We start from the raw sequence: 233,266 nt of genomic DNA, 5'->3' as shown, positions 1-233,266 counted from the left end.
GCCACAGCTCAGCTTCTGGCTTTTAGTGGTTCACTGGATATAAGATTCTCATGGGCTTTCCCGCCCAGGCTGGCTTTGAACTGCAGTTCTCAAATCTCAGCCTTTTGAGCAGCTAGGATTAGAGGTGTGAGCACTGGTGCTCACTGTTATATAGCCATCCAGATTTTAGTTTACAAGCAACAGACATAAGGGGAACCATTAAAACTAGGTCTGTAGTCATGGAGACTGGTATAAAAAGATTGATTTGGAACTTTTTTTTCCCATATGATGGGAGTATTATTTGTGACATTGGGAAATTGTATCTTAATTTTAGGTCCATGGACAAAATAATAAATTTTGAACTCAGATTGCAAAGTTACCTCAGTTTACTCAAGGTTATATGTAGAAATAAGCATCATTTTAGCAGTGACAAAGCTTCAAAAATATTTTGGAGTAACTTGAACCAACTGAATTCTGGGACAGGGTAGGGAACAGCTTTTATGAGTGTAAGAGAAAAATAGCAAATTTTAAAAACTTAGCAACACTGCCCTATTAGGATTAAATTGTGGAAAGTAAAAGGAAATTGAGGACAATGGCCTTGGTTGGTTGTGCCATTCCTTAATGTTCCAAATATTTTGTGCATGCTTTATTCGACTTATTGACTATATATTGACTTTTAATATAAAAGAAAACTTACAAGATATGGGTAATTAAAGAAAGCGGATTGGTAAGGTTTTATAGTAAGCAGAAATGAACTTCTTGTCTCATTTTTTGAGACAGGATCTTGCTTTGTAGCTTAGGCTGGCCTTGACCTCAAGATATTCTAAGTGCTAAGATTACAGGTGTGAGTTGCAATGGGCTCAGAGAACTTTTGACTATTTCTTACATTTAAATGGTACCATCACAAGGCTACTCTTCTGAATATTGGGTGATATCAAAGATATATCATTCTGTATTTAGATGAGAAAATCAAGAATGGGTGTGGACTTAATATTTTATTTAGTTGAAGTCATGCCAAACTTTCACAGGGTGACTAATTGTGCCCATGCTTTGTAGTATGGAACAGCAGTCTTTACATCCGAGGATGACAACTGATTTTCTTGAAGAAGCCACCAGTTCTGACTAGTCCTTTTCCTTCAGAGCTGTCCATCTTGCCTCTGTGGTTTATACTAGTTTCTGGTACAGTGTAGTTTTACTAGCTAAGAGTCCAGCTAATTTCTTCTTCAGATAAAGGAAGCAGAAAAGGAGATGTTGATGGAGCTCATGTTCCATGGTTGCTTTTTCACCTGAGCAGAAAAACATGGCAGATGTTGGCCCTTACAATTCCAGGAGGGTGGAGAAAGGTAAACCTATTCTGGGTATGATTTATAGAGTGTGTCAGTAAGGAGTGTTGGAGTTGAATAGTCATCCAATTCAAGGCCCCACTTGTCCTTTGTAACTTAAGCTTTGCCCTAGAAATTCTTGTTCTTCTCAGTGTAAGTGTTTGGGTCGGTCAACCATATACTGACTCATGAACAAAACCTTTGATTCAGGTTGATTTTGAATGTAAGTTTCCTATAATCAAACACAAATTTTGATTAGTTTTAATTGGATCCTAATTGTTTTGAATTTCTTGATTGATATAGTAGGATAGTAGAAAGATTCAAGTTTCATAGACTCATGAACATTAGAAGACAGTACAGGGTACATTTATTTAATGCTAAGATCTTTTGATATGTAACTTCTTAATCTACTTCAGGAGTGAACAGTCTTAAATTGTGCATTCCAATGATCTGTATTAAATACTGGAAAGTTTTAACATAAGCTTTCAATTAACACATTTTTAAGTATTTGTCTACAAATGAAAACTTTTTGCATTGCATATCAGTATGTCATCGTATTTTCCCTGAGCAATCCAGTAGTACATATTCTATATGAAACTACTAAGTGATACTAGGAAATGTTTAATAGAGTAAGAAGAAAAGTTTTTAAAGTTTTACTTAGTTATTTGCAGTTATACTTAGGACTGACATATTCTTTTGAAGAGAAGTGAAATTTTTTTTTCTAAGTGATGAAGAAAATTGTGATATTTGTAAAAAGCAGGTACTACTTAAAATGGTATTATGATAATTCTGTACATGAATTTGTCTGGAATATTTGAAAGAGTTATATTTTACTGTTCATCATTGTCATACCTTGTAACTAGCATTTAGATATTTAAAGGTTCTATTAAGTTAGCATTGTATTTGGACAAAACATAACCAAACTGCAATCCTATTTTCTTTCATACCTAATTAGAAATAAAAGCTAGAAGTTCTTTAAATTCAGTAGGCCAGTAATACTTATAATTCCCTTTCTTAAATTATGTGACTCTTCTGCTGTCAGCTTTCTAATGACTTTATTTTCAAAGTTTCTGCTCAGGAACTTGAGGAAAAAATGCGTGGAGTAGCTTTTCTCTATTTGAGTTCCTGAGATTTAATGTTTTTACTAGCTTATAGAGTTTGGAACAGTACGCATGGGCCACAAAGATTGCTTTGGAGAATTTTCAGTTTTATGTGTTACATTGCTAGAGAAGGCTTAGTGGTTTTTATAGTGTAAGAACTGATTTTTCCCATGCATATTCCTCTTGTTTTATGTCACTTATTGTTTGGGTTAAACTGGACACTTTTAAGCAGTTTGCCTGTGTGATGAGAAACATAATACTGTGATTTGATTTGAGCCATAACACACATCTTAATGTTAGCTCCTGTTTTGAGGAAAACATATGAAGTCTAGATATGTTTAGGTTAAGTCAAGGTGTATTAGGTATTTTAGCGAGGAAATAAACAAGTTGGGAAAATACATTGATTATGCTATTCCTTTAAGAGAAAGATCAGTGTATTTGAATTTTTAAACTTTAGCTGATATAGAGTTTAGTGGCCTAAAATGCCTGAGATCCTAGGTTTGATCCCTAGTACTGCAAAAAAGCAAAAACCTTAGAACTTTTGGTTACTGTGTTCACATTATTGTGTACAAGCCCCATATAGTTTGGCTTTGAGAACTTTTTTGGTATTGTTTATAGGAAATGTATAAAAGAAGTTGTTTGAAGTTTTGGTTATATTTTTATATTTGTAAAGCAAGGGTTTGATTAAGATGGTCATTGTTCTTTTTTATTTGTCATTTCAATAAAAATATTCAAAACAGAATGACTTTGTGATTATTTTTTGGATAGCCCTATGTGTGGGGATGTTGACCTTAGTGTGCCTGAAAGAATCTTGCATGGTTCTTTGTCCATGGCTGAGAGCCTGGACCATCAAATGCTGTCCTTGCTCCTCGTATTACATGTTCCTGCAGTTGGAAGAGGTCACTGAATTTGGAGCCTGAAAATTGGGAGTTGGAAGTTGCAACACAGAGATGTGATGATAACTTCATGTTCATATGATTAAGAAATCTTTCCTTAATGGAAAGGGGAGATGATTGACTTTTAAACTTCTGAGAAGTTCTGACATAGCATGTTTTTTGCTTATGTAGTTCTGTGTAACTAACTCAGCATCTTTAATAGGAATAGTTTCCCTATAGTACAGGATTTTAACTTGTGTTTGTGTGTGCGTGTGTGTATAACAAAACTATAGCCTTTTGGGCCTTTATAATAGATCAAAAGTTGAATGAGATCTGAAGCTGTTGGCAAGGTTGTTTTGAAAATTTTACTACTGTGTATCTATAACAGACACAAAAGAGTTGAGCAAAGTATGAAAGGCTAAAAGTAGAAATGTGTCCATTAATTTAGTTTTCCCTCCTGCTAGATTCAGCAGTAGAGCACACTGGTCCATCTTCTGAACACACCAGAAATCACTGAGTTACTGGATTCAAATCTTTTTTTTTTGTGTGGGTCGTGAGGCTTGAACTCTGGGCTTGGGCGCTATCCTTGCACTCTTCAGCTCAAGGCGAGCACTCTACCGCTTGAGCCACAGCGCCACTTCTGGTTTTCTAGCGGTTAATTGGAGATAAGAGTCTCACAGACTTTTCTGCCCGGGCTGGCTTTGAACCGTGATCCTCAGCTCTCAGCCTCCTCAGTAGCTAGGATTACAGGCCTGAGCCACCGATGCCTGGGTTTGGATTAGAAGCTTAAGTAACAACAAAATTATCCAGTCCAAAATTATTCCAGGATGGTGAAAATCAAATGAGCTCATGAATACATAAGGACAAAATGTTTTAAAAAATGAAATAATCTGTCTAGATGAGAGTCTTATTCTGTATAAACTGCTTTATCTGGAATGACAAATATTTCTAAACCAAACTGAATCAGAGTTACCATACCACAAAGATGGCAGGAAGTTCAGTCTACCAGTTACTAGGAATAAACGACCTACCTAAAAAAATAGTCTGTAATCTAGAGGGCCAAAATGGTTCTCACATGAGGGTAGGGTTGGAGGTCTCTAGTTTTAATCATGGACTCCACGGAGAGTGGGCCCAGCCTAGAAAATCTAGTGCTATTTCTGCCTCGCTACACTTGCGGCTTGGGACTCAACAGATAGTCCTCATGTCTGTGGCCCAGTCTTTATTGGTACACTAAACATTTATGTCTCCTGTGTCCAGTCTTTTCATCTGGAATGGAGTGTAATTGCCAAAAGTTAGAAGTATGGATTAAGACTGGAAAGTTTTGTTTGGCTCAACAAACAAATCCTTAAAGCAAGTCTTGAGGGTGGTGCTGGGACCTGTGGTTACATGCCTGTAGTCCTAGCTGAAGCAAGAATGTTTGAATCCAGGATTTAAGACCAGCCTGGACAACTTACTTAGACCTTGTTCCTTGAAAAAAAAATTTCAAGAAGTAGTTATGTTCTTAGTTGAAGGGAACAAAGGAGAACAATTACTGATTATTCTAGTGAAATATCCAGTCATAAGCCTTTAAATTCCTTTTAAATGCAAATGAGAATTGTCTTAACACGGGTGGGTTAATTTCATCAGTTTCACAAATTGGATTTTCAAAAAGCTTAAGCTTCTAAAACTTAAAGCAGATCTTAATGCCAGCTGCTCTTAGTGATAACACAAGGTTGATGTGTAACATAACTGGTGGCTTGGGTTCAATGTGAATGACACTGCAGCTTAATTATGGTGATTCAGATCTGATCTGTAAAGGACAATAATGCCCTGGAAAGCTACTATCCTCATAGTTTATAAACAAAGCTTTTTAGCAGTCAAGCTTAAAGGTCCATGTTTTAATCAGATGGCTTTTGTCAGAGAACTAAAAGGAGTTCCAATATTCATAAAAGACTTAAAGGCAGCCTCAACCCCAGGAAAGCCAAACTTGTTTCATAGAAGACCCTAACATGGTTGTTAATCTTGAGGGTTTGTTTTTTTTTTGTGGTGAGTAGACTTTTAGAATATTGAAATGAAAAATACTTTAGGTATAAATTAGTTCCTTTATATAAAAAGTGTAGAAGATGCAACAACTGTACCTACTCTGGGTTGGACACGATTATAGGCCTTGGGAATACAATAAAAAGCAAGACCCTTAAACTAGCACCTTTTGTAAAGATGGTTTTATTTGGTAACAGTTTTGAAATAGAATTCACTTGTTGAGGGTGTAACATTCTGCTTTAACTCATACAACAGTTACATTCATAGTTGTGTAGCTATAATTTTTTTAGATCATCTCAGAAGTACCATTTAGTCACCACTCAGTTCTCATCTCATCCTTAAGTAGCCATTAATATATTTTCTTTTGTGGGGGAGGGAGGGAAAGAACCGGGTGGGTATTGAACCCACTGGGCTGGCACTCCACCACCTGAGCCCACACCGCCAGCCTCTGGTGTCCTGTTTTTATTTGCCTGTGCGGAACATGTCATTATCATCAGGATCACACATTTGGACTTTTGTTTCTGGCTCTGACTTAGGCAAGTTTCCAAGGTTCGGCCATGTTGTGTCATGGATCAGCACTGAATTCTTATGGCCGAATATTCCACTGTATGGATTACCCCCCCTCGTTTCCACTCATCGCTTGGTGGATGTAAGGTTTCCATTTGGGTTACTTGTGTGTGCTTTTTTCGTGGATGTGCTTTCATTTCTCTAGGGTAAGCAAACAGGAGTGTAATTGCTAGGTCAAATGGTCACTCATGTTTACCTTTGAGGGACTGACAATTTCCGAGAGAAGCTGCACCATTTTACTCACCCACCCCCGAAAAATTAACTTCGTTTAGAGGTCATGCTCCAAGCTTTACACAGAAACTTAAAACTTGGTTAATATTTTTTCTTGATGGGACAGGCTCCTATGGCATTTACCTCGCCCCCCACGCCCCAGGACAGCAGAGTGGCCGCCGGGGTGCTCAGGGGCGACCTGTTGGAGGTGGGGGGCAGTGGGCCTCCCCGGCGCGGACCGGCCCGGCCGGCTCGGCCGACCTGGCGTCCGCACCCTACGGCCCGACCGGCCGGGGCCGGGCGGGGGCCGGAGCGGCCGGAGCGGGCGGACTGAGCGGAGGATGCTGCTGGGTGCCGGCCCCCGGGGCCTGAGAGCGGAACCTGCGTCGGCGGGGCGGAGGCGCGGCCGCAGGAGGCGGGGGACGAAGGCCGCGCCCCCGTGCCCGTCCCGCCCGCGTCCCGCGGGGGGCGGCGGCCCGCCCCGAGCCCGCCGAGGCTCTTCCGCACCGGCAGGGGCAGCAGCGGGAGCGGCGCGGGGCGGAGCGGCGCGAGCAGCCAGGAGCGGCCCGGCCCGGCCCGGCGCGGCGGCGGCGGCGGCGGCGACACCAGAGCCCGTGGGCGCCGTTCGCGAGGCCGCCGCAAGCGCCTGGCCGCAGCGCGGGGAGCCCGGGGGCCCGGAGGCCGCCGCCATGCCGCTGCTCTTCCTCGAGCGCTTCCCCTGGCCCAGCCTCCGCACCTACACGGGCCTCAGCGGCCTGGCCCTGCTCGGCACCATCGTCAGCGCCTACCGCGCCCTCAGCCGGCCCGACGCGGAGCCCGGCGAGCCCGAGCCGCCAACGGCCCAGCTCCAGCCCGGCGCGCCCGCCCCGCCGGCCGCCGGGGGCCCCGGGGCCCGCGACGTGGCCCAGTACCTGCTCTCCGACAGCCTCTTCGTGTGGGTGAGCGAGGCGGTGGCGCGGGCCGCCATGTCACCCATTATCCGCGGGGGGGCGTGGCCGGGTGGGGTCCCCCCCGCGTCCTCCCGGGGGTGAGGGGAGGCCTGGGGCCGGGCCCGGGTCAGGGAGCGGCGGGGCGCGGGGTGGGCCGGGCCCGCTCCCCGTAGGGAGGCCGAGGGGAGGCCGGCCTCCCGGGAGCGGGGCGTAGCGGAGCCCAGGCCGCCCCAGCGGGGGGATGTTGGGAGCCGGATTCCCAGGCCCGGGATAGAGAGGGGAAATCAGGGTGGAGTTTAGGGCCCCCCCACTGTTATTATTATTACCGCTGTTATTGTTTTGTTGTTTCATCCTCTCTGAGCGGTGCAAAGCTGCTCCCTGCTCCGCCGGTGTTTTTCCCTGGTGATTCGGGATTCTGAAGGCAGCAAAACCTTCAGAGTCCGAGAGGCAGCCTGAGTTATTTTACACTTATTCTTCGTTTGGTGATAGGTGGTTGTTTTGTTGTTAGTTTGGTTTTTTTTTTTTTAAACCAAGAACAAGGTTTTTCCGTTTGCCCGTGCATGGTCAGCCACCTGGACGTGGCTTACATACTGGTTTTGTGCTTATTGGATCATTTCAAAAGCTGGCCAGATCTACAGTAGTTTGGTTTGAAAGAATTTTACTTGCACCGTGCTCTGGGGATTCTTCTGTAAACCAAGTCATCAGAAAAGTTGTTGCAGGATTTAAAGTCTGTCACTTGGCATTACTGTTGCTTTTTGGATCTTTTCTCCTTTCTCTGCGATTTCCCCCTTGGTGTCGTGGAGAGTAGGCTGTAAATGACAGAGAGATTAATATTCCAAGTTTATAGGATGATATGCAACTCATTTGTTATAATTATTCCCACTGTGCTTCATCAGGAAGCAGTGGGATTTATGAACCCTGTGGGCTGTGGATTAAGTCTCCTGCTCTTCCTTTGCAGAATGGCATGTGTGTGTATGTGTGTGTGTGTGTATGTGTATGTGTTGGTGTCCTGGTTCTGGAGCTTGAACTGGGGGCCTGGGCCATCTTATCTTATTTTTGCACTTGGGCCCCAGATCCACTTCTGGTTTCTTAGTGGCTAATAGGAGATTAGAGTCTCACAGACTTTCCTTCCCAGGCTTGCTTGGAACTGGGATTCTCAGATCTCAGCCTCCTGAGTAGCTAAGGATTTATAGGCATGAGCTACCATCACCAGCCCATGAAAAGTTTAGGAAGGCAGTGAAGAGTGAAATGTCTGTTTCTCTATTTCTCTGTAAAGATAAACCACATTAGTACCAAAGAAGGGAGAAGAGAAAGTACTTACATCTCTTGTTAATTACAAGACTTTTTACATTTGAATTAGCAAGTAAACTAAAACCATGTGAAAGAGTGCTTTTGTCCAATGTAAAGTTTATGATGAAGTTTTCAATATTTTTTATCTAAGATATAAATAAGGCTTTGAAAAGGACCAATGTTACATTCATCTAATAACCACTAATATCGCTCAGTGATTTTTTTTTCGTAGAAGGTTCTTCATATAGAACTCATGTTCAAATTCCAAGGTTACTATCTCTTCATAAAACAGTTGATTTTCCTGTGAAAATACAATTTCTAAGAAACTTCTACTTTCTTCCCAGAAGTCTTGACCTCATGCAGGTTGATCATTTCTTCCTGACTCTAGCTGCTTATTTCTCAGTTGAGCTTCTTACTGGTTTTCTTCTTTCCTTTGGGGCTTTCATGTGCTCATTTCCCTCTTCTGCTTTCTCAGTTCTCAGATGTTCCATATGTGCTTTGCAAATTTTCTTTATCATCTAGTACATAGTTTTTACCTTAGCAGCTGAGTAAAAGTCATCTCAAAACCACTCCTCAGTGGCCTGACAACAATTACTGAGTCAACATGTACAGGGCCTTTGTCAAAATGAAGGGCCTTGATCCTCTCTCATAGGCCTGCAGATAATGTTTTCGAAAACATGTGCTAAGGCCAAGCAAGGCAGAGCAAAAACATACTTCCTGTCAGTTTGCAAATCCTGCTAGCTACTAATTTCGCATATTAAAGTCTCTAAAAACTTACCTTTGTAGAATACAGCTTGGAATAATACAGGTCTGATAGCATCTCAGGTGGTTTTATATTAGTAATACTCAATCCGAAACCTTCCAAAGGTGCTATTTTCAGCTCTCAGGAGCTATGAACAATACTTTCCCCTACCTTCAGAGTGACTCATATGTAAATAAGGCAAAATGAGTGATGATAGATGAACAAATGAAACTTGGTGGTATTTGGAGGAAGGAGAAAGGAATTCTGCCCAGGAAGGATTAGAAAATAAGGAGGAGCCCAAGCTGCCCCTCCTCCCCCCTGCCCACCACCACCCCATGCAATTTGGCATAGCAGGGTGGAGATCCCTACCCTGGGCTGCCCAATTAGAAATCCGTGCTGTCTTCATGTGAGAGGGAGTTTGAGGGGTGAAAAGGAGGCCTGGGGCCGCTGCAGGTGGGGGAGGGGGTGAAGGCTTCTATCTCCCAAGTATGGAGCTCAGTTACTATGGCCTAAGCTCCCCAGCCTTGGTTTGTCACTCATCTGTTTCATATGGTGAGAAAAATAGTGTAGAATTGCAGAACTGGTCAGAATAGTTTAATAGTTTCTTAGCATCAAAAACTTAATTTAAAAACAGGTGATCCAAACTCATAATTTGAAAGTCAAAGGAAACAAAAGTGATAGAAAATGAAAAGTAAATCTCCCTCTTCCTGCCACCTGCTTCCCTCCTACGTAAGTAAGTGACTTTCATCAGCCTCTTGTAATTAGTGCTAGTGTTTAGGAAGAGAAACATCAAGATTGTTCCTAGTCTTTGACATAGTTCACATCTGCAGATTGCACATACACATATTCTTTTTTTTTTTACCCAAAGTGTGGCATAATCATATTTCTGCATCTTACATTTTTTCTTGTTATTGTAAAGTGATGTACAGAAGGGTTACAGTTACATAACTTTTTGAATAGTGTCACCCCTTCCCTCCCCTTCTCCCAGTTTTTCCCTCCCAGAAAGGGTGGGCCAGAGGGTGAACAAATGTAGCAGTGATACTCACTAGACACTGTTTTGAAAATGAACTATGCATCTTACATTTTTTTGTCTTAAATTTTATCTTGATATCCCAGTTATCTTGAAAGTTCCATGCCATACTAGTAATATAGGTTTTACTGGCCTCATTTGTATCTACTAAATCCATTTGCCATTTATCCACATAAGTCTTCTGGGGTTGACAGTGGTTTTAATTTTTCTGCTATTATTAACAGTACTCAAGTGAACTTAAGATTTTAAAATTGAATTCTGCCCACAGCTATATAGAGCTGATAAAGTAAGTTCTCTTTACTCTCCTAAGTACATAGAGGTGGTTCAGGTATTGAGGCCACAAACCTCAGTATGATTATTATAAGCAAGATTTGTCCCACAGTATGTGGATTTATTAGTAATTTATTTTGCAGTGCAGGAGATCAAACTCGGGGAGTTCTGTGGATTTAAATCAGGGCTGAACTCTTGATTCTGCAAGAATATAAAGGATATAATTTGGGATTTGCTTTTAAATGAGATTTGCAACAATTAAATTTCCTGTAGTGTTTGCAGTGCCTCAAGTGTTTGCAAGCTGAAGTTGAGAAGTCATGAATACCTATTGGGATGACATAATATTTGTGAAATAAAGACATTTTTATAAATAGAGTAATTTAATAATTTTCTTAACATCTTCACATAAGAAGAAGTGTGCCTTCCATTTGCAGCATACATACACATCACTTATTATTTTTTTAATTAATTTACTTCATTGTTATCATAGAGGTGATGTACAGAGGGGTTACAATTACATGAATCAGGTAATGAGTACATTTCCTTTCATACAGTGTCTTCTGTTCACTCATTCTCAGTCTCTCCCTCCAATCTCTACCCACAAGTTATATAGTTCACTTTCATTAATGTCCAGTGAACTTTGCTGCTGCATTTTCACCCCTTTTCCCTTGAGTTCTGTGCTCCCCCCCACCTTCCGAAGATATACACGTGAATACACCATACATAAGGTAAATTAGACAGAATTCTAGAAAAGGTTTTTATTATTTATTAAGACAGGGTTTTGCTCCATAGTCCAGGCTGGCCGCCTCCAATTCATGATTCTTCTGCTTTAGCCTCTGATGTGTTGGAATTATGTGTACACCACCACACCTGCTCTATACAGACAGTGCAAAGTTTACATAGGGTTCAGCCAGGACTGAAAGGTCAGGTGGCCGACTGGAGGGTGCATACTGGGACAATGAACTGAATGAGCTGGTCAGCTGGTGACTTGGAATAGGCCTGAGCTTCCAGTGGAAACTGGGGAGGGAGGCTCAGTCATGGGAAATGATGGCTGGATTCCTCTTATGAAATCTGTAGAGCTGCTTTTGGTTTTTAGCAGGAGGAACTGAACTTCCTTTCTCTGTTTTATGTACAGGTTCTGGTAAATACTGCTTGCTGTGTTTTGATGTTGGTGGCTAAGCTCATCCAGTGTATTGTGTTTGGCCCTCTTCGAGTGAGTGAGAGACAGGTAAGCCTGTATAATAGACACTTGTGGCCAGATTTTAAAAGAAAAAAAAAAATCCCTCAAGAACTTTGTAGTTGGCATAATTTGAAGCATAGAGAAAATTCCATGAGTACTATATTGTGTCCTGTGCCTAGGTTCACCAATTACTAATGTTTTCTCCCATTTGCCTTTATATTCACTATTTACTTATGTAACACATATTTTTTTTCCTACCACATTTGAAAGTTAAATAGTGGATGTCCTTTTCTTTACCCCCAGAGACCTGAAGATACATTTCCTGGAATCAAAGACAAATTCAGTACGGCAGTATTTCACATTGATAAAACACTTTGATCTACAGCCCATGTTCAGTGTAGCCAATTGTCCCAATATGGTTTCTATAGTTATTTCCCCGATGACTTTTTTTTAAGTATATTTTTTATTTTCACTTTATTTGTTTTTTGTTCTGGGATTGAATTCAGGGCGGGGAGCATGCTAAGCACATACTCTGCCATTAAGCTGTATCTTCAGCCCCTTATATGTAATTGTGAAATCACTGATTTATTTTAGTTTGAATCATTGTAAATATGAGTAATTAGAATGTGGATTCTTTCCTAGAGAAAATTTCTGATTTTTCTTGTAGGAAAAGTAAATTAAGGTTCATTGTTCTACAGTGACTCGTTGAGATTGTTAAGTATTGAACCTGAACTACTCTTAAAATGTATTAATGGGGAAGAAGTGTTCTCTGTTATACCCCATGTTTACCAGATTGACAATTCTAGGATGTAAATGTAGATTATAGAATGGTATGTTTTAAAGAATTGAGAACTGGCCTTCATAATCACTTAAGAACAAAAATGTATTTACTTTTTCTCATGTCAGTGATAAGACAGAGACTACAAGTATGACAGCTTCCCTGCATTTTCAAAGTACTGTGTTCCCATCTGTCATCCCCCCCAGGTCTGCAGCTACCCACTGAGGTTTAGTTAGGAGCTGGAATGTGGTTACTCTGTGGCTAAGCCCTTGAATGCTGTTGCGAGCAGGATGACTTTGTTGTCCTGGATTCTTCAGTAGTGAATGTTCAGCACTTTGTGCAACCTGTGAATTCTGGAGGTCTCTTAGATGGGCTCAGTGAAACACAGAAGAGTTTTATAGGTGCAAAACTCCTTTTTGGATACTTGTTTGTTTTTCGTTTTTTTTTTTCTTAACATTTTGCCTCTTTTATCTTCTAATTTTCAATTTGTGTACCAGTAGGTCAAATACTTTGTTTTCATTAATATCTGTAGTGTCAGGTCCAAATTAGCAGAAAATATAACCTTAGAGTATTGCAGAGAATTTTGCTGTACATAGAGATAATCATGATGAGTGGGTTTGTTATCCAACTTTACTATTTCAGTTTTTTTTAGAATAGAACATCCTTTGTGTTGGTCTATGTTGGCTTCTTTTATGATTGATGACACTCAAGAACATTTGTTAAGAACTGTTTTGAGTTAGAACTCTAAAGAATTGGTATAGTGGGCTGGGAAGGTGGCTCAGTGGTAGAGCGCTTGCCTTGCATGCCAGAGGCCCTGGGTTCAATTCCTCAGCACCACATAAGCAAAAAGAAAAAAGCCGGAAGTGGCGCTGTGGCTCAAGTGGTAGAACGCTAGCCTTGAGCTGAAGAGCTGAGGGACAGCGCCCAGGCCCAGAGTTCAGGCCCCACAACCAGACCCCCCCCCCAAAAAAAAAAAAAAAAAAAGAATTGGTATAGGTTTTTTCTGTGAGTGCTTTCAAAATTCAAGATACAAGATAATGGTAGAGCAAAGGCATTTCATGCTTTGTTATATGAAAGTGTGAGGCTTAAATTTTTTTTTAAACATTTGACATCTGTTATGGCATTTTAAAAACTATTGTATTCTCAGGGGCTGGGAAGGTGGCTCAGTGGTAGAGCACTTGCTTTGCATGCATGAGGCCCTGGGTTCGATTCCTCAGCACCACATAAGCAGAAAATAAAAAGCCAGAAGTGGTGCTGTGGCTCAAGTGGTAGAGTGCTAGCCTTGAGCTGAAGAGCTGAGGGACAGCGTCCAGGCCCAGAGTTCAGGCCCCACGACTGGACCCAAAAAATAAAAATTAAAAAAATTTTAAAAAAACCTATTGTATTCTGAAGGGTAGATGGCTACCTAGCAAGCCCCAGGCCCTGAGTTCCAACCTCAGTACTATTAGGAAGCATTGTACACCCACTACTTTTTTAATACCCAGAATTCTATGAGTTTTATGCAGTTAATGTAAAACCCATTTTCTGGATGGGGAAGCCAAAGCTCAGGAATGTTGAGTGACTATCCCAAGATCACACATAGGCAGGTAGCAGAGCCAAGATCGAAAACCATGGCACAAAGGGTCCTTAAGTTCATTCCATTCTGTCCCTGTCCCAGATATGGAAACAGATATTCACCAAGCTTTTCTTGGCTGATGTTATTCAGAAGCCCAGATCCACACAGCAGTGTGTAGTGTGGAGGTCTGAGCTCGTTGCTGCTGGGTGTCTGCATTAGGGGATATGCTTTGGTCTCCCCCTGGTTTAGTTTCTGAACACAAGGTATGCAATGAAGCAGTAATTCTTGTTTGTTTTTTTTGTCAGTCATGGGGCTTGAACTCTGGGCCTGGGTGCTGTTAAGTAATCAAGCCAGTTTGTTGCACATTTAGGATCAATTTATTTTCACATTTTGCTTTTTTTTAAAGACATATGCTTTAAAACATGTATATGCTAAAACATTTTATACATTATCATGCATAAAAATATACTTAGACATTACACTTCCATTCTTAGCTAGTTTCTCCTCACCCCATAAATGAGTGGGTAATTGTGTATGTTAATATCTGGTAGAGCTTACCCACCTCTACTGCATACCTCAGTACTAGTTGCCCAGTACTAGTACTGTGTATATGTGTGCACACACACATGCATGTGCATGCATCAGTACTGAGTCTTGAATTCAGGGCTTCATGCTTTGGATCAGCTTTTTTTTTTTTTTTTGGTGGTTGTGGGGCTTGAATTCAGGGCCTGGGAACTGTCCCTGAGCTCCTTTTGTTCAAGACTAGCGCTCTACCACTTTGAACCACAGTTCTACTTATGGTTTTTGAGTGGTTAATTAGAGGTAAGAGTCTCATGGGGACTTTTCTGCCTGGGCTGGCTTTGAACAATGATTCTCAGATTTCTGCCTTCTGAGTGGTTAGGATTATAGGCATGAGCCACCAGTGCCCAGTGCTCAATTGACTTTTTTCCCCCCACCTGCCATTCTACCACTTAAGCATAGCTCTATTTCATAGTTCTACTTCAGGTGGCTAATTGGGATAAGAGAATGTGAATTTATCTACCCAGGCTGGCTTTAAGCTTCATTCCTTGAATCTCAACCTCTTGAGTAGCTAGGATTATAGAAGTGAGTTATTGGTGTCTGGAAAACACTATCTTTTTAAATCTCATAGTCTTTTTAAAAATCTCGCAGTTGATCCAGAGTTATAATCCAAAGTTTACGATTACTTCCTGGAAAACACTTTTTTATTCCTTTGCCTCCTTTTTTTTTTTGGTTGGTTGTGGAGCAACCTGGGCCTGGGCTATGTCCCTGAGCCTCTTTTGCTCAACACTAACATTCTACCACTTGAGTCACAGTGCCGCTTCTGGCTTTTTCTGAGTAGTTTGTTGGAGATAAGAGTCTCACAGACTTTCCTGCCCAGGCTGGCTTGGAACTGTGATCCTCAGATCTCAGCCTCCTGAGTAGCTATGACTACAGACATGAGTCAGTGCTACCCGGTGACTTTCTACTTTCTTTTGCACAAATGTTCAAAGTGAAATAGACTATTTCATATAAGCTTGCTTTTGCTAACTTTCTTAACTGTATTAGGTATGATGATACTTACTGTTGTAAATAATTTTTCCTTTTAGCACCTCAAAGACAAGTTTTGGAATTTTATTTTCTACAAGTTCATTTTCATTTTTGGTGTGCTGAATGTCCAGACTGTGGAAGAGGTAGTGATGTGGTGCCTCTGGTTTGCTGGTCTGGTTTTCCTTCATCTGATGGTTCAGCTCTGCAAGGACCGATTTGAATATGTGAGTCTCAGGCAAGCTCGGCGTGCTCGGCTACACATTTGCGAGGTTTGGGTTTGTGTAATGTGAAGAAGGTAGGCACTTTGTCTAGCTCTGAGGGGAAGTCTGGAGGTCTAGGAACATCTGGGCAGCCCCTAGTGAGTTACGTGCATCATAGCCCTGGCAAGGTCAGTTTACCTACACAAGGAAGCCTTGCTATATATAAGAAAATCTTGTCTCTTCTGTGTATTTTCTGTTCTAGTCTCTTCCCCTGTTGGAGCTTTTCTTTCTTACTATTTTATACAATTTTCCCTGTGAGTCAGGTGTAATTAGCTCTTTTACTTTCCCTGATCTGGATACAAGGTTTGCCTCTGCCTGTAGGCCAGAGCTGTGGAAATGAGCCCTCCCCTAATGAGTGTTCAGGTATATCTTGTGGGTCCCACCTACACATGCAACTGCTGTTCTACCTCAGTTTAACTAACTACAGGGACTTGAACACTGTCTTTGCCCCGTCTTCATGTACCAGATAGTTTTTGCACCCCTCTGTGAGTTAATCTCATCTGTAAAGACTTTTTTCCTTTCCCCATTCAGCTGCCATTCTCTGTCACAAATAGGAGTTTCTAACCTCCCTAACTGGTTTGTAATTTACCTCAGGAGTCACAGCTCCAGGTCTTCTTTTCATGCTGTTGCTGCTCCTTGCATAACACTGACATATTGTCAGTAGTAACTCTACACCTGCTTATATTTTACTTGTCCTAGTTCTGACAGACCAGGAGCAGCCTCCAAGTGAATTTTGGGGAAGATTAGAGTGAGATTAAGAAGGAAACATACAGTCCTGCTGAGTCCTCTTTAATGTTAGAAGAGAGAAATGTGGACCTTGAAAAATCGCTTGTAAGCCTAGTTGTAGGAGCACCCTTTGGGAAGATGAGATGAAAATAACACATTATTATATCTGGTCAATAAAATGATAAAGATTTGCCAATATTAGCTGCCTGTACTCACATTTAGTTATTGGAGAGTTTTGTCTATATGGGAACAGGCAGCTTCCTGTGTGCTAGCACAGGGCCCCAAGCAAAGATGCCTAGCTTGACCTGGCATTCTCCTTCCCTGCCACTGCCATGAAGAAGAAATGAACTTTCTGTCCATTTTCCCTTTCAGCTTTCCTTTTCTCCCACCACACCAATGAGCAGCCATGGGCGTGTCCTGTCTCTGTTGATTGCCATGCTGCTTTCCTGCTGTGGACTGGCGGTTGTCTGCTGTGTCACGGGCTACACCCATGGCATGCACACCCTGGCTTTCATGGCTGCAGAGGTGAGATGTCGGACGTAGGCTTGTTCAGATTACATTCCTGTGCCTCTTCATGTCAGCTAAAGGGTTACTGACAGATTATTTCACCATAAAGTGATGGATGGGTATTAGTGTTTTGTTTTAACAAGGATTTGAGTTTCTGTGTGTGTGTGTGTGTGTGTGTGTGTGTGTGTGTTGGAAACTGCTACTAATTCTTGTTATAGCATAATAAAAAGAATTTTCCTTCCAAATTATGTAGTAGTTATAGTTACTATTTGCCAGATTGTTCTAAATATTCCACACATATTGATAATTATATTATTTCTACTTATGGGGGTGGGAATGGCAGTATCTAAAGTGCATTGTGTGAGGTTCCAGAGTGTGGAATGTCACCAGCTGAGCCCTCTGTGTGCCTGCCTTCCTGCCTGCCAAGTAGGAAGAGTATAGAAGAAAAGTAGTATCTTGCTAGTGATTACCTGTAAAATAGCTAATTTGGTTTTTAAGCTAGAGTATAAAATAAAATGTTATTTAATAATTAATATGCCAGTTATATTATTTTGAAGGATTTTTTTAGAGCCAGGGATGAAATCCAGAGAGTAGCATGTGAGGCAAATACTTTGCCATGAGTTGCACCTCAACCCTCTCTGATTTATAACTTTTTTTTTTAAATGTACTTTTTCTCAGGAGGCTGCGATCTGAGTATCATGGTTTGAAGCCAGTTTGGGCAGAAAAGTCCATAAGACACTTCTCTCCACCAAAAAGCCAGAAGTGGAGGTGTGTCTCAAGTGATAAGAGTGCTAGCCTTGAACACTAGTTCAACGACAGTGCCTAGGCACTTAGTTCAAAGTCAGGATCAGTACAAAAATCTTTTAAATCTTCCAGAAAATGCTCATTTGAGAATGTCTTTATGTTCACTTTATATTTGCATTTTCCTCAGGTCAAAGATTACCTTACCCATAAATGTTATCATTTAAAAACGTGAGATGCAGTAGCTTCCCCTTTCTGCAGTCTTACTTATCTGCAGCCAGCTGATGGCTAAAAGTATTAAGTGAAAAAATTCTTGAAATGAACAGTTCTTAAAGTTTTTTTTTTTGTTTTTTTTTTTTGCTTTGGTCCTGGGATTGAACCCAGGCTGCAATATTCTGCCACTTAACTTGCACACTTAGCTCTGAACCATTCTGAGTAGAATGATGAAATCTTGTGCCTTGTCATTTGGACCTAGAATTATCTCTGCCCAGTGTCTCCATGTTTAAGGTGCTCCTCACCATTATCTGTCAGATGACATACTGTGGGATCCCAGTGCTTGTGTTCAAATAACCCTTCTTAAACTTGATAGTGACCCCACCATACAAGAATGGTGATAAAGGAGACACCAGGCATGGAACGTGGAAGGCAGGTTAACTGTGTTGGGCCAGGGTGTAGTAGTAGCTGTAATTTTATGTATCCATTGAGAGCCTTGGAGCATATCTCTGGTGCTTAAGAGGAACTACTATATCACATATACTGAAGCTAATTAGCTAGTATCAAAACAAGTTTAAATAACAAAAATGTAAACTGCTATTTGGGGTTGGTAGATCAGAGTTTAAATTTATTTTTGCTTAGTAGTGTTCATTTCATAGTACACTATAGTGTAAGTAGAATTTAAAAGGGAACATATAACTATTTAATAAAAACATATCCAATTCTAATTGACTATCTTCTGAATGTGAAAGGTATATATTGCTTATATTTAAGATTTACATTATTTAGTTTGCTTCACATATATTTTATTATGATACTTGCACTTTTTTAAAATCAAATTTTCAGTTAATATTAGGCTGAACTTTGAAAAAGATATACCTAAAAATCAAGCAGATTTAAATTAGGTCTATTTGTTCAGACTATAGTGTTACTTTTATTTCAGGTCATATTTGTTCATTTAGAATTATTTATCATGCATTGTATAGACTGTAGGCATTCACACACAGTGAGACTCTTAGGGGAGGAGCACAAAGGTACAAGGCCTATGTGCCTCTGGTCATATAAAATAATACATATTGAAATAAATTCCAGGGAATGGAAACAAAAGGTTTTTTCTTTGTTGTTATTTTTGTTTTCTTTTTGTCTTGTTTGTGTGTCTTTGGGAAGGTAAGGGGGAGGTACACAAATGGAGAGACAAAGGGTGAACAAACGCAGCAGACACTAGACACTGTGTTGAAAATAAACTACACAACGTGTGGGTAGGAAGGGGAGAGAAAAACAACTGGGAAAGAGTGAGAAAAGGATTGACATTGTCTAAAACAAAATGTACTTATTACCTGACTTTTATGTCACTGTAATCCCTTTTACATCACCTTCATAATAACAAAAAAATTATTATGCTGCATATATTCTGTATTTTGTATATGTATATTCTGTGTGTGTGTGTATATATATATATATATATATTCTGGTATTTTTCTCATGTAAAATATTCTCTATATAAATAATCGTTAAATCTCAAACATAAAATCAGTTCTATTTTTACAAATTAAGGGGAAATTTTTCTGTACATTAATTTTTTGGGGGGATCAGTTGTGGGGCCTGAACTCTGGGCATTGGGTGCTGTCCCTCAGCTCTTCAGCTCAAGGCTGACCCACTTGAGCCACAGCAGCACTTCGGGCTTTTTCTGCTTATGTGGTGCCGAGGAATCAAACCCAGGGCCTCATGCATGTGAGGCAAGCACTCTACCGCTGAGCCACCTTCCCAGCCCCCTGTACATTAACTTCTGTACTAAAGAGTACCATGAGAGCCATGTTTTGGTTTTTATTTCCTTCAATCTTTCTGTACAGAGTAGCCAGATCAGGGACTCTGGTTTAGGACAGTAATACCTAAAGTATACTTTGAGTTAAAGTGTCACTATGTAGTCAGACACCTTTTAAAAAGTTATGGTGATGTAGTGTTATGTCAGTAGAATTTATTGTTAAACTACTCAGGTGAACTGCAAGATTGTTGAAGCCCTCCCTAACAGTTGGACAGGTGGAATTGGTTGTCACCTTATTAACTATGAAAAGCTCAATAAAAGGTTCCTAAATTATGAACATATTCGATGAGAAATTCAAATAGAGAAAATAAGTGGTTGATATATTTGAACAGTTAGTTTTTTAATTGAACTGAGAAATGTTTGTGTTTTACAGTCTCTTCTCGTGACAGTCAGGACAGCTCACGTGATTTTAAGGTGAGTAGAAACTTTAGAAAGAGGTGATTGAGATTGGCTTTATTCAATTGATACTAAGATACAGCAGGTATAAAATATAAAATGATGACTAAACTATAGGAAGTTTAAATTCAATCATGAGGGATTAAGCTGCTTTTCTCTTTTTCTCCCTCTGTATTGCAGATATGTAATTCACCTCTGGGACCTCAACCATGAAGGGACCTGGGAAGGAAAGGGGACCTGTGTCTATTATACCGATTTTGTTATGGAGCTCACTCTCTTGTCCCTGGATCTCATGCACCACATTCACATGTTGGTAAGTGCTCTCAGAAAGAGCTCTGACAGAGGGCTAAGGTGTTTCATGTCAGAACAATTGAAAAATGAAATGATAGTGGAGTAGATGCAGATGAGCAACCTAAAATGTGATCAGGCCTCATTCCTCTTTTTCTCAGTGGGCATAGAGCAGTGTCTTGGGACCACTTGTGCTGGGTTCTAGCTCTGGAGGTAACTGCTGTCCTATGAGACTCAGTGAACTCTGCTGAGTCAGTAGTTCATTCTTTTAGCATGAAATTAAGGGGAGTACCTCTCCCTGTAGTTTCTGTGGCTTCTCATATTTAGCAATTACTTTGTAGGGTAAATGGAATTCCTGAAGTGTTTGCTGCTTCATAGATTCATAAATTTCCATCTTTGAAATTAGTCCTTATGCTTAATTCTTACTACTTTCCCTTAGTGTGTAAGAAATTTTAGTGTAAATATGCTTCATTGGTGAGGAGAATCAACATAGTGGATGAGCACTTTTTTTTTTTACACTATAAGGAAATTGAAGTAACATTTTTAAGTATTGTGTTACAAATAGCCAAGGCAATTCTGAGCAAAAAGAGCAGTACTGGAGATATCACGATAATTGATTTTAAATTACACTGCAGAGCCACAGGAACAAAAACCAACATGGTACTGGCACAAAAACAGACATGTAAGCCGGACGCTGGTGGCTCACACCGATAATCCTAGCTACTCAGGAGGCTGAGATCTAAGGATCACAGTTGAAAGCCATCCTGGGCAGGAAAGTTCGTGAGACTCTTATGTCCAATAAGCCACTAGAAAACTGGAAGTGGAGTGGTGGCTCAAGCGGTAGAGTGCTAGCCTTGAGCTGAAGAGCACAGGGACAGCACCCAGGCCTGGAATTCAAGCCCCACAACCAAAACAAAACAAAACAAAAACAAAAACACCCAGACATGTACCCTAGTAGAATAGAAGACCAAAGCATATCTTGGAGAAAAGACAGCCTCTTTGGGAAGCCTGGATATCCACATAGAGATGACTGCACGTAGACCCAGATCTCTTTGCCTGAACAAAAACCAGTTCAAAATGGATCAGAGACATTGATGTTTAAACATAGGGGAAGACATTTATAGATAGAGTCACATGGAGCCTAGTGCCAGTGGCTCATCACTGCAATCCTAGATGCTTGGGAGATTGAGTTTGAGAGGATTGAGGTTCAAGACCATCCTGGCAGAAAAAAACTCACGAGACCCCTTCTCAAATGAAGAGAGAGCTAGGCAAGATGTCATGTGCCTGTTATTCTATCTAGAAGAAGCCTAACAGGCAGATTGCACCCATGAGCACAGCCAGGCAGGAAGTGAGACCCTGTCTTTTTGTTGTTGTTGTTGGTCATGGGTCTTGAACTCTGGGCCTGGCGCTATTCTTCAGCTCTTCAGCGCAAGGCGAGCGCTCTACTGCTTGAGCCACAGTGCCACTTCCAGTTTTTTTAGTGGTTTATTGGAGATAAGAGTCTCACGGACTTTCCTGCCTGGACTGGCTTTGAACTGTGGTCCTCAGATCTCAGCCTCCTGAGTAGCTAGGATTACAGGCGTAAGCCACTGGCGGCTGGTGACCCTGTCTTTTTAAATGGTTCTGATACTGGACTTTCCTGCCCAGGCTGGCTTTGAACCGTGATCCTCTGATCTCAGTCTCCTGAGGCTGATATTACAGGTATGAGCCACTGGTGCTCAGCATAACTACATAATTTTTAAAAGTTGCATATTAGTTTCCTTAAGGTAGTTATACTTTTTTCACTCAATAAATATTATTTTCCTAGATAATTGACATTCAAAAGTCATATGTAGAAATATAACACAAATATTTATTTTGGTGTCAGTTCTGGAGCTTGAACTCATGGCCCCGGCGCTGTCCCAAGGCTATATTACTTTGAGTCATAGAACCATTTCTGCCTTTTTGGTAGTTAATCGGAGCTGAGAATCTCAGGATTTTCTTGCCAGGGCTGGCTTTGAACCATAATCCTCAAATCTTAGCCTTTTGAATAGCTAGGATTGCAGAAGTGAGCCACCAGTACCCAACAAAAACATTAATAAACATAGCTTGTGACTATAAATTACTTTATAGGAAATTGCAACTTAGTTCTTCTGATGGGCGTCTTGCTCACTTTCTTTCTTTCTTTTTTTTTTTTTTTGTCGGTCATGGGGCTTGAATTTTGGGCTTGGGTGCTGTCCCTCAGTTCTTCAGCTCAAGGCGAGCGTTCTACCGCTTGAGCCACAGCGCCACTTCCGGTTTTCAAATGGTTTATTGGAGATAAGAGTCGCATAGACTTTCCTGCTCGGGCTGGCTTTGAACTGTGATCCTCAGATCTCAGCCTCCTGAGTAGCTAGGATTACAGACATGAGCCACCAGTGCCCGGCTATCTTGCTCATTTTCATACTTGCTTTTTTTTGGCAGGGACGGGGGCGGGCGGGGGGTGGGGAGGAGGAGTCCAAGACTAGGATTTGAACTTTGTTCCTGACACTTTCACTCCCTGGCACTCTACTAGCTGAGCACCACCTCCAGCCCCAGGCTGGTCTTGAAATGGTGATCTTCTTGCCTCATCCTCTGTTAATCACTGGTGTGTGCCACCAGTAATTTTTTTAAAAATTAAAATATATATATATGTGTATATATATATATATATATATTTGTGTGTGTGTAATTGTTTGGCTTTACATTTCTGTTTGCTCAGGAAAATTAGTCTTTAATGGGCCATTTAGTTTGACGTATGCAAATGGTTTCTGAAAGGTCGTTCATTCCATTTCTACCAAACAAAGGCTTCTTTTGCTGAGAAGATGCCACTAGCAGGTTCACTTCATTTTTACTGTAGATGTTGTCTCTTTTCCTTTCCAAGTTATTTGGCAACATCTGGTTATCCATGGCCAGCCTGGTCATCTTCATGCAGCTGCGTTATCTGTTCCATGAAGTACAGCGTCGAATCCGTCGGCACAAGAACTATTTGCGTGTGGTGGGAAACATGGAAGCCAGGTAAGGGAGTACAAATAGAAGTTGCTCAAATGTACTCATTTAGTTCTTCAATAATGACAATCCCTAAACTGTGTAAGAATGTGACTTTGTAACCTGTTAACTGGGTGGTGATGTGAAGAGACTCCAGAGTCACACTGCCTTGGCGTGTTCCCATTCTGTTGCTGTGTGATGTGTAGCAGTTTATTAACACATTAACACCCTAGCTCCTTCTCTGAAATAACGAGAACCTTCTGGCACTGTGGGGAGGGATCCACAAGATATTAAGATCTTATTGTGTCATCCTATCATTATCAATATTAATGGAAGCTTCTCTGGGCTTCTGCCCTCAATTTCTTCAGACTTGTATGTTTCTGTATATGCTCACACTCACTGAAGATGCTTACTTGCCAACCTGAGTCTGACGGTGCAAGATTAATGGACATCTTTTGTATTTCTAGAGGGTAAAGTGAAGTGGATCACTGGGGTTTAGAGGAGAAATGTTCCTGGCAGTCATCTCTAACAGGAACCAATATTATGACAGATTTTGTGTATGAGTTTCTTACTTGCTCTTTAAGGGCTCTGAAGAAGAAACAAAAATTGTTTTTTCCTTACCAAGATTGCTTTGTAATTGGTCCATTGTAACGGCGATGAATATGAAGTAGTATATGTCCATGTGCATGAAACTGACAGGGATCGCTGCTGGGCCTGTTTTGTGTTTTACAGGTTTGCGGTTGCAACTCCAGAGGAGCTAGCGGTCAATAACGACGACTGTGCAATTTGCTGGGACTCCATGCAGGCTGCAAGGAAGCTGCCCTGTGGCCATCTTTTTCACAAGTAGGAGCTCCGAGAAGGGCCATGTGGGGCTAAGATTCAGCCTGGGTTGTGGAGGTCTTTTATTTCTAGGCTTGAGCCTGAGCCCAACAGAGGAGCAGAAATAATAGCTCAGTCTGCTTGTACTGGTTGGGCTGGCTTCTAGCCTTTGCATCTCTTTCTTTATCCATATCCTTGTCCCTAGTTCCACAGAATGGTGGGAACCCACATTTGCCATCTTAATTTCTGGGTTTGTTGTCTTCATAGTTTTTCCTCTTTTGAAGACCTGAAATGTAACAAATATGATGGAAATTTTAAGAAATAAAGGGTTCAGGGGGACATCTTGATTTCAAACAACCTGTTACCTAATTAAGGAGAGAATATATATTTTTGGATTTTTCACATGCCCCAATGCAGCATAAAACACACCACAGAGATGTGGGCTGAGATGGCATCAGACCAGGGTCATGAATGAGTTTAGAATAGTGCCTGTAGTAAGGATTGGAAACTTGGCTCTTTTCTGAACCTTTGGGTTTGAAGAGGTCCCGGAGAGCTTAGAGGGGCTCTGTTTAGACTAAATCATTCTGTGTTGGATGTTTTGCTATTGATGGGGCTAGAGATTATCTTTTAACCCTTTGAATCAGTTTTATGTATTGAGAGATCCTTTGATTTTTTACATCTTCAACCTTTGTTTTCCTATTAGATATCTAAGGTAGTTTTTGTTCTCTTTTATAATATTAGAAAGGTTTTGGAGCTGGAATAACCCACTTGACAAATGCCACAAACTTTCCCCCCATTTTTTCTTAGCATACATAAATTAGTTATACCCTGGGGCAGGGCGGTGTTCATTGTGTCTTTTTTTTTCTTTTCAAATTCTTTATTGTGATTAAGTGATTACATAATTTCCCAAATTTCATAGTATTGTGGGATAGTGATGCTTATTAGTTAAAGTCACAAACACATTCTAACTTTCATAGGGCAAATTGTCTCTCATGGTCTATAACATTTATGAGTTCTATGAGCTTTGCAATACAGTTATTTCTTCCACATTGGGTGATGTGTACATTTCTTTCGTTTTGCATAGCATCAGCTGTTCCCTCTTTCCCACTTGTTCCCTCCCTCCCATCGCTGCCATTGAGTTGCTTAGTTCATTTTGATCAATGTCCAGTGCAGCTGATGGGTCCCACTGTTGTATGTTTTTCCCTGATTCCCTCTAGTTCTGTGTCGTCTTCCTGGTTTCCCTCTGGTGTGCACACATATACCGTATATGTGATCAGCAGCATGGGATTATTTAGTAGTGATTTGACCAGATGAGTGGAAGTCCTTTGTTTTTTATTTATTTATTTTTTTGGGGTCCAGTCGTGGGGCCTGAACTCTGGGCCTGGGCACTGTCCCTCAGCTCTTCAGCTCAAGGCTAGCACTCTACCACTTGAGCCACAGTGCCACTTCCGGCTTTTTTATTTTTGCTTATGTGCTGCTGAGGAATCGAACCCAGGGCCTCATGCATGCAAGGCAAGTGCTCTACCACTGAGCCAACTTCCCAGCCCAGTCCTTTGTTTTTTAAATCTTGCTAATTTTGTCGTATCACCTAACATTTTGGATTTAACATCCACTTATCAGGAGACAATGTACTGTTTGTCTCTTTGCTCTTGGCTTACTTCACTCAACATGATTTCTTCTAGCTCCATCCATTTCCCTGCAAATGCCATTATTTTGTCCTTTCTAATGGCTGCATAATATTCCATTGTGTATAGATACTACAATTTTTGGATCCATTCATCTGTGGTGGGACATCTGGGTTGTTTCCATATCCTGGCTATTGTGAACAGTGCTGCAATAAACATGGTAGTGCATGTGTCCTTGTATACTGGTTCCTGTTGTTCAGGATAGATGCCTAGGAGTGGTATGACTGGGTCATAAGGGAGGTCAATAGTTAGCTTTCTGAGGGCCCTCCAGACTGCTTTCCAAAGTGGTTGTATAAGTGTACATTCCCACCAGCAGTGTAATTGGGTCCCATCAACCTCATTTCCTCCTTTACTTTCCCATTCAGCTCCCCCTTCTTAAAACAATTTCAACAGGATTCAATTTTCTTTTCTCCCCCACCCTCCCCCTTACTTTCTGTTTGTCTGTCTGTCATTAGGCTTAAACTCAGGGCCTATGTGCTATCTTGAACTTTTTGTTCAATACTAATGCTCTACCATTTCAATACTAATGCTCTATTTCTAGTTTAATTGGAGATAAGAGTTTCATTCACTCTTCTGCCTGGATTGGCTTTGAACCATGATTCTCAGATCTCAGCCTCCTGAGTAGCTAGGATTACAGGTATAAGCCACCAGTGCCTGGCTCCTTTTTTTTTTTTTATAGTACCAGAGTTTAAACTCAGGGCTCACATTCATTTGACTTCGTTGCTTGTCTGGCATTCTAATACTTGAGCCATACCTCTAGCCTAGCTTTTTGCTGGTTAATTAAACATGGAGTCTTGGAGACTTTCCTGACTGGGTTGGACTTTCCTGCCTGAGATCTAGATATCAACCTCCTGAGTAGCTAGGATTACAGTCATTGTTTTAGAATACATTCAGATCAACTACATTGACCATATTCATACTCATTCTCCCTCTTCCTTAGCCCTCCCTCCAGCTACTGCCTGCCCTTCATCAGAACCTGTTTTACGTTCTTGTTTACTTCTGTTCCTTTCCCCTTCCCTCCCTCCCTCCCTCCCTTTCTTCCTTCCTTCCTTCCATGTTTCAGATGTACATTTGATAGACATGTGTTGGGTACTAGGGATAAGATGGAAATGACAGGTATGATGGGGGTGTCATTGAAAGCTTTTAAGTAGTGGTTGGCAGAAAAGACTTGCAGCTTGCATGGGTCAGGGGCACATTGAGAGTAGCTGGATCTGCAGTGCAGGAAGTGCAGTGGAGAGAAATGGACAGAGCTGAGAGGACTAAAGGAGGTACCGTGCTCTCCCTTTGCTGTGTGTATACTTACCATCTAGTGATGCTTTTGTTGATACTGGGTTCAGTTAGTTCCAAAGGAGGTTGGAAGCTAGTTAGGAAGAATAAGAGTATGTTTTAGCCCAGGAAAAATATGATTAGCTTAGTTTTAGTTTAAAATTTTTTATTATTTTTTAAATTTTCTTATAAACCAGGTTTCACTGTTTTTCCCAGGCTGGTCTGAACTCAGGCCATCTCATGCCTCAGCCTCTCGGAATATCTGGACTAAGGTGCACACCACGCACCCAGCAAGGGTTTTATTTTTGACTGTGACAAAATTCAAATAATATATACCTAACCATCTTAAGGTGTATAATTCAGTGGAATTTGGTGTATAACAATATTGTGCAACTATACTTGTCTCTAGTTTCAAAACTTTTCATTACCTTAGAATAGTACCTCGCTCCCCGTTCCTTCCCTCCCCACCCCTGGCAACTACTTGTTTGCTTTCTGTCTATGGATTTGCCTATGGGTAATTCATATAAAAGGAGTCACACAATATATGTATGACCTTTTGTAACTTGACTTCTTTCACAATGAGGTTACCAAGTTGTAACAGATAGCTATACTTCATTCCTTCTTATGGCTAAATGTAGATAATTTTATAATAGCAATTGCTGTTGATGGACTTTTAGTATTTCTCCACCTTTTGGCCATTTGCTGCTATAAAATTTGGAAACAAGTGTCTGAGCACCTGCTTTTAATTGTTACTGTTTATGCCTGGAAGTAGAGTTCCTGGATCATACCTCCTCTCTGTGCTGAACTTCTTTATTTTCTTTCAGTGCTTGGCAGATGCTCTGCCACTGAACTACAACCTCAGCTCCAATTTTTTTTTTTTTGGAGGTTGGGGGGGGTCCGGTTGTGGGGCCTGAACTCTGGGCCTGGGCGCTGTCCCTCAGCTCTTCAGCTCAAGGCTAGCGCTCTACCACTTGAGCCACAGCGCCACTTCCGGCTTTTTTCTTTCTGCTTATGTGGTGCTGAGGAATCGAACCCAGGGCCTCATGCATGCAAGGCAAGCGCTCTACCACTGAGCCACCTTCCCAGCCTCGCTCAGCTCCAATGTTTACCTTCTTGAGGAGCTGCCACGCTGTTTACTACGGCAGTGATACCTGTCTTCATCTTCACATTCTCACTAATACTGCTTAAGTTTTCTTACTGTAGCAGTCCTAATGGTGTGAGTGGGATCTCATTGTGACCATTTTTATTATTGTGATGGTTTGTTTTTTCCAGTGGTCATTTTGAAATGTAATTTTTATAGTAAAATATGCATAATATAAGAGTTTCAGTCCAGTGCTATTTACATTGTTGATTAGAACCTCATCGCCACCTATCTCCAGAATTTCCTCATCTTTCCAAATCGAGTCACTGTACCCATTAGACAGCGAATCCCTATCCTCCTCTCCCCCTAGCCCTTACCAGTCCTTCTGGCTTCCTCTTATCAAGTTGATTTTACTCTGTAGCTATAAAGTTAGGTTGTTGATTTGAGACCTTTTAAAGCACTTTTTTTTTCAGAAATGAATTTGCCTCTGAGCTTTCTCTCTTGTGGGAAGTTTTAGAACTTTTGTTTTAATTTGTCTTAAGGAATTTTCTAATTTTCTGAACAATTTCTTTTAGCCAATGGTTGTACTAAAGTAAGCTTAATTTTAAACCATTTTTCTGCCTTTCATTGAGTGACAAGCTATTGTTAGGACATCCTAACAGTGCTTCACTTTACAGTTTTGATAATCCAGTGCGGAGAGGATAGTGTGATAATAATCTAGGGCAAACTTATTTTAATTTGTAATAAAGAGAAATGCCGAGGTTCTAATGGGCAATAGCTAATAACTACGTAATTTGTTGCTCTAGAAAGTATTTTTTATGAGATTTCTGAGTCCAGTGGCTATTTAATGCGTTGAACATCATGCATAGAAAGAGGAAAAACAGTTCTCATTAGAGCGTTGTTCCTGTTACGAGGGAGTTGTCTCTGCAGGCCATCATGTGGTTGAAGGTCTCCTTTGTCACTGTGTGGGCAAGCATAGTCTTGTTCGTTTCAGCAGCACTGGCCTTACACTCTACCACTTGAGCCACTCTGCCAAGCAGTCCCTTAGTTACTGATATTAAGAAAAAGACACACACATTTTTATTTAGTTCCTTCTGAGTTCTTAGGAGAAGACAACGCATTTTCATATGATTCTCTGAGGAGGGAACCTTAAACTTCATGCAACCTGCTTATCCTTGCTTTCCTTGCTGAAAGGACTGGTCCAGAGAGGTTGAAGGATTTGCCAGTTAGTTAGTGACTGATTTGGGGAGGTCAGATCTTTGTACTTTCTACTTCATGTTCTAGCACACTTCCCCTTAGTGGATACTGCAGGGGCTCTTGAGCATCTAGTCCAGCTAGGGCATTCTGTCCTCTTGAAAAAGGACATCAGGGAGCAGAGGGTAGAACAAGTAGAGTAGTGGATATATGGAAATGGTTCACCTCACTAGAGAGTGACCCATGAGGCTGTCATGCTTGATGAAAGGTAGGTGGGTGGTCTCATCTCAGAGAAGTTTCTGAAGTCATGATTTTGAAAACAAGGCCAAGGTTATGACCACATTGGTGAGTAGCTAAAGCAATGCAAGAGAAGATCATTGATAGAGAACTCCAGGGTCGAAGAGGCCAGCGATGTTGGATGATTCAGCCGTATGGATTTTGAAATAGCAAACCAGAGTTGGAAAGAATGGCAGTTAGCCATGTGGTAGCTTTTTAGATGGCTGTGTATGATAAACTGTTCACAGCAGGATGTGCTAAGTATGCTAGGGTGATATAGGGGAAAGAGTTCACATCCACAGTTTCTCAACGGTGAATCAAGTGAGAACACATTGGATATATTAGAATACTTTTGGTAAATTCCCCCACATTATGCTGAGGGTCAATAGAGGATGTTCACATTGTGTACTTTGGACTTTTTCTTGGTAGCTCCTGTCTTCGGTCTTGGCTAGAACAAGACACCTCCTGTCCAACATGCAGAATGTCTCTTAACATTGCGGACAACAACCGTGCCAGGGAAGACAACCAAGGAGAGAACCTGGATGAGAATTTGGTTCCTGTGGCAGCTGCGGAAGGCAGACCTCGCCTAAACCAGCACAATCACTTCTTCCACTTCGATGGTGAGCGATTTCAGCTTCCAGTGCCACGCCCACAGCCTTTCCTCACATGAGACATGGCTGTTTTTATTATAAATTGCCTGCATAGATAAACTTAATATTACATTTCAATTATTTATTTTTTTCTTTCTTGTGCTGGTTCTGAGGCTTGAACTCGGGGGATGGTCCCTGAGCTTTTTTGCTCAAGGTTAGTGCTCTACTGCTTGAGCCATACCTCTGCTTTTTGCAGGTATGAGCCACTGGCATCCAGCTATTTGTTATTTTTGAAACCAGGTCTCAACTGGGCAGCCAGGGCTAGCCTCTACCTCCTTGGGCTAGGTCTCAACTACGCAGCCAGGGCTAGCCTTGAACTCACAGTCCTCCTGCCTCTGCCTCCTTGGGCTGGGATTATATGTGTGTGCCATCCCTCTCAGTTTATATTTCAATTGAATTGAAGTTGTTGCATGTTGGATGGATAGGCGGAGCTGAAAGGTTGTTCCTTCCTAGGAGTTTTGTTAGATTCTGTGTCAGTTTGAATCAGTTTCATAGTAATCCTGAGCTGCAAACTGATTGTAGTAGTAATCATTTAAGCAATAGTGAAAGATCATTGAGTGGCTTTTCAGGAGCTCCAGAGGCAGAACCAGAGCTGGGGCAGTGCTGGTTGGTCCATAAGATGAGAATGTGCTTCCTCCTGGCAGTGCTGAAGAGTTGTGACCCAGTGTGCACTGCTGAGGCCATGGACACCTTCCTAGGGACCAGTCATCTTTCCTTGACTCACATATACTGAGCTGTTGTTGAGTTCCTTCAATTCCTGTACTATGACTTTCTGTGAATTCCTCTTCCTAGCTTACTGCAAAGTAGCCGCTTCTACATTTTGCTATAGCATTGCTGTTCAGATCTTGGATTTGAGTTTGCAAGGGTGCAGTGGTTGGAGTAGTGGTGTGTTGGTGGAGTACTGAAAGGGACAGGGAGCAGAGGCAAGCCTCTGAGAGGAGGGGCTTGGCTGTCTGGGCCTAGGTGCTGGACGGGCTTAAAGCCCTCGTGTGCTATTGTTAACAATTAAGCCTTCTGTGAAGTCCAACTTCTGAAATTGACTAACAGATTTTGGAGATGGATCCTGGCTGTGTAAGCCATTATTTATGAATTATCTCCAAGGAAAATGTAGGCAAATAGATCAAATCCCTAGTACATTACAGGAAATAAGCATATGTTTTTAAATACATACATTTTATTTGGTGATAATTCCTTTTGCCTCAGTGATTCTTTGTAAAGGAATAAAACAGCACCCCCTACGTGTGCAGCTTGATACTGAATTTTGCAGGCTGTACATGTGGCTTTATATCTTGGTCTGCCCTTTCCTTGGGGAGATAACAGAAGCAGCAGCCATTGTTGTTGTTCAACCCTGTGTTGAAAAGAATTTGGAATCCAAAAACCATGGTCAATCTTTTAGTCAGCCTATCAAGGAGGAAATACTTCATGAAAGCAGTTGTGCAAACCACCTCTCCCAGTGGGTAGAGATTTGCGTCCATGTCAAAGAGAAGGGCAGGGCTCATCTGCTGCAGCAGCCGTAGATTCTGGGCTCAGAATGGATTGGGGATTGAGTGGATCAAGGGCTACCAGGACGCAGGAGAGGCAGGTGGTAAGTATTCCAGAACCCAGTGTGGCTGGCTTCATATCCTGGCTGCCATCATTAAATATGATCTTGTCAGCATTACCTAACTTGTAACTTGTAAGCTGAGGACTAGCGTCATATCTCTGAAAAAGAATAAAACTAAAAGATGAGAACTAAATTAACTGTTCTGTGTGAAACATTTGACACAAAAAGCTGGACATGAAATAATCCCTGAGTGAATTTCAGGTGGTGTTCTAGAGAGTATAGAGAAACTGACTAGATAACATGGGGTGAGAGGCAGGGGCCCATACTCTAACACTTGTGCTTGCTGAACTGTCCTTTGTTTTAAGGGTCCCGGATTGCAAGCTGGCTGCCGAGCTTTTCAGTGGAAGTGATGCACACTACAAACATTCTTGGCATCACACAGGCAAGCAACTCCCAGCTTAATGCCATGGTAAGGACTGTCAACCACCTGAGCAAGAGAACTAGTTAGTAATTAGCAAGGAAGAAAACCTCTGAAACGTGTGCAGTTATATGACCTTGTTGGTCATATTTTCCGGGGACTTTTAAAAAAATTCCATAGTATTTCTTAAATTCATGTTTAATTAAATTATTTTGTGGTACAGGGGATTGAATCCAGGCCTTGTTCATGCATAGCACATTCTCTACCTCTGAACACACCTCCAAGTCCTTGTGTTTTTAAATTGGAAACTAGTTTGGAAGTTGCCTTTTTATTTCCGTAGTAGATAATCTAATCTTTAATGAACAGGATTGTGATCTCAGCCTACATTGAAACAACTTGATTTTGGCCAAGGTATCTCTGCAGAATAACTGACAAGAATGAATGATAGTCTTTTTTCTTTTTCTTTTTCTTTTTTTTTTTTGCCAGTCCTGGGGCTTGAACTCGGGGCCTGAGCACTGTCCCTGAGCTTTTTTTTGCTCAAGGATAGCATTCTACTATGTGAGCCACAGTGCCACTTCTGGCCTTTTCTGTTTATGTGGTACTGAGGAATCAAACTCAGGGCTTCGTGCATGCTAGGCAAACACTCTACCACTAAGCCACATTCTCAGCTTCCTCTCAATTTTTTAACTATTTTACTTGATTCTTTTTTTTTTTTTTTAACTAGAAGGTAGATGCAGTTACTATCTTTGCTTAGACTTTTTCCTCTGGCTTTTTTCCAAGACTTTCTTCTATTTTCTGTGGTTCAAAACCATTATGTGTAGTGTTGGATTTTGGCACTGTTTTCTTGGTGGACCTGAGCTTGGAAGAAAAAGAAAAAGAAAAAAAACCCAAATCAGAACAAATCCTTTCTTCCTCCCTCCAGATCTTGGACTAATGTCCTCACTGCACCCTCAGCCCCCGGTAACCACTGTTTTATTTGTTTGTTTGGAGCAGAGCTGAGGATGGAATACAGGCCTTCCACATGCTAGGCAGCATTCCTCCACTTCCCACCCATACAGCTTTCTTCCCTGTGGTCTCACCACTCCCAGCCGTCATTTATGTGAGCCTGTCAGGGCCCCTACGGCTCTTTGTTTGAGATGTATTGCTGTCCCCAGCTATCTATTTGGTACTCTGGAAAAGCAGTTGAAGAGACTGCAATGTGATCTGCAGAGCAGGAGAGGCCTGAGCTTTCAAAGCGTGGCCTCATGCTCAGTGCCCAGATCCTGCCCTGATGCTGAGCCGTGAGTATGTCAGGCATGGCCTTGGCTGAGGTTTGTGTGCCTCCCTCTAGGCTCATCAGATTCAGGAGATGTTCCCCCAGGTTCCGTACCACCTCGTGCTGCAGGACCTCCAGCTTACACGCTCTGTCGAAATAACAACAGACAACATCTTAGAAGGACGGATTCAAGTACCTTTTCCCACACAGGTAAAACCAGGGCTGGCATTGTGACAGACTCTGTTTTCACAAAGATCAAATCCTACAGATTCACTTTTTGGTTACTTTCATAACTGAATGTAATTTATGTATGATACAATGAAGAGGTTCTGTAAAGACCTTCACTTTGCCCCAATAATGAGAAGAGACCCACTGGTACAGACACAGATATGCACATCAAACCAGCCTGCCCTCGCCAGTCTAGTAGGTGATGTCTTGGCTCCTGCTAGGAAGGGATTGACAACTTTTCATGTACGGGGCAGATCATGATTATTTTAGGCCCTGGGACTATTTAACCCAGCTAAAGCAGCCATGGATAAAATGAGTACATGAATGACCAAGACTGTAGTGAAATGATTTCATCAAGCTAGGAGGAAAGGCGAGTATGGCTCAGGTCTGTGGTGGTGGAGCTCCAGGCCAGCAGGTATTGGCACCTGTCCCTCCCTAGGGGGTGTCGAGTCGGTTAGCTACAGTTCATATTTCTCTAGACTTTGCTTTTTTTAAAAAAGAAAACAGCCTAATCATCTGGCTATAAGAAATGTTAACTAGACAAGCTTTCTGACAAGCCTTTATATTTGACCAGGGAATAGTATGCCAAAAAATATTCATTTTCAGTATGCAAAAATATTCCGAAATCTACCAATAAACTTTCTAGGGTTGAGTCTGGAGAGGCTGAGATTGTAGCCTGTGATGTTGGATGGGCTCAGGTGTTAGCTCTGGGTCCCCAGTGTCACTGTTGGACCTGACTGCTGTCTGGCAAACTTACTTCATGTAGCCAGAGAGAGACCATGGGGAGTCCCATGGAAACTGGCCTGTAGGTCTTCACAGGCTAAAGTGAGAATACCACACTTTGCGTTGTAGGTGTTAGGAAAGCTAATGTGATGGTGTTGCCCAGGCTGTCAGCTTCACCCAGTGTTGGTTGCCTGTTGTCATTAGTTTTGTTATGCACTGCCTATTTTTTGTCAGTGGTGGTGGTCATGAGGCATGAACTCAGGGTCTGGGCTCTGTCCCTGAACTCTTGCTCAAGGCTAGTGCTCTACCACTTTGAGCCACTGTAACTCTTCTGGTTTTCTGATGGTTAATTGGAGATAAAAATCTCATGGCCTTTCCTGCCTGGGCTAGGTTCGAACAGTGATCCTCAGATCTCAGCCTCCTGAGTAGCTAGGATTACAGGCGTGAGCCACCAGCACCTGGTTAACTTCGTATTCTTGAAAGAAGAACTGAAGGTGGAGCCAGTTGCTGAGTCTCAAATCTGAAACTCTAATTTACGCCTCAGGCTTCTTTGTCTTGCCTTTAATTGTTCTTTGGTGCTGTGGTGCTGTGAGTTTCAGGCTATGTTGGGGCTATAGCTCCTTGTGTGCCTCAGGTTTTTCCCGTGTGTGTTACCTCATTTTGAGTGACCTTGCTGTCTCTCTTTCAGCGGTCAGATAGCATTAGACCTGCACTGAACAGCACAGTGGAAAGGCCCAGCACTGACCAGGAGGCGGGAGAAGCCTCTGCGCAGGTGAGAGCGGTGCAGTGAGGGGTGTGGCAGCTGGGGGGCGCCATGGCTCTGCTGGCGCTGACCTTTGTCAGGGGCAGACGTAGGAGAGAAGGCCCCATCTGCCCTGTCTGCCTCTCTGCCAAAGTTCCAAATTGAACTCAGCCAGTGGCGGGTCTATTTCCATCCTAGTCTTCAACCTGCTCTAGGCACTGCTGCTGGGCCAGTCCAGTTCCATGGAGCTTGAGGGAGAACACATGAAGGGCAGAAGGAAGCTGTCCTGGGCATCAAGGGGCTGGACCCAGCCAGACTGGGATGGGGTGGACTGGGTGCTCCCTAGGGGGCGGAGGCCCCCAAGTCACCATTGCTCATTCGTCTACTTCCTGTGTATTTTGCAAAAATCCAAACCTCCTGATCTGGGTGGGATGGGAAAGTAGATATCCCTTTTGGCCTTGTGGCCACGAAGTGGCTGCCTCCCTCCCTTGAGCCCCACAGCTGGGCTCCAGGCTCTTGGCCCTCAGCTGTAGTGCCGATGTGCTTCATACATGGCCACACTTCCCCCGTGCTTCCTTAGGACAGTAAGAACGTAAAAGTCAAACATCCCTACCCTTGCGCTTTTGTGGTTAGGGCTTCCTATGTGTGAGGCTCCAGTCAATGGCCACGCTGCCTTCTTCCTCTCAACGGGCTGTGCTCTTCTGGAAGCTGTGACTTCCACTGACAAGTGACGGCATGGCTGGCATCCCTGAAAACAGGAAACCATAAAGACCACTCAGACTTGGGCTGGCTCTTGATGAGCAGCCTTGCCTTTCTGGCGACATATTCGTCCTCCAAGCGGTCCTTTGGGGCTGTCAGTCTTCAGTGCCTCCAAGTTGTCCTTACAGGCGAGCCGCTCGCAAAGCCTCCGGACACACACATGGCTGCAGCCAGTGGGTGTGGCACTTGCTCCAGCACAGCCTCTCCCGGCACTGTTTCTTATCTTCTACGGAGTTTCTTCTAGATGTCTTAGCTATGTACTCATCAGTCTACGTGTTCCTAAGCTGTGGCTCCCCTCATGACTCTCATAGTCCTCTCTTGGGCTTGGCTGAAGGCAGGGAGAGCAGGAAGTGAGGGAGGTGACAGCACAGCATCCATCCCCAAGAACTCTTAAATGACACAGCCTCCCTGCTTCGTGGTGGGCTGGCGGTGAGCTGCCACTGCCTGCTGGGTCTGTGTCAGGGAGCACAAGTAGCACAGATGACTGGGTATCTTCTTAGGGATTTGGGGTACCTGGGCATCATCATGGCCTTTGGAGTTTCAGCCCAGATCAAGAATATATCTCATTTTAACACAGGAAACACAATTCATTATGTCTGCATTTTTTAAAAAAGATTTTTCTCATTTGCCCTTTCAGCCTGTGTGCCTCTGTTTTCAAAGTGAGGGTATAAAATTGGTGCAGTAGATGTGCTTAGACATGTTTAAAATCCTGAACAATTAGAATTGAACAGAAATCTCCCAGATGCAAATTGGCTGACTACTTTGTTGTGTATTACTAGATTATAGCTTGAAGTGCTTAGGGTTCTGTACTAGCAGTCATTTACTCACTGAGCATCATGATCTTAGGGACACATAAGCCATTCTCAGCAGGCCTGCCCCCCTGAGTCAGGTGTCCATGGTACAGATGTTTGAGGCACCTAGCTTTGGCTTTCTGGCCGGCAGCAGCCCTCATGTTCCGGAAGGAGCTTGCAGAGGGGATTCTGCTTAGATATGCGTCTGTACTCATAACTGCCACCCTCCCTCCAGACCGAACGTGTGCCACTGGACCTCAGCCCTCGTCTGGAGGAGACCTTGGACTTCAGCGAGGTGGAAGTGGAGCCCAATGAGGTGGAGGACTTTGAGGCTCGGGGCAGCCGTTTCTCCAAATCTGCCGATGAGAGACAGCGCATGTTAGTGCAGCGTAAGGACGACCTGCTGCAGCAGGCGCGGAAGTAAGTTGATTCTCCAGCCCCCGGGCTGGACTCCAGGTCAGAAGCAGTAGCCGCTGGATGCTTTCACAATGGGCCCACATCTTTTTAAACACAATGATTTCAAACCTGTCTTGAAATAACAGAATCTGGCTGTCAGTGCGGCTCGTACCTTCCAGTGGCTGCTAACCTCTGGTGGCTGGCGCTTCCAGTGGCTGCTAACCTCTGGTGGCTGGCGCTTCCAGTGGCTGCTAACCTCTGGTGGCTGGCGCTTCCAGTGGCTGCTAACCTCTGGTGGCTGGCGCTTCCAGTGGCTGCTGGTGGCTTGTCTCCTGAGCCCGCTGCAGCCACACTTGCACAGGTGGCACTTACGTGCCAGTGTGTGAATTCTTCATTCTCTTAACTCAGAGAAGGATCCCTGACATGCCCATGTGACAGTTGTTTCTCTTTAAGAATCTGGGGTTTAGGAGAGGCGACTACTAGCCTGGGTCTGGCTTTCAAGTCTTCCCCCTTTGACCACCTGCCCTTAAGGCCAACAGCATGAGCCCACACTGCCCACCTGAGTGCCACTGTCCATGCAGCCTGAGCCTGAAGCATTTCTCTGGTTGGACTGACACTTCTCATTTCAGTTCTAGAGGACAGGGCCAGTGACCTGCTCATCGGGAGGTTTGTGTTCTACACACACCTGCAGCTGAGGGGCTGGGCTGTGACTGTGGAGGGGATAGACACCGGAGAGGGGCCCGAATAGCCGGTGATGGGCCTCTCCGTGGCGCATGGGTGCATCTGCCCAGAGCAGTACCCTTTACTTCCATTTGTTTTCATTTTTGCAGTGCTAGGATGAACCTAGGCCTCTGGCTTGCTGGGTAAGCTCTCCACTGCCGAGGCCCACCCCAGCCCACATGGAGAGGCCACAGCCGTTTCCCACGGGCTGGTGCTGAGCCCAGCTTGTTGGAGGCGCCTGGAAAGGACACGTAGTTCCCTCCACCGGCCCACCTCTCCCATGGGGCTTTTTTTTTTTTTTGTAGGCGATTCTTGAACAAGACCTCTGAAGATGACTCAGCCTCTGAGAGCCTCCTTCCTTCAGAGGGCACGTCCTCCGACCCTGTGACCCTGCGCCGGAGGATGCTGGCTGCCGCTGCTGAACGGAGACTTCAGAAGCAGCAGACCTCCTAGCGTCCCTCCCTTCTCAGCTGCCTCCTCCCGAGCCCAGGGCCAGACCAGAAGAGGCTGGCCTGGGTTCCACCTGCCCTAGACTCGGGCTCGACTGCATTGCCGCTGTATAAAGCATGTGGTCTTAATAGTGTTTGGACAGCTGACAAGTAATCCTCCTTTGTAATACTTTCTATGTGACGTTTCTCTTCCCTTAGAAACACTGCACATTTTAACTCTAGGCATGACCTCTTCTGGCCTTGACTGGACTTCATGGGGGCGGGGCACAGGGGAGGGCAAGTGGTCGACCACCGCCCTCAGCAGCACCTTCCATTACTGCCTTGTCCTAACTCACGGCTGATGCTGGCACCTTGGCATCTCAGGAAGTGTGTGTGTGCCCGACAGCAGTGACGAGGGGCACGGGATCCCACCGCCTCCCCCCAGGACACCATCGGCAGCCAAATGCTCTCCTTTGTGAGCAAGCATCAGAATGTTCCAGAGGCCAGACCTGCAGGTTCCTGAACCTCAGAGTCAGCAGGGCATCTTCTATAAAGAATTTCTGGTTTGCTCCTGGAGCTGAAGGAGCGGGGACTTCAGAGTGAGAGATCGTTTTCCATCCTGACATTGGACTAACCGAGCCCCACCTGCAGCTGGGTTTGCTTCAGTTCACGCTGGTGCTCCAGCATTGCACATGCTCCCCCAGGGGTCTCCTCCTCTCCTCCCGGCTTTCTTCCCGCCCCCTGTGAATATGAGAAGAGGTTAAGCAGCAAACTTTGGTTGTGGTTTTAATTCATTGGTAAACTAAAAGAGGCAGCGCCAAAGCCTGTGGGTTTGGTCCTTGGAGAAGATGTGGGCCTTGTGAGAGGGCAGAGTACGTTTCGGAGGGCGCTGTTGGGGAAACAAGGTTCCTTGTTCTGCCCTGGAGCTTTTTCCTGCAGGTTCGATTAGACATAGAAAAACAAGGTGTGGAACCACATGCAGTGAGCAGACTAGATCCCATCTCTCCAGTTCTTCGCAGTTAACTTCAAGGGTTTGAGCCACAGTCCGAGGTCACACAGTCAGTTTTATGTCCCATTGGATTTTTTTTTTTTAATGTTTGAAAGCAAGTTTTATGGTAGTCTTTTTGGGAAGAATCCAGTATTACCTAAAATGATTGGCAAAGTAAAATGTATTTTAAATAACTGGAAGATTTTAGGATTTTGACAATTGAGAAAAAGGATGATAGGTAAATATGTAGGCAGAGATAATTTATTTCAATAAATCTTTCAAAAGCCTTACCTTGAAATGCCATTAGTAAGTTTCTGTGATTTTTTTGAAAGTTGGTTTTGTTTTGCTGAGAGCTTTTGTTTTTATTGTAAGACAACAATAATAAAAAGCAAACTCTTGTAGCGTGTTGTGTGCAGCTGGAGCAGAGGCAGCGTCTTGCAGAGATGCTGACATTGAAATTCAGCCTGTCTGCCATTTGGGTTTGATAGTTTTTTAACTTTCTGAGCTAGGGAGTCTTGTTTCTTGTTTCACACGAAGGCAGTGCCTTGTGTCTACCTGTATGCATCCAGGTAAGTAGGGAAGATGCTCATCTCACTTTCATGAGTTACATTGTACTTTGCATCTGCACACAATTACAAGGTTAACATTAATTGTACGTGTTCTTCCGTGTCAGATATGCCAAGAGAAACACTGATTGCAGTAATGATCAGGCACAGGTTTCTTAAATGGCTTAAAATGTCCCAGGAGTTTCCAGGTTTTATTCCACCTGTGCAGCTAAGGATTCTGAGTATTACGAAAACTATTCTCTATTCCCCCCCCCCCCCCACCCCAACTGCCAGTGCTGGGGACTTGAGCTCCAGGCCTTGCACTCTCAAATGGCTTTTTTCTTTTCCCACTGCTTCTTGGGGGAAGTGCTAAGGACAGGGCAGTGACATAGGGACCTTCTTCATACTTCCTTCACTGACCCAGCTGGCTGCAGGGTTACGCAGCCTTGCCTTGTGCCCAGCCCTACAACATTGGGCTTCTGGGAGCAGACAGAACCCAAGGCTGGGGTAGGATCTTTCATTGACCTTGTTCTTCACCTCCCCCTTCAAATCTTGAGGCTTTATGCACCAAAGAAATGATGCTTATGGGGGCTGGGAAGGTGGCTCAGTGGTAGAGTGCTTGCCTTGCATGCATGAGGCCCTGGGTTCGATTCCTCAGCACCACATAAGCAAAAAGAAAAAAGCCAGAAGTGGCGCTGTGGCTCAAGTGGTAGAGTGCTAGCCTTGAGCTGAAGAGCTGAGGGACAGCGCCCAGGCCCAGAGTTCAGGACCCACGACTGGACCCCCCCCAAAAAAAAATGATGCTTATGGGCTGGGAAGGTGGCTGAGTGGTAGAATGCTTGCCTTGCATACATGAGGCCCTGGGTTTGATTCCTCAGCACCACATAAGCAGAAAAAGCTAGAAGTGGCACTGTGGCTCAAGTGGTAGAGTGCTAGCCTTGAGCTAAAGAGTTCAGGGCCAGTGCCCAGGCCCAGAGTTCAAGCCCCATGACCGGCCAAAAAACAAAGGAGTGATGTTTATGTGGCAGCTTTCACTGGAGTTGTGAATCCTGGGTGCTCGGAGGGCCTCCTGGGCCTGCCTCCCCACGGGTGCTGGGACAGGAAGAGAAGGTGCAAACGAGGGAAGCAGCGCACGTGCTGCTGCGACCCGTGGCCTTGCAGCAGGGGCCGTGTCATGGAGTTGCTCCTGATCTGTCTGCCCTGGAACGCTCTTGGTACACCTGCTTGCTATTGGATTAAGCAATATTTCTGATCTGGCTGCATGTGAAGAGCCACTTGTATAGCATTAAAAAAGTAATAATAATGTAGGCTCTGCCCACACACTTCTTGTCCTACTTTATCTTTTCTTTGTATGCTTTCCAAAAGATGTTTCCTAACTTTCCTCCAAAAAGATAACGCAGTGCTGTGAAACTCAGTGGTAGAGAACTTGCCTAGCATGTATACTAAAATTGGAATGATACAGAGAAGATTAGCATGGCCCCTGCACGATGATGACACGCAAATTTGTGCAGCATTCCATATCTGCAGTGTTGCCTAGCATGTATGAAGTCCTGGATTCCATGCCCAACACGGGCAGGGAAGAAGAAAAATAAGGCCAAGACACTTGTGTTTATTTTACCTACAGAACTCATTTGGAAGTTGGGAAAGGAGCTGTGTGGGTGGCTCATGTCTGTAATCCTAGCTACTCAGGAGGCAAGCAATAGGATCACATATTACAAGACCAACTAGGGCCAAATGTTCACAAGACACCCCCCACAGCCCCCTCCCCCCATCTAACTAATAAAGTCAGTGCAGTTTTGCTTATAGCAAAACAAGGTACATTAGGGGAGCAGTGGTAGCCAACAGCCTGGAGAGAGCTCAGAGCCCATGCCCCAGTCTGGGCCACCTGGTTCCTTCTTTGCGTTTGGCCTGCAGGAAGGCAAAGCTGTGGGAAGTCTTCCTGGCTAATGTCCTAAGCTTGTCCTCAGCAAAGGAGTGGATGACTGACACCACCCCAACGCTGCACAGAGGTTTCAGGCCACGTGACCTTAGAAAGTGGGTAGAGAAAACAAGAAGGAATGGCTGACCCTCCCTCCACTTTTCCCTTCCTAGTTTTCAGTTCCACCAGGAGCTGACAAAAGCAGCAGAGTGTGAAGAGTGGGGAGCCAGAAGGAAGAGGCCATCTTGGGGATGGATGGTGCTCTTACAATCCCACCCACGGCTCCCCTGCTGGCAGGAATTCTAGTGGGAGGCCTTACCCATTAGCTTCCAAGTGTTTGTGGCCAAGTCAAGCCCCTCCTTCCCTTTGCTGCCCACCCCAAGTAACAAGTAATCGTCGCCTGCAAGGCAGAGGGTGAGAGACTCCAGTACAGACAAACATTCTCTTTATTGAGCTACACATGAATTTTTCAATTAGAGAAGTAGACTGGCAGTGTGTAAGATAATCACAGAAACCTCACCGATTGGGAATAGAAAGGCTTAGAAAGACCCGTGGGCTTTTTTTTTTTTCTTTTGTGTTTTCAAGTTTTTTTTTCTGTATTTTTAATTTTTTTTGTGTTTTATCTTCTTGCCTCCTCTTTATTGGGAATGGCTGTGACTGGTTTTCAGCAAATATTATTTTTAAAAGTGAAACTGTGAAGAGGTCTGGGATTGGATACTAGTCAAGTAGAAATGACATAGGACTGATCATGAAAATGGTGGCTTTAATGTAAACACTACATTCCATCATTTTAATTTTGTGTGTGTGTTTTTCCATCTCGTGGTATTTAAAAACTTTTTTTGTTCTTTTTTTTTTTTAAATCTGCAGCACAAACATCCCCACAGGAGAGAGAGAGATAGGAGAGAGAAAGCGGGGGGGGGGGGGGGGGGGAGGAGGACACAGATCACTGAAACAAAGGAAAATTGGGCACACACATGGGGGAAGGACTTCTGCCTGAAAGACTGAGATGCAAAGGAAAAAAACCACAACCCCATTTCCCAGAGCCCATGAGAGCTGATGTGTCTATGTGATACGCAGTACTCATCAGGACAAAACAACAACAACAAAAAGAAACACAAAAATGACCAGGGGCATTTAGGAGGTCAGCAGGGTTTTTACAGGGTTAAGGATCTGTAGATGACAAGGGTTCTTTTTGGCAGCTACTGGCCAGAGCTGTGCTTTTGCTATACAAACTTGGAGTGAGGGTGGGGCTGGGGTGGCGGGGGGCTGGGAGAGCAGGCCTGCCATTGCTTGGTGTATCTGTGGTATCTGAGTAGCTGACAGGCTCGGGTTTACAGTGGCCAGTGTGGCCTTCTGGAAAGCCCAGCCCCAGTGGGCTCCCACCAGCATCAATATGCCATCCAGGAGCTCCTGGCCACAGGTGCGCCCAGCACCTCTGGCATGAGCTGGGTTGGGGAGAGCATGAGTGCTAATGTGTAGGCTTATTTCAAAATCAAAAGAAAAATGCATGAAATGGTGAGTTTTCCTTTTTCCTTTTTCTTTAAGCTACAAAGCACATGAGAAATGTGTGTGTATGTGTTTAATCCTTTCAAATTCTAAATGTAAAGACTCAACTAAAACCAGATTCTACAGCATTCTACAGAAATACACAGCCGTCAGTCACTCTGGGGTCGTAGGTTAGACAGGGGCTTGATACAGAAAGGCTGTGTGTCTTACAAAGGTCATGCTACCAGGAGATCAACGTCAACAGCAAAGAGTCCATGAAGCAGTCTGTAGAGAGAGAGATAAGGGGTCCAGTCGGACCATTTTCCTTGATTTCAACAACCAACCAACCAACCAAAAACCCTAGGACGTTTTAACTAAAGCTGGGATAGGGCCTGACGAGAGATCAAGAACCCTGGTGAAGATGCCCCAGGCAACCTCATTTAGGGGATGGTGATTCTGGTCAGATCTGTGAGACTGGCCTCCTCTTGGCCAGTCCTGACCCATTCTCTTCCCTCTCCCCTGTGGCCTCTTGGAAGGGAGCTGGCTTCAACTTCGAAGGTGGGTTTAAGCCATGACTCACGGGTTCCCTCCCCTCAGCTGTTTGAGAAAGCAGACCAAAGCTCCTAGATCTCTTAATTTTTCCTTGTTCCCACAAATAACACTCAGGAGACAGTGGATTGATCGGAGCAAAGATTCTTCTAAATTCTTGAAATTAACAACCACCACCACCACCCAAAAGAGAAAGATCCTTTAAATTTTTTTTTTTTCTGTTGTAGGGATAGGGTAGGGAAATATTTAGGGCATTGGCCATTTCTTAAAGGGTTTGGGGACTGGAACGGGAGCAGAGCAGAACTGAGAACCTCAATAAGTAGAGTACAGAGAAGGAGCAGGCTGGACACAGCCAGGCCTCCCTCTGTCTGGCCCCTGTTCCCAGACTTATGGCAAGTCAGACCCTGGGGCTGTTCTTCAAAAGATGGACTCCTAAGCCACGCTCCACCTTAACAGTGGAAAGCAAGTGTGCAAGTGCATGTGTGGTCCCAGGAACGCCCCCGGATGAGCTGAGCTATGGAATGGTGGTCAGTTCTGTCTGCAGCTCTTGTGAGTATAAACTAAAAAGAATTTTCTAATATATATTTGTGTATATATAAGGTTTTGTTATGCCTCTTTAAAGTTTATGACCAACTTGCATTGGTTAGTGGTGTGGTGGTGGTGTGTATGTGTGTGTGTGTGTGTGTATGTGTGTGTGTGTGTATGTATGTGTGTGTGTATACACGCAAGCTGTTCTGTGAGTGCTGGAATCATTACCAAATAGGTTGCTATACAGGACAAGAGGTCAGTACAAGCCGCAGCCCCGGAGGTTGTTGGCAATGATGATGTCGGTGACAGCGTCGAATACCACCTGGATATTATTCGTGTCTGTGGCACAAGTCATGTGACAATAAATTTCTTTGTTGGGTGAGCGGTTTTTGTTTTCAAACTGTGTTTGGATGTAGGCAGCTGCATCTTCATAGGTATTGGAGCCTGTAAGAAGACACAGAAGAACAAGGGGCAAGGCCCTGGTGAGTGCTGGGGGTGTCAGCCATGAAGACAGGAAGAAGTTGCGAGAGACAGGAAGTGGAGAGAGACAGGAAGTACAGCACCTTCCTCCCCTCAGGGCAGGGCGAGGGGGGAAGGGGGAACCATTTTGAGGCCAGCACCTGGGTTCTGCCCTTCCCAGGTCTGCCTCACTCCTTCCAATCAGGTCTACAGGCTGACCCCCGAAGGATGATGATGGCCACCTACAATCCCTTTTGATTTCTCGGTTGGCAGAGCTAGGTGAAGCAAGCCCATGTTCTACAACCAAACCACTGCTTCTACTACCAAAAAGTGAAGTCAGAGGCAGGAGCTGCCCTGCAGTGTGGTGACAAGGACATGGGGGGCGGGTCTCAGCATGGTGGGCTCCACAGGGATTTGCTGTCCTTAGTGGTTTCCTCTGAGAGGTCACTTGGGACTGGGAATGTCTCTAAGCAGTTCCAGCTCTTGCCCGGGTCACCAGGATGTGAGAACATTGATTTCAAGGTGGGGTATACCGGCTGAGCCCCCACAGGCCCTAACAAGTGCTTAGCTTTTCCTTGATCCACATAGGTGGATGATGTTTCAACCAGCAACACCCCTACACCTGTGGCTCTGCCCCAGAGGCACCGTTCAGTTAACTTTCATGGAACACGGGCCACTACAAAAGCCTGGAGGAGCCCAGGATGCAGAAGATATCCTGTTTCCTTAGTGTTCCTAGGACCTGCCCTGGAGGGAAATAATACATTGTAGGGGCGAGGGATGAGGAAATCACCATCAGGGGAGATTCGCCCCTGCCTCTCTGCCCTGAAGGCGAGGATGGTGTGTGACAGGGATCACAGCTTGTCACCAGTGAGACTTCCTTTCCAGAAGGCATCTTGAGCCCTGGACTCCAGGTTGGTGATAAATCATACAGCATGTGGGGTAGGGATATCCTTGGGATGGGGTCACGCCATCTCCCTTCACCACCACAGAAGATGCTAAGAGCAGAAGCACACAGAGTACTGAGCTGCGGCAAAGCTGCCAAAGACAAGAGCAGTGGAAGGGGCCTCTGTCAAGGAGCTTCCAGGCCGCAGAGAGCCAGGCCAGAGGCCCCGGTGCAGTAGGAAGTTCATCCCATCCAGATGGAGGGGGTCACGTCTCTGTGTTCTCATCTGCTGAGTCTGGCGTCCCCACACAGACTCACTACACACTGGCCCACCCCATCACTGACAGCCACCTCCAGCTCCCACCCCCTCCAGCTTGGATCTTCAGGCTGCGCCACATGGGGTCACTCACAAGCATGGATGGCCATGTATCATTGTTGATCATGCCTGAACTCAACACTGGGTCTTTGGCAGAGCCTGGAGAACACGAGCGTTTCCCAAATTCAGACTCTTTGGCTGGGATGGTGGTACTGGGGGCATTCAGCACTCACTCCACAGCAGTGAGACCAACTACTCCTCAAGTCAGTTGGGACACGGGATGAGAGTCTTAAGGTGGCGCTGGCCTGACAGGGCTTGCTGGGGTGCCCAGCTGGGCCCTATCTTGTCCACAGTTTTCCCAAAGCCTGGGGAGAGGTGAGAAGCAGCTGCTGAGAGGGTGGGCTGTGGCCTGGCTCTGTCTTTCAAGGCCTGTCCTGGGTCTTCAGACTCTCCATCCTGTACAGTGCCCCTCTTTGGCCCATTCCTCCTCCCTTGGTTTCCATCCTCTGAATGCTCATGAGAGGGATAGTCACCCGCATCGTACAAGCACCAGTCTCTCCCATCCCCCTCTGGCCACCCTGCTCATAGTGTCATGATCTGCTATATCCACCCTCCCCCGGGAAAAACAAGGCCCAAGCAATCAAGTGACTTGCCGAGTTGCAGCTGGGCTGGCTCTAGAGGCTGCTTGGACAGCAGCCTGGAGACCAGCGAGGATGCAGGCTGAGCTCAGAATAAGCAGACTGGCTCTTCTTCACATCTCTGTGAAGAAAGGGAGAGCCTGGCATCCCTCCAGGATGGAGTTTGGGAGCCCTGGGACAGAGCTTGGGGACAGATGTGACCCTGAGTCCTGAGCCTTGTCCCACAGACTAACTCAAAGGCTGTGTGGATTTCAATCTGTGTCATCATGTGGCGGAGAGCAGAATACCAGCCCTGGCTGGCTTCTCAGATGACTGGGCCCCAGAGACTCCTTAGGAACTGCCCAGTCCCCAGAGGGACAGTCTGGGCTCCATACTGCCTCCGGCCTTCAGAGCAGCCCCGAGTCCATCTGTCAGCTACCTATATCCCTCCTGTTACCTCCCTCCCCCCCAGAACAATCTGGGGGGAAAAAGCCCGAGCCAAAGTAGAAGGGAGGAGGCAGGACAGAGCAAGCTGCAGTGGTTGGAATGCCTCAGGTAGGGCTAGCAGAGGAGGAAGGTGGGGGGAGCCGGCTCTGTGGACTGCTGTGGGAGGCGCAGCCGGGCTGGACTTCTACAAAAGGATGCAATGTGCTCAGAGTCAGCCTGCAGGAGCCCATTCACAGGCCGCAGGGCCAAAGGCTCCAGCTCATGAGACAGTGCAGTGTGGCCCCATAGCTGTCCAGGCCAAGTGTGAGCAGCGGCCACAGATGAGATTTTGGGAGGCCTTCTGCTAGATCCTGAGACCTCTTCTTGGGGGTAGCTAAGATGAAAGGGGGCTGGGACACCTCCGGTCCTGTCCTGATCCTGATCCCTGCCATGCCAGTCTGGGGCCACCAGTCACAATGCAAACAGCTCTGGAGGGGCCACTTCCCGCTAAAATTGGGGCCATGTCCTGGGAAGGGTTAAACCTGCCACCTCTCAGTGGTTTATCTGTGTCCTTGTCTAATACCTGTGTGGGCTCCTGCTCACCAGCAAGCCTGAGTGAGGCTGGCCCATCTCCAGCTCCTGCCTTTCAAAGAGCAGCCATGACACTCACCTGGGTATTCAGGAAAGCAGATGGTCAGAGGTGACTTCTTGATCTTCTCACCAAAGAGGTCTTTCTTGTTGAGGAAGAGAATGATGGAGGTATCGATGAAAAACTTGTTGTTACAGATGGAGTCGAAGAGCATGAGGGACTCGTGCATGCGGTTCTGCAGCCCCGGTGTAGTGGGAGAGCAAGGCAGACAGAGAGGGGGAGACACAGAGACAGGGAAAGAGAAGAGGAGAGTTAGGTGTGAAAGAAGAACTGAACTACTCAGGACCCAAGAGACCCAGACCCCAAGCTCCTCCAAGAGGCTGACAGACAGAATCTACAACCAGAATCATAGTAGGGTGATCACATTCCAACCGGCAGGGCATTTCAGCATCAGAGCAGTCACCATCTTGAGCCAATGGGACAACTGGCCAGAATTCACCCAAGAGAGGTGGCTGAGGACAGAGGAACCCAGGACTTTCCCATTGCTGAATCCCCAGTCATTAGAGGATCTTACACAGTGTGTGTGCATGTGTGTGTGTGTGTGTGTATGTGTGTGTGTGTGACTTTCCTATTGCGGAATCCCCAGTCATTAGAGGATCTTACACAGTGTGTGTGTGTGTGTGTGTATGTGACTTTCCCATTGCGGAATCCCCAGTCATTAGAGGATCTTACACAGTGTGTGTGTGTGTGTGTGTGTGTGTGTGTGTGTGTGTGTGTGTGTGTGTGTGAGAGAGAGAGAGAGAGAGAGAGAGAATGTATGCACACATGCACATGTGGTCTTGAACTAGGCCTTTGACTCTTCATGTCTGGGTTTTCTCCCCTGGGTCAGTATTAGAGAAAGGGGTTGTTCTCTGGGAGTAAGGGAGGATCTGGGGCTTCTCTTGGAATGAGGATAAGCTACCCCAGATCCTGCTGGCATCCTTGGGGGCTGCCATTTAGGAGAGAGACTCTCTCTAGAGCGGCCTATGGAAGTGCTGTTATGAGGGCTTCTCTCTCAGCCGAGTCCAACCCAGCCACGTCCAAACCTGTGAGGGATTTTAAACAAGAGGTTCACGCAGACGTCAAGAGCCACTATGGACACGTTTATTCAGATGAATGTGACAGGCATCTCAAATAAAGCTGAGGCCTGGGACAGCCTTTTGCCCTGAGCAAAAAGGACAGATTACTTAGGAAGCCAGGCACATTCACCTGGGTAATCTGATTCTTGCAGCACAGAAGAGCCTGCTTTTCTGCAGATGAACCATCATTGCACAGGGAAGTAGAGGATGGGACAGCCTCTTTTTTTCCTAGGACCCCTGACCTAGCCCTGGAGCCTCAAATGTGACTCCAGATGCTTAAAGCCCAAGCTCCCAGGTAAAAGACACTAGAGTGTACCTGTAATAAGACTAACATGAGTAACCCAAAGGGAAGAGGTGGGTGTGGGTGTCAGTGGACACAATCTACTGAGAGATGAGCTTTCTCGTGGGGGAGCAGCCGCCAGAGCTGGGGACAGGGCTGGCCCGGTGGTCATGGCAGGAGGGTGAGGAAGATGATCCAGTGAGCACTGCTGCTCACCAAGACCCACACTATGCCAGCAAACACTCCATAGGCCAGCCCCATCACCCCTTAAGGGGACAACAAAGCGACACAGGTAGGAGCCTAAAAGCAAACTCTAGGTCTAGGGATGTAGCTCAGAAGCATGTGTGGAGCTCTGAGTTTCATTCCCAGCAAATAAGTAAGAGGAGAAAGGAGAGGAGGAAGAGGTGGGAGAGGAAGAGGAAGAAGAGAAAGAAGAGGAGGAGAAAAAGAGGAGGAAAGTGAAGGAGAAGCACTAGCATCCCAAACCAAAATTAGGACCAGCAGAGGCTTGCGTGGCTCCAGACCAGATGCAGAATTCAGGCAACAAGTTTCCCAGCAACACAAGACGTCTTGTCTCTCAAGGGTACAGCACACCTTCTATGGTGAGCCCCCTTCTTCAGCGGTCCCTTCCACACCTGCCATTATTGCAGGCATCTGCCAGCCCCTCTTCCCAGGGTAGCCCAAGTTCTCAGTTCTCTCGGGATATCACCTTGGGAGCAAGCATACTTTCGTCCCTGACTACAGTAAAAGGTAACATCCTCTTCACTACTCTGCTAGCCTCGGTAAATGCCATTCTCATTTCCTCCCAGACGTGTCCCCGTCATTCCCATGATCCCTTCCAAGCGGGATCCACTCACCTGAGCCATCTCCATGGAACCTGCACAGGACAGGCAACTGCAGTGTCTCCAAGAGCTAACTGGACCTGCGTGCAAGGCCTGTGAGTGGTGAGGCTCTGAGCCTCCAAGAAGCCAAGGGGAAAGATCTGAAAGCCCTCAGCTAAGGCAGGTTACCCGAAGTGTGTTGATCTGCAAATGGGGGATACAATTGGGTGTTGAATACTCTTAGGACCAAAAGGGAATCACAGAGGGGAGATATTGGGAATCATCTGGCATGTAGGCTGGGCTGAAGGGCTCTTCCTCAAGATGCCCTTTGGAGGAGACCTTCAGGCCAGCTCACAGAGGCTCCTAGGACCTCAGCTGCTGAGGCTCAGCCCACCATAGCTTCCTGCCTACGAAGCAGAGTTGTAAGGCACAAGCAATAATCCACCCATACAGGGAAAAGCACTTGTATACAAGGCATCTGCTGGGCTGTAGTGACCAGGCCAGGCTCCTGCCCTCTGAGAGCTTACTTACAGTCAGCGACAACACACATACATGGTCCTGGGACAGGACGGGACAGGAATCTGGGAGGCAGAAGACATGTCTACTCACACTCAGCTTTGGGAGGACAGGGCGTGGGGTGAGGGAAGGACGGAACTTCTGGGATAGAATCGCCGGCGCCAAGACCCTTCCATGCCCCAGCCTGGGTGCCATCTTTCCAGAGCACATTACCAGGAAGCCAAGAGCACAGTGTGTCCTTACACACTTCACACCATATTACAGCCAAATCGGAGACGACACCATTTGAGTAGAGACAGATGGCCAGCAGATACCTGTCCCTGCCCACAGCTGCCTTCCTGTGGCGCCACCAGGAGCCTTTTCCAGGGCCATCTCTCCTGAGTCCTCTACCTGCCCAAGCTGTGGCGTGGCCCAGGAAAGCTGGGCCAGCACAGCCATGGTGCTTTGTGGCACCCTGTGCCATACTGGTGCACACATGCTAGAACTCGACGATGCCAGGACTGTGAAGCAGCCCAGCCAGGCCAGGGCCCCCTCAGCCTGAGGAGGGCTGGGAAGCCAGACAGTAGGAATCCTGACCCCTGCCCCTGTCCCTGCCAGGACCCATCCCACAGACTGGGACTGGGTAGGCCATGTGTTGTGTGGGTGCACTTGGCACTGACATAACACATCACACGCTAGAAAGAGCTGGCACTTTTTATTAAATGGTAGGTGACTAATAAATACATTACGGCAGCCAATAAATTATTACAATAACTAGCAATTTATTAAACCAACGAGTCACTCTTCTTACAAAATTAGTTAATAAGGGGTGGGGGCGGCGGGTCAGGAGGTGGGACCAGTGCCCCTAGAAAGACTCTGCTAAGGAGGGTGTGGGGAATCTGGTCTTCTGGGATAGGACAGAGCCGATGGGCTGCAGGGGACTGGGCCTGGGGGAAAGGAGGTGCAGACCGGATGGACAGGGCAGAGGCCAGGAGTGAGGGTCCATTGCGCGAGCTGCAGGGCAGATGGGCCAGTGAAGGAAGGCGGGGGCTGGTGGTGGTGGAGGCTGCGGGAGCAGCGCCGGGGAGATGCTGGGAAGGGCTCAGGTGTACACTGGTGGTCTTTGTGCACTGGGCCTGGGGAGCCTCTCTCTGATGGGAGCTTAGGACTTTGGACTGGAGGCCATGCTTCCTGCTTTTGGCCCAACCTGCCTCATTGTCTATTTGGTCAGGGAACATCATCTGTCTAGGGTGGACTGCTCTGGGCAAGGTGGGTTCAGTATTCTCCCCACTGAAGGATGTGGGCCTAGCAGCCCTACTAAGACCCCATTCCCTTGTCCCATTCCCAAGGCTGCTGGCTCCCTACTTTGAAGCCTGAGAACCTGTCATCTGGCACAAAGTAAGAAAATGATGGAGGTGAATAAGCAAGAAGTTTATTTAGCGGAGGGGGAGCTGTCTAGGGGGTGCTCGGCTTTGACACACAGACTGAATCGCTGGCGGCCATGGCATCTCAGGTCTTTAGATGCTTGGAGGCACAGGAGGCTCAGGACTCAGAAGACGCCCCCGGAAGAGGCTCAGTGCCCCTGGCTTTTCAGGGGGGTAGGATCTGGAAGGAAGGGTTTGAGCTCCTTCAGTCATTCTCTGGGTGTGATATGGAGTAGGAAGAGGGAGGCGTCAGGCAGGGTCAGGCAGGGGTGAGGGAGAATGTCTAGAGCCTGAGGTGGGTTGATGGCAGCAGCAGGTGGGTTCATTTCCTACTGCAAGACCTCTCTGCAGATGGGAAGGCTGGGGACACTCCATGATGCCCAGTGCAGTCCATGCAGGCCAGGGTGCCCCAGGTTCCCACCAGTGGGGGGGGGGGTGTAGCAGGGCTGGGGGCAGGGAACTGGCAGGCAGAGGTGATGGGGTGCAGGAGAAGGCCAGGCTGGGCAGACTGCACACAGAGTCCTTCCTCCGAACCCTTAGCTCACCAGTCAGGCCAGACAACCTCGGGGACCACTGTGAGGCCTCGGCAGGAAGGCACTGGGGACAGAAATGAAGCCACATGTCCTAGAAACCAGGTCTCCCTGGCCCACTAAATTAGCAACTATTCAGAGTGGATGGCATGGCCCCTTTGGGGACCCACCCTTGTCCGGCCACTCACCACACTTCCCCTCACCCATAGTCACGACGGAGCCAAAATTCAGATTTTCCCCTATTGTAGAGCTGCTGGTGACACCCAGAACCCCCTTTTCTCGAGGCTCACATCAGACAGCCTCGGCAGGCTGAGACCAGTGTACAATATCCAACAGGCCAGAGCACTGGAGGGGAGAGAGCATGGGGGAGATGGGAGGAGGGAAGGTGCAAAGCCCCTAGTCCCCACCCCAGCTGTACAGATGGGAAAGGCTGGGGCTCTGGCTGCTCTGCTGCCTGTGAGCATTGGAGGAATGGGGATGGGGCGCCCTGGGGTGACAGGGACAGTGATTTCTGCCCCTTGGGCGATGGCATTAGAGATAAGATGGCCAACACCCACCCCTTGCCAAGTGATTTAGAATCTGGCCATAGTCTGGGGCAGGGTTGGGGACACAAGTGGCCACACTGCAGAGTGGTAACTGTGGGAAATAAATGCCACGTCTTTGATGTTAACTGGCCTTAGCTGCCCACAGCAGGACATTCAGGCTGTTGGCTCCGAAGACCTGTCCTCTGCCACATCCCAGCACCTGGTACATGGTAAGAAAATGATGGAGGCGAATAAACCAGAAGTGGACTTGGGCTAACGGCAGTAGCCAAGGCAGCCAGAGCAGGGGCCAAGCCCACAGGCATCAGGGAAGGTTCCCCGTGGAAATTTGGCACTAGGGAGGATCCCTGGGTCTTCCAGCACCACCAGAGCTCTGCACCTATTAGAACCAAGGGAGAGCTGTTGGCATAGGAATCTTCCTGTGATTGCGCAGGCCAGGGGCTGCGCAGGGGAGCCCAGGGGCCTCGCTGGGACTGACCCAGGAGAACACAGGGCTTGAGGAGGCATCTCTCCCCTCCCGTAGCGCATCTGCATTCCTAGGCACAGCCTGCCACAGGATCTACAGGCCATCGCGGGCTGTTTGCTGTGGCACCAGCCAATCAGAGGCACCTGGGAGTGTGAGGGAGCCCAAGGCCAGCCAGGTCCAGGGGCACCAAATGCCAATCCACCCTTTTCTGCTTAGACCTCTTCAGTAAAGTCCCTACCAGGGCTGGCAGTGCCATCCCCCAGCAGGAACAGTGTAGCCAAGCCTCACAGCTCACACCCAGGGCACTGGCCCCTCTACTGGCCCTCCTCTGCCCTGGTGGCTGGGAGGACCCCAAGGACTGTTTGATTGAGACCAAAGAGAAATGGGCTACAGGTGGAGGGCCTGCTCCACACCTCCCCTGGGTCTCCACATACAAGCACCCCAGCCCCCAAACCTCTACCTCCCCCAGCTGGCTTGAGCTGGGCTTGCAGGATCTTGAAGAAAAGCACACCCACTATCCCCTCTTGCTGGGAGCAGCAGAGCTGGGATTAGTGTGGCACGTGGAATGGACCTGCAGGGATGGGGTGCAACGGGACAACTGCCACCCTTGGCTCCCTCCCACCCGAACTTCTGTGCGTGCGGCCTTGAGTCTCCCACCATCCGCTTCGATGTCAGCCAGTCGCAAGAGCATTTCTAGGCCTAGCGGGAGTCAAGGCTGGGATTTCTAAGGACACCAGTGGACTAAAAGCAATGACTAGAGAAAGGAGGCGCAGACCACGGTAAGGAGGGAAGTCCTTGCCAAGGCCTGAACCTTCTCACCCCACAAAGCTGGCCTGGTTTGGTCCTGGCTGATAGCGACGGAACTGCTCTTAGTTAGAGAAACCCCAGGCAAGGCTGAGGGATGGCTTCTACTGCTCCACCCTGCCAGCACCCCAAGTGACAGAAGGAGACCCCAGGACTTTGAGTACGAGTCAAGGAGAGCAGAACACATCCATTCTGTGCCAGACGGTGGCTGTGTCCACTCCCACCGCCCAGCACTCCCACCCCAAATACAGCACTTAGAGGCGTGACACTGGGTGGTGTGAGGTGGTCTCCTGCCTTGTGTGTGGTGTTCAGCACCCTGCCCGGCTTGTTACCACAGCCTGCTATTGGAGGCGGAGAGGTAGGGGTGCATGAAAGATGCTCCCCCCACCCCCAGGGCCAGCTCTAGGTTCTTCTTCCACAGTGCACAGAGTGGTTTGAGAGGTGGCAGAGCTCTGGTTCCAGGGCAGGAGTGGGTGGCGGGCTGGGCAGGGTATGGGCAACTGGGTCGGGGGCTGGAGCTCAGTAGAGTCCACAGCCCCGCAGGTTTTTGGCGATGATGACGTCCGTCACGGCGTCAAAGACAAACTCGATGTTGTTGGTGTCCGTGGCACAGGTGACATGAGTATAGATCTCCTTGTGGGCTGACTTGTTCTTGCTCTCATACTGTGCCTGGATGTAAGCCACAGCTTCTGTGAAGGCACTGGGGCCTGCAGGAGGAAATAGGAGAGGTGAGGTGAGGCAGCCACGGGGCCACTTGGCACAGACAGCTCTGGGCCTGGCTGGTGTGTCTATCGGGTCAGGCAGAGGCCTGCAGCAGATGCCAAGAGCCTCTCAGGACAACTATGAAGGAACAGGAGGATGTGGGGTGGGGAAGGGAGCCTGGTGGCTCAGCTCCATCAGCAACAGACGACAAATCCATTGCAGAGATCATGAAAGAACGATCAAGAAAGGGATGGTCTGTACTACAGGTAAGCACTTAGGTTTTCCTCCTACTGGGGTGCCTATCGAGTCCCGATAGGAACATTACAGCTTACCACGTGTCCCGTGCAGAGGCCCAGAGTGCCCCTCTCATGCATGCATGCCTTTCTCAGTGACCCTACAGAGTCGGCCAGGATGCCACTTTTCTGGCCATTGCTGGGCAAAGTGGACTGGTCTGTGGTCTGTTTGGTGTCTATGAGCTGCCCTGGCCTCCTTTCCCCTTCTTGAACCTCCTGCAGGTACTCGCTCTTAGGAGGATTAAGAACTCCTTGCTGTCTTCCTCAGCGGGTCCCACATCCATCTGAACCCTCAAGTGCGCTCAGGAAAGAGAAGTCTAGGCCAGACTGCAACCCTTCACTGGGGAGGCAAGCAGGATCTGAGCCACCCCACTCAACTGGGTGGTATAATCTGGGTGAGGGACCCCAGACAACACAGGCTCAGGCTTTCAGGCCACAGGCCCAGCTCCAGGGTCTCTTAGACCACAGCTCTGTGCTAAACCTGGACTGGATATCAGGTAACTCAGATTCCCTTAGTTAGGGGCCCCCTGCTTCCCTGCCCCAGCTCCAAACTGGCTTCTTCCTGCCCAGGATCAGCTAAGTCTCTTGCAGCACTCATAGCTGGCTTCTTGTCCTTGGTAACCCTCCATAGGGTGGGCAGGCCTCTGATGCTTGCAAAGCTCCAAGAGGCCATGTGAGTCTTTGTCACCATCAGGATGCCATCAGTAAAAGCAAACTGTTGGTGAGTGCCAAGCACTGCTGTGCTATGTGCTGTGTGTGCTCATTAGCTCCATTCATCCTCAGCACAGCTCTGGAAGGGAGGGAGGACACCACACATCCCCACACGGACAGGGAGGTCACATGACCAGGCTGCAACATGGTGTTTTGGCTGTCTGATTCCAAGCCAAGGAGTGATGAGGGGCTTGGATTCTCCAGATCCCACATACAAAGGGCAAGCCAGGATTTCAGCCTGAGTTTCCTGCAACACTTTACCACAGTGCACTCTAGAGCAGGTATGTGGGGCTGGGTCCTCTGTGGTAAGTACTGCTCTCCTGGCCATCGCTGTGGCTGGAAGGCGCTATCTCTGTGCAGGCCAGGGTGGGAAGGGGTAGCTTTACCTGTGTACTCAGGAAAGCAGATGGTTAGTGGGGACTTTTTGATCTTCTCTTCAAATATGTCCTTCTTGTTGAGGAACAGGATGATGGACGTGTCTGTGAACCACTTGTTGTTGCAGATGCTGTCGAAAAGCTTCAAGGATTCATGCATACGGTTCTGTAACAGAGCAGAGAGATGGGTGAGGGCTGGCAGTGCCAGGCCCTGACCCACCGCGGGCACCACATAGCAGGACAAGCAGAGGGAAGGTTCACCAACGTGCTGAATGCACCACCAGGAAGGAGACGGGAGGACAAACAGGGTGTGTCCCTGCTTCATTCGCACGCAGGCAGGGTGGGCAGAGCAGGGGTGGGTGGGGGTTGCTGCCCCCTTCCAGAGGGAGCTGGCCCAAGTGGGGCAGTGAGGTCACTGGACAGGCTCCAACTCCTGGAGAGGACATGCACCATGCATGTAAGGCAGGGCCGCAACCACCATTGAACAGGACTACACGGAACCGCAGGTCATGCAGACGTCTCTACCAGGGGCTCATTTGCTTTCGCCAGCGAGGTTGGAAGGGTGTGCACATTCAGTTGGGGAACATTAACCGAGGACTGAGAGATCCTCGAATTAATCCAGAGTTGGAAGCAGATACCAGGGGACAGCGCCTCGGGGGGTGATGTTGCTGTGGTCTTAGTTGGTTGGATGACTTGGTTGGCTGGCTAGGCCATGACTGTGCAGGAGAGGCTCTGGGAGAACTGGGGTGGGGCTGATTTCTCAGAAGAGGGAATAAAAAGACCCCAAGAAGAAACAGAAAAACAGATTTAAAGCGAGAGGAAGGTAAAAACCCAGCAGGGAACATGAGATAAAAAGTGGGAAAAAAAAAACCCCAAAACCCAACCTTGAAAAGTCAGTTCAACCAGTGTTGGAAGCCGGGCAGTCCAGGCCAGCCTTCTGCAGCCCCTAAGCAGACTCATGGAAGCCAAGGCTGTCCTGGGACTGTGTGGTTGGAGCAGAAGGCTGGGGAGGCTGGTGTGGGAAGTGGGGATATGAACCTCAGCCGAGTGGCACGGCTAGTGAGGAGTGCAGGCAACGGGGCTGGGGATGGGGTGTGGGGGGGCATTCACAGCAAAGTCACCCAGTGGAGCCCTGAGAACCTGCTGCTTTCAACTCTTAGTGATGGTTTTGATTGGAGGAAGGAGCTTCATACCTGCTGGGCTTGGAGGGTGTCTCAGAATCTGCTCATGGTTTTGGCCTTGGTTTGGCAAGATAAGGCCCTGCAGGCGGTGGTGGTAGTGGTGGTGAAGTTGTGGCAGCCTGTGGCCCGGCTGGGTGGTGCTGAGAGCAGGTACGAGGACAGGATGAGCCCTCAGGGTCCCTGGGAGCGGTGGGCAGGGTGGCCAGTCTGGTAGGAGGTAGCCACTAGCCCCAGGGGCCTAGCTCCAGGAATTGCCCCCAGACACCTTTGTCTCAGGCAGCCCCAACTCTCATCCTAGGCCAGAGAGGGAAGCACAGGGCTGACCAGAGAGAACGCTTAGGCCCAAGGACTTGGTGGACTGGTGCTTTACATCTTGCTTCTCAGGCAGAGCATCCACACGCTACAACCTCTAGCCAGAGTGGCTTCACCCAGTGGCGACTTCCACATCCTGCCACTCTATGCTCATAAGGCCGGTATCTACCATCATTACCATGCAAGCAGATGCCCAAGAAGTACAGGTGATTGCCCATGATCACATAGCTTGCAGGAGCGGCGCCAAACCTGGACGATATCCATCTGCTCCCGAACTGCCCAACTCTGCACACATGTGAGTCAAACACAGCGACGCACGCTTGGTTCTACAGCAATAGTGCTGATTTACTGTGCTGTCAGACTGCAAAGGCAATCCCTGTTCCCTGGAGGGCTGCTCCTCTGCCTTGGGTGGTAGAGATGGCCAGCCTTGGGGATGGAAGGACCTCAGGCAGAGCCTGTTAAACTGTTCCTGATCTTGGCTCACATGGTTTACCATACCCAAGGTCCTCTGCAATCATCTTTGTGGAGAAAGTAGAGAAAATGAGGAAGGAGCAGGAAGGGAAGGGACAGTATGAGAGGAGCAATAAGGGGAGGAGGAAGAGGACACTGGAGGGAAATGCTCCAGGAGCTGAGTCCTGCACTGCAGCTGGGCCCCTGAGGACCTCATGGGGAGGCTGGCCTAGTTCCATCCTCCAGTGCCTTCCCAGGAGACCTGATGCCATGGAACTCGTTGTGTCTGCCAGACCCATCTGATACCTCTCTGCATCGATGCAGTGCTCCAGAGGCTAGAGAAGGCACAGCCTATGGTAGATGGGCCGAGTCTTAGATCTGAACTAGCTGCAGGCTCAGCAAGGATGTGTCTAAGGGAGCGACCATACATTAATAGGAAAGGCCCTCCAGCCTCCAGCTCCTTTGAAACCCAGGATGGCCTGATATCGCATCCACACCCAGTGTGGCCAGGAGAAGGGATGAGTCAAGCCAAGCTAAGACCATGGAGGTGGCCAAGAAGACAGTGAACAATGGCTCTCCTCTCCAGTAGCACAGGGGCAGCTCATGTGCCCATGTGCCATGGGCAGTTGCTCTGAAGGTACACTGCCTGGAGGCTGTCCTAGGCTTTGGCTGGTCACAGAATCTAAGGCTGGCTCAGGCCTGGTCTGTCCCTGTCCTACATTCTAGGTCAGGACTAAGCTGTGTTGTTTTAATATTACCACCCCACAGAGGCCACTGTGAATGACAACAGCTGAAACCCAGCCCAGGGCAAGCAGAGTATGACACGGGTCCAGATCACTCACTCAGTCGCCAAAAGCCCCATCACTCTGCCTGGGCCCCTTGGGACAGCGGCTCCTCCCCACACAGCTCTGCTCATGGCAGCCAACTCCCAAACCTGATCCCATTTCCACAGCAACTCTGTAGGACTCTGGGGACAAGGGCTGATGAGGAAATGGGACCCAGAGGGAAGATCTGGCCTTGCTTGGGGCCTGCATGACCCCGACAGCAACCCCCTCCTAAGACCTTCAGTACCAACCCGAAAGGCTCAAGAGTACAAGGCCTGAATGTGATCTAGATAGGTGGGGTCAGGTGCCAGGGTGTGAGTTCGCAGCCAGAAGCCCACTCCAGTGGAAGCTCATCTCTGGCCTGTGGGCACAGTCTGATGGGAACAGCTCCAGGGATCACCTGGCTTGGAGTGATCACCAGTGACAACACAACCTCCAGGCGGGCACTGCTGGGCCAGAAACTGTTCCACGTACCACATGCAGATAGATTATCTCCTTCCATTGCCAGCGGTCCTAGATAAGGCAGGCACTATTATGTTCCCTGCTTTTACAGGTGACAGTAACTGAGGTGGAAAGAGTGTTGCCAGAATTCTTCAGCAAAACAACCAGCAGTGGGGCCAAGACCAGGCTCAGGAGAAGGTGGCACCCTCTGAAGGTAAACATCCCCCTCCCAAGGGCCAGCAGTTCTCAGAGGCCAACTAGAGATCCCAGGCTGAGTGCAACCCAAGGATGGAGGTAGGAGCCTGGCCCGGCATCCTGCAGAGATGGAGCCCAAAGCCACACCTGTCATTTACCAGCACCTCATCCCCGCTGTCCTTCCTGGCTTGCTGGACCCACAGGTCTCTTCACAGCACCCCCTGCAGGTGCCCTAGGCAGGTGAAGACGGATAAAATATACATACTCTTGCTTGATATTTTGAGGATTTGCTTGGGGCCTGACAACCCAGGCGATTCCACTGTCAAGAGGCACATACTAACCTGAGACCTCAGTTCTGCCAAGCTGTTTTGTTTGCAGTTTGCCTATGGGCTCTGTGCCAAGAGGCCTGCATTCCCTCTGCTGCACCGTCCTCACAGGGGCTTTGCCCTGGCAGCATGGATGACTGCCCTCCACACAAATCAGCTACTGTCGCCGGCTGGATCCCAGACCACTGGGAGCAACCAAGGCCCAAGCACTCCCAGGGCCAGCCTGTTCTGTGGCCAGCTTTCAGTGTCCCCTTAGGCTGGGTAGCCAGTCCGTTGTGTTGTCCCCTGGTCTGTGGGTCCAGTGCCACTTACCGTGGTTTCATCTTCATGGAGCACCTGGTCATAGCCGCTGAGCGCGACACAGAAGATGATGGCCGTGACGTCCTCAAAGCAGTGGATCCACTTCTTGCGTTCAGATCGCTGGCCCCCCACGTCGAACAGCCTGCAGGGGAGACAGAGAGGCTGATGGGGGTGAGGGTCCAGGCAGGCAGAAGTATGCTTTAGAGTCAAGGTGCAAGTGTGCTTTGAAGTAGGGCATACCAGGTGCGAGCCCACAGCCATGATCCTGTTCCCAGGGGTTCCCCGGCCCCAGGTGCTGATGGGCTGCCTGCTGGACCATTGCTGTCCCTGGAACTGAGGAGCCTGACTCAGCCACGTGGAGTGACTTGAAGACTCACCATTGCATCCCAGTCACCCCCCCACCCCCCGCAAGTAATGCCTCTGCAAGGTCCTCCTCTTGAAGTAATATTTATGTTCTTTCACCTATTTGAGCATGTATTGTGGGAAAACTCCAAACCAGACTGGAAGGGATACAGGCAGGAACTTGTTATGCGGATTGGAAATGTGAGGCACCAAGGTTGTGAAGATGTAGCCGGGCTTCTGGCACAAGTCCAGATATGGTAGAGTTGGGGGTCTGACCCAGGCCTGCCTTCAGACAGAGCTAGACTCCCTTCTCTGCTTCATACTAGCCTTGCCCAGTAGATCAGCGCTGGGTCTCTCCTCCAACTGCAGCCCCAGGGACTGGAGGACAGGGAGGAGATGATAAGCAGGCAGGACACAGGCCCGGGAGGAATGAGGTCAATCCTGCCCCTAATCCTGGGAGTGAATTGCTCTGCGGTCTCCTGGCCATGGGAGGCTTATTAGCACATAGTTGCAGAGTGGGCGGGGGCTCTGTGTGGACAGGACTCCTGACCCTCTACACAGAAGACAATGATCACAGGTAGAGAGCAGATTAGGCATGGCGAAAGGAAACAGGGCTGGGCCTCGTCCTACCACAGCCTCCTACAGATCCACCTGCCATCTGAAGTACAGGCGGTCTCTGTGCGTGTGGCTACGGTATGAGGTCCTCATCCTACACCCAGTGGGTGGGCAGGAGAGATGGAGGAAACCAGAGAGCCAAGGAGGCACCCGGAGACTCCTCGTTTCCTTTTGTACAGGCAGGCTGGGGAAGCCCAATATGGCTCCCACAATGTTGCATGGAGGTTGCCTGCTGGGCCCAAGAACCTAGATAGAGGGTCTCAGCCCCTTGGTCTGGACAGAGGAGCAGGTGGGGGGCAAGTCCTTAGTCTTGTCTACTGACCTGAGGTCCTTGCCTGCCCACACCCTCCTGGTGTTTTCCAGCTTTGTGAGCTGGAAGTCCAGGTATTGAGGGCTGCCAGGCCTCAGTGTATAGGGCTTACCCCAGGGGGAGGACACCATCCTCCAGAAGACCTGGCCTTATAGCTTAGGCCTCTGTCCAGGTCCCAGTGTTCCTGGATCCTGGCTATGTTCTATGCCTCAGGAAAATTCATTCCTCTAAGGTCTCAGTTTCCCTATGTGGGCACTGTGTGTGTGTGTGTGTGTGTGTGTGTGTGTGTGTGTGTGTGTGTGTGTGTGTGTGTGTGTGTGTGTGTGTGTGTGTGTGTGTTTACAGGTCTCACTTGCCTTACCTACCTTGCTCCTACCTGGTGTCCTTTGAGGGATCACTACCTCCAGGATACCTCATGCTTCCCCCCTTGAACTTGACAGAGAATAAGTGCAATTTACTGGTCTCCCTGGGCCTCACCTGAAGTGGAGATTCTTGAATGTGAAGTGCGTTTCTACGATGCCGGTGGTTTTGACCCTGGTTCGGAGGATGTCCTGCTCGGTGGGCTGGTAGTCGGCAGCCCCAATCCGATCCAGGCTGTCCAGGTAGCTGGGGACAGTAACATACAAGGCACATGGACCATGCACCCGGCACCGCTCCAGGCTCATCGTGCCCCTCACAGGTGATTGTGGGGCCAGTCATTAGGCGTGGGGGAAACTGAGGAAGAAGGACTCTATGATCCTGGTCTCAAAGTCTCCCAGAACCTTGAATTCAGATTCACAGGGGCTGTGCATGCAGCTGCAGGTATGCTCAGGCTTGTAAAGAATACCATATTCCCATTAAAAAATAATAGTCATTGGAGGCATAATTCAGCGATAGGGTGCCTTCCTAGCAAACACAAAGCCCTGAGTTCAAACCCCAGTGCTGCCATAAATAGACAGATAGGTAATTGTTGATAGGTAGATTCTATTCCATCCTTAATTTCCCTGTACCGAGTGTGTGGTTTTATAGCCCAGGTGGGAGCCAGGATAGCTGTGTGGCCAGCAGTGGCGAGGCCAGGAGCACTTGTGGTAGGAGCTGGTAGCTCGCGAGGCTAGGGCAAGACAGGTGGGTGGCAATCTCAGGCAGAACACAGGCCCTTAAGGCTGAGTCTTTGTAAGGACTGGGCTTTTGTTCAAGGTGAGTTGGGAATCTCAGAACGGTTATGGGGTGGTTTTAGGGTGATTGCTGTGCTGCTGTCAGGAGTGGGAGGCTGTCACCATCATGCAGGTGCAGCTGAGGAGGGTGCAGGATGTCTGGCAAGGAGCCACTTCTGCCGGAGGCTCCAGTGTGGGACGTGGACATGTGAGGAAGAGTCTGGTGCCTCAGAGAGGCCAGGGCACAGTGGGAGGAGGGGAGAGTGAGGTGGGGCCCTCTCACAGGAGGGGAGGAACCCGAGGTTTGACTTGCATGGCACTCACATTTTGATTGGAGGAGTGTTTAGATGCCCAGACACTGAGCAGGCAGAAGCTGGCAGGGAGGGTACCCTGGCCATATCCATTGGGGAGCAACTGGTGCGTAAGGAATCTAAAACCAGCAAGGAACTGAGAAGATGGTCCTGCACAGCATCAGGTTTGGGCAGGAAGAGGTTCCAGATCAGAGCCTGGGTCTCCAGGAGAGGTAGGCTGGAGTAAGGGGTCCCAGGGGTGGTCAGGAGAAAGCTGAGGGCAGAGTCCAGAGCAAAATGCTGTGAGAGGAGGCCTGGGGACAGTTTGGGATTTGGGGCAGCTGCAGTGGCTTGGCCATGGTGAGCAGCCTGGTGGGTAGAGTAGGAGCCCAGAGAGGTATAGTGAAGGTGAGGGAGGCATTTTGCACAGCAAGTGGCGAGCTGAATTTGGGACAATCAAAGCTCACCAAGCCATGTGGAACCATCTTTCCCTGGCTGGATCTGTGCAGGGTCTTCTTATTGCTGAGACCTGTCTCAGGAACACTTATCCAGAGCAAAGAGTCAGCCATGTTCACGGAGACCTAATGCCTACTGAGAGTGAGCTAGCTCAGGAGCCTCTTGGAGGCTCTTTCTTCTTGGAGCCCTGGATCTTCAAAGGCAGGGCTTGGAGAAAATGGTGACAGAGGCTTTGGGATGTTAATGATGTCCCCTGCAAGTAGCAATATGACAGTCCTACGAGGCAATTTAACTCCTAAAGCAGCCCAGCCCTGGATCATAAAGTGTTTCAGAGGGCTGGGTGTGGTGGTACATGCCTGCAATAGCAAGTACATGGGAGGCTGATACAGGAGGGTCCCAAGTTCAAGGTTAGCCTGAGCTTCATCAGAAGACCCTGTCTCAAAAAGTGTTTAAGGTGCTGGGTGCTGGTGGCTTATACCTGTAATCCTAGCTACTCAGGAGGCTGCGATCTGACGATCACGGTTCAAATCTAGCCTAGGAAGGAAAGTCTGTGAGACTCTCCAATTAAGCACAAAAAAGCTGGAAGTAGAGCTGTGGCTAAAGTGGAAGAGCACTAGCCTTGAGCACAAAAGCTCAGGGGTAACACCTAAGCCTGGAGTTTAAGCCCCAGGAGCACACAAACAAAAACAAAAGAAGTGTTTAAGGTCCTTCTGACACTGATGATCTCTCTGTGTCCTCTCCCAGAAAAGTGGCACAGGTTGGTGGGGAGTTGACAAATAGTGACTCAGTTTCTTATTTAAAGTTATAACAGTAACTACTGGAAGAACTAAAAATAATCCCGTAACTAGCAAAAAACTGGAGGTGGAGATAGAGAGGGGTAGAAGAAAAGAAGGAAGGTGAGCTGAACTCCCCAGATAGCATGGTGGGGGCAGTCAAGAAGCACCAGGTAGATTGGACAACTAAGTGGAAATAGCTAAGGGGAGGGTGACAGGTTGAGCGGAGATCACTATGCATGTTATACCACTGCCTATTGTTGAAAACGACTTTGTCTCCCAATGGGTTCATGTTATAATTAATGGACAGGGTAAAAAATTTAAATGGTGAAGAAAGCTCCAGAAGATGGTCCGGCAGTCTTAGCAGGGGAATGGGAGGTAGAGGAGGAAGGAGGCCACCAGATGGAGCCAGCTGAAAGGCACGCTCTCCTGGCCAGCCAGGAGCTCTGGGGAGTCCGGTTCTGGGCCTGTGATTTCAGTGTACCCAGGCGCTGGCATCCCTGCCTTCCATGGTGCCTTTGGGTCTCATCGGTGTCTGGGCTCCCCTACAAAGGATTTAGGCATCTGCTCTGTGGATAATTCAGGTGTGGGAAGCAGGAAGATGTTCTTGGCATTACTCAGGGTCATGGTTTCTTAGCTGCCAGCACCGCCAATGGAAATACTCACATGTCATTAGTGAAAGCCATTCCTGTGGGCCCAGCCTGCTTTTTCATCTAGGTACTACTGTGTTTTGGGGCCAGGTAACTGTTGTGGGGACTGTACAGTATTCATTGTGGGATATTTTTTTTAAAAAAACTGTTATTATTAAGGTGATGTACAGAGTGGTTATTATTTCTGTAGGACTTTGTGTGGTGTCTCTAGCACTACTCACTAGATGCCTGGAGCCACCCTAGTGTGACAATCAAAAACTCCATGGAGACACTGACAAAAAGTTCCCTAGGAGCTAACTGCCTCCAGCTGAGAAGCACTGGTGACTATGGTCAATCAGAGGTCAGAGTGTATCTATGTGTCTGTAGGCAATGGGTTAAAACCTGAAACTCCTGGCTGTAGGCTCCCACTGAATGCCCAGGCACCAGCTTGTAAAAGTAGGGTGCATTTCCTGAACCCCCAGCTACAATCCATGAATCTCCTTCCCAGGAGACACAACCACCCCAGGTTCTAGAGCCTCTGGATGGATCTAGAGGTGGAGGATCCAGTGAGGATGCCCTAAAAGTGACAAAGGTCAGCGGTCAGGCCTGTGGCCCTACTGTCCTATGAAAAGCTGGGGATTGTCTGTGATCCTATCTGCACTTCCACTCCTCCACTTCCCCTCCAAATCTTCTTCTCTCCTCTATCCTTCTTCCTGTCCTTCCCTTTTCCCTCCCTTCTTTATTTAATTATACCATAATACTAAAGGATATGTTCATCTGTTCAATTACTTAATTTATTGAATGGAGCTACTTATTATCTATTTTTAATTTTAAAGCGGATTATTTTTTGCTAGTTCTCCCAGTGCTAGAGATGAAAGCCAGGGCCTCGAACATGCTAGACAAGCACTTCACAGCTTAGCTACATCCCCAGCCCGGAGTATTATTTTCTCTACAGCAAAACAAAATGGCACCATTTGAGTTGTTTTCTGCCTGTTTGTCTCTGGATTGGTATTTCTGGTGCCAGGGCACCCTGGAAGAAAAAAAAAATCTCCTCTTCAGGCCTGAGACCAGGTCCTCATCCTTCTGGAATTTCCTGTTTGGTCACTTTTGTGCCCTCTCCCTTCCCTGGCTTCCTCCTCACCCTGGGGGCAGGAGGAGGTGGGCCCTTCCTGATGCTCACCACCAGTGGGTGACTGTCTCATGGCAAGTCTCACTGTGGCCCAGAGTCCTCTTGGCTCCACCATGTCTCACTCCAGTCTTCCCACAGGCCTAAGACACTCACTATTTGGCAGAATCGTTGAGCTGATACTCCCGAGACCGGTTGAAGCACTCCTGGATCCCTGAGTCACCCCAGAGTCTCATCATGGCAGAAAGCAGCTCTGTGGAGAAGGGCTCAGTGTCTTCCATGCGACTCACCACGTCACAAACCATCTTGGAGTCGGCCTATGAGAACAGAGGAACATGTCACTCTGAGGCCCCCATGGGACTTATGACATGAACCCCACCAGGGCAGTGGGCCAACACCAGGATAACACAGCTGCAGATTGCTCTGCAGACGGGCAGCTCTGAGCACTGGGGGCCCAGGGACACTTGGCACCTCTGGGGCTTTTCCATCCTGTGCCTGTTCTCAAGCAGCAAATCACATGTGTGCTGGAGAAGGGGAGTGGCCAGGGCTTTGCTCCTCCCTCAACCATAATAGTTCTGCTTCTACTGGGTTTAAAAAACAAATTTGCACAAAATTTGCTTAGGAAAACACTTAAAAATCAGCGTTCTTCCGGCATTTCTTCGTCAAGGTGGAGCATAGCTCCTGGAGATGGTCCACATCTAGGAGAGGGCACTCGGATGATTTGAGGGTTCTGGGGGACTGAGGACTGAGTCTCTGTGGAGTACCTTGGAGGAAGAGAGGGAGCTGGTGATAACGACATTGATGGTGAAAATTCCTCATGTCCACATTGGATCACAACAATTTTTTTTTCTTTTTTGGAGGCAAGGTCTTACTTTTGTGGCTCAGGCTGATCTCAAACACAAGATTTTCTCTAACCTCCTGGGCCCTGGGATTCTGATGCACCACTATCCCAGGTCTAAGTCTTAATTTTATGAATTTATATTTATATGTCTGTGATCTGTTGTTACCAGGAAAAGCCAAGGCCTGGTTAAACAGGAAAGGGCAAAGGGACACATCATGATACTGGTGTGTTCTTTCCTTTCTGCCTCTTCCCCTCCTTGTTCTGAGGGGGCGGAGTTGAATTTGCTTAAGGCACAAGTGTGTAGGATGAGACTTCATTGGAATCACATGAAAAGTGGTGTGTAACTCAGAGGTCTTTCTCTTGTCCCCCATCTAGGACACCAGACAGGGGTCACTGATTTTCTAGACTGGAATCCCACATGATGCAGAGCTGAGACCCCAGGATCCATAGCTGCACCAAGTGAGTTCAGGGGCTAGTCAGGCCGTAGTCACTGGTGTTCTGGTCTTTGTGTGTGCATTGTGCAGAAGCTGGGGACTTGAACACCTCATCAGTTTCCTGCTTCTTTTTGATAGCCGTGTTCTTAGAGGCTCTCCCAAGGGTTGGAGGACACAAGTCTCAGTGATTGGTATCAGTCACTCTGGGGACATAGTCTCTTAAGTTTGTGCCATCTGGAAAATCCCACACTAGGGAAGGCATTTGGCGCTAGGGAGTAGATGGAGTGGTCTATCTGAGCCGGGACCCTCCTCAGTTGCCTTTTCCCATTTTAGCCTGCACACTCTTGCTGGACTGCGAGTTGGGTGTAGCAGGGCCCATTCTCCCTCCCTTCCTGGGTCCTCCAGGGTCAGGGTATTTTGTTCATGTGTTATTATGAATACGACATGATGATTCTGCTGGAAGCTCTTTCAACCCCAATTCTCAGCCACCAGAGGACAGACAGTTGGCCAGCCTGAAGGGGCTCAGGAAATGCACGGGAGGGGCTGAGAGTCCGCAGGTGTCCTTCAGCGGGGAGAGACAAAAGATGCTACACAAAAGGTGTGTGGAGCTTAAGCTTTCTTGGGGACTTTTCCAGCATGGAGCTGTCTGCCTAAGTAGCTATTTACCTGCCAGAGCCTGTTTTCTACATAAAGTTGGTGGAAAAGCTGACAGCCCTGGCCTGCCCACTGCCTGCCTCAGGAAGGAAGTGACCACTAGCATGGAGGCTGGCAGGCCATGCCTGCTATGCTAATCCAGATCCAGCTTCATGGGGGCAAGGCCCCTGACATCTTGCTCTTGGTTCCTGATACACCCTCACCAGACAAGGGAGGATCACCCCTCTCCCCCACCCTTCCCGCCCCTTCCCCACCCCCACCCCACATGGAAGACCGGTCTCCAGGGTCTGGGTAATGTGGGCAGCTCCCCCTGGTGGCAGGGACATGGAAAGCTGGCACTGGGGCCTGGGCTTCCGATGCCCCAGGCTGAGAGTGATGACTCAGGGAGGAGGGGTGGGGGAGGAGGGTTGTACCTCTACTTGTGTCTAAAAAGGGTAAGGCTATGAGTCAAGGGTGTGTGTGCTCCCCAGGGCCTGGCTGCCCCCAAGAAGGGTTGGTGCCTTCCCAGCTGTGGAAGGGCCCTGACCAGAGTTCCTGAATTTCTTCTTTATGGTTTCTGCCAGTTTTGTGCACTGAACACTCAAAACCGTCAGAGCTGTGGTGAGTGGGGCAGACAAGGCAAGACTCGCCACAGGGAAGAGGAGCATGCTCCAATCTGATCGCCCACAGTCACGCCACACCTACATGGAGGACACGAGGGACCCTCCAGATGTGAGGTATGCATACCCTGTGGGCCTTCCCAAAGCCACTTTGTACATTAGTGTTGGTTCTTCCAATCTGAACAACAACAATCTGAACTAACTCCCTTCCTTCCTTCCTTCCTTCCTTCCTTCTTCTTTCTTTGTTTCTGTCATGTGGCTTGAACTCAGGGCGCTGTCCCTGAGCTCTTTTGCACAAGGCTAGCACTCTACCACTTTGAGCCATAGCTCCACTTCTGGTTTTCTGGTGGTTAACTGGAGATAGAAGATAAGCATTTCAGGGTTTTCCTGCCTGGGTGGCTTTTACCCAAACAAGCCGGTAAATAATGCTGCCATAAACATAGGTTTAGTATGATCTTGTTTGTGGTCATACTCCTATATCAAGACTGTGTCTGAATCCAACCAAGCCACAAGGAAAGCTGACCACTGCAAAGCAATGAAGGCTCCATCAAAAGACTGAATAGCAGACATTGCGGAGACACAAGGACTTTGCATCTTGACAAGGCCCAGTCATAGGCTCAGACCCTAGAGCTCAGGGAAGGAAAGCAAGTAAAGAGGCAGGGCCAGGCATGAAGGGGAGAAGGGGCTTTGCCAACATGTCTAGAGGCCCGTGGATAACAAAGTAACAAGCAATTAGTAGAGCCAGGGGAGGCCTCTGTCCCTTTGCCTTTCTGCCTGCCTTCAGGGGCCTGGGGGAATGGGGCTCCCATTGTGCCAGACATTCCCCAGGGCTCTGGGCTAGAGGCACTGGGCCTAAGGTAGTAGCCTTTTTGCTACAGCCCATGGTACTGTACTGCTTGCTAGTCAGAGGATGGCCTCAGGCATGCCCTCATACCTGCTGTCCAGGCAATATGCAGTACTTAATCTCCAGAACCTGAAGAATACATTTGTGTTCTGAAGCTGCCCAGGGTGTGGCCGCTTGTTACAGCAGCCCCAGCAGTAGACACCAAGCTGGACCTCTGTGTCAGGCTTACTCACGGAGACTGCTGGAGCTGCCATTTCTAGAAAGTCCACAGAGGGCTCACACCTCCGCAGGGTTTCAGGGGGTATCACAGAGGCCCTGGTGGTAGCAAGGCCCCCTCCCTTTCTGTGAGTTCTGCCTTCTTTGCCTCTTGAGGATTCTACCCTTCATGTGCAGCAGAACCCCAGCCTCCCTGAAAGAGGAAAATCCAAGCTCTTCTCCCTGAAACAGTTTGAGTGGCCTGGAAGGGGATGGCTCTGCCCCTTTCCTCTGGAGGACACAGGCTCTGGATCTGGCCAGTTGACCTACTTGGCCTATGAGCAGTTTGGGATAGACAAAGAATTCATGTTGGTTTAGTAACTAGACTAACATTTAATCCTACTACCCCAATCAATCCTAGAAGATTAGAAGAACTATTAGCAGGGAGAGAGAAGACCCACGGAGTGTGACAAGCCCTTCCTCCTCACTGCCTGGGCCTCTGGAGGGCCATGCCTATAGTATATACTCTTCCTGTGTGATGTCTTCTCTCCTGTAGGGCTGCCATGGTGCCAATGTTCTTAGCACACGGAGCAGAAAGGAGTTTGTGGGCATGTGTGCAGGGAGTGAGGGCATGCCTCTCTGCCCAATTCTGTCCCGATCTACAGGGCGAAGGGTTGCCAGAGAACAAGACCGTACTTCCTCCATGTACAGGCTGGGTGAGCTTCTCTGCAGCCTCCTGGGGCTATAGGACAGACCAGGGAGCCACCCAGACCTTGTCTCCAGTCTGGGCTCCTAGCATGAGCAGAAGCCTTAACTTTTCTGAGGTTCAGTGTCCTTGCTGTGAACGGAGGATGACAATGCTCTTATTTTCTCCACTGGGCTGTCATGTGAGCAAACAGAGCTCTGGGTGCAGGATGGCATCTGTGTGGATGCCCACTACGTGGACAAGCACGCCCTGCCTCACCTCTTAGGTGCACAGAGGTAATGGCCAACCTGCCACTCATGACAATGGGCCATGGGGAGAAGGGCTCGGCTGGGGCTGTGTACGTCTGGCTGAATGGCACATCTGTATACTTTTGCTGGCACAGGTAGTGCTGGCAGGGTCATCTGCAAATTCAGATCAATGACTGGAAGCAGCACTGACATTCTCATCACAACTAGCACACCTCTTCTTGCTCTTGTCAACCTACAAATGGCCTGACACTACTGAGGTACCCTGGTAGACCACGGTTCTCCAGGGCTCTCGAGAACCCCATATAGTCTAGTGCTCTGCATTATTCAGTGGCTGGGAAAATTGGTGGGTAGGGAGGGGAAGGGGCTTGTGGAGTCAGGGTCCAGGGGCTGCTCCACTATGCAGAAGGGTTGGGGTAGGGAACTCAGTACAGGACATTCCTTTAGTGTACCACGGTCCTTATTGTAGAGGAGAGTATGTGCAGGGCAGCGATGCCCATCACCTGTCAGTACACAGCAGATACCAGAGTGTAGTGCAAGGGCCAGGGGCTTCCTGCCACGAGATCACATGCTGATGGGGGCAGATCATGAGTGTGTGTGGGAAGCAGCACTGAGTTCCAGATGACAACTAGGGGCCAAATGGATCCAGCAGTGATGGTGTGTCTCCAGAGCTGATGCCAGACAGCTACCTGAGCATTGGAGCTAGAACTGGTTCTGGAAGAAGGGTCATCAGCTTCAGGGCCTGGAGAGTAAAGGCCTTGCTCACGGTGTGTCCCATCCCTCCCCAACCCAGGTAGTCTTCTACCCTTGGGTCTCAGGTGTAGGTGACACCTGTCTGTGTTTTGCCAGACCCCAGGGTGAGAGTAAGCAGTGGCGAAGAGAAGCGGGAATTAGCTATGTATCTTCCACTTCAATACCAGATACTGTAGGAGCTCAGAAGACGAATCTGCTGCATGCTGACAGGGGATGAGCATCACTGCCCTGGGCATACTCTCCTCCACAGCAAGGACCCATGACGCCCACTTCAGGGGTGCCCTGAACTGAGTTCACTACCCCTACCCTTCTGCATACTGGAGCAGCCCCTGGGCCCTGACTCCACAGAATGTGTTCATTGAAGACGGGAGGGTAAATAGCAATTCTAGACACCTGGGTCTTCAAAATCCTCTTCTCAGAGCAGCATGGACTTTTTCCAAAGAACTTGTGATCCTCAGGATCACAAAGCACCTTTGCCCTCTTAAGAGATGAGATGTAAATGGGTAAAGTGGGGGTGAGGTGGAAGGACAGAGCAGGGGTCTTCAGTCAGGTGCCTTGGGTTCGGGTCCTAGCTCTGCACCTGCCTGCTGGGGGCTTTGGACAGACCTCTCACGGACCGCTTGGAGCAGAGGCTCCATTAAGTCCCAGTGCAAAGGATTGCTTGTGCAGATGAGATGGGCTGAGGATGTGACAGCTCTGTAGCATGAAAGGGCTCTGCAAATGTTAGTTATTATGAGCAAAGATGAAACGCCTCAGACACAAACAACAAGCTGACATAAAATAAGCCTGCTTTGTACAAGACTTTCCAAGAAAGCATGATAATCTTGATAACAATAATCATAGTAATTATAATAATAACCCCTTCTATCTGATGAGCTGCTTTGGATTGCTGAGTTTTCCTCCATCGCCAATCTTTGAGGCCAAGTGAAGTGTGAGAGCTCCCCCCATTTCACAATTCTCCAGCTGCAGGCGGACTCCATCGGCCCCACCCTGCCCCATGGCTGCACTTCTTTAGGTTCCCACCAGAGGGCAGGAGAGCTCAGTCAAAGGGAGGGAAACTCACCCAGCCAGAGACCTGACCAAGGCCAAGGCCAAGGCCATGGGTTGCTGATTAGAAGAACTCAAGGAGAAGGGACAGAGACTCCAGTCATTAGAGGTCTTGCCTGGGCATTAGCAAGCAAAGGGTGGCAGGAGGGACAGTCTGGGCACCTAGAAACTGCCAGACTAGCAGGCCCAATGCGAGGAAGCAGTGGGGCTCACAACAGTGGGAGGGGCGGTCCTCAGGGCGCCGCCCTAACTGTGGCTCTGAGCTGATGAGGAAATGTTAGCATCACACCAGGGGCTCTTGAGGCATTCGTGAGGCTCGTTTTTGTTTTTGTTTTTTGTCAGAAACGGCTGTAACAGGTACTTAATGACTGAGGGTCCAGAGTGCTTGGGTCTCTCTGCAAATATTTGGGACTCTGAACAGGACCTGACCTTCAGCACACTGTCAGTTCACAAGGGGACAATGGGCCCATTAGCTCCACCATTTGCTATAGGAAAGGGAACATTCCTGCTTCTCCAGAAAGATCTACAGTAGAACTGAAGATGAGACACTGTTTCTAACTTTGCTTTTCCTTGCCATCCTTTCAAACTCATTGTCTCTCCAGCTCTGCATACCTGCCCTCTACATACCCCCATACCTCTAGGGCACCCCCCTATCAACTTTATACATTCACCCCTGCACCGTCCCCACCATGACATCATCTTCCATCAGCCACCTGGTTCATCCATCACTCATTTCCATGTCCACCCACCGCCTTTCTCGCCTTCCGGAGCATCTATCTATCTATCCCTTAAATTATTCATTCATTCCTCTTTGATCTCCTCTGGGTACTGCCCATTCATCTTCCTGTTTACCAGCTCATCTCTTCATCCACTCATCTGCTCATTTACTAGCTCATCCGTTCATCATCTATCCAGCCACTCTTAGCCTTATGAACTTCTTCATATGGCTGAAAGGAACAGTCTTTCTGAATCTCCCCACAGATATCAGTCAGTGCTCTGGACACAGGGGACAAGAATGGTGCCTCTCCCCTTCCCCTTCCTCTTCCTCTGCTCCATGGATCCAGCTTTGCTGGGGTCCTGTGGCTGTGTTATAGATGGGTTTCCTAAGGCCTCCATCCAGAAGGGGTTCCACTTCCTAGACTCATCCAGGTTTGTCTGAAGCCCTGTGGGAACCCCCCTTGCTTTGAGCCAGCTGCCTCCTGTGAAAGGAAGAAGGCCTGGTCTGGTGATGTCAACTTTCTTAAGCGGCACATCCTTCTTCAGAAGCCTGGGGCTCTTCCAGTGGCTGGGAAACGGCTTCTTCCTGGCTTACTGTGTGTTTTTTCGAAGGACTTAGAATGACAGTGGCTTGAGTGGTCTGAGGCCCTGTGCCATGTTTCCATACCTGACATCTAGAAGCTTTTGCTCAAAAGCACCTGGCTTGTATGGCTTCCCACCTTTAACCTGAATTGAGACGTATCCAGGTCCAAAGCTTCACCACAGGCCAGCTGAGCACCCCTTAGGGCTGGGTTCAGGGGACAAGGTAATCAGCAGAACCTGGACATGCTACCCCAGAGGTTGCTCAATGGAGGCCCAATGGAGGGACCAACCACCACAGCACAGACTGTGGACCAGGAAATGTTCCTCTTGGTTGGCTACTGAGTGAGATCTCTGTGCCTAGGGAGAGGGGGTATGTGGATGAGGAGGCAGGGCTATGTCTGAGTGAAGAGAAGTCACAAGAGTTGCTGTGCTCAGAGGTCAGAGAAGACACTAGGCGTCTCTGGGAACTCTTGAGGAGACAAGGATTAAAGGCAGATGGACTAACCTAAGGCACAGCTGAGGGCCTTAAAGGTCAATAGCGGACCTTGGAGGTGCCAGGTATACTTCCAGCCACCCGTGGGGCCTGAGGACAATGGGAAAGCTCAGGACAGTACACACTGCTTGTACACACCTGCATCGCTACCATGATGCTGGTCACACATGAGAACTTGAGCACTATGGGGTGTTCTGATGGTGTGCAAATTTTCCTCATGGGAGCCTCACAGAGCAAATGCTGAACCTCCTGAGTGTGAGGCCTGGGATACTTGCTCTCCCCCTGTGCTTCCTGGGCCTGATGCCTACTACATATGCATGTGGTAAGTGGGAGCAGTCAGTCCACAGCTCCTGAGCAACACTCATCAGTGCAGAATGGGCACCTGGACCTGAGGCGGGGTGAGAGGGTGAGCCAGCGAAGGGGTATCCACATGAAGGGTAGAGACATAAGCATCATTTCCATTAAAAACATTAAGACGGTCCTGGACCCTTATGGCAGCAAATGTCACTAAGGCTTTGGACTACCTCAGGTTCCTAAGTATGATGCGAGAATGTCATGTCAGCCTTGGGGCAACCTTGCATGGCACTGCCTGCTGCCCACATTCCCCTTAGTTGGTCCAGATATGCTAGTCATACTACCAAGCCTCTGTCCTAGAGAGAACACCTGAGCCACCAGGACTGAGCTAGACAGTCACAAATCAGCTTTAACATGACCGGGACAGAAGATTCCAAATTCAGGATGACCCCCTCACCCTCCACTCCCTTTCCCCTGGACTCAGTGTTCTAAGAAAGGAGAAAATGGCTAAAATTGGATAGACTGAATTTCTAAGAAATGAGCAAGGGCAGAATAAAATTACCCACAGAGAGCTTGGTCAAAGGGAAAGAAAAGTGGTAATGGCCAACTTCATCTCTTCAGAACACAGAGTGACAATGTGAATAGTTTAATTAGGGCTGCTTCAGCTGGCAGATATTAGCAACCCAATTACAGAAGAGAAAAGATGGATGTTGGAACTCCACACACATGCTGGTGGGGGCTTGGCTGATTGGTGCCTCTCTGGCCCTTTCACTGGGGGGCTCAGCTCCCAAAACATTTCTCAAAGTGGTGAGATCCTGTTTGTTCTTGAAAAGGAGCGTGTCATCTGCTTCCAGAATTGCAGAAGGCTTGTGCTCCTGGTCACACTCTGCCTCTAACTGGCTCTTGGGACCTTGCTTCTCAGTGTCCCAACTGCACAATAAAAGTGTTAGCTAGACTGGTGGTTCTCAAAGGAGAACCTGCAGGGCCTCAAGGTCTCTGTGGTTCTTTTGGGGAAGCCTATGAGATGAAAACTGTTAACAATATTAAGATCTTATTTGCCTTTCTGAATGGTGCAAAAGCGGAGATAAAGCTTGGGTCCCCTTTGCAGGATGCAAGGCGATGGGGAATGAGTTCAACAACTAGATGCTGTTGCATCCCAAGCACTCCTGGTAAAATGAATGCTGGTTTTATTGAGGAAGTAGCAGAACTGATGACCTTTTATGTACTGCAACCCTGGACATAGGTCTTCGTGTTCTGTAGGGTGCTGCAATGGAGGTGCTGGTTGCTGGGCCATAATGGGAGCTGCCCCACCCCTTTTCTCATGGGACACTGATTTAAACTATGGGCAGACAGATAATGGGAGTTCAGATCAGATCTGGATCTTTGGCAGACATTTTTTCAAGAAATGAGTGAAGGCAAACAACTGAGATATTTGTTACCAAAATGGTAAGATTCTTGCTTTCAAGTGGGAACCCAGCATTTTGGAAAACTTTACCAACCATTAGCCAATCAATCATGTACATGCCAATACAAGTTTTTCTGATAAGATCAGTGTTGACATTCATAAATGTGAGATTTTGACATTACTTGTAGAATCCTGGCAACATCTGGAAACTGGATAAATCAGATGAACCAGTATTTACAAATGACCAAAATGGTGCCACCAAGCCATGCATGGATGAGATCCATTCTAAGTATAAAAAAGACCAATGGACTTTGAGAGAAGAGGACGGGAACAGGAGTAGTATACTTTCAGAGTTCACAGTGCAATTGTCTTTCAAGAACCTACCACAAGCCAGGTGCTGGTGGCTCACGCCTGTAATCCTAGCTACTCAGGAGGCTGAGATCTGAGAATTGCAGCTCAAAGCCAGCCCAGGCAGAAAAGTCCATGAGACTCTTATCTACAGTTAACCACCAGAAGACCAGACGTGGTGCCATGGCTCAAAGTGGTAGAACACTAGCCTTGAGCACAAAAGCTCAGGCACTGTGCCAAGGCCAGAGTTCAAGCCCTATAACCAATCCTTCTTCCCCCCCAAAAAAAAAAGAACCTACCACAAAGCCAGACACAGTGATGTATACTGTAATCCCAGCTACTGAGGAGACTGAGGCAGGGGATCTCAAGTTCAAGGCCAGACCAGGCAACTTAATGAGATCCTATCTCAAAATAAAAAGGAGATGGGAATGTTGCTCAGTGGTAGAGTACTTGCTAGGCAATTCAAATTGCAAGTCCAATTCTCAGTACTGGGGATGGGGAGAGGAGAGGAAAACTACCATGTGTTTAGTTTTAAGGAATAACTATCTGAAAAAGTCTAGTAGAACATTCCTTCCTTCTTCAACAATATATTTATGTGGGAACAAATTTTTCCAGAGCCCAAACAACATATTATAACAAATTGAATGCAGGAACACATGAGAGCTGAGCTATATTCTATTAGGCAAGATTTTAAAGAGATTTGCAAACATATAAAACAATGATATTCTTTACACTAAAATATAGTAATTTTTCATAAGCATGTTATTTATACCAACATGCAGTATTATCTTTAAATAGTTGTATAAAGGCCCATTTTGTTTCTGAATTAGATTCTTTTTTTTTTTTTTTGGTCTGGTCGTGGGGCCTGAACTCTGAGCCTGGGCGCTGTCCCTCAGCTCTTCAGCTCAAGGCTAGCATTCTACCACTTGAGCCACAGCGCCACTTCCAGCTTTTTTTTTCTGCTTATATGGTGCTGAGGAATTGAACCCAGGGCCTCATGCATGCAAGGCAAGCGCTCTACCATTGAGCCACCTTCCCAGCCCTTGAATTAGATTCTTGCTAGGATACCTATTCTGGTCTGAACGCCTGTGCTCGAGTGATTCTCTCACATCAGTCTCTCAAGTAGCTGGGACTACAGACACATGCCATTGTGCCCATCAATTATTGCCATCATAGTTATTGTTGAATGGAGAAAGATTTAAAAAGTTTCTGGTTTTGTTAGGAAATGGAAAGACTCAGGAAAAAAATTATATTACATGAAGTAAGCCAGGCCCAAAGAAACATAGGTCCCATGGTTTTCCTTATTTGCAATAACTAGTATATGTCTAGGACAAGCAGAAAAGGTCAAAAGCTATGTACATATGACCACATAAGAGGATGTTAAGTGAAATGAACCTCAAGATAAGGACACAAGAGGTTTTATCTTTCTTGCTGTTCTTTTTAATGTACTTATAATGTACTATATGATTTTTTTGTTTCTTTTGTATGTTCTTTCCGAATAACCCCAGTTTTCACTGTATTTAATTCTGGTGCCCTGCATCTTGTATATACATTTTTCTAATTTGGGGAGGGGAAAGGAAATAACAAAATGCTGAAATAAGGATACGTGTTGACTCATGGTAGCAATGAGATGTACAAGACACTATGTTGAAAACAAACTTTACAACTTGGTGGGGAGGGAGGAGTTGGGGAGGTGGGGAGGGAAGGGATGGAGGAAAGACAAAGGAGGGGGTAACAATGCTCTATACGAAATGTACTTATTACCTTACTCATGTGACTGTAACCCCTCTGCACAGTAACTTTACAATAAAAATATATAGTTAATTAAAAAATACACACTAATTATAAAGAGAAAAAATAAAAGACTACTGTATGAACAAAAAAAATTTCTGGTTTTAAGCTGGGTGCTAGTGGCCCATACTTGTAATCCTAGCTACTTAGGAAAATGAGATCTGAGGATCAAGGTTCAAAGACAGCCTGGGCAGGAAAGTTTGTGAGACTCTTATCTCCACTAAACTAACAAAAAAATCTGGAAGTGGAGCTGTGGCTCAAATGGCACAGTATTAACCTTGAACTAAAAGAAGCTCAGGGACAGTGCTCAGGCCCTGAGTTCAAGCCCAAGACCGTTCTCCCCCCCTGGAAAAAAAGCTTAGGGACAGCACCCAGGTCCTAAGATCAAGCCGCAGGAGTGGCACATACTCACAAAAAATTCTGGATATCTGGTTTTGTTTTTTTTTTTTTTGGGTCCGGTCGTGGGGTCTGAACTCTGGGCCTGGGCGCTGTCCCTCAGCTCTTCAGCTCAAGGCTAGCGCTCTACCACTTGAACCACAACACCACTTCCGGCTTTTGTTTTTTCTGGCATATGTGGTACTGAGGAAGGGCCTCAAGCATGCAAGGCAAGTGCTCTACCACTGAGCCACCTTCCCAGCCCAAAATTCTGGATATTTATATCTAGATATAGATATGATGAACAACATGCCTACTGAGGTCTACAATAACTTTTAGGAGCACAAACCAAAAAGTTTGAGAGCTAGTAGATGACAGCATTCTTTCCTCAACCTCATTCCTGAGTATCTTCAAAACGTCTACTGAAGTCCTGTGTCAGCTGATGACTAATACTTGATAGGAAATGTACTCATTACCTTACTCATGTACTGTAACCCCTCGTATTTTTACAATAAAAACATAAAAAAAAGTCATATTCCTATGGTAAATGAAAATGCTGTATTCTAAACGGGGATTTATTTCCTAACTAGAAGAGAGCTGCAGTAACTACAGCGAGGGCAGAGCACTGGCCTGGTGCAGGCTCTCAGACTGTGAACCTCTATCAACAAAGGAGGTGAGTTCTCAGACCAGCCCTAGACTCTCTCCAGCAGGCTTTGGGCCAGGCTGAGGGCAAGGAAGAGTCATTCTGACTTGGGAGCCCTGCTGTTAAACACTGACCCTATTTCTTGGCCACCATCACATTTCACCCTGAGAGGAAGGAGCTCAAGGACTTACAGGGCCCCTTCAACTGGCCTTGGAGGTCAGCTAGTAATGTCTCCCTCTGCTGAGGCGTGGCTATTGGGTGGATCTTCTTAGAGGCTGAGAGGTAGGTTTTATTGCCTCTCACTTGGAAAACCAAGAATTAGGATTTTTTTCTTTTTCCTTTTTGCCAAAGGTTATAGGTAGAAAGGCTGTCAGGAGTGGGTTGAAGGGGCAGCGCTGGTCCAGGCAGAGCCTATGCTGTGGCCTCCTCAGTGTCTACTGTAATCCTGGGATCCAGAAGACAGGCAGACAGACAAACACACACATTCTACAGCTGGGTGGTCAAGCAGGAGCCCCAGGAAGGAACAGTGGCTGTGGGGATCAGGTGGGCTTGTTTCTTTCATGTTTGTGATAACATTACTATGTGATAATGGTATTATTTCCTACACTTTCTGTGTGTGTGTGTGGAGGGGGGGATGGAGAGGGGAGCGAGTGTGAGCACAATACGCAGGTGGGTTACAAGATTTGCCTAAGGTTACTCCGAAGGTAGTGATTGGACCTCTGGCCTCTGGCTTCAGAGTCTACAGTGGCTACATAGCAGGACATCCCTCTGTGCTCTGGTAACCTCACTTTCCCAGGCTGATGTGCAGCCTGTCAATTCCATTTCCCAGGGGGCAGATCCTTTGAAGGAAAGGCTGGCCCCTAGAGGCTCTCTTGCTGCTACCACCTGCTCTCTTCAGCTGCACCCCTAAAGGGATGGAGCTCCCAGGGGGCCTGGCTGGTGCCCCACCCTGGGGATCCAGCTTTAGCGTGTTTATGCCGGCAGTGTTTACATGAAGCAGGTGGGGTGGCGACAGGTGTAAAAAACAAGGTGACAAATACTCCCATCAACTAAAACACAGTCAAGGCAGAGTGGTGCCTGTGGCTGGGCACCATCTGGGCCAGATAAAGAGGTCCCAGAGGACTTCCCGGGGTGGGGTGGTGGAGGGGGCAGAAGGCACAGGGTCCGGGGCTGCATCCAGCTTCTAGGGTACCTATCTGCAGTGTTAGTGCAGTGTTAGTGTCATGTGGAGAAGGGAAGGCACAGGTTGCATGCTACAGAGCCTGAAGCCAGCGCAGGGGCAGGTGGATGGGATCTGATTCAGTTTGGGTGCTGATGGCTTTCTAGGGGGCCCAGCCTCCTTCTTCAGCTAGCTCCTGCTGTCATCCTCCACTGACAGTGAGTGAATGTCCCTGGGCTGATATGGCAGGTAAGAGTGGAGGCGGTGCCTGAGGTGTCACCACTGTCCTCTTCTCAGGTCCTGGAATGAAGGACAAGACAGCAATGGGTTCTCTTCCCAGTTTTTGGGGGTGTACCTTGGCTGGCACTTGCTCTGAAACTGGAGGGCCGCAGCGCTGCCTAGCTCAGGTTCCACTTCAAGATGTGTGGTGTATCGTCCCCTCTGTCCCTGCCACCCCTTTCCTAAGCAGCCATGGAGCACCTTTCCTGGGTTTCACCCCTTGCCTGGTCCCTAAGCTGGGAGGTCTTCCGCAAGCCAACCCCTGTCCTTTAACCAGGTTGATGTTCAGGAAATGTCAGTAAAAAGTGTGTGGCTTCTAGGCCAAGGCCCTGAAGACATAAGTTATTTTCATTCTTCACACTAACCTTTTTTATTTGATGATAAATCCCTAGGGAGTAGTGTCTACCAGAAGACAGTAGGAGTTAGCTGTCCATGAGTCACTGTGTAGAGGAGACCTATCTGTCCATCAAGAGCCCCTACACTAGACTATTAGATGAACAAGGAATATTTTTCTATTGCTTTTGAACTGTGAGACATTTTGGGAATATTTGTTATAGCAGCTAGTGATGTCTATACTAACATATCCTGCCAGTGGCCTATCTCTCCTGGCTTGTTTCCTATGTGATATCTAACCTCTGTGTAGCCCTCGATAAAGGCACTGTCCCTTTTCCACTTCCTCATCAAGTAATAGTGGGGCCTCTCAATATTCTGGTGAAGAATATATACAGGTAAGTGTCCTGGAGTCTTAAAGAATTTGTGCTATGCCATCTACCTTCTCCTCCAAAAGAAGAGCCATGACCAATGCAGTGTATCTATTCCTAGCTTCTGCTACTCACACACCTTCTACCACACCCACAGAAGACACTCAAACGATTGTCTAATTTCTGCTGTGTTGTATACCATAAATACAATTTACTCAGTATTTTTCATTTCCTTATTTTCCTTAAAATTATTTTCAAATGAATGGAAATTTATAGCACAACCACTAAGTTTATAAATGCGTATATTGATGTGGCTTGTCTCAGGGCCCTGTGCATGATGGAGATGGACTTACGCTGGGGTGGGGTAAGATGGTATGGTAAATGGAGAGGAGCTTGGCCAGATGCCTCAGTGGTTGATCAGGAGCCCCGTGGGTGGGGAAAAGTCATGTGGAAATGTGGCAAGTAGGGGGAAAGTGAGAACATGGGATTTGTGGAAAATGTCATAATCTGGCCTCATGAGATCTGGGTGAGTCACTGCCACTGTGAATGGCTTGGTTTCCTCCTCTGTTAACAACAGTGTTCTCCATTCCATGTATTCTTCCCAGGTAGTGGTGGGAACCCAGGGCTTGGACAGTGAGCTCTCTTGACTGACACGTCACAATATGTGTGTGCACATGCACATGTGCAGATCAGTGTCAGTAGTATGAGGAACAATTATGGTCATCTCCCTGGGTCAGCTGGCCTCCCTCTCTGCCTCTCTGCCAACTGGAAAAGGCACTAAGCAGTCCCTCTCAGAATTAAGGAAGGGAGCAGGTCTTCTTCACCTAGTGAGCTTTGGGGGCTGGCAGAAGGGAAGGTCTTTGGAGGGAGTGCCCACCCCCTAAGCAGGGGAGGCTAGGGCTGGGACACGCCCAGGACCAATCCAGGTAAGAGCTCTGTCTAGCTCTTGTGATCCCAAGGTGATCTTTGTGGGACTAAAGCTGGCTCTTAGCTTTCCAAGGACAAGGCTATGCCTCAACTGGTTCTCCTTCCCAAGAGCGGCTTCATTGATCCCGGTAAAGTCTCAGCAGGCTGGATGCCAGCCTTTGCCCAGTCCACAGTCCACACTGTGCCGGAGTGGGGGGAGAGGGGAGAGGGCATGCTGCTTTCTTCACACCCTTGCCTGGCCAGTGGTAGGCAGTGCCTTTGAAGTCCTGCTTTCTGTTCTGAAATTTTGCTCAGAGAACCCGTACAATCAGCTTGTAATTTAAAATGCTATCCCCGCCCCCCAGTCTCCCTTCTTTAAATGTCATTTTCATTAGGTGGATCCTGGCTTCATGTCTTCTGAATTTCCCTAGGACCTTTCCCTACATATATTTATTTTTATGATCTGCTTAAGGTAGAGAACTTGACTGTGGGTCAGCAGTTGGGGCTAGAGAGACAAGAAGAGGCCAAGAAGCCTGGTTGTGAAGGTCACTTCATTTCATTCATACATTTTCTGGATCTGCCTTCTGGTGAGAGGCTATGCTAGGGCTTGTAAGAAAAGCCTGATGAAGCTGGGCTAGGCTGGCCAGCTGTCCTGTCCCCTCCCCAGTCCATTCATTGTTCTCACTTGGCTGGCCACTTATTTCCTTTACTTACCCTTTTAACAACAAGGGAACAGGTAGCTTTAGGTTGGCTCTCTCTGGCCTGAGGCCTTTTGGAAATATTTATCCATAACCACCTGGCCCTTAAAAGAGTACGTCAGAGAAGGCCCCTGTTATGGATTAGTTTATGTTCCTCTGAGGTTCCTATGTTGTACTTAGCTAACCCCTAGTACCACAGAATGTGATGGTATTTAAAGAAGTGATTAAGGTGAAATGAGGTCATCCAATATGAGCTAGGAGTCTTTCACGATGAAACCAGGACAAAGATTCATAAAAAGGGAAGAACATATGAAAACACAGGGAGAAGACAGCTATCACAATTCTAGAAAGGAAGTCTCAGGAGACACCAGCACTGCTGCCATCTTGATATTAGACTTATGGTTTCCACAAGTACAAGAAAATACATTTCTGTTGTTTAAGTTACACACTTGGTGATACTTTGTTCAGGCAGCCCTAGGAGACTAAGCTAGGCCCCCTCTTCATCATCCTGAACTCTCCCTAAAGGCCATGTAGGCCTGGGTCCTGCCTCCACGGGGCTTAGGCAGAGCTACTCTTTTCTCTCACCACTCAGCCACGCTGCTCCTTTCTAGGCTTTGTACACACATGCCAACCTCAGTTCCCAACCTAGCCCCCAGATGAAGCTCAGAGCGTTTGCCCTAGCTCCTCCTAAACCTCCAGTCTACATGATTGGCTCCTTGTTTTTCCTGCCTCAAACTAAATTAAAAAAAAATCCCAAACCAGAAAAGGCTTTTCCACAACCCCATCCCTATAATCTAAAGTAGACATTTCTGTTATCCTTACCACAAAGTGTTTTTCTCTAATGTAGGTACCTATGACCATGTGTAATTAGACAGGCTTCTTTGTTTGTTGACTGTTTCTCCTCCCAGGGAAATGATGATCTCTGTGAAGGTAGAGTCCACATCTGTACTATTTTATGCAGTTACAAGGTGCTGCTTGTAGAATGAATGCATTCCAGGGCATAGGCCAAGATGAGTGCCAGATTCCATCTCCTTAGAAAGCCCGGCAGTGCCGGGTGAGCTGAAGGGAGGATTACCTAGAGCTCATTCTCAAGGTCTCTGCCCACTACAACAGGAAATCTAGGGGAGCTTGGTTATATGGCAGACTGTCCATAGACAGGACAATTAACCTATGCCTTCGGGGTTCCTAGAGAAAATTGTGCACTGTGGTCCGGCATAGGTGGTAGTGTCCTCCTCTGACAGGTGCCTATAAATGGCATAGTGGCACAACCACAAAGGTGCAGACTGAATGTTTGGTGCAGGCAAGGTTATCAGCTCAGTCAGTGACAGTGGTGGTCAGTGAAGTATGAGACCGAGTCCTGCGTGGTCCAGGGCTGTCTGCAAGTCTGGTGGCATTCATTTCTCTGTTTCAGCTTTAAACCCTTTAAGTATTTTTCCTACAAGTTGTCTGGTTTGGAATACTGCAGATGAAAAGAAGTGGAAACTAGAGACTATTTAGTTAGGAATGGTGATGCACCCATGTTAAATCAGCTGAGACTAGAGAGTAAAAATTTCCAGGACAGCCTGGGCTGTCCCTGTCTCAAATCACTCTGCCTAACTCATATATAAAATGGAACTTAGAAAATTACCTTCGAGCCCAATTGTATAATTATGTCCATATGAACCCCTTATCCTCAGGGACCATGAAAGCCGGCTCCCACCTCCCTCCAAATTAAAATGTGATGATAAAGTTCAGGACATTGAATTGTTTTGAACAAGGAAACAGTTTTCATTGGTAGACAGTGTCTTCTGGACCCACTGAGTGAATGGTAAACCACATTTTGTAAGTACTAGCTGGAAGAGGAAGCAGCAATCTGCCCACAAGGATGGCCCAGGTCTTGATCAGTACTGGAGATCAGATTAGGATTTGGGTCAGGGACTTCAGCAAGCAATGAGGGACTTGGACATCCAGGCTGAGACAAAACTGCTGAGAAACCAGGTAATCAGAGACAAGAGGATCACTACAGTGTGGGCTACAGGATCTCTGAGTGTGTTACCAAATGTTGCTCTTCACTCCTCTTTCAGTTTGTGTTTATAGGCCTCTCCCTCTAGGCTCCTATGCCAGGATCCCTCCTGTAGTCAGGATCTACCAACAAGCCATGTACATAAAAGATGCTCAGCAAACATTTTTTGAGTGAAATCTGGAGGGAAGATCCAAAAAAGTTGAAACCAGAGGTTAGAAAACTTGGGGTGCAATAGAGCAAACTTTCACAACTCTTTTTTTCAGCCAGGCTCTATGAAGTAAGGAGCTGCAATGGACAGATCAGAAATGGAAAATGGCCTGTTCTTGAAGACAGTTCCAGTCAAATGGCTAGGTAGTGGATGTCTAGGGCACTGGCCATGCCCGGAGGACTATGCAGCCAGGTTCAGTGATGTGGCTGACAAACAGTTGACAGCCAGGGATAAAGTCAGTGGGAGCCCAAGCTACTCTTTGAATGTGCTTATTATTCGTTGAGGTCATTGTCAGCCATTACTTTGTGCCCCAAGAAGCAAGGTACAAGTACTTCAAATATCCTATGCCCGGAGGACCCTTCTGCTCTGGAGCACAAAACCTGCACTCAAGGCTTCACCATCAAGGTGCCAGCTGAGGGTCAAGCTCTTCTAGAATGGCTTCTCAATCAGTCTTCTCCATGTCAAGTCTATTCCACACAAAATAATGGTACTTGTAGAGCCCCTTCCAGTCAATGGAGGATGTGATTCCTGAGCGCATCCGTGACTCAGTGTATGTGCCAGGATGTGTGATGGAGAGTCTCTGCTTTAGCAATACCTCCCTGCCCCTCCACACTTGGCTCTCCTCTGAATTCCACAGTGGGCTCTGAATCACACCAACTGGTTGTGGAATAGGTTTTGGTGTGTCAGTCTTGAAAAGAAGACTGAAGGATGAAGGTATATCTCCTCTGATGTACCCCACCCCAGTCCTGGGATGGGCACAGAGCTGGGCACACTTAAGATACAGTGCAATCAGTGGAATATGTCCCTGAATAAGCATGGATGGCTGCCATCCTTCTCCAATGGTGCTTCCTTGACTGGCCTCGAAGGTCCTGGTGTAATCCCAGAGGCAGCTTGTACACACCTGAGTTCAAGCTGGGAAGAGAGACGGCACATATGGGGTGTGTGCTGGCTGTGGCGTTCAGGTAGAATTATTTATAGACAGAAAAAATGTTTTTCCATGAATCATTCAATTAATTATAAAGCAGCTGTTTTTAATAATTTGGAACATGTAAGAAAAGGGAAATGTCAGGGCAAGCCATAAATATAAGGCTGAGGACACAGATGCGGTGAGGATATCAGGAACAGGTAATGGATCCTAACAGCTGGTAGGGAGCAGGCCATGTCTAAACATGTTCTGAGCTGCAGCTGAGCATGGCCCCTAAATGGGGCCACTATTGGCCATGGAAAGATGTTTGGCTTTTTATCCCCGAGTGTGGTGAGAAGACGTGGAAAGCTTTAAAGGAGGGATGTTTTAAAAGCACATGCTGACTGCTGTGTGCAGCCAGGTAGGGTTGAGGAGCAGACAACGCAGCCCAGAGAGGACAACAGGGAGGCGGCTGCTGTCCACAGAGAGAGCGAGAGGGAGAAGGAGGAGGGAGGATTAGAGAACACTTGGGTTGGAAGGCCTTGTAGAAACAATGTTGCCTGCTCTCCATCACACAAGTTGGATAGAGAAGAAGCCTAGCTTCAGGTTTCTGGGACACTCATGGTTTAGCCAGTGGTGCTTAGCAAGGGCATGGATGGGAGCAAACCTGGGCTGGCCGGACACTGGGGCTTGGTCACTGAGGCCAGACACTGAGGGAGAGGTCACAGTTTGAATTACCAAATGTCTTGGACTTGGGAGAATGGAATACTGACATAAGGGGAACAGATGGAAAGGATGTGAGCTATAGACTATAGGAGACTGTTCACATCCTGTGAGACCAGACACAGGTGCTGCTGCCTGATGTCTCCATGGAAGGACATAGGGTACGGCCCGAGGCTAGGGGCACTCAGGGCCCCAAAGCTCCCTGCCCACACCTGCACATCAATCAGTAGCACTGAGGGAAGTACCTGGGTTTGGGAACCAGACCTGTTAACCTCACAGTTCTCAGTATCTGTAAAGTGGGATGGGACTAACACATCTTTTGGCATGACTAGGAGTTTAAAATAAGTTTGTATAGTCAAGTGCTCAGAATGTAGGATGCCTCCTAAGTAAAAGTACACTATAACAGTTTACTAATCACCTAAATCTAGAACTCCAAAGCTGAACCTATCAACCAAGCCCTTGAAAGGAAAGTACAATAAAGCACAAGCCAGGGTCTGGTTAAAAACATTTCACCAAAACCAGAGAGCACAACCCCCAAATTAAAAATCTAATCTCCCTCCATATATATATTCTGTAATAATATAAAAAAAGCATCTGCTTCTGTGATTAAGTTTAGATTATCAACCAAGAAAGCACTACCTCCTACCTCTTTATCCCTGAGGCACTGACTTCTCAGCAAGGGAGAGGTCCAAGGGCACAGAGCAGGAAGCTGGAACTAGGGTTTGAGCCAAGACCTTTCCAATCCCTCATCCCATTCTCAAGAGTAAATATGAGCCACCATGGTGTATCTACTGATGTGCATCACATGGTTCATTAATATTTGTGGGTGTTGGTGGTTCAAATGACAGCGGCCCCAAAGGTTCCAGGAAAACCCAGGTACCCCAAGGCTCACAAAAACTCTGTCAAGCTCCAGCCACAGCAGAACAAGAGTCTGATTTTCAGATGTTTGTGTGTGTGTACATGTGCATACATGTGTGAGTACACATGTGCAGACACGTTGAGAATGCTTTCTTGATCTACTGTCCAGGCTGGCCTCGAACTCTTGGGTTCAAAATGATTCACCTGCCTCAGTCTCCTAAGTAGCAGGGGCTGTGGGAGCATACTGCCCTGCTCAGCTAAAAGTCTTCTTATTGTTTCCCTGGGATAAACTAAGCAAGAACCAACCAAGCAACACAAAGTCTTGAGAGGCAAGTACTTTTGCCCTGTGAGGTAGCTTGAGGTGAGTGACACTAGTTTTTAATTCTTACTGCTGCTGTGTGATTTACCTAAACGTCAAGACCCCAATTTTAAACAGCTCAACTTTGGAGAGTCTTAGGAGGGAAAGAAATGACAAGCCATCTAGGCCAGGACCTGAGGCCTGGTGAGTAGTCAGAGGGTGCTGGCTGTTGCCACCCTGTTAAAGGCCAAGGGTGAGCTGTGGCCAGGAGTCAGTTGGATACTCTCCAGACTTAAGAGCACATATTCTTTAATTAAAGCTCTGTACAGCATGACCACTATCTGGTACTTTGGGTTACGTGAGAAGTACTTTTCTTGGAGGCCTCAGCTGGCAGATTACGTGCCCAGACCCAGTGGGTCTTTAACCCTTTTGGGGTTACAGAGGCCCCTGTGGGATGTGAAGAAAGCACGAACTTCTCTCTAAGGAGAGAAGGCACAGTCACACACACACATACACAACCCTACACAGGAACTACACATGCAGCTATACTTGGGCACATGCCTGCGCACACCCACCCACCTTTCCCTTCTGGGCTTGCGTGGCTCCACAGTCTCAGGTTAGGACTGTTTCCCCTGACCATTTATAAAATGCAGGCATCTAAATGGATTCTACGCCACAAACTCAGTTCTGATCACTTGGGTCAATGTTGCCCTTCAGGTCCCCAGGTAAACTGTGCTGATTTTTCCCAGTAGGCTCATAAACTTGGCCAAGATGCTTGTATAATGATTTCCAACCTGCTGAAGATGCCGTTTCCCCATCCTCCACTCTGTGGAAGTGGCTCCTCTGTGAGCAACCCATGCAAATTTAATAATGTTCTGAAACCTTGGCCTGCACAGGATAAGTGTGCTTCCAGCTCTGAGGCTTGAGCTCTCAGAACCATTCAGTTATTTGATATATCAAGCCAACATCTTATTGGAGAAAGTGGTTTAGAGAGAAAGAAAGGAAAGAAAGAGCTGGGTGCTGGTGGCTCACGCCTGTAATCCTAGCTACTCAGGAGGCTGAGATTTGAGGATCGAGATTCAAAGCCAGCCTGGGCAGGAACATCCGTGAGACTCCTACCTCCAATAAACCACTAGAAAACCGGAAGTGGCCCTGTGGCTCAAGTGGTAGAGCACTTGCCTTGAGCTGAAGAGTGCAGGGACAGCACCCAGGCCCAGAGTTCAAGCCCCACGAGCGACCAAAAAAACAAAACAAAAAAAAAAAAAAAAAAGAAAGGAAAGAAGGAAGGGCTGGAGAGACACAGAGAAAGGACAGTGAAGCAGAGGCCCTTTGGGTGGAGTGGGGCGCAGGGGCAGACAGCCCAGTGTACCCTTGGCAGTCACAGCTCTGACGGTCACATGCAACATCACACCAGGCTCTTCTGAAAGGGCTTTTATTTGAGACAATTCTGCAAAGCAGATCAGTGGAAGCAGGCCCCTGGGCACTACTGCTCCAAATGGGTTTGCCTCCATGAGCACTTCAGTAAGGAGCAAGGTGAAGCTTTCCTTCTTCAGGATACAGGTGCAAAGAAGGACAGTTAACTTGGTGTCAGGCTTGGGGACTTCACCTGGAGAGTGAAGCTGAGAAGGTGTATCTGGGCTGCAGGCCCTGGGCGTTGCCTGTGGAGGTAGGCACTGGCTCTGGCTACAATCACCTGTGTGGCTGTGAGGAAGTCACTCAACCTTTATGAGCCTCAGTTCTTTATCACACTACCTATCTCATACAGGTTTCCCAAATCTTCTTTTTTCTTTTTGGTCGGTCGTGGGGCCTGAACTCTGGGCCTGGGCGCTGTCCCTCAGCTCCTCAGCTCAGGCTAGCCCTTTACCACTTGAGCCACAGCACCACTTCTGCCTTTTTCTGCTCATGTGGGTGGTGCTGAGGAATCAAACTCAGGGCCACATGCATGCAAGGCAAGCACTCTACCACTGAGCCACCTTCCCAGCCCTCTCTTGAACCTTCTGTCCTTTCTGTCTTGTCTTCATAACTTTTGCCTAATCTGAGTATACTCTTGCACTTATAATGTGTCCCACTCATTGAACTCACTTTTTTTTTTTTTTTGGGTCCAGTCGTGAGGCCTGAACTCTGGGCCTGGGTGCTGTCCCTCAGCTCTTCAGCTCAAGGCTAGCACTCTACCACTTGAGTCACAGCGCCACTTCCAGCTTTTTTCTTTTTGCTTATGTGGTGCTGAGGAATCGAACCCAGGGCCTCAGGCATGCAAGGCAAGCGCTCTACCACTGAGCCACCTTCCCAGCCCTCACTTTTTTTTAAAGCTAAAACCTAATCTAGGTGCTGGTGCCTTATACTTGTAATCCTAGCTACTTAGGAGATTGAGATCTGAGAACTGAGATTTGAAGCCAGTAAGAGCATAAAAAACTGGGAGATTCTATCTCCAATTAACCAGAAAAATGTTGAACTGAAGGCATGGCTCAAATGGTAGAGTGCTAGCCAAGAGCAAAAAGAAAACAAAAACAAAACAAAAATAAGCGAGAGTTCAAACCTCTGTACAGAAACAACAAAAAGCTAAAAGCTAAAACTTCAGTCGAATATCTGTCCAACTGTTAGGTAGACAAGATTTACTTTTATTTTTTGAATTGATATTAAAATAAAAATGTCACTATTAAAATAAAGCCTGCCAGTTGCGGTGCAGCAGAAATAGACTGCCTGGCACAGAGCATGGTATGTATGTGCCCAGCACACAGGATTTGCTACTGTCCTTGCTGTCATCATGGCCACTGATAAGAGTTTGCTGGAGGGGTGACTCTGGGGTCTCTGCAGGATGTCCCTCTAGTGTCTCCTTCTTGCCAACAGCCTGGCTTCACCTTGGTCCCTTTTTCTTCTGTTTTCTCCCCACCTCACGCCCACGGGTTCTGCATAGACTGAAAAGCTTCCTACAAAGTCAACTATTTTGTTGTTCGCTAATTCTAGATAAAGAAGGGAATATACCCAGGCCCAGCCTGGTCACACAGTTTCCCCCTCTTCCCAACCCTCTCTCTCCCAGGGTATCAAAAACTAGGATTACTAAGGAGGAGAAAAGCCCTCCAACTAGCACTGCCTGGTTATTTTTCAATTCTGGCCTGCTGACTAACACAGCATTTTCTAATTACAACTCCACCAGGAAGCTTTACAGTTTCAATAAAAAAGAAGGAAAAAAACCACCCAAATTCAAACCTTATAAAAATTCCTACCTTGTATAAACAAACAACATCCAAGCAAACAAGCCAATCAAATAAGCTGTGTCCAAAGCAGTGATACAGCTGGAGATTGTGGGGGTTTAGATTTAGAATCCCAGGTCCACATCCAGAATCTTCACTCACCAGGTGGGGAATGGATAACCTCTCTGACTCACAGCTTCTTTTCTGTACTGAAGGTCAAGGTGTTGCTGGTTTGTGAGGCTGTACAAATGAGGGGCAGAACAGAGGGCAAGTGCTTTGTGATGTGTGGGATACCACACAGATATTAGACTGAGACTGTTTTCTGGTATGAAAGGTCACATTTGGGCCTGGCTTTAAGCCTCCATCTTGGTACAGAGAACTCATGGGCTACTCCTGGAGGGCTGAGTCCTCAGAAGATACCTAAACTGCAGTGGGAGATGCTTCTTCCAGAGGAATCAGGCTTTAGCCAGTATCCTAGAGATCTTTAAAACACCAAGACTCTAACTGGGAGATACTTTTAAGTGTTTTAGATAATGTGCATCTCGGAGGATGCAGTCTAAGATGGCTACCACTTCTGGAGAACTGAGATCCTCTCATTTCATTCCTAGAAGCAATCCTCAGAACTAGCTCAGACTCTGACCTGTAGTTCTAGCTTACTCCAGTTGCAACAGGTATTTAAACCACTTGTGCTGAATAGGACTGACTCCTTACTTGGGCCCATGAATAGCTAAAAGCCAAAGAAAATCTTGCCATCTCATCCCTGTCTCCATTTTTATGTCTATCCTTGTTCTAAGCCATTCACTTTGAAGTCATCACAAAATGAAGGAAGGTCAGGGCTTACCAATAACAACTTTATGACAAAGGACTGAAAAATACCTGTAAGGAACAGCAGAGTCTTACAGGATAGACTCCTCCCTTCCAAATGAGGGCAATTACCTATAATGATAAGGCTGCACCCTAGAGCAGAAGTGATCATATCTCAGGGGAACCAGATTACTCCCCTCTAGTGATGACAAGTGATAACAACTCCTCTGGAACCCTCTGAGAACCAGAAATGAAGAAATGACTAACTAGGTCATACCTGTGACCAGAACTGTTAAAATATGTATAACTTTTGCTCAATGCCCTAATTCTTTGTCTACTTAGACCTAAAGCTCAGATCTGTCCACTGCAGACAGTTGAACATGTCAAGTGCTGTCTTTCTGTGATGATGGCCTATGTCATTTAATAAATCTCTGGTCTCTATCCTTCACCATTATCATCTCTTTATTTGTTGTAACAGGGGTAGATGGCCAGACCTGATGTGGAACCCCTGGAGTTTGGGTTTGGAGCCTAAAACTCTGCATTCACTATCACAGGTTTGTTCCATCTCCCAAAACACATCTGAGTAGCAAGCTGCTTTGGCTAGAGATAGTGGTTGGCCAGAGAACAGAGGCTGCCCTTGGCTTTGAGGCCCAGCAGGGTGTCAGTGGTTGAAGGCTAGCCGTTGCAAGGTCTGGGGAGAGGTGACAACCTGGACAGAGGTGCCCTTAGGAGCCAGGATCCATGGCTTTAGCATCTGTGTGCCCTGTGGGTAAGGCTTGAAGCAGTCTGAATTCGGCCATATCACTGCTGATATTCAGAGACCAGTGAACCACTCTGTACCCCTGTTCCCGCAGTCAGCCATGCAGACTGTGTATGGGAAACAAATGCTTTTTCCCTTCAAAGCTGAAGGACTTTGTTTAGCTGAGCTCAATTCCAGAGCCTGTCACTCTGGCAACCAGTCTTTGGGGGATTTACATCTCATGCATCACAACACGGGAAGAGCCATTCACCCAGTAAGGGAGGGTTACAAAAAAACCTCACAACACAAAACCAGTGTACCATCCCCCACATCCAAGGGGTTCTGCCATAGAACAACAACAAAAAAAAGAATCAATGAGAAAAATCTCCCACAAGCCCATTTGGCCTTGGCTGGCAATCAGCCAAAGAGGAATTCAAACTTAATCAAACTTTCATGTCTCCCTTGTAAAGCCCAGGAAATCAGTAATTGGTTTTATAATTGAATTTTCTGATCACGTATCAAAGGAATGGGTACTGCCAAAGGCCAAGGAATGGCCTGTCTCCAGTAAGGACGGCCAAAGTCCTGGTAGAAGCTCTGGGAGGTAGGGGAGGAGAAGGAACTGCTAGTTGGCTAAGAATAGAGCCTGTTATTTATAACCAGAGGCAAAGTCAGTGACAGCCCAGGCTTACCCTTACAAAGTGGTCTCCCCTAAACACCCACCGCAGAAACCCTGTGTTTCCTGGATTCAGGTTCAGAAAGGCAGCCATTAGCAATGGTAGCAGTGGCAAGCAGGGTGGAAGATGAGGGAAGCAGAGGGAGGGGCACTATGCTGGTGTAAGGAGCTATTTCAGAGCATTAGGGAGAGGCAAAGCTGCCTGACAGACAGTGGCCTGGGCAGGGGAGGAAGAGGCTGATTCGAGAGCATCTCTAGAACAGAAGTAGAATGGAGAAGGGGGAGGAGGAGTCCAAGGTTTCAGCTTGTTTAACTACTAGAAAGTTGATGTTTCCTATATAGAGAGGACAATAGACGAGCCTGCACCGTGCACCCCATATCCATTGGGTTTTGCATGGGCTGGGGCTGAGGAATGGATGGTCTAAATAATAGAGTGATAACAGGCACAACTCAGCTTTAGTGTGCTAGGTTAGATGGTAGACCCGAGGCAAGCTTCACAATCATCACACCAGTTCATTTTCCAACAGCCCAAGGAGTAGATGACTTATTATTCCCATTTCCTGGCCCAGACAAACAAGGCTCGGCCAGGTGCTGGTGGCTTACACCCGTAATCCTAGCTTCTAGAGGCTGAGATCTGAGGATCGTGGTTCAAAGCTGGCCCAGGCAGGAAAGTCCATGAGATACTTATATCTCCAATTAACCACCAAAAAGCCAGAAGTGGAGCTATGGTTCAAGTGGTAGAGTGCTAGCAGTGAGCAAAAAAAGTTCCAGGACACCACCCAGGCTCTGAGTTCAAGCCTCAGAATAGACAAGATCCCCTATCTACCCCCCAAAAACCTCACCAAAACCAAACCAAAACAACTCCCACAAACTGAGCAAGGCTCAGAGATTAGGGGTGAAGGATTGTCCACCTGTGAGCCATATAGCTGGGATTTAGATTCAGGATAGACCCTGGAATCCATAAGTTGTCCTCTAATGCCAGACCCTTCTTTATCTGCAGAGGAAGACATCTTACAGGCAAAGAGGGATAATTAGGACAGGGTTCTAGCACTTAAGAGGGAAGTGTGGTTGAGAAGGAGAAGCCTGAGGGTTCACCATCAACATTCATTAATTGATCTATTTTAAAGTTAACTCAAAAGACAAGCCACAGACTGAAAGAAAATATCCCTAGTACATATACCTGGTATGAACCTGTATATGGAAGTATAAAAAAATTCCTAAAATTCATTAATAAGACAAACAATCTAATAAAAAGTGAGAATAAAAGAATTCAACAGATACTTTACAAAGGAAGATACATGATGGCCAAAAGGCATATTAAAAGGTGCTAACTAACTAGCATAAGTCATCAGGGACGTGCAAATGAAAGCCACAGTGAAAAGCCACTGTACATACTAGAATAACTGAAATGAAATGGCAATCCAAATGCTGACCATAGTGTAAGGCAATGGCAACTTTACACATTGCTGTGGAGTTTTAAATAGGACAGCCACGTGGGAGGTGCTTGCAGGTTTCTTACACAGTTGACATACTATCCCATATGACCCAGCAACTCTATTCCTAGATAAGTACTAGGACATATGAAAACAGGTCCACACAAAAACTGTATGTGAATGTTCTAGCAGTGTTGCTCATAACAGTTCCAGAATGGAAACAACTTAAATGTCAACCACTGTATGTCCTGATAAAGAAATGATGGTCTAATGTTGGGCCATGTTTGCAGAAAGTAAACTTGGTGTTATAGTGAGAGAGTGGTAAGAATCCAGAGAATCTGGGAGAAATTTCAGAAGCATCTGAGAGCTTGGAGACACCTAGACTGCATCATCCAGCCCACTTCTGGCTAGGAAAAAAGCCAAGCGAAGGCTTTTTCCTGCCAGGGTTGAAGCAAAGAGAGTAGCCCTCAAATTCTGCAAGAATTGTCCCACAAAAAGCACTAAGCTGGTCCCCTACATCCCTGCCATGCATGGGAAGTATGAGGCTCAGAGAGGGATGGGGCCTGCTTAGAGTGGGCCTCCTAAATTAGTAGGAGTTGAACACTCCTACTATGCTACCAACTGGGCAACGGACTTTTATGTTTGTTGACAAGGTGCCATGGGACTTCCAACTTAGTTAAAAGATACAACAAAGTGTTTCCTACCAAAGTTAGTATATCACATGCACCAGGAAGGTAATCTGTGCCAGGTACTGTAGAGCACTTGATCTACCAACCATCCTATACTTTGTGTGCAGTATGGTGTTGTATACGCTCGAGAGAAGAAAATAGATACAGACATCTCACAGTTAGCAAACACGCAAGCACTGGGAGAGCCACAGTTCAGGCAAGGCAGTCTAGCACCAGAGTCTCTGCATTCCTTGCAATAGCCCCAAGCTTGTCATTCATACATCACTTTTATCTCCACATACCTGTAGAGTCCTGAGATCAGCCTCTTCCCTACCTTTTTTTTGCGGGGGGGGGGGGGAGGGCAGTACTGGAGTTTGAATGCAGGACCCTACACTTTGTTAGACTCTTTCACTTGAGCTATACCCCATCCCTTTTTGCTTTAGTTATTTTCAGAAAGGATCTTGTGATTTTGCCTGGGACTAACCTCAGTCCATGATCCTCTTACCACTGTCTCCTATGTAGCTGGGGCTATAGGGGTGCACACTGTGCCCAGTGAGCCTCATCTTAAGTCTATGTGAAATTATGGATTTAAGGCATTGATTTCTTTTCAAATATATATTACAACACATATACAACTACAGAAGTAGAAGAAAAAGGTTTATCTAGCTGACATTTAATCTTGTACCTCACCAAAGTATACCTGCTTTCCAGAGAAATACTGACACACAGGAGTTCCCGGAGCTGTCTGGCTCACTGCCTATGGGCAGAGCTCTACATGAAGTTTAGAAGAGTGGTCCTCTTTTTTTGTCAGATATAGGGCTTGAACTCTGAGCCTGAATGCTGTTCCTCAGCTCTTCAGCTCAAGGCTAGCACTCTACCACTTGAACCACAGCGCCACTTCCAGTTTTCTGAGTGCTTAATTGGAGATAAGAGTCTCATGGACTTTCCTGCCTGGGCTGGCTTTGAACCAAGATCCTCAGATCTCAGCCTCCTGAGTAGCTAGGATTACAGGTATCTGAACACTGAATCAGAGGTGGGCTGTCAACTGAAACATTTTGCCTTTTCTTCCTAAGGGCATAATCAGGCAGCTCCCAGACTCCTCTGCAGTTTAGGTATGACTTCAAGACTGAATGCAGGCCTGCCAAAACTCCCATCCGTTGCAGCCTTCCTTTCCCTGTTTGCTCATCTGGGTCAGGAGTGCAGCAGAAGACCCTGAACTGAGTGCTGGTGAAGCCACTGCCCACAGAGAGGAGCTGGCTTTGGCTGCATGAAACACTGTGCCCCCATCTCCTGCCCACATTTTTGTACTGGACTGTGATGATGAAAGCAAAAGGGATTTGTGCTTGTGCCAAGACCAGGACTTGTATGTAGGAAATGAAGAGTTTCTGCTCCTGGGGGCTACCCGTAGAGCTATGTGATGGGTGAGTGTCCACATATGGTAAAAGATCACACAGACAGAGTCCTCTGTTGTTTTGACTTTCCTCAGATCCAGATTGGGGAGGACTGGGCCTGTCTGGATTGCAGAGACACTGACTGCAATTAGAGAGGGATGCTCAGTTCTGGACTCAGAGTACCAAGAAGCAGCCAGACTTACAGGCAGGGAAGGACAGGGCAAGAAACACTGGTAGCTGCTTCCTGGACTGAACTGTCAGGGCAGGAGGGATTTCTCAGCTTTGGAAGGTGTAGTGTGCATTCTGGCCCAAGACAATGGAGCATACTGTGAGCAATGATTGTCCATGGACGACTTGCCCACCCTGAGCTATGTGCTGAGATTAATTCTAACTGGTACCATACAGGTCCTGAGAGGAAAAGAGCCAAGAAAGAATTGCAGAGGATGTGAGCGCAGAAGATCTGGGGTTAAGGGCAGGGATGGGTGGTGGAGAGATGATCAGATTAAAAACACAGAGACTCAAGCTGTGGCAGAGCCTGGGAAGAGCTGTAAGATGGGCAATGCTTTCTCCTGACAGGAGGGGATGCTGTGCTGAGGGCTGTTTTTCAGCAGGAGGCTGGGTACAAATTTAACCAACTCCTCTGGCTTCTGTGTGGAGCACAGATTGGGGAGGGCAGCCAAGGCAGTGGGGAGGTTAGAGACTAATGAAATGACTTGGGGCCTGACCAGGGCAGAGATATTTGGTAGCAGCATCTCCTCTGCTCTGAGCTCCACACATCCTGATGGTGCCATGGGACACTTGTCCATGAGCTTGAGGGTTTGGGGTGTGAGCCAATCAACAGAATGTGCAAACTGTTTGTGACAATGCCCTTACCCAGCTGCCCAAGGGCCTTCCTATCCCCACTCCAAGCCTGCACTGTACATTCTACCAGGTCACTCTTGCCAAGCAAAGAGCTCTTGAAATCCACCCTCTGCCCCCCACCACCCTGGTGCCCTTGGACCGATCAGACTGCAACTGACAGCTTTAATGGCCCTTCATTCTCTCCCACACCCCGTCCCCCCCTCCCCCCCGAAGACATGGTTACCCTCGACACAAAGGCACTGGTGGTTCCATCTGACAGGATTTTCCTCCTTGATTTAGGGTTCGGCTTGACAGCAAGGTGGCCTATGCATGTCAATAGAGGAAAATACAATGTCTTACCCCAATGTCTTACTTCTTTAGTGTACCTCAAACTGGTTATAGGGAGAACCTATAGACTCTGCGGTCACAAGAACGGCTTGAATATGCTGTTATTCTGTAAAAGAAATTTATATTCATCTACCTTAGTGTGCCAATAGTAGATACTGATATGACATTTCTATCTGGCATCCCTGTCCTACTGGGGAGGGATCTTCTGCAGAAAGAAGAGCCTGGGTGTGGGACACCTGGTCATAGGCATGTTGCCTGGGAAACTGTTGCCATCATAGGCAAACCTCTGCTTGCTGTGCATACAGCCTAAGCCACTCCCTCCTCCCCAGAAGCCCATATCCCTTCCTTAAAGCTTTCCGTAAGGACCCAGCCTTCCATTCATCTTCGAGTCTCATACTACTATGTTTCAAGCATGTAGTAAATCTACTATATTCTTTTCCTTTTTTGGGGGGGGTCAGTTTATTTTGAAGACAAATGTGATTGAGGAAAAGAGTAAATTTAAAACTGCCCTACACCTTAAAACTGCCCTACACTGTCCACACCAGCATTCCCATAGGCAGGAACCAGGCCTCTGTCAGGGGCTACAGTTCCTGGCCACACACTGGGGGCTCAAGAGGGGCTCCCTCTCCAGTTGAGTGCAGTCATCAGGGTATCTACTCCTTCCTTGGGGGAAAGTTAATCTTGAACTTAACACACACGTGTCCTGCCTTTGGAACTCTGGGTTTTCTTTCTCTTTTCCATACAAAGGAAGAGCTTTGTACTTGGCAATCACCTTAATTTAGCAATTAAGTTCTGCCAGGAGAATTTATAGAACTTTTTAGAATTTATAGAACTGAAATGGGGGTGGGTAGGGGGATGGGAGATCTTAGATCTGGTTCCTCAGATGTAATGGCTGAAAAAAAAAATGAGTGCCTGTAGGGTAAAGGACTTGTTCTTTCACAGACAGCTCAGGACAAAGCTGGGCCTGGCTTTTCTGTGAAGGGTCAGTGTTCTGCCATTGCGTTCTGGGCTCAGGGCTGGCGTGCTCTAGGTCAAGACAAACTGTCACAGGACAGAGACACCATGCTGAGACTCCATGCTGAGTTCGTTGGGTTCCTAGGTTGTCTACACTCCTGTCCTCTGAACACATGCTGGAAAACCACACTAAAGGAGCAGTGGTCCCTTACCATACTCTCACCATCAGGGCTGGGAGCCCAAGATAAGGTCTGTGTATGTTCCCATTCCTCCCACTCTTCCCCAGGAAAAAGCAGCCTTCCTGCAGAGGTGAGGCCTTTGTTCTTCTTTCCCCACACTGCTCAGAAGTTTCTAGACATGGGCCTAAGGGCTCATTTGCCCTGTGGCCAGCAAGGCCTTCATGGCTCTGTGGGCCAGAGCCATGGCCAGCTGGGACACAGCTGATGTCTGAGTCACTGTGACACTGGCTGAGGCTGGTCCTTTCCCTGTTTCTCAGTGAGTGCTGGTTATTGACCATGTACACACCTCATTGCTTGGTCTGAGACTGGCTTCTAATGATGGCCCTGGTGGGAAGGCTACAAAGGATGATGCTTGTCCTCATGGGTGAAAAGTACACTCTCTGCAACCCAGTTGCTGAGTTTGATGCTGTCTACCACTTAGTAGTGCTGTGTTCTTGAACTGTGAACTGAAGTCTTATCTGTAGGTTGAGAATAATAATAGAACCGACAGATCAATCGAAAAACGGTGCATTCCTAAGGGCAAAATAAGAATAGCAAAGGGCGGGGGGGTTGGGGGGGGACTGAACAGTGTGGGACACACAGCTGTCTGGGAAAATGAAGTCCAGAAAGGTGGCAGAAGATGACATCAGGAGAGATGCTTGGCCCAAACCATGGGCCCATACTTAGCTAAAGGCTGACTTGTCCCATCAGGGCCATGGAGTGAAAAGTGGCTGCGAGGGAAGCAGCTAGCAAAGGTTGGGTAATGATGCCTTTGGGTCTGGGGTTATGGCACAGGGAGGCAGGCTGACATGATTACTGGAAATCAGGAATATAGTTTTTATTCCCCACAAGGAATGTGTGCTGTGGTCCCCATGAGCAAATGCAGTCCTTGTTTCCATGCTGGCTTGATGAGAAAAAAAATTCCACTTCATCATGCCAGGGCACTTGAGTTGGAGGAATCCTGGCTTTAGGATTCTGGCAGAGTCACAGGTCCAGGGACCTGATGACTAGGAGGGAAGATGTGGGAGAGAAACCCTAGAAGAGACAAGGAGAGAAGGACATGGAAAAGAAGAGTGACAGACAAGACTACACAACAACTCCTGGGAAACACTGGAGGTAGTGCTGCCTCAGTGGAAAGGGTTCCCCACTGGAGGTCCCAGTGAGAGCAAGGGACTTAAGCCCAGTGCCTGCCACAGAGGGGAGGTTTCTAAAATGGCAGCTGCATTGTCATTTTTCAGAGAACCACCTATCACTCTGTGAATGCCACTCCCCATTTCCTCCAGCTGAAAGTGTCTTGTCTTCTGACAGGACTGGCTTTTTTTTTTTTTTTTGGGTCCGGTCGTGGGGCCTGAACTCTGGGCCTGCTGTCCCTCAGCTCTTCAGCTCAAGGCTGGCACTCTACCACTTGAGCCACAGCACTACTTCCGGCTTTTTTCTTATGTGGTGCTGAGGAATCGAACCCAGGGCCTCGAGCATGCAAGGCAAGTGCTCTACCACTGAGCCACCTTCCCAGCCTAGGACTGGCTTTTTTGCTCACTCATTTATTCATATTCACAGAAATATGGACTGTGCCCCCATGCTGTACACTGGCAGCATGGTGAAGAAGGAAGAGCAGGTATGTTGCTCATCTGGAGCTTAACTGGTCGGCAGGTACACAACCTTCAGTAGTCCATCTCTGAGTGTCCTGACAGTAGGCCTGGCCTGGTCTGAGCTAAGGACAGGTCTGACAAAAATCGGGGGAGGTTAGTATTAATGAATCAAATGAAAGGAAAGATAGGAAAGGAGAATGCTTCAGACAGGGAAGAGTGTGTGCAAATGCTCTGAGGTAAGGAATCCTAACTAGACTGAATGAAATCTAGTGTCACTAGAGCCTACTTGACTGAGGGTGACAGTGGCGAGAGATGAGGCAGAAGAAAGAGGCAGGGCCAGCCATGTGAGAAGAGCTGGGCATGGTAGGAATTTGGCTTTGTTCCTAGCTCGGCTGGAAGCCACTGCAGTTTTTAAGCCAAGTCATAGCTTGCTTCTAGAGAGGTTGCACTGTGAGAATAGATGAGGGACAGTCAGTGTGACAAGGGGGGGAGGCAGGGGCTACTGCAGGGATCCGGAAATCAAGACGGGGCTGATCAAGACAGAGCCAACTGGCCTCACTCTGGATCTACCCAGAGTCTGCCCAACATGGAATTCCTGTGCCATAGTGCCCTGCTGAATTGTGAACCCTTGGGGCACACTGCCTCTTACAAAGCTAAATTCTGCAGATATCTGTTGGGAACTTACCATAACCACAACTAATTCAGCTGAGCCCTAGTCTTTAGTTTCCCTGCACTGAGCAATCCTCAGGGGAATCCCCTCCAGATTGTACATCCAGAGATCTGTAATCTCATCTCCCTTATAAAGATATCATTATAATTTTATAATGATTAGATAACCGTGAATACCGCTCTTGAAATCCAACAAGCTCTTCTGTCCAGTTCTGGCCCAGATAGCCAGCTCATATCATCCAGCACAAGTGCTAGCAGGCCCAGCTTCCCTTCCCGCCTCCCAATTCAGCCTAAGCAGCCAATGGCTTCTCAAGGAGATGAGGATTAGGATCATTTGCACAGCCAAACTTGCCTCCCCCAATATCTCTGGCCTGAGATCCCCAGGGCACAGTCCTGAAATAGTTCACTGCTGAATTTAGTCCAGCTCTTCCATCTCTGTAGGGGCCTTGCCACTTCTTCCTTCCTTTCTCCTTCCCTCTGTACTTCCCGTAGCAGTGCTGCTCCCTGCCTGGTACTGAGACCAGCTGGCTCCCCTGGTGACTACTGGCCAAGGAAAGGAAGGGTAGCTCCCCAAGCTACCCAAGAGCCTGTGTTGGCTCTTTGGGTACAGTCCAGCAGGCCAGAGCACCTACCAGGAGCTCAGTCACTGTTTTTAGTCTACAAATCTGATGACGAGGTCCTTGACACCTCCCTCCTGGGACCCTATCCAAGCATTCCACTCTGCAGCAAGAAGCCTGGTGAGAAGGTCATGGATTATGCATCTGTTCATGTAGAAGCACAAAGTACATGCTTGACATGTGTAGTGGTACAAAGCATACAAGCTCTGGAGTCAGGCCTTAGAGTAAAAGCCAGTTCCCATAGTTTAGCTTTGTGACTTTAGCTAGGTCCCTTAACTACTCTGTACCTCAATTTCTTAATCTCTAAAATGGAAAAATACTGGTATATTTGTTATCATTTGTTATGGAAATCTATCAAAAGTCCCCCAAGTAGCAGCCATTTAACTAAGAACAGCCACTGTGCCAGGAAGGCAGGGGGAGGGGTGCTTTATTTTGTTCTGTTATATTCAAGGTCTATTTGCTCTCTCAGGCTGTTCTAGCTAACCCTTTTAGCTAGCAGGGAGGAAACGATATAGAAGGTTGTGGTTTACAGGAGGGGACTGGGTTGGACACCTTTTATGTCAGGCCAAGGAGTATAGATTCTACATGGTATGGGCCAAAAGTGGACCAAGAGCCAGGGGCAAGCAGCAGTTTATGGAGGCTGACCTGGTGGGCAGGGGACTTGGAAATCTCTCCAGTATACCTGGCTGCATCAGGTCATTTACTTCAGACTTACTGTCCAAGGCCCAGGATTTTCTGTCCCCTGACCCAGCATATCACACTTAGGCTCCATCTCCAAAGACTACTGAGAGCCAACCTCCCTTCACAGAACAAGGATTCTACCTTGGTGGCACCTGGTGGCCTTACATTCAGTCCTCAGGGTCTTTACTGGTCAGCCTGGGAGGCCTGGAACTCCTCTCACCTTGCTTGGGAACCGTCACCAGCTGCCCTGCTCTTCAATGTTGCCCGCAGTCCCTAAAGTCTAGGGCAGCCCTGCTGAATCTTGATGACTTAATCATTGGCTGGCCTTCCAATAATACCATGTGAACCCCTTCTGCCCCAGGGCAGTACATCTGGCAGGGCCAAAGTCCAGGAGAAGTTAGAGTATGTATTATGGTGGCCTGTTCAGCATCTATTTCTTCCAATTTGGTTTCCTTTTTCCTGGTTTTCCTATGAGATATTCACTCTTGTTTCAGAAACCCATCCATCAACCAATCAATGAAAGCACTGCATCTTCCTGGTCACAGTAATTAATTCTGGAGTTGTCCTATGGTCTTATTTGAACCAACAAGGAAAAAGGCTCCTAGGACTTGGGTGGTACCCAGGGAAGATGCCACACAGGTACACCTGGTGCTCTGAGATGTCCCAAGGTGTACATCAGGTTAAGAATGATGACTTAAGTTCTATCCAGTATCCTGCATGGGGTGGGGGGCAGATCCTATGGAGTTTGAGGTAAGGACTACACAGTAAGATAGTTTAGAGAGATGGTGCAAACTCAGAAACATTACCTGAACTGGTAGATCAAACCTCACCTACAACTGTACCTTTGGAGTTCTTACTCATTGAGCCAGTTGACTTTTATTTATTTTTTTTCAATACATTTTTATTGTAAAAATACTGTACAGAGGGGTTACAGTTACATGAGTAAGGTAATGAGTACATTTCCTATTGAGCATTGTTGCCTCCTCCCTTACCATCCCTTCCCTCCCACCTCCCCAACTACTCACCCTACCCCACTGAAGTTGTAAAGTTTGTTTTCCACATAATATCTTGTATATCTCATTGTTACAATGGGTCAGCCTGTATCCTTATTTAAGCTTTTTTTTTTTTTTTTTTTGGGTCCGGTCGTGGGGCCTGAACTCTGGGGCTGGGCGCTGTCCCTCAGCTCTTCAGCTCAAGGCTAGCGCTCTACCACTTGAGGCACAGCACCACTTCCGGCTTTTTTCTTTTTGCTTATATGGTGCTGAGGAATCGAACCCAGGGCCTCGAGCATGCAAGGCAAGCACTCTACCACTGAGCCACCTTCCCAGCCCCCTTATTTAAGCATTTTGTTTTTTCCCTTCCCTTCCCCAAATTAGAAAAGTGTATATACAAGATGCAGGGCACCAGACTTTTATTTATTTTTGTTATAATTCTTTTGTGTTTTCAGTGCTGCCGTTTAAACCCAAAGCCTTATACAAGTTAGACAAGTCCTAAGTTACATCTCCACCCCCAGTTGACTGCTTTTGACTTATTTTTTAAATTTAATTTCATTGTAAAGGTGACGTGCAGAGGGTTTCAGTTACATACGTAAGGTAATGAGTACATTCCTTGTTGAACATTGATTGTTACCCTCTCCTTTGTTTTTCTCCGACTTTTTCTATCCGCAACTCCCTCCCAAGTTGAAAAGTTAATTTCCAACATAGTGTCTTGTGAGTATCACTGTTGCATTGGTTCACCCTTTGCCCTTTGTCTCACCATTTTGTTGTTCCCCTTCCCTTTCCCAAGTCAGATAAATGTATGTACAACACACAGGGTACCAAAATCAAATGCAATGGCAACAGGGGATAAACCAAAGGGAAAAAATGGAAAAAAAAATAACTTCACATAGTACATTAAAGCCAAAACAAAACAAAGAAAAACCTCTTGTGCCAGTTTGGTTGTCTCTTCTATTGCTTGCAACCAAGAGTGTCAGAACCTACCCAGAGGAGTCTGGGAGTGTCAGATTGCTGCTGGCTTCCTGTCAGATAAAGGGGAAGGGGGAGCTGTGTAAAACAAGCACAGGTGAATGTGTGGACAGCTGTGTGTGATGGAGGTTGGCTGGACACTGTATCTGTCTTCCTACGGAAGTCACAGTGCCATGGACCTCAAGATCCATATGCTAAAGGCTCTATCCCCAAGGCAGCACTGTTAGGAGGTGGAGCCTTGTGGAAGTCCTTATCTCAAGGGTATACCCTTAAAGGGGACAGTGGGGCTCCAGTCTTTTCCTCTTCCTTTTTTGCTCCTTGGTTCCTGAGATAAATGGGTTTGCCCTTGTATTACCCCCAATTATTAACCTGACACATTCACCAGAAGCCCAGAGCTATGAGACTACCAAATAAACCTTAGATTAGAACCTCCAAACCTGTGAGTCAAAATTATCCTTTCTCTTAAAAGTAATTACCACAGGAATTTCATGATAGTACTAAAAAGATGATGAGCATACTCCCACTCTGCATGGGAGGTACTGTAATCCTCTTTCAGCACCAGGGGGCCTCTGCCTCTGAGCTGTGATCACTTTGGCCATTCCTACCAGCCTGTGACTCAGAGCCTCACCCTCATAGTGCTGCTGTCTCATCAAACCTCAAACTTCCTCAGTCCCTGGAACCCTGGGTAAGTTAAAATCTACTCTGCTGGTCCTCCAGGCTCCTCCCTAGAGGTCAGGAAGGGAGCTCTAGGTTCAATGTGGAGTCTAGACTAAATAATATCATCTAGGGTGAAAGGCAACCATGTCACCACAAGCTTTAATTTTTAACCAGTGTCCCTTTACAGGACCTCATGGCCAGCACCACATTGTGAAGTAATATTTTTGTAAATCCTAGAATTACTTTTTAGGGAACAATACTTACATACCATTCCATTTCAGTGGATTCAAAATGCTTTTTTTTTTTTTTTGCTAAGCATACATTTAAAATATGTCACAATTTTGTGATTTTGTTTTGGGGGATTTCATTTCCCTATCTTTCAGGGACTCCAAAACACGGCACTGGCCAGGCAGGCATTTCTCAGCTGTTCTCTATGTCTTCTGAGGCAGTGAGGTCTCTGTGGCAACTAATTTGACACCTTAAAACAAATGTGATCCCAAAGAATATGCCTACAATGTTCTGTGTCTCAAGACAAGGCCAGGTCTTTCTGTGGGACAGCCAGGTAGCCATGCGGGTGGGAAGGGATGCCAGACACTCAGGGAAGGGCTGGCAATGGGGCTCTCTCTGGTTTATCTGCATAGTTGTAAATATTTTTTTCTACAATCACTGTAGAGTAATTAGGGCTTTGGGAGAGGCAGGGGGAAGAGTAAAAGCTAGAAACAGAGAGAAATAGAGAAGAGAGAAAGAGAGAGAGAGGGAGGAGTAGAGAGAGAGGGGGAGGAATAGAGGGAGAGAAGGAGGAGACAAGAGAACAAGTACAAGGCATCACTGCCTGTGGTTTTCATTTATTGTTTGGGGAACTTTTCGTTAATGATTCCTTTTACTTTTCCTTCTTGTTACAATTCCATATCCCTTTCTGCTGGCAATGAACATGTAGAAATTGATGGTGGCCCAGCTGTGAACACCCCACTCTACTCTGTGGCTTGGCAGTGAAGGCAGGCAAGGCCAGGCAGAGGCCAGGGCTGGCTGGGGCCTCCACAGTGACAGAGGGGTGTGAGGAGAGGGTGTCAAATGGGCAGCATTTGACTTTTGCTTGCCTCAGCCTCATCTGGGGACACTCTTGCCCAGCCACTCTTGACATGAGCATTGTACTACCAGGATTCACCTGCTGCTAGGCTGTTTCCTTGTCTCTGATGCCTCTGAGACAATACTCTAGGTTTCAAGCCTATGTGGGGGAATGAAGATATGAATAGAGGAGAATGCAGAACCCACTTCTGCCATCCACTTAAGAATTTGTCCTCTTGTGTCCATATCTTGGGGTTCATTCTTCGTTGTGTTGTTTTTAATGTACTCTGTGTTTTTTTGTTTCCTTTGTATGTTCTTCCCGCTATGGTATATCCGTTGTTGTCACTGTACTTGATTTTGGTACCCTGCATTTTGTACATACATTTTCTAATTTGGGGAGGGGAAGGGAATAACAAAACGCTGAAACAAGGACACAGGATGACCCATTCAACAATGATACCCACATGACAGTATATTGGAAATGAACTTTACAACTTCAGGTGGGTTGGGGGAAGAGTGAGGGAAGTAGAGGAGGGAAGGGATAGTGGGAGAACAATAAGGGAAGGGGTAAAAATGCTCGACAAGAAATGTACTCATTGCCTTACTCATGTAACTATAACCAACCCTCTGTACAGCATCTTTTTTTTTTGGGTCCGGTCGTGGGCCTGAACTCTGGGCCTGGGCGCTGTTCCTCAGCTCTTCAGCTCAAGGCTAGCGCTCTACCTCTTGAGCCACAGTGCCACTTCTGGTTTTTTTTCTGCTTATGTGGTGCTGAGGAATTGAACTCAGGACCTCATGCATGCAAGGCAAGCATTCTACCATGGAGCCACCTTCCTAGCCCCTGTACAGCATCTTTACAATAGAATAAAATAAAAGAATTGGTCCTTTTGACAGGGCTCACTGGCTCCACATTCCTAAATTTCTGTCAGTCTACAGGGAATGAGGCAGGTGAAGACTAGAGTTACTCCCAAACCCCTCTCTCTTGTCTGTGTGTTCTCCTAGAGTGGCCAAAGAAGCCACATCTCCATGTGGAGTGAGAAGTTTAGGGTTACCCCACTTCCTTCTATCTGTGGATTCCTCTGTGAGGATGTGATGCTTGCTACCTTGGAACCACAAGGGTGCAGAATGCCAGCACGGCGTCCTTCCTGCAGGGGTCCTGTCTTACAGGCATGTTGCATGGCTTTGGAAGTAGTTCTACAAGTGCCAGACCCTACTGAGTAAACAATGGCCATCATCATAATTTAATCCATTACTGGCTGGGTGACTTTTTCACACGAAGATGGAATCACTTGTCTAGGATGTAATAGACAAAAGGCCTGAACCCAAGCAAAAACACCATTTCCCCACCATTTGCTCTCAATCTTCTGCACACTGCTTAGATCACACTGCTCTCTTCCACAATGTGCCTTAGCATTACATCCTAATTAACCTTTTAAAATCAGGATAGGTGTCCCTTTGCTTTGAGGGACATGAGGCTAATACTGATTTCTCTTAATATATATTATGTGCTTGAACCCTATTCTAACAGCTTACACCACTGAATCATTTTATCCACAGATACCTCCAAGAGGTAGGTCACTATTATTGCCATCATCATTATCGTTGCAGTCCACATCTTCATATCATCATCATCCAACTGCCTGAGGATGGCAAGGCATATAAACCTTGTCCTGTTGTTTCCCATCAGGAAGTAAAAGATTTGGACTTCACCGGGGCAGCCACGCCCCACAGTCTAAGCCCCACAGTGTCCCACTGTGCTGCATTTTCATGAACATACATGATCCTGTCTTCTGCCCTCTTTCCACTGCATAAATGCAGGGGTGGAAAAGTGGATCAATGGACATAGGAGGCCACCCTGATAGGTGAGAGGTTCAAGAAGGCATGAAGAGGAATATATTCTGTACCTCCTGTCATTCCTCTCTCCATGGATGTGTCTGTTTCAGGGTAAGGACCTTCTGTCCTGTTCTCAGGCATACTTCTGGTACGTGGCCCAGCACTTGAACTGGAAGGGGCACAAAGCTGCTGGATGAGTGGGATCACTCTTGGACTCACCAGTGGCCAGCATTATGATGACGACTCTGGCTAGGCATGAAGCAGAATGATGTAGGGACTCGAAGATGAACAGGACTGTCCTGCTCTCCCAGACTCACAGGATAGTACTGGGGGAAGCAGGTATGTAGCCTGAGTATGACACACGTTCAGAGGAGGGAGCAGGCAATTTCAGATGAAGAGACCCCAAATTCTTAAAACTCTAAGGAGAGATGCTGAGAGACATCTCCCAAATCTGAGACTTTGGTCTCCTCTTCCCATCTCAAAAACTTCTGTACCTTGGAATTGGTTCTTTCTTTTTGAGGAAGATCAGAACTATTGGTGCTATCACCTCAGGCAAGGGTACAACAGCCAGGTCGGCAGGACCTACACAACAGATGCTTCCCCTAAACCAGGAGCCTGGGCCTGACCTAGCCACAGAGCCCAGGTGTAGACAGACTTGGCTGCACCCAGTCCTGGAAGCTGGACTGTTGAGCTGTTGAGCAGAAGCCTCAGAAATCAGGTGCTCACCTTCTCATCTGAGGTGTATATCTGCCCACAATTGGGAGTCCCTTGAACCTTTGTATCCATTCCTTCCACCTATCCACTGGTCTCCAGGAAGGATGTGCTCAATAAGTTTTGTGGAAAAACTGATTGACAGACAGAATGAAACAAATAAACAACAAACAAAACAACAATCCTGAGGCTTTAAGTTGGCTGATTGTGTGAGTGGAAACAGCCTGCTGATGGAACAGAGTTAACAGTGACCAGGGAACCTCACATTCTGATCCTGGGTCTGCCCTTGTATAAGGCTCTTTTGTTTGGGCCAGATGAGCCATGTACAGAATGGAGCCCCACAATGAGATGGGTTTGAATCTGGGTAGGCAAAAAGGTTAAGGCAGAGTTAGGTCATGGACTTCCATGTGTGGAAAGCCTCAGTGCCCCGTCTGTTACAGGTTGTTTATGCCTCTTCTTGGTCTCAGGTTTGGGCTATGGGTGTAGAGGACTTCATTGGTCTCCTTCCCATCCCCATTTGGTCTGACAACCCTCCCTGAACTATCCCCAGGCTCCAGGGAACTCAGACAGAGCTGGGCCAAGATAGCATCCTTGTTCTTGTCCTCTTTAGAATTTATGCAAACTGTGAAGGGATCTGTACTGGGCTGTGGAGATAGTACCAAAAACATTACCATTAGGAAAAGACAGTGTTCAGAGTTTTTCTGTGCTACTTAAATGTCAAGATTTCTTTCACAGTTGTGCACTGGTGGCTCACGCTTGTAATCCTAGCTACTCAGGAGGCTGATATCTGAGGATCTCGGTTCAAAGCCAGCCCGGGCAGGAAAGTCCGTGAGACTCTTATCTCCAATAAACCACCAGAAAACCAGAAGTGATGCTGTGGCTCAAGCAGTAGAGTGCTTGCCTTGAGCTGAAGAGCTGAGGGACAGCGCCCAAGCCCAGAGATAAAGTCCCATGACCACCACCAACAACAAAAAAAAAAAAAAAAAAGAAAAAAAGAAAAGAAAAAGAAAAAGAAAAAAGATTTCTTTCACCAGAGGAGATCTAATGACATTCTGGAAACTAGTTGTGAAATTTAAATCTGCTCCCCAAACATCTGTACTTATCTCTGGGTAGAGGGGAGGACAATTTTAATAGAGCCCCTGGTGAGCAGAAGAGCACTAGGTAGTGATTCAAGCCAGCACTGATTCCTGGTTTTGCTTAGGCCAATGGTCTTGGGCAGCCAATTCAATGCCTGTATCTCTATCTCTAATTGGAAAAATGTAGATAATACTATGCCTATTCTTACTAGACTGCTGAATGGATAATAAATCAATAATAATAGTTAAATAATGAAAGGAACAACAGTAAGACTTAGAATTGTCCTATGCATGTCACATGGACTGTCTGATTTATTAATAGAAAGGTTGCATATGGATGGTATTAGTGTTACAATCATTTTATTTCAGGCAAAAATGTAAGGCTTGGAGTGGTCAAATAGTTTACTCAGGGCCACACAGCTGCTGGCAGCAGAGCTGGGATTTGAACCCATTTCCTAGTACTTTTGATGTCAGGCATTGTGTTAGATGTATAACCTATTTTCAAGGATTTTATAATTAAGTTTGAAGACTAGGCATGTAGATTTATTTATTTTTTTAGAAGGGATAAGAGAAAGAAAGCCATAGTTTTTTCATCTGAATAAAGCTGCATGTAAGTTGAAGTCATTACTTTGCTTCTTCTGGAGGGCAGAAAGTTCTGATATTTCTCCTTATCCATCTTTAAAGGTTGAAGCCAACACTCCCATAGGGGAAAAAAAGATTAACAGGAGAGAACACAGTAGATTTATTTATGAATTTATTTTTTTCTATTGGTCGGTCATGGGGCTTGAACTCTGGGCCTGGGCGCTGTCCCTGAGCTCTTCAGCTCAAGGCTAGTGCTCTATCACTTGAGCTACAACACCACTTCCAGTTTTCAGATGGTTTATTGGAGATAAGAGTTTCACAAAATTTTCTGGGCAGGCTGGCTTTGAACCGTAATCCTTTTACCTCAGCCTCCTGGGTAGACAGGATTACAGGCATGAGGTACCAGCACCCAGCTCACAGTAGGTTTATTTAATTAAAGTTTTGGATAATGAAGAAGCCTTCTGAAATGCAGAACCAGAGTTCTATAGAAAATGTCTATCTTTATGCCTAGATACAAAGAAGAATGAACAGCTATGCAGAAATGTGACTGGACAAAAATAAACTGAGGAGGAAAGCCAGTGGGGCCTATCTCTTTAGATATTTTTTTTTCCCCTTCTGAAATGGAAGTCTTGTTATCTACTCACTATTAGAAAAGATAGAATTTCTTTATGGCTAGCGATTACACTGAAATACAACTTAAGGGTTACATTTCTCTTCTATATAATCTGCTTTAGGGAAGTAGTATTCTGGTTTCTATGATCACCAGGGAATGAAGGATAGAAGACCAGGAGAGTAGAAGAAAATCAGGAGACTTTGTTTCTGAGGTTCTTCCAATGTCCTTCAATTCAATGTATTTAGCATGTGGAGATACCATAGTTATTTTTTTCTGAGCCCCAACACTAGTTAGTATTATTATTACTAACGTATGTGTTAGGTGATAAGGTATTTTAGATATGTAAAGATACACATGCTTTATATCTAATTGTATGTGTCTGTATGTGTCCTTGAATTTATTCACATGGTATCATTGGAAGAGTTTCCTTTCTCCTCTTCCCATTGACCACACTGAACCTTCTAACCCTGTAATTATTCAGTCACCTCTTTCTCAATGTCTGAGCTCAGGCCAGTCCCCAGAACAGTCCCTCTGCTCTCATGAAGCAGGAGCAGTCCCAGGCTAAGCTCAGCATGGAGGGAGTGGAAATCTGGGCTAGAAGGGTTAAGATAATTTTTGTAATGATGACCTGGGAGGGAGCCCCAAGGAGAGAAGGAGTGAGGGCAAAAGAGTGAGGCCCAAGGACAAAAATGGGAGCCAAGAGAACCAAGTGTAAGGAAGAAATAGAAGGAGAGGCAGAGAGGTGGTCCCTTTTAGTTAGAGAAGAAGAAGGAGGAAGCTGAAGGTAGGGGATGATGGGACAAGGAGGAGAGGAGGCAAGACAGGACAAGCCTTCAGCTGAGGTAGAGAAGGTCCAGAGTCCTACGTTTCACTGCCTGAGGCTTCTTCACTATGCATTCCTCCAGGCTGATAATGCTAGTGCCTTGGTTTCTTGGTCCTTATCCTTTTGCCTACTAGCCATGAATCACCAGCCTCATTAATTTACCAGCACACTTTCCTCTGTTGTCTTTCCTCGCTGACCTCCAGTCTAGGCCCATACTCCTCACACATTGTCTACTGTGCAGCTTTTGGACCTCCCTTCTCACCTTTGGCCTCACCCCAGATGGTATGTTCTGCCCATGCCACCCAAGAATGGAGTAAATTCTTACTTTCATCTCACTTCTTCAAGCTCAAAATCTATCAATGGCTCCTTACTGTGAGCAGGGTGAAACTCAAACTCTTGGACATACCATCTGGGGCCCATCAAATGTGGCCTTCCTCATTTCTTTTCCTCCTTCTTACCCACATCTTACACTCTGATCCCATCCGGCACCAAACTCCTCCCCCCGCATCTCCTCTGCCAATCATTACCGGCCCCTGTCTGTTTGGGGGGCTGGTTTGACCAAGCATGTTTCTTCATTAACACCTGCACCTGTCAAACTGCACTAAGATTTCAAAAGGATTGTTCCTGCCTCTCCCCCTCAGCTTTCCTTGACCACCCGTGGAAAGGCTTTGCCCATACAGTCTGTGAGCCCCACAGGCACATGATGACCAGCTTCTCAAAGGCCTCAATATACATGCTCTGTGTGTGCACAGGGCTTCAAACACACACACACACACACACACACACACACACACACAAATACAGTACTGCACAGTCGACATCCACTTGCTAAATTAGGGATGAAATTCCTGGGATTTTCCTTTTTCTCTAAGTACTGGGAGAGCACATTCTGGGCTTGGTGCTCAGTAAGTAAAGGGCTCAGCACAGCGGCTGGCAGCAAGCACAGTTGCTATCAGTGTGAGATGGGTAAGGCCCTGAGCTTGCCTGGGCTCATTCCCACCATTGGAGAGTCTGGTTTTCCCAGGCACCATTCCTGCTGTACCTACTCCTGTATCCCCACCCAAGTACTGGCACATGGAAGTTTACAGTGTGTGCTTAATGGAAACAACATGAAAGAACAATCATTGGTATCCCATCCCTCTCTCCCGTCACCCTTGTGTCCCTTTCCTCTTTTCACATGCTCTGGTTCTATGACCAAAACCAAAGCTGATCTGCTAGCGGAGAAGTTTTTCTACCATACCACCAGATTCCTGACCTGCTTCCAGGGAGTAGCACAACTCCCCCACACTAAGCTGTGTGTGGACACACTGTCAGCCACCCAATTTCCCAAGAACCAGAGGAGCCAATGCCTAAACTAGGATAACTCTGCCCCCCGGAATTAGGATTTTGCATATAAAATCTCAGATTTTACATCTAACGCTATTTGTTACAGATAATTGATTAAATCTAACAAGGCTAGGATGGCTTTCACCTGTGAGGGGGATACATTTTTAACACAATCAGGATCATACACATTCAAATCATTAAGGTTCCAAAGAAGGACCAGTACTCAGAGGCCTCCAGCTGCTCCCGTTCCCAGCCTCTAGGTCTGTGGAAAACTATTAGATTCTCTATTTCATGCAACAGGGGCCAAAGTGTTCCTCTGGATAGAACTCTCAGAGACTGTTTTCTTTTCTCCCTCTGGTCCCCACCCCTTCACTAGTCTTCAGCCCTACAGTGAATGTGAACGCTGAAAATAAGAGGCTTTTATACACTTGTTGTATTAACCAAATGTCTGGAAACCCAAATGAAAAGCTCCCTGGTTCTAGGACATTGACTTCCTGCTGGAAGGAGGCCCTCACACTTACCGGGGAGAAGGCAAAAAGCAAGTTCCTTGGTGTAAAGGACAAAGAGGGAGCCAATTCAAAAATGGTTGCCCTCACACATCAACAAGGCAAGCTATACGAAGGGAGATGGTGGCAGCAAGGTGGATTTTGTTTAATAAATATTTTTTCTTTCCAGGTTAATTGCCCAAGAGCAAGTACTTATATTATGTTGCCAAAGCCTCAATTTAGGACATCTCCAAACCTACCTTTCTCTCCTTGTCACCATATTCCACGCCCAAAGTGTCCATAGCCCGGACAATGGCTGCCAGAGACTGGATGGTGTTGCTGTAGACAACAGGCTTGTACTGCTTCACGTCTTCTCCAGAGAAGCCATCTTCATGGATGATCCTGGAGAAAAACCACACATACCACACATGATGAGTGACTTGTTTTCATTCTACACAAGAGTCCCAGGCATGGGAAGCCCGGGCCACCTCCTAGTTTAGCTAGGTTCTGTAGGACTGATGATTACTGGGGTGCTTCAGTATGCCGTAAAATCTAAAGGTAAAAAAGTACTCCAATTACTGGAAAAGTCATCTGAAAAGCAAAATATTGGAAGAAAATCAAGAGTACTCTTTTCAGATTCTCTATACAAAGTGAAAGAGATGAGGGTCTGGTTAACTTGAAAGCACTTAGGATAAGATGGGCAAAAATGAAAATGATCAGTACATTTTGGTCCTTGGTATTTTAAGCAATGCTCAGTATATAAACTGAGGCACATAACCTCAGTGGCATATTTATGAACATTCTGGTAAGAAATTTGCAAATGAGTAATATATTTCTCCCTCCCTCCCCACCCCTCATCCTAGGACTTGAACTCAGGGCCTGAGTGCTATCCTTGAGAGCCTCTTTGTGCTCAAGGCTAGCTCTACCACTTGAGCTGCAGTGCCATTTCTGATGTTTTCTGAATGGTATATTGGAGATAAGAGTCTCACAGACTTTTCTGCTGGCTGGCTTCTAACTGTGATCCTTAGATCTCAGCCTCCCGACTAGTTAGGATTACAGGTATAAGCCACTAATGCCCAGCTTACACTTCTTGTTGACCGACAACTTTTAGTGCCTTTTCTTTTTAGTACTGAGGATTGAACCCAGGTCCTTGTGCATGTGAGGCAAGAGCTTTATTATAAAGCCACATCTCCTGCCTGCTCACCGTGCTTTAATAAAGGTAGGACAACTCACTTTAAATGAGCAACCACAGTCATCAACAATTGAAAAATCAGCCATCAGCAGAAGGTCTTTCCCTACTTTTCTGTCCTCAGCTGAGATTCATCAACGAGCCCATTGTTCAGCTGGATCGCAAGAGTTACACAAAGCCCACAGAGGAGACATCGCATATCAGAGGCCATATCCGTGGTGGCCACTTAATGCTTACTGAAATTAGAAAGGGGAAATCATGTCCAAACATTGTAAGAATCCTGTTATAATTAAGTAAAGGAGAAAGATAAATGTTTTAAGAGTTTTAGGTGTATCCTATAACTAGTTTTTTAAAAGAGTTTTAATGAGTTTTAAGACACTATTTGTCCTTCAATAAACTGTGTGAACTGTTCTTTGGTCATACTATTCAAAACAAGTTTCAATGTCACACATAATGTGTACATATCAATGTACTGGCTGAGCCCCTGTGTGGCTCACCACAGTCTCATTCACTCCTTCATTATCCTTAGTGCAGGAGAACACCACCAGTAATCTTTTTAAAACACAGTTTCATCAATACAATTAATATACCATACAATCCACCCACTTAAACCATTCAACTGGCTGTTCTTAGTGCATTAAAAAGTCATTACAATCTTATTTTAGAACAGAGTTGTCCCTCTTCCCCCAAAATGGAATTCTGTACCTATGAGCAATCACCTAACCCTGCACTCTAGCCCTAAGGAACTACCAATCTACATTGTTCCTATTTATTTGTCCTATCATATATGTGTTTCTGACTGTTTCTTTAACTTAACATATTGTTTTCAAGATCTGTCCATGTTGTGGAATGTTTTAGTGGCTTGCTCCTTTTTATCACTGATAATATTTTTGTTCAAATATGTCACTTTTTATTTATCCAGTTATCAGTTGATGGGCATTAATAAATCAGTTGCAAAATTGGACTTGATGCTTGGCTCATGGGTCTTTACTTTGAGTTTCTCTAAGAATAGCTCCAAATGACCCTAAAGACTTTTTGTTGACATCTGATTAGCCCTAGGTCTCTTTTTACAGAAGTCTCTTGAAGGAGTCCATAGCCAGTCCAACTCACAGCACATTACACCAGAGAGGTCTCACAGGGAATTACTAGCTCCCATTACATAAGGCCAGAAATCTGGATAGAGTACAGGAAACGAACTTTTCCAGATGCTGGATAATAGTCAGTACAGAGCTATGGTCCTGGGAGGAGGTGACCATTTTGGTGCTGACTAGACCACAGTGCAGGCAGAGAGAAGCCCCAGCAAAGCAGCACTGTGCACTGAGCTGCAGAAACAGAGTTAAGTGCTCAGAGGGCTGAGGTTGCTGGAATAGAGAAAAAACTGGAGAGAAAGAGCTCTAAGCATCTTCATGGGACACCTATGGGGTTTTGACTGGACAGAGTAGACCCCACAAATTGGGTATACAACCTACCCATAAAGAAAGGAGCTCCAGTGGGTTTTCAGACTACTTCTTTCCAGGATTCCACCAAGGCTGGGAGATGTGCAAGTTCTCCTCAGCTAGAGTGCCCACAGGGGATTCTGAGGCCTCCAGCAGAGATTCAACAGGAGCAGTGCTGAACTGAAGTAGCCCAAAAAGCTTCCTGAAGCCAACTCTGACAATGCTAAAAAAGCAAGGCTGGTGGGGAACAGTCAAGTGGCTCACAAGCAATGTCCAGAGGAGAATGAAATCCAGCCAGTCAATGATATGATATTCATAATACCATCTTCCAATAAAAAGATCCCTGGATATGCATAGGAGCAGGAAAGTATATACAATAACTAGGAGAATAACTAATTAATAGAAGTGACAGAGATGACAGAATTAACAAAAAAGGATGTACAAATATTTTACACATTTTCTAAGAAATGAAAAGAAGCTATTAATGTAAATAAGAGAGAAATGGAAGATTTCAAAAGACAAGAATATAAGAATATAAGAGCTGAAGTAGAAAATTCATTGGCTGGGATTATCAGCCCATCACACATAAAATGGGTGAACCTGAAGGCATACCAGTAAAAAAACTGTCAAATGGAGATAAAGAAAGGAAAAAGCCAGGAGCCAGTGGCTCACATCTGTAATCTTAGCTACTTAAGAGGCTGAAATCTGATGATCACAGTTTGAAGCTAACCCAGGAATGTCCATGAGACTCTTATCTCTAATTAACCACCAGAAAACTAGAAGTTGTGCCATGGTTCAAAGTGGTAGAGCACTAGCCTTGAGTGAAAGAGTCATGGACAGTGCCCAAGCCCTGAGTTCAAGCCCCACAACTGAACAAAGAACAAAACAAAACAAAAACAAAAAGAAAGAAGAGAGGCTGATCGTGTATAATGTTCATGTCATTTTTAAGACTTAGAGAAGAACAGCACAAAGGATAGCAGGGAAGCATATAACAGAAAGACTCATATATGAAAAAGAATTAGTATGCGACTTAGAAGCAATGTGTGGTAAGCCAAGACACGTGATGTGAACTCCAAAGCAAAAACAATAGTAATGAAAGCAAAGCAACTGTCCTCAGGACGCCATACGCAGATTTTCCTCAGCGGTGAAGATAGTGTGATATGCTTCCTGAGAAGTCAGGGAAATTCCCAGGACTTTGTTTTGGACACTGGGGTCCTGCTACCCTTCTGAGAATGCTCTTTCAACTCTAGGTTGCTTGTGGGATTACCTTCTACTTGGGGTCAGGACTACCATTTTCTGTACCAATTAGTGGAGGTAGGAAGGGTGGGGGAATTTTTTTCCAATGCCTATTTGGCAGAAAAGTTAACAGGCTAAGGGATTCAGTAATTTTCTCAATGTCTTTCAGCAGAGAAGAAATCCCTGAGTCAGGATCAGAACCCAGGTATCCAAGTTCATGGTCCATTTCTATCATACTTCCATCTATGCTCTGGTCTAGGCAGAATATCCCCTGGTAGGTGTCAGCTGGTATATAGAGTGACCCAAAAGAAACAAGCTTTGACATTCTACACATTATTTAAGATTTGTAACAATGATGCATGGGAGTGTGAGGGGGGCTTCTCCAAATCATGATTATTAGTTCTATAACTTACTCAGACTGATTATATTAGCTTCAAATTCAGTCTTCTGTCTCAAGGTAGAATTTTATATCCTTGCATCACATTACAAAGTAAGAAATACTCAACACAAGGAAAAATACCATTGGTAATCCCACAAAGCAAAGACAATGTACTTTATAGTATAAGACATAAGACCTCCCATGGCATTTGTTTCATTTCTCTCTTCCTTTCCCCAGTCTCCCTCCGCAGATACGTTTTTTCCATCATGATTCTAGAGAGGCAAAAAGAGCAGTGGTTGAGGTTTAGGCAATGTCCAGGCCAGGGTCAATGGTGGATCTGTCACTTATGAGCTGTGTATGTGACTCAACCTCTCAGGTATTGGTTTCCTCATCTGCAGGTTGTAAGCTGTATATAGTGAGGGTATAACCAGAGGAAGCTATTAGGAATAACACTCGCGTTCTAAAGTCAAAGTCCTCCAAATAGAATTTCCTCCATTTCCGGTACAAAAGCAGACATTTGCTGAGGCGTTACTCTGTGCTAAATGTTTTACATGCTATACCTGTTACATGTCATCTAATTTCCAAAGCAATACTAGGGAATAAAAATGACAAAATGATCATATCTTCTTTACAGATGAGGAAGGTGAGGCTGAGAGGGGTCACACAGTTGATAACTGGTAGAGCAGCATGTGAGGCCTGCTTGTGACTTGTGGGCAAATGTTGAAAGGCAGGGCTGCTTCTCTCTACCTGGTCTTCTGCATTCAGGCCTCAGAGGTTCCTGAGACTGCACATACAGCTTGAGAAGATACTATATGCTATAGCATCTTTCTGAAGTCTAGAGGATTGGGCAAGGAAAGGAGGCTTCAGGGTTGGGGTTAGAGGTGAAACCCAGGGGAATTCAGTTGCATGGGTTGGCCCAGTTCTGACACCTGGAGGTGGCAAGGTCAAGAGTGGAGCTCAAAACAATGGCTTCTCACACTGTAGTAGCCCAGAGAGAACTGCTAAGTGACAGAACACAGAATCAAGGCCCAGAGACATGGGAGCTGGATATCACCCAGATACCACCATGCTTGAAGCTATAGCCATCACTACACTTTGAGTACTATAGGTTCCAGTATCTCCCTTTTATTTTTGCATAACCTAATATGATTTAGGTTTTTGTCACTCATGACAAATGGTCATGATTAAATGTTTTGTGTCTTGATAACAATAATCAGAGATCATTTCCTAGTAAATTTATTCTTTGTCTTTACTACCCATCTGTTAGCTCTTGGCATGACATCTCTTCAGTCTCGGCTTTCCCTCTTACAATCCCTGGCATAGTGGGTTCTGGACAATGCTTGGTGAAGTAGAACAATACTACCCTAGCCAGGAGTACAAAAATGTACAAGGCCTGCCCCTTCTCTAAGGAGCTTATTAATGGAATCAGAGGTGTGTGTGTGTGTGTGTGTGTGTGTGTCAGAGGTGTGTGTGTGTGTGTGTGTGTGTATGTGTGTGTGTGTGTGTGTGTGTGTACTGGGGTAGCAACCACTAGATTCCTAAACACCAAGAGAACCAGTTCTTATTGGTGTTTCCAGAACTCAGGACTCTGACAGGTATTTAAGGCCAGTAGGCTAGAGAAGCACAGGCAGATTAGAAAGAGCAGACTCTGCAGCCCTGAAATTTGACTTTGGACCCAAGTTGCCATCTAGACTCAGGAAACCTGGAAATGCTGCTGAGAAACAAGAGCTCAAGTGGAAATGGGGAGAGATGGATGGTGGCAGCTATGCCTGCTAGAATTGGGGCCAGCTTTCTGGCCCCAGTCTGGGAGGATCTCACCCTTCCCTCACTCCATTCCTCTCTTTGCTACTTGGGGACCCTAGGAAAGGCCTGGATTTGACCTTTCTCATAGCACAGGATTGCTCTCAGCTGCAGGAAGGCTCTCCATGTACATTGGCCTTATGTAGTCATAGAACCAGTCTTGGGAGTGGGAAGGGACCTTGGATTACCATCTGGCCTAACACCCATTCTCCTCTGAATCACAGGCCCCTCGGAAATTATGACAAATACACTAACACATTTGGTCTTCTTCCAACTCCTAGAGGTCCATGAACATGCAGACCCAAGCTGCAAGGACATGATTGTTCCCATTGCCAGGTTTGGTTAAGCGTCCTTTCCCCCACAATGGGATGGCCTCTGCCCTCCACCACAATCTTTTCATGGTCTAAATTTCAGGTGGGGCTGGAGTTAGGCACTAGCTGAGTGATGGGGCCATTTTCCTGACTGATCAATGCTTCTGTTTTCCCACTTGTCCCTTGAAGATGGGCGTGAAAATAGCAGCTATCCCCACTGGGTCCTGGTCAGAACCAGAACAATGAATGAATGTGCCCAACAGTGCCCAGGGCCAGCTATAATTATTACTGGTATATTTGATAAGTGGGTGAGAGAGAAAATGCAGCTGGACAGATGGGGTACCCTATGTCTGTCCTCTGTGGGAAGAGGACCCTAATTCTAGGGTGTGACAGCTGGAAGTGTTGGAGAACTTCCACCTCTCAGGAAGAGATGTCACCAAGCTTCATCAGAGACAGGGAGCTAGTTGTCAGAGGGGCATACTCTGGACTAGAGAAGGGTCTGCTCGCTTAGCAAGTAAACAGTGTTTGCTGGCTGAGGAGCTGGATTTCCTGACTCTGATGTTTTAAAGTAGTCTGAACATAGATGGAGAGTCTCATGATGACTACCTGGGTTAGGGCCAGGGATTTGAGCTGTGTTTTTGTGGCTACTGATGATAATGGCCAGTCAATAGAAAGATCCAATGAGCAGTGCAAAGCAGCCTTGGCACCATAGAGCACAGATCAACACTGACCAGTGAGATATCACATGTGAGCACAGATCCCACTGGGAAATGGGTCTGGACATGAAGGTAAATGAAAAAGCGAGGTGCAGTGTCATACATCCTGTGCAGCCATGTTCATAAAATTATGTGTATATCTGTAGGGCGGAGTGGGGATATAGGCTGATGGGAGGGAGAAGGAGGAAGAGACAACCCACAATAGAATATAATATCATGACTTTTGGGTAGTGGCATTCAGTTATTTGTTACTTTCTTCTTTACATTATCTTGTTTCCTTTTTTAAAAATTTTATTTTATTGTAAAGATGCTGTACAGAATGGTTACAGTTATATGAGTAAGGTAATGAGTACATTTCTTGTCAAGCATTGTTACCCCCTCTTTTGTTTTTCTCCTACTATCCCTCCCCACCAACCCCCCCACACCTGTGAAGTTGTAAAGTTTATTTTCAACATACGGTCTTGTGAGTATCATTGTTGCGATGGATCATCCTGTGTCCTTGTTTCAGCATTTTGTTATTCCCCTTCCCCTCCTCAAATGAGACAGATGTGTATACAAGTTGCAGGGTGCTAAGGTGCATTTGTTATTGGAGAGAATAACAAACCATTTTCAAGGGAAAATAGGCCATGAAGGTGTTAAACAGGGGACAATTCTGACCTGGAGAAAAGTTGGGAGTGAAAGAGTAACGCATTATTAGTTGAGAATCTCCTCACACCACATGTGAGCTCAGCCTGCTCCAAGGTGTCCCCCACTGCTGACTCATGAGTGGCTCCCTGTCTCCTGGAGACTCTTGGTTTATGGTGAGATAGGACCAGTGTTGAGAACATGAGAATCACAATGTAAAGTAGCATCTGCCAAGGCAACTGAAGGGCATATTAGCCATTGCCTGCTCCCACACAGAGCTCCTTCTCTGCCTGCCTTGAAGCTGAGAGTGGCCTTGTGATCTAGTTCAAGCCAGTAGTACTGAAGTGAACAAGTAGGCAGAGCTGCCTCTGGTGAAAAAAAATTCTTTCCTGGTCCTATAAAAAGGCCTTGGGGCTGGGGAGGAAGGGCGGAGGAAGTGGGAGAAAAAGGTGGGAGGGATAATAAGTTAGACAAGAAATGTACCCAAGTCAGGCACAGTGGCTCACGCCCGTAATCCTAGCTACTCAGGAGGCTGAGATCTGAGGATCACAGTTCAAAGCCAGCCCAGGCAGTAAAGTCCATGAGACTCTTATGTCCAATAAACCACCAGAAACCCGGAAGTGGCACTGTGGCTCAAGTGGTAGAGCACTCACCTTGAGCTGAAGAGCTCAGGGACAGCACCCAATCCCAGAGTTCAAGCCCCATGACCGACCAAAAAAAAAAGATATGTACCCACTACTTACTGTAACTTTAACTCTCTGTACATCACCTTGACAATAAAATTAAAAAAATAAAATAAAAGGTCTTTGGATAGTTTTTCTTTCCACATTCCCTCTCACCCCCAACCTTCACTATCATTCCCACTTGGCCATTCTCTGCCCCTTACCTAAGGAGCTAACTACTGGATCCTTGGCAGCCATCTTATAACCGTGCAATTTGATGTCACCATCCCAGGAGTGCCACATCAAGGGTACAGAGCCTCTCGTGACTTGCTGAACTAGCACACTGGCCCTAACTGACAAAAGAGTTCCTGCCATGATGTCCTCCACTGTGGCCAGAGCAATGGTGCTGTATGGAGCCTAAATAGAAATAGTTGTTTTCCACTAGGCAAACTGACTTAGAAGAGACTTGCCCATAGGAACATGGTTAACAGGAACAAAAAAAGAATCCATAGAAGTTTTTCCATTGTGCCACAGGCCTCTGATGTCCTTTGCTACTCTCCTGGCGCAGAGGAAGTGACAGGAAATCCCAGGTGAGAAACACATGGGCCAACTGCAAAACAGAAAGGTTCTCTCCCTTTGTCTTAAAATTTCCAGCTTCCTACAATCTGGTGACTTCTTGGGTGACATTCTGTAAGCAACTTCATTAATTCACTGCAAAGAATTTTTTCATCTATTATTGGAGTACCTACTTTGTGCCAGACACCCTGTCAGACACTGAGGATTCAGGAGTGAGCCAACAGAAACATCCCTGCCCCAGTGAAGCTGGCACTCTGGGTTAAGTGAATAGATACCAAATAAAGAACTCCCCTGGGGCACAGTGGAGGACCGGGGCGGGGGGGGGGGGAGGGGAGGGACCCCCTGGTTCTCAGGCTGAGCTGTGTGAAGCTTGTGAGTACAAATGGGACTCTCAGCAATCTGAGAAGACTGACCCGGTTTAAAATCCAGCTAATCCAAGAGTGGTGGTGCACACTTGTAATCCAAACACTCAGGAGGCTACAGTGGGATTATTGAGAGTTTGAGGCCAGCCTGTGCTATGTGGCAAGTTCCAAGCCATTGTGCTACATTAGTGAGACTGTCTTGGATGTGGGGAAGAAACCTAGCTGCTTAATTGTGGGTAAAGTTATATGACATGAGAAAAATTACTAAAAATTCAAAAAGATACCTTAGTAATCAGGCTGTATTGTAAGCCTGACATTCTAATATTAGAATAATACAGAAAAATATAGCCTAAGGGAGTCTAAAATAACAGCATCAAATCAATCTCCCAGAGGAATGACTGGCACAAAACAAGGGACATGTTCTGTTGACAGTGACTTGCAGAAATCTATAATAAAGATGCCATTTTTAATAAGGGCCAACTCTGGCCAGAAGCAAAGACGTCAGCTGCCAATTGTCACCAGAGAGTCAGGACGAGGCTGGGACTTGTGTGCTAGTGCAGACCTCTGCTGCTCTCATCCGGAAAACAACATAGACCCTGCCCTTTTATGTGGTACTGGGCAGGTGTGGGATGTGCCCATCCAGCTCTTCTAGGCTGGTGATGCTAGGCACTAACTTGCAGAGGTCTACTCCTTTTCCTCTGTTGGGTGGGGCCCTGCCTTGTATTACAGACATCCTGCTTGGGCTTAGTAGCAGATTGGCCATTGATTAAGAGTGCAACCCAGAGGAAGTAGGCAGAAGAGCCCTTTTTAGGTCCAGCATTACCAGTTGTGGCCTGAGGTTCTGCTTTGGTGGTGTATGAAATCCTTGATGGTAGCTCTGCTAGCCTCCTGTCAGGACACTGCTGGCCATTTCCCCGCCCCTTAGCCAGTTACAATTTCTTAGGAAACATTGTCATTTACCACGGAAACTCACAGCTCAATTTGGTCCTTTAGGAGACCACTGACCAGCTGATATAGGTTTGGACAAGTCACTGGGATGCTAGGTTCATTTCTTCTTTGCATTACTTAGCCTCTCAGACAGGTTAGATGTTGGCTTTAGGGCTGTGTTGCAACAGCTCTCCATAGTAGCCTTGCTTCTCAGATTGATAAGGTTCCATGTTTATGGAGATTGACAGGGATAGGTCACCAAGATGTCCTTGGAGGAGCCCCAACACTAAGATCTGTGAACCTTGTACATTCTGGGATCTGCCCAAAGGTTACCTCTTTAGGACCGCCATTATTTCATATCTATACTCTTTATTTTCCTTCACATTATATCTCCTCACCAGATACATATCTATTTGTTGTACATTATGTTTTTCCACCCATCACTATGAACCCCATGAGGACAGAGATCTCGTCTTGCTCACTGACCACCATTCCTGAGAGTGAATGATCAGTAAATGTTGGCTGAATGCTGAATGTGACAGGCCTAGGACATCTTCAGCTGTGAAGTGACAACTCTGCATATAACTAATTTCTGTGAAGGTAGTGAGTCAGAATGGACATGGCTCTTTCCCTGTTACCCTCCATTCATACACCTACACACCAGTGCTAAGGATCTGGGATCTGTGGCACTTATCCTGGTGATACTCACTAGTCTCACTCTCTCACTTCTCTGCCCTTAGCCCTGACATCGTGGTCATTGAAGGGGTTCTTGGGTTCAGAACATACAGCCAATTGACTATGTTCTTCTTAGAGATTCTGTCTCATCTTGGGACAGACCCATCTTTCCCTGCATTTTAAGGGATTTTTCCATTTTTCAAAATTTTATTTTCTTTTTTTTAATTTTATTTTATTTGTGAACATACTGTACAGAGGGGTTACAATTACATGGTCAGGATAATGCATACATTTCTTACCAAGCATTGCAGCCTCCTCCTTTGTTTACCCTTCACCTCCCTTCCCAGCCTCCCCCCCTCCCCCCCCACCCAATCCTTCCTCCCCCTCCCCCCCCCCCCCACATTGTAAAGCTCCTTTTTGACATGACATTTTGTACTTCTCATTGTTGCAACAGGTCCACCTGAATCCTTAAATGACTTGTTTTTCCCCATCTCCTCCATAAGTTATACTGACATCAAATATATTGAAAGCGGGGGTTATACTGTGGGGGAGGGACATACAAAGCAACAAAGAAATAAAGTTATAAATGCGTTAGAAACACATGCATGAAAGAAAAAAAATCATTAAAATACCTATCTAAGGATTCATTTTCCTAACATCACATTATCTGACAAAATTTTATTTTCTTGTAAACATGCTGCATAGCATGATTACAGTTACATCAGTAAGGTAATGAGTATATTTCTTCTAGGGTCAGTCCCTGACCCACACATGGTCATTCAGTGCAGCACATAGCTGTATCTAGCCATGTCTGAAGCTAGTATAGCCTTTGGCTATGTGGCTGCATGCCCAACCTAGTTTTAGTTATTTGGGATTGGTTTCTGGAGTCTTGGTTAGCAGGTGTGAAGGTGTGCTGCCCTGAAAGTTTCTTTGGAAACTGGACTAGCTAAATAGACTTGCTAATCTAAAAGCAGCATGGCTTCTGAGAGTTCTAACCTACCTGACACTGGAGGGCAGCACCTGCTCCATCCCTATCTTATAGCAGAAGGCAGAAGAAACTTCCTTTTGTAGTAGGCTGACTTTCAGTCATCAGCAACTCCCAAAGCACTTTCTGTTCCTCTTCATCCTACCCTTCCCCAAAGACCTCAGGGACTTCCCTCTCTTCCTTTCTTGATGACAGACCCACTTTCCTCTCTATATGCCTAGGCTCTTGGTATTTTTCCTCCTCTTCATTTTGAATGAGGACTTGTTTTTCTCCTTCTTACAATGTGATTGTAAGAGGAGGACACCAAAACAGCACTAGCAACCTGAGAGACACGGACATGAAAGAATCCCCTGTTCTCCCCCTGTTCTCCATTCCTGCTGCTCAGCAGACACAGGATAGCTTTGAGATTCACCACCAAACCTCTTAAGCACTGCCCCTAGGGTGGACCATTTTAGATGTGTTTGTTCTCAAAAGAGGCAAACAAAAAACACCCTTCACAGCTCTTTGCTAAGAGAGTTCAAGGTAAAAGGTACAGATTGCCTCAAACAGCCCCTTGGGGAAATCACGGTTCTCATGCCTTCTGAGGAAAATGCTTGTGGAGAAGCCTGCCAAAAGTAAGTTTGAATATGCATTCTTCTCCAGGGTAACTCGTGTCTTCCCAAACTCATGTCCAGCTACCATGCCAAATCTTGCTGGGCAAAGAGGGCCATGTCTGAATTCAGAAGGCCCCTGAAACCCTCTAATTGCACCAATGTGAGCAACATTCATCTGGCTCCTTCTGCATCGCCTGTTTGTTAGGCCTTTGAAAGGGAGTAAGGGTGATTTCCAGGTAAGGGCTTGTTTTGCTAAGCCAAGAAAAAACATAGTCACACACAGAAACAACAATCCAGTCCTATCAACCTTCCTTCCTAGGCAGGGAAAGGATGCAGCCCAGAAAGGATGCCATTTCGGTGTGGTAGACTTAAATAGCACCACCATGGTCTCCTGGGTTTTCCGTTCTAGCCTTTCTCAAGCAGATGGAAATGCCTCATAAATAACCACATGGTGTGGTCATGCCCCACACAGAAAGTCCACAGAAATCACTTAGTGGGATCCCACATCTATTCTCCTCCCTGGGAATGCTCAGGCAAAGAGTGTACCCTGGCTTTCAAGGAACACACCTGGGTGGGGCAGCTGACTCTGCAGAGTGCTGCTCAGCTTATTTTGGCCACAGAAATCAGGGCTCAGTTGATGGTTCTGCTGTCAGTCTCTTGTCCCAACAGGTACCAATGGTAGGAGAGCTGTCATGTGGCCCCTCCCTCAGCCTCCACTGAGGGGTAGCCTGCTTCTGGATCTGTGGCTTCAGCTGGTAGTAAGGGGCTGAGAATTGGAATGGAGCATGAAAGGGGATCACAGACAAGTAGTCCGAAGAGGGCAGGCCTCTTCAGTTATATCCTGACAGCCTGTCCACTCTGTCAGACTTTCCTCATGTGGGTTTTAAGTAGAGGCAGAAGAAAAATGTGCCCACTATCCATTGTTCAGGCCTACTTCTCCATGCTACTTAGCAGTGCTGGGCCAAGAGTTGAGTCATGAGAAGCACAGAAGTGGCCAGCACTTGTCCACCCCTTCCAGGGCTGGTGCTTGTCAAGGGTTTCACAGACTTTCGTGTTTATGATCCTCCATCAGAGTCCTGTGGGAGGTGTGTTTGGACCACACTTCCCAGCACTGGCCCTGGAAAAAGCTATACAAATACTCTTTCCAACATGAAGCAAAAGAAATAGGTTAGTAGAAGTCCATGAAGTTCCCCAGGGCCATATGGTTAGCAAGTTTGAATGTTCTCAAGGGCATATAATATAGTCCCTCCACTGATACCCTATGGACTCAAGCTTTCTGATCAACTGGAAAAGATGGGGAAAATTTCTGTTGCCACAGTGGCCTTAAAACTTTTCTCCCTCTTTAAACACCTTTCTAGTTTCATAGCTGGTTCCTCTATGGACACTCCCAGAGCTGTCTGCTCTGTTCAGGCACAGCACTAGACTCATGACTGCTGAAGGCACAAACAATGCATAGAAGAATGAAGCTGACTGATGCAACTCCTCAACTCCATCACACTCACATCTGCTCATTATTACCATAGCCAGCTCCGTCCAAAGGCTTTCTACCTTTGCTGAGCTTCAAGGTCCACTATCACATTCATCAGGTGTGGAGCTCCCAGGTCTAACTTCACCCTAGAGCTCCCTGCTCTACTCTGCCAAACAGCTACATTTGTCCCCAATTACCTGTCTCCCTCAAAGTAGATAAAGGAAATCTCCCTCTGCTTGCTGGATACCTTCAATCTTGGGGGAGCTAGTGATAGACACGGGATTGCCAGAGTCTGTCAGGATCTGTCAGGACCACTGTGTGAAAAGCAATTAGGCCTGCTTCTGACACTAGCCCACAAGGGCTCTGTAGAGTTCCTATATCAACTCTTCTTGAGTAGCAAGTCCTAGAACTTCAGGAATACTACCACTATCCTCATGTTCAGGAACAAAATAAACATGAGAAAGTGGAATGAAGTCATCTGTGGTCCAGGCCTGCCTCCTCTCACTAAAGTGGAAGGTGAAACATGGCTAAGGCACCATGACACATAGTAGGGGCAAATATTTCCTTTTTAGGCTTTCTAAGCATTTTCATGTATTACTGAATATTAACAGTTCCTAGTGATTAAATTCCAATCTTGTGCTAGGCACATATGTGTAGAGTTCCATTAGTCCTCACAACAAATCTCAGGGTAAGTAACAATTATCTCCACTTTACAGATAAAACTTAAGCTTAAGCTTAGAGACATTAAGTGACAGGCTAGATAGTATGTAGCAGAGCTGGCTACTGCGGCAGAGCTCTCTCACAGCCTCCACCCCAATGACCCTGGTAGTAGCTCCATTTTGCAAAACTGTGTATGGGTATAAATGAACCCACTGCCAAATCAGAGGATAGTGACCATTTATAGCCTGGATTTGGGCCAGGGGATATGTCCTATCCTACAGTAGGTTCAAATTTTCTTCCTTAAATCAGACATCTTTTCATAAAAGATACTGATTTCTATCTTCTCTGAAAGATTGGACACACTGACCTCCCTTCCTGACTCAGACTTGAGTTTGGTTGGCTATGGGCCAGGACAGGACACTCTCTCCTGTGATCCACAGGCCTCACTAGACCGACTTGCTTGTTGGCCATGGTGGCATAATGACTCCTTCATGGAGCCAATCAATGGCACTAACTACATGTCGCTGGTGGCTAAAGAAGGATAAGTGCTAAACGTTACTGCTAGGTTTCTTTTTGTCATCCATATATAAATAGGAATTTGGTGGATCCGACAAATTGGGAACATTTAGTGTGAACTACTATGGAAGCCTCTTCTATCTTCATAACCTTGCCGCAGGATATGCTATACTGTAAGGATCTGAGTAGATGCATGGCCAACTAGAAGACTCTACACAGCTGGAAGTCTGGCTGCTGGCCATGTGTGTACTTAAGTGCTGCTTGCTCAGACACATGGAATACTAATGACAATCGTGATGGGAAGTAAATCTCTTGAGTTAGCCAGTGTGGAGGAAAATGGTCCAATAAGCAGGACAGGTATCTTCAACACTGGTCAGCAATGAAGAAGGAGTCTAAACACTAGCATGCTGTAGGACTCATACTTAGGACTGTCAACTCAATACCTCTACTCAGATGTGTCTGAGGCAGTACAGAAAGAGTCCCTTGTTCAGACTACTGATTTTCCCTCTTCAACCCATCAGCCACATCACAGCAAATACTAAAGCCTACTAAAGACTCTGAGTAAGACTCTTCCTTGCTCTAGAGGAATTTAGGAGGTATCATAGATACTGATAGTAAGGCCAAAGTCAAGACTACCTGTCATAATCAGACTGAAAGAGAATTAAAAAAAACCTTGCATATTCTAGTATTCAATGTTTATCCTTGTACCAGCAGAAATCCTATTAGGGCACAGCAGTGCCCCGTCTGGAATTTGAAAAACGTGGGAAATATGATTCTAGAATCTAGTTCAGTGTCTAATCTGACTCAAGCAGACAAAGAGTGGTAAGGGCTTGGGGGAGATGTTAGTGGCCCTGTTCAGGCCAGACAGGATGGGATCAGGGAGAGGAGGGCCTTCTTAGTTTTAATGGAACCATTAGCAATTGTGAGCGATGATGGGGATTCTAAAAACATGGTAACTTGGAAGGCACTATCATCTCTACTCAACCTGTTTATCCTGAGTCTGGAATGGCAGAAGCCTTTGGGCAGATGGATATACAAATGGAAAATAAGGCTGAAAAACTGTTGAAAAATCTCACCCTATTACTTGGAGAACAGCTTTTGAGAAAGAATCAAAAGCCATAAATGGGGGCTTAGGTATAGCTCAGTGGTAAAGCAGTTGCCTAGTATACACAAAGCCTTAGGTTCAATTCTTAACATTACCACCCCCCCCCCCCCGACACATAAAGCCATGGATGCTGAGGTGAGATTAACCAAGAAACATGTGGACTCCCAGTATGTATGCAGTAGTGGGGGACATGTTGGGAAGAAAAGGGGAGAGGCAGAAATTGGCTTAACTATATTGACCCTTGTCTCTATGGAATCTAGAAAGCCAAGCAATCTGGGAACAAGGAGTTATAACTTCTTTCTCCTGGGGATGAAGGAGAATTTGGAGGCAAGGAACAGACTGGTGGCTCACCTACCTCAACACCATGTTAAATCATCAACCTAGAGAGAGAGGGAAGGAAGCCCTACCTTCCCCAATTGCACATGCTGCCACTCCATATGCCACAGCCAACTACAAGTTGCCATGAGGAAGATGGCAATTCCACAACATGCCAGTAGATTCATCGGAATAAATGGTGTATACGCCCAGTGACAGTGAGGGTGACAGTGTTGTGCAGCAGCTCCAGGAGACAAATGACAGAAAATCACAGAGCCAAAGAGCAATTCAGGGCACTCATGTAAGATTTCTACATACTAAAAAGGCGAGGGGAAGCTTTCTCTGCCAAAGGCCATTTGGATATTCATAATATCATTCGTAGACCACACACATTACAAATATAGGCAGATGGCTTGGGGAGTTGATGACATATAAGAAAAATATAGGTCTGTCCCATCTTGAACCAAATGATAGTAAGAACCCTCTATGGCTATCAGGAAGGATATTAACCACCCCTGAATGCTTTCCCAACTGCCCTGGATGCCTAGCTATTGAGATGTGAATTAGCTGCCTGACAAATCAAATGGACAAACTACCCCCAAGTCTTCAGCAAAATATAAAGTCAGAATGCAGAGGGAAAAAAAGATAAAAGACTGGAGGACAGATACAAGGAGATTCACAAGAAAAATGGATAGAGGAGAGTCAATAATTAAATAAAAAGAGGAGGACAGGGGCTGGGAATGTCACTTAGTGGTAGAGTGCTTGCCTAGCATGCATGAAGCCCTGGGTTCAATTCCTTAGTACCACATAAACAGAAAAAGCCAGAAGAAGCGCTATGGCTTAAGTGGTAGAGTGCTAGCCTTGAGCAAAAGAAGCTTAGACAGAGTGTTCAGGCCCTGACTTCAAGCCCCAGGACTGGCAAAAAAAAAAAAAAAGAAAAAAGAAAAAAAGAAAGAAAGAAAGAAAAAAAAGAGAAGGACAATTCTCCTGGGCTGAACAAAGTTGGAGTCTGCATATTAAAACAGTTCACAAGAGTTCCAGAGAGTAGAATAGGATATGTATAGTTATGCTGGTGCTGTTCCTCACTTTCAGGATGAACATAAAAGCTCCTAGACAGAGACAAAATATCACCTATAAGGAAACAAACAAATAACAACAACAAAATAGACTGGCATGGGTCTTCTTGTCTGAAAGGCTACAGGTTAACAGCATTGAATACCATCAATAGAATAATTGGAAAGGGAACTGAAGCTCCCCAGATAGTTTGCCCAGCATTTTTTCCAGGGCAAAAGATCTTTGCTGGCATGCAAGAATTCAGTTTATTACCCGTAGATACCATCTATATAAAAATACTTAAAGAGACAACAAATGAACCAGAATAGAAGCCATAACATGGGGGAGATGAACAGGTCAGGAAAAAGGATGAGTAAGGAGGTTCACACACCTGCTTTGCCCCTTCTATCTAAATGGGCATTGACAGAGGCTCTGGGATGGGCAAAGTAAAACGATGCTGGAAATAGGACACACTACAAGTAAATTTCAGCAACAGCCCAAAGCCAAAAATACTCCACCATCTTAACAAAACCAAAGAGCTGAAGACAAAAGAAGCAATACTCTCCCAAGGTGTCATGGTAGGTCAAGGATGAGGAAGTAATTCCAGAGAAGATATCTTGCTAAAGGACAGAAAAGCAGGGAGAAAATGCAGCATTTTAGAGAGGGAAATAATAATTTCATGTGGAACAAATGAATTTAATTATGAAAAAGCAAGAATATAACCTTTTATAAAATAGAAAAGCAGAAAAATTTCAAATTAACATAGGGTAGGGAATGAAATGAACCTAAGGCACCTACACTAAAACTTCAAACAGGGCAGAGGATAGTTACGGAATAACTATGGAATAACATACCATTACAATAGAAAAAACAGAACCAAGTACCTCAGTTAATGGGTTTAAATTACTCATTCAAAATAGGAGTCAAATGAGAAAAAATTAAAACCAAAACCAAGTCCCACGTACATTCTGTTCATAAGGAAAATAATTAAAATAAGCCGGGTGCTGGTGGCTCACACCTGTAATCCTAGCTATTTAGATGGCTGAGATCTGGGGATCATGGTTTGAAGCAAGCAAGCTAGTCTGTAAGACCCTTATCTCCAATAGTTAGCCTTGAGCATAAAGAGACTCAGGGATGATGCCCAGGCCCTGAGTTCAAGCCCCAGGACTGGGAAAAAAATTAAAATAAACATATAAAGAAATGCTGAAAATGAATGCATAGGCAGAAACCAGAAAAATTCAAACAGCAGAAGGGCAGAAGTGTAAAATTAATTCAATGAAAGAAACTAGCAGGGCTGGGAAGGTGGCTCAGTGGTAGAGCACTTACCTTGCATGCCTGAGGCCCTGAGTTCGACTCCTCAGCACCACACAAGCAAAAAGAAAAAAGCCGGAAGTGGCACTGTGGCTCAAGTGGTAGAGTGCTAGCCTTGAGCTGAAGAGCTGAGGGACAGCGCCCAGACCCAGAGTTCAGGCCCCACGACTGGACCAAAAAAAAAGAAAGAAACTAGCACAGCAGAGAGTAAACAAAATATTTATATTGATAAAAGAAAAAATTTTACAAATAGGCCACAATCATCAGAGTTCTGAAAGTTTTACATATAGAGGCTAACTAAAGTATATATTACTAGAAATGAATAACCTTCACTGTGAAATTTCAGTATCTATTCTATAAGTCAATAGACAAAAATCAGTAAGGAAAGAAAATAATGTAATAATTTGAATTGAGAACGTAGGTAGTCCTCATACTCCTTGAATAAAGAAGAGACTATTTCCAAGCAGCAGGATCATTTAGAAAGACCATAAACTCTGAGCACATAAAGTTAAGAAGTTTATTTCTTTATGAATGATACAATATCATTGTTTCTGATGGATGAGTAGAATTCCATTGTGTTTGTGTGTGTGTGTGTACGTATGTGTGTGTGTGTGTGTGTATATATATATATATATATATATATATATATATATATATCACATTTTCTTGATCTGTTTGTCCACTGAGGGGCATCTGGGTTGAGTCCATATCTTGGCTATGGTAAACAATGCTGCAATGAACATAGTTGTTTGTGGTTTATTGAATAAATACCTAAGAGTGGAATTATTGGGTCATAGGAAAGCTCTGTTTAGTCTTTTGAAGAACTTTCATACTGCTTTCCAGAGTGGTTGAACAAGTTTACATTCCTATCAACTATGTAGTAGAGTTCTTTTTTGGCCACATCCCTGCCAGCATTTGTTATTGTTAGTTTTCTTGATAATGGCCATTCCTAACTGGGGTGAGGAAGAATCCCAATGTTGTTTTGGTTTGCATTTCTTTTATGGACAGAGAGGCTGAACATTTCTTCATGTGTCTAAAAATTGTTAAGTGAAGTAAGCCAGACCCAAAGAAACAAAGGTTGCATTGTTTCCCCTTTTTGTGCTAACTAGAATGTGCCTATAAACCTACAGATACACACTGGATAGTAAAAGAAAAAAGACACTGGGATATGATAAATTATACAGGTCTCTAGCCATTCATACATTAAAGGAGGATATTTTAGGGGAATATAGGCTCAATAGCTATGTGTAATCATATAAAATAATACTTATCTAAATGAACTCCAAGAAATAGAAACAGATGTTTTTTTCTTGGCTGCTGTTTTATCTTTCTTTTTGTCTTGTTTGTTCATTTATCTGTCTTTGGGAGGGTAAGGGGAAAACAGAAAGGGTGGACAAAGGATAAACATATGCAGCAGTGATGTTCACTAGACATTATACTGAAAATGGACTATACAATTTGTGAGTGGGGATGGGAGGGAAAAACTGGGAGTGAGGAAAAGGTGATGTTCAAAAAGAAATGTACTCATTACCTGACTTGTGTAACTGTAATCACTCAGTACATCACCTTTACAGTAACAAAAAAAAAAAAAAGAAAGAAAGAAAAAGAAAAAAAATGAAGGAACAAAAAAGGTTAAAAAAAGTGAGAGGCCTGGAGGTGTAGCTTAGCAACCATAGGCCCTAAGTTCAATCACCACCACTGTGTATCTAAAAGGTTTTGAAAAATGATGAGAAGAAAAATATGTACTTAGAAATGAAGAAACCCACACCTGAATATAACTAGGATTAAAGAATAAATAAAAAAAGGAATTAAAAACTACATAGAAAGCAGTTGAAAAGAACATTATATACTAGTTCCTGTGAGATGGAGCAAAGTCAGAAGAAACCCAAAGCCTACATGATTAAACAAGAAACGTGAAAAATAATGCCCTTTGTCTTCTTAAGAGAAAAAGGATAAATCAAAAGAGCCTGCAGTCATGAGTTAAGTTAAAAGCTGAAATTAAGATTAAAAAATGTAGAACATAACTTTGACAAAGGCAAGAGTCATAGACTAGCAAAAACTCTTAATGAAGTTTATGAAAACAGAATAGAGACATAGAATAATTGCTATTTCTGTATAAAAGTGGTATCTACTAGTAGAAACTTGGGGAGGTAGAGATTTATCTAAAAAGTAGCTAAAGCAAAAAATGTCTAGAGCATGATTCAAGTTATAGAACTCCTTACTAAGAGTGTCAGGTCTTGAGTTCAATCCCTTGTACAACAACAACAATAAAAATCAATATTTCCCCCCCCCCTCCAAATGTAGAAAGTATAGATAAATGGAAAAACTAAAAGTAAACAAATTCCTATCAATATGTCTGGTTGAAAGAAAAAGAACAAATATAAAAAAGATTACAAGCAAGAAGAGAGACTTAATTACAGCTATAGATGGGATAAAATAGGAAAGATTATCATACCCAACCCCACTATGGCCACAAACCAGAAAATGATGATTCTACTGTCAAACATAAACCACCAAAATTGATTCAACAAGTGGAACATAAGAATAGAAAAATTGCCAAGAAATATCACAAAGATGATCAAAGATCTACCTCTGAAAATGGCATATCAGTTCTGGATGGATGGAGTGAATTCTACCTACCCTTTATTTTAATGATGCTACATCATAACTAAAAGATGAAGAGCTCAATAAATGCTATGAAGTTACTGTAACTTTAATTACGAAAGGTGAGGAAGACAGTATACAAAAGAAACTATGTTTGCCATTTATTAAAAATGTTCTAAAGTTATTTTTAGAAATTATCAAATTGAATCTAGTGAAGTATCAAAATTTAAAAAAAACACCAAAATTAAACCTGTTCATTTCAGGAACCAAAGGAATTCAACAGCATCCATGCCACTCACAAAGTATGAGCAGGAAGCCACAGCATGGTGTCCAGAGGTAAGATCTAGTAAGATTTAGGTCATTTCTAGGGGTGGGTTTGGGTAAGATAACAGGAGCTTGAGTTTGATCAGTGTATTCTCTGTACATGTATGTACACAAACATCACACTGGAACCAATTTGTACCTATAATTAATACAAGTTAAACAACAAAAATAAAAAATTCAATGATTTCTAATTAAAAACCAGGCATAGAAGAGAATTATTTATAAAAGCTATTTACCAAAACCCAACAGTATGTGTACTGCCAACAGTGACATTCTAATCCCATTTTACTGAAAATATAGGACAACAGGATGACAGACATTTAAACAACAAAACTAACATAGTGAAGTATGGAAATGGAAACAATTATGACAGAAACACTAAGAGGTAAAATAACCTTTTTAACATGCTGGTATCTATAATCTTAAGTGCAAATGTCAAAAAGTCTATTATAATTAAGAAGAGAATTGATAAAGAGGATTTATCTAATCTAGACAAAAGTGAATAGTTTTTCTCCCCAATCATAAGAATCTTAAAAAATGCTGTTAATTATTTAAGCTTGGCTACTACACAATTTACTTACATTTCATATCATGTTGCACATTATATGTAATATATAATTAAATTAATTAAATTTTGGTTATTAAAATAAAAATAAATCAATCTAAAATATAACTTGAAAATAAATCTAAAACTAAAATAAGGTGAGGAAAGTAACTCATCTACATTAGTAGCAAAATCATAAATACCTCAGGAAGAAATTATACAAAAAAAACTTTCAGAGCCTACTATGAAGGTACATGTCCAAGTGAAATGTGTATTTATGTTCACCAAAAGCCATGTATAACACTGTTCCTAGCAGCACTGTGGATAATAACTCAAAACCAGAGGTCACTTATCACACTCTATAAGGAACAACTACATTTACTTGCAGTGGTGTGTATAAGCTTGAACTTGGAGTGAGAGACAATCAAGTAGATAGGGCACAAATCCCTTAATGTAAAATACAAAACCAAGCCGCACTAGTCTGCATGGATGGAGGTCAGGCGCCCCCCCCCCCCCCCCCCCCCCCCGCACAGGGCAGTGCTGGTCCCGTTGTATCCTGATGGGGTGCTGAGAACCCTATCAAAGTGTGTTCACTTTGTGGAAAGTTATCAAGCTCTCCATTAGGATATGTATATATTCAATAGGTTATATTTGCTCTTCTTCAAAAAAATTACTGAAGGATATAAAACTAGGTTTGAAGAAAAGATGTGTTCTTGAATGGAAGCACTTATAATAAAAATACTCCACTTTGGTGTATATGGGAATTTAATAGGGACTTTCATTCCAGTGTCATCAAGTTATTTTTAGTCTGGTTTGGTTTTTAAATTGGAAAGTCAATCCCAGAAGAGTTGGCCTCTCCTTTCCATCTGCAGCCTGGGAAGGAGGTAGAGGCTAACGTCTGGCACCTCTGTTTTATACTTTCTCCCTCAACTGCTTCCATGAGAGGATAGAGGCTTGTAGTCTTTTAGGTCAGAGTCTGACCTGCTATGTCTGCCCATCTCCCAGTGGAGAATGAACATGAGAGGGTTCGTGCAGGGGAAAATACAGCTCAATATTGGCATGGGAGAGTGATACACTCTGTGGCACTGCCAGCTTTCACCCACCAACACCAAATGGATAAAAGTAATCATCATTACTGGTTACAGGAATACTTGACCTCACTGGGAATGGTGTCTTACAACTGTGATTCCAGCTGCTTGGAAGGTAGAGATTGAGGCCAGCATGGGAAAAAGTTAGTAAGACCCCATCTCAAAAAAAAGCTGGGCATGGTGGTATGTGTCTGTGATGCCAGATAACGTGGCACAGTAGGTAAAAAGATTGTGGTCTGAGGCTGGCATAGGAAAAAAAAGAGAGACCCTTTTGAAAAATAAAAGCAAAAAGAGCTGCAAGTGTGATATGTGGTAGGGTACCGGCCTGGAAGGCACAAAGTCCTGAGTTCAAGCCCCACTATTTAAAAAAAAAAAAGGAAAAGAAAACCAAATAGTTTCCCTTTAGCTTGTTTACAAAGCTTCTCAAGCAACAAAATCCTGTGTTATCTTGTTATAGTCTTGACACACACCCCAGGAGAAAGACAGCTATTCTTTCTTCTCCACCTTCCACGCAATAAAGCGTTTGCAAAGATGTTACTTGCTCAAGGTCACTAGCCAGTAAGCAGCAGTGCTTCATCCTTGATCTTCTGACATCACATCCCAGGCTTTCTCTCTGCTAATCTTTGTGATAAGACGAAGTAGCAGGATGAGTCATATGCTGTAGCCAGTGAGATGGGGAAACCAATAGATTGGTCCTGGTACCTGGTTTAGGGACCTCAAGAGTCCTTCTGGCAGAGCTGGCTAGAACTTGGGCCAGGCAAGAAAGGCTGAGGTGTTGTCATGAGACTGTCATGTGACAGAACAGCTGGGCTGGGGCCAAGAAGAAGAATATGCAGGGTATCGGAGAGTCCACCTGGGTCTTCTTAGTGAGGAGAGGTAAACTAATAGCTCTGTGTTTTGACAAGTTAGTGAGCCTGTGAATGCTGGGAGGGCTGGAAGCCAAAGCAACACTCTGAAGATTCTGTGGGAAGGAAGAGGTGTGCAGCTTCACTGTAGGAACACAGAGAGAAAGGACTGTGCCAGCAAGGGTGATGTGAGACACCCCTCCCCCACGCTCTTCACAATAGGAGGAAGTCAGCATCACAGGATGAAGTGAAGGCATAGAATGATCACTCACTTGCTCAAGGTGGAGTTAAGCAGTAGAGGAGCCCAGCTCATTTGGCTAGAAAGCTGTGGCCATCGAGGTGTTAAGAGTGCCTGCCTCTTTTGGACCCTGTGGGTTAGTTCTCCTCTTCTTACCCTGGGGAGGCTGGCAAGTGTGGAATGGACTCATACATTCCCTGGTCCTGTCTGAAAAGTATGGCCTGGGGACTTATTGTCACAGAGACTGTCCCAGGTTGTGCTACAATTTCTGTACATCCAAGAGTAATAACCCAGGGGGATACAGTACAGTATCTATAATGTCCCTGCAAATGTGTTCTCAGTGAATCATAAAGCACATATTTTGGTCTGAGAATCTCTTGATCACCTTCCTCTGGGTTTGAGCATGGGAAGGTAGTTTATTCTACTTCCTATCATTTCTATCCACTGCTCTTTTTTTTTGGTCAGTCATGGGGCTTGAACTCTGGGCTTGGGCACTATCCCTCAGCTCTTCAGCTCAAAGCGAGTACTCTACCGCTTGAGCCACAACGCCACTTCAAGTTTTCTGGTGGTTTATTGGAGATAAGAGTCTCATGGTACCATGTGATTTTTTTTGTTGCTTTGCATGTCCCTCCCCATGGTATAACCCCTGTTTTCACTGTATTTGATGTTGGTGTAATTTGGGGAGGGGAAGGGAAAAAACAAATTGTTTAAATAGGGATACAGGCTAATCCATTGCAACAATGAGATGTGCAAGACACTATGTTGAAAAACATACTTTGTCTTGTCCTAGAAAAGGTTCTTAAAAATACCCAGAACTCTAAGAATGGCACATCAGTGTCTACTCTGGAGTCACCTACTTGTCAAAGAAAACGGTGGTCTGGCTGCCAACTTGGATAAAAGGGAGATGAAGACAGGGGTAGATGGACTATCACTAGGCACTGAGTTAACTCTTACTGGGAAAAGCCACGAAGTTCAAACTTCAGTGCACAGTAAATTAGGAAATTCTAATACTCAATAGGCAAGCCCACTAGCTGATGGTGGTCTGGATAGCATCAAGATAAGGCTAAGGGGAGGTGGGTTTAAGCAGATTCTTCTGCATGTAAATTCATCTTCTAAGGAGGCTGTCAGAAAAAAATCCCACATACACTTGACCACCTGGGGCTCTGCATCACAAATCTTCCAAAGACCCATCTCAGCACACTAAAAAATTTGTTGATTATCTTATAAAAGTTAATTATTTCTAAAACATGTCCTTGAAAGCCAGGTGCTGGTGGCTCACACTTGAAATTTTAGCTACTTAGGAGCTTGAGATTGCTGTGATTTCGGCCAGCCTGGACAGAAAAAAGTTCCCAAGGCTCCTTTTCAGCAAAGAGATGTGATGGTGCCCACCGATTAGCTAGCTATTAAGAAGCCTACCCAGGGAAGTACCTGGGTTAGAAAGCAAGACTCCTAAAAAATTGAGCAAAAATTAGGGCAGGAGGAGTGGCTCAGCAATAAGAGTGCCTACTTAGCAAGCATGAGACTCTTAGTTCAAACTCAAAGACTGACAACAAAAATCACATGTCTTTGCATGTAATAATGGTCTTTATTTTACCATTTACATATTGCAAGCCTTCAAATAATGGCAGTTCCTTGAAGTGTATTAATTTCTCTAAATGTTGTTATGACAGCTAGTACAAAGAAAAGATGTAAATCTAATTTACTGTTAAAACTGTTTCAAAGAATTATACATGTTTTTCTTATGAGTTGTTTAAAGCAGCTAAGTATATTATATTAAACACACTGCTAATTAAGACTGGACAGATAAAAATCTCCCTCAGAACCCTTCCTTCTCAAAAAAACCCCACAGAAGTTCAAACCTTCATATATGACTTTCTGAGAACTCAGTCTGCATGTATGAAAATGTACATTCAGTATCATAATTGTTTTGCCTTTACATACTTAACATTGTACACAGGCTATTGTTTTTCAAGAAGTGATACAAGTTAACAACCTTCATCTCAAGAAAGCATTGGTCCATGGACTGGGAAGGTAGCTTAGAGGTAGAGTGCTTGCCTTGCATGCATGAGGCCCTGGGTTCGATTCCTCAGCACCACATAAGCAGAAAAAACTGGAAGTAGTACTGTGGCTCAAGTGGTAGAGCACTAGCCTTGAGCTGAAGAGGTGAGGGACAGCGCCTAGGCCCAGAGTTCAGGCCCCACGACCAACCAAAGAAAAGCACTGGTCCAACCTTCTATCTTAGGCAGATTGCTTGGAAATATTTATGCAACTGCCGGTACTTATCAAGTATTAACCACATTCTTGCTCAAGAAGTCCCTGTCCCCATAACAGGAACATAGATATATACAGATGGGTATCTATTTTTTAAAGAAGATTTCAGGAAAAAAAGATCATTCAGTGGGCTTTGGAGAGCTATTCAATTCATTCCAATTAAGTGTGTATTGACCATCTATTAAGTACACAGTTCTCAACTATGATCTACAAATTCAAAGACATGAAATTGTCCATAAGAACCTGGTTATTCTGTATGTGAGAATAGAGCTGGAAAAAACAAACCCTACAAAAGTTAGCAAAATGTCAGCAATGCCGGAAGAGAAAAGTAAAACCACCTATATTTTTAAAGGGGCTTAGAGGAGGAGGAAGCATAGCTGACTAGAGAAATCAGGTGTGGCTCCAGGAAAACCATGACACTTTTTGGCCTAGCAAGAAAGGTGGGTGTGATAGGCAGAGATGTGGGATATGTAGGTGGGGTTATTCCAGGTAAAGGAGGCCATGCTCCCCTAAGCATGAAGGCAGCAGGGTGCAGGGTATAGTCTGCCTACAATGGCCAGCCCCTGTCTGTGCTCTGCTGATGGGCCATGCTAAAGTGACACAGAGCAGTAATAGCAAACAAAAGGAGTTAATGTGGGCAAAGACTGCCCACACTAAAGCCATGTGGACATTGGATTAGACTGGTGATAGAAAAAAGAGACACACAAGAGATTCAGCTTGGCAAAATGGGTACTGATTCTTCATACTTTATGTTGATGTCATATTCTTTCTTTTGGGCAGGAGAGCATGCAGGGTGTGTAGGGATGATGGTACTAAGAACAAGGTCCTCAGCAAGCACTGGAGGGAGAGGTGCTGGGAGATTTTCCATAAAGGAAATCCTGGGCAGAGAAAAATCTTTGCGTTCTCGACATGCACACTGGCTGTCAGTCATTCTCACTCATCCAGCACCAAGCTGGGATGTTTGCATAAGCTGCATTTTAGCTGGAAGGCATTGAACTTGATCATCCAGCATCCAAAAGCAGCCTTGAGCAAAGGCAATGATAGGACCAGGGTTGGCACTGTTGGGCTCTTATGTGCCAGATTGGGACCTGGGCAACACCACAGAATTTGTCATTACAGCAGGCAGATAAGACATTAGTAGCATTCCTCCCTGCCGACATCGTATCACGGCTTTTGAAGGAGCCTGACTGCTTCAGAAACATCTGAGCTTTACAGGATTTGATCAGATGGGGCTGGGTATCAGAACAGTCTCAGGCATCACCTAAAGACTTCACTGGAATAGCAGTTATGCTCTTGCATCAGAGAAGCAGACAGGTGTGTGTCCTGAAGTAGTAACCCAAATGGCAGGTGAGAAAAGAAGACTGGCCCAGAAGCTTGGAAGAGCGAAGATCTCTTTTTGAGTACACACTCAGGCCCCCTGCATTAGAGATCTCAGCTGGGAAGCAGAGCTGTCATGGCAGGAATGGCCCTAGGCTTTGGACTTAGTCACTTTGGAGTTTGAATCCAGACACACCTTACATGCCATGCCCAATTAAGTTACAAACCTTCCAGTAGTCGATTTTAAAATGTCTTCATTTTCTTCTTTTAGCCCTTGTTATAATTTATAGTAAGATTATTACAAGCCTAGCCTTTAGACTTGGAACTCTTGACTGTGTTAACAGTGTTTTTTTCCCTTCCTTTCTTCCTTCCTTCCTTCCTCCCTCCCTCCCCCCTCTCGCTCCCTCCCCCTCTTGCTCCCTCCCTCTCTCCCTCCCCACCCCCCCTCTGTGTCTCTCTGGTTGTGACAAAGGACAAGGGGGGAATCAATGCAACAGCAATACTCACAAGACAATATGTTGAAAATGATCTGTAAAACTGGTTGGGGGGAAGGTTTGGGGAAGGGAAAGTGGGAGAAAAATGAGGGAGGGGGTAACTAGTTCAACAAGAAATGTGCTCACTACCTTACTTATGTAACTGTAACCCCTCTGTACATCACCTTGACAATAAAACTTAAAAAAAATTGCCCTCAGTGGGCCATGTTTTATCATAGACAAGACACAGTATTGGTTCTCAAATCTTTCTGATTCCTTAGAGGAATCCATTACCACCTCCTCCAGAAGACTTTGCTTGGACCTTAACAGCTCTTGTTATTCAAATGTCCCACGCTTCATCTGGCATACACATTTTCCATCTTTGCATGAAAGGGCTTTGGTGTTCCTGTGTACAAAGCATTCACCTTAGGTGTATGGATCAGCTTCTTCTTAGGTAGGACCACATCTACATCAAGTGCTTTCATACTCCCTAAATATCTAGGGCAATGCCTGCTGTGTTTGTGTTAGTAAGTGAGCTATGAACATGATCTTCTGACTGCTATAGGGCATGCCATCCTTTAACTGGATGGGTTGTGGATTTTTCTACAAAAGACCAGAATATCACCCAGACAGGCTGAGCCAAATGAGTATCAAGGGTTTGGTTCCATACAAACTGAATTAAGTAGGTGTACACAGTGGAAGCAGCACTCACCTGACAAGTACTAATGGAAGTGGCCCAGATAATTGGTTTGGCATTGACTGCCTACTTACTGGAGGGTACATGTCCTTGCACCCACAGCAACAGATGAGGATCTTTTAAACAAACTCATAGTTCCCTTGTCTATAAACAAATAAGCTAGGCTTTTTCCTGAGTTAGTTGTCCTAAGTGTAGAAGACAAAAACCTAAACACTACAATTTTTGAACATCAGTGCCAGAGGAAGTCAGCCATGGAACACAGCTGATGAACTATCAGTGCAGCTTTTGATTATTACTAAGCTGGCCTATTTCTGGGCTCTCTGGCTATGACTGGGCATGGGGCTAATGAGTGGGACCCAAGGCCTAGCCTTTTTCCTATAGTAAGAGAAGCAGTGGGCCCCGAGCATCTTCCTAAGACTATAGGTACTAAGACTGGTTATGATGGCCAGTCTATACTCCACTGCTCACTGTGGTGTGGACTTGCCAGAGAATTCTTGGGTGATGAGAAAAGGCCTTGTTAGGTGGGACCTGAGTGACCACAGAAAGCCAGGGTGTCCAACAGAAAGTGAATTCAACAAGGGGCAAATGACCTTGGAGAACCTCAGTCTGACTAAGTGGTGGAAGCTCCCATATTTGATGTTGGCCTTCCCGCCCAGTGGCCCTAGAGCATAGGCTGTACGGATTGTTCCACCACACAGCTCTGCTCAGACAATGAGGCATCCAATTTCTTATTCTTGTTAAGTAGAACCAGATACGTAACTGCTAATCAGAGCTTCTCATCAGTCTGAGGTAACCAAGGTTACAGTCCTGGTTGGATGTAATTCCAGACAACAGCAAAGATGCTTTTCAGTTTCTCATTAGCCTTGAGGCCTGATCATAGATAGGGACCCACATAATTTTTTTTTTAATGATAAAGGTTGTTCACAGACCAACATTACTGTTTTTGGCAAACCCAGGATGTGGTCTGAGCCACAGGTTAAAAGGCAAGGACATTGAGGTCCAGGAATATGAGCCTTAAACAGACTCTCAGAGTGAACTAGCGTAGATGTTCATCCAGACATTTCTTTTTCCAATACATGCATTTGAGTATATGATGGCTCCCCAAGATCAGGGGCCCTTTCTTTTGCCCATAGGACAGCACCATGGAGGACTAGCAGTGGCTTCTGAAATCAGACTCCAATTCTGCTCCAGTGATACCAGTCATGTCACTGCAGACAACAGTGAGGTTCTATGCCTCACTGCCCTTATGTGCCAAAAGGGGGACTGTGACGCCATCTAGGGCCACTTAGTCTGTGTCCTTAGATGTAAATGGCCTACCTCAATGGGTGACCTGTGAAATAAAAGAATTAATATAAATGACTTAGTACCCACTAAATTATTTTAGCTGTTTTATTGAGCTATAAGTTACAAATCATATACTCTAAGTATGTAAGTATATATAAATATAAGCATATCTACAGATGATAGAGATAGATATCTCTTTATATATAGCTATGTATGTATCTAAGTATATAGTTGTTTTGGTATATTCATAAATACATAGTAACATCGCCATAGTCAACTCTGGAACACACATCTCAAAAAGAAACCCTGTAGCCTGTAGTGATATCTGCCCCTTCCTGTTTTCCATTCTATCCCTGTTAACCAGGAATCTACTTTTTGTTTCTATTGATTTTTGATTTTTATATGAAAGAAATCATATTGTATGTGGCTTTTGTGATTGGATTATTTCATAATACATTTTTTGGGTAGTACTGGTGTTTGAATTTAGGGTCTCATACTTGCTAGGCAGGCACTCTACCACTTGAGCTATAGCCTAGCCCCTTTTTACTTTTTCAGGTAGGGTCCTGTACTTTTTCCTGGGGATAACTTCAGGCTACTATCCTTCTAGGGTCATATCTTGAGTATCTGAGATTATAGGTATGTGCTACCATGAACAGCTTGTTTTTCTGAGATGAGTTCTCTTCAATTATTCTACCAGGTTAGCCTCAATTCTTCTATAGCTGAGATTACAGGTATGTCTCATCACACCTTGGACCTACTAACGCATTTTTGGTTAATTTATGTTGTAGTATGTGTCAGCATTTTATTCCTTTTTTATTGTTGAATATTCTATTGTGTGGACATACTGCAGTTAGTTCATATTTTTGTCCATTTGGGTCATTTCTACTCTTTTGCTATTACAATATCTCTGTAAATATTTCTGTATGAAGCATCTTTTCATGTACTAATTAGCTTTGGAGAAATGCCTATTCAGATTCTTTGCTCATTTTTAAACTGACTTATTATTCACTAGTAGGAGTTATTTATATATTCTGTAAACAAAATCCATATCAAGCTAATAATTGCATTTTTTCATTCTGTGGGTTGTCATTGTACTTTATAATGTTCTTCGAGATAGAAAAATATTTAATTTTGACGAAGCCTGATTTACTTAATTTTTTGTTTCTTTCAGAATTTTTTTGGACAAATTTCATATATATTTATTCCTATTTTATAGGAATAACTGTAGATACTGGATCCATTTGAGTTAGTTTTTTGTTCATAGTATGAAGTAAAGATCAATTGCATTCACTTATGGTGACCATCCAGTTGTACCTGCACCATCTGTGAAAAGGTCTTGATTGCCATTGCTTTGTAATAAGCTTTGAAATCTAGATGCTGAGTTCTACTTTCTTCTTCTGTTTTTAGTATTATTCTGAGTCCCTGGAAATACTACATAAACTGTAGAATCAGCTTGTCAATTTCTATAGAGAAGGCATGTGGAATTCTGACACAGATCATGACAAATCATGATCTTCTGTTCTTATTACCACACTACTATGATTTGCCATTTTTAAGTTTGAAAAATTATTTCCAATTTTCAATATTTGAAATTATGTCTGTAGAAAAGACTTTTAAAAAAATTCTTTATTGTGATTAAGTGATTACATAATTTCCCAAATTTCACAGTATTGTGGGATAGTGATGCTTAGTTAAAGTCACAAATACATTCTAACTTTCATGGGGCAAATTGTCTATCACGGTCTATAACATTTATGAGTTCTATGAGCTTTGCAATACAGTTATTTCTTCCACATGGGTGATATGTACATTTCTTTCGTTTTGCATAGCATCAGCTGTTCCCTCTTTCCCACTTGTTCCCTCCCTCCCATCACTGCCATTGAATGGCTTAGTTCATTTTGATCAATGTTTAGTGCAGCTGATGGGTCCTACTGTTGTTATGTTTTTCCCTGATTCCCTCTAGTTTTGTGTCGTACTCCTGGTTTTCCTCCGGTGTGTACATATATACCATATATGTGATCAGCAGCATGGGGTTATTTAGTAGTGATTCGACCAAATGAGTGGAAGTCCTTTGTTTCTTAAGTCTTGCTAATTTTGTCGTATCACCATACAGTTTTGGATTTAACATCCACTTATCAGGGGGACCATGTGCCGTTTGGCTCTTTGCTCTTAGCTTACCTCACACAACATGATTTCTTCTAGCTCCATCCATTTCCCTGAAAATGCCATTATTTTGTCATTTCTAATGGCTGCATAATATTCCATTGTGTATAGATACCACAATTTTTGGATCCATTCATCTGTGGTGGGACATCTGGGTTATTTCCATATCCTGGCAACTGTGAACAGTGCTGCAATAAACATGGAGGTACATGTGTCCTTGTATATTGGTTCTCGTTGTTCAGGATAGATGCCTAGAAGTGGTATGACTGGGTCATAAGGGAGGTCAATAGTTAGCTTTCTGAGGACCCTCCAGACTGCTTTCCAAAGTGGTTGTATAAGTGTACATTCCCACCAGCAGTGTAATAGGGTTCCTCTTTCTCCACATCCCCTCCAGCATTTGTCGTTGGCTGACTTTAGGATGTGGGCCATTCTGACTGGGGTAAGGTGGTATCTCAGGGTTGTCTTTATTTGTATTACCTTTACAACCAGGGATGGTGAATATTTCTTCGTGTGTTTCTTTACCATTTTTATCTCTTCTTCTGAGAAGTCTCTCTTTAGTTCCCTTGCCCATTTAGTAATTGGTTTGTTAGGTTTGGGAGGATTTAGTTTCTTGAGTTCCCTGTATATACTAGATATTAACCCCTTTTCTGATATATTGCTGGTAAATATTTTTTCCCAGTTAGTTGGTTGTCTTTCTAGCTTGGTTGCTATATCTTTAGTTGTGCAGAAACTTTATTTTAAGGTAGTCCCATTTGTCGAGTCTCTCTCCAATTTGTTGTGACCCTGGGACTCTGTTCAGGAAGTTCCTACCTGTGCCTATAAGTTCAAGTGTCTCTCCTACTTTGTCCTGCAGTAGTTTCAGAGATTCAGGTTTGATGTTAAGGTCTTTAATCCATTTTGAGCTGATGTCGGTGCATGGTGATAGGCTGGGGTCCACTTTTAGTTTTCTGCATGTGGCCTCCCAGTTTTCCCAGCACCAGCGGTTGAAGAGGCTGTATTTCTTCCACTGTATGTCTTTGGCTCCTTTGTCAAAAATCAGCTGTCTGTAGGCACATGGTTTTATTACTGGATCTTCTATTCTATTCCATTGGTCTTTGGGTCTGTTTTTGTGCCAGTACCATGCTGTCTTTGTTATTATGGCTCTATAGTAGAGTATGAAGTCCAGCATTGAGATTCCCCCATGTTGTCTTTTTGCCTAGAATTGTTTTGGCTATTCTAGGTCTTTTGTTGTTCCATATGAAGTTTTTGGACCGTTTTCTATATTTCAGAAATGTACGTAATTGGGATTTTAATAGGAATTGCACTGAATTTGTATATTAATTTTGGCAGTATTGCCATTTTCACTATATTAAGTCTGCCTGTCCAAGAGCATAGAAGGTCTTTCCACTTTCTGGTGTCTTCTGTAATTTCTTTAAGTTTTTATAGTTTTCATTAAATAGTTATTTTTCACCTTTGGTTAGGTTAATTCCTAAATATTTTATTTTTGGGGGGGTTATTGTGAATGGGTTGCTTCCTTTATTTCCCTCTCTGCTTGTACATTGTCAGTATACAGGAAGGTAACTGATTTTTGTGGGTTGATTTTGTATCCTGCTACTTTGCCAAAGTGGTTTAAAATTTCTAAGAGTTTGGGGATGGAGTTTTTGGGATCATGAAGTTATAGTATCATGTCATTTGCAAAAAGAGATAGTTTAACTTCTTCCTTCCCTATGCGGATCCCTTTAATGTCTTTTTCTTCCCTTATTGCCCTGGCTAAGGGTTCCAGGACTATATTGAAGAGGAGTGGAGACAGTGGGCATCCTTGCCTTGTTCCTGATTTTAGGAGAATTGGTTGTAGTTTTTCCCCATTAAGTAAAATATTGGCTATTGGTCTGTCATATATGGCTTTTATTGTTTTAAGGAATGTTCCTGCCATTCCTATTTTCTCCAGAGCTTTTAACATGAATGAATGTTGTATTTATTTCTGCATCAGTAGAGATAATCATGTGGTTGTTAACCTTGGATCTGTTGATGTGTTGGATTATATTTATTGATTTATATATGTTAAACCATCTCTGCATCTCTGGGATGAAGCCTACCTGGTCGTAGTGTATGATTTTTTTTTAAATGTGTTTCTGGATTCTGTTAGCTAGAATTTTGTTAAGGATCTTTGCATCTGTGTTCATCAAGGAGATTGGTCTGTAGTTCTCATTTTTGGTTGGGTCTTTGCCTGGTTTGGGGATGAGTGTGATATTGTCATCGTAGAATGAGTTTGGGATAGCTCCCTCTTTTTCTACTTCCTTGAAGAGCTTCAGGAGTATGAGCATTAGTTCTTCTTTAAAGGTCTTATAGAATTCCGTTGTGAATCCATTTGGTCCTGGGCTTTTCCTTGTTGGAAGATTTCTGATTGCTTCCTGTATCTCATTGTAAATTATTGGCTTATTTAATTATTTCTTCTTTGCTCAGTTTGGGCAACTTGTATTTCTCTAAAAATGTATCAATTTCTGCTAGGTTTTCTGTCTTTAGGGAGTATAACTTTTGAAAATAGTTCTTTATAATTATTTGGATGTCTTGAGTATTTGTTGTGATTTTTCCCATGGCATCCCTGATCTTGTTAATTTGGGTTTCCTCACTTCTTTTCTTAATTAATCTTGCCAAAGGTCCATCAATTTTATTTATTTTTTCAAAGAACCAGCTGTTTGTTTTATTAATTTTATTTATAATTTTCCTATTCTCTATCTCATTAATTTCTGCTCTTAATGTGATTACCTGGTTCCGTCTAATAACTTTAGGTTCCATTTTTCATGTTTTTCTAGCTGTTTTAATTGCAACATGAGATTATTTACTTGGTCTGTCTCTATTTTCTTGATGTGGGCACTGAGAGCGATAAATTTGCCCCTCAGTCCTGCTTTTGCTGTGTCTCACAAGTTTCTTTGTGATGTGTATTCATTTTCATTGAATTGTAGGAACTTTTTAATTTCTTCTCTAATTTCTTTCTTTTTGGGGGGGGGGGGTTCGGTCATGAGGCCTGAACTCTGGGCCTGGGTGCTGTCCCTCAGCTCTTCAGCTCAAGGCTAGCTCTCTACCACTTGAGCCACAGCACCACTTCCGGCTTTTTTCTTTTTGCTTATGTGGTGCTGAGGAATCGAACCCAGGGCCTCAGGCATGCAAGGCAAGCGCTCTACCACTGAGCCACCTTCCCAGCCCCTCTTCTCTAATTTCTTCTGTTACCAAGGTGTTGCTTAGAAGTGTGCTGTTCAATTTCCATGTATTTGAGTAATTTCTGTGGTTTGTTTTGTTATTGAGAACTAGCTTGATTCCACTGTGGTCGGATAGGATACAGGGAATTATGTCAACCCCCTTGTATTTGCTTAAGTTCCTTGTATGAACTTGATATGGTCTATTTTGGAGAAAGTTCCATGAGCTGTTGAGAAGAACGTGTACTGTTGTTTTAGGGTGAAATACTCGGTAGATGTCAGTTAGTTCCGCTTGAAGTATGGCCTCACTTAATTTGGTAGCTTATTTGCCAGTCCTCTGGTTGGTAGACCTGTCCTTTGGTGAGAGTGGGGTATTAAAGTCTCCTAGTATTATCATATTTGGATCTATTTTATTCTTTAAGTTTGAGAATATTTGCTTAACATATTTGGGTGCTCCAATGTTTGGGGAATATAAGTTGATAATGGTAATATCTTCCTCTTGGATTGTTCCCTGTATTAATACGTAGTGTCCTTCCTTGTCTTTTTGTATTGATTTTAATGAAATTTAATGCATATCTTGTCAGGTTATCAGGATAGGTACTCCTGCTTTCTTACTGGGGGCAATAGTGCTCACATTACTTAAACCAGGATGGGGGCAATAGTGCTCACATTACTTAAACCAGGAGCTAGGGACATATCTCAGTGGTAAAGCATGTGCTTAGCATGGTGAGACAGAAATAAGATGACCCATATGAGGTGCCGCATGTAGTCTATGTTGCATTATCAGAGTTTTGGTTGCTGTCCCCCCGGGGTAGTCCTAGACTGGCAGAGGAGAGAGCTAGGGGGACTAGCATAGTGCTCTCTATCTCTGGTGGTAGCCAGCAAGGAATATAGCTTATGTTCAGGTAATGGTAAAGGTAATTCCAAGGTTCAGAACTTTCCTTTTCTTTGGACATGTGGTTCTAGTCAGTCTCTGCCAGAAGATGGCACCTTCTCTGTTCAGGCTTAGCTCCAACAAGTCTGTACGTGTAAATACCTCATAGGTGGTAGAAACACACACACATTTTCAACCCAAATTGCTTTTCAACTGCCTTGACAAGAAGGACACTGGACTGTAGGGAGAGTGTCTCAGCATTTCTCAAACTTGAGTCATTCAAAGACTACTCTCATTACTAGTGGCTATTTCCTACCATAATTAATTTGTTTGATAGTTTAGACTAATTCTATATACTGTAAACAAATATACATTATTATTTTAAAGTAAAATTTAAATTTATATCACTGTATTAAATGGAAATCATTATCATATGCTTTAAATAGGGAAACAAATGCATGAAATGCATGGAAACAAAGACAATAGAAAAGAAATATGATAAAAGAATTTGTTAGAAAAGACTAGAAAAATTCAAACATAATACAAAAAATACAATCTTTTTTACAAGTTTTAGAGGCAAGTCAAGACATTCTAGTATCTGCTAGTATTATAGAATCTGCTGCTCATTCAAACTAGACAGTGGTGGGAATTACAATACAAGCTCCCATACTCTTACCCACTCAAAGTGGCAACACATAGAAGTGACTGGTGTTAAAGCATCATGGGATCTACAGCAGCAGGACTGTTTCATTTTCAAGGTCTGGTCCCACTCCATGAAATAGTGAGCAGAACTTGGGCCATGAGGCTCAGTTCAGGAGTATGAATCCAATTACTACCCCCTGGATGGAGCCCCTTCTTCCTCTGGAGGAACCTTGCCCTGCTGTCACTTCTTTTCAGGGTTGGCCATCCTGATCTTTCATTAGTTTCTTGCCAGATCATATTGTAGCTCAGGAGACCTATCCTACTAAAGTCTGATTACCTTACACATTTGGTTTGGAGTAATGATCCTATAATAGGAGAACATCATCGTCTACTTCACAATTCACAACTTCATCACCCTCAATACCTAGTCTTGAATATCCCTGAACCTACAGAGGGAGAGAAATTATAACCACAGTCAACTAAACCACAGAGTCAACTAAATAGACCTCTTCTTCGGATTCTATTTAGGCATTCCATGGAGGAATTGGTGATCAACAGAAATGGAAACTATTTCAATTTTGCCACATTAGATCTAAGTTCAAGACAATAGAAATGATAATCCAACTGACATGCTCAAGTATACCTACATATGGAGCCTACCACCCAACAAATGTATCAAATAGGATCATGGAAAGTGTCTGAAAACAAACATCTCCCAGGTATGTAGTATCATCAGGAGTGCCTAATACCTGTGCCTGCCTGCCCTGGACAGAGCTGGAAGGTCACAGAATACCTTCTACAAATAGATGGTACGTATGGCCCAGGCAATTTCATACCAGCCTGATTTTTAATGCTCCATAGCTCTGCACCACTGATCTGACAGCAGTGAAAGGGCATGTTCCTGTTTACTGAGGTGGTTTTTGGAAGTATTCCCATATCTATAATAAAATTACATCTGGACTGGCTGGTTGATACCCCCAATCAGGGTAATTTAAGTGAAGCCTCTCGTTGCTTCTTCACTTTTCAGGTTACTCTCTCATTCATCTTTTGTGGCTCCAGGGGCAAGTGAAAATTGTTCTTCTGACTCAAAAGATGACCAATGAGTAGGTCTGTGGAGATGGGATTCCCTTTTGAATGGTTTAAAAACAGCTGTGGCTATCTATCTCTCAATCCATCCCAAGGAACTACCACAGATTGCCCAGTTCTCTAAGAGATTCTGTACACTATCTGGCTTCTTTTCTTTTTGAGACAGTCTCACTATATACCAGGCTTGCCTTAAACTCATGATTCTCCCATCTCAGCCTCCTAAATGCTGAGAATACAGATGTGAACCACCATGCTGGTCTGCAGCTATGTTTTTATTAAAGTACCTAATTATCAAAATTAAAATGTAGTTCCTGGGCTGGGAAGGTGGCTCAGTGGTAGAGCGCTTGCCTTGCATGCATGAGGCCCTGGGTTCGATTCCTCAGCACCACATAAGCAAAAAGAAAAAAGCCAGGAGTGGCGCTGTGGCTCAAGTGGTAGAGTGCTAGCCTTGAGCTGAAGAGCTGAGGGACAGCGTCCAGGCCCAGAGTTCAGGCCCCATGACCGGCCTAGCAAGAGGTTTTCTGGCCACTGGGGGGCATGTCCTTCAAAGGGATAGCAGTGTTCCTAACCCTTCCTTTACTTCCTTTTTGTTCCTATCCTAAAGATGAACAGGATTCCTCCACCATGTGCACCAGTCATGTGTATTCTCATCACAGGCTCAAAAGCCTTAGTGACAACCATGATCTGAAACCTACAAAACTGAGCCAAAATAAACCTTTTCTCTTTTAAGTTGACTATCTTAGGTATTTTGTTAAAATAACAGAAAGCTAGTACAGATAATGTGTTCATTTTATTTCATTTACAATGAAATTCCTATATATATATATATATATATATATGGATATAGATATCTATATTTAAGTTATCTATTACAAATAAGCACTAATTATGTAACAGGGAAATTGTGTGGAGGAAGGATGTCCTATTGTGCTATGCTGAGTCTGAGTCCACTGCTGTCTGCTTTATAACCTCCAGTGTGGAAGCAGTCCAGGACAGGAAGAAGACATCAAGGGAAACAATTGCTTCTTAAGCCTATTTCCAAAAGAAGAATCTTTTCAGTCAGTTAAGTTTTACAACTATGTTGGCATTACTAACATGAGAAAAGAATGGCCATGGAATGGGAGAGCAAGCCTCTGAGAATGGCAGAATGGCACTCGGTCATGTGTTTGCCCTCTATGCTCCAATCTGGTCTCAGCCCAAAGTACTAGCAGCTGGTTGTCCTTTGTGGGCTGGACATCTGTGTACCTTTGATCTTCAGAGAATGGTGCACCTATCTAGATTAAGAGGACAGCAAATGAACTTGTCTCAAATTCCAGGCTCTGCTGATGCCTCATAGACTCAGAAGGCCCGAGAAACCTGGTGCTTACTCTTGTCTTTTGTAAACCTTATCTTGTGTGCTGATCCAACTGGTCTGCTGGAAAAAGTGGTTCCACAGAAAGGTGTGAAGGTGTGAAGGGTATCTGTAATGGGGTCCATAATGTAGACCCTGCCTGTCACATGAGCCTAAGCCCATGTACCTCTTCTTCTCAATCCTCATGTCCTTAGAATGCTAGAAAACTTTTAAAGTAATGCTTTTGCCCCAAGGATATTAGGGAGACAGGATAAGAGATAATATTGTGGCTAGGTATGTATCCCACAGAGACTATATGAGTACAGTGCAGTACCCCAGGTACCTTTACCCTAATTTGGCTTTTTTTTCATTGCCAACTTGCAATGTGCAACTCCTAAATAAACAAAAAGTATTCATATTTTAATTTAGATGACTTTGTGCTTCATAATGTGTCTTTTTTTTCTGGAGTCAAAGTGTTTGTTATTTCTTTGCAATTTCAGAAGTTATGAAATGATTCATGGTTTTTGTTGGAGCTGAAGTCAACCAAAACCATTCAGAATTGTGAACAATCTCTGTTATTGTTAGAGGGAAAATGCCAAGGCATCTGTGCTTCCCAAAAACACATGGGGGGGGGGGAATTCAGTTTGGAAGTAGAACGGCTGTGTCTCTCTCCCTAGAGTTAAATTTAAACAGACTGATTTCCAGGGAGATTGCTGTGTTCTTCTGGCTGGAGCAATGGGGCAACCATCAGAATTGATGGTTCCTCCTCTCTTGGAAGCAGGTCATCCATGTATAACATGCTGTAAGAGGAGTTAGCTGATGAAAGTAGAACGCGTATGTGTCATTCACTGAACACAAATTCAGGTCTAGCATTTACTTGGTGTGTAATAAGTACCTGTTTGAATGGCTACTAGCTAATGCCATTATTCTTTAGTCCTTTAATTCTATTCTTTTTGACTATAATAATTTGCACTGGTTGATAATATCTACAAGTTCTTAAAAATAATGATAGCCAATCATTTTTTAAACTCTTCAACTGCTTGTATAAGGGGCTTACAATTTAACATATCCAATCATGTGTACAGGTGTACAGAGCACAGTGATCAGATCACCCCTTCTATCATTCTGCAAATAATTTCTTGAGTGATTATGTGCCAATCAACATGCTAAGGACTTTGTCAAGAATTTTTTGAACCAGCTCATACTGTTACTTTCATGTCATAGATGAGGAAACTTAGGTGCTGATAAATCTAGTAAGCATATTTAAGATCACCCAGAAATAAGTGGTAGAAGTGGATACAGATATCTGGACTTTTAACTCCAAATCCTCTAGCAACAATACCACTGGGTAAAGTACTTCTGATCACATTTTAAATAATGTATTCAGGTCTGAAAATATTTAATAGGAGTTATACTGCATTCTCTGTTGGTGTATCTGACTTCATGAAATAATCAAAAGTCATCCAAAGCTGGAAGGTATTGAGGATGACAGAGGATCTCTGAGTTTGGGAACAAGTTGCTGTCATCACTATATTGCCATCAGACCATTTTTCTTTGGTGAATCATGGACCAGCTTGGGAGGGCCACTCTAGCAGAGAGTGAAGCAGAGCACTGAACTGGGAGTAAGGAGGCCTTGTATATAGAGTGGCCAAAGACTTGTATTTCATCTCTCTGATTCTGGCTAATATAAGCTGGGCTGGACCATAACAGTGCAGTTCATATCTATTTGGAGTTCACACATGAAAAAATTTTTTCTTTTCTTTTATTTATTTATTTTTTTTGGGGTCTGGTCATGGTGCCTAAACTCTGGGCCTGGGCACTGTCCCTCAGCTCTTCAGCTCAAGGCTAGCACTCTACCACTTGAGCCACAGCGCCACTTCCGGCTTTTTTCTTTTTGCTTATGTGGTGCTGAGGGATTGAACTCAGGGCCTCAGGCATGCAAGGCAAGTGATCTACCACTGAGCCACCTTCCCAGCCCCCCACACATGAAAATTTCTAAGAACATAAAATGGAAATTTTCATATTCATTTTGTTTCTCTCATTATACCTCTGGTGGTTAATTCTATAAACTCAATCTGAGTTTCTGTCTCTGACCATATTTTATATAAGGGAATAAAGAAGATCAAGTTCTTTTTTCTTTTTCTTTGTCCGGTCGTGGGGCCTGAACTCTGGGCCTGGGCGCTGTCCCTCAGCTCTTCAGCTCAAGGCTAGCGCTCTACCACTTGAGCCACAGCGCCACTTCCGGCTTTTTTTTCCCTGCTTATGTGGTGCTGAGGAATCGAACCCAGGGCCTCAGGCATGCAAGGCAAGGCTCTACCACTGAGCCACCTTCTCAGCCCCCATAAAGCTCTTTTTTCTCCAATATATTCTTCTTTGAAAGTCATACCTAGGATCTGACCCTGCAACTTTAACCTATAGCCAGAGTTACCTATGTCACTCATTACTTCTCCCCAAAGTAGGTCAAGGTAGATTTACCTGTGATAATCAATCATTTCATCACCAGCTGTGGGAATGCTCTGGGAAGCACTAATGGGAAATATTGTTTCCTCTTTATATAAGAATTAAAGTCAAGAATGACTTCTTAAATCCAGGAGAGACTTTGGCCAATAAAACCTTACTTTGGAGATGGTGACTCTCTGAGTAAAAACCGAGGAGTCTCAATCTCTCTGTCACAATTTAAAGAATGAAGTCCCAAGTTATTTATGTTACTTAATTAACTTCTTCAGCTGTGTTTCTTTTCAATTTCACAAAACTAGGAGATCCATATAAATAAATAATTAATGTCTTCTGGGGGAGGGGAGGGAAAGTGGGAGAAAAAAGAGAGCAGGAAACATTGTTCAACAAGAAATATACTCATTACCTTACTTATGTAACTGTAACCGCTCTGTACATTACCTTTACAATAAAATTAAATGAAAAAGAAATGTCTTCTGCCAGAATTACTGCATAGTCATCTTAACCTATCAGAAACAGGGCTGGCTACTAAGCTGGATTACTCTCTTGGTCCCAGGATAGCACACAGTTATATGGGCACAGTAAGAAAAGGAGGTCGAAAAAAAAAAAAAAAAGAAAAGGAGGTCGAGATTAGTCTGCACATCAGGATTTTATGATCTTTCTAAGTTCCTATCTTCAATTAAGAGTCTAAATCTACATAATATTCAGATGATCTAAGTGGACCGAGTTACTTGCAACCACAGGGAAGTCCCAGAATTCACTGAAAGAACAAAACTGGAGGAGCCATAATGGCTGAGTTAGTGGCCACAAAGGTAGCATAAGCTTTACAACTCTTCTCCCTTCAACTGTACCCTGAGAGTTGTGATTTGTGCCAGGCATGGTCCCTGGTTAAGAATGGGTATTTTTGTGCAAGTCACATGCCAAGCATCATATTTAAACACCTAGAGTGCTGTGGGGCGAGAAAAAATGCAAACACTTTCTCAGGAAGCTGATGGCTGATCATTAACTGGCCTGAGGCAGTGCAGCTACAGAGGGCCTCACACTGTCCACTCCCAAGTAAAACAGGTTCTCTAGCTCAGAAAGATGATCTGTGTGAAAGATACACTGGCTTCTTCAATTGCTACAATAAAATTTACTCTCTTGGGGATCCTGCAGTTGGAATCAGCCCCTTGTATACTCAGTGTGGTCATTAGACCAGGAGTATATGCAGGTTGGAGGAATGGGTTTGCTTTTTTCTGAACCACATTCCCACAAGAACTCTAGTACATCACAGAGGACTACCTGAGTGTGAGAAGCAAAGCGTACAGGGATTGGAGAAAATGAAAGCTTTACAACTGAGAGGTTGAGCCAATTTCCAAATAGCTTTCAATGAAATTTTCTGCACTGTCTAGCAGGGTCTTACAGAGAAACTGAGGTGCCTGAACCACAACTAACCCTTTTCCAGTTGTACCTCCTAAAGCACAATTTTTACTTGTAGGCCTGGAGAATTTTTATCAGCCCCTTCTCTAGAGACTAGGCTGATATTCACAATCTCTACCATGATGGCCTCTGGTCTAAGGATATTCTGGGCTGGAGGGCTTCGGCCATGAGCCTGACCGGTTATATAAGTTTTTGTTCAGGCCTCTCCCACTGGACTGATTGTTACTGTGTTTTCCAGGTAGAGGCAGTGAGGGGCAGACTTTCCTTTGAGTATTACTTTCCACCTCCATCAAATCTAGGGCTGGGTACCCTTAAAATGACCTAAGTCTGGGTTAACTTTGTCTCCTTCAGGCATATAAACAAGGTGGTAGAAATGACTGGGTGAGCACACCATCAAGGAAAGGAGCAGAATCAGCTTCCCAGCTCAGCTACAGCAGGGACAGCTTAGATTTCTGAAGACAAAAAGAGGCAAATCAATACACCACCTCCCAGTAGAGCTGGTTAGCCCAGCATCAGGGATGCTCATGTTTGTCCAGTGCTTTGGTTATGTTTCTTCAAAGGAAGATAAAATCAACATCTCCATCAACAGGCCAAAGGCTCCTATGATATTCCATAGTGCCAACTAAAGAAGCAGAATGCAGAGTCTTTTGGGGCCAAGAAGTCATAGTGGAGAAGGGGCTCCCATCCCCCTTGGACAGCAAGAAGCACATCATCCTTTCCCTTCTATAGGCAGTTCTATAGGCAGAACATTCTCTATGAATCTCGCAGGGGCGGCCATCTTCCCACTGGCAGCTGCTGGGAAAGAGTGTAGAACCAGGAATAGAAATCCACACAGCTTGGAACTTCGAGGCCCAAAGCATTCAGACAATACTGTCACCTTCCAGGAAATCACCTCGTGCTCTGCTTCTGAATTCTACACTCTGATATGTGCCTGCTTCTCATTTACACATAGACAGGGTGGGGTGGAGAACCCATGGGGCTTGCTCTGAAGAGAGTAGTTCCCCTGTGCCTGTTATACTGGTGTTAGATAGAAAATCACTTTGCTCTCTAGATAGCAAAGACCCTCCACTTCCCTACCTATTCAGGTACCAGACTTTCTGAAGCATGCAGATCCTGCCCTTCACACATGGGGAAGGAGTGCACAGGAGCTATCAAAAATCATTACATGGCATCTTAACAGGTAAGTGCAAACACTTTTAAGTACTGGCTTGGCACAGGACATCCTTCTAAATACCACACATGGACCTCAGAATCCTCAAAAGCACTTCAGACTGGTACTACACATACTCTCTTATATAGGTGAGAAAATAGACATGAAGTCATATCCCTCGTGATGCTAAGATGCAAATCCATTAAGCAGCCCATCATTGATGATGGACATCACCAATGACATTTCCTAATGGTGAGTTCTGTCTGGCCCATTTAAAAGCCATTTGTATAGAGACCATGTTTTGCCGTACTTGTGAAATGGAAAGAGCCTGTAGGCTTTCGTGAGGACAAAAGAAGCAGAATTACAGGATGTAAAGAAGAGACATTGGCCCTCTCCTTATGTGAAGCAAAAAGCTAGATGGAGGGCATTTTACATCTACCTCTTTTGTGGAGGCCTAGATGTCATTTCTTCCCTTCTATACAATTTGCCATTGAAATAAGGACAGATTAAGATTGTATACAATAAAAAGTAAACACTGGGTCTTCTATAATGTGAGTGGTCTGGCTGGTTTGTGGTTAGAGAAAGACTAGCTCTACGAGAGGCCAATAGAGTTCATGAAAAAAAGTTCTGAGGTCAGATCAGTGGAGGAAAAAACTGAATTCTTTATACAAAAGTGCAGTGGTGATTTCTTTTAACTACAGAACTTCTCAGAGCCCTTACTATACTGAAGTTCATGGTATTTCTCCAAATTTATATGGTACTCAGCATTTTCTACACTCACTGGACAATAATACTTTTGGGGGAGGTGTTACAATACATGTGCAAAAGCTTAAAGAAGTAGAATTCCAAAGAATACAAACCTGGTAAATTAGGGCTGCTGTTCTAAATAATAAAATGGTGTTTCCAGTTAGAAACACTATTTTATCTCAGTGTTTACATTTCTGAAGATACATGAACCTCACCAGCTGTTACCTGGTCAGAAGGCTTAAAGTTACAAGGCTTTAAGTGTCCATAATGATAACATAAACATTAGAAAGCCCCTACTAAGTTCAGTATGTTTTTATGGGGGGGAGGCAGTAGAAGAGGCTCTATGAGGAAGAGAAATGCAAAAGATCAGCAATAATAAAGAACTCTTTTAAAAAGCAACTTTAGAAGGCACCTGCCAATGCCTTGCTATGTTCCTTGGGCAGTGGTTTTACTCTCTCTGAGTATCAGTCGTCATTCATCCATCTGTAATAAGACAGGAATGAACCAGATGGTCTGGGGGCCCCTTTGACTTCCACATTCTGGTCTTTGTGATCTGCCAACTAGCTGGAGGACGTGCTGGCGGGCAGCCATGAAGATGGCTGGCACTAGAACTGAGACATACCTCTCCCGAGACCTGGCTTCATTTGGGCAAGGGCTCTCTTCTACACAGTGAGGAGGACTGGGTTTCAGAGGGGCAGAGCCCCTTGAGAAATATAGGTTGTACCACTAAGGAGTCAGGAACCCTTGACTTAAGTTGCCTTGTTGCAAGCCTAGTGATTTTACAAGGAATCAAGAAATGCTCCCTAGGAACCGCTCCAAGGCAGTTGTCACTCACATTATTTAAATAGTTCAGAAAGTAATGCTTCCTTCCTTCCTTTGCCCAGTATCTCCTACTTGCCAAGGGCTCCTGGGTCTCTCCTACTTATTGCACTATCTCTCCAATCCCTGCTCACAGAGGACATGCCAGGTACTGGCATACGACATAGGTGTTAGAGATATAATGGGGAAGAACAGACTCTCAACCTGGGTCTCAGGGAGCACATATTGTAGAGAGAGAAAACAGAAAAGGAACAAATAAATGCATGCAAGGTGGTAATAAATAGGGAAGAAGTAAGCAGACTATATGGATAGAAAGTGATGAGGCAATCTATTTAGAAAGGGTGCCATGTGAGAAGACACTTGGACAGAGACCTGAACAACAGGAATCTTTTCCTTGGGCAAGAAAGTCTGGAGCCTACCTCGTACTCCAGGTTTCAGAAGATTCAAGGGTATATTGCTAGCCAAGGGCCTCACTTGGCCTCAGATAAGGCAAATGAGTCTGAATATGGACCATGCTTTTTCACAATGAGTTAAACCTAACTGCCTAGTAATCGTGATATCCTGTTTTTGAACTTGTACACCTTCATTCCATTTACTTCCTGTGCTCCTGAGTCTTGGTTTTATGACACATCCAGGGGCGAAATTAACTAGGTAAGAGAATCTGTGAAGGTCCCTGCTGCTTCCTAACAAATAGGCAGTCAGTCAATCAGACAGACACATTCAGGACACTAACCACACAGCCCCAGGCTGTAAGGTTGAAGACAGGTTACAATGGGGTGCAGTCTCCCTTTTGTTTCTGGGCCTCAGTTTCTTACCTAGGAAAAGCAAGGGCTTGATAGTTCATAAGAGTTCTTCCAGTTTTAAACTGCTGTATGACCTCAGATATGTACAGACTGGGTTTCTAGGGAAGATAAGCAAAGATATACCTTTGTATCTTTGTGGAGAAACCTTATCTAAGAGCCAGTGGAAGTCCTGGAGCCCTCTTCCAACATTAGAGAGGATGCTCAGAAACCTGGTCACTGAAGCATTAACCAAAGAGAGGCCCTCAGCTGTCTGACATCAAAGTTCTTGTGGGCTGAACCAAAGTGATCCTTTGTTTCATACCACATTGGACCTCTGGTTATATAAACCATAGGGTTATTCTAACAGTGTTAGGACATTTTATACTCCCTGGGCCTCTTCCCACCTACTCTGATTGAGGATGAAGGGCAGAGCAATAAAACCTGCTTGAGAAGTAACCTCTTATCAGGGGAACAGGCCAGGCCTTGTTTGCTAAAGACCTCATTTGTCCAGGTGCAACCATCATCCAGGTCTGAAACAACAGATGGTTTAGCTTGGAAGTAAATGTCCTGCTTCCTCTAGACAAGCCATATTTGCACAGGGGACAAATGGCATGAGGGTCTTCGGTGGAGCATGAAAGGAACAAGGCCAGATAACAGCCTGCTGTGGTCTTTGTGCACTGGGTAAGTCCTAGAAGCACAAGATTCATTTTAGGAATACGGCACCCAGGAGTGAATACAGGTCAGTGGCTTTAATTGAAGTTTTAAAAAAATATATACCCTATGTGGCTACAGAATAAAACCTATCATTTTAATGATAAATCAGGAGTAGTTTGTTTTACTATACACAAAGGAGAATGCTAAGACACATTAAGTTTTAAAACCAAAAGCCACATCATCAGGAAACTCTGGGTTTGATGTAGGACACTACAGGTGATGCCTTTCAGCCTTGCTGGAACTTTCCCTACCTATCTTTTCTACTGGGGCTCCAATAAGCATCTAGAAGAACCTGAAGAGACTGGACTTTTTCCACTCTGCATTCACTAGGCATCTACTGTTTACCAGCCATGAATTTAGGAACTTTGGAATTAGATAAGTTGAATTTTTGAACCATGAGTTTTACTTCTTTATTTTTTAATTGATAAAATAGATATTATGGAACTTACTTCATTCTGTTGGGGTTAACATTAAATTCCCTGCTCAAAAAGAAATGTACTCCTTATCTGACTTATGTAATTGCATCCTCTCTGTACATCACCTTTAAAATAAAAATTAAAAATAAGAAAAAAAGATTAAATTCCATCCATCCAGCCACCCATCCATGCATTCATTCATCCTTCCAAGCAGGGTAGTCAGCATAGATCCAATTTTGGTAGTTCCTGGCCTCTAACTGTGGGAAGAGACAATACATAAAGTCTTCCATCATGACAGACATTCCTCAAAAGGATTATATTTTCACCCTCTGAATTTTCTTTTAAAGAATTAAAATGACTTTTAACTTCCCCTCCATTTTAGATGTTTATTAAACAGTAAAATGGAAGTCAATATCAAGTACTATTGAATCCCTATTATATGCCATGGATACAGCAGAAAGCTATTGTTCATTGATAGTCCTGGTCTCAAGGAAAATGCATGGGGTAGGTAAGGCAGCTAACAAATAAAAACAAATATGTATATATAAACACATCAGATAATACTAAATACTTAAACAATATAAAAATATAAAGCACAGTAAGGGAAGAGGTGGTAAGAGTGGGGTACTAATTTACATAGAGTGGTCAGAAAAGAAAGTGATATTTACATAGCTCTGAAGGAAATGAGGCAATAAGGCAAGGATATGTCTCCCCAGCAAGCTTCAAATTAGTGGAGTTAGTTAGGGACTCTGAACTAATAAGTTTTCTGGTCACCTGTACTCTCTCCTCTGCCCTGGTGTTAAATTCCAGTAAGCTCAAATCAGGATGGAGCTGAAACAGAAGAGATGTACTTCTATGACCCACAGGGTCATGAAAAAAATTACATTTCTAGTTACAATATTTAATTTTCATACTTTTCTATTTTTCCTTATGCATTTTAACATAATCTAAATATACAGGCAGAACTCAACTATGTTTCACTAAAAGATTCTACAAATGGAAATAACTGGTAAGGCCTGTTGCTTTCTAGGTGTATGCCTACCTATATCTTAGTCCAGCCTGGTTGTGGCCTTCACTGAGCCTGGGGACACCTTGTTCTCTGACTGTACATGAATCCTATGAACTGTCCAGATGAGTCAGGCTGGCCTTTCTCCCTGGTCCTGGGAATGTGTCATCAGCTCTTGAGCTATGCACAGAACCCCGTGGTCTTCCCCTCCCCCAGTTCTGGGGGAGACCTTCTCAACCTTGCTATGTCTCTTCAAGTAACTGAGCCATGTACCACTCTGGCAAGGAATAGAGACTTCCTATTCCAAGGGCTAAGGAGATGCAGCCATGGCAGCAGGCTGTGTGCTCCTCTCGGACTATTTGACGGCAGCATTCACTCAGCTCTAGCCATGCCTGGTGATGCTGAAGTGCTCCATTAAATTGATTATGTCACCAGAAAGGCCAAATGGCCACAGAGAGAAAAACAATGCCTCCAAGTCTTCTTATGTTAGTGAAATAAAACGAACACATCTAGGGAAAGAGGTGGGATGTTTTCAGTATTTATTGAGTCAGAAGGACTGTAATTCTTACCACTAAAGTAATGGATACCTTTGGTAGCCAGGCTTGGTCAGGAAGGTTGCAGCTAAGAATGTTAGTCAAGCACCCATGAACTAGTGACAGGCTGAGGCCTGGGGACAGGGGTGGGGCCAGAGGTCTCAATCCCGAAGTGCTTACATCAAGGCAAGAAGCTGTCTGAAGAGGCTACTACTCTTTGGCTTTGCTAGAGCAAGAGATGGTGCAATGCCTCTTGGGCCAAGCAAGAAATACGTGTGTCAAATGGTCAGGTGGTACAATGGTAGGGAAAACAGGCACCTGCTTGAATAATTGCCTGAGGCAATTACATTTTCTTTTTCTGTAGGGTACAGGCCAATAAGACAAAATGAAACAAAAAAGAATATCTCCCATTTTCTTCTCCATCTTCCCTAAACAAAACCATACAACACATCTGCTGTTTTTCTGCTTTTTTTGAGGGTGGTTCCAAAACTTAAAAACACACTTTTCAGATCCCTAAAATGTAGCATACACAGGGAACAGGATTGTTTCCAGGGATCAAGATGGGGGAGGAGTGAAGACTAATCAAGCTCACACAGAGCTTTGCCATTTAGGGATGCACAACCTAGAAAGAGCTAAGTTTGTTAGTCCTTTTAACCCTTGTTTTATTATTCTATAAATGGAGAAGCCACCAGACTCACAGTTGTTGAAGGTATTAGCATTTAAATAAAGTAGGCATGTACCCAGGACTTATTAAGTAGATATTTACTAAATAGATATCTAGGCATCTAAAATCTAGTATATCAGGACAGAATCATTTTTCCCCTGTTCCAGTCCCATCATTCTTTCTCTTCCCATCTAGGAACTCAAGCCAAAGACCTAGTAACATTCTCCAGTTCTTGCTTCCTCGCACTCCACTGCCTTAAGTAGTGTGCTGGGCTAGCTCTGACCTGCTCTTGAATGTGAACTTGTTGATTTTTGAATAGATAGCTCGAAATGGGCTATGGTGGGAATACTGTACTGCAGAACCTGGCAAACACTACACATAATGCTTCCCTCCAGCCATGACTGATTTACCAGCACTTTACTATTCTAATCATATGTGGATACTAATAACTGCTGCCTGACTTCATAGCCCACTACCTTGTCTAATTCAAGTCACCCTCACTTGCACAGCTTGAAAGCCTCAATGGCTTCCTCTCTCATCTCCTGATGGTTCTCTTGCCTATCCACCACATAGTGACCACAGTGAACATTTCAAGTATAATCAAAGACTTAGTTCTTCTTAATTAACTCCATACAAAGTCCCTCCTAAAACACTGAGAATTCTGAAGGACTTTCATTCATATGAGTCCTTCCCCTGAGCCTAGTTACCAGGTTCATCTCTCTACGTCCAGGTTATCATATGCTCCTCACTATGTCTGTCCTTTGCACCAATGTTCTTTCTACTTGGGAAGTTCTTCCCCAGGATCTTTGCACAGCTCAGATTTCCTTCCTTAAGTTAGCTATCTCTCCTTTTCAAGCCCAACTATTTTACCTCAGTAACCAGGTCATCATCTTTCAGTTTGCATTTCCTCACCAGCAAAACCTGACAGACCTTAACTGCCTTAAGAGATTAGTATACATCAAATTAAGCAGTGCATGACAGTATCAAGCCCTGGGGCTGGCATATAGTGGGAATACACAAGTCCCCTTTTCAGAGTTCCCTCTCACAATATTCCATTCCTTCACTGAGTTACTTGGTACCATTGGCATTTCTTGACTAAGAAAGAGCTGGTTCATATTTTCCTTAGCTGTTTTCAAACAAATAGATGCAACAACAAAGCTCAACTTCTAGTGATAGCCCAAATGCCAAGTCCTGCTCCATAGGGACAGAAAGGTTTCCATGAAATTGCCTTGTGCCTGGGCGACTGGCACTGCTTCAGGAGTGAGACACTGGGTACCTCCCAGTTCCACCTTACTTCATCCAGGCTTAAACATCATCTGAGCCAGGGAGCCCTTAGGATGTTAGCACATCTCTGTCCCCAAGGCTGATGCGAATGTTTTGAACCAATCCCTCTAAAAGGGACTGAAATTCAGGGTCATCACTTGGGATCCTGAATATATCTAGTTGAGTTGCGGATGGGAAAACCAAATGGTCTTAGCTCTCATAAAGCTGTAGATGTAAATGGGCCAGCTAAAACCCAAGTACCCCAATTAAGCTATGCAGTCTTCTTACAGAGCAGGAGGAAGGTTAATGTAGACATGAGTGGAGCAGCAGGCATCTGGCTGAGGACAAACAGGCTCAGCCAGAGGTAGCCTCTGAGAAGAGAGGGGCATGCTCTCTGCCATGTTAGTACCTCTTGGAGACTACACTAGAGCATGGTACAGACAAAGCCCCTTTAGCACTAGACTGGCTTCTAGCTTATGCCAGAGTCTAGAGACCTCCAAGAAGTGGCCACAAACTGGAACAAAGGAGACATACTTGGCCAGAGAGGCTCTGACTGTATGCTGGGGCTTCATTATTGTCACCAAAGCAGTTCCACTGAGCGTTGGATTCTCAGGTATAAGAGAGGCTTGAACTGGTGACCTTGCCCAAGAATCCTCCCGTCATTCAATATTTTCTGAGTCTCATGGCGCTCATACAAATCTCTTACTCTTGTTACAGGTCAGTCATTCAATATACATTTACTAAGCATAGTGTCTGGGACAGGCACTGAGGTAGGCAAGATAGGGAATGAAAGAGATGACTGAAGTTCAGTCCATTCTCTGAGAAGTTTTCAATCTTGTTTCTTGGGGAAAGTCATAAACATCTCTAGGTATATGTTTTCCACAAACATGAAACGTGTTTGAGAACAATTTCCATAGTTAACACCAACTGTTTACCATGGTGCCAGAAGCTAATTTCACATTCACTTTCACTACTCAAAGGAGGGGGCCATAATTTCTCCAATTAACAAAATCAAGCCAGATACCAATGGCTCACACCTGTAATCCTAGCTAATCAGGAGCCGAGATCTGAGGATCACTGTTGGAAGACAGCCTGGGCAGAAAAGTCCTTGACACTCTCATCTCCAATAAACAACTTGGGGGAAAAAGCCTGAAGTGGCGCTGTGGTATGCTACCCTTGGGCAAAGAGGCTCAGGGACAGTGCCCAGGCCCTGTCCCTGGAGGTGGTGGTGGGGGGGAGAGATATAGGGGACACAAAACACCAAAAAAAATCAAGAGAGCAATGAAATTCATAGCTTTCCAAAGATGCTCACAGTCTAATCCCTGGAATCTCATGAAGCAAAAGGGACTTTGATATCATTAAAGTCATGAGAGCTGGAGATTATCTTGGATGATCCGGTAGGCCCAGTCTTATCCATTGATCACTGATGGGTTTGAGTGGGGAGCTCAGGAGAGCTACAGCCACTTCTAGAAGCTAGGAATAGCACTAGATTTATGGTCAGGAAGATAAGGTGATGTCCTGCAATGGCAAGAAACTGAATTCTGCTAATAATCTCAAATAGCAGGAAGCAGATCCTTCCCTTAGAGATCCCAGAAAGGAACGTAGTTGGCTGACACCTGATTTTAGTCTAGCAAGACTTGTACCAAACTCTGATTGACAAAATTGTAAGTAAACACATTTGTGTTTGTTTTGTTTTGCAGAACTGGATCTGGGGATTGAACCCAGGGTCTCCTGCATGTTAGACAAGCACTCTGCCACACCCCAGTTACACCTCAGCCTTCCTTTATGTTTTTGTTTTTGTTGTTGTTTGGTTCAATCATGAACTCTGGGCCTGGGCATTGTCCCTCAACTCTTCAGCTCAAGGCGAGTGCTCTATCACTTGAGCCACAGTGCCACTTCTGGTTTTCTGAATGGTTTATTGGAGATAAGAGTTTCATGGCCTTTCCTTCCCAGGCTGGCTTTGAATTGAGATCCTCAGATCTCAGCCTCCTGAGTAGCTAGGATTAGAGGTGTGAGCCACCAGCACCCAGCTTTTTTATGTGTTTTTTAAATCACAAAACCCATGGCAATTTAGAAGAGCTGCATAGGAAACAAACCAGAAGATACTGGAGCAAGGTGCTAGCCTTACTCTAAGTTCTTCATGCATAATGTGGATTCTCAGTCATGCTGTGTTGCTCATCTCAAAGAATGTAGGAGGTAAGACCAATTCACTATGCCTGGACAGCTAGCACTCAAAACGTGTTTTTGTTATCATCTTCATCATCAACTCTCATAATTTAGTGGCAAAGTTGTGGTACATTGTTTCCCCAAGTGCCAAAATTCAAGACAGGACTAAATGCTCTCTGAGGACTGGTTTCTCTGGGGTTTTCTGTGGCCCATGCTAATTCCTCATCTCCTTGCTTATATACACCTAAGATTAAAGTTAATCGATGGAGCTATTGAGATTTCCTGCCCTGGTGAGCACATATGAGGGAGAAAAGATCTCAAGGGGAGGGCTTGTATGCTATTGTAGTGGAAGTTATTAACCCAGGCATCATGAATCTATAGATTGGGGAGAGGGAAGACATTCTAATCTAGATTATGACATCACCCTGGTGCAAAAAGGGCAAACTCCAGATCTAGCTACGTTCGGTACACTTTTAGGCAGCTCATTATCCTCAGTCCTCTACAAAGCCAGTTTCAGGGGGTTCTCTAACCAACCTTCTGGGTCTGTTGCAGAAATGTGAAAAAAGGACTGAAAAGCACTGTGCAAATTGAAGAGCTGCCTCACTTGCCCTCCAGAGCTCTGAGCATGCTGCTGCTCCTTCCCTCCCTCCCACTGACATGCTCTGTGCTTAATAAGGCTCCCATAAAGATCTCTCCTTCGAGATAATCATAGACTCTCAGGGGCATGCCACTCTCAGCTGTCAGCATCATTTAGGAAGACCTTATAAAGTCTTTCTAAACCTTCCGTTTATCTCAAGTTGAGCTCTCTTGTTAAATCCCCTTGCAAGAAACTTTGCTTCTTGACTCCTAGTTCTTTTCCTTAGTTTCCCCAATGTTCCACCTGGCTCCCTGCCATTTCCCTACAGAAGACCAACATTCTTGCCTAAACATCAGGACTGGCTCCAGTGCCAGTAACCTCTCTCTGCTTCAATCAGCCTCCTCTCTCAGAACCCCAGGATGAAAAAGACCATGGGACACTAGCATGGGCCCCATTGTTTAATTGCCCAAACAAAGATGACAATGATCACAAAAAAAATCACAACCGGGCTCTCATGCTTTGTTTGCTGTGACAAGCAGCCTTTGGATGATGAACAAATAACTGGCCTCAAAGAACAAAACTATAATTTCATCATGTGATCTGGGTTTCCTTTTTCCCCCCAAATACCAATAGTAGACGTAAGAATTTCTTCTAACAGTACAAAGGGAATTCAATGTGTCCAATGTATATAAAAGTTACCCCTTCCATCACTCTCCTCCCCATCTACCTCCTCCACCCATCTCGTTTCACATTTGTATACTGAGTATTATGACTTACCATTTCTCTTCCCCGTTATCCCCCTGCCTCTTCCTTTAGCCCCAACACCTGAGGCAGGTTGTGGTGGACCCCCTTACTACAAATAACCCAGAGCTGTTTAAATCTGTTTGTGCTGCAATAACAAAATTCCTGAGACTGAGTAATTGGCAAGAATAGAGATTTACTATCTCACAGTTCTGGAGGTTGAATACAAAAGGTGTGGTTACTCAAGTGTCTGGTGAAGGTCTTCTTGCAGCATTCTTTGTGGAAGAGGTGAAATAGCAAAAGGAACAGAAGTGAATTTACCTCCTGGAGGTACAAATTCCATCTGTGAGAGTAGAACCCTCAAGACTTAAGTCATTTCCTAAAGGCCCAACTCTTAATACTGTCACATTGTGGATTGAGATTCAGCATGAATTTTGGAAGGACACAAACATCAAACCATAGCAACCCCAATACATGAACACTTGTTTTTTTTTGGGGGGGGGGGTGGAGGGTTTTGGGTCTGGTCATGGGGCCTGAACTCTGGGCCTGGGCGCTGTCCCTCAGCTCTTCAGCTCAAGGCTAGCACTCTACCACTTGAGCCACAGTGCCACTTCCTGCTTTTTTTTCCCCCTGGTTATGTGGTACTGAGGAATTGAACCCAGGGCCTCATGCTTGCAAGGAAGCGCTCTACCACTGAGCCACCTTTCCAGCCCAAACATTTGGGTTTTAAAATTAAACAAAAGAATGACCATTTTTCTAGAGAGATTCTTTTTAGCTTCCATCACTTTCTTGAAGGAGTTTGTGACTAAACAGATATTAAGAATTTCACTTCAAGGCCCTAAAATGCTCTAGAAGGCTGTGAATATTTGCAAGAGAGAAATCAAATAAATGTCTTTCTACACTAGAGGCTTGTAACCTATTGAAGAACCTGGCCTCCTAGTAAATGGTTTTTTCAAAGAATGACTTCTAGAAGTGCCTTCAAAGATGTCCCCTCCCAATAGGAGGAAGAGAAGAGCACCTGGAGGAAGGTAGGTGAATTTTTTTTGTAAGCAGGTAGATATGATAATAGGCCCAAGGGCTGGGACCCAGGAGGCTTGAGTCTTTGTCCTAGCTTTGCTTCGAACCTTAGATATCAGTATGTGTGCCGGGGGTGTCAGTGGCTCACGCCTGTAATCCTAGCTACTCAGGGGCTGATATCTGAGGATCACAGTTCAAAGCCAGCCCAGGCAGCAAAGTCTGTGAGACTCTTATCTCCAATAGACCACTAGAAAACTGGAAGTGGCACTGTGGCTCAAATGGTAGAACACTAGCTTTGAGCTGAAATGCTAAGGGACAGAGCCCAGGCCCAGAGTCAGCCCAATGACTGAAAAAAAAAAAAAAAAGAAGAAATCTGTGTGTGTGTGTGTGTGTGTGTGTGTGACTGTTTGTGTATTGGTTCTAGGGTTGAACTTAGGGCCTGGACATTGTCCCTGAGCATTTTTTTGCTCAAGGTTAGTACTCTACCACTTGAGCCACAGCTCTACTTCTAGCTTCAAACTGTGAACCTTAGATCTCAGTCTTCTGAGTAGCTAGGATTATAAGCGTGAGCCACTGGTACCCAGGGTCAAACTCCGTTTCTTTATCTGAATAAAGAGGCCAAAGACATCTGTCCTGCATAGCTGTCAAAGGAACTGAGGGTAAATCCTACAGAAGAACTACGCATGAAGGAGCCTTGTCAGTGACTGTTCCTACTTTCTTTTTTTCTTTTTAGTGGCACTGGGACTTGAACTCAGGTCTTGCTAGGCTGGAACTCCACCACTACAGCCATACCTCCAGCAAGGTCCTGGTTTTGGCTTTAACTCCCACCCTCCCTTTTTTCAAGTGGTACTGAGATTTGAACTTGGCGTTGTGCTTGCCAGGCAGGTACTCTATCACTGAGTCATTCATGCCTCTAGCTCTACTGCCTTTTCTGTTACAATATGTGAGATTTCCTCCACTTCTTTTGCTCAACACCAGGCTGACATTTAACATTTTGCTCTGTTTTGATGAACTTTTGGACTGACAAGGACCTTCTCTAGTCCTAGGAATTTGAATTTTTAGCCGTGGGAGAATCTGAGGCACTTGGACCTCACTTGATCCAGCAGGCTCCCTTAGTTCTCCCAGATCTTTGAACACAACTCCAGATGCCTCTCTCTATGGTTGTTTTGTGGATTAGGGTTTCAGAATTCTTTCAGGGAATGGGCAAATCAGAGTTATGTAGGAGCCACATGAAAACCTGAATGTAGCAACAAATAAGGCCTGCATCAAAGGTTAAGAGACAGATTTGTCTTGACCTCTGGCTAGATACATGACCTAGGGAAAATTGGGTTTCATCAGTGTATTAGTATCTCTAACTGGGGAATAGAGCATACAATAGGAAAAGGATAGGGCTAAGAATATCTGGAGAAGCCAGGTGCTGGTGGCTCACACCTGTAATCCTAGCTAATCAGGAGGCTGAGATCTGAGGATCGCAGTTCAAAGCCAGCCTGGGCAGGAGAGACTGTGAGACTCCTATCTCCAATAAACCACCAGAAAACCGGAAGTGGCGCTGTAGCTCAAGTGGTAGAGCGCTCGCCTTGAGCTGAAGAGCTGAGGGACAGTGCCCAGGCCCAGAGTTCAAGCCCCACAACCGACAAAAAAAAAAAAAAAAAGAATATCTGGAGAAGTCTTTCCTAGTCTTCTAGAAAGCTTGGTCTTCTGATGATGATTGACACACTTAGTGATGGCTTTGAAAAGGCTTTTGTTTTCTGTGAGAAAGAATAAGTAAGAGCAAAAGTGCCTGAGCAAGATAGTTTATCTGTGCTTTCAGAGCTCAGCTTCCAAGCATAGGTACTTACTCCTTATCTGAAGGCCTCAGAGCAGATGAAGGTAGGGAAATAGGAAGGGCCAATAATAGCAGACCTAAACGTAGCATGATGGTTTCAACCCAAGATCTAGTGCAATAGAAGTTATGGTAATCAGACATTCATGTTCTCTCTGAGAGCACTAACATCTCCGTCAACCAACCAAGTCCTTGACATGAAGTAGACACCTCTATAGTGTTTCTAGGGTGCAGGGGCCTCTTTCTGCTGTGGGTCAGCTCAGAGGCATGAATGGAGGGTAGAGACATAACAGCTCCAACTCAGTATATTCACTTAACATACAGTCTCTTTCACATTTTAAAGTATGTGTGGGCACATATACACAATTAAAAAATAACAGAGGAAGCAGTGTAAAGCGAAGTTGATTGTTTCATGTACAATAAAAATGTCAGTAGTCCTCAGGTTCTGATAAGTCTATAAAGGGACATCTATGTTATGCTAAGGTCTGCCCTGTAGGAAAGACTTTGCCAGTTAAAAAATTGGTGAAAAGGGATCTAGGAACAGGACACAGAATAAACAAAGTCCTGAAGGTAAGTAAGAGTACTCTAAGTCTGCTACAGAGAGGCAGTCTGAAGAGAGACTAGAGTAGGTTAACATACAGAAGGCCAGACAACTGGTAAGGGAGGAGGCTAGGGAGTTAGAGGCCAGATGGCCAGATCACATGGAACTTTGAAGCTGTTCGAGGATCAGGCAGCAAAACGCTATTGAGCTTTTTTTTTTTTTTTGCCAGTCCTGGGGCTGGGGTTTGAACTCAGGGCCTAGGCACTATCCCTGAGCTTTTTCTGCTCAAGGCTAGCACTCTACTTGAGCCACAGCACCACTTTTGGCCTTTTCTGTTTATGTGGTAATGAGAAATTGAGTCCAGGGCTTCACACATGCTAGGCACTAAGTCACATTCCCAGCCCTATTGAGCTCCTATAGAAGCAAAGAAAATGTTTTTCTTAAGCAGTGGCCAATGGAGCTAGGTTTCATGGTTGATGGTGTGGCTGGACTCTGAATTGACTTATGCATCTTTCATTTTTGAAAGATTCATCAATTCAATTGAAAAATCTATCTTGCCAAGCTTACTACTGCACAGAAACAATGCTGTACTTTTTTTCCTCCATTGACACTGCCATCTTAGCTCCTGATTCCTTTTTATAACTGACACCCCTGAGTAGTGGGTGATGGTCCGTCCATCCCTGCCTATTTGAAAGGTATTTGAAGACTTTTCACTTTCATTCAAGAAAGTATGAGACAGTTGGGCATCAAGCTTAGAAACAGAGAAGCTCTACTGGGTACAATAAGACTATTAAAAAAATCTTCAGCAAAGAGTAGGGAGGAAAGAAATAGAAACATTATGGTGGGACATTTTAGAGGATTTCCTGGCCCACCTGGAGCGAGGCACAGCTTCATAATTATTTTTGGAAATTCTTAGAATGTCATAAATACACCAAATGAAGCCAACACCTCATTCTAATCACAGAGGTCTCTTGTCCCAGCTTATAGGCTATGTAAACTGTGTGTGATTATCTGAACTCAGTACAAAGACACAAGGGCTCAACCGGTAAAACTATAGTCCTGAATTTTAACATGCACATAACCTTACTACAAACATTTAGCTAAATGACTATTTAAAAATGACTATGCAGCAATCACCTTGCCTTGAACAAAAATACCCAGTCTGCTACACTTTTGCTGAATTGTAAACCAGAGCTCACAATCGATGCTGTGGCAAAACTCTGAAGGCAATGATAAATAAAGAGGGTTTTTTAAAAATTAGGTAAACTAGAAAGAGTACAGATTTTGACGTGATAATTTACCAAATGCAGAAAATAATCTTAGGCCCCAAACTGTGGAACACAGAACCAGCCCATGAAACAGATATATTCATATAAGATCTGTGCTGTTTTCTTCTGTTCCTTCCTGTCCGCTCCAGGCCTAGCATAGAGCCATGCCCATGGCATATTAGCTGCATAAGTAAGCCCTGAGTCAAGTGCTTTATCTGGATGGACTCATCTAATCCTTAGCACAATCCTATGGGTAAGTGCCATCATTGTTTCTATTTTACAAATGAGGAAACTGGAGCACCAAGGAAATATAAACACACACACACACACACACACACACACACACACACACACACACACACACACACACACACACACTTAGCCAAAGGGCTAATAAGTGGAAGGGCCAAAACCATCGAACCCAACCAGAAGCTTTAAAATCTATACACTGAACCACTAGACTTGATTGTCCCTCCAAGCTTTTAAATTCTCAAGTAGCCTTAAACCTAGGCCTAAGATGTACTCTGACCGCTTCTATTTTGTTGCCCTGAAAGACTTTCATATCCATTAACTCATTTGGTACTCTCAACAACCACATGAGAAAGATAAGGTTAAAAGGCACAGATAAGGTCAAAGGTATGGATAAATGTCAAAAAGGTACACTCAAGGCAGCAGAGATAGGATTGAACTCCTGTGCCCACAAAGGCTGAGTGAGTCTGTGCTGAAGAATGGACAGGGCCATTAACTCCTATACTAAAAAGGCCAGTGCAATTCCTCCAAGGAATAAATGTAAAAGATGAAAGAAGTTCATAGGTGGCATACTGTCAATTGCCAACTGCCTACTAGTCGAGTAGGGAAGACTAGGCTGGTTGTAAATATTCTTTTTTGTTTTGAGGTTCAAATGCCTTCCTTCTTCTCTGAGCCTCCCTTCTTTCTCTATAGAACTGGATACTTAGAAAGGCATTGCTTAATTTCCTGGGCCTTTCTTTGTTAACGAAAAGCATTACTATTAGCTTTTAAAAAATTGAAATCTTACATGTACAGCACAATAGTTTTTTGTTTTTTTTTTAAAGCTGGGTAACCTGGGTAACTATTCTTTGGTTCAAAATGACATTTCTTTCAGGTTTGTCCCAAGAGAGATTGGGCTGAACCTTTTAGCCCTACCATAAACCTCTCTCTTGTTTAGAGCTAGCATCTACTGGAAGGAGCTGTAAATGGCAAGATCTGAAGGTAAAAGGGTCTAGCTAGGCTCTGGAGAAAAGGATAGGAACAGTTAACAAAATATCCTCAACAGGATGATGGAGTGTGTCACTTCCCCTCCGTTCCTTTCTTCTCTCCCTGCAAAGATGAAATTCTCCAGTGAAGAGGTATGCTGAGATTGTCTCAACAATTCTTAATTCACTGGGGGCCAAAATACACAAGTAATGTATATCATGTATACAAGATGAAGTTTCATACAAGTTTGCAAAAACTTCTACACCCAACAATGAATTTATGAGAAAACCCATAGTAGTGTAAATGGGTCACTCTACTTATTGTGTAAATTCACCCTGAATTCACTGTGTACCATGGGCCTACTTGCCCAAGGAGTAGCAAAGTATGAATTGGGATTCTTTCCCATAGGAGGTTGACAGCCTAGTTGAGGTAAAAATTTCCACACATATAAAATGTTTGCCAACTCGTGAATAACAATAGCCATGATCATTATCTAAATATTTCATATGCTATTTCACATCACCCTGGGATCTATTCAAAGTCACAATGCTAAGAGGTAGCATACATCTTAGATCAATCCAGGCAGGACTGCCAATGGTACTTCACCATTTGTTAAAACTGTTTTCTCTGAAAAATACCCTGCAAGGCTCCCAGTGTGCAGAGTATTTCAGTTTTGGTTGCAGTATGTATACTTGTACTTGTGAACTACAACACTGGAGGAAACTAAGGAATCCTCTCTACCAAATCAGGACAATATGTTAAAAACTTATGGAATGGAGATACTAGCATGGGTTAGCATGTATAGGTACACTTATGGAGCAGACAAGAAGGGATCAGATCTGCAGAGGAAGTGTCAAAGAGTAGGCAACAGCTTGGGATCAATATGGTGGCCAAGATGAGTTCCAAACCCAATGCAGAGGTGAAAGAAAACCTGATGTGGCTCAGCAGGTAATCAAAGGGCAGAAAGGGCACTGCTGGAATATAGCTGAGGAGACTAAGCACCAAATCCAGAGAAAGGCTGGGAGGTGGGTGATGGCAGTGAGGAATACAGGCCCATCACAGTTAATGGGACAGACTTACCTAGTGTACACTCTTACCTCTAAGAGGGCAAGAACCCTTGGCAAAAAATCATCACTATCATACTAACAGCAAGTTTGAGGTTAGTGCCATCCAAACATCATTTCTATCAAAAAGGCCTTTTGTCCTGAAACACATTAAAACAGGTATGTTTATATATGTGCTACACTTGGGGAGACCTGCTTTGTGACTCTGGCCCCCAAGACCTGTACCTAGATTAGTTATGTCACACCTAGCTCAGTACCTTGAATCAGACCTAAGGATCAATTTTTTTTTGACCTTATGCAAGCTTCAGTATTCACAGTTTGGTGATGGTGATAGGGTAAGCAGGGGATAGCGAAGACCAGTGGGGAATTTAACCCCACCATTCTCTAGTGTGTGTCTCCTACAGAACACCCGGAAATGTCTGATTCTTCTGCTAAGTCAACTCACTCCATTCAAGGAAAGGATTCTTCCCTCAATGTTCCCCTGTATTAGTGCATGTATGGATGCATGCGCGTTCACGCGCGCGCGCGCGCACGCGCACACACACACACACACACACACACACACACACACACACACACACAGCAGGCCTTACAGGGGAATGACAGTCTGACTATGTCTAAGACAAAGGTGTACACAAGACTATGATGGAACTTTCTTTCCAATCCCTGACTGATGGTGAAACCCATTCTAAATAACCATTGGTCTATGAGGGTGTCCATCTTTCCAGTTCATTTGTGACTCAAGATATGTAAACCTCCCTGTTGTTAATCAATACACCAAGCCCACTCCTAGCTTGGAAGCTATATTTTATTACCTCTAGGAGAGTACTCTTCTCCCATGTGAACCTGGAGGTTCCCATCAAGTCTTTGCTCTAATTTCATTTTCTCAGTGTAGTCTTACCTGACCACTCTGAAAAACTTTAACATCCCCTCTCCATTTTATGTCTCCTGGCCCTGCTTCATTTATTGTCAGCTGTCATACTATGGATTTCACTTCACTTGTTTGTTCAGTGCCTCTCTCACTCTATTAAAATGCAGATGCTCCACAGGAGATTCTTTGTGTTTTGCTCAGTTCCAACATATTAGGCAGGTACCAAATATGGTGGTAGAAACTCCAAAAAATCTAGAGTGAAAAGATGAATGAAAGTAATGTTGGTGGAAGGCATTTTTTAAACCAATCATTACTCACTTTTATCTTATTTATTACTACTACCCTTCACACTGTGGTGTGACAAATCTAGTCATTTAGTTTTGTGGGCAAGTATTTATTCAGAGTAGTAGGGAAGGGGGATAATGTTGGAGGTGAAAACACTGAAAACAAATGATGTGAAAGATGACAGCAAGTGACGGGGCAGGAAAATTATATGAAGCATATCCAAGGCAGAGTTCATTGCATTTTGGGACCATTTGGGGTGAGAGAGAGTGTATTGAGATAAAGAGTCATACATCTTTAGAGATACTGATTTAAACTGCAAAGTAATCATAGAAAATCATGTCCCAAAGCTATCAGGACAGAGGTTAAGTAGTGTTACTGGATACAGCATTTAATTACTTCCCAAATACCAGCACTACTTTCCTTAAGTATCCCTCTTAGTTGTTAAAACTCTCCAAGCACTGATAAACAGAGCTGAAAAAGAACTTTTACATTTTTAAAACAGTCAAGCCCACTTTGTCAAGTGGTACAGGAACAACTTCCAGGCAGTTTTCAGTTGTTAAAGCTCTTCCTCTCATCAATCTTCAAGTAGCCCAGGGCTGCACACTTCCATTTCAGATCCAGACTGACGTCCAGTTTGTTCCTTCCTTTCCCCATTGTTTAACTCTGCGGTTGCATAATTCACTGTCACCCTGTGAAGAGCTGTGTGTTCCAGAGTAGGAAGCTGTCAGCTTGAACAGAGCACTATGCTGTGTTCACAAACAGAGCCTCAGGATTCCTTCCTTCCCAGGCCAGCAGCAGCAAAGCTCCTCCTTGTGTGCAGTCAGCTCCCACCAATCACAACGTGGAGGAGGAGCTGGAAGAAGAACTACACCAATAAATTTTCTCTGGTCTACTGTACAACAAAGCAGAGTCATAAAACCCCAATCATTATTTTCAAGTCAGGACTAAAACAACATAGTCAGAGTAGCTCCTAATTTGGTTTCTAGAACCTAACAAGCTACGAACTCATTTTCTTGGTTAGGAGGGAACATCATGGGGGCAGAGCAAGAACTAGGGGTAGGATCTCAACCAAGAGCTGACAGTAACCAGGCCTGAGTGAATCTGAAGCTGCTACCATGCTTTTATTAGTGGCAGACTTGACTGGGACTAAGGAGATAGAACTGTGAAGAGTGAAGGACCTGGGAGTTCTGTAGATGCCTAAATTCCAATGTAGAAGGCATGAATTCTGGTGCATATGTGACACAGCCAGCACGTCTTCTCAAGGCTTGAAATATTCTTCAGTAATGAGCCAAAATGTGACTGTGAACAAGTTTTTGTTTTGTTTTGCTTTGTTTCATATCCTTCCCAAGTCTCACTTTCCTCATCTATCAAATGGAAACATCAAGAGCCTGCCTCCAAGGAGAATTAAACTGATCATGTCTAGTAAACATCTTAATAAACATTCCTCCTCCCCAACTGGCTTATTCTAACCTTTCCTGAATAATTTTCCTTTGGAAATAGGAGATGGAGGACCACATTCATTCTTGTTCTGCTACTAGCTAGCCATGGGACCTTAGATTGGTCATGTTGTTTTCTAGACAGAATCTATATATTATTAGAATTTATATTTAAAAAGTTAAGAGTGATGAATAGAAAATCGGTACACATATATACCAACAACAAATACAAAATGCAATTAAAAAAGTAAAAAAAAAGCAACTTTCAAATAAGAAGACAAACCACAGGATAGGAGAAAATATTTGCAAGACATCTGAAAAGGACTATTAGCTAAAACATTCAAATTCTTACCACGTTAACAGCAAGAACAGAAATGACTTGATTAAAAAATGAGCCAAAGGCTACAATAGATACCTCACTAAGGTACATCGATGGTAAACAAGCAAATGAAGAAATGTTCCACGCCATATAGTTAGGAAATGCAAATTAACAACACTGCATACCTAGAGAATGGCCAAAATCCAGAATAAGACAACAGCAAATGCTGATGATAGCTGTACCATTTTTCATTCTTATCTACACTAAAGGGGGCTGTCAGTGCTGTGGAAATGTAACATGGAACAGCTACTTTAGAAGACAACTTGATGTTTTCTATAAAATTTAACACAATCTTACCATACAACTCAGCACTTGCATTCCTTATGTTCACTAAAAGGAATCCAAAACTTATGTCTACAATAGAACTTGTACATTAAAGTTTATAGCAGCCAATAAATAGTTTCTCTGTAAAGATAATTGCCAAAACTTCAAAAGCACCAAGATTTCCAAACAAGTACATACTGATTTAAAAAAGAATATAGTAATTCAGATAGTGGAATTTTATTCAGTGCTATAAATCATGGAAAGACTTGGAGGGAGCTTAAATGTATTTTACTATGTAAGAGAAGCCAATCTGTAAGGATGTACACTATATGATTCCAACTGCAGGACACTCTGAAAAAGGAAGCACTATAGAGAATGGAAGGACAGTGGTTGCCAGGGTTTGGGGAGAGAGAATATATAGGCAGAGCATAGAGAACTTTCAGGAGAAAGAAAATTCCCTGTATGATAGTATAATGATAGATACGTTATCATTAGACATTTGTCTGAACTCATGGATTGTACAACACTAACAGTAAGCCTAAGGAAATATACATATTTTGGGTGATTGTGATGGGCCAATGTGTGTTCATAAATTGCAACTAATGTCCCCTCTGCTGAGGGGTGTTCATTATGGAGGAGCCTGTACATGTGTATGGGCAGGAAGTGTAATAGATATTTGTACCTTCTTCTTAATTCTGCTGTGTACCTTTAACCACTCTTTAAAAAAGAGAATATGGGGGCTGGGAAGGTGGCTCAGTGGTAGAGCGCTTGCTTTGCATGCATGAAGCCCTGGGTTTGATTCCTCAGCACCACATAAGCAAAAAGAAAAAAGCCGGAAGTGGTGCTGTGGCTCAAATGGTAGAGCGCTAGCCTTGAGCTGAAGAGCTGAGGGACAGCGCCCAGGCCCAGAGTTTAGGCCTCATGACTGGACCCCCCCCAAAAAAAAATTAAAAAAGAGAATATGTTATAAGACCACGGTAATGTCGACTATTTAGTTATAAAGTAACCAAAGATATGTCAGGCCACTATGTAAAAACTAAAGCTATTTCTTAAGAGAAATTATGATATTCTAAATATTGGTGACATATAACAAGTCAAGGATTAGGAAGACTTAAGATTTAAAGATGTAAAGTCTACCAAACCATTGAATGTAATCAAAATCATAAGAGGAATACAGGGGTGTGGTGTGTGTCCTAGTGTGTCTGTGTGACAAAGATCAATTTTAAAATTTATATACAAGCACAAAGAGCCAAAAACAGTGATGGTACTCATGAAGAGGAACAAGGTAAAAGAGATTTGCTAAGTGAAGTATGAAGACATTCATATTCAATAAAGTTAAAATATTCAAGACAGTGTGGCAGCAACATAAAAAGAGTCCACAACCAACTAACTTGAGGGGATGGGTAAGGTTAAGATAGATGTGAGGGAAAATTATATAGGAGTGAGATGGTCAAGATTCATCATACTCATAAACTGGCATGTTAACTTGAAACCCCTTTTATAACCACTCAAATATAATAAAAAAGAACAATTCACAAAAAAAGAAAGCCAAGAAACAGATCCCTGCACACATGAACACTTCTGTTAAGGCACTGGTGGCCCCCTACAAAACAGTGACTGACAGAATGGCCTTTTCAACAGTGGTGCTAGGACAAATGAGAGTCTATTGGGGAGAAAATGAAACTGGCCCCTATCTTACAGATTACAATAAATTACAGAAAAAAAGCTTCAAAGGTTTTTGAAGAGATTGGAAAAAGAAAACAGCTTTTGCCATCTGAAGATAAAGAAAAGTATTCTAAAAACAGGGCACAAAAAACACTAGTTACAAAGAGAAAGGCCAAAAAACTTGGTTATATTAAAAAAATAAGAACATCTCTTTATCACAATATACCATTAGTAAAATAAAAGATAAGTTAGAGAATCTGAGACAATATTTGTAATGAAAAAAGAAATAAACAGGAAGTGGCGCTGTGGCTCAAGGGGTAGAGCGTTTGCCTTGAGCTGAAGAGCTGAGGGACAGCGCCCAGGCCTGACAAGAAGGAAAGAAAGGAAAGAACGAAAGGAAAGAAAGAAACGAAAGAAAGAAAGAAGAAAGGAAGAAGGAAGAGAGGGAGGGAGGGAGGGAGGGAGGGAAGAAGGAAGGAAAAAAGAAAGGAAGCAAGGAAGGAAGGAAAGAAGCAAGGAAGGAAGGAAGGAAGGAAGGAAACAGAGAGGAGGACACATAAAGAACTTTTACAAATGAGGAAATTATGACAACTTAAAAACAGCAAAAGAACAAGGTCTTTCCCAAAAGAGCAAACCCACTATTCAATAACATATGAAAAATCTGTGCGGAGAAGACAACAATGCTGGATAAGAAATGTACTCATTACCTTGCTCATGTAACTGTAACCACCCCTCTATACAGTATTTTCACAATAAAAACTTATTTAAGAAAAAAATCTGTGCAACCTCCTTGGTAATCTGGAATATATAAAGTAGAAGCACAATGAAAAAAAAAGCCTACTATCCTTCTATCAGTTTGGAGAGTGGAAGAAAAAAACCCTGACAACAGAAATATTGGCAAGAATCTGAATAACAGGACCGCTCTGCTAATATGAGATGGGATTGCCATTTTAGGAAAAAAAAAAAACCTTTATTATCTAATACTTGGAAATTCCTAGCAATTCCACTTCAAATAATCTCTCATATAACATATAGATATATACAAACATATAGATATATACAAACGCACATACATAAATATTCATAGTAACATCCTGTTTTTTTTTTTTGGGGGGGTCTGGTCATGGGGCCTGAACTCTGGGCCTGGGCGCTGTCCCTCAGCTCTTCAGCTCAAGGCTAGTGCTCTACCACTTGAGCCACAGCGCCACTCCTGGCTTTTTTCTTTTTGCTTATGTGGTGCTGAGGAATCGAACTCAGGGCCTTAGGCATGCAAGGCAAGCGCTCTACCACTGAGCCACCTTCCCAGCCCATAGTAACATCCTTAATAGATTAAAACAAAATGACTCAAAGTTACATTAATAATAGTAAAATAGATAAGTGTGATCAAGTTATGTTGCTATATAACAATAAATACTATATAGCAATAATCTGAATGCACAAATACTGTGGATGCTCCAAAAATTAAAAATGTTCATAAATACTTACGAAAAATCAATATAAAATATACATAAAATGAACATTATAGAGTATTATGCAACAATGAAAATGAGCAAACCAGCTGTGTGTCTGTGTTTCACACCTGTATTCTTAGCTACTCAGGCAGCTAAGAGGTCTGGAGGATAGAGGTTCACATCAGTCCAGGCAGAAAAGTATGTGAGATTCCATTTCCAATTAACCAGCAAAAAAGCTGAAGAAGCATGGCTCAAGTGGTAGAATACTAATCATAGGTACGAAAGCTGAGCAAGAGGTCAGGCCCTGAATTCAAGTCTCAGTACCAGCACAAAAAAAAAGGAAAGAAAATGAACCACAGCTAGATACAACAACTTTGCTAAGTATTATTATAAACACACAACATTGAAGGAAAGAAACAACTTAATCTAATGATGTAATTCCAATTATATCAAAATCAGGCAAAACTGGACTATGATTAGAGGCTGTATACATGAGTGATGAACTCTGTGGAAAGGTTAGGAAACATCGTGAACGTTAAGGTCATGAAGAATGAGAAAGGAACTGCGGTGGAAGAGATATTTAAAGAGATTCGTAGATGTAGTAATGTCCTACTTTTCTTTTTTTTTAAAGCTTGCCATGGTGACTTTGAATGCTTGCACTGCTAGGCACTGAATACAAGTCTTCATGTATGTTAGAGAAGCCCTCTACCACTAAGCTATACTCCCAGCTCTGAGCGTTTGGCTTCTTAAATGTCTGTCAAACTTGTAGGATTAGTACATATTTTGTATATATTTTGGTATATGTAAATATACATATTTGGTATATATAAGTATATATATATTTGGTGTACATACATTTGTTTGTATATAAATATATCTAAAGTATATAACTGTGAGAGCACCTCTGATATTAGGGACAGAGATGTAGTCCATTGTGACTCATTATTATATCCTGTGTCTACAGTGTTGAACACATGGTGAGTGTTCAATAAATATTTACCAAGTAATCAATAACTGTATTGAAGCATCTGAGTTGGTAAAAAGTAGTTGTCTCCACACTAATCAATTTGTACCAAGTAAAAACATACTGGATGGAATGATGACAGACGAAATACACCTGAAGTCCACGTACAGGCCACATCACCTCCAATAAGTCATTCTTTCCCTAATAGTAAAAATTAATACAAATAGTTACCATTTGATAAATTTCCTCCATGTGCCAAGTGCTTTTAACTATATTACCTCATCTAATCCTAAAAGTGTATCTGCAATGTGTTATTTTAATTTTTTTTTTGTCTCTTATTAATGATTAGGAAACTGCGGTTCACAGAAACTGATTTTTGCCCAAATCATACTGGTAAACAAGTGGAAAATTCAAGAGCTCCAAAACTCATACTTCTTTGATACTATAGTTCTTCCTTTTTTTCACTATGGTCTATGCAACTGGACAAGACTATGTTAAGGCTCAAAGGAGATAACCTGCAAGTATCACTCAAAGGTAAGGAAAATACGTAATAAGGATCTCCCATGGGCCCACACAAATAAAGCAGATGGTTTCTATCCACACTGAGCTTTCAAACCAGTTGTAAAGCTGTGTAAACAGGAAAACTAGGAACACACACCAATAAACTGGTTTAAGGAAGTCTCCAGGAACAGCATGTAACAGACTAAACTGTAATAACAGCATCAAGTAACCACTTAATCACAATAAAAATTTGAAAAAAAATAAATTAAAATGTATCTTTTAACGCTCAAAAAAATTAACAGCATCAAGTAGACATCTTGCCTCAACCATGTGATGATCTGCTTCTAGAATTGGCCACTGTCACCCATTCTCCACACAGAACACACAGGGATTTACTAAGGCTAACTGCAGTTTTTAGTGTATATGTACAGTGGGGAGGAGAGACATAGGATCTCACTACATACTCCACTCTGGTCTTGAACTCTGAATACTCCTGCTTCATCCTGTCAAGTTCTGCTGTGTGCATCACCACACCTGGATCCCAGCAATTGTGTGTGTATGAGTGCGTGTGTGTGTGTGTGTGTGTGTGTGTGTGTGTGTGCATGCGTGTGTGTGCATGCGTGTGTGTGCATGTGTGTGTGTGTGTGTTGGTTCTGGGGCTTGAACTCGGCGTGGGCACTGTCCCTGAACTGTTTTTGCTCAAGGCTAGCACTCTACCATGTGAGCCACAGCTCTACTTCTGATTTTTTGGTGGTTAATAACAGATAAGAATCTCACAGACTTCTGCTCAGATTGGCTTTGAACTGTGATTCTTAGATCTTAGCTTTCTGAGTAGCTAGGATTACAGGAGTGAGCCACTATGCCTGGTCCACTGGAATATTTTTAATTAAAAAGTATATTTTAAGCAGGGCACCAGTTAGGATAAGCATACATAATAACTGTGTAACCACTATCACAGTTAAGACAGAACATATTTCTACCACTTATAAAAGTTACTGTGTTCCTCTTTGTAGTCAATCCTTCCTCCCTAGTCCTACCCCAGCCCTTAGAAATCACTGATGTAATTTCTTTCTCTATGGTTTTGCCTTTTCCAGAATGCACAGGGATCTTTTAAATATAAAAGTGAGGTCAAGTTGTTGTGCTTCAACCTTTCATGGCATTTAGAATGAATGCCACTCCATAGCCACTGCATGCTAGCCCATCTGCCTCTTTAGCTTCAATGGCGGTCACTTTTCCTTCCCTATGACACAGCCTTACTAGCTTTGTTTTTGTTGATTTCTGCCTTAAGGCCTTTGCATCTGCTTTCTTATCCCTTCTCTCCACAACCACTCTCCATTATTTAACCCAATTTCCCCTTTCAGGATACCCATCACTACCTGAAATAATTTTTCTTCACTTACTTGCTCATAATGTCCCTTGCCTAAAACTTGAGATCAGGGAGCTTGTCTATCTTATTGAGGGCATCATTCCTGGAAGCTTAGAAAATGCTAAAACATAGCTAGTCTTCCACTGGTATTCATAAAATGTGCCAAAGAAGTTAAAAGAATAGGGAGTGAAAAAGACTGAAGTGCTAAGGAAGGAGTCCAAGAAGAAACAGCTTACAGCTTTACATATCATGGAGGAAGACAGGAGGAATGGCTACAGTTCTTTGCTATTCTACCACCAAGAACTGCCAGTAATATAGTAGAGGACCAAAGAGACACCACACCTGCTCTTGCCCATTGGTGACTGCAAGCTTGTATGTCTCCTAAGAGAAAAGCTCTTTAGCTCCTTTTCTCCTGCCTGCCATGGCAGGAATTCCCACATATAAGCAGCTTGGGCCACAAGCCTTTCTTCTTTTTTTTTTTTTGCGGGGGGGGGGGGGGGGGGTCCGGTTGTGGGGCCTGCACTCTGGGCTTGGGTGCTGTCGTCCCTCAGCTCTTCAGCTCAAGGCTAGCGCTCTACCACTTGAGCCACAGCGCCACTTCTGGCTTTTTTTTCCTGCTTATGTGGTGCTGAGGAATTGAACCCAGGGCCTCATGCATGCAAGGCAAGCCCTCTACCATTGAGCCACCTTCCCAGCCCAAGCCTTTCTTCTTCTATCCACATGAATATAGAATTGGGACCCCCAGGAGTTCGTTTGTCTTCATGATCTGGAATCATCTCTGGAAAAGCAGCATGGACTTTTGTCAATCCTTAGTGCTATGAGATGTATCTGTACCTTGTGGGACTCTGCACCCTCTGTGGAGAGTGCAAATGGATTCAACGTGCGCTGGTGTCCACGATTCCCTGAGCTGATGTCCCAGTTTTCTTCCTCAATTAGCACTAGTGTTCTGAAAGCTTAATTGTTATAATTTATTATGTCAGTTGGGGGTGGCTGAGGAAGAAGGAAGGGGAATTCCTTTGCCATGAAAATATCTGTTTTATGGGATAGCAGGGCTTACATTATGACCTCAAGACTGGAGCAGAAGCTTACAGACTATCCACCACCCCCATCTCCTAGTGTCATATGTGATGATTTTGAGTACTAGAGAAGTGAAGCAATATGCCTAGAGCCACCAAGAGCCAAGTGTGCACAGTGACTGATGAACACCTGAATTTCTTGACTCCTGGTCTAGAAGAGGAGTCGCAAGAAGTTTACTACTAAGGTTTTCTTTGGAGTCTATCCCTTCCCCTTCATAGAAACTGCCTTTTCAAAGACCAACTATATCTTCAATTACCAATCACAATTGACTTCTCAGCCTTTAGTCTACTTGGCCCTGTCAGGAACCAAAATGTAGCTTCTTACCAAAACTTCCCAATGCTTATTCCCAACCTGAGGCATCACATGTGGCAGGCTTCTGGCTTCTATTCCAATTCCTCTGACCTCCTGTTCTCTTTGCCAGTTAGAGCTTTCTGAGGGTCAACTGTAGGTGGGTTCTCCAGTGGATTCCTTCTCCTGTCTGTCTATATACTCATCTCAGGGGATGACGCCCATTCTTAAGGCCTGGTAGGGCAGCTGAGTCCCATTCTTCTTCTAGCCCAGACCTCTCTTCTATGTGCCAGAGCTACCTCCTAAGCAATCTGCTCAACAGGAATGTTCAAAAACTAATGCTGCAGGAGCTAAAATTCACCTTTAGATTCACTGGTCATGCATGTAAGAGACCCTGCGGCATCGTAATAAAACAAAACAAGCAAAAACCCTAAAATTGGTTTGTATAAAAGACATTAATTATGATAACTGTCAGGTCCATACAGCCAGTTTCAGAGATTCCAATATCATCTGATATCTTTTGAGATTTCTTTTTTTCCTCCCCATTCGGTTTCCTAGTCCCAATTCTCTCAAATTCTTATCTACCTCACATAAGCAAGCTTCCTTCTTGCAGAAGACAACAGAGATATGGAAACATCATCACAGATAATTCCAAGTTTTCAGCATTCTAGCCCAGGAAAGACCTTGCTGATTCCAAAATGAAGAGCTTCTCAATGACAACAAAACTCCAGAGAGGGGCTATAATTGGCTTAGCTGAAGTCACATGTCCACCTCTGGGCCAATCACTGTTGTAAGGCCTGAGTCACATGCCTAATTCTTTCTGTCTACAGCAGGGAACCTGACAGCCAACCCCACCTGAACAACCTGTAGTAAGTCAAACAAGGGGGATCTACTGAATTCTTGCCTTAACAACTAGCTCCCTCACAGTTTAACCATAGCCTTTGTTCAAATTAAATCCAGTTGTTTGTTGCCTCCTCTGGCCCCTTATGTTTCATTTGTCTTTTCCAATGGATCTAGTTCTTTGAGAGCAGAAATTCAATTCCTCTGGGATCAATATTAGGCTTCCTCCAAAGGTGTGACTTCAGAAAAACCTTTTAGTCTCTAACTCTTATGACCAATTGTTTGTTTGAAGTCACTGCCTGAGATAGATGGGATCTGATATGTTCACCACTGAATCTCCAAGCACCTATAATGGGGCCTAATGCACAACAGACACTAGGCAAATATTGGCTAAATGAATCAATCAGTGGTTTGTGTAGAATAAAGGTTACCAGACTTTCAAGTTACAGTAAATGAGCACAGGTACTTTAGAGAGAAAAGGAAATGTGAAAAAAGGACTTTTACCTGGATTTCTACATACCTTCTCCATCCTCATTTCCCTATCAGTTTCAGCTTCAGAGAAGGAAACACACATATTCATGTCAAACTACTCATCCTGTCTGGGCTCCTCCTGCCATTTGATCTTTCCTATATATTCACCTTCTCTCTCCATCAAGGCTCATCCTTTATACTTCTCAATGGTTGCAAGTCCCTCTCTGTTAGCCAAGAGAGTAAGAAAAAATAAAGTCCTCTTGTTCTCCTTCCTTCTACAGCCCATACTTCTTTTCAAAAGTGGGGTTAGGATAGGTGGCCCAACCACCTATGGCCCCCATCAACTTTCTTAACCCCATACACTTAATCTTATTGTAATCTTCTTTTCCCCCTACCTCTTCACTAAAACTGCTTTTGCAAAGATTATCAACAACTTGCCAGACACAAGAAACACGTGCCATTTTATCTAACTACTGCAATGCCTAACTCAACAACTTCTTTTTCTTTTTTGTCGGTCATGGGTTTTGAACTCTGGGCCTGAGCGCTGTCCCTCAGCTCTTCAGCTCAAGGCTAGTGCTCTACCAGTTGAGCTACAGCGCCACTTCTGGTTTTCTGGTGGTTTACTGGCGAGAAGAGTTTCACGGACTTTCGTGCCTGGACTGGCTTTGAACCATGATCCTCAGATCTCAGCCTCCAGAGTAGCTAGGTTTACAGTCATGAGCCACCAGCGCCTGGCTTCAACAACTTCTTGAGCTACTCTCTCCTTCCTTGATTTTCATAGTGCTGCTCTTCCTTGGATTTTCTTTTTTATCTCTCAAATCACTTTTCAGTTTCTATCGCAGGCTCTTATCCTATATTTCCTGGAGCTCTGTGTGTGTGTGTGTGTGAGAGAGAGAGAGAGAGAAAGAAAGAGAGAGGGGGGGGGAGAGAGAGAAAGAGACAGAGAGAAAGAGAGACAGAGAGAGAGGGAAGGAGAGGGGGAGGGAGGAGAGAGAGAGAGAGAAAGAGAGTAGGGATCATCCTTTGCTTCGTTTCCCCTTCTCAGTAAGCAATTATAAACTTCTATAGAACCCTTTTACAAGCACCACAGAATTCCAAATAGATTTTCTCTCTTGAAGTCCTACCTTCTAATACACATAGTCAACTGCCTACTAGGATCTACACCAGGATGATCCACAAGAACCATCAGCATGACCAAATGAATTAATCATTTTCCCCTCATCTTCCTTCTATCTTTCTTCTATCTTCCTTCTTTCCTTCTACATTCTTCTATCTCAAGGAATGGTACAACTATCTATCAGTGGCCCCAAACAAGAATTCTGGATTCATTCTCACCACTATTCTCCAAAATTGATCTCTTCTTCAAGGCTTTTCTAACATCATCAAGTAAGTTCAATTATTCCAGTGCTGAAATTTCTTGAGTCTTTTACCTTCTCATTTACATCCTACTACTTTAATTTAATCCTTAATCTTCTCCCATCTTTATCACAGAAGTAACTTTCCATGTTGTCTCCCAATCTCCAGACATACCTTCCTCTAATCTACCGATTATGCTACTTATTTTCATAACTTTTTGGTGGCAAAAATAAAAACCAAAATAATTAGCATAATAAAGAATGATCTGGTTTCTGTCTCATTTTTTCATTCCCCATTTCCTAACATTCCTCTTACATATTGCTCTAGTCAAACCAAAGCTCCTTATACTCCCAGAAAGTTCTGTGTGGTGAGGGATATCTGCTTTGTACATGTAGGTCCTCTATTGCCATTCCTTTTCTTCTACCTGGCTACTACTTGTTATGAAATCTTAGTCCACATGTCTTTCCCCCGAACTTCCTGTCTGGGAAGTACCCTATGTCCTCCCACAGCATACTGTACACATAAACATTGTGGCTTTTCTTATTCTGAAGTGCAAGAGTCTCTTATATGGAGCTTTCTTTAGACTATGGGTTCTTCACCGGCTGGGACTGAAATCTTCCTCTCTTCACCCATGAATATCATGTGTATGCTTGGCACAAAGCAGGCACTCATAAATATTTATGGATGGATAAACTGATCTCCCACTATGCTGTCTTTTCCCAGTCTTCTCTAAGCTACCTTCCTCCAGTGAAGCCAGAGCCTTCAGAGGCATCATCTCTCTGGTGTTACATCAAACTGACCCACAGTTCTGAGGCAGGAATAGGAAATGATTTCAGGAGCTCTCTGGATGGTTGCTAGGGAATGCAGGTGCCCAAACCAATGTGATATACAATGATGACTATCCCCTGCTCACAGAAGGCACCTAGCACCCATCAGGCCCTTGACTACTCTACCACTAACCTCAGTCAAAGGTGCCATGCCATTTGCTGATGGGTACTGAGTTTCAGATATCAGTTTCCTAGTGTCTACACCGGTGATGTTGTTTAGTAGTAACCATTATGAGGTTATAATGTAACTGTAAGTTTTGTAATTAGAAAAATCATTGTCTGAATCAGCCCATGTGTGGCTTTGAGAAAGCCACTTCTCTGATTCTCACTTCCTTATCTTCAAGATGAAACTGATGACTCTATTTCCTCATAGGTGGATGTGAAAAACCAAATTAAGATAATGGACTGAAAATGATGAACACAGCCTATGGCCATCAAAAGCTCTCAGAATTATCCTGGGTTATACAGACAACAAGGTGTATTCCTTGTGTATATTCTTTTTGTCTATGCTTCAACTAATATTATTTAAGCACTTCCTTTGTGGCAGGTACTTTGAAGCTTGGTGCTATATTATGTGCAAAAAGGTTACCATCCTTGCTTTAGGGAGGCCTAATAGGGACAAGCATCTAGTCTAACAAAGGACACGATGCATACATGCCAAATTAATTAGGCATGATATGCATTAGTGGTTCTGGGAGCAGGGGAAGAAGGCAACCCCGCATCAGTTTTAAAGCATGGGAATGTCATTCCTCTAAGTAACTTTTTCCTACCAAAAAAGAACCAAAAAAACAAAAACCTTGTTATCTAAGACATAACTGAGAATTTAGGGTAAATCCTTGGCCATGGAGTTTTATTCTTATCCATTATTCTCCTTTTATCTTTTCTCTATTCTATGTGCTTCTTAGATAGTTGACAAATCAAGAGGGGAAGGGGACAAATTCAAGGCATTATTGGCCTTGAAGGATTTTATTTTATCTTAATTTTTTAGTGCTATGAAAAGTACAATGTTTTTCCTCTTCACTGTAAAGAAAATTAGAACTAAAGATGGCTCGGCAGATAAAAGCTGTGGGTGGCAAAAACTCCCACTATTCCCCAATGCATTTCAGGCTTCGAGCTTTCTCTTTGCATTTAGTGTTATCTAGAACTAGAAACTCAAAAGATGCTGGAGAAGTTCCACTGTGAAAACCCATAGTTCAGTTCAGAGAACAACAAACTGAAGCCCAAAGGGGACAAATGATTTGCCCAAAGTCAAATGAGAGGGTGACTCAAATTGACAACACAATCTCCTGACACTCCGTGGAACGGTCTGCAAACCTCTTGACCCCTGGACTTAGGCCTGAACCCAGGCAGGATCCTTTGCATGAAGTCCTCTCTGGAAGGCAGGGCTTGCTCCACTTCTGAGCAGCCTAGAAACCACAGACAAACCACTTCTCTCTCACATACCTCACTGGCTCTCTCTACTCAGTGACATCCTGTTTCTTACTAAGAAGATACTTTCAGATCCTTCTTTTTGGTCTGGGAAAAATAGCTGCATGAACAACTTAGAGGTGGTCTTCTCAAAATGCAGCTCAAAACTATTACTTTTATGGCTGAAAAAACATTGTGTAGAGGTTGCTACTTGTAACTGTCTACATCTTATACCACACAGAATAATAATTGGTATTTTTATATTTAGAATCTCAAGACCCTGAAAATGAAGGACATGCTTGTTTCATAGACCATTTAGAACATGAAAGGAGCCTGGGTACCTCTAGTCCAACTCTTTCAGGAAACTGTGCCCTCCAAGGGGCAGAGATAGAAGAGCTGATCTGGACTCCTGGTTCAGTGCTCTTTCCTGCTCTCTGTATTTTTACCCTAACCTACTGGGCTGAAATAACTGTACCCTTAAAAAATGTCACATCAGCTATGACAACATAGTTTGTTATATAACTGACGCTGCAGAGCAGGCAAGGGGAAGAAGTCATGAGCATGAACTACAGTGCCCCTCTTCTGGCTCTCAGGACAGCTAAGTCTCACATACTAATCAAGGGAACTTCAGATGGAACTGCAACACCCACTAATCGATCAAGGAATTAAAACCAGAGCTAACGTTTATAAAACAATTTCTATGTTCCTGATGTCATTAAGCATATTTCTTGATTTCATGTTCACAATAACCCAAATAAGGTATTTAGCTTTTCTGTCAGCCCTATTTCACAGGGAAGAAAACTGAGGCACCAAAAGTTAAATAACTTATTTAAGATTACACAACTAGTTAGCATTATATCCGAGATTTGAAGCCAGGCAGGCTGGTTGTAAAAAAATAATAATTCTTAACCACCTCTCTATTTCAGATATGCATTTTAAACTGCTTCCCTCAATAGGAAGTTGCACCTACTCCTCTGGACCAGTCAGCAGGCCAATGATTTTTCCTCTTCTTCCTAGCTGCTAATTGCTAATTTGTAAACAGTTTCCCTTCTACCACTGACAGGTGTGAATGGGGGTAGGATAAAATAGGAACAGAAATCTGAACAATTCCTGGAATGGAGTTCATCTTAGCACCTTTAGGATTTTTATAGCAATGCAGTCAATAAATGGGATGTGGAATGCCCTTCTCCCAGTACCTGCTGCTCTTAAATCTATGTGGCATATACATGTACGTACACACACACACACACACACACACACACACACACACACACACACACACACACACCCCAGAAGGTTTTTTTTTTCAAAACTACAAGTTCTTTGCTAGTGTTCATTTTGGGGGCAATACTTCTCAAAATGTTTTTTCAGCTTGGACTCACCATTTTATTAGTTTATTTTCTTTCAGACAAGGATGGGACCTTATGATAATAAGTCTGTGTAGTTTTTTAAGAAACTAGAATGAACACACCTTGGGAGACAGGAGATCCAGTTCCTTTATCCAGATGCACAGTGCAGAAAAATAGGACCTTATTCTAACTACATAAAATCTCTAGCATTAAAAGATAGGAGATGGTGCACATCTGAAAATCATGAATAATTATGTCCTATCTTTAACAGATGTACCATCTTAAGTCACAATAAAATCCACAGTTCCATGGACAAAAAGACATGTGAGGTTGGGTATTAAAAACTCATCCAGCTTCCAACTTACAAAAGAAAAACTCTGAATTCCTGTCCAGCCATGCCAATCTCATGAAGTAACAACTTTTTCCACAAACACAGGTACTATTACAGAATTCAGTGGGTATCTGATTCTTAAACTTCGGTTTAAGAATTCCACAGCCAATTCATGAAGGAGATCAGGTAGACTGTTACTCTGCTGGTATTTACAGTTCACTGAATGTCAAGGAAAGAGGAAAGTACCATCCATCAGCAAAGGAAAACTCATCTGCCACTTGATCTGACATTCTATTCGTGCTTACACTGTCTCCAGAGAACAAGACGCATCTATTTGAATAAACATGGAGACAGGAGAAGGGGGAAAACGACAAAGTAGCCAACCAAATTGTTGCAGAAATACCAGGACCACAAGTTTTGAAATAGTTATCGATGGAATGCTACCACAGTCTATGAGACTCTTGGGCATGCGTGTGGAACACCTTGATGGCTAAGCTTGCTCAAAGTAATAGCTTCAAGTCACTATTCAACTCCACGAACGCCAGCCACTTAGGAGGTATTGGTGGTATGCTGATAGAATATAGGCTTGCCCTGAACCCAGGCTCAAACCAAACCATGGATACTCTAATTATATAAGGTCAGTGGAAAGAAGGAAGCCACAAGTTTTTTTCTTTTTGTTTTTGGTAGCAGGTAACCTTCCCTTGAAGAGTTGTGTAATCATCTTCCATTGCAAGAGAAAGATATCTTCATCAGGTAAATCCTTAAATTTACTTTAAGACAGCATTGAGCAATATCCTGGGAATGAATGCACTTGAGAAATGCTCCATTTTACTGTGCCCATTTCAGTGAAGCCTACTAGCTTAGTAAGCCATGCCCTACTGCCAGCTTTTAACTCTTCTCTTTGTAACAACTCTGTGTAAAGCACTAGCTTCAGCATCCTGAATGTGGGCAAATTGATGCTCAGAGCAACTATATGGCTTACGTAAATTTTCATCAGGTACATGGCACAAGAAGTTGTCACTATTTGTTGAGAACTGTGAAGTTACTTAGAATGATATTCTATTGATTCTACATTTCACAAAGCATAATTCTAGAAGATTTGTTTGTAAGGATTTGGTAAATCAATAAAATTCACATTTCCTTTAAAAACTTTTATTAATATGAACACCTGAGTCTCACTGAGTGTATGCAATATGAGATTGTATCATAGGTGAGGTCGTAACTCTTTAAAACAAGCAGTTATTTAAAATGCCATACAGAAAAGTCACTGATTACTCATAGTATGTGTAAAATTTTATCTGTGCACTGCAATTATCACTGTTTATTTCTCGTACTGAAATGTTTTAGATTGTCTGACATGGAGCTCCCAAACGCTAACTTATAACCATATACACAAAGGATAAAAACTCCAAAAAGCTACATTGAAATGAAACTTTTAATTTAAAAAGTGTTGAGAACCGGGCTTCTAAAAATGGCAATCTAATCTGTGGCATCTCTTAAGTAGATGCAAGTTTCCTTTCAGGACATGTATTGAAGAAAAATTTCAAAGGCCAGTCTCTCTGAAATGTTCCTATGCTGATGAAGGTATTAACACTTTGTTCCAAGAAGCATCTGCCAAGTAGTCCTTTATCATTTAACTAGAGTTACTGTGGACATACAAGGAAACCTGTTTTCTCCTAATAAACATATACAGTGGGTGAGAATAATGGCTAAATGGAATGGCCCTTTACCTTTCTGGAAATATTGAATAAAAGGGGTCCAACAATAGCTAAATATGAATATTCTTCATTTCAACCCATTGGGCTAAGCTACTAGACTCTATCCCCATCAGGAAATGATTGGGTTTTATAGTGTATCATCCAGACACTCTTAATGATCTAATGTCATTTGCCCAGGTAAAATAACACAGTATCCTAAGTAACTGATAGTGTGATAGATTGTTCACCAATTGCATCACACAGTAAAGTGGGAAACTGCTTCCTGTAAATACCACCTAGACTTCTGGGCCTGGCCCCACCCAGAAAACACAATCTTTTTGACTAAAAGTGACTCTCAATTAAGTGATGATCTCAAAAATCACCTCTGTGAATGAGGAAAGAATTTGTCACTAGATACAGTGACACCAATCCCACATTTTGTGGTTAATAAAACAAGTCCTACATTCAGTTTGGCACAAGGCCCTGATCTGACTTATTTCAAGCCAAGTTGAATGGCTCTCAGGAAAGGCTGCCATTCATGAATGAAGGAGGAAGGGACCCCAGGGTCCCTTAGAGCAAAATTTACACTGGTTATACACAGTTCTGACATCTTTTGAGCAATCTGTCCTGTTTCCTAAAGAGGGTTGTGTACTGTGCTTTTACAAAGAAAAAAAAGGTTTTAACTACAAGATCTCAGTTTTGCCTGGCATTTTCCTCCAAAAAGGGCCCAGTGGGGGTGAGAACAAAGAGAAGTGAAGGAAAAGAGAGGAAATGCTCTGATTTCTGATTTAATTGCCCCAAACATCAAACACACCCAGCCAAATGTAAGACACACAGGACTTTCTCCAGAAAGTATACATACAGCCTTCATTTAGGATTTCTTGCTCCAGTACTTAATTAGGAATTTTCATTCTAAAGTGGCACACCTGTCTCCTCTGAGAGTTCAAGTCTCTTTGAATTAAAAAAAAAATCAAGTACCCTTTTGGGGACACAGCATATATTTTTAAACTTCTTATTAAATCAACCTAATTTATGGGGCATGTTCAAGAAAAGCAGGTGGATGCAAAGTTAATTTGCAGGCTATCATACCCCTCCTACCTTCCCCCACTGCTCTCCCCTCCCCTTGCGTTTCCGAATGCCTTCGGGCCCCCTCCGAGGCGGCTCGGTCCGCTCTGCCTGGACGCCGAACACTGCCGAATCCCTCCGAGCCCCGCGCCCAGGCCGCGCCGAGTGGAGCCGAGCATCGCCGAGCTGAGCCCCATCGACTTTCCAGGCCTCGGCTGGGCGCTGTCCACCACTCGGAACGCCTGAACCTCACTCAGCTCGGGTGCCTGGGGCTTTCACAGAACTCCCAGCCTGCCAGGGCAGATTACAGACTTGTGAAGTTTTGAAACGTCCTCCCTAGGGAGAAAGGGGTGGCGCGGGTTGCATTTCCCGATCCGCAGGGGCTCCAGGCAGATGCAACATGCACCTCATTGCAAAGAGCAATTCCCCAGGCCCCACCTCCCCATCCATTTGGGTTGCACAAGCTTCAGAGAAGCCCCAGGCCAAATTTCCCGTTGCTCAGAAGGGTGCAGAAAGCCGAGGGGGCCACTGCGAAGAAAGCCCCCCGGGGGGTTGCAAACAAAAATAAGAATATGTCAAGCAGATGGGGGGAAATTGTCTCCGAGCTGTTACTCCCTACCATCATGGCGCCGCCTGGAACCCGCTTGTCATGCCTGTTACACATGCAAGATTTTTTGCTTCTTGGTTCCCAAACCGCAAGCACGCTTCTCCCACCCACCTTCCCACGAAAAGGGTTTTTATTTTCCATTGTTTTCCTACGGGATGCAATTACTTCGGCTATTCCGTCAAGTTGAAAAATAATCATTTTTGTTTACTGCACAGCAACCTCTAATTAGAGCTGTGTGTGCACGAAGGTGTCACAGCAAAGCGACTTGGAATCCTCTCTAAACGCTCTTAACGAACTCCATGTCCTAAACTGACAGGCCAACGGAAGCGGCAGGGCCAGCAGGCCCCGAGGGCGCACACCCCTTACCTGCCGGCCACCCCCTCCCCCAAGCAAAGCTGCTTGTGCCGCCTGTGGGTTCATCGGGAGCTTCCGTGTGGATGGGGCAAGACGCGAGCCTGCGAGTGGGAAGGAGGGCGAGGCTCCTTATTGGGAAAGCGTGGAAGGGAAGGAATATCCCATTTTGTTTTAATTTTCAACCATCACTCAAATCCACCCCCAGTTAATTAGGAGGGGAAACTGATATCTCAGGCAGAAGGGGGCGGCGGTAAGGGCCTGAAATCCGCATTGTTGGTAGATTTCATGGAACGGCTTAAGCAGAGTGTAAAATAAATACAATGATAAAGGCCACAGAGGGAAGGAAAACTGTAGGGGGAGAGCAAATGCTGGTGGATGGGGGAGGAGAGGGGCTCGGGGCATCCAGGGGCGGGCATTCAAACCCACAGTCAGCATCTCTCTTCCATCTCTGCTTTGGATACAGCTGTGCTTGTCACATCCGCTTGGAAATCCACTCCTTCCCCTAGCACACGCCCCCTCCCCTAACCCTCGCCCTCTCTTTTGGGGGAAGGGGTAAAGACCACAGACTCCAATTCAGCACTTAAATTCATGAACAGCAAACTCTTGATCTGCTACCCCAGTCTAGGGTTGGGTCCCCTCCATGTTTTAGCCAAGTTCAAAACCACTGCCCCAGGAGAAGAGCAGAGAGAAGTGGGATTATGCAGGTAGTGAGGCAGGCAAGGAGGGAGAAGAGACCGAATGAGACAGAGATGGGAGACAGCAAAACACGAAATACTCCACCAGCAAGAGTAACGATCATAATCATGCCAATAGTGTGATGTTCTGATCAATATGGCGGACACTGTCATTCATACAACTACAGGCCTCCGCAAAAACACCCACCCCAGGAGTTGGGGTGGAGGACCCAGAACAAACGTAAGGAGTGGGGGAGGGGAGTTAAAGCCAGGTGTGCGTGCTGTGTGTGTGTGTGTGTGTGTGTGTGCGTGCGTGTACACGAATTAAATATCAGGCCTGGAGAGTAATGTGGAGTAAGCGAGGTAATAAAAAACGATTCTAAAAAATTATTCTCGATAAAAGTACAAATCTCAGTGCCACAGACACTTACTTCATCTGCTTCACAATGGTGCTTTTTCCTGATTCTCCAGCCCCTGTTGGGACACAGACAGGGGGAAACCAGTGAGTGTCAGCTTAGGGAAAGGGGGGGGTTGGAAGGCTAAGGCATGCTAGGGAGGGGGGTGGGCGATCCTGGGCACATGGTGGTGCCAACTCGGGAACCAGATCTCATGGGGGCACAAGAGGGGTGGGGGGAGCTGGCAGCAGGGGTGCGTGGTGGCCGGGGTCGGGCGGCCTTCGCGGTCCTTACCCAGCAGGAGTAATTTCACGTCTTTGGCGGCGCTGATGCCATCTTCTTTGAGGTTTTTCTCAATCGCCTTGCTCCGCTCGAGGGCGGCTCTCTCCTCAGCGCTCAGAGTACATCCCATGGTGGCCCCTTCCTTGCCACAGCCCGCACTACTCGGCTGGCACGGCTCCCCGGCTTGGCGCGCCCCCCACCCCCCCCAGAGAGCAGAGCCTGGGCTCAAAGGGGGAAAAAAAAATCACGATATCCTCTCCTTGGCTGGGAACAAAAACGTCGAAAGACCAGAACCCCCCAAAAAAGACAGCCGTTCACAAGATTCCAGCAGGGGAGACTGGCGGCAGCTGGCGGCGGGGGGGTCTGGGGATGTCGAGGCGAGAGTGGCCGGGGTCAGGGGCTCCGGAGTCGAGGGAGGAGGCGCCCGCGGGCCCAGGGAGGCGCGGGCTGCAGGCACTGAGGCTGGTGCACGACCCAAAATAAATAGGAGTCGAAGGCTAGATCCGCAGCCGGAGCCGGCGGAGGGCAGGGTGGGGTGGGGGGCAGGGTGGGTCCTTCTGCCGCGGCTGCCGGAGGCGGAGGCGGCGGAGGCGGCGGCGGCGGCGGAGGCGGCGGCGGCGGCGGCGCGGGGTGTGGAGGGAGTGAGTTAGGGGGTGCTGCTAGTGCGTGTGCATCGCGGGTCCTCCGCCGTCGGTGCGTCCGCGGCGCCTTCGCCGACCCCCGCGCGCTAGGCAGGGCTGGGCAGGGGGCCGGGCCGGGGGGCCGGGCTGGGGGGGCAGGTCTCTAGCGGGAGGCGGCGTTGTGGTCTCCCAGAGCTCGCATCGCTCGGCGGAGCCTACTGGAGAGAGAGAGAGAGAGGAGGGAGAGCGCGAGGGAGCCGCGACCAGCGGGGAGCTCGAGGGAGAGGAGCGAGAGAGAAAGAGAGGGAGAGGCGGGGGGCGGGGGGGAGAGTGAGAGAACGAGAGAGCGAAAGGACGCGCGCGCGCGTGCGCGCGCTGTGAACCCGACGGGCGGGAGTGGGGGGGGGGGACGAGCGCCGTGAGCGAGTGCGCCAGCCTCTCTGCGCACCAGCTCCACGAGCGGCCCGCTGACGTCAGCAAGGCCCCCGGGGCCAGACTCGGGAGGGCGGGGGCGGCGCGCGCGCCCGGGTCCGCGGCAGCTGGCGGGAGCGCGTGCGCGAGCGTGAGGCTCTTCCCTCCCCCAGCCCCTTCTCCCTCCGGACGCGCGTTTCCGCGGCGTTGGGCGCGTGCTGGGTTGGCGAGGGCGGGGTCTAGGGCTGGGCGCGCGCGCCAGGGCGCGCTGCCTCACTCCTCCTCGGCCCGCCCCGCCCCGCCCCAGCGGCGGGGGCCTCCTTGTCAATGGGAGCGCCGGGCTGCGCGGCTCGCGCGGCGGCCCGTCAGGTGGCCGGCCCTCAGCTCCAGCCCTGCGCGGCCTCCTTTCGTCGTCGGCGGGCTCTGCATCTTGTCTCCAGCAGCTGGGCCCACGTTTACCTCAGCCAGTGTGAGGAGGTAGTGGGTTATAATAAACCTGTGCATTCGGGGGCCCGGGGGGGGGCAGATTCGGGGGTTCTCTTTTCTTCTTTTTCTGTTCTTCCCCTTCTTCCTAGGTTCGCATTTCTTGAACACTTAGTATGTGGGGGAGACGGGACTGTGAGGAGAGGACCGCAGCGGACTTACAAAGTCACGGCCCGTGCCCCAGGAGGGCCTGGCCCCGGATTTCCCCGGCGTGGCCGTCAGACGGTTCCCACCCGGAGCGGCTGCGGTGCCCAGAGCCCAGGAACCGCGTTTCACGGGAGCCTCTAGCGAACGCTTCCTCCCGGAATATGGCTTCGAGGCTCTGCAAACCCCGGGCGGTCTAGCTGGGCTCAGTCCTTTGCCCTGACTTCCCCAGCCCTAGCTACGCCTTCCCACGCGAATGGGAGAGATGAATTCCGTAGAGATTTTTTGATCAAAGAAGAGGATGTCTTCTTAAAAAAAAACCAAAACACAAAACTTCCCTCTCAATCTCCAACCAAATAAAGACCCAGAAGCCCGCGTCAGCTACCCAGTGTGCTTTAATCATCAAACACTGAGGACACCAACAGACACTGGCTGAAGATCGGGCGTGTTCTGGGTGGTCTCTAATACTTGGAAGAAAGTAATTCTTACTGCACAAAATAGTCTTACACTCAGTTCCACCAGACAGCTCCAGGAGCCTTCCTAGAGAAAGGAGCCAATAGACAAGGCTGGCTGGGGGTAAGACAGGCAAGCAGCCAGTGGGAAAAAAATTTTTTTTTCCCCTAACAGTTGGGCATTTCTGTGGGTCTGAAACCAACTTGTTTGTTTCATTCCAACAATAGGAAAAAAAAAAAACCCTCAACCTTCTGTTTGGGAAATATTACCCAGCATAAAAATACATTTGCAATGGGGAAAAAAGAAGGCAGTTAAGGCCCACCCAGAAGAAAACATTTTTTTTCCCCTTGAATTTTAAAAATTTGGTATTTCCCACTGTGGGTTTGCCTCATTCTACAAATAGCTGTCTACGTCAGGAAGTTGTATGTAATGTAATTGGCACATTTAGATTTCAATCATATTCTACCTATTTTTAGAAACTATAGAGAATTTTTTATATAAAGTAAATAACTGCCTTCTCTCCATTCTTCCTTCCTAGATGGGTTGGGGAAGTCGTATTAAGAAAGGAATCTGGTTTGGCTTAAAATCAGACTATCACTAAAAATCGGCCTTTCATATCCAAAACAGATACCCAATATTCTATAGAAGTTGTTGTTTCTGCTAGAGGTTCGTAGGGCAGCATACAGATCTACCACCTATCAGATGCAGAGAAAAACTTTAGCAACCTTGTACAAGTTCTGCTATGTCTACAAAACTGAACTTGACAGGTTGAAAGGTAAGGGCATAGCCATTTCACTGCATATTTTACATTTTAGTGCCACCATTGTAGCCAGTGATTTCAAAACTTAGGCTCTTGGAGGCATTTTGATTTGTGTGGCTGGTTTAATCTATCCTTGACCTTATATGTATTTCTTCCTTCTTGATAGCAGTGCTTACAGTGGTGGCGGTACAAACCTATTTTTTGAGTTTTTCTTTACCCATTTAGTAGTTATTGCACACTTACCTACCTACTTATCTACTGTGGACATGGGGGCTTGTCTAGGTGTAGATGTTGTGCTTCAATTTGCCTACCCTGTTTTCTTTTTCTGGGTCACTTTGCATCTTTATGGCTTGATTTCATAAAAGACTAATAATAATCCGCTTCATCTGTATAGTGCTTTACAGCTTACAGAGCACTTTTACAAAAATTATCTCATGTGATCCTCCCACATAAACCTCAGTTAGGCACTGTGGTGTGGGAAGCTTCATGGCTGAGTGGAAAGAGCCTAGACCATGAATACAGATTGATAAGAAAGAAATTCTGAGATATCCTACATTTAATTACAAAGGGCCAAAGGATTGAGGACAAAAAGATGGAACAGATTAATTAATAATGATGTACAGAGGACGAATTATCATTTTTACGTTCTTTGAGTTACTCAATCTATGTTAAAACTTTCACTCAAATTTGTTGAACCACTGCATTCTGGGTGCAGCCAGAGGCAGACGTTTCTTCTCCTTGAACATTGTCCTCCAAAAAACTTTCCCTACTTTAGGTCATCTTATTTCTCTTATCAATAACCAGTGGAGCTCAGTGTAATACATTTTGTCTTTCTTCCCCACTTTCTCGTTGTCTTTGGGTTTTTAGATCCAGTGGTTGTTTTTCAGCTGCTATTTAGCTCAAATGCTGAATGTTGCCAGACCTTGTCCCAGGACTGGTCATTTCTTCCTCTGGCTAGCATCTATAATAAATCATAAATCTTTCAGAGATCGGTTGGTCTTGGGAGCTTTGATTCCATGAGATCTACATGGGCACCAGTTAAGGAAGCTGAGACTCAGTTTAGGAGCTTGAATAATCTGATCAAAATCATGGAGTCACTGAGTAACATGCCAGCACAGTGCACCTTTTACAGGTTGTGGACTACATATATGAAATATTCATCCAATACTCAGAAAGCTTATGATCCCAGAATCTAGTCAGTCATATTCTAGTTCCCCCAAAGGAAATGAGGATTAGAACATCTCAATTCTCTGTGAATTATGAGTAATTAAGGAATACGACACATATTCAATTGGTACATAGTTAATCCTGTGGGCATGAGGAAATTACAAGCCTAATTTCAGAAGCAGCATGCTCAGTCCAAAGAGAGATTTCATTTTGTTTTATTTTATATGATCCTCAGGATATATATTTTTCTAACTAGACAAATCCTCTCAGTCTATACTCTGTCAACAGTCTCCATTGCTGCATAAACTATTCAGTGTACATTTAAATTTAAAAGTAGATAAATTCTGATGCTTTATATATGCCATAGAAAGAGTAATAAGAAAGCATACAATAAGTTTAAAAAAAAAACTACATGTGGCTTCCAATTCCGGAGGAGAGCAATTATGATTAGGTTAACTGCATTTCCCTATTTATTTCCTCTTAAAATTATTTAATTTACTATGTATGTATTGGTGGTCTACAATGTTTAATATATTGCGTTAGATTCAATGGAAGTTTTTGTTTGTTTATTTGTTTTGTCAGTTGTGGGGCTTGAACTCTGAGCCTGAGCACTGTCCCTCAGCTCTTCAGCTCACCCATGTGAGCCACAGCAACACTTCCAGATTTCTGATGGTTTTTTGGAGATAAGAGTCTCACAGACTTTCCTGCCTGGGCTTGCTTTGAACCATGATCCTCAGATGTCAGTCTCCTGAGTAGCTAGGATTACAGGTGTGATCCACTGGCACCCAGCTTCAAAGGAAATTTTAAGGAAGAGATCGGAGTCCTGAAATCTTGTAACTTCTAGAATGTGTTCTCAAAATTATTCATATTAGACTCAACTATGGTGCTTGTTAAAAATTCAGTTATCTATCTTCTACCTACCCATTAGACTCCACTGCAATGTTCATTAATAGCCAATTCTCAGGTGATTTTTCTGTACATAAGGTGTTAGCTTTATCTAGAATTAGTGTGCCAACTAATTCTGCCAGAAGCTTGTTTTCTGAAAGTCCAGCTGTCTCCTATGTTTCTGATTTCACTTTTTCTTTATGTTTACTAGTTATGTTTGTATTTCTGACAAAAGGAAAAATAGGCAGATTACTGTTCGGAATGAATGTTATTGTCATGGGAAGAAAATAGGCTAAAATATGTGGTCCATGAGCCAAATGAGACTAAACCAAAAATCCAGTAAATTAGGCATTTGAGGGAGAATAATAGATCATTGAAGATTTGGGGTTTCTAAGTGGTTCCATTATATAAAATGGATAGGTTAATTCAATTTAGAAGAATATCTGGTATGAGTTAGATTAAAAGATACTTTCTTGTTTTCTGAAAAGTGTTTGCTATTGGTGAGGGGAGATGCAGATTACTTTTTCTTTTTCTCGGTCCTGAAAAGATAAACTCTCAATTCAATGTTTACTGACTGGTGTTTTATGCACAACTCTTAGATCCATCAGAGCAGTGGTTCTCAAATGTTTTTATGCGTAAGAATTACCTGAGGGTGTGTGTGTGTGTGTGTGTGTGTGTGTGTGTGTGTGTGTGTGTGTGTGTGTGTGTGTGTGTGTGTGTGAGAGAGAGAGAGAGAGAGAGAGAGAGAGAGAGAGAGTGTTTGTGTGTGCTGGTCCTTGGGCTTGAACTCAGGGCCTGGGCGCTGTCCCTGAGTTTTTGTGCTCACGTATATTGCTCTACCACTTGAGTCACAGCTCCACTTCTGGCTTTTTTGTTCTTAATTGGAGATAAGAGTCTCACGGACTTTCCTGGCCAGGCTGGCTTTGAACCTTGATCCTTAGATCTCAACTTCCTCTGTAGCTAGGATTACAGGTGTAAGCCATCAATGCCTGGCCCCAAGATGCTTTTCAATGATGCAAATTCTTGAGCCTCATTCTAACAATTCCTGAACCAGAAAATTTAAGAAATTCTTTATTCTTATTAATCATACCCCTCCCTCAAGTGATTATTGATGCATTTTGGAAACTTCTCTTTGAAGTGGGAGAGTCTTATGTCTTTGTATGTATCTCTAAAGATCAATCACATCCCTTGTCCACAGTAGCTATGCTTTTTAATATTTAACTATATCCACTTATATAAACATAAGAGCTAAATTAGAGAGCGTATCACAGCGTTTCCCACTTCTGAGACACAGTAATTTTCCTAGGACAAATTTTGTTGCTTGGTCAATCTAGAAATTGGTTAAGATTGGGTGGTCAAAGAGTAGTAGCTTGGCTTCAAGTAAGATTCTGAAAGATGAAGTGATATTGATTTTAAACAAATGAAAGATTTATTGGCCTATAGGAACTTGTAAGAAGAACATATACAAAATGTCTGACATTCCTATAAGGAATTTTTTTCTAAATTATATTTCCCATTTTGCTATTTTGTAGTTTTGTTCCCCCTCCAGTACTGGGGTTTGAACTTGGAGCTTCATGTTTGCTAGGCAGGAACTCTATCACACCTATTTTGCTTTAGTTATTTTTCAGATAGGGCCTCAAGTTTTTGCCCAGGATGGTCTTGAACTGTGATTGTCCTACTTATCTTTCACAGTGTAGTTGAGATTACATTAATGTGCCATATATTCCACCCTCCAAGATTAGTTTTCTTATTTATAATTGTTAAGTACAAGACATTCCATTGGAAAAAATAAAAGTTTGTGTACTTTTTAATGAAGAGTCTTGAATGAAAGATCAGATTAAGGTTTGTGGGTATTTGAACTAAGCCTCTAAGTTATAGAAGTCCATTTGAGACAGTCACTGTTGAGTATACTTTGATAGTTCAAGACTTTCAAAGAAGGTGTGCTTTTCCATTTTTAACAATTTAACAATTTAAAGCAAGGAAATCCTACTTTTGGGTTGAATATGGTAGAGAATTGGAGAGAGTCAGGATTAATGCTTTCATGTTGATAGTAAGATTGACCGAGAGCTGAACTTCAAGTTGGAAACTTGGCTTAATATGAAGGCATTGCCTAACAGTCATGGTTTTATATTGGGATTTTCATAGGAAATCTTTGGTCAGAAACTAAGATTCTTATTTGTTATGATGAGAATAATGACAAATATCTTTCAACTTCCCTTTGATAGTGTTGACAGAAAAGATTTGCATATATGCAGTTGTAAAGAATTTAATACTTTAATACAGAAGCACCAGACAAAAAGCTTCTTGCATTATCATATTTCCTATCTTTCCTTTTCACATATACAACTCAAACACATTTAAGACATTATCTCATTAGCCTTCTGTAAGCTTCAAGGTCTAAAATTTTATTACCACATCGCTCTTGGCAGCTATTGTTCCTGTCACTTATTTTTGTGAAAACAAAATGTAGGGGCATTTTCTCTGAATCTAGTTAAGACCAATTTGCCTATGACTAGTGTGAGTGGAGGTATGTGGATTTTATTTACTTGAAACTTAGAAATTGTTGTGTTTGGCCAGACTGTTCTGCTTTAATTTTGTGACCCATTTGCATCTTCTAAAACATGCAGTTTCGGGTATTCTCAGTCTGCCAAGAATGTGAAGTTCTAGTAGGAAGTTCCAGTAGGGCAACATGTTTCTTCAATTGACATTTAGGCATATTATCTATTCCCCAAATGACTACAAACCTTGGCCTCTATGAAAGAGAAAACATTCTTATGAAATTCCTATGTGTGTAATGAGGTACATATATTAAATTGAGAAAAGACAATTCAGATACATCAAACCCATAGGACTTTTAGCTTAAATCATTTAGAGCTTGAAAAAAAAAAAAGAACAGTACTGATTTTCTTCTAAAGCTGCCCCTAAAGTCCACTGACTTTCTCCCTGGTCATTGTAGATTTTAGAAAGGGGTAAGTGAAGAAGAAAGATTCTGATTTAGATACAGCCAATATAAATAAAAACACACACTTCTCCTAATGACCAAAGAGAGGATATATACAGACCTCAATAAAAACACTAAATGTAATGGCTTAATGATGACTGTGAAATTAATGAGGTTGGTTTCCTAAGGAATCCTAGCCAATAGTGAGACTGAGAAGTGGGAGTGAATGGGGGCAGTAGAAGGAAAAAGTACAATTCAGGGATTGGTCAGTTTCATTATCCTGCTTCTATCTCCTCTGCCTCTATTATAGGAAGGAAGAGAAGCCAATCATTCTTTTCTTCCTATCTTTTGCATCCCCCACTATGTTCCCACTCATGCACTTAGTTTTATCCATCGCCCCATGAAAATTTTCTCAGAAAGAAAATAGTGATAATATGTTATTTTCCTCATAATTGTCTTCATTTACTTAATGCATGAATTTAGCATTTTATGTATTGGACACAGGTGCTATAAATACACTATTAAATGCAATAGAAATGGTTTCCTGTCATCCTGATGTACATAATCTCTGACCTTTGAACTGTAATAATCTCTCATGCATTATTTGGTTTGATTGTTATAACAGCTTTTTGATGCAGAGTAAAATTCACCTAGGAGAAGTTCAAGTGACTTGCCCTAGATTGCCTAGATCATATGTTGTATAATCAAGATGAACATGCTTAGCAAACTTTCAAGACAGTATTATTTCATCTGCATCTTCCCACTTCTCTGAACTTAAGGTTCAAAGATTATATCTAAATTATTCTTTTACATTTTTTATTTTGTTTTGTGCCCATTGATTTCAGGGCCTTGTGCTTTCACTCAGCTTTTTTGCTCACATTGGTGCTCTGAGCCATGCCTCTAGTTCCCATTATGCTTTTAAATACCATGGAGACTATTTATATTATTCATATTTTATTGAGTTTTATTCAGTAATCATCCTTTCCTTTGTCAGATATTATTGAGCATCATAAATGTATTTGATCCAAGAAATCTATGATTCTATGAATCTATTTTAATAAATTATTCTTATTCCTTATCTTAAAACAGAATAGATTATTTTTGTACTGCATATTTATCAGAATACACTTCATATTTTATGGCACCCCATTTCCTATAGAAATTGGGAGTAGATGGTATACAATTGTTAAAAGAAAACATTGGCAAGTTTTAGTCCTAGTAGGTTTGGACAAAGGAGAGACAAACATAATTTTAAAAATGAAGGGCACAGAGTAAGAAGAATACTGGGCCAGAAGGAAGAGACAGGACATTCAGTCTTCATTCAGCAAACTTTGGGAGATTCAGTTTGCATTCTAGACTTTAATTTCCTCAGTAAAGTGAGTTATACATATATACGTGTGTATATATATATATATATATATGTATATATACACATGCATATATGTAAATGTACATATGTATATATGTATAACTCATTTACTGAGGAAATATGTGTATATACATATGTATGTATATATATATAACATACATTTAGAGTTTTATATATAATTCTAAAATCCAATATATAAGGTATATAAAATTCAATATATATTGAATTATATTTATAATTCTTTATATAACAAATACATTATATGTAATTCCATAGATACACATATAGTGTCAGTACAGGGGCTTGTACTTAGGGCCTCTTTCTCTGACTTGCTCACTCACAGCTGGCACTCTACTATTTGAGCCATACCTCTAGTTCCAGCCTTTTGCTGGTTACAGATGAATCAGATTTGTATGCCTGGGCTGGCTTCAAACATCCAGCCTCAGCCTCAGTCTTGTAAGTAACTAGGATTTTAGGCATGAGCCACTGCTGATACTTTCTGTATTCTATATCTATACTTCTAAATGTGAATGGACAGAGAACCTGGACAGAAATATTGTGGGAACTTTCCATGACAGGTTTCTAGTGGGTAGGAACCCCTCAGGAGGGAAAAGCAAGAAAGTGTTACAAATGTATTCAATCCTTGGATCTGGGTACATCTGTTCCATTGTCAAAATAGTTTTCTTTACTTTTTTGTTTCCCTTATACCAAGGCTGAATCTTTTATACATTAATAACATTTGCTTTAGAAATATAACATCTTTGTAAACAGAACAAGCAAATATTATGAAGATTAGCTTGATTTTTGATATTCCAACTTAGAAGTGACACCACTCTTAGAAATGCTAGCCTAGGGCTGGGAAGTTGGCTCCAGTGGTAGATTGCTTGCCTTAACATGCCTGAGGCCCTGGGTTTGATTCCTCAGCACCACATAAGCAAAAAGAAGTGGTAGAGCGCTAGCCTTGAGCTGAAGAGCTGAGGGACAGCACCCAGGCCCAGAGTTCAGGCCCCATGACTGGACCCCAAAAAAAAGAAATGCTAGACTCATTTTTTAATGCATCCTTAGAGGTTTTCTCCAGATTGCCTTATATCCTTTTCAACACAATGGACAGATAATGGTTTGCAGTCATCACCCAACTGATTTTGAGAGTTTTGTTTTGTTTTGTTTTTTCTTTTTGTGTATGTGTGTGGGGTGGGGGGAGGGATAAATAGGGTGAATAGCGAAGTCCCAGGGGGCTGTATCATGTGGATTCAGGAGCTGAGGAACCAGTGCTAACTAAGGGGACACATAAGCTTGGTAAGGGTTTTACTCCATAGGTAAGGAGACCCCACAGACCCTCCACTGATCTATTCAGGGCTGTGTTTTTGTGTGATTTTTTTCTCTGGCATTGCCTTTAACAGTACTACTTGTTGATCTCTGCTTACTTGCTAAAAGTCATTAAGGAAATGGAGGAATTCAGCATGATGTTTACATGATGTTTAATTTTAAAGATACTAGTACTTAAGCAGGAAAAAAACAAACACAAGAATTGACAGATCCATCAAACTGTGAGTCAGAAAGTAAAGTTGTTATGCTTTATGTATGTTATTTATGTTCAGAAGAATACTGGAATTCTAGATAGAGAACTTAACCTTGAAAAAAAAAAGCTGGGTATTGGGCTGATGCTGGTAATCCCAGCATTCAGAATACTGAGGCAGGAGGATCTCAAGATGGATACCAGTCTTAAACAACAACAATAATAGTAATAAACCACCTTTCTCTTACAAAAAGAGTGGTGTATGAATGTATACTTAAATGTTTTAGGTTAAAATAAAATGTTTAATGTACGTTTGTAAACATTTTTAAAGGTATGTATTTTTTTATTTTTTTTTTGCTTTTCACCAGAAAAGTTACATGCTATTTTAAAGAAAAGTAAAACCACATTGCAAACAGCCTGGTTTTCTACTGTAGAATGACTAAGCTGCAATATTTTGCCATTTCTTAAAGCCAAAGACAATTTACTGTTGACTCCAGAATCTAGCTATGCCCTGCAGAGAGCTCCTCTAGGAATCAGCTTCTTTCACATCATTATTACTATCTGCTACCATCATTATTACTACTGAGGAAAAAAAATCCATAGTCATGAGGCTATCCTGAGGTACATACTTGAAACAGGATTCAGGTAGAGGAGTGGTTTTCTAAAAATTATATCAAGGTCACATTTGTTATTTTATTTTATCAACCCACCACTTATTATTATCACCACAGTTAATTTTGAAACTCATGAATAACTCACAAAGCCATATGGACTCCTTGAAAAATACTTTCAATTTATTGTTGCAAATATAGTATTATTAACACTATTGGTCCAGTAATCACTTAGATAAGATTATATAATGATAAAACTACATGTTTTTAGGAGTGAAGCAGAATGTTGTTTGGTGTGATATTTAAAATTTCATTCAGAGTACCTTGATTATGCATATAGATGATAAACAAATTAGCGATATAATTGGAGGAAGCGCCACCTTTACTTAATAGCTCTGCAAAGGTTACATTCAAAAATTATCCTTCGTTTGTAGGTTGATAAAATAAGATAACAAATGTGACCCTGATATTATTTTTAGAAAATCACTTCTGTAACAACAAAAATCATAAACATTAGCAAAGAACAATAAGAATTATTATTACTACTAGTACCGCCTTTGGCTGAGCTCTGATTTGAGACCATTCACAGTAGCCATCAGACAATCTTCAACCCTTCTAGTCCATCTCCCACTCTTCCTGTTCAAATAAGGCCTGTTGTTAATTCTTATAAAGTAGAGGTCAGGCACTTCTGTTTGGTATCTTTCTAGATCTGTAGCTCCAGACTAGGGTATAGCACAGAGATGGGGCCTACTGACTATTTGCTGAATGTGTACATAAATAAATGAAAGAGCATATTATACAAAGTCTTTTCAGATAGACAGGCCAAATATTATAGTGGTTGACAGGCAAGGAATACTTAGGAGATGGTTTTAATGTCATGATCAGTTACATACTTAAAACTTGTGAGTCTTTTCCTTTTACAGTATCAACCCATGAAATATACTTGCTAAATAAGTGAGTTTCTGAGAGAACAATATAGTATTGCTTTGACAGGACTCATATCTTATTAGATATAAAAAAGAACAATCAAACTGGTAGGCATAATAATATATACCTGATATTCCAGCACTCAGAAGGCTGAGATAGGATGATAAGTTCAAGGCCAGCCTTGGCTGCATAGCAAGCTTGAGGCCAGGAAATGAAGTGGGTATTGGTAAGGGAGTGGAAGACAGTGGAAAGATTTAAGTGAAATGTCTTAGAAATAACTAAATATATCTCCACAATATCAACAAAAATTAATTCAGCATACTATTAACAATTTAATTAGTGAATACCTAAATGAGCTTTTGTATTTGTCATAAAGAGTGATTAATAAGAAATTCATCTCATGCTGGAAGATGCCTGTCATGAGATCTATATTTTGGTATGAAATGCACTAAAACATTTGTTTCTATTTACCTTGAAAAACAATCCCCTTCTGAGGTAGCATGTAGAGCTGAGCCATCTGTTCTGGATTACAGTCTGAATTGCCATTGCTCTGAATATGCCTGCCTCTGTATATATTAATTTAAAAAAAGATTGTTTTCTCCTATTATCAAGTTCATTTATCACTGTATCATAAGGACAAACTTATATTTTAGTATGCATCAATATTGTTAATTGGTAGTTGAATAACAAATTAAACAGAGGGAAGTCTGAATTTTTCTGTTTTTCTTCTGCTATCATATGCTATCACAAGTAATTAAATGTGTCTTACTTTTTCCTGAAATAGCTTTGAATGTTAATGAAACTAAGGGCAACTCAGATGTTAGTTAGATGGTTAGGATCCAAGTAGTACTAGGCTGAGGTACAGTAGAAGATAAAAGAGAAGCATGTATGATAATGATCTTAACTCCTATACCCAGGACTTCAATTTGGCCTCTTAGATTCTGATATTACACATGTAGAGATAGACCCAATTACCTCCCCAGTGAAGCCTGTCTTCTGGGTGAAACCGTATTTGCTTTAACACTGATACAGAGTTTGAACAGCCAGGTTTCATGTGCATAATCTTATCTAGACCTCCTTTCAGCCATGGAAAGTTATGGCAAGTTTTATTACTCTAGTTTTTCTGGTGACAAAATTGAGGCTAGGTGATTTGATCAAAATTACGTAATTATTGAGTGATTAGCTGAGGCATCAAGGAAAGCTAAATATTCATTTGTGATTGGTGGAGTGGTAACTTAGACCTTCTTGGAAGTTTCATCTTGTAAAAAGTAAGATCCCTTTAGCAAAAACACCACACAAATGCATAGCACCATTAAACTATATAACATACATATAAAGAACAGATAGAGTAACAATCTCAGATGGAAGCAAACACTTTATGGTTTATCACAGAACAACTTAATAGAGCAAATAGAAATTGATTGTGAATTGATTAAGCGTTTTTTCATGTTGTCTTATTTGATGACATTTCTTTATGGGTCTTTCAAAGTTCCCTTCATATAAAAAGGCAAAGTAACATCTGGATTTCAAAGAAAATTAATTATTTCTTCTTAAAGCTGTTTAATTACTCTACTAGAAATTATCATTATTAAAGAAATTTGGAAGTGTTCCCTTCCCAAGACCTGTGTGGAATAGAGAACCTTCTGGATTCTATTCCATAATTTGGCTTGTATAACTATGAATAAAATTTTAACATTTCTTAGCTCATGTAAAACATGTCTCATAGAGTTTTATTTTGGGTTCAGGAATGCTTTGACATTTTTGGATTGAGTAGTGAGGGAGATGGAAATGCTATTTCTAAAGAAGGTTGGAGGCTAATGAAATAATTTTATTGCTCTTTTCAAATTTCTTCTCAGAAAAGTCAGGGCATTTTATTCATAGACAATTTACTTATTCACCAAATATTTATTGAATACCATGTACTAGACCATGACCAAAATCCTCTTTTGCTCCCTTAGTGCCATCTGATAATATTTCTGAGAATACCACAATAGCTCTTATTTCTGTTATGAAATATGAATATCCAGTGGCTGTTTGCAAAGACCTCCATATAGTCAACAGTACAATTTTCTGAATTCCAATACCTGATTATTGCTTCCCTATGTTACCTTATTATTAATATGAACTGTTTCTAAGCATTTGATATTGGAGATCCAGCCCCTTGAAAGAAGAAACCTTGTCTAATTTCTCCTTCATATCACTTACTACCAATTAGTAGTGAGGAATGCCTTGCCAAGAAGCCCATGAATAGAGGTGATTCATAAGACTTATGAATTCCCTAAAATTATACAAAAATTATCTTTTCCATATGCAATATTCTACAAATAGAATCTATAATTTTCATTAGATTTGCAAGGAGACCAGTGGCTTAATTGTTAGCTACTACAGATTAGCCACTCAAATGGACTTATGGTGAATATTTACATCACAGGAACTATGGGAATACAGATATGACATTAATGTATGAGACATGTCATGATTGGAAGGATGCTTAGGAATGGCTCTCAGTTCCTCAACTGAGGAAAATTAAGTTAATAGCTAGACAAGTCATCAATGATAATATTACCGAGATATTGATGTACTCTTTCTGTCGCATCATTCTACAATAATGTTCATCTATGCTAGAAAAATACTTATAATTCTTCATCCATTCTCCCCATATCCATTTTGGTGTGACTCATTCTTTGAACTATTTATACTCCAAAAGAATTTTTTTGACAGATAACCAGAGGCATACAAATCAGGTTATGAGAACCATGGCCCTAAGGGTACATGTGAAATACTGAAGAGAAGGCAGGGAATTTGGCATGAGCTCTAGTGAGAAAAAAAAGGGTAGATTTTTTTTTTTTTTTGCTTTGGGCTAACTTTGGGCAAGCTCTAGGTCAGAGTTCCCACTTGGAATTTTTTATATACATTTTTTATTGTAAAGATCTGTACAGAGGAGTTACAGTTACATGAGCAAGGTAACGAGTCCATATCCTATTAAGCATTGTTATCCCCTACTTTATTTTACCCCTACCATCCCTTCCTTCCCCACCTCCCCGACTTCTCCCCCCCCAAAGTTGTAAAGTTCATTTTCGACATAGTGTCTTGTACATCTCGTTACTATGGGTCATCTTGTATCCTTATTTCAGCATTTTGTTATCTCCCTTCCCCTCCCCAAATTAGAAAAATGTATATACAAGATGCAGGGCACCAGAATCAAATACAGTGAAAATAGGGGTTATAAATGGGGGAAGAACATACAAAAGAAACAAAAAAATCACATAATACATTGTAAGTGTATTAAAAACAATAGCAAGAAAGATAAAACATCTTGTGTCCCTATCTTGGGGTTCATTTTGCTTAGTATCATCTTATATGGTCATATGTACATTGTGTTTGACCTTTTCTGCTTGTCCTAGACATACACTAGTTATTGCAGATAAGGGAAACCGGGGACCTATGTTTCTTTGCGCCTGGCTTACTTCGCTTGATAAAATTTTTTCAAGTCTTTCCATTTCCTAACAAATGGGGTGGCGGTATCATTCTTTATGATGGAAGCATAGAATTCCAGTGTGTGTGTGTGTGTGTGTGTGTGTGTGTGTGTGTGTGTATGCATATATATACATGTATATGTATACATATCACATTTTTTTATCCATTCATGTACTGAGTGGCATCTGGGTTGGTTCCATAGTTAGCTATGGTGAATAATGCTGCAATAAACATAGTTATGCTTTAGTATGGCCTTGTTTGTGATCCTTTGGGTAAATGCCTTAAAGTGGGATTGCTGGGTCATAGGGGAGCTCTATGTGTAGTCTTTTGAGGAACCACCATCCTGATTTCCAAAGTCGTTGAACAAGTTTACACTCCACCAATAATGCAGGGTAGATTTTTGAGTTGAGCTTAGAAGAATCAGAAGAAAGTAGTTGACAAGCAAGTCAGCATAGTTGTCAACAAATTAAATAAAATAACATTTAACTGAACACCAAATTGGGATTAGGCACCCTTTAAGTTTAGGCTTCTGAGAAATTTAGTTTGCACTAAAATTTTGCTACTTTAATTAAAAGAAATTAGGACAATGTAACTAAGTTAAAATGCTACTTTATTTTATTTGAAAGTGCAATTTTAGAAGTTAAGTATGTTCATGTACAATTATATGCACGAATATATAGATGTTAGGTAATAGATGTTATTTCACTTTCAGAAAAATAATGTACCTCAAAGCTTTTGAATATATAATAGGTGAAAAGAATATTTTAAGTGTTATGGTGGTGCTTCTTTCATGGCTAATTTCACAAAGCTTCATAGATATATGTAGAACTTAGCACAGACTGATGGTATCATACTCATTCCAGTGCAGTCTAGCTAAGAGAGGGCTGAAAATATTAATAATCTAAAGGAAACTGGCCATATATGCAAAATATGTTTGTGAAATCATCCCCTACCGCTCTGGTTTGTTGAGTTGTGTTGGGGTTCTTTAATTAAAGGCTTCCTCAGAATATTTTTCTGGTGATCTTCTGTTCTGAGCTAGCTGTTTTATTTACTCTTTAGTGTTCTGCAAAGTCTCACTTAGCATTCTTTATCTTGTGCATTTTTTATGAGAGTGGCATAGCTATTTTTATATGGTTTTGTAAACTCCTTTGAGAACATGGGGGGTCCATGAAGAAAAGGAAATAGTGGAGTGCTTCTGCTTGTATTTAACCTATCCATCCCCCAATCTCAGAGAGACCAGTGTAGAGCTCTATCTATAAAAGCTGATTTGCCAAATGTTTCTACTCTGAAGGGACATCACCTATTTTTAGCAACAAAGAAGTGTTAGGAAAGGGAGGGAGGCATACTTCAGGAGGACAGATCTGAAATGAAGCCCAGAATGCTGAAGAGTGAGCAGAGAAGCAACAGGGTATCTGATGAAAGGTTCCTAAAGGGGAAGTGCATGGATCTGAAGTTCTTGATGGTTGTAGGAAAGCCTTAATTAAGAGTTCTTAATTTTTTGTAAAGTAAAATAAACAAATTAAGAGTTCTTATGTTTATTTAAGATAATCAAAGGAAATCAAGATACGAAAAACCAAATGAGTTGAATTTGATCCGTGATCTGTATTTTAAAAAATCACGTTAAAGTAAACTAACATCACATCAATTAAGCAACTCTACTTGAACAGAGCATTGTGCTAGGAAATATGCACAAAGGGTGGGAAGATGGTATTTTAAAATACAAGGGAGATACATGCTGCCCGGAATACAATTTAGAAACATTATTTTGAAGGGGATAAGATAGTAGATGATAGGATACCAAAGTCTTTCAGCTCAGGAGCAAATGGATTCACGTGCAAAATGGTCTCTTTCTATCAGTATTCCATTATAATTTAGAAAGTCAGAAGTTAAGACAAGATGGGCAAAGGAGAAAATTAAAGGAAGAGACAGTAGATGCTTGCAAATATCATAAGAGTGTGTTATAGATAATATAAGATTTCAAAGTATATATTGGATTTGGCTAAACACTGAAAAAGTTGGAAGACTTCAAGGGGTTGAGTGGAGCGTGAAACAACATGGAGTAATTGAAAGTTGAGCTTAAATACATGGTTTTACAGATAAGATGGAAAGATCACTTGCAACTAACATGGCAGAGAAAATAACCTTTACCCTTGTTCTGTTACTTAGCAGTTATGAGAACACTAGCCTTGATAAGCTTCTGTTTTCTATTTGGTTGAATTGGAATTACAAACATACACTTCCTCACATCACCAAATAATATCATATAAATATCATGTACCCCTTGATGTTTTGTGTTGGTAAAGATACTTCCACAATCATAAGAAAAACATCAGACAAATCCAAATGGGAGAACATTCTCTAGAATATTTGACCATACTCTTGAAAACTTTCAAGGTCATTAGAAAAAAAAGCAAAGACGGAGAAATTGCCAGAGGTCAAGGGAATTGAAGGAGGACAAGTAAATGTAAGGTAGAATGCTAGATTAGCTCCTAGAAGAGAAAAAAAAATATTAGTGAAGAAAACTGATGGATGTGAATAAGATTTACAGTTTAACTCACAGGATTGAACCAATGTTCATAAATTTCACAGAGTAACCACAAGAATGTAATAACAATAAGAGTAACTGCCTGGGTGAATGGCATGTTATCAGTACTATTTTTGCATCTTTCTCCATAAATCTAGAAACAGTCCAAAATAAAACATTTACTTACAAAGAATATATACTCCACTGTATTGTTATAAGGATGAAATGAAGGAACATATATAAAGCAGCTAGTATATGGCCTCAATTTGTAGTCCCTTTTGACCTTTATCTATAATGTAGCAATTCTCAAAAACCATTTGGAAGTATTTTGTGATGGATGGAAACAAATTCCAGGCCTGAACCTTACTAGTTCTGACTTTGTAAGTCTAGAACTAGATCCAAGAAGAAGCCTCTAGAATCCAAGAATCCTCTAGAGGCCTGGATGCAAGTGGTCCATGACTGCTTGCTGTTAGAGCTGCTGTTTTAGACTATGGGGATCCTAGAGTGAAAGTTGTCTATAAGGAAAATAATGGAGGTAATAATGCTGCCCTACTCACCTTAAATGGGTTGATGGGGGGAAATAGGGAAAATATGGAAGCAAGCACTTTGCAAACTAACTTATAATTCAAATCATTACAGATTAATTTGGAATGTAAGAGAGGTCTGATTAGGTAGCCATTTAATAACAATAGCTGTGAGGGTGAAACCTAACTTCTATTCATTTCAGCCACATAAAAATGTTTGACTGCTTTTTTTCCTCTTAAATACTCAGATGACCCACAGAAAAAGGCACAGTTCAACCTTTTCAATTACAGATGAGCTAACTGAAGCTGAGAGAAGAATCGTGACTGGTTCAAGGTCACAGAGCTAGTAATTGAGAAAATTACATTAGAATCTACTCTTGGAAGCTTTTGCTTGTGTTTTTCTTCTAGAGGATTGCTGGGTACTGCATTCAGAGCTGTATGAGCTTTGGAAAAGGGAAAGGATGTCTGACTTACTAAAGAGGGTTCCAGGAGCTTTTTTTTTTATCCAAGTCCTGCTGGTAGGTTTGCTCTTGGCCCTCAGTGTTGTAGAATAAGAGTTTTCACTCCAGCTAAATAGAGGGAAAGGGGATCATCTGAGCAGGAAAATGGCTTTTTGCGGACTATCTTCAATCATACTCAGATTCTACATCCTCAGCCATATCAGCAATGTGTCACCAACCTGAAAAAGCCTCCAGAATGCTGACTGTAAAATCAGCTATTGCTCAGCTTAACTGTACTTCCATAAAATATAGTGCTTGTAACTATGCTATTCTGAGATGGTGTGTAACCCAATGCACTTCTGGGAAGAAAAGAAACCTAGACATATCACTGTGTTTTTTCCACTCCTCTAACTTTATAGAAGTAGAATTGAATTAAAATTAAGGGTAACCTGGGCTAGGAAAGTGGCTCAAAGGCAGAGTCCTTTCCTAGCATGCATGAGGCCCTGGGTTCAATCCCCAACACTGAAAGAATGTTAAGGGGAAAGTGATTATAATGAAGCAAAAACTGATCTGTGATCAATCTCTTTCTATAATCTACTTGCCCTTAATCATCTTTCAGCCAATAAGCCATCTTTGATCTTTAGGTCAATAAAACACTAGTGAGTGAGCAGGCTGGAAAAGCTTAGTGTTCTTAATAATAAGAGCTATATTGAGAGAATGAGGCCAAGACTGAGAAATCAAAGCTGTATCTTAAGAAGTCAGAGCTGCAGCTCTGACTCTAACTCTTTCTAACTCTGTCCTTATTGACACCATTATAGTGGGGATAGTTCCACTATTCCATCTGGCCTTCCCTCATTTCCTACAGAGCTAGTTCCTAACCAGAGTAGTATATCACTGCAGAAAAGAAATCTTGCAAGAACCTAAGAGCTTCACAATCAGTTCTAGAAACTGCACTTTTCTTGAATTACCCTCTACCTTCATTGAATTACCTACCCAGTGGCACCTTCATTGAATTACCCAGTAGTGTTAGATTGTTATTTGTAGCTGAATGTATTCTTAGCTACTCAAGCAACTTGATTGGTCAGGAGGGAAAAGGAAACATTCCTTTGAATTTATTTTGCCTTGGAAGTCTAATAGAATAGGTGGGGAAGATTTTTGCCTGAGCTTCAAGCATAGGTATTTTTTTTTGTTTGTTTGTTTTTGTTGTTGGGCTCCAACTCTGGGCCTGGGTGCTGTCCCTGAGCTCTTTAGCTCAAAGTGAGTGCTCTACCACTTGAGCTTCAGCACCACTTATGGTTTTCTGGTGGTTAATTGGAGATAGGATTACAGGTGTGAGCCACCATGGCCCAGTTTAGTCTTGTTTTTTTTTTTGTTTGTTTGCTTCTTTTTTTGGTGCTGGCTTGAATTCATGGACTAAAAGCTGGCCCTGAGGTTTTTGTTCAAGGCTAGTGCTCTACCACTTGAGCCACAACTTCACTTTAGACTTTTTTGATGATTAATTGAAGAGTCTCACAGACTTTCCTTCCCAGGTTTGCTTGGAATCATGATCCTCAAATCTTAGTCTCCTCAGTAGCTAGGAGTCAACAGCTCCTGACCATTTTTTTTTCTTCTTTCTCTGAAGTATAGTTTTAAAAAGCAGTAATCCTCAAAGTGTGGTTCCCAAGACCAGGAGCATCACAATTGCAAACTCTTAAGTCCTGCCCTGCCCTGTTGCATCAGAAATTCTCAGGATAATCTCAGTTAAGATGACAAAGCAAAGTTCAAAACTGAGCAAGTAGGGCAGGGTTTAAAATGTTAGACTGAAGATGAGGGAGATTAAGTTAAAATTTTGAGTGGTAAGATCCCTCAGTTTCCATACATTTGCCTTTTCTCAGAAAACTACAGAAGAATAACACCAGCAAAGAGGAGACTCAGAAAGCAGAAAATTATGAGTAGAGAATTTTCAGGATGATGCTAAAGTTTGAGGGTGACAGCTGTTTATGTTGCCTAGAAAGCAACTAGTCCAGACTGGGAGAAGGAAGATTAAGGGCGCTAGGAAAAATTACTTCCTCATTGGTTTCACTGAATATAAAGTTGACTTTAATTACTATTAAAAGAGATGGTAATGGCTATCTACTGGAACAATGAAACAATAAATTTCCCAACCCATCAAATTCTTAGGAATAATTGTTGATTAAAAAAATTCTCCTACAGCTAGGTGCTGGTTGCTCCCGCCTGGTAATCCTAGCTAGTCAGGAGGCTGAGATCTGAGGATCACGGTTCAAAGTCAGCCAGGGCAGGAAAGTCTATGACACTCTTATCTCCAATTAACTACCAGAAAACCGGAAGTGGTGCTGTGGCTCATGTGATAAAGCACTTGCCTTAAGCTGAAGAGCTCAGGGACAGTGCCCAGGCCCAGAGTTCAAGCCCCGTGACTAACTCATCTCCCCTCCCCCCCCCCAAAAAAAGTACTCAAAAAAGTTTTCCTATAAAAAAGGGGATAAAATCATGGTCTAAAAAGAGATGTAAATGTCATTACTGAGTGGTATTTAGATCTAATATAAACATAACCTCTGAATATTGCTTTAGTTAAAAAAGAAAATATAGGACACACTTATATTGGAAAACAGGGAGAGGAAGATGAATATAAGTAAACTTTTCACAATGGTATGGTAAGTCAATAGTTAATGTCCAGAACCAATAAACCAAGCTAGAACAGTTTAAGCACATTCTTTAGAAATATGTAGATAACTGCAAAGAAAAACAGCTAAGATATTAAAAAAATGCCTCAGGGGAGTGGAATGTAACCCCAACTTTTTGCATGGTTTTTTTTTTAAAATAACACACTCCAACAAAAACAAAAACTAAAATCTACCTAATAAGTCAATTTCTTTAGAAAGAAATGTGTTTGTGTGTGATTTTAAAGACTAAAGCTAGCAAAAAAACCCCAAAACAACCCAAAGCATTGCAAACTACACCTGACCCCACCTAACATTTCATGTGGTTCAAGGATTCCAATACTTGCTTCCCATCTAATCTTGGATGAAAATCAGGGATGTGAGGTTTTTGCATAGTCAGACCCATGCCTCAGTTACAATGACATAATTGATGTATGTGGAGCTGAAAAGCAACTACTAATGGGCATTGGTTGTAAGGTTATGATGATACTGTCTTCTTTTTTCTTTAAAATATTGGGAAAGTCGGACATGGTGCTTCTTACCAGTAATTCTAGCATTCAGGAGGTCAAGGTAGAAGAATCTCTAGTTTGAGATCATCTTGAGTTGCATAGTGAGTTCCAGACTAGCCTGGGCTGCATAGCAAGACCCCTTGTCTCAACAAACCAACTAAAAAACAGAACACACATGTACAAACCCAAAAAAGTATTTAAGGGTTTTCTTTGTTCTTTCTCATGTGACTAATGATATAAACTCCTGAACATATGTCTTTCTAGCAGCTCTTGTTATTTATAAAATAGCACCACATTTAATACATACTTATTTATATTCATGGTAAACACAATTAAATCTCTTAGGTTTAACACTTAATTGGTACAATTGCCAAACTTGAGAAAGTCATAGGGTTGACTGGTTATTAAACACCAGCTAGTTTCATCTCAATGCCCTATTGGATATATATTGTTTATTTTTCTTTTCTTTTTCTTCTTGGGCCAGTCCTGGGGCTAGAACTCAGGGCTTAGGTTCTGTTTCTGAGCTTTATTTATTTATTTAAAGTTTATTTTGCTAGTGCTCTACTATTTGAGCCACAGCTCCACTTCTGGCTTTATTTGGTGGTTAATTGGGGTAAGAGTTTCATGGACTTTCCTGTCTCTTCTAGTTTCAAACTGTGATCCTCAGATGTCAGCTTTCTGAGTAGCTAAGATTACTGGTGCAAGCCACTGGTGCCGAGCTATATTTTCTTGTTTTTGCTATTTTTATATACTACTTTTTGTTACTTACAACAGCTTTCATAATGAAATAGATGCTTCAGTGAAATATCCTGCCGTGACTACGTTTAATATAATTATTTAATGCATTGCATTTTTGTTCATAATATCAGAAAATACAATTTGCAGAGTAGTATTTTTGCCTTCTTCTTGCCTGTCTGGGTCTGTGCACTGTCCCTCAGCTCATCAGCTCAAGGCTAGTGCTCTACCACTAGAGCCACAGTGTCACTTCCAGCTTTTTCTGCTTATGTAGTGCTGAGGAACCGAACCCAGGACCTCATGCATGCAAGGCAAACACTTTACCGCTGAGCCACCTTCCACACCCCTGCTTTTCTTCTTAATTTTCAGCCTAGGCTGTCCTCAAATTTGTGACCTTCCTCCTTCAGCTTCCTTAGTGCTGTGATTACAGGGATGGACCACCATGCCTAGCTCTAAAGTGATTTCTTAAGATTAAGTAAATAAAATACTAGAGAAAAATAGAAATCTTATGAACAGTTGTATTTTATATGTCACATATTAGTGTTTTATTTATAAATTGACAATCAGAATTTTGCTAAGTGCTAGCATATTTTATGAATGAATGAATATGTGAAAATCATTTCAGATGATTACCAAGCATAAGATGGATGGGGAAATGTAGTAGATATGTAATAATAAATTCCATTATTCTTAGGTTACTCTTAGGTTTGACTCTCCTCTTGGAAAATACTTTCAATGATGTGGAAGGTTTACAAGTGCTAGAAAACCAAGTTCCTTACTTTGTACTTTTACAGAGGTATAATACTTCAGGAGATAAAACATTTGCAAATGAGAATGTGCAAATAAGACTTAAAATAATTATTTTTTTCTTTTTTCTCTTTTTTATTGTCAAGGTAATATACAGAGGGGTTTCAGTTACATAAGTAAGGTAATGAATACATTTCTTGTTACCCTTGTTACCCCTTCCCTCGATTTTCTCCTGCTTTCCCTGCCTCCTGCCCTCCCCCCTTAGTTGTACAGATTGTTTCTAGCATATTGTCTTGTGCATATTGCTGTTGCACTGGTTTCCCCCTTGTCTTTTGTCTTATCGTTCTGTTGTTCCCCTTCCCTTTCCTAATTCAAATAAATGTATATACAATACCAGGGCACCAAAGTCAAATACAGTATCAACAGATGATATACCATAGGGGGAAGAACATACAAAAGAAACAAAAGAGCACATAGTGCATTAAAAACAACAACAACAAAGAAAAACCTCTTGTGTCCATGTCTTGGAGTTCATTTCACTTAGCATCATCTTATATAGTCATATGTACATAGCTATTGAGCTGTTCTGCTCATCTGCTAAGATTATCCTAGACATATACTAATTATTGCAAATAAGGGAGACCATGGGATCTATGTTTCTTTGGGTCTGTCTTACTTTACTTACTATGATTTTTTCCAAGTATTTCCATTTCCTTACAAATGAGGCTGTGTCATTCTCTCTGATGGAAGCATAGAATTCCATTGTATATATACGCATTTTCTTGATCCATTCATCTACTGAGGAGCATTTGGTTGGTTCCACATCTTAGCTATGGTGAATAATGCTGTGATAAACATAATTGTGCTGGTAGCTTTAGTATGGCCTTGTTGGTGGTCATTTGGCTTTACAAAAAGATTTGCCCAGACTCTGTTTGAGGAACAGAGATCTGTGATACAGGAGGCAAACTAATGCTCTGTGAGTTATTTGAAGTGTTTGTTTGTAATCAATGCATTTTGTTCCTATGAAGTTGACAATTGCTAGGAATTCAGGGATTAAGCTGAGTATAAACTGAACCTAAGAATACATATTTACTGAGGAGGTACTTGATTGTTTACCTTTGATTATGGACTGAATTTTTTTCTATCAGTAGAGTTGGTCTCTGGAAATAGAACTATGCAACATTACTAAATCATTTATGAAATTATTTTATCCACTAACTTACCAATTGAAAAGAAACATTAAAATAAATGCCTTTTGTTTACTATTAAATCATAATTTTTGTATAAATATGAAATGAAGTCTTGAGAATATAATGTATTTCAACAATGTAAACCAAGTAAGTCATGCAGATTTAGAAATATCAAAATACTACCATATTTGTTCTATAAAGTGTTAAAAGATGCCTCTACACCATTTTCTTTCCTTGCTTCTTAGAAGTAATCACTGTCCTCAGATTGGTGTGTGTGTGTGTGCTTGTATAGTTTTTGTAAATGTCCCATTTTTGCTTGAAAAAGAATGTGAGTTTTCTAATTGTTAGATGCAGTGTTCTATATAATTATTGTCACTGCATGAAGCCTGCTAATTGTGTTATCAAATCATTTATAGCCACACTTATTTTTGTTTTTTTAAATCTATTTATAAAAAGAGAGGAATATTAAAACATCTTTCATGAAGGATGGCCAATAGACACATGAGGAAATGCTCAACATCCCTAGCCATAAAAGAAATGCAAATCAAAACAACATTGAGATACCACCTCACTCCAGTTAGAATGGCAAAAATCAAGAACTCTAACAACAACAGATGCTGGAGGGGATGTAGACAGAAGGGAACCTTACTTCATTGTTGGTGGGAATGTAAACTTGTTCAACCACTTTGGAAAGCAGTATGGAGGTTCCTCAAAAGACCACATAGAGCTCCCCTATGACCCAGCAATCCCACTTTTGGGCATTTACCCAAATGTTTACAAACAAGACCACACTAAAGCTACCAGCACAACTATGTTTATTGCAGCATTATTTACCATAGCTAAGATATGGAACCAACCCAAATGCCCTTCAGTAGATGAATGGATCAAGAAAATGTGGTATATATACACAATGGAATTCTATGCCTCCATCAGAAAGAATGACATTGCCCCATTTGTTAGGAAATGGAAAAACTTGGAAAAAATTATATTAAGTGAAGTAAGCCAGGCACAAAGAAACACAGGTCCCATGGTTTCCCTTATTTGCAATATCTAGTATATGTATGAGTCAAGTGGAAAAGGTCAGATAATGTGATGTTAGGAAAATGAACCCTTAGATATGTATTTTAATGTCTTTTTTCATTCATGCATGTGTTTCTAATGCATTTATAAGATTATTTCTTTGTTGCTTTTTATGTCCCTCCCCCAGAATAACCCCCGCTTTCACTATAACTTGTGGAGGAAATGGGGAAAAACAAGTCGTTTAAGGATTCAGGTGGACCTGTTGCAACAATGAGAAGTACAAGGTACAAGTTGTCATGTCAAAAACGAGCTTTACAACGTCGGTGGGGGGGAGGAAGGGGAGGGGGAAGGATTGGGTGGGGGGGGGGAGGGGGGAGGCTGGGAAGGGATGTGAAGGGTAAACAAAGGAGGAGGCTGCAATGCTTGGTAAGAAATGTATGCATTATCCTGCCCATGTAATTGTAACCCCTCTGTACAGTATGTTCACAAATAAAATAAAATTTAAAAAAATAAAATAAAACATCTTTCATGGTGGTGAATCATTCCCTTTACCGTTATGGTTTCCCTATGTTACTAGGTTTATGTAAGTTCAGAATGTCTTATGATGAATTACTCTTTTTTTTTTGCCAGTCCTGGGGTTTGAACTCAGGGCCTGGGCACTGTCCCTGAGCTTCTTTTTGTTCAAGGCTAGAGCTTTACCACTTGAGCCACAGAGCTACTTCCGGCTTTTTCTGTGTATGTGGTACTGATGAATCGAATCCAGAGCTTCATGCATGCTAGCACTCTACCACTAAGCCACATTCTTACTCTTTAACTCTTATATATTCCTAGTGATTCTATCTTTTCCTAAGACTTTTTGCTTGATATTAATATAAATTTCCTTTGTCTGCCATGTTTTTCTAGCATAATTCTTAAGCTTTCTGTGTCCTTAAAGTTTAATTGTGAGTCAGAATATAGCTAGGTATCATATTGAAGTCCGATGTAGTCATCTAGTCTAAGAGCACAGTGTCTAAGTTTTTCTTTGCTTCTATATCCATAAAATGAGATTATTTTTATTTTTATTGGTATTAATGCTTTATTAGTTTCTTACTTCCTTATTTATCTGTTATATTTTGTCTTTCTTTTAGGTTCAATTTCTCTCTTTTTTGAGCATCCCTTCCTGTAGTTCTTTCTGCCAAAGAGGGGAATTTTCACTGTTGAGCGTTTTAGAAGGATATTAACAACCTTGCTGTGTTACAGAGCTTGTATGTGGTATTTTCCTAGTTGACAAACAATAGTTGGCTAAGTATGAGTAGCCCTTCAAGGGTCTGGTATTTATGTGGAAACCTTAGTTCTAGGTCTATCCTTCTAGCCTAAAATAGCACTTCCTGTCTTGTGTAGATAGTAGAATCCTAGCCTCTAGACTTTAGGACCTGATCTTAAGTTTGATACCTAGGGAGAAGTCTCACTTTCTTATACTTGGTATAAAGAAAAACATTTCTGGTATTATTGAAAAACAAAAATTTTTTTTGTTGTAGTATTGTTTACCCAGAAATTACATGTTTAGAGTAAAAAAGTTGCATATCTACTTAGAGTACCATGACTGTAGAATGGGAACCCTAAACTTTATAAAACACAGTTGTTTTGATACCTAATATGACTTAAAGTTGGATTTTATTTTTGGATTCTATTTAGTAAACTAAACAGCTAGATGCTATTACTTTATAAATTTATTTTCTGTATTTTGCAAATAAAACACCTTTTAAATGTGTGGGTTTTGATTCAATTTGCTGGTGGCCTAGAGTTCTCTTTCTTCCCCTATACCATATGTATGATATACATATACATTCATAGATTCATATATATTTACATATATAATTTACTTTTTATAAATTACATATGCATATATATTTTATGATACAAGGGTTTGAACTAAGGGCCTTAGCTTACTAGGCAGGAGTTCTACCACTTGAACCACACCTCCAGTCCTTAATCTTTTTTTTAAAATATAGGCTTGCTTTTTGCCCAGGTTGGCCTGCAGCATGATCTTCCTTTTTATGCTTCCCACATAACTATAGCTGGATGACAGGTGTGTGCAACTGTGACCAGTCTTTTGTGTGTGTGTGTGTGTGTGTGTGTGTGTGTGAAAATACCATAAGAGGAGTTACAATTACATGAGCAAGATAATGAGTACATTTCTTATCAAGCATTGTTGCCTCCTCCTTTGTTTCCCCTTCCCATCCCTTCCCATCCTCTTCCCCACCCCCCCACCCAATCCTCCCTGCCTCGCCTCACCCCCTTCCCGCACCAAAGTTGTAAAGTTCATTTTTCACCATAACGTCTTGTACATCTCATTGTTGCAATGGGTCCACCTGTATCCCTATTTAAACAACTTGTTTTTTTCCTTCCCCTCCACAAATTATACCAACATCAAATACAGTGAAAACAGGGGTTGTAAATACCGTGGGGGAGGGACATACAAAGCAACAAAGAAATTTTTATTGTATTTTTTCTTTTTGGAAGTTCTTGAGTTTGAATTCAGGGCTTTACTCTTTTGGGGCAGGTGCTGTATCTCTTGAGCCATTCCTCCAACTTTTTATTGGTTGAGATGGTGTCTTGTGAACTTCTTTTGCCTGGTCTAGCTTTGAACCATGATCCTCCTGATCTCATCCTCCTGAGTAATTCTGATTACAATTGTGAATCATTCCACCTGGCTTCTATTTTGCATTTGAGTCCCTTTCAGTTTCTCACATGTGGCCAGTGAAATGATGAACAAAGAATTTAATGACTTAACATGGCTCCAAAAAGGCCATCTTTCTATACTTGTGTTTTAGCAGGGGTATTATAACTTTTTTATGACATTAAATAAGGTCATTGTGAGAGATATTTTGGGTCTGTGCTATTCAGTTTTCTATCACTGCAACAAATTTGTGAGGTAGTCAACTTAGGGTTTATTTTGCCTCACAAATTTGAAGGTTTCAGTCTGTGATCAATTGGCCCTGTAGTTGTGGGTCTGTGGTGAGGTAGCACTTCATGGCAGAAGTGCATGGCACAGCAAAACTACTAACCTCAAACCAAGGGAGCAAGGAGAAAAAGAGAAGCAGAAAGAGATCTTCAGGGACATGCTCCCTATGACCTAAAGCCTTCCTACTAGATCCAGCTCTTAAAGGTCCAGCTTTCTCTCAATAGTGCCACTCTGTAGACCAAGATTTTTTTTAAACATATAGACAATTGGGAGACATTTGAGATCCAAACTATAACAAGGGCCAATAGTCCAATATTCACTTCTTGTTCATAAATACCATACTATCTTAGAAATGGCTGTTATTTCTGTGAAACATCACATCTGCATCTTCCAAAGAGCTATTGTCGACTCTTAAGGACTTTGATGTGAATACTTAAAAGAGAAACCAAAGAGAATGTTCATCTCCCTAAAACAAAAGCTTTTCTTCTGTTTTTCTTAATTCTTTGTCACACACACACACACACACACACACACACACACACTCACATACACACGTGCCAAAATCTAGCATATAAAAAATAGCACAAAGATATCTTAAATAACTTATATTCTTGTATCACAATATGGTAAAATTATAAGATAAAGGTAGAATAACTGGCTAAGATTTCCACACAACACTAATATAAAGCATATTTCAAAGAGAATGAAGTAAATGAAGTTGTATTTTTGTGTGTGAAAAGGTTGGTAAAATTACATGTCATATTTGCACATCCAAACCTTATGGGAAATTAAGTATCTCAAAGTATACGTTATCCTTCCTAGGAGCTTATCTTATGTAGGAAAGATGTTCCGAGAGAAACATTCAGGCTCAAGCCAACGGATGTTCCCAGCTATATAAATGCCTAACTTAGCTACTAGTTCTTAGAAACTAGCCAGTTCATTGAAAAGTCAAGCTACATCCAGAAGTTTTGATTCAGACTCAGATGTTGAAAGCAGTCTGTCCTGATGACCAAGTTGTAACACAGCCAAAGAAAGGCCTGGCTTCTTAATTCCCAGTGATCTCTTCTTTTCCCTCTGTAATAATGTGCCATTTAAAATAAAATTTCTTCAAATATGCTGTCACCATTGCTTCTCAGGGAAGATGGGAATAATGAATAAATCTAGTTTTGGCAATATAATTATATTTAGAGCATTTAGTAATAAATATCTTAGTAAAGTCAGTAGAGGACTGCCAGATTACTTGGAATCATACTTGACAGGTAAGAAATGATAGTAAGATAGCAGAGGATAAGAATTGCAGAACAGAAGGAAGACTTCATTTTCAATTGTCTGCAGTAATACTGCTAATGATCATATGAAGGAAGGAGTCGATACCAATAAATGTACTTTCAAATTAATGCATTTGCCATTTAGAAGTGGTGATTGTAGAACAATGGCTCACTCTCAATCCCTAGAGGATTAAGATTGAATTAATGAAAAAAAAGATTGAATTAATGATAAAGTGTGTCTTTTCAGAGGTTCATAATTAGTATGTAAGTACATTCATGCATGTTTTTTCTTTTTCTTTTTCATATAAAGAACTCATGAGAAATGTACCATGAGCATATTTCTGTATCTAGTCATCTGGAATTTTTTCCATTGTCCTGGGGCTTGAATTTAGGGCCTGGATGCTGTCCCTGAGTTTTTCTTCTCAAGGCTTATGTTCTAGCACTTGAGCCTCAGCATCAGTTCTGGCTTTTTGGTGGTTAATTGAAAATAAGTGTCTTATGGACTTCCCCATCTGGGCTGGCATGATTCTCATATGTCAGAGTATCTGGGATTACAGATGTAAGCCACCGGCACCCAGCCCTTTCCCATTCTTATACACAATTGAAGAATATTATGGGAAGTACTTCAATATACTCAGCTAATCCCTTAATGATGGACATTTCCACTTAATACCTTGTATAAAGCCTTCTGTAAAATATTATTCATATATAACATTTTGTACAGGTATGATTATACTTAAGATAAATTTCTAGAAGGAATAATTGATGGATGAAAAGTTATATACACTTAAAATTGTAGAGATGTTGCCAAATTTCTATCCAGACAATCATCTCTTTGGAGTAGAATTACTAAGTCAAATGATATATATCTATATATATATATCTATCTATCTATATATATATATATCTATATATATACACATATATATATATTTCTCACCTTTCAGAAATGCGTTATTTTCCTGGCAATGTGGCAAAATGGATATGTGAAAAACTTCCCAAAGACATTTGAAATATTTCAAAATATGTAACAAATGTCTCATATGTAGAGTTAAGGTCACAAAAAATACTATAGATACCCAGGATAAAAGAAAGGAATATCAGGTGAAAATTAGGAGGAGAAACAGATAATGGAAACACAACTGTCCAGGGGCATCTGTGGTTTCAGATAACCAAAATGCTTGGTGTGTAAAAACCACAGGAAGACAAGACCCTGATACCTGAAAGTGGAGAATGGAACCAAGACCCTCATAGGAAACAAGAATTTTAGAACACAATACCTGCTATAGAAAGATAGACTGGAAAAAATATAGTAAAGGGAGACAACCCTCATTGGCCCTAATAGTTTCACTTGGCCCAGGCATACAATGTGAATAAAGTATGTCCAAAGAATTTCTAACTGCCGGCCTGTTTTCAGGTGGACTAGGAGTTCTAACATATACCACCTAAGGACACAGGCTGCCTAACAGAAGCAAATACAAGTCTTCTCTGAAGATTCATTTTTGCAGTGCAGGCTATATAAAGATTCCCATGGATTATAACATTTGACTGGGCATAAACTCACATTTCAAAATTTTCTCATAAAGGAAGAAGTTGATTTCTATGCATGAATATAGGCAGAAACCCCATCCACAGCAGTATTAGACCTTTTGGATCTTCATGGAATTGAATAGTTGGATGGAGAGTAGTAGTGGGTTTTATATTTTCAAAAGGTTTAAGGAAATAATATTAGAAGTTAGATGTAACTAGGAACACACTCATGAAAACATCTGACATTTTACAAAACATTGTAGAACTTTTACAAATAAAAGTATGGCAATCAAAATTTAGAATGCCATAGATGAGTTAAAGAAGCAGATTAAACTCAATTGTGAAAAGAATTAACAAATTGGAGAGAGCTGAGTAAAGTACACAAAGTACAGCACAAGTTACAAGGGTAGAAAATGTGACATCGAATTGAGCAGGAGAAATCAGAAGTACATTGACATTTTAGGAGAAATGAGAATTAGAGGAGATAGGGAATATTTGGAGATAAAGATGTTCCAGAATAGCTAGAAAGATAGAATTTTTTTTGCCAAAGTTTTGAATCAGCTCAAGAAAGTTGGGAGTGGAGTCCATGGGGGTGTTCTAAATACAAGATCATGTCATCTGCAAAGAGGGAGACTTTTACTTCATCTTTCCCTATTTGGATCCCCTTTATGTTTACATCTTGTCTTATTGCTCTAGCTGGGCATTCTAATACTAAATTGAAGAGAAGTAGAGAGAGTGGACATCCTCGTCTCGTTCCTGAATTTAGAGGAAATGGCTTTAGTTTTTCACCATTAAGTATAATGCTGGCTGTATGTTTGTCATACACAACCTTTATTATATTCCATGGATTCCTAGTTTTTCCAGAGGATTCAGGTGCCCTGCATCTTGTATATGCATTTTTCTACTTTGGGAGTGGAAGGGAAATAAAATGCTGAAATAAGGATACAGGTTGACCCATTGTAACAATGAGATGTACAAGACACTATGTTGAAAGTGAACACAGCTTGGGGGAGGGGAGGAGATGATTGGAAGGTGGGGAGGAAAGGGATGGTAGGGGAAAACAAAGGAGAGGGTACAATGCTCCATAGGATGGTACTCATTACCTTACTCATGTAACTGTAACCCCTTTGTCCAGTATCTTTTCAATAAAAATATGTATATTAAAAAAAGAAATCTTTAGATTCAGGAAACACAATAAATCCCAAACTCCCCTATTGCACTTCAGCATACATGACATTTTAGTGAAATAAAAGGATATTTTCCAAAACAAAATTAGCAAGAAGGGTGGCATTCTTTAATATCTGACTTAATGGAATACAGCTGGATTCTCATATCTGTTTCTGTTTTCAATCTCAGTATCACATGTCATGTAGCCTCTGGAAAAACTCCAACTTTTAAAAGAACAAAAATAGAAAAGGAAAAATTATCTCTTCATATTGTTATAAATATAGTTTTGGGGCTGGGAAGGTGGCTCGGTGGTAGAGCGCTTGCCTTACATGCCTGAGGCCCTGGGTTCGATTCCTCAGCACTACATAAGCAAAAAGAAAAAAGCCGTAAGTGGCGCTGTGGCTCAAGTGGTAGAGTGCTAGCCTTAAGCTGAAGAGCTGAGGGACAGTGTCCAGGCCCAGAGTTCAGGCCCTACAACCAGGACCCCCCCCCCCCAAAAAAATATAGTTTTGACCTTACGGAATTCCTGAAAAAAGTTCAGTTTCATCGAGGGTGTCAGACCACACTTTGAGAACCACAGATTTTGTGTAGGTTTCCTATTACAGGTTGGTGAACTGAGTGTTACAAATATTTTATATATACAGTCTATATATTTTCGGCATCATTTTTCAGGGAATTAGAGTACAATCAAACACACTTGGATTCGAAACTATACAAAAGATTAATTTCATCTCTCAAAGGGTACTTTTCCAGGTCCTTACAGTGTCACCTTTGTGTGCATCCAGTTATTAGGGCATATATTGTTAAGACATGTAGAAATTTTGAGTCATACCAGATGATTTTTGATTAATACAAAGGCAAGCAAACTACTTGTTACCATAATATGATTGAGAGATATATGTCAAATATAAATATGGTTCTCCACGATGTATTTGTAAAACTGCCTCTGAAGTGGAAGACAGAAATCAGCTACCAGGAGACATGGTTTTTATTTTCTGGTTTGTGTTTTCAGTGCATAAATTTCAGAATCATAAGGAAACTAATGTAACAATTGAGGTGAACTGAAGAGAATTAAAGGATTTTTTAAAATTGTCTGGCAAAAATGTTTCATTCACATAGCTTGAGTTAAATTTTGCCATCATGTTTCCTTTAACTAATCTGCATCTGATAGTTCTCATTTCTGATTTTGTCATTTAAGAGATGGCCCCCATCTGAATCTGTTCAGGGATTTGAGTCTTGTATTCTATTGATCTTACCCACATTGAACAAATATGTCCCATATGTTTTTCCTCTCTTATTTATCTCATTATATAAAATCTAAGATTCATGATACAATTTCAGTAGTACCCAGGAGAACAATTATAATAACCCATTAGATCTTAGGCATCTCAATTTCTATTAAAAAGATGAATATTCTTTTCCCATAATTACATGAATCCAGAAGGCTTTATTTTAATTCACTTTTGCTGAAACATAGACAGTAGAAGATTAGATGGCCAATGTTTAACATGGGACATATTGTGACATACAAAATAGCTTTACAACAAGAGTATGAGAAAAAAGAATAGCTTGTTCTATTAAAATCACTGAGTCACAAAACCCATCTGGGGTACCTCTTGAGCACCTCTTGATGCATTTTGCTAAGTCCTAGGTTACAAAGATAAATCAGAACAAATTTCCACCTCCAAGGCTAAGTAGAGAAAATGTACAAGGAATATTTATGGTGCAAAGGAAATGAGGCATTTTGCTTATGGGATTAGAAAAGCTTCACCTTTGAGCTGGTCCTGAAAGAATTTTCTGGGCAGTCAAGGGAGGGTAAGAATATTCTGGGCAGTAGTAGATATACTTGTAAAAGCCTGAAATGTCTGGACATGGTAAATAATTCCATTCTGAAAGTCTGGAATGAAAGGTGAAGATGGAGACCAGTTGGAAATGACTAGGGGTCAGTTTGTCCAGGGTCTGTAGGCCACTCTAGGAAGCTTGAATTTAATCACAAATATTTCTAGTTTTCAGTTATACACTTAAGCCCAGGAGGATTCACAAAGGTGCCTGGAATATTGGTGAAGTATGATAAGGACAAGGAGGTAGGATACTGCTTCTACTCAGACCAGTAGGGACTGTTAACTTTTACATGTGTGCATGACTTAAGTTGGACTTTGGTGTAAAATTTCATTTTAGTTATTGAACACATAAGGAATTGTGGTGGCATATTCAATTCAAAGCCTTTACAAAGCCTTTACCCCAGCCCAATGCAGAAAATACATTTTTTTTTAAAGTTGGAGATCCACACC

The 233,266-nt window shown here is 43.7% G+C and overlaps 2 protein-coding genes and 1 pseudogene across 5 annotated transcripts; 2 read left to right on the top strand and 1 right to left on the bottom strand.

The window, feature by feature from the left end:
* The first annotated feature begins 6,700 nt into the window (after nt 1-6,700).
* On the top strand, nt 6,701-39,584 carry Amfr (autocrine motility factor receptor). The gene is made up of 14 exons (XM_042689996.1): nt 6,701-7,010; nt 11,469-11,561; nt 15,454-15,618; nt 16,753-16,905; nt 20,037-20,077; nt 20,240-20,372; nt 23,229-23,362; nt 24,065-24,175; nt 30,083-30,273; nt 32,212-32,315; nt 33,595-33,729; nt 35,159-35,242; nt 36,998-37,182; nt 38,184-39,584. Exons 1-14 carry the CDS (start codon nt 6,762-6,764, stop codon nt 38,329-38,331), a joined length of 1,926 nt encoding a protein of 641 aa, XP_042545930.1. The 5' UTR covers nt 6,701-6,761; the 3' UTR covers nt 38,332-39,584.
* A 1,679-nt stretch (nt 39,585-41,263) lies between these two features.
* LOC122116331 lies at nt 41,264-41,364 on the top strand (annotated as a pseudogene).
* A 1,278-nt stretch (nt 41,365-42,642) lies between these two features.
* On the bottom strand, nt 42,643-198,840 carry Gnao1 (G protein subunit alpha o1). Of its 4 annotated transcripts, none has more exons than XM_042689998.1 (9): nt 197,969-198,840; nt 197,711-197,753; nt 113,785-113,926; nt 66,029-66,189; nt 61,943-62,071; nt 60,211-60,340; nt 47,691-47,844; nt 44,548-44,763; nt 42,643-43,527 (listed from the first exon to the last, which is right to left on the bottom strand). In XM_042689998.1, exons 1-8 carry the CDS (start codon nt 198,084-198,086, stop codon nt 44,576-44,578), a joined length of 1,065 nt encoding a protein of 354 aa, XP_042545932.1. In that variant the 5' UTR covers nt 198,087-198,840; the 3' UTR covers nt 42,643-43,527; nt 44,548-44,575. The 4 variants fall into 4 exon arrangements, 3 of the variants coding, with proteins under 3 accessions (XP_042545932.1, XP_042545933.1, XP_042545931.1); XR_006148939.1 differs by lacking the exons at nt 42,643-43,527; nt 44,548-44,763; nt 47,691-47,844 and adding exons at nt 51,022-51,704; nt 52,998-54,796; nt 56,182-56,335; XM_042689999.1 differs by lacking the exon at nt 42,643-43,527 and having other exon boundaries at nt 43,919-44,763.
* Between the last annotated feature and the right edge of the window lie 34,426 nt (nt 198,841-233,266).

This window comes from Dipodomys spectabilis, unplaced genomic scaffold, assembly GCF_019054845.1.
Source record: "Dipodomys spectabilis isolate Male_0828 unplaced genomic scaffold, ASM1905484v1 ptg000130l, whole genome shotgun sequence".
Classification (NCBI taxonomy): Eukaryota; Metazoa; Chordata; class Mammalia; order Rodentia; family Heteromyidae; genus Dipodomys; species Dipodomys spectabilis.
The sequence above is the reverse complement of the archived record's forward strand: the minus strand, read 5'-3'. Positions and strand labels throughout refer to the sequence as shown.

Excerpts from the sequence above, each read along its gene's own strand:
- Amfr (XM_042689996.1), top strand. The coding sequence starts at position 6,762 with ATGCCGCTGCTCTTCCTCGAGCGCTTCCCCTGGCCCAGCCTCCGCACC. Across the intron at positions 35,243-36,997 it reads CGGGAGAAGCCTCTGCGCAG|ACCGAACGTGTGCCACTGGA; the intron begins GTGAGAGCGGTG and ends CCCTCCCTCCAG. Across the intron at positions 37,183-38,183 it reads CTGCTGCAGCAGGCGCGGAA|GCGATTCTTGAACAAGACCT; the intron begins GTAAGTTGATTC and ends TTTTTTTTGTAG.
- Gnao1 (XM_042689998.1), bottom strand. The coding sequence starts at position 198,086 with ATGGGATGTACTCTGAGCGCTGAGGAGAGAGCCGCCCTCGAGCGGAGC. Across the intron at positions 66,190-113,784 it reads ATGGTGACAAGGAGAGAAAG|GCCGACTCCAAGATGGTTTG; the intron begins GTAGGTTTGGAG and ends CTGTTCTCATAG. Across the intron at positions 44,764-47,690 it reads CTGCTTTCCTGAATACCCAG|GCTCCAATACCTATGAAGAT; the intron begins GTGAGTGTCATG and ends GTCTTCTTACAG.